General features: G+C 40.4%; 5 protein-coding genes and 1 long non-coding RNA gene across 22 annotated transcripts; 3 read left to right on the forward strand and 3 right to left on the reverse strand.

Moving 5' to 3' along the window:
• Window positions 1-4974: 4974 nt before the first annotated feature.
• AGO3 (argonaute RISC catalytic component 3) lies at window positions 4975-146407 on the forward strand. 2 transcript variants are annotated; one of them, XM_037021309.2, is made up of 20 exons: window positions 4975-5799; window positions 29333-29504; window positions 43250-43370; window positions 46579-46787; window positions 47820-47956; window positions 72925-73059; window positions 77190-77277; window positions 77400-77547; window positions 77962-78081; window positions 80302-80424; window positions 80765-80898; window positions 83192-83376; window positions 100856-101015; window positions 102548-102638; window positions 112693-112887; window positions 113219-113353; window positions 113910-113957; window positions 115844-115945; window positions 133020-133219; window positions 133774-146407. In XM_037021309.2, the coding sequence occupies exons 1-20, from the start codon at window positions 5781-5783 to the stop codon at window positions 133880-133882; spliced, it is 2631 nt and encodes an 876-aa protein (XP_036877204.1). In that variant the 5' UTR covers window positions 4975-5780; the 3' UTR covers window positions 133883-146407. The 2 variants fall into 2 exon arrangements, with proteins under 2 accessions (XP_036877204.1, XP_036877205.1); XM_037021310.2 differs by lacking the exon at window positions 113910-113957 and having other exon boundaries at window positions 4977-5799.
• On the reverse strand, window positions 83248-153270 carry LOC108407153 (uncharacterized). Of its 4 annotated transcripts, none has more exons than XR_012130111.1 (3): window positions 153132-153270; window positions 151057-151260; window positions 83248-83351 (listed from the first exon to the last, which is right to left on the reverse strand). It is a non-coding gene; the product is annotated as an uncharacterized lncRNA (long non-coding RNA). The 4 variants fall into 4 exon arrangements; XR_012130110.1 differs by lacking the exon at window positions 83248-83351 and adding an exon at window positions 144582-144707; XR_012130113.1 differs by lacking the exon at window positions 83248-83351 and adding an exon at window positions 144582-144707 and having other exon boundaries at window positions 153110-153248.
• On the forward strand, window positions 153196-157125 carry TEKT2 (tektin 2). 4 transcript variants are annotated; one of them, XM_037021225.2, is made up of 10 exons: window positions 153196-153295; window positions 154216-154423; window positions 154507-154632; window positions 154828-155033; window positions 155505-155648; window positions 155731-155845; window positions 156023-156130; window positions 156261-156404; window positions 156575-156654; window positions 156801-157125. In XM_037021225.2, exons 2-10 carry the CDS (start codon window positions 154268-154270, stop codon window positions 157012-157014), a joined length of 1293 nt encoding a protein of 430 aa, XP_036877120.2. In that variant the 5' UTR covers window positions 153196-153295; window positions 154216-154267; the 3' UTR covers window positions 157015-157125. The 4 variants fall into 4 exon arrangements, with proteins under 4 accessions (XP_036877120.2, XP_036877119.2, XP_017531790.3 ...); XM_037021224.2 differs by having other exon boundaries at window positions 153255-153343; window positions 154213-154423; XM_017676301.3 differs by lacking the exon at window positions 153196-153295 and adding an exon at window positions 153439-153577 and having other exon boundaries at window positions 154213-154423.
• Window positions 157126-157550: 425 nt separating this feature from the next.
• ADPRS (ADP-ribosylserine hydrolase) lies at window positions 157551-164136 on the forward strand. Of its 2 annotated transcripts, none has more exons than XM_037021257.2 (6): window positions 157551-158020; window positions 160441-160537; window positions 160814-161021; window positions 161124-161308; window positions 161648-161748; window positions 162321-163050. In XM_037021257.2, exons 1-6 carry the CDS (start codon window positions 157801-157803, stop codon window positions 162611-162613), a joined length of 1104 nt encoding a protein of 367 aa, XP_036877152.1. In that variant the 5' UTR covers window positions 157551-157800; the 3' UTR covers window positions 162614-163050. The 2 variants fall into 2 exon arrangements, with proteins under 2 accessions (XP_036877152.1, XP_036877153.1); XM_037021258.2 differs by lacking the exons at window positions 157551-158020; window positions 162321-163050 and adding exons at window positions 158056-159115; window positions 163604-164136.
• A 77-nt stretch (window positions 164137-164213) lies between these two features.
• COL8A2 (collagen type VIII alpha 2 chain) lies at window positions 164214-188885 on the reverse strand. 8 transcript variants are annotated; one of them, XM_073233626.1, is made up of 6 exons: window positions 188777-188885; window positions 181235-181279; window positions 172400-172537; window positions 170244-170337; window positions 168922-169139; window positions 164214-168357 (listed from the first exon to the last, which is right to left on the reverse strand). In XM_073233626.1, the coding sequence occupies exons 5-6, from the start codon at window positions 169121-169123 to the stop codon at window positions 166439-166441; spliced, it is 2121 nt and encodes a 706-aa protein (XP_073089727.1). In that variant the 5' UTR covers window positions 169124-169139; window positions 170244-170337; window positions 172400-172537; window positions 181235-181279; window positions 188777-188885; the 3' UTR covers window positions 164214-166438. The 8 variants fall into 8 exon arrangements, with proteins under 8 accessions (XP_073089727.1, XP_073089728.1, XP_073089729.1 ...); XM_073233627.1 differs by lacking the exon at window positions 188777-188885 and adding an exon at window positions 184193-184282; XM_073233628.1 differs by lacking the exon at window positions 172400-172537.
• A 7948-nt stretch (window positions 188886-196833) lies between these two features.
• On the reverse strand, window positions 196834-206122 carry TRAPPC3 (trafficking protein particle complex subunit 3). 2 transcript variants are annotated; one of them, XM_017676306.3, is made up of 5 exons: window positions 205907-206122; window positions 199561-199658; window positions 199245-199344; window positions 198007-198189; window positions 196834-197583 (listed from the first exon to the last, which is right to left on the reverse strand). In XM_017676306.3, the coding sequence occupies exons 1-5, from the start codon at window positions 205946-205948 to the stop codon at window positions 197464-197466; spliced, it is 543 nt and encodes a 180-aa protein (XP_017531795.1). In that variant the 5' UTR covers window positions 205949-206122; the 3' UTR covers window positions 196834-197463. The 2 variants fall into 2 exon arrangements, with proteins under 2 accessions (XP_017531795.1, XP_017531796.1); XM_017676307.3 differs by having other exon boundaries at window positions 206043-206077.
• Between the last annotated feature and the right edge of the window lie 1433 nt (window positions 206123-207555).

Raw genomic sequence — 207555 nt, forward strand, 5'->3', positions numbered from 1 at the left:
TGGGGGATATGAATAACCAAATGGTTCTGGTATAGGAGTGAGATGGGGGCCTGGATTGAGGCTGTAAAGCTATAGCAATGAGGATAGAGAAGAAAGGCAAATTTGAGACACACTCAGGAAATAGAATTAATAGGACTCAATGGATGATGGAGGAAGAAGAGAGGAGTAGAGGCTAATGCCTGGGTTTCTGCTTAGAAGCAGTGAGTAAATTGGGACTCTGATCAAGATTGGAGGAGAAGGAAGACTCAGAAGGAAGGTGGTGAATTTATTGTAAAGAAAGACAATTAGCCTTTTATAGACTGGGTTTTGAGGTTTCCATGGGGCAACGAGGTTAAGGGTGTCAATAAACACTTATGTTTTGGTGCTCAGGAAAGACTATAAAACTGTAGTTATAGATGTGAGATTCATACTCATAGGTGGTAGTTAAAAGCCACAGGAATGAACAAGATGGCTTAAAGAAAGAGTAAAGCAAGAGAAACATAGCACACAACTCTAGGAAAACACTTAAACTGTGGGATGAGGAGAGGAAGCCTACCTAAGATGACTCAAATCACTAGTAGATACCATATATTTGACTGATTTAATGAGATGGGAGAAAAATCAAGAGAGTGGAATAGGATCCAAGAAGGGCATGATTAACAACATAAGCTGCTGCATTGAGGAGGGGATGTTATTTTCCAGTCACTTTATCATTCTCCATCCCATCTTCTCTGGGATCTTATAATTTTATGGTCATTCTCCAGTATTTCTTGAAAATGAGCACTGGAAAAACCAACTTTAAGTAAGTCTAAGACTAGGACTTTCAAGGTGTTCACCACAACCACCACTGCCATCTCCACCTCCAGCTTCCTGTCCTCAGGAGATACTTGTAAAAGAATAAAATAAACAAACCTAATTTTGTTCCTCACTAGTGTCATAGATGGTGTTCCAGTGTACTCGATAGTACTTAGCAGCTTGCTCTGTTTATTTTCATGACTTGTTTTCCCCAGAGCCTGTGAATTCTTAAGAGCAGAAACTACATCCTATTCATTTTTGTCATCTCAAGGTCATAGCATATACCAAGGGATCAGTATTTGTGAATAGGACTGAAATGAACTAGAGATCAGTGGTTCATGAATACAGAGGGGGTAATCAAGAAGTGATATTAAGTGTACAGGATGGACTCAGCATTCCTGAATCTTCAGGTAAGAGAACCTTAATCAGATTACCATGTTTTTCTCACTCTCACCCTAACTTGGAGGTTCTGTGGTTTTGTACCTTAAGCTGATGTTACAATTGTCAAGCATGTGTAAGTTCTGGCGTACTGCTAGATCATTGTTATTTCTGTGTGCTGGCATAAGTTGGCTCAGAGGAGGATTCTGGCCTAGGGCCCAGTGAGAAATTTTCAGTGGCAGCTAGTGTGTACATAAGTGGGCCTAGCATTCCTCTGGAGGTCAAGTTTTGTGACTTTTCAAATTACAGAGCTAACCTGTGGCTACTATCTGCCAAATTCCCTTGGAAGCAAGCCAGCCAGACCCATGTTCCTTTGCAGCAGCAAAGGTTAGTGAGGTTTGTTGAACTTGGAGAACAAATTGAAACATGGAGACTTTTCCTAGTTGAAATAAGACAAATTTACAGTTCAATGGAGCAGAAATAAAGTATTTAGCAAAGGAATTGGGAGGATAATTATGGGACATTTTTGCCATAAATTGCAGTTTTAGAAATGAGTGATATTTAGCAGGTTTCTGGATGTGGTTGCTCAAGAGAAAAAGAGCCCAAGGCCTGATCTGTCTGGTCCTCAAGATCAAGGTTCTGAGTGAAGGCTAATCCTAATACTCCTGGATATTCCATTTCAGTATTGGTTGAGCAGCCTTCCCTCTGCCCAGTCAATTGGCAGCATATAATGTAGCACATTCTTGTCCAGGAAGTGCTGTGGGGCAGTGAGGGTTGGTGTTTGTTGGGTACCTCTTGGCCTAGCAGACCACAATCTCATGGCAGTTAGGATTTGAAAGCTAAAGGATAGGGTTATAGTACAAAAAGAAGACTTTTCAAGTTCTGAGCCTGGGCCATCCTCAGACCACTCTCTGTAGTACTTGAATAGAAAGTAGCTTTCAATTGTAGCGAACAGCTCTCCCTATTTGTTTCTAGCTTTTAAGACATTTATTCCCTTGGCTATAGGCTGAGGAAACCTATTAAACTTAACAAGGTGCACAGAGCATGACAGAAGCATTCCTTTAAAGTGGTTATGTCAAGGATGAGCTGGAAAAGTGGACTTGCCAAGGATGAGGTGCATTTAGAAGTTCTCCACTGAAGTGCCACAACTCCTTACCAGAATACCATTTTCTGGTTTAGGCCACTGGCTTACCCTGCAGGATCACACTGGCCTCTTGGTCTGGACTGCGAAATCTTCACCACTGTCCGTTGGCAGTGTCTTTTTGGGACAAAGAAATACTGAGGGATGTTTCCCAAGAGCTCTCTGTCCCTCTTCCCCACCTTCAGAAGGCAAAGAAGTCCCTCTTAAGAGGCTGTGGGAGCTTCCAGCCAGTGTTTGGAAAAGGCCTATGGGTTGTTCATAATGGAAGTAAACTGGAAAAGGAGAGGCTTTGGTACTTTGAAGTACTTGGCTAGGTGTTCAGTACAGTCTCTATTTAATCTTAGTTGTATCTTCGCAGCCTTTATGTGAAGTAGTTTACATAATGCATATAACAAAGTCCAATTAAACAGGCTTAAATAAGGAAACTATCACATGACAAGAGGTCCTGATTTAATATGGCTCCAGCGTTGGTTAATTCAGTGGCTCAATGATCACACCAATCAATCAGGTTCTTGCAGTCTTTTTGCTCTGCTATCTTCTGTGTTGGTTTATCCTCATGGTAGTTCACCTCAGGGTCCTAAAATGGCTTATCCCAACCCTAATTGCAGGAAGGAAATGCTGACAACAATATCTAGCAGAAGAGGGACTAATTTTTCCCATGTTTCATTTTAAAGTAAAGAAAGTCCCTGGAAGCCCCAGCAGATCTGGCCTCATGTCTCATCTCATTTGCTAGAAATGGCAAAGCAAATGAGCTCATCCATCCTGAGTGCTTAGCTTATTTAGTAGTTACCTCTAGTCATGTGGATTAGAAAGACAAGTCATGTCTGCTAGGCAAGGGGATAAAGGTTCTTAGGTAGGCATAGGGCAGTGTCTGCACTATGTAGGTACTCTGGTTTTACAGATGAGGAATATGAAGCTTAGAGTTACTTTTCCTAGAATCACAGAGAGCAGAGGGCCTTCAGTCTCAGCTCTGCCTTTCAGGACAGTGTGTTTTACATTGTGTCCCATACAAAGTAGCTTGCTTTCTGTGTAAAAACTACTGGTCTAGAAGAGATTTGAACTCAAGTGTCAAGTAAACTAACTTCAGCCCGTATGAGAGAGGATTCTGTCCAGTTGTGCTCCTCAACCAATGATATTTATCTAGCCTAGGAATGCAACTTTCAGAAGGCACTGATTTCCTTGTTCCTGAGATTTCTGTACTATTTCATAGTTCATCTGAGGGCGACCAGTGCCACATGGAATGAGGAGAGAGTCTTAGCCTGCTTCCTGAGCCCCTTTTTTAAAAGTCCAGTCACTTATTCAACCATCCATCCATCCCACAAATACTTATGGAATGCTGCTGTTTGCCAGACACTCGCACTGTTCTAGGCACTGGGGCTCGACAGTTAACAAGACACACAAAGACCCTGCTCTATGCTTAAGAGCAGCTCATTTGGGTATGAGGTTATCCAAAAAACAGGGTGTGCATGTGGTTAGGGGAGAGCCTCATAGAACTTTGCTTTGGGAAGAATCATTCAGACTTTTGGCTTCCCAGGTCATGAACTTTTCACAGGGGCTCACTCTACCGAGGTGTGGTCCCTGGAGAGCAGAAGTAGTTGGGAAGGAAGGCATCACTGAAGAAGGTCCAAATACTGCTTCATTAATGTCAGCAAAGAAGAAAGTGGCCTATTCCTGGGTTCATCACCATCGCCATGTCTATTCTGGTGCATGCTGAAGAAGCCTGCAATCATTTAGGGCAACAGTTCCAGAACAGGGGGCCAGGTAAATGCTTTACAATGGTAATTATAGTAAATGCTTTTTTCCCCTAATATTTAGGGGGAGTTTTTCTGTGATTTATGTTCATTCCCTAACCTCACAGTAACTGTGTAAAGGTACATGTTACTGTTTTTCCTAGGAAGAAACTGAAGCCCAGAGGCTCAAGTGACTGATTCAAAGACCCACCATTATTGGGGAAACTGAAGATAGGATTTTTTTCTCCTTTTCCTCTTTGTCCCAGGCTTTTTTTTTTTTTTTAATGCATTTGACTTTTGAAAGTCTAAACACTAGTGATGCTTAGGAACATAGGGGAAAATTATGAAATATTCCTCAGCCTAAATAATATCACCTTTCATTTAGCCAACAATTAAGGACCTACTATTTGCCAGTTAATGTGCTGGCCCTGGTAACTTTATAAAGCTTATATTCTAGTTGGGGAGGGAGGCATACAACTAGTAAACAAAACAAATTAGACTGGAAGAATTATTATTAAGGAAATACTGTGCAGAAAAATAGGGGTGACCCACCATTTACGGTGGTGGGGAAAGGCTTCTGAGAGGGTGGGGAGAAAAGAGAGGGTACCTGGACAGGGGAACCAAAAGCTCGGCGAGGTAAACGCTTTGCGCGTTGGGAGATTTAGAAGCAAACTAATAAAGCTTTAGCATAATGATGATGACGAGGTCTGCTAGACGGGCAGGGGCCCTGCTAATCTGGCTCCGAAAGGAGTTGGGGTCTTCTCAGTGTACCAACACGCTATTAAAGAGTTGTAAACATGGACATTATTCTATCCGATGTTTGTGTAATGTGCTGTTTCTTAACCATCTTTTCCCAAACTAAACTGTACATACCCCCCTCACCCCCACCCCCACCAAATGGTCGTCAAAGCAATCCTACCGACTTGGAGAGATCAATTGTAGTGGTCATTTGACCGCCAGCAGAGGAGGCGGGGCGAGGTGCCGCCCAAATTGGGCGTGGCGGGAAGGACTCGGGAAGGAGGGGAGCCCTGCCCCAGACGGGCTCGGCCCGGGGACCTCAGCAGCAGGTCTGGGCGCAGCACCTAAGACCAGCCACGCTAAGACCAGAAGCGTGGCTGGTCTCCCCAGGTAAACTACGCGGCCCTTCACGATGTCGCCTCTGGCACGCTCCGCCCAAGACTGGGGTGGTGCGACGAGTTCAGCCCCTCCCGGGTGTCTCCGGCCAGCAGTGCCCCGCGGAGGACCGCAGGAGAGGCCCCGGTGATCCGCTCTCCGGCCGCAGTCGCGCGTGCCTCAGGCTCCGCCCAGGCGCGGCGCCCGCTCCCCGTCCACTCCCTCCGCATGCTTGCCGACCGCGCGCGTAACGACGTCGCGCCCGCACCGCTTTGGGCGGAGAGGCAAGGCTCGGACGCCGGGCAGCGGAACTGACGCCAGCGGGCTTCCGGGGGCGGCCCCCGGGGAGGTCGGCGGCTGCGCCGCAGTCGTGGAGGAGCAGTGGGAGCGTAAGCGGCCGCGGGCGACGCAAGTTCCGTACGGGGCTGCCTTCTCCTCGCTTCACGCTTCCTCCTCTCGCCTAGTCGCGTGCTGCTTCCAGACGGCGGCTCTTCTTGACGAGAGCTGTCAGAGCCCAGTTGCTGAGGAGAAGCGGTCGCCATCCCGCCTCGCGGCCGAGTGAGGGTGCCTGTCGCGCTGCGCCTTCTCCGTGCCCCCAGTGGTGGGCGCCCTTCTCACTCGAAGCACTCTCCCCAGCTCCATGAATGGAAATCGGCTCCGCAGGTGAGTGAGTCAGAGCTGCTGGCCGGGTGGGTGGGGGCGTCCCCAGGGAATCGTCGCTCCCTCCGCCCCCGCCCAGGTGCGCGAGTTGAGGGCTGGGCGGGCGGCTCCCCTTCTCCGCCCTCCGCCGGCGCCTCCTCCGCCTCCCGCCGCACTTCCCCGGGGATACCGAGGAGGCGAAACTCTGGGGAGGGGGCACTGGGCGATACTACTCTCTTTTCTGGAGTCTAGTAGGGTTTGCCGTATCTTTTGTTATTTCGATTGAAGATGTGACGGTGTGCGTGTCCTTTAACCGGGTTGTGTGTCCCGTAGAGGCACAGGGCTGCCAGCCCCTCTCTCACGTACCTCTTAAGGTAGTTGTGAAGAGACAGTGAGATAACGGATGGGAATTAAGTTTGAAATAGGCAGCACCGTCAAATGCAAGATGGCATTTCTTCCACCCCTGAGTTCTCATCGGATGTTTGTGGCAGCATGCTATATAGTTCCTGAGGATATTGGAAATGTCATTATCAGCCTGGATCACTGCTTGTGTGAGGAGCTGGATCTTAAAATTGCTGACAATGTATATATTTTTTTCATTCTCTGTTCCCTAGAGAAGCGGTTGTTGTATTTCTGGAAATTTGGAATTTAAGAAAACTGCTTTCTTTCCCTGGGAAAACTGACAGTGTTGAGAAAAATTGCAATATAGGCAGTACCTATCTTTAAAAAACAAAACAAAACACTCCTTATGGTTTTAAGGTATATTAATTGAGAGACATAAAGTAGGTGTTACATAACGGTTTGCTTTCCAGATGATCATGCTTGGTATGTTAAATTTGAAAGCATGTTTCATCCAGACAGTCACAAATTTATAATTAACTTTAAAATATTTGGGGAGGGGCAGGGGAGCGTCTTGTTAGTGATAGTATCACAAATCCCTGAATCTCACATTTCATTTTGCCAGTTTGGGAGGTACTTGAATATGACATAAGAAAAACTTACATGAAAGAAATCAGGGACAAAGTAATAATAATTTATTGATTGAGTTGAGTATAATTGTCAGGCAGATGCAAAAAGCAGTAAAAAATTGTAGAAGTTAGATGATGAGAAGGGTTTTTTTTTTACCAGTTTTATTATATGGACTTCAGTCAATTTCTACCATTTCTCTTTTGCATGCTCCATTTTTTTGTCTTCATATCTTGCAAAGGGAAGTTTGACTAGACTGTGAAGAGCTTTAGACTTTAATTTGTTTGTCATTGATTTGTGTACTTCTGAATCCATGTCCTGCCTTTGCTTTTTAATTTCCTATGCTATTTAGGGAATGTGATGATTTGGGGGCTATAAGTGAATTTTACCTAACTGTCCTGCTCTCAAGCCTGGAAAACAAAACATGAAAGTTAAACACTTTATTAGTCTCCTGAAACTTTTTAAAATATTTCAAAAAGTTTTTGAAACTTTTGTTTTTCTCCTTTGGGTTTTTCATATGAAATTATGTCCAGATATATGTACACCTTAGAAAATATTTCTGAAGTCCAGCCACCTAGCCAGGTGGTCCAGCTGGCCATGATTCAGAAGATGCTCCTGTGAATTCTTGAGCTATGGATAAGTTGTATATTTGTATATGTTTTTGCATGTGCCATTGCTGAAATTCATACTCATTTAACAGCTGAGCAGGTAAGTTAGATATATCAGCCATATGCTTAGATATCTTGAAGTGGAAAGTATTTTTCAGTGCAGTTCATATGATTGACTGTAATCTAATAATGAAGATAAGGTATAGTTTGACCCAAGATTGTTATCATCAAAAACAAAATTTTCAGTTTTTCTGAGACTTAATGTAATCGTTAAGCTTCATGTGGAATTAAAAGCATAATTGGGGAAAATGTACAACTAAGTTTTAAATCAAGAATTTGACATGTGTATTTTTTTATTTAAAAAATTTTGGATGTAAATATTCTCTAATAGTTTCCTGGGTGAGTGTTGGGTCTTGGCTCTCCAATTCTGTTCTAAGTTTTTCTTTAGTGTGGAGATTATCAGGAATCCTCTTGTGAAAGGGTATTTTAAATTCTAGTTGTTAGGTGGATACATAGAAAGCTTAAATTTAGTTACATTAGAGGACTTTGAACACAATACTGTATGATTATTTGTTGTGAATTATTCCTCACTAAAGTTAATGTTTGTCTGTGCTTTCTTTTCCCATGAAACATTTTAAGTGATTTTTTAAGGGTGTCCTGTACAATGTACTAATTTAATACTGTATGAACTTTCATTCACCCAAAAAGCTGGCACAATGGGTTTTTAAATAATAATAAATAGTTTAGCATTTGTGCCTGTGACTTTTTAGTTAGGGGAACTTCTGATGAAGCTACTTTGGCTGGACTGAAAGTGTGTGTTATGTTTTACTTCCAAATAAAGTGGGAATAGAAGCAGCAGAAATGTTCATTGAGATATCATTTCTCCTGAATAGCTACTTGTTAGGAGTATTCTAGGCTGTATTTTTAGGTAATCAGATACTTTTTAGAGCAAAAGGAATTGTACTTACCTACCATTGAAAGAAACACATTTACTATTACTTTAATGGTATGCAAAGTGATTTGACATGTTTGTTAGTTGTCTAATACAGTCTTGCAAAGTGAATGGACCATGCTTCTCAATTATACTCTTAAATTCATCTTTGAATCTATGTAGTTATTTTATGGCTCTGCTTGTCCTTAATGATATAAATCCAGAAAAGTAATTCGAGCACAAGTTCCAAAAGGAACAGAAGTTGCATATATAGAAGCTGGATTTAAATGAAATGAATTTAAAGTGATTTTTGGATGCAGAATACTAAAATATATAATGCCATTAGATTCTCAGTTTAGTATTTAAAATAATCTTTAATCACTTTGGGAAATGTTTTATTGTTATATAAGTTTTATTTATTTATATATATATATAAGATATATAACTTGTAAATTTTGTCTTGAAGAAAAAAATGTAAAAATGTGTTCTGTTTGGAGGGCATGAATTTTGAATGTAGAAAAGATTTTTCTACTTGGTTATCACTTAAATTTTAGCTTTTGCTGCTCTCGAGTGGCCATTACAACTTTTTTCCTAATATTTCTGCTCGTGACTGGCAGTGGGGACTTAAACAAATGTGCAAAATTATTTTGATTTTTGTGTTAGAATTTAATTTCTCTGACAGTGATGGAATGCCCTGAGACATACTGAAAAGGATGCAAGAGACAACTTTTTTCTTCTAAACAAAGACTTGAAAGTAAAGGGAAAAAAGAATACATATGCAGCCCTCAAACATAATTTGAGACTTTAAAAAATTATCTATGATTCCATCACCCTGATATAACCATTCTTTCAATTTTTAAACCAAATTTCAAATTAGTAAATCTATTCATTTAAAAAATTCTAAAGAATTAAGTAATTTAGGGAAGCAGAGTGAATGAAATGATTTCTAGATGCTACTTTTGCTTTTTTGGAGAGTTTTATGTAATAAGTTCATCATTAGAATTAATTTATGTTTTCCAGTGGGCCCATTTGTATTTGTTTGGTTCTATAAGCCTGGCCTGATAGTGTGCAGAGAGGCCTGAGGCTGTAAAAGGGAACATTTCCTGGGAGAGTTCTCTGTTGTATATGGGAAAACCCTAGTTCAGAGTAGAATTCTTGCCTGATTGTTACAAAGTTAGATTCTAGTTGAATACTATGTTGCCTTATATCATAACTTTTTTTTTCCACATTGGTTTCTATAGTCTTAAAATACTTGAGATCTGCCTGAAAGGTGAATTACATAAGTATTTTGTTAATCTAACAAAACATTTTATCTCAGTACTTAAAACTAAAATCCTAAGTAATTTATGTTTTTGTTTTTAATAGATAAGGAGGGGGGAGGCAAGTGACAATTCTGTTTTCAGGAAAGTAAAACAAAAAAGGTAAGAATAGTATCCTTTCCAAATCTCTTTAGTCTCAGTTTGTTGGGATGAACAACAGCATTCATCAGACATTCCTACTTCTAATTCGGTTGTCTAGGATACCCACAGGACCCTCATTCTTGGCTCCTCAACAAAACAGATGTGAGAAAGAATATTGTGTGGTTTTCAACCATAGTGGTTATGCTGTTAGGATACATGAACAGCCTTTCTGTATTTGGAGTTTCTGTAGTTTTCTGCCATTATCTGTGTTTATATTAATGACTTTCTTTTGGTACCCTTTGCTTAAAAAAAAGGCTATTGAGATTTAGCAAAACTCTGTCACACAACTGATGCTTTCTCTTCTATCTTAAATGTGGGCTTTTTGTGGTTTGGTTACAATAAAAAATTATGTGCATTAGTCTGGAATGTCAGTTTAATGAGATAATTTGGAAGAAGTGTTTTACATCAGCCATTTTCTTCTACAGTGTTTCTAAATTGTCAAGTTCCTGAGAAATCAGAAGTTATCTGTAGAATATAAACATGGGATTTGTTTTTTCTTAAAAAATGTCATTTGTAGGCCTTACATAATGCTATTTTTGAATCATTACTTGATATTTTAACTGATTTCTAAATCTTCTAACAAGTTCATTAGTGTATCTCTGAATTTTAAAAAAGGTTAAAGAATAATTTGCAAAATGGGTTTATACTTAGCAATGAAACATGCCCTTCTCCCCTTTTTAAAGAAACTTCTGGCTTCTAAATTAGGACTTGAGCTCTATCTATATATTTAACACAAAAGTGGCATTATTCTAAAACTACTAAAAATTTTTCTAAAATTTTTACTTGGGTGTTCAGTTTTTTAAAAGCTCCCCAACCTTTACAAAATACCAATGACTCTCAGAAAATTGTTCCCCAAGTTGTCAGCTGAGAAATTTAACACTCAACAGGCTGAATGTTTTTAACTATAGTAAATATAGTAAATGTAATATGGTAAATAAATGTAGTGTTTTTGTAGAGATTCACTGACTGATAGGTAGTTAGTAGGCAGTCACTAAAATCTCATGCTAATGTTTTGCTAGTTTGCTTTGTGGGTTTAATTAGTAAACAGAAATTTTATTGTGTCACATTTTGAGGTCAACACAATATATTTATATTACCAAAGCAAAAATAGAATTTTTTGTGATTATAAAAATGCATGTTTATTATTTTTAAAACTCAAACAATGTAGGAAAGTCTAAAATAGGAAGTGAAAATGATTCCATCCTCCAGATAAAACCGCTGTTAGTTTTTTCATGTATTTTCAAAGACATCCATCTATTTGTCTGTTTATTCATCTATCATATTACTTGTTTTTAACCTGCTTTTTCTACTCAGTAATGTATTATGGACATTTTTTTCCATTAATACTTAACATCTATATAGCAATATAATAAATTTTACTGACTAAAAAGCATTTAAATTATATTATTTAGTCACCCTCATTGACGATGGTTTAGATTTTTTCCAGTTTTATTTTTCATTATGAATAAAACTTTGGTTAAGTATCCTAGTTTATATGTCTTTGTATAGTGGTCCAGTGATTACTTTAGAAAAAATTCCTAGGTAGAATTCTTGAAACAATATTCTATGAATATTGAAGCAGAAGTTCCCAGTGAAAAATCCATAATTTAGTAATAGACTGTAGTATATGCTATAGTTGATTTTGACTTACTCACTGCTTATTATTCATCAGTTGCATTTGCTGTAGGCTGTTATTTAGCTTTGGACTCATAACTAGATAGGTTGTCAGGTCAGTAAATAACATACACACACATATGCTTTGAAAATATGTGATTTTGTGTTTGAAGTTTAATTTAATTAGTTGATATTAACTAGTACTTAACTAGCTACTCAATGAAGTTTGAGGTGGAGAAAAACTTCAGATTGTGTTCTGTATTTCTATGGGATTTTATTCTCAAGTCTAGTGGGCAATATATTTTTTTTTAAATAAAATATTCACTGGAAGTATACTTTGTTGGATTGATAGAGTTGTTACTTCCATTAATTTACATTAAAATATTTTTTGGGTGCTTAAACTTGATAATGATTTTATAGTTAGTAATAGTAGACTTCTGTTACATTGTTGATGAAACAGACTTGGGTTTTGTCAGTTTATATCAAAAGCACAGGGCAAAATAAAGATAATAAAAGAAAAAACTTAGCAGTGCAAGATAATGTAAAAAGCATGGGATTTGGAAACAAATTTTGGCTTTCAAATTAACTGCGACTTGATAATGATGTGTCATTGTAAGTTCAACAATTGTAACAAATGTACCATTCTGGCCTGTGGATGTTGATAGTTGGGAGGCTGTGCATAAGTGGGAGCAAGAGGCATATGGTCAATCTTTATCTTCTGCTTAATTTTGCTCTGAACTTAAAACTGCTCTAAAAAATAAAGTATTAAAAATTTTCTGTGCATTTAATCTTCCTCAACCTTTAATTTCCTCTTCTGTACAATGAGATGGTAAAAAGAGATTAAGTATGCAAAGGAAATGGCACATCCCCTCTATTTTTTAAGACATTTTATTATAGAGATTTGAGGATGTGTAGAAATAAATAGAATTATGTAATAAACTCCCATGCACTCATCACCCAAACCCAACAATCAACCCATGTCCAATCATGTACTTTTACTTTCTGTTCCCCTGTACTTTTTGGAGGCATATTCTATACATAATACTATTTCATTCATAAATATCTACTAAGTACCTATAAAAGATATGGACTCTTTAAACCATTATCACAGCAAAATTATAATAATAATAACCCTTTATATCATATATTTAGTCAGTGTTCAAATTTCTACTTGTCTCATATTATACTTTTTTTTTTTTAACAGTTTCTCTTTATTTTCATTTTTGAGTCAGGATCCATAAAAGTTCCACACATTGTGATTGATTGATATGTCTTTTAACTACATATTAATCTGCAAGTTTTCTATCCTTCCCCCCACCTCACCCAAGCAATTTATGGATCGTTTGTCTTTGTACAGTTTCCTCATAGTCTGGATTTTGTTAGTTCCATCTTCATGGTGTAATTTAACATGTTCCTCTGAATTTACTGTAAACTGTTAGAACTAAAGACTTGATCAGATTCAGGGCATTCTTTTTAAATTTATTCCAGTCAGGTTTTTGTCCCCACCACTTCACTGAAATTGCTCTCATCAAGGTCAACAGAGTTTGCTAAACCCAACACTCAATTCCCAAATCTTCATTTTATTTGACTTTTCAGCTGCATTTGATTAAGTTGCTTCCTTCTTGAAACACTTTTTTTTTTCCAGTTGTCTTCCTAGGTACCACTTTATCAAGATCCTCCTCCAACTTTATTGGCTATTACTTTTCCATTTCCTTTTCTGTTTCCTCTTAATTCCTACAATTTCTAAATATTGGGAGTGTCCCAGGGCTTAGTGTTCTTCTGTATTCTACCACAATCTGAATGATCTCTTCTAGTCCACTGGTTTCAAATACCACTAATATGCTGAGGATACTCAAGTTTTACATGTCTAGCCTAGACCTCTCCTTGAACTCCACACCCATCTACCCGCCTACTAGACACCTACTTATATAGATACCTCAAATTTAACATGTCCTAAAATCACCTTGCTTTCCTCTCTAAACTTGCTCATTTTACTGAGTCTATATCAGTAATGACACTTTCATTCTTTCAGTTGCTTAGACCAAATAAACCTTGACAGTTCTTGTATTTCGTACTCCACACCTAATCCATTAGCAATTCCCATCACATCTACCTTCTAAATAATTTCCACGTCAACATAATTTCCTCAGCAGTTGCTACCCCAACCCCAGCCAACTTATCCTTTGCTTGGACAGTCAGTTAGCTGACCTACTGGTTTCCCTGTTTGTACCCTTAACATAATTTTTCATACAGCAGTGATAGTTTTTTTTTTGTTTTTTTTTTTTGAGAGGGCATCTCTCATTACCCACAAGTTTTTTTAAATTATGTCAGATCATAATGCTTCTTAACTTAGAACCCTTTGGTTGCTCATGTCTCAGTAAAATCAGGGGACCTCATCATGTCCTGCAAATCCTGTATGATCTGATCTCTCATCTCTCTGATCTCATCTCCTCTGATTTTTTCTTCTTGCTCACTCTGCTCCATGCATAGTGGTCTCTTTGCTGTTCATCAAACACCAGTCAAGCTTCTGCTTTTTCCTTCATACTTGATATTTCCTCTGCTTGGGCTCTTCCTGATAGCTACATGGTTTGTTCTCTCACTTCCTTCTGTTTTCTGTATGCTTGCTGCCCTTTCAAAGAGTTCTTCTTTGACAAACCTGCGTAAAACAGCTAACTACCTATTCTGTTCCTCTCCCTCAATCTCCACCCCCCCCCCCATAAACTTTCTATACCTTTAACCTATTTTGTTTTTCATTATAGAACTTACTACTGCCTCATTCGCAGAAAAGAAATGCAGTATAATCTGTACCCCACCCTATCCCCTATAAAAGCTTCATGAGGACCACTTCTTAATTACTGTTATTAGAATTGTTTACCTAAGCCTGAACAATGCTTGGCACTTAGAGGCGGTCAGTAAATATTTGTTGAACAAATAAATGAATGACTTAATGAATGATAGACTTCCAGCAGATGTTAGTTTGCAGTACAGTGTACTGGTTAAAAAGGGTTGGTTTTACTTGGTTTTTGTCAGGGCATCCAAAACTGATCATCATCATGATGGAATGATTGATACTAATCAAATTCACAAGAAACTAATATATAAATTATACCACCAGCTTAATAATTTACAAAGAGCAGTATTATTTCCAGGACATCTACAAGATTCATTTTGCCTTGTTAGCAACTTACCTCTTTAGGTGGCTTATATGGGTATCCAGACAGTAATCAGAAAGTTGCTCTGTAGTCATGGAAATAGACAAGAGAATTTATGGGGGTGCACTCTCAAGCATCAGGAATAGAAATATGACTTAAAATCTGTTCTCTAATCACTCATAGTTTATTTGAAAATACAGGTAGTTAAACAACTATAGAATTTTCTCTGTGTACAGCAGGCAGATTATTTTGTTAGGCTCAGAACTCCCACTGAAGAAAATTAAAAAATCTGGATAAAATAGGACAAAGTGCCTTTTTAAAATATAGAAGAATTTATTAAGAACAGAGAGTAATCTGTTCCTGAAAATCAAACATTCTACATCACAACTGCTAACTAGGAGACCATTTCCTCTTATTTTAAATGGAAAAAAATTATGTGTTAGATATCAACCTAACCTCAACTAATCCCCAAAATACAACTAAAACACATTAAAATATCTGTATATCAATCACAAAGTATTTGTTGGATGTAAAATGCTTAAGAACATCCTTCCTGATCACCAAATAGTTAATAAGGGTTAGTTATAAGCAGTTGTCTTGTCGAAACGGAAGGAACAAGAAAAGCAGTAGACTCATAGACACCAAGAAAGGACTAGTGGTTACCAAAGGGGAAGGGTTGGGGAGGGTGGGGAGGGAAAAGGGGATTAAGGGGCACTATAATTTGCAATCACAATATAGGTAGGTCACAGGGACAGTAGGGTAGCATGGAGAATACAATTAATGACTCTAACATCTTACTATGTTGGTAGCGCAATGAAGGGGGTGAGGTCTTTATAATATGGGTGAATGTTGAACCACTGTTTTGTGTATGTGAAACCATCATAAGATTGTATACTAATGATATTTTTAAATAAATAATAGAAAAACAAAAACTAAACAATTGCTTTGTGAGCAATACATGACTAGTAGTTCATGACCTTTTCTTCCTTATTTTGTTTTATTACATTCATTTTAAAATTGCAGTGTAATTGACATAGAGCATTATATTAGTTTCAGATGTATGACATAGTGATTCAATATTTGTAAATATTGTGTAATGATTGCAATAAGTATAGTTAACATTTGTCACCATACATACTTTTTTTTTTCTTGTGATGAGAACTTTTAAGATTTACTCTCAGCAACTTTGAAATATGCCATTCAGTATTAACTATAGTCACCATGCTGTACATTACATCCCCATGACTTATTTTTATAACTGGAAATACGTACATTTTGACCCCCTTCACCCATTTCACTCACTCTGATACCTCCACTTCTGGCAACCACCAATCTATTCTATGTATCTGTGAGCTTGAGTTTTTTGTTATTACTGTTCCACAAATAGGTGAGGTCATATGGTATTTGTCTTTTTCTATCTGACTTCTTTCACTTAGCATAATGCCCTTAAGGTCCATCCATGTTGTTGCAAATTACAAGAATTCCTTCTTTTTTATGGTTGAATAATATTTCATTGGATGTATATGGCATATATTCTTTATCCATTCATCCACAATGAATACTTAGGTAGTTTCCATATCTTGGGTGTTATAAATAATACTGCACTGAAATAAGAGTGCATATGTATTTTCAAGTTAGTGTTTTCATTTTCTTCAGATAAATACCCAGAAGTAGCATTGCTGGATTATACAGTAGTTCTGTTTTTAAATTTTTGAGGGATTTCCATACTGTTTTCCATAGTGGTTGTAGCAATTTACATTCCAACTAACAGTGCACAAGGATTTCCTTTTCCACATATTCCACAGAAATAGCCAACACTTGCTATTCCTTATTTTTTATATGATAGCCATTCTAACAGATAAGTGATATCTCATTGTGGTTTTAATTTGTATTTATCTGGTGATTAGTGATGTTGAGCACCTTTTCATGTGCCTGTTGGCCAGCTGCATTTCTTCTTTGGAAAAATGTCTGTTCAGCTCCTCTGCCCATTTTTTTATTGGATTTTTTTTCTGTTGAATTGTATGAGTTCTTTATATTGTTATAGACATTTACCCTTTATCAGATATATGATTTGCACATATTCTCCCATTCAGGAAGTTGTTTTTTCCATTTTGTTAATGGTGTCCTTTGCTCTACAGAAGCTTTTTAGTTTGACATAGCTTCACTTGTTTATTTTTTGCTTATGTTGCTTTTCCGTTTGGTGTCAGAGCTAAAAAATTGCCAAGATCAGTGCGAAAGAGCTTACCCTGTATGTTTTCTTCTAGGATTTTTATGGTTTCAGGTCTTATATTCAAGTCCTTAATTCATTTTGAGTTAATTTTTGTATATGATGTAAGATAGGGGTCCAGTTTCATTCTTTCGCATGTGGCTGTCCAGTTTCCCAGCATCATTTATTGACAAGACTGCCCTTTTCCCATTACATATTCTTGGCCCTTTTGTTGAAAATTAATTGACTATATATGCATGGATTTATTTCTGGGTTCTCTGTTCTGTTTCATTAATCTGTATCTCTTTTTATGCCAATACCATACTGTTTTGATTACTATAGTTTTATAATACAGTTTCAAACCAGGGAGCATAATGTCTCCAGCTTTGCTCTTCTTTCTCAAGATTGCTTTGGCTGTTCTCAGTGTTTTGTGGTTCCATACCAATTTTAGGATTGTTCCATTTCTCAGGAAAATGCCATTGGAATTTTGATAGGGATTGCATTGAATCTGTAAAACACTATGGTATTAACAATATCAATTCTTCCATTCCATGAGCACAGAATATATTCCCTTTATTTGTGTCTTCTTCAGTTTCTTTCATCAATATCTTACAGTTTTTGGTGTACAGGTCCTTCACCTCTTTGGTAAAATTCATTCCTAGGAATTTTGTTCTTTTGATTCAATTGTAATTGGAATTGTTTTCTTAATTTCTCTTTCTGATAGTCCACTATGAATGCATAGAAATGCAATATATTTTTGTGTATTGATTTTCTATCTTGCAACTTTACTGAATTCATATATTTTTACAGTTTTTTGGTGGTGTCTTTAGGGTTTCTGTATATAATGTCATGTCAGCTGCAAAGAGTGACAGTTTTACTTCTTCCTCTCCAGTTGGGGTACTTTCTATTTCTTCTTCTTGCCTAATTATTCCAGTACTATGTCAAATTTTAGTGGCAAGAGTGGGCATCTTGTCTTGTTCCTGGTTTTAGAGGAAAAGGTTTCCACTTTTCACTGTTAGTATATTAGCTGTGGGCTTATCATATACAGCCTTTATTATAGTTAGGTATGTTCCCTCTGTACATACTTTGTTGAATTTTTTATTATAAATGGATGTTGAATTTTGTCAAATGCATTTTCTACATCTATTGAAATGATCATATGATTTTTATCCTTTTGGTTAATGTGGTGTGTCACATTGATTGATTTGTGAATATTGAACCATCTTTGCATCCCTGGAATGAATTCCACTTGATCATGGTGTGTGGTCTTCCCTTTACTGTGCTTTCGAATTTGGTTTGCTAATATTTTTTTGAGGATATATCCATCTGTGTTTATCACAGATATTGGCCTATAATTTTTTGTGGCATCCTTATCTGGTTTTGGTATCAGTGTAATACTGGCCTTGTAATATGAGTTTGGAAGTGTTTCCTCGTCTTCTGTTTTTTGGAAAAGTCTGAGGACTGGTATCACTTCTTTAAATGTTTGGTAGACCTCACCAGTGATGTCATCTTTTATTTGTTTGGAGATTTTTGGTTACTGAATCAATCTCCTTACTAGTAATCAGTCTGTTCACATTTTCTATTTCTTTATGATTGAGTCTTGGTAGGTTGTATGTTTTTAGGAATTTACCCATTCTAGATTGTTCAATTTGTTGGCATATAATTATTCAAGTAGTCTTTTAGGACCCTCTGTATTTCTGTGGTATCAATTGTAACATCTCTTTCATTTATGATTTTGAGTCCTCTCTTTTTTCTTGGAGAGTCTAGCTAAAGGTTTGTTGGTTTTGTTTTTCTTTTCAGAGAAACAGCTCTTTGTTCCATTGACCTCTTCCATTGTCTTTTCAGTCTGTTTCATTTATTTCTGCTCTGATTTTTGTTGTTGCCTTCCTTTTATTAACCTTGGGCTTCATTTGTTCTTTTTCTAGGTTCTAGGTGTAAAGTTGTTTGAGATAGTTCCTGTTTCTTGATGAAGACATTTATTGCTATGGAACCTATCCTTAGAACTGCTTTTTCTGCATCCTATAACTTTTTGTGTGTTGTATTTCCATTTTCATTTGTCTCAGGATATATTTTGTCTTTTGGTTTCTTTTTTGACCCATTGGTTTGTTTTTTGTTTTTAATATCAAGCAGTACAGAAAAGTTGAAAGAATGGTACAGTGAATACCTGTATCCTTCATCTGGACTCAACAATTAACACTTTGGTATGTTTGCCTTCTCTTTCTATATATACTGAAAAGCCATTTTTTGAAAGTTGTATACATCAAAACACTCCATTCCAAATACTTCTATATGCATCCTTTAATAAGAATATTCTCCAAACTAACATCATCATTACAGGTAAGAAAATCAACAATTTTCTAATATCATATAACATGCAGCATTATTCAAATATAAAATGTATATTTCATGATTTTATTTTTCCAAATAACACTGCCTTTGGTTATGACCCGTTGGTTATTGGTTAGCAAATTGTTTAATATGCATGTTTGTGAATTTTCCAATTTTCCTCTAATTATTTCTAGTTTTGTGCCATTGCATTCGGAAAAGATGCTTGATATGATTTTAGTGTCTTTAAATTTACCAAGACTTGTGTTGTGGCCTAACATATGATCTATCCTGGAAAATGTTCTTATGGAATTGATAAACATGTATATTCTGTTGCTTTTGAATGGAATATTCTGTTTTACTGTGTGTGAGTCTATTAAGTCTATCTGGTCTAATATGTCATTTAAGACTAATATTTCCTCATTGATTTTCTGTCTGGATGATCTATTCACTGATGAAAATCAGGTATTAAAGTCCCCCACTGTTATTGTATGGCTGTCTCTTTCTCCATTTAGTTCTGTTAATATTTGCTTTATATTGTGTGCTCCTCTGTTGAGTGCATAAACAAATATTATATCTTCTTGTTGGTTTGACCCCTTTATCATTATGCAGTGCCCTTCTCTGTCTCTTATCACACCCTTTGTTTTAAAGTCTCTTTTTCTGATGTAACTACCCCTGCATTGATTTTCGTTTGCATAGACTGTCTTCTCCAACTCTTCATTTTAGTCTGTGTGTGTCCTTACATCTGAAGTCAGTCTCTTGTGGGCAGTCTATAGGTGGATATTCACTTTTTTATCCATTCAACCTCTCCAAGTCTTTTGATTGGATAATTTAGTCCATTTACATTTAAAGTAATTATTGACAGGTATGTACTTATTGACAGTTTGTTCACTGTTTTCAGGCTACTTGTAGTTACTCTGTTCTTTTTCTCTTGCTTTCTTCCTTTGTGATTTGATTATTTTCTTCAGTGGGTGCTTCAATTATTTTTCCTTTTGTATGTCTATTATAGGTTTTTGCTTTGTCATGAGACTTCATGACTTTTTTTACCACCAGCAGCACATGCCCTTTGTTGACATTCAGCAGGCTTTAAAAAACTTATGTATGTGAAAAGATGCTCCACATTGCTGATCAGCAGGGAAACGTAAATTAAAACCACAATGAGATATCACCTCACACCAGTTACGATGGCCAGCATCCAAAAGACAAGCAACAACTGCTGGTGAGGATGCTGAGAAAGGTGAACCCTCCTCCTACACTGTTGGTGGGAAATTAAATTAATTCCACCATTGTGAAAAGCAATATGGAGGTTCCTCAAAAAACTAAATAAAGAAATGCCATTTGCCACAGGAATTCCACTCCTAGGAATTTACCCAAAGAAAACAAGATCTCAGATTCAAAAAGACATACGCATCCCTTTGTTTATTGCAGCACTATTTACAATAGCCAAGACATGGAAGCAACCTAGGTGTCCATCAGTAAATGAATGGATAAAAAAGATGTGGTACATATACACAATGGAATATTATTCAGCCATAGGAAGAAAACAAATCCTACCATTTGCAGCAACATAGATGGAGCTAGAAGGTATTATGTTCAGTGGAATAAGCCAGGTGGAGAAAGACAAGTACCAAATGATTTCACTCATCTGAGGAGTATAACAACAAAACAAAAACTGAAGGAACGAAACAGGAGCAACTCACAGAACCCAAGAATGAACTAGCGGTTGCCAAAGGGAAAGGGGTTGGGGAGGGTGGGTGGGAAAAGAGGGATAAGGGGATTAATGGGTATTATGATTAGCACAAATAGTGTGGGGGTCACGGGGAAGGAAGGATAGCACAGAGAAGACAAGTAGTGACTCTATAGCATCTTACTATGCTGATGGAAAATGACTGTAATGGGGTATGTGGTGGGGACTTGATAATAGGGGGAATGTAGTAACCACAATGTTGCTCATGTGAAATCTGAACATAAGATTGTATATCAATGATACCTTAATTAGAAAAAAAAAGAAGAAAAAAAGGCTTCTGTATGTGATTTCTTATATTCTGCCTCTTGCACTGGAGCATAGCTTGTGTTGCTTTAAAAAAAAAGTTGTGTTGAGTTTTGGTGATATAGTGTAAATGTTTGCTATGTAATATATTTGAAAAACGTTATATTGAAAGATATAAGTTTAGTATATTCTAAGAAGTTTAGATCTTAAAAATCAAGAGGTATTTTACATGGAAAAATTAGGTTGTGTGGTATATGACCATAATTACCAGGCCAAAATGGCAGGGAAATAGAAACCCAGAGAAGCAATGACTGTAATAGCCACTTTTTCCCTGAGGGCATTTGCTGATCCTGAAAACTTAAAATTTTGATGCCTGAAGGCGTGAGGTTAACAGAAATCAAAGCCTAGGGTCTGCATATGATGCAAAGTGTACAGGAGACCTTCTGTACCATATAGGAGGACCCTGAAATGCTATTTTCAGCATGAGAGTTATCTTGAAGTGGATGACCCTCACAGGGAACCTATGATCTTAAATTTGTTTTTAAGTTCCATGGGAATGGTAGTACTCCCAGGTACCTCAAGGAAACAAATGCAGATCTTAAGGAAAATATCTTTATCCTACATCTCAAATTGCTTCTACAAAGAATTTTTTAAGCACAGTGACCATATAATCCCATAACCAGATGTACATTCTAACAAGATACCACAAGCAGTAAAGACAACAGATAATAAAAACAAAATCACAGACTTCACATTTTAAAGCTATCAGATGCAAATTATAAAGCAAACGTGTGTGGAAGTGTGTTTAAAAGGCTCTAGTAGCACCTGGGCTGGGTATCCATGTATATACAGCCTTCTGAGGGCAAATTTTAGAGGTCTTTGAAAAAGAAAAGTTGAAAATTAATAAAGAAATAACAGAAGAAATACCCTTGAAATACTGATCTCATCTGAAAATGAGTCAGTGTCTGTTCCAAGCAAACCTAACAAAAAGAGAACCACACAGGACATATTTATAGATTTTCAAGTCTCAAATATAAGGAATGCATATGGAAAAAGTAATCTACAATACCAAATGTTAGAAGACAACATCTATGAAAATTTGAATATAAAACTGTTGAATGCATGGGTTCAATGTCAAGCCAGGTTGTTTGTGTAAGAAGGTAATGAACATTCTTAAATGTACATAAGGATTTGGAAAATTATCCCTCCTCCCCACAGCCAGGTGCCTATTTGTATAACACTGTTTAAAGGCATGCCTTAGAATAATGAAAGATTAATTTGAAACCTCAAGAAGTGAGACTCAGAGTTGGGAAGGATGAGTGGTGAGCAAAGAAACCATATAAACTTAAATACATTAATTTATTATGCCATTGTTTTTTTTTATAAAGAGATGATAAAATGTCCAGATTTTTCTAAAATAAATGTTTTGGCAATCTGTTACTGCATTAGTGAATTAAAATAACAGTGACATCAGTTTATCATTTCTCAATATTTGCTGGCTGGAAACTAAGCTATTACTATCAGCTGGAAGTGGGAGGGAGGTGGGAAGAGAATTTAGGATCACCACTTGGGCCTTTCCTTGAGGCAGGTTGGGTTTCCTCACAGCATGAAGGCTGGGTTCCAAGAAGTAGCATTCTAAACGGCAAAGGCAAAGCTGCAGATCTCTAAAACCCAGTCTCAGAAGCTACACAGTGTTTAACTACCTCTGCATTCTGTTGAAGTAAGGTCAGCCCAGATTCAGGGATGGAGAAAAGATTCCACCTCTTGATGGAAGGAGTGGTAAAGATATATAGTTGTTTTTCATCACTTCATGAGATACTTAACTACTGATTATGATCTCTTTCCCAGAATATAATTTGGAAAGGGATGGTGAAATGGCTTGAATAAAACTTTCTATGTTTTATTAAATGGATACGTTGTTCCATTAACAAGGGAAAGTTTATCTTGATTATTTTTAATATTTAAGTTTTATCTTGATAAGCCTTAATTTGGGGTGGGGAGAATAAACTTGAAGCTGATCAATCAAAACAGGCAACTTTTTAACAGGAGTATAATTAAAACAACAAAAATTCTAATAAGAAACCCAGCACAGTTAAACAGACCTGTTAAATTCATAATGATTGGGAAACAGTGGCAGTTCCACAGAAGGCTAAACATGACGTAGCAGTTCTATTCCTAGGAATCTTCTCAAGTGAAAATTTATGTCTAAACTAGGACATGATATGAGTATTTATAGCAGAATTATCTATCATAATAGCCAAAAAGTGGAAGCAACCTGAATGTTCATCAAATGGTGGATGGATAAGTAAAAAGTGGTATATCCTGTTGGGGTATAAAATGAAATACTGTTGGGGAATAGAAGGAATGAAGTACTAATACATGCTTCAGCATGGATGAACCTTGAAAACTTGCTAAGTGAAAGAAATTAGTTATAAAGGACAACATATGATTTCCTTTATATGAAATGACCAGAATAGGACAAGTCTGTAGAGACAGAAAGTAGATTAATGGTAGGTTTTTGCTGGGGGTGATGGGAACTGGGGAGGTGATGGGTGACGGGTTCAGGATTTCTTTTTAGGATGATGATGTTCTAACATTTATTGTGATGGTGGTTGAAAAATTCTGTGAATATTCTAAAAGCCATTAAATTGGTGAATTGTATGATGTGAAAAATATCTCAATAAAGCTGTTAAAGAAGACTGACTGCTAAGGAAAAAAAAAAGGCCTAATGAATGAGTACTACTGTAAGCATAGGACTTTATATTAAGGTGTTTTAAAAAGATGATGGTAGCTTGGTGAAATAGGATTTGAGGAAGATTTGAGACTGCCAAATTACTGAGATAAAGGCAAATAGCACAAAATTTAGAGGAAATCACACAAGTTATTCCAAGTCAAAGCATTCAGCCAAACTGAGACAAAGGGAAGACCTTAGGGGTGAGTGGGTATTATGGAATTCCTCAGCAGTTTGTTGCATTCAGTTGTGTTACTGTGCTTTGTAGCCAGCTGCTGTTACTTGGTGATGCAAAGCATTAATAGGCTGAAGAAAATAACATGTGAACCAACCAAAGTATCAACTGTGTTAAACTGACATAATTTCCCTATTTACTATTGCATATGAGCTGATCTGTGTTACAGAAAGATGTGTTGTATCAGAATAGATTGTATGGGGAGACAAATGAATCTTTTTTCTTAGGCCCCCCAGCCATCTAGTTCGCTCTCTGAAGGCAGTCTTTGCTCCTGTATTGGTGTCCTACCAGTCTAATAATGTTTGTGTGTATAATATGAATGTATATTTTCTTTATTCATACAAATGGACACATTATATACCCTATCCTGTAGTATTTTTTTATATAAGCCATCTTTAGTGAATCTAAGGAGTTTCCCTGTTCTTTTTAATTTAAATAGTTATATATTATTCCATTGTGTGGTTGTATTAATTTCCTATTGAGTTTTGATTTATTCATTTCATTCATTTAGCATATATTTATTGTTTACTTTATACCTTTATGCCAGGAACAGTTCTGGACAGTATAGATCGAAAAAAGCAGACAAAACCCCCAACCTTCATTGAGCTTACATTCCATTGTCTTTTGTTACTCCATACAATGCTGCATACAAGAATATCCTGTACAAATAGCATTTTATGCATATGGAAGTATATGTGTAGATAAATACCTAGAAATTGGGATTGCTAGGTCAAAGCATGTACATTATATTAATAATTCTAATTGGTTTTGAATTTATAGAAAAATAGAATGGAAAGTACAGAGTTCCCATATACCCCCTGATTCCCCTGCTCACGGCCAGTTTCCCCTGTTTTTACATTAGTGTGGTACATTTGTTACAATTAATGACCCAATATTGATACAGTATTATTAACTAAAGTCCATAGTTTAAATTAGAATTCACTCTTTGTGTTGTACATTCTGTGGGTTTTGATCATTGTACATTCTATGGGTTTTGACAAATGTTAGTGACATATATCCAACATTACAATATCATACAAAATAGAATTAAAATTCCCTGTGCTCCGCCTATTCATCTCTCCCTCCTGGAAACCACTGATCTTTTTGCTGTCTCCATAATTTTGCCTTTTCCAAAATATCATGCAGTTGAAATTACATGTTATGTAGCCTTTTTAGTTGGCTTCTTCTACTTAGAAGTGTGCATTTAAGGTTCCTCCAAGTTTTTTCATGCTTGATAACTCATTTCTTTTAGAGATGAATAATATTCTGTTGTCTGGAGGTACTTCAGTTTTTTTTTTATTCATTCACCTACTGAAGAACATCTTGGTTGCTTACAGGTTTTAGCATTTATAGATAAAGCTACTATAAACATTCTTCTGCAGGTTTTTGTGTATAAACATTCTTCTGCAGGTTTTTGTCTAGATGTAAGTTTTAGGTCATACCAAGGAGCATGTTTTCTGGATAATATGGTTAAGAGTATGTTTAATTTTGTAAGAAACTGCTAAACTGTCTTCCTAAGTGGCTGTACCACTTTGCAGTTCACCAGCAATGAATGAGAGTGCCTTGCTTCATATCCTTGTCAGCATTTGATGTTGTTAGTGTTTTTTTGTATTTTCTCATTCTGATAGGTGTGTAGTGGTATCCCATTGTTATAATTTGCAATTCCTTAATGACATATAATGTTAAGCATCTTTTCATATGCTTATTTTCCATCTGCATATCTTCTTTGGTGAGGTATCTGTTCAGATCTTTTGTCCATTTTCTTAAGAGTTTTTTTGTTGAGTTTTAAGAGATCTTTATATATTTTGGATACTAGCCCTTTATCTGATAGGTGTTTTGTAAATATTTTCTCTCAGTCTGTGGCTTGTGTTTTATTCTCTTCTGCAGAACAGATCTTTTTAATTTTAATGAAAACATCAATGTTTTTATCTCATGGATTGTGCTTTTGGTATCCTAAGAAGTCACCATCACATGTTTTCACCTGTGTTTTCTTCTAGGAGTTTTGTACTTTTTACATTTTACATTTAAGTCTGTAAGCCATTTTGAGTTAATTTTTGGAAAAAGTGTAAGTTCTGTGTCTAGATGTGGTTTGTTTTTTTTTTGCATATGAATATCCACTTGTTTAGCACCATTATTGAAAAAAGACTATCCTTTTTCCATTGAGTTGCCTTTGCTCCTTTGTCAAAAATCAGTTGACTATATTTAGTGGGACAATTTTGGGGCTTCCTTTTCTGTTCTACTGATTTTTTTGTCTATTCTTTAACCAATACTGTCTTGATTATTGTAGACTAATAGTGAGTCTGAAATTGGAGGCCAGCAGTGAACAATAAGAATTTGAAATTAGAAGCAAGTACCATTTACATTAGCACTCAAAAAAAAGCCAATACTTATAAGATCTAACAAAACTTACAAACCTAACAAAATGTATACAAGATACAAGGAAAATAAAATTCTGAAGAAAACAATAAAAGAAAAGTATAAATAGAGACACTCCATGTACATGTATAGGAAGACTCAATATGCTGAAGATGTCAGTTCTTCTCAACTTGATTCATCGAGTCATAGAGTTAGCACAATCCCAAACCCAAACAAAATCCTGGCCAGTTATTTTGTGGATATAGACAAAATGATTCTAAAGTTTATATGGGAAGGCACAATACCCAGAATAGTTACACAATATTGAAGGAGAATAACATTGGAAGACTTGACACTACTTGACTTCAAGACTTACTACAAAGCTGTAGTTATCAGGACAGTGTATTATACTGGTGAAAAGATGGACGAATATATCAATAGAGTAAAGAGCCCAGGAGGGCTGTTCCAGTCCTGGTTTTACTACTTAACTAGCTGTGAAATTTTAGGCAAGTCACTTCAGTTTTCCACATCTATAAAATCATTATAAAATTTGTATGAAGATTAAATGAGATAATGCATGTAAAGCATTTATCACAAGTAAGAACTTGGTAAGTTTAGCTTACTTTAGAAAATTGTACATTTTCCAATTTGATCCTAACAAGATTCATAAGAAAGATACAGATCAAGTTTTATTCCCATCTTTTAGATCAGGAAATAGAGTTTCAGGGCCATTAATATTTGACAGAGTTCAAGGGGTTAGATACATGGCAGAGCCAGAACTATAACCTAGTCCAGATTTACTCAGTATTACCTGTCTCAGTCTAGGATGGCAGGAAAGATTATGCCTTTTGAAGAATTTACAAATACATGAAAGAGATTAGAAATATCTGAAAACAAAATTTAAGAATAAATGATGTAGACAGCACTTTAATCTACTTTCATTCACAGTGAAAAAAAAAAGTTGTTGTGAACTTACCTTTTAATTCCTGATAAAAACTCATATTGGTCATGATACATTATCCTTCTGATACATTGCTTGGTTTAACTTAACATTTTATTTAGGATTATTGCATCTATGTTCATGAATGAGATTGCCCTAGGATTTTCCCTTTTCATAATGTTCTGGTTAGATTTTAGCATCAAGATTTTTCTGTCATTATAAATTGAATTGGGGTATTTTCACTTTTTTCTCTTTTCTGGAAGAGTTTGTATAAGATTGATATTATTTTTTTCCTTAAATGTTTCGTATAATTCTGTAGTGGAGCAATCTGGATCTGGAATCTTTTAGTGTGCATGTAGAAATATTTTTAATTGTGGATTTCATTTTTTCACATAGTTACAGGACTTTTCAAGTGTTTTAAATGAAGTTAATTGAGATAGTTATTTATTAACTGAATTCATTATTTGAGATTTGTTTAACAAAGCTACAACATTTTGGGCTTTAAAATCTTAATGCTGGATATCACTTAGAGTTCTTTTTTAGCTGTGATAAAACACATGTAACATTAAGTTTACCATCTTAGCAATTTTTTTTTGGTATCATTTATCTACAATTACATGAGGAACATTATGTTTACTAGACTTCCCCCATCACCAAGTTCCCCCAACAAACCCATTATAGTCACTGTCCATCAGTGTAGTACGATGCCGTAGAATCACTACCTGTCTTCTCTGTGTTGCACAGCCCTCCCCCATCTTAGCAATTTTTTAGTGTAGAGATTAGTAGTATTAAAGTACATTCACACTTGAATACATGTAACATTACATTTATCATCTTAGTAATTTTTTAGTATACACATCAGTAGTACTTAAGTACATTCAATTAGTGTGTGGATATTGTATAACCAATCTCCAGAACTCTTTTTCTTGTAAAACTGAAACTACACCCATTAAGCAGCAATTCCCCATTCTCCCTTTCTCCCAGCCCCTGGCAGCTACGCTTCTACTTCATCTCTATGAATTTGACCACTCTTGGTATTAATAAGTGGAATCAGTGTCTTTTTGTGACTGGCTTATTTCATTTAGCATAACATCCATAAATTTTGTACATGTTGTACCATGTGTCAGAATTTCCTTCCTTTTTAAGGCTGATTAATATTCCATTGTATGTATATACCACATTTTGCTTATCCAGTCATCCATCAGTAGGCACTCAGGTTGCTTCTACCTTTTGGCTATTTTGAATAATGCTGCTATGAGCATAGGTGTACAGTTCTCTTCAGTGTCCTTCTTTTTAGTTCTTTTGGATGTAAATACAGAAGTAGAATTGCTGGATCATATAGTAATTCCATTTTTAATGTTTTGAAGACCCACCATACTGTTTTCCAAAGTGACTGCACCATTTTACATCTCTACCAACAGAGGACTTTTCAGATTGTGTATTCTTGTATGTGTCAGTAAGCTATATTTCTCTAGGAATTTGTTTTATCAAACTTTCAAATTTATTGACACAATGTAATGTCTTCAGTATCTGTAGTGATAATCATTTTTTCCATATTTTGGTTACTTAAAGCCTTTTTTCTCCTGAACAGTGTTGCCTGGAGTTTTATGATTTTCTTTCTTTTCAAACAATTGATTTTGTGCTTTGTTGATCCTTTTGATTGTATATAGTTTTTCATTTTGCTGATTTATTCTTATCCTTATTATCACCTTCTGCTTTCTTTATTTTACTTTGCTGTTGGTCTCACACTCTTGGGGTCTGATTTGGGCTTGCTAATGCTCACCTAGGTTTTATGATTGTTCTCTCTTCTTTCTACTCTTCCAATAAAGTTTTCCAGAGATGCTCAGTGTTTTGTTTATATATTTGTTTTAATGAGGAGAGTAAGTTAGGAGGAAGGAAGTTGAAGTCTTAGAAATGATGTCATCTTTCAGCACTAGTCTTAATCACTGTCAGCTGTACTTTAAAATTCTAACATAACCTGATTGACAAGATTATCAAATGCAGCTTGTAACAGTGTTACTCTATTTTTCCCCCTCTCTGGCAGGACCTGTTGGGGCCCAGCCCCTACTCATGGTGCCCAGAAGACCTGGCTATGGCACCATGGGCAAACCCATTAAATTGCTGGCTAACTGTTTTCAAGTTGAAATCCCAAAGATTGATGTCTACCTCTATGAGGTGGATATTAAACCAGACAAGTGTCCTAGGAGAGTGAACAGGTAAGAATCATAAAGTTATGGAGATATTTTGCTGTTGATATTTGTCTTTGCTTTAGTAATTACATTTATCTTGTATATCTAAATAACAATGATAATGTGTAATAGTTTGACCAAGAATATATGGTAATTGTTTTGAAATTGTGCTTCAGAGGTGTAATGGTGAGAAAAGTCTTATATAAACAGACTTAAAAATTTTCTATTATAACAAAACTCACATGTCTTCTTTGTGTTAATAGAAAAGATCCAAGTTATTTTTTATGCTCTTGAAATCAGACTGAGGTCTTTTTCCTTGCTGGTAGATAATTTATCTGTGCTCTTTTTTTTCCTCCACCATACCCCTACCTTGCTTACACCTTTGGTAATAATCCCTTTAAGATGATGGAGATTATAGCAGTGGTAGTAGAAATGGTGGTTGTCAATGGTTTTGTGCTTTTTGTTCTGATCAACTCCTAACTTTCTTTACTCTTACGCAGGAAGAGAAGCTTCTTTTCTTACTACCCCCCCCAAATACTATATAAATGTACATATGTATGTGGCTGTGGTTTAGGTAATAAGAGGAAAAGAAAAGCAATTTATGACATAGTGTTCAACACCGTGAAGGAGGTTTAAAAAAAAAAGACTTAGGAACAAAATACTTAGAAAACAATGATATTCAACTTAGCATTTTGGTTTGTATTATCAAATACTCCAGCCATTTCTTACTCAGTAAGTATTATTAAGGACCTTCATTTAAGACAAAGATGGTTCTTGCTGTCAAGCAATGTGTAATTTAGTAGAGGAGATAAGATACATAGAAATATGAAATGAATGAACACTAAGAGACTTTGTGATAACATGAGAAAACCACCTGTCATATGAGTATTACAATTAATGTGTAATGCAGAGATCTTTCTGAGGTCAGAGAGGGACTTGTGGAGTATTACAAGTGGAAGAAATCTAAGAGGTTAGTTAATCTGATACTCTTTTTCATATCTGAAATCCAGAAAGGTTAAGAGGCTTATTCAAGAACATGCATTTCTAGTAGCAAAGGTGAGATAAGAACTCCAGAATCCTAACTTGATAGATTTCCTATATTAGGAAATAGATGTAAAAGAAGAAAAGGAATGGAATAAATCTAAAACCATTGGTAGAATTGTGGATAGCGGTAATAAAGAGACACTGTGTTTAAAGATGAGGCAGCATTAACAAAGGTACAGCAATTGAGAAGAATCAGGATAGTGAGCTTTAGCCATGCTGAAGGGCGGCGGTTCTGGTCAGGTACTGCTTTAAGCTACCATCTATGAGTAAGTGACCTCTAGTCTTGATGTGGCCTCCACTTCTTTCCTGAGTTTTAAACTGACACCTGAATATTACTAAAGTGCTTTATACACAAGTTAAAAAAACCTCGTTCTCTCAATCCCCATCCCTATACTCCGTTGATATTACTGTATTCTTTTTCTCCACCTAAACTCTGAAATTAGACCTTACATTTCCTTTTCTTCCTATTGATTATCAAGCCCTATTCAGTTATCAGAACAACTTACTGCTATTTCAGAAGTTGATCCCTAATCTGCCCCTCTCTATTCATACAACTACCACCTTGGTTTCAGATCCCTGTTATCTAGACTCTTAAAATAACCTTTTAATTGGTTTTCCCTAACATCTCTCCCTCTGCATTCTAGTTAATTATGCACATTTCTGGCATAGTTATCCTTTTAAATAAGAAACCTGATTATGTCACTCCCTTACTTTAAAATATTTTCAGCTCCCTATTGCCTACAGAAGAACATCCCAAATTTAGTATAGCATACCCTTCTTGGTTTGTCTAACCTATACCCTTTTCCATATTCTACAGCTCTTACCTGGAATGGCCTCTCTGCCCTTCTCTATCTGGCAGACCTCTGTTATTTTTTAAGGCACATCTTTTAAACTCCAGTCAGATGGTAATTCATTTTTTTATGACCCTGTAGTACTTGGTGTACACCTCTGTTATAATATTTTTAGTGCATTGTGGTTACTCTTTGCTCCCTACTTCTCAGAGTATAACCTCTTCATGAAAAGGAATATTCTTTACTGTCATCCTTGTAGTTCTGATCTTAACTTAGTGATTGGCACATAATAAATAGAATGAATGAAATGCTCATAAAAATAAAATGGTATGAGTATGATGGTGAGGGACAGAAAAGAGAACTGGATATTAACAGAGGGCTATGTATGCCTAGATAGGGATTTTCAATGCCCTTCCCTTTTAGGATCTATTGACTGATCTTTGTCTTATACTCCTTCCTCTCTCTTGTCTGTCTCCTAGCTATAATCCACTGCAGAGACTTAACTGTCTCATGCTGTGCTTTCAAATTCCCTCTTTCTTGTTTCTCAGAATTAATGTTAATATGCAAATTTGAATGAAAGATAATCCTGACCCCTTTGGTAGATGTTGACATTTTTTAAAGGCATTTATTAATTTAAGCAAATGTCTAAGGCATTAAATGTAACTGATCAAATGTCTAAGGCAGATATTTCTCAGCTGAATTCCTTACTACTTCCTCTCCACCTTGCCCTGCCTTAAAAGAATCAACCCTAACTTTGGCAGTATATAGTGGAGAATTGTTATAGCTAATTCATTAAGTAGGAGAATATATGATGAAAATGTTAGGAAAACAAAATCATTAGAAGACAATATGGGTTGGCGTTGAGGGAGTATTAAGTAAAAAAAAGAACAAAGTTGCTTATTGGATTTGTTCCTTCTCCTTTTTTTTGGTGGGGGTGAAGGAAGTATTTGTGTATTGTATGAGTGTATGTGAAATTGCATAGCATAGAGTTTCACATGTAGATGCTCAGCATGTTAGTTCAGTTTGGGAGGAAAATACATATAATTAGTGCAGTACATTTTGGTTTTAACCTAGGATCCTATTGACATTCCTAATAATATTTCTTCTGTAGGTTGCTTTGTCTTGTTATGTTGTTTTCAGTACGAGTAAAGTATCTGTAATTTAGATGTTTCCAAATGGAAATTTTTTATCATGTACCTTTTATTTGAGATTTGATAGGAGGCACTATCAAAAAGAGTACTTTTTGTACTCTAAAAATGTCATAAATCAACTTTATTCTTTGTTTATAATATTGACTTGATTTTATATAAATATCTGTTAAACTTATTCCCTTAATTTTCTTCAAAAGACTAGCTTTTGTCTTTAGTTTTTGCAATATTATTACATAACTAGTCATTAAAAATTGTTCGTGGGCTTCTGAAATTGGTTTAATTCCTATACTTTCTCAGCTGGAATTGCAGAAATTAGAAGGACTAGATAAAACTTTACAGTTCCATTTCAATATCAACTAAGCAGTTATGGACTAAAATGCAGCAGTATTTAAATCAGCACATATGAGGTTTCTCTTGTCCATATGCCTCATGCTCAGATATTTGGCACTATAGCATTAATCACAATAGTAGAATGATGTATTGTAGCCAAACAAGTTTCCACTTTAGTCAGAAGAGTTTTCTTAGATAAAATATCCAAGAAATGCTTATGAATAATTTTTTTATTCAGCTTTTCTCCTTTAGACTTTCTGTCTACTGCTTTGTTTTGTCCTTTCCTCACCCCTTTGGGGGAATGTATTTTTCTTTTTTTCATATTTAATGACTGACTGAAAACAATCATTTGGTGAAAGAACATTTGTTAAGCAGATTTTAAATGTTTCTAGTTTTGTTTTTCAGAAGTGAATGCTCTCAATAACTAAAAATCAAATATTTTTAGAAATATTATGACCTAGAGCATAAATGCTAGTTTGTCCAACTACTAAGCATATGTGGGGTCAAATAGATTATTACATACTCAGAACCATTGAGTAGTGAAATAAATACATGGAAAAAATTATATATACAGCATAATTATAACTGCAGTATCTATTGTAAACATGAGTAAAGATATGAAAGAATTGAAGTAGTAGGTTGTGGTTGAATATTTTTTGGTTCAATTTTATAGATTAAATATCATCTTATAATCATTGCACTATTATAATTGCTGTTACTATTCTATAATGATTAATGACATAAGGCCAAATATTTGCATATTGTATATAGATATAATGTAATACTGATTTTTGAATTTTATAAGAAAAAATATAAATCTATATTGTTTCTATTTAGTCTCTGAAATGGAAATCTCATATCAGAATGTTGGAAGCAACGCCCTTTCTGCTGTTATTAGGAATATTATTGGCATAGTGTTACAGTTGGCTAGTATGCCAAGAGAGGGACATACTTTTTAAAAATAACTTTATTGATGTAAAATTCATATTCCATACAATTCACTCATTTAAAGTGTACAATTCAGTGGTTTTTAGTATGTTCACAGAGATAGCATATTGCCATCACCAAAATGCAGCAGTATTTAAATAAGCACATATGAGGTTTCTCTTGTCCATATGCCACATGCTCAAATATTTTAGAACATTTTAGAACATTTAACTTTTTAGATCTAATTTTAGAAAATTTCACCCTCCCAAGAAGAAACCCCATACTCATTAGCAATTGCTCCCCATTGCCTCCTGCCTCACAGCCCCTACCGGTCACTAATCTACTTTCTGTCTCTCTAGATTTGCCTTTTCTGGGCAGTTCATATAAATGGAATTATTCAATATGTGGCCTTCTATGTGACCACTTTCACTTTGCATAATGTTTTCAAGGTTCATTCATGTTGTAGCATGTATCATACTTCATTCCTTTTTATTACTGAATAATATTCCACGGTTTATTTGTCATCGGTCGATGGACACATGAGTTGTTTGCACTTTTTTAGCTCTTATGAATAATGCTGCTGTGAACATTTATGTACAGGATTTTGTATGGACAAATGTTTTATTTCCCTTGGGTGTATACCTAAGAGTGGAATCATGTGATGATGACTTTGTGTTTAACCTTTCAGATTCTTTTCCAAAGTGGCTGTATCGTTTTACATTCTCGCTAACAATGTATGATGATTCCAGTGTTTCCACATCCTCACCAACATTAGTAATCTGTCCTCTATTATAGCCATCCTAATGGGTATTAAGTAGTATCTCATTGTTATTTTGATTTGCATTTCCCTGATGGATAATGATGTTAAGCATCTTTTCATGTACTTACTGCCCATTGTTTATCTTTGGAGAAATACCTGTTCAGGTCTTTGCCTGTTTTTAAATTGGATCATTTGTCTTTTCATCATTGAGTTGTAGGAGTTCTTTATACATACTAGCTAAAAGTCCTGTATCAGGTACAATGATTTGCAAAATTTTCCCCTTTCTTTATGTATTCTTTTCAGTTTCTTGATGGTGTCCTTTGAAGCACATTTTTTATTTTGATGAAGTCCAATTAATTTTTTCCTAATGCCATTTGTTCTTTTGGTGTCGTGTCTACAGAGGGAGATAATTCTGATGAAAATTATTTAGAGGACCTACCTCAGAAAATTGCCAGTGAAGATACAATGGTGTAGTTTTGAATGTTTAGCTCTCTTGGGGAAGGTCAATCAATAAGCAAGTTTGATTTCCCTTATTAATCATTTGAAAGATAGGAAAGCTAACAAATGGTGAATATTTCAAATCTCAAAATTCTCTTAAAGTAGCATCTAAATTACTCAATAGAAAGTAATCTTTTGGCTAATATTTCTATTATATATATATATCTAAAACTCAAAGATGCTTTTATAAGTGAGTATTATCTAATTATCAGGGACTAGTAGGTAGGGTTTATTCTTAAAATCTATCCATTTGTATAAATTGAACTTATAATAGCTGTATAGTATTGCATTGTACAGATGTGTTATGATTTACTTTTAGTCTGCTCCATTTTTTTTTTCTTAGACTGGGTTAAACCAATTTGTACCAATTACCTGAATTTTCCATGTGGTTGTACCAAGGTAGAATGATATTGGTACTATATTTAAAGGACATATGGACTCTCACTGGACTCTCACTGGAATTATAGTTTTTTTCTATATAACTTCTAATAACTTTTAAACTTTTAATAATAACTTTTAAAATTTAACTCAGGGATCATTTTTGGATCTTTCCTATGTTTTCATTAGCTATTTAATTGATTGCACCATGTTTTATGTCAGGCACTTTGCTGGATTTTGGAGATAACAGGATAAATAAGACACGGTTCCTAATAAGGATTTCATAGTCTGTGTGGGGTGACAAGCCCTGTGAGATGTGCATTATGTGCTGTGATGAAAGAATAATGATTCCTGCTTTTGGAAGGAAGTTGGAGTACATGACATGGTGTGTGAACTGGATAGTTGCCCAGTAGACCAGGAGAAAGAATAATCCACATAGGAGAGAGCATGGGCTTTTGAGCAAATGAAGAACATCTATATTTAAAAGCAGAACCAATGGCAGTATGGAGAATAATCAGAGAAGGGAAAGATCAGAGGAGTCCTAGAGAATATTTGGAAGGTTATTACAGTAGTCTAGATCACTGGTCCTCAAATTCATCCCCATTAGTTAAAATATGTTTGACCATGCATTCAACAATAGGTAAGGAAATATATATGAACACATATTTAAAAATTTTTAACTTATATACATATATTACCATTCTAACACATTGTATATAGAAAAATTAAAGGTGGAGAAATAAACTATTTTGGAATTATTAATAACTTGACATTTTAGATTAATGAACCAAAAACCTGATTGAATATGTACCACACACTTAAACTGAAATAAGTTGCAACACACAGAGAAGACAAGTAGTGGTTTTACAGCATCTTACTACGCTGATGGACAGTGACTAATGGGGTATGAGGGGGGGACTTGGTGAAGGGGGGAGTCTAGTAAACATAATGTTCCTCATGTAATTGTAGATTAATAATACCAAAATAAAAAAAAAGAAATAATTTGCAACATGCTGAAAATGAATGAATGAGTGACTTCCACTAATAACTTCTATATCTTGCAGAGTTCCCATTATTCTTTTAGGATTCCTGGGTGCTATATTTACATCTGATAGAGACTTAGTGAAGATAACAGTAGTCAGTCCATTTTCATGAATATTAGAAATCTTAATTTCTGTTGATGAAAATTAAGTATAAATACTAATAACTTTTTCTCATACTCCAGCATACCTCCTACTACCTCTGGTACCTACTTTTCTAGATTAGAAGTAGCGTTTTCTAAGACTTAAATAACAGCAGTGGCAGTGGTGATGAAAGGAGGGCTTAAATGTAAAATTTAGAAGAATGACCAACTTAGGTAAACTTAGGTATGTATGGAAAGGGAAGAAGTAAGAGTGGCTTCATAATTATTAGCTTGTGCAATGGTGATGACTTTAACAGAAATATGGATGGTAAAAGGACCAAGTATTTTTATCATGTGTTTTGGATATTTGTAAGTCAAATTGTGTAAGAAACATCAAAATGGAGAAGTTCAATAGATTATTACAAATAAGTGCCTAAAGCTCAAACTAGGGCTGAGATGGAAATTGAGATTTGCGACACACCAACATATAAGTGATAGTTAAAAGCTAGGGAGAGTGTGTAGAGTCAAGAGAACTGAGACCAGATCTCAGGGGATACTATTATTTCACATTCTTCAGTGAAGACACTTAGAGATTAGAAAGATAGGAGAACCAGGAAGAAACAGAAGCTGTTTCATAGAAGGTAAAACAGGGATCATGATTTTCAAGGACTGAGCACAGTAGCAAATGATAAAAGAGGCCCAGAGTGTAAAGGCTGAAAAGAGACTATGTTTAAGAGGTCAGTGGTGGTCTCAGAGGGAAGTGTTCTAGGGGAGAGTTATTTCTGTAAGCCAGATTGAGTTAAAAATTCATTTTCCAATACGTAATATATAAAGAATAGAGGAGGAAGAAAAAAGAGGGAAAAAAAGGACCTTTACATTGTGTTTGTAATAGCTTACTAAGTGAATTAAATTAGACTCTTAGATAGTAGGGAAGTTAACCTTGAACCTTTGATAACCATGAATCTAAAGCCTGCAATGGCAGTAAGTACATACCTATCGATAATCACCCTAAATGTAAATGGTCTAAATGCACCAATCAAAAGACATAGAGTTACTGAATAGATAAAAAAAAACAAGACCCATCTGTATGCTGCCTACAAGAGACTCACTTCAAACCCAAAGACATACACAGACTAAAAATGAAGGGATGGATATTTCATGCAACTAATAGGGAAAAAAAGCAGGAGTTGCAGACCTTGTATCAGACAAAACAGATTTCAAAACAAAGAAAAGAACAAGAGACAATGAAGCACATTACATTATGATAAAAGGGTCAGTCCAACAAGAGGATATAACCATTATAAATATCTATGCACCCAACACAGGATCACCTACATATATAAAACAAATACTAACAGAATTAAAGAGGGAAATAGAATGCAATGAATTCATTTTAGGAGACTTCAACACACTAGTCACTCCAAAGGACACATCAACCAGACACAAAATAAGGAGACACAGGCACTGAACAACACATTAGAACACCTGGACCTAACAGACATCTACAGAACACTTCACCCAAAAGCAGCAGGAAACACATTCTTCTCAAGTGCACATGGAACATTTTCAAGAATAGATCATGCACTAGGCCACAAAAACAGCCTCAATAAATTTAAAAAGATTGAAATTCCACCAACCAGCTTCTCAAACCACATAGGTATGAAACTAGAAATAAATTACACAAATAAAATGAAAAATCCCACAAACACATGGAGGCTTCACAACATGCTCCTAAATAACCAATGGATCAATGACCAAATAAAAACAGAGATGAAGCAATACATGGAGACAAATGAGAACAATAATTCAACACCACAAAAATCTGTGGGATGCAGTGAAGGCCGTGCTAAGAGGGAAGTATACTGCAATACAGGCCTACCTCAGAAAAGAAGAACAATCCCATATGAACAGTCTAAACTCACAATTGACAAAACTAGAAACAGAAGAACAAATGGCACCCAAAATCAGTAGAAGGTGGGACATAACAAAGACTAGAGCAGAAATAAATAAAATTGAGAATAAAACAGTAAAAACAATCAATGAAAGCAGGAGTTGGTTCTTAGAGAAAATAAACAAAAAGATAAACCCCTAGCCAGACTTACCAAGAAAAAAAGAGAGTCTACACACATAAACAGAATCAGAAATGAGAAAGGAAAAATCACTACAGACACCACAGAAATACAAAGAACTATTAGAGAATACTATGAAAAACTATATGGTAACAAACTGGATAACCTAGAAGAAATGGACAACTTTCTAGAAAAATACAACCTTCCAAGACTGACCCAGAAAGAAACAGAAAATCTGAACAGACCAATTACCAGCAATGAAATTGAAGTGGTAATCAAAACTTACCTAAGAACAAAACCCCTGGACCAGATGGCTTCACCACTGAATTTTATCAAACATTTAGTGAGGACCTACCACTCATCCTCCTAAAAGTTTTCCAAAAAGTAGAAGAGGAGGAAATACTTCCAAACTCATTGTATGAGGCCAGCTTCACCCTAATACCAAAACCAGGCAAAGACACCACAAAAAAAGAAAATTACAGACCAATATCCCTGAAGAACATAGATGCAAAGATACTCAGCAAAATATTAGCAAACTGAATTCAAAAATACATCAAAGAGATCATCCACCATGATCAAGTGGGATTTATTCCAAGGAGGCACGGATGGTACAATATTAGAAAATCCATCAACATCATCCACCACATCAACAGAAAGAAGGACAAAAACCACATCATCATCTCCATAGATGCCGAAAAAGCATTTGACAGAATTCAACATCCATTCATGATAAAAACTCTCAACAAAATGGATATAGAGGGCAAGTACCTCAACATAATAAATACCATATATGACAGACCCACAGCTAACATCATAACTAACAGCAAGAAGCTGAAAGCCTCGCCTTTAAGATTGGGAACTAGACAAGGATGCCCACTCTCTCCATTTTTATTCAGCATAGTTCTGGAGGTCCTTGCCATAGCAATTAGACAACACAAAGAAATAAATGGCATCCAGATTGGTTAAGAAAAAGTTAAACATTTTGTAGATAACATGATATTGTACATTAAAAAAACCCTGAAGAATCCTCTCCAAAACTACTAGATCTTATATCTGAATTCAGCAAAGTTGCAGGATACAAAATTAATACACAGAAATCTGTGGCATTCCTATACACTAACAATGAACTAGCAGAAAGAGAAATCAGGAAAACAATGCCATTCACAATTGCATCAAAAAGAATAAAATACCTAGGAATAAGCCTAACCAAAGAAGTGAAAAACCTGGACTCTGAAAACTGCAAGACACTCATGAGAGAAATTAAAGAAGATACCAATAAATGGAAACACATCCCTTGCTCATGGATAGGAAGAATTAATATTGTTAAAATGGCCATCCTGCCTAAAGCAATCTACAGATTCAGTGCAACTCCTATGAAAATAACAACAGCATTCTTCAATGAACTAGAGCAAATAGTTCTAAGATTCATATGGAACCACAAAAGACCCTGAATAGCCAAAGCAATCCTGAGAAGGAAGAATAAAGCAGGGGAGATTACGCTTCCCAACTTCAAGCTCTACTACAAAGCCACAGTAATCAAAGACAATTTGGTACTGCCACAAGAACAGACCCACAGACCAGTGGAACAGACTAGAGAGCCCAGATATAAAACCCAAGCATATATGGTCAATTAATATATGATAAAGGAACTATGGACATACAATGGGGAAATGACAGCCTCTTCAACAACTGGTGTTGGCAAAACTGGACAGCTACAAGCAAGAGAATGAAACTGGATTATTGTTTAACCCCATACACAAAAGTAATTTCAAAATGGATCAAAGACCTAAATGTAAGTCATGAAACCATAAAACTCTTAGAAGACAACATAGGCAAAAATGTCCTGAATATAAACATGAGCAACTTCTTCCTGAACGCATCTCCTTGAGCAAGGGAAAGAAAAGCAAAAATGAAAACATGGGACTACATCAAACTAAAAAGCATCTGTACGGCAAAGGACACCATCAACAGAACAAAAAGGTATCCTGCAGTATGGGAGGATATATTTGTAAATGACATGTCCAACAAGTGGTTAACATCCAAAATATATAAAGAACTCACACGTCTCAACACCCAAAAAGCAAAGAACCCGATTAAAAAATGGACAGATGATATGAAGAAACAGTTCTTGAAAAAAGAAATTCATATGGCCAACAGACACATGAAAAGATGCTCCACATCACTAATCATCAGGGAAATGCAAATTAAAACCACAATGAGATATCACCTCACACCAGTTAGGATGGCCAGCATTGAAAAGACTAAGAACAACAAATGCTGGCGAGATTGCGGAGAAAGGTGAATCCTCCTACGCTACTGGTGGGAATGTAAGCTAGTTCAACTATTGTGGAAAGCAGTACGGAGATTCCTCAAAAAACGAAAAATAGAAATATCATTTGACCCAGGAATTCCACTCCTAGGAATTTACCCAAAGAAAACAACTTCTCTGATTCAAAAAGACATATGCACCCCTATGTTTATCACAGCATAATTTACAATAGCCAAGATATGGAAGCAACCTAAGTTGTAGATGAATGGTTAAAGAAGTGGTACATATACACAATGGAATACTATTCAGCCATAAGAAAGAAACAAATCCTACCATTTGCAACAACGTGGATGGAGCTGGAGAACATTATGCTCAGTGAAATAAGTCAGGCAGAGAAAGACAAATACCAAATGACTTCCTCATTTGTGGAGTATAACAATGAAACAAAACTGACGGAACAAAATATCAGCAGACTCACAAACTCCAAGAAGGGACTAGTGGCTACTAAAGGAGGGGATTGTGGGAGGGCAGGGAGGGAAGTGAGGGAGAAGGGGATTGTGGGGTATCATGATTGGTGCATGTGGTGTGTGGGATCACAGGGAAGACAGTGTAGTTCGGAGAAGACAAATAGGGATTCTGTGGCATCTTACTACACTGATGGACAGTGACTGTAATGGGGTATTGGAGGGGACTTGATAATAAGAGTGAATGTAATAACCACATTCTTTTTCTTGTGAAACCTTCATTAGAGTGTATATCAATGATACCTTAATAATAATAATAATAATAATAATAATAATAATAACAATAAAAGAAGTACTACAGCTGCAGAGATGAAATCAACAACTGATTGTCTAAAGAGATGAGTCAGATTTTGAATCTGGGTTCATGGGAAGATGTAAGCACCAATAATTAAAGAGTAGTAAACAGGAAGATAACGAGATTTGACTTAGGGAAATATGTTGAACTCAGCTTTAGATATATTCCATTAGAGATTCTTGCAGTTCATTGAGCAATACTATGCACTGTTAGAACACTGACTAAGAATATACTTGAATATTGTGTATTCAAAGCAGAACTTTTTTTTATCTCCATGATGTTTTAGCCCTACTATTTCAATCTCCTCCACTATTTTAATCCTTAGAGTGGTTTGATTTGGTTGCCAGAATTTGGTAAGCTTAAAATTGCACCAGTTTATTGGTGAGTAGAAAAATGACAAAATAGTCAAAACATCATGACAAATTTGATGTGTAAAATTTCACTTAAGAAACTGGAATTGATAATGCTCACAAAAAAATTTTTTTAATGGCAGAAAAATTTCAAATATGCTTTGTATGCAAAAACTCATCTGAGTCAAATTTTTATTGTAAACTTTTCCTCTAAAAAAGCCTTAATCTTTACTTAAGTAGTTTTAGCAAAGTTTGAAAAGGGGGGAAAATAATAACTTCGAGAATGTACAAAATTGCTGGTTATCAAGTCAGCTGAATTATTTTGTTTCAGAAAATACTTTTGTTCTTTCCCTCTTGCCTACCTACTTGCCTGTGCTATAATTAAGTCTTTTCTTTTTTCATCCTTTTAAACGTATTGTAAATATATTACCAGTATTTTGTGGGTATATTCTCATTATAACATATTTAGATTGCTTAAACAAAATAAAAAATCATTCTCTCTACTTGTCTGTCCAGAGGTAACCACTGTATCTATTTGGTACATATCCTTCTATATGTCTTTCCACTGCTTATACAAATAACATGTATAAAAATAAATATTGATTTGTGAATGTTTGGTATTATTCTATATAATTTTTTAAGTGTAAAAGTACTGAATATCTTTCCATGTAAATATATATGTGATAAAAATGTTTGCTGGATAAACACAGAGGTTTCAAAATATCCTTACTGGCTAGATACTACTGCAGGCATGGAGTGGAGAGGTAGGATGGGGGACAGAGGTGCAAAGTACAAGTGTTTTTATTGCTCTCAAGAATCTCACAGTCTGGTAGCAGCAAAGTATATAATAATTATAATACAGTGGAATAAGTGTTCTAATAGATACATGTACTAGGTGCTGTTTGAGCACAGAGAAAAGAGCATGAAACTCTGAAAAAAAGAGGTGAATGTGACAGGTAATGTTTAGAGATGCTGAAAGAGATTAGAGGTCAGTTTCTAAGAATAATATTTTGCAGATCTACTGTAACCCAGAAAGATTAAGTAATTCACTGGATTCATTCTCTGTCTTTTGTGAAATTCATATTGTCTCTTGCCAGAAATCAGTCTTTCTGGTATTCTAAGCTATGGTTCTGGAAGCTGTACCTTTACCGTGTACAGTTATCTTTTAGAATGTGACAGCTTTAAATAATATAAGAAACAAGTTAAAATTCTTGTATTTCATCATGCACAGGATTACATGAATATATTTTCCCCTTTTTTTAGGGAGGTGGTTGACTCTATGGTTCAGCATTTTAAAGTAACTATATTTGGAGACCGTAGACCAGTTTATGATGGAAAAAGAAGCCTTTACACAGCCAATCCACTTCCTGTGGCGACTACTGGAGTAAGATATGCATTCTTTATTGGAAAGCTGTACTTTGGCAATGTCTCCTTTCTAATGCACTCAATACTATTTTATTTTATTAGTCTGTATATGTAAGTGTGTATCATTTGTCTTTTTTAACTTCTTATTTTGAAATAATTTCGGACATAAAAAAGTTATAAGAATTGTGCAGACTTCACATATCCTTTTTACCCAGATTCACCAGTATTCTTCATGTTTGTGACATTTGTTTTATCATTCTAACATACAAGTAAGCATGTATGTGTATCTCTCTCTATAGCGTATCTATAGGCTATAGAGAGAAAACAAAAAAAAGAAAATTTTTTTCCTGAACCACTTAAGAGTAAGCTGCTTACATCATGTCCTTTAATATGTATTTCCTAAGAACAAGGATAAAAACTACACTTAACAACTTCACTAAATTTTACATCAAAATGGTGCTTTTATCTAATCAACAATCCATATTCCAGTTTTGTCATTTGTTCCAATAATGTCCTTTAATCTTTTTTTGCCTTAGTACAGAATCCAGTCCAGATTTGTGATTGTATTTAGATATCATTTCTTTTTAGTCTTCTTTATTCTGGAACAATTTCCCAGCCATTTTTTTTTTCATGACATTAACATGATTGAAGATTACAGGAAAGTTATTTTGTAGCTATCCCTCAGTCCGGGCTTCTCTGATGTTTCCTCTTGATTAAATTCCTATTAAGCATTTTTGGCAAGAATATTAGTGTCTTCTTTCCTTATCAGTGCATCATATCAAGAGGCACATAATATATGCTTGTTCCATTAACAGTGATGCTAATTTTGATCACAGTTTAAATTGGTATCTGCCACATTTCTCCTGTCAAGTCACTCTTTTTTCTTCACTCTTGTGGGGACATATTTTTCTTTAGAATTGTGATAAAATACACATAACATAAAATTTGCCATCTGAGCCATTTTTCAGGTACCGTTCAGTGGCATTAAGTGCATTCACAACCATTACTAACATCCACCTCCATAACTCTTTTTATCTTGTAAAACTGAAACTCGGTACCCATTCTCCCCTTTTCCTTATTCCCTGGCAACCACCATCTACTTTCTCTCTCTGTGAATTGGACTACTTTCAGTACCTCTTGTAAGTGGAATCATACAGTACTTACCTTTTTTGTGACTGGCTTATTTCACTTACCATAATGTCCTTAAGATTCTTCCATGTTGTTGCATGTGTCAGAATATCCTTCCTTTTTAAGGCTGAATAATATTCCATTGTATGGATATACCAAATTTTGTTTATTCATCTGTTGGTGGATACCTTTTGGCTATTGCAAATAATGCTGTTATGAACATGGGTGTACAAATATCTGTTTTAGTTCCTGTTTTCAGTTCTTGTGTATATACTAGAAGTGGAGTTGCTATATCGTATAATTGGTAATTTTATTTTTAATGTTTTGGGAAATCACCATACTGTTTTCCACAGGCGATTTTGCATTCCATCAACAGTGCACAAGGGTTCCAAATTCTCCTCAGCCTCATCAGTACTTGCTGTTTTCTGTTTTTTGATAGTAATCATCCTAATGAGTGTGAGGTGGTAACTCATTGTGATTTTGATTTACATTTTCCTAATGATTAGTGACATTGAACATTTTTCATGTGTTTATGGACCATTTGTCTGTCTTTGGTGAAATGTATTTTTTGAGTCCTTTGCCCACTTTTAAATTGGGTTGTTTCATTTTTGTTGTTGAGTTTTAGGAAATCACTGTACCTATCAGGTACATGATTTGGACATATTTTCTCACATTCCATAGGCTGCCATTTTACTTGAACATGTCCTTTGATGCACAGAAGTTTTTACTTTTGATGTAGAAGATAATTTTAAGAATTTTGTTTCTCATTAGATTTTTTACTAATTGATGACTCTTGCATAGAAAGATTATTACTGTGTACTAATGTTGATTTTTCTAATTCTGTCATTCTTTCTACATTTATTAGTTGGTATTTTATTGTAAGGGAGAGCATTTTCTCTTCCCCTATTTATTTGACTTCCCAGATTGTCCCGGATTTAACCAGTGGGAGCCCTTTTTAGCTGATTCCTGTGTCCTTTGACATTACACACATTTTTTTTCCTTAGTACTTCCTTACTTTCTGGCACAAGATGCACAATAACATTATCACTCATCTTATGTTTTCCCTGCTGTAGCTCTGCAGCTGGCCTTTCTCAAAGGAACAATGGCTTCTTTTAGTGGGGGAATGTAATTTAGAAACCAGAATCCGAGTACTGGATGTGCTCATTGCTACTGGGGTATATGGAGGTAGGAAATATGTATACATAAATTGTAATAATATTACATGTCATATGGTAAACCTGACATGTATTCAAGTGCCACTTGCTGTATACAATATACAGTATGTATATTGGAAATCCTGAGTTCGAACTGATTCTTCTACTTACTTTCTGTCCCTACAGGACTTTTCCTTTAGTCCCCATATTGCATGTTTGTATATTCTTCTTTGAACCCCTGCTCCCCATACATCAACATTTTTATTCATTTGTTCAATCTAACAATACATATAAAATAGTTCCTAAATTACTATGTCATATCAATATAGGAAACAAACCTACTAATAAGAGTTTAAGTTTTTATTTTGTATGCAGTTTTCCTAACTCACCTCTCTTCCCCCCAGTTGAGAATATAAAAGTCATATACTCTGTTCAAGAGTCACTAGTATTAATATTTCCTTTCTTTCAGTGTGGTTATGTAATTCATTTGAAATGTGTTTGGCTTCATTTGATTTTTTTTATACTGAGTTTTAGTTTTTTCCATTCTTGTTGATTTTATTTTTATTTTTAATTTTTTAATATATAGAACTTTATTTAACATGCTTCCAAGAGTCAAAACTACACTGAAAAATATACTCAGAAAGTAACCAATTTCTTTGTTTCTGGTTCATGCTTCCTGTGTTTCTTTTTGTAAAAATAAGCAGATGCATGAATATTTTCCTATTCTTCTTTTTCACACATAAGATGGCATACTATTTGTAATTTTCTGTACTTCACTTTTTTTTTACTTAACAATATTTCTTGGAAATTATCTATTGATTTAATGTTGAGATTGGTTTCTTCTTTTTTTGCTTTATTTTCTCTTAAATATTTTTATAAGTTAAACTTAAAAATAATTATATTTATCTTCCTAAGTTTTTACCAGTTGACTTTTCCCATCAACAGGTAGATTTAGATGTTACTTTACCAGGGGAAGGTGGAAAAGATCGACCTTTCAAGGTATCAATCAAATTTGTCTCTCGGGTGAGTTGGCACCTACTCCATGAAGTACTGACAGGACGGACCTTGCCTGAGCCCCTGGAATTAGACAAGCCAATCAGCACTAATCCTGTCCATGCTGTTGACGTGGTGCTACGACATCTGCCCTCCATGAAGTGGGTGCTTCTGGTTTTTCTTCCCATTTAGATTTTAAATGTGGTGGCTTTCCTCCCAAGAGTGAATTGTACAGTCCACCTTTTGTTAATCTTCAACTGTTGTTTATTTTGATTATTTCAGTTGAGAATAACACACATACAAGTTGACAGAAGTAGGTTAGAGAAAATTCTCTGACTTTTGAAAGTAAATATTCATCGGGTGTGGGAACCTCCCTGACTTGGGAAACAACTGTAAATGACTGCACATGTTTGGTCACACCCTATCGGCTGCAAAACACCCAGGTGCCCCAGGCTGAGACCTTTGTTGCCAGGTGGTTGGCAGGAGGCTCTGCTCTCCTCATCTTTCAATAAAGCTGTTGGTGTAACTCGAAAAAAAAAAGGAAAAGGAAAGAAAGATAGTAAATGCACATTATTAGCTTAGCTATTTTAATGGATACTTTTTCAAAAAAATGTCTAGCCCTTTCTCTTAGGAGCTTCAAATTTATGTAACTGATAAATTTTCAGACATATTCTTATAGTTTAATCGCCTTGTTTTAAAGGTAATGTTGTTTATACAATAGTATCAAATTATGTTGAACCTGATGCTTTTTAAATCACATCAGCACTTCATATATATATATGTGTGTATTTGTGTGTGTATGTTTATTGTCTTTTTAAAGAAAAGTATGTCTTGTAAACACAGAAATGGCTTTTTGATCAATAATTATTTACTCTTTAGCATTTTCTAAGGTTGGAACAGTTAACTTTAAAAAATCTATTTTAAGAAAGTATTTTAAATAAAACGTATTCAGACATTAGTTTTAAGAACCAAAATTTCAGTGAAGGATGCTGATGTTTTTCTTTCTTCTTTTCCCCCTCATTTAGAATGGCTGCTTTTTACTTTCACAGATTTGGAAAATGTTTTTTCATATGTTCCTAATGACAAGCATCATTATGCTGTATTAAGTGTATGTGTTCTAGACTCACCTATTCTGCAGATTTAAATACTTTTATGAGAAGGAGAGAATTGAACATGCCATTTTAATTTTGTAGATATACGCCTGTGGGGCGTTCCTTTTTCTCAGCTCCAGAAGGATATGACCACCCTCTGGGAGGGGGCAGGGAAGTATGGTTTGGATTCCATCAATCTGTTCGACCTGCCATGTGGAAAATGATGCTTAATATTGATGGTAAGAGAACTAAAACCATATTCTATATTGGGTAGTGAATTTCTGTATGGCCTCTGTGTAGGGGATGTATATAAATATATATATACATTTTATACATAATTTATATGTAATGATATGTGCTGGTTGTCTTGAAATAATATTTGGATATGAAGACAATCTATAAAAACCTTTATATTTTTGTTACATTTCATTTAGAAAGCCTTTACACAGTACTTTCGAAAGTACTTAGAAAGTACTTAGAATTTAAAGTTTAGTAGTAGCATGAAGTAAGCATGTTAAAGCAAATATAAAAGCTTTGACATGATCATCTGAGCAGTCTTCTATTATAACTCACTTTTGTCCTTTTAACTCTGTCAGTATTTCATTATAAAATATATGTTTTAAAGGAAAAGAAGTCTGTTAGTCATGGGGACCTCAGGCATTATACCCATTATACCTATTGCTGATGCTTAATGTGGTGCTAATTGTATTCTCATGTTCAGGTATGAATATTTTTAAATAGAAGTAGAGACAAGTATGATAAAGTACCACCTGTGTCCAAATTATCAGGATTTTTCTACCTTTCCTTAAACTATCTCTATTTACTCTTTATTGTAGTATTTTTAAATAAGATCTCAGCATGTTATTTTGTCCCTACTACTTTACTATATGCCTCTAAAAATAAGTTTTCTTACACAGTCATAATACCATTATCATATGTAAGAAATTTTAAATCATTTATTTGTAGCCTCCAATACCCTGTCCATTATCAGATTTTCCTGATTGTCTCAAATGTCTTTTTATAATTAGCTGGTTCTAATCAGGGTCCAGAGAAGATCCACACATCACATTTAGCTATTACTCCTTTTTTAAATGTAGTAATCCTATTTCCTTTCCACTTGTTTTATTTTGTTTTTCCCTTTTGTTCATTCTGTTGACTTGTTGCAGAAACTGTCACTTGTCCTGTGGAATATCCAAAAATTTAGTCTTTTGTCTTCTTGTGGTGTTTCTGACCTTGTACCTCTATCCCTTTTATTTCCCAAAAATGAAAGTTGTACCTAAAAGCTTGATTGAATTCTGGTTCAGAATAGTTCATAAGTGCTTCATACTATATTGTATTAGGAGACACACAGTATCTAGTGGTCCCAACTTTGGTGATAATAAGATTGATCAGTAGGTTCAGAAATCAGTAGGCCTGATCTCTCTATTTGTAAATTTCTCAACCTTTCAATAACTAACAACTCCATTCATTGATTATTATTACCCAAATTATTTTATGAGGGATCACTAATTGGTATGTTTTCTAATTCAGTTATTCCTTTTACATTAGATACAATTCTTATGTGGAATATTACAATGTCTTGTTGATAATTCCTTAGTTCTTTGATGCTTTTTTTGCTTTCTGGCACATCAGGATGTTCCAAGCTCATTGTGTTATTTCCTGCCCTGTATCTGGAATCAGCTATTTCTTCAAGGATCCCTGGATCTTTCCAGATCAGTAGTACATAGTTTCCTCATTATTTTCAGCTGCATCAACCATTGGAGGAATATGTCATTGGGGATATATTTCAGATGTCTCCTTGAGGTGTATACTAGGGCTGTTTTTAATTATTTGCCATTTTAGAACATCATTTCATATGTGTATATATATATATATATATATATATATAGACCTATCCTTAAGATGGATCCCAGGAGGTGAGATTGATGGGTCAAGGACAAATGTATTTGTAATTTTGGTCATTATTGCCACATTACCCTCCCTAGATGTTATAAGTATTGTGCATCAGTTAATGAGGCTGTCTCCTTACACCTTTGCCTCTGTAGGTGTCAAACTCTAGATTTTTGTAAATCAGATTTGCAAGAAATAGTTTCCTTATTTTGCATTTGGCCATCTTTTCATATATGCAAGGGCCACCTTACATCTTTTTTCATTGACTTTCTATCCTGTGCTCTTTTTTTTTTTTTCTGTTGGACTTTTGGTCTTTGCATTTACTGAGAGAACTTTCTAAAGGAGGTTAGCCCTTTGTTATATGAACTGCAGATAATATCCCTAGGTTGTTATATGTCTTCTGACTTTGGTTATGATCTTATTTTTGTTTTGTCTTTTTGCCATGTAGAAATTTATCTCTTTTTTGGTATGTTTGTGTATGTGTGTGTGTGTGTACATATACACACACAAACATTTACATGTATTGGTCAATCATTTATTTCATGACTTTTAATACATTATAATACTGGTCTCATTTTTCTCTTCAGGGTTTTCTAGGCCATTCTTATTTATTTTACCATATAAGCTTTAGAAACACCTTGTCTTGATCCTATGGGTATGGAAGGATGGGCTGTTAGTTTTATTGAGATCTAATTATATTTATAAATGAAGATAAATTGGCATCTTTTAAGATACTAAGTCTTTCTGTCCAAGAAAATACTGTACCTTTCCCCTTGTAAGATTGCTTTTGTTTCTTCAGGAGTATTTTAAAGTTTTCTTCATGTAAAATTTGCACATATGTTATTGTAACTCTTATATATTTTCTTCCCCTTTTTACTATTAAATGGTTTATAGATCCTAACTAGCTATTGTTTGTGTACATGAAGGCTTTTGATTTCTACATACTAACTTTTTTCTCTCTGCCTTTTGAATTCCATTATTATTTATAATAGTTTTATAAGTGATTTTCATGGAATTTCTAGGTTATAATATGTAATCATATATATCACTACAGATAGTGAAAGGTTTATCCCTCCCTTTAAAATTTAATTCTTTCTTATCAGATTATATTGACTAATTAGGACAATGTTAAGCAGTAGTGATTAGGGGGCATCCTCTTTTTAATCCTTATATAAGAAGGACTGCTTCTAATGTCTCTGCATTAAGTATGATGTATACATATATTTATGTATTATGTATAGAAACATCTCTTGATTCCTAGTTTATTAAGTACTTTTAATCAAGAATGGATGTTGAATTTTGTCAGGTTTCTTTTTAGCATCAATAGAGCTTGTGTTAATATGATATTTTTCTTCTTTTTAACAACCTTGAGCCAAACTTGAATTTCTGGGTTCCTTTAATGTTGTTCTGTGTTCTGTTTGCTAATACTTTACCTTTTTAATCAAAATGCAAAAGTAAGATTGATCTGATCTGCAGTCTTCTCTTTTTTTGTGCAGTCTTTTTCAAGGTGTGGCACTAGTGTTAAGTTTTATAAAACATTTGGAAGTTTTCTTTTTCCCAAAATGTACACTAGTTTTTAAATAGTATTAAAATTATCAGCTCTTTTACAATTTAGTAGAATTCCTTTGTAAAATGTTTATGGCCTGATGTGTTTTGATTTGTTTGGTGGATCTTTTAAAACTTCTTCCTTTTTTTTGTGAATATTAGTCTTGTTTAGGCTCTCTGGGTTCAGTTTTGGCAAGCTATAGCTTACTAGAAAATTATTTTATCTATGTTTATTTATATAGACTTTTACAAAGTAGTTTCTTATTTTTTTAAATTTTGTCTTATTTCTGTGGTTCCCCCTCATTTCTTATTTGTGTATTTGTGCTTTGTCCTTTTTTACTCTTGATTAGGAGAGGTGGTAACTTAATCAACTGGTTTATTTTTTTTTTCTCCCCCAGCAAAAGAGCTTTTGAAAGAAAAAAATCTTTTTTAGCTCTCTGGTTTTCTGTTTTCTGACTCCTAATTTTTATTTTTAGCTTTTTAAATTTTTCACTCCACTTTTCTTCAGTTAATTTAGTTGGTTTTCTAAATTTTTGAGCTATATTAGTAGTTCATGTACTTTCATTTTTTTCTTATTGATAAAAATATTTAAAACAATTTTCTCCTGATCAGTTTCAGCTATATTCTAAAGTTTCTAATGTGTGTATAGTACTTTTATTATTTTATTTTCTAGAAACACCAAAAACTTCATTTGTATTTCCCCTCTTAGTTAAATACTGTTTGAAAGACTTTAAATTTTCAAATTAAAGATTTTATTATTTTCTGACTTTGTTATAACTTTCTGTTTCATCTTATTAATTAGAGAATGTGGTTTTGTATTTCTGCTCTTAGAATTTGATGACGTATTTTGTATAGCTTAATACAGTCAATTTTTGTGAAAGTTATTTGAAAATAAGGTATGTTCAATTGAAGAGTAGAGTTAAATGAATATCCATGTGTGCTACCATTTTTATTAGGTTGTTCAGATCATTTCTTTCCTTATTTATTTTTATTTAATTATTCTCTCACACTGAAAGAAATAAATTTACATTTCCTACTATTACTGTATTTCTATTTCTATTCCTCCTTTTATCACCTGTAATTTCTGCTTTTCTAATGTTGCTGCTATATTATTGGGAGCACATATATATTCATTGTTTTCCTTATTGTGAATTGTACTCTTTATCAGTGATAAAGTGACTTTCTTTTTATACTTTGAGCCAAAAATCTACATTGTCTAATAAAAGGATTGTACTCCATGTTTTTGTGAGCCTTATCCTATCTATTAATTTTTCCTTTCCTTAAACTTTTCTATACTTTCTGAATCATAGATACATCTTGGCAATAGCATAGAATGGTTTTGGTTTGTGAGTCAGTCTAAAGCTTTTTTTCTGTTGATGAGTTAAGACAGATAAGGATGTAAATGTTTGGTCTTAATTGTGTCACATTATTTTATGTTGTATTTTCTGATTATACTCGACCCTTGAACAACACGATTTAAGCTATGGGAGTCTGCTTATATTTGAATTTTTTTCAATAAGTAACATTGGAAAATGTTTGGAGATTTATGGCAATTTGAAAAAGCATTTTCTTTTTCCTAACTTAATTTATTATAAGAATACAGTATATGATATATGTACAAAATATATTTTAATTGTCTATTTATGTTATTAGTAAGGCTTCCAGTAAACAATAGGCTATTTGTAGTTAAGTTTTCAGGGAGTTAAAAGTTATATGGAGTTATATGGGATTTTCAACTGCACCAGGAGATCAGAGGCCCTAACCCCTACATTGTGTTAAGGTCAGCTGTATATATGTCTTTGAAACTTTAAGTCGTCTGTTTCTGTGCTTTTTAAATACTGATTCTGATATTAGGAAGTTTTTTTTTTTTGCTACTAGCAGTTACCATCATGCTTAGACTTTTTTATAATCCTTATCTTTCTCTTTTTTTAAAGTGGGTTTTTTTTTCTTAATAGGTAACAGTTATATTAGCTTTATTCTTTTTCTTCCCTTCTTCCCTCTCCTTTATTAGCTAGTTTTAGCCACTACTTTTATAGCATTATTTTAGTGTTCTTTATAATTCTGCTTAAATTTATAGTGCTTGACTTTCAACTTTGACTCCTATCTCTTACTATAGGGTGCAATCAATGAGTTTATTTTACTTTTTATGTTTTCTACTCCTATCATTCATTTATTTGTATATATTACTATTCCTTCATTGTTAGAGTATAACGGTTGCATTCCATTCTTTCACCTAAATGTCCATTGTTTTCATCTTAAATATATAATTAAATGTATTGCTGCCAACTACCAGTTCTTTCACTGAAATTTTTCCTGTTATGTCTTGATTATAGTGTGTACTCAAGTTGTTTCTTCAAGAAGAGTTCATATGAATAAGAGCTAAGTTTTTGCATATCAGAAACCATTTATCTGTAGCCTTATTCCTGAAGGACTATTTGGCTAGACATAAAATTACTGACTCATACTTTCTTATGTATCTTAGAGGTATTTTCTGACATTGAATATTCAATAGAGAAGTATGATGTCAGCTTGATTTTCTTTTTCCTAGAAGAGATTTGCTTTTTTGGTCTGGTTCCCCAAATTTTTTTTTTTATAGTTACTTTACTAGATTTTTTCTCAATGTTGACCATTTGGAGGCAGTTTTATTTAAAACAAGTTTCCTTTGAAAATGTAGGTTCAAGCCCTTTTTTAAAATCCTATCATTTTATTTCCTTTTTAAAAATTTCTATCCTATTTGTTCCTTATTATGCCTTTTATGGTGTAATTTTTACCATTTGGTCATAATTTTTGATTTTTAAACATCTTTTCTTCCATTTCTTTCATGAGTTCTGCAACGCTTATTTTACTTCCTCCTGTTGACTAGCTGTCTTCCCTAAGTTCTTAAATTTTTGATCTGAGGTCTTTCTTGATAGCTGCATTATGAATTTTTGAATTCATGTTAAAAAATAGTGTTATAATTTTCACCTGCTTTGTGATATTTTCTGTTGAGTTTTCTTTGTCAATGGTATTATATTGCTTTTTTCTTTTTTTAAAAATAATATCTTGATATGGATACTTACCACTTTTTTTATTCGTATTTGAATGAGTTGAGTTTTCCCAAACCACCTGTTAGAAGAGAGTGGAGTGGGAAGGGAAGGTGGTACAGGACACTAGAAGCAAAGTAGTTTTCCTGGTTTCTCTCCTCAAGTCATCTGTCCTCTGTTGTCCTGATAGATTCTTTCTTCAAAATATAGCCGCGTCTCTTTTGCCTCCCACTAATTTACATGTTTAAGAGATATGAACTACCAGCCATAAGTTCCACCAAGCCCTTACTAAGTTTCTGCTACCAAGGGATACAGCTCATAAAGATCCCAACTCTAATATTAACAATTGTGAAGGGTATATAAAAGTTCTTTGTGCTATTCTTTTAACTTTTCTGTAAGCTTAAAATTACAGAAGAAAAGTACACACTTTGGTTTTAGAAGAGTAGTCATATCTGAGATCTGTCAATTCTAGATGCCCCCTCCACTCACTCTCATGACACTTTCTACACCTCCTTTCTCTGCTTCTTCTGAGATTCCCTCATTCAAACTCAATTCTTAACATTGTAATTGTCAGTGAGGATGGGACTCTCTCTGGCAGCGAAAATGTGCTATTCCTCTACTTGGCTTCTTTCATACTTCATATCATTCTCCCGTGCAGAGGTTCTACTAGTCCCAAGTACTTTGGGTCATATTTACTTATAATTTCGCATTTTCTGGTTTTTATTGTCTTCTAGGTTCACTGAATATGTAGAGGTTTTATATTTTTAAACATTCTCTTCATTGCTCTGTTTTGAGTTCTAGGAGGAAGTGAGAAAATTTGGGATTAAATTGCTGCTATTTTCCTACTGGAGCTGAAAGTCCAGCTTGGATTTTATTAAAAAATGATTTATAAATAAATTATTGGTCAACAAAATCACAAAGAAAATTTCAGAAATTTTGAACTGAAGGGTAATGAAAATAATACATATCTGAACTGGTATTATTAGTTAAAGCAATGCTTAGGGAGAATACAAGACCTTAAATGTCTATTAGAAAAGGAGAAAAACAGCAGTGACCTAAGCATTCATCTTGACAAGCTGTAAAATAAAAGAAAACCAAATGCAAAGCAAATAGAAGGAAATAAGAGTTAAAAACAAAAATTAATAAAAGAGAAAACAAATTTATCTCAATCCTGTAGGTAGGGAGACTTCAAAAGTTTTTAAGAAGGATAGTGACATGATCATATTTGTTTTCCAGAAAGAGACCCCTGGCAGCAGTGTGGAGAATAGATAGAGGACAAAAAGCTAATCTGAGAAGCCTGTTAGGAGGCTTTTTCAATCACTAGTTCAGGTAAGAGATGGTGATGGTCTAATGTGGGATGGAGAGAAAGGAACATACTATAAGGAATAAGTTTAAAAAATAGGTTTAACAACTATATCCAGGAAAAAACTGGGTATAGTTACTGGCTCATGGAACTGATTATGAAATGAGTAGACCAGGTTTACTAAGTTTTTGAAGTAATTGTTTTTAGAAATAAACTACAAACCTAGTGTATCTGCCAGGTTCCATCAGAGAAGCAGAACCGATAGGAGATAGAGATCTGCCTTCGCAGTTGTAGGGGCTAGATCAGCAAGTCTGAAATTCTTAAGGCAGGCTGTCAGGAAGGGCAGGTTAGAACTCATGGGCAAGGACTAAAGCTGCTGTTCATAGGTGGGATTTATTTTCTCTCTCTCTCTCTCTCTCTCTCTTTCTGTCTTCTGGAGAAGCCTCAGCCCTGCTTTTAAGGCCTTTTAACTGACTGGATGAGGCCTACCCAGGATAATTAAATTATCCAGGATAATGTCCTTTACCTAAAGTCAACTTTAATTACAACTATAAAATACATTCACAGCAACACCTAAATTAGTGTTTGACTAACTGGCAACTAATAGCCTAGCCAAATTGACATGCTAAGAAAAACACACATACACTAAAAAAATCCTCATACCTGGCCTGCAAAATTCTGAGATTTTTCAATCTTTGAAGCAACCTTCATAAGTTTCCAACCCTTCAGGCTCAGCGACTATATTATATTATAAACTAGTTTCCAAGAACAACATACTTGGCAACATACATTCAGAGTAATGATTCATTCATACCAGGTATGAATGGCAGTTCTGTCAGTTGAATATGAAAGGTAGATTTGCTATTGCTGGTTCGTTGACGGTATACACCGTGTGTAAATAGATAAAATGTTAATACGTTCAATTCTTGAGGATTCTCTAGAACATATGGATAGAGATATCTAGTAGGTGGTTGGAAATGCAGATGTGAAAATCTGTAGTGGTGGGAGCCAAAAGTAAAAGTTTTGGGACTCCTCAGTATAAAAGTTTATATTTGAAACTGTAAAAAGGGAAACACTTCTTTAGGAACAGTGTTTAGATTTAAAACAAAAATGAGGAGAATAAAGCCATGGGGAATACTAACATTTAAAGAAGGAAAAAGGACCAGTGAGCAATTGATGATTATCACAGGCAGACAAGAGCCAAAAATGGTATCATAGAAGCCAAGGGAGGAACATTCGGAGAATAGATGGTTTCACAGTTAAGCAGTAGGATCTGTCCCAATAAAATCAAGAGTAAAACAAGGATGTCAGTACTATGATATTTAGTCACTATTGTATTTGCTAACTTCTGTTCTTCTTACAGGTTTCAGTCTACATGTTACTTCCTTGAGAAGCAGTATTTGAAATCCTCTCCCCACCCCCCCACCCCCATCCAGCCATGCCCAAATCTGAGTTAGGTATTTCTCTTATGTATTCCCATAGCACAGTGTACTTCTCCTGTAGTAGCATGTGTCACCCTGAATTAAAAGTATTTATTATTCTGTGACTCCTATGAAAATGAAAGCTCCATGAAGCTAGCGACTATCCATTCTACCATCCTATTCACCAGTGTATATACCCTCCATGCAGAGCACAATTCTTGGTCATATTAAGCAAAAAATGAATAAAAATAAAAGCAGAGGAGGAGCATGGAGCATCCACATGAGCCTGGAAATTTATAAAAATAGTTGTAGAAATAAGTGATGCCTTAGCTGAGCTTTAACAAATAAAATGAGATCAATAATTCAGATTGAAAAGGAGGTACAGAGGAATAAAAGATGTCTGAGAGGTCTCTCAAACATAAAACTTTATTGTGAAAGAAGTAGAGGAAACCTAAATGAAGGAAATATATCAGGCTCATTGAGAAGACTCATCTTGATGTCATTTCTCCCAAAATTAATCTATAAATGCAATTTTAAGTAAAATTCCAATAAGGTATATGATGAAACTTGATAACTCAATATTAAGATTTATGTAGAAAAATAAATGACCAAGAAAAGCCAGTATAATTTTAAAGAATATAGGAAGAATTGCCCTCTTTATTTTAAAACTAGAACAATCTCTATACCACACTGCTTTCAGTGCAGAGACGAGACAGATTAATGAAGCAGAATAGAGAACCTAGAAATAAGCCACATGTGTATATGGAAACTTTGTAAATGTCAAGTTGGTATTTCGAATACTTAATTTATGGTGAGGAAAGAGTAGAATATTTAATAAATGGTATTTATACAGTTAACTATATGAAAAATATAAATTAGACCCATCTCACAGAAATTCCAAAATTTGTTTCTAGGTAGATCACAATCCTAAATGTTAAAAGCAAAAATCTTAAATTCTTTTAGAAAAATATAGAATATCTCTAATATTGAACATAAAATGTATGAATCATAGAATAAAATACTGATAAACTTGGCTACATAAAAATTTGAAACTTGTATATTATGAAAGATACCATAAGCAAAGTTAACATTGCTAAGAAGATATTTGTAGCACATATAACCAAGAACTTTACAAAGTCTTAGGACAGATCAGTAGAAAAGCAGGTAGGTAGTTCACAAAGGAAACCCAAATGGCCGATAAATGAAAATGAGATTCTCAAATTCATGAGTAACCAGGAAAATGCAAATGAATATAATAAGATACTATTTCACTCTCATCAGGTTTATAAAAATTAAGTTTTCAATACCTAGAAGAGATGAAATTGCATATATCTTAAAACCTATAACCCATAGCAATATCTTGCATATGTGTCTAAGGCATTATTTGCAATAGCAGAACATTAGAAACAGCCTAATTGCTATCAAAGGCAGAATGAGTAAACTTTCTGAATGAATTGTTATGTAATGTGTACTGTATAACCTTTAAATGAATGAACCAGATCTACATGTATCAACATGGATTATTATTGAAAACAGTGTTGGCGGGGAGAACAAATACCAAAAGATTATGTTATTTATATAAATTTAAAACAGAACAAAAGTGTATACTGGGTACATACAAATGCAGTAAAATTATCAAAACATAGACAAATACACACCAATTTCAGGATAGTGCTTTTTAGGAAGAAAGAAGGAAGAGGAATGGAATAGGTTGGTTGGGGTAAGGAGAAAACAGACCTAAAAGGCTGCATGTTTTAAGAAAAATGTGAGAGTATGTTTGTGTGAACAAAGTGTTTGGATAACTCATGGTGCTGTTATGAAGTAAAGAAATGAGAAGATAGTATTTTTTAAAGAAAGATTTATGGTATCTTAATGTAATTAAAATAAAGCCTAAAATTCTTTTAATGGGTTATTTTTAAATTGCTAATAAACATAGTACTGCTGTGTAAAAAAAATGAGTAAAAATACTGCACTGACCACCTTACTTGCTTATTTACTTTTTTTGTCTGTGTGATTTTGGTTTTGCAACCCTTGTGCTTGGTATATTGCACCAAACAGAACAGCCCTTGTTGAACTTGAAATCTACTGGAGAAGAGTAGTATTAACTATAAGGAGCACTACAGAGGAGAAGTACTGAGCGCAATGGGAGCATGTAACAAAGGATTCTAGTCTCAGTGTTTGAGGAGCATTTCTCTGAGGAAGTGACAGATTCCCACTAGGTGAAATTGGTGGTGGAGATAAGCATGGAAGAATACTCTGAGGAACAGAGCAATTTAATTCTAATTATGTGACTTAGTCTTTTTGTCAAAATGGTTATTTTCGTGGTATTCAACATCCTAACTCTCAACTATGTAATTTAACTTAACTGTATTTTACCAACCTAAGACTCCAACAAAAATTGTTTTTCACATTTCATCATCTTTGAAATTGGGAGGTGTCTTAGAGCTGATGATCTGTCACAGTTTAATTGTCAAGTTTCTTTTTTAGGATGCATAATATATTATTGATGCACCTCACCACTATTGGCACCTTAGATTTGATGAAATGTGGAGTATTTTAAAAATTTAGCCTGTGTTTAAGCCATATTCATTTGCAACTTATTATTTGCAACATTTTATTATTGTAATTCACACATTTAAGAGCATCACAATGAGTCTGGTGTTTATTAGTTGATCTCCCTTGAGATATTTTTGTTTACCACTCATTGTGCAGGAGATAGAATGCTGTGCGTTTTACGTTATCTCATGTAAATTCTGCCACAGTTGTGTGAGTTAGGTGATACCCTCAAGTGAAGTTTAGAGAGAGAAAATCCCTAACCTTTCTCTCTAAAGTGACTTTGTCTTTCTAAAGGTTACATAGTGTATATTTAATATTTATGTTAAATAGTTGGTATGTTGTCAAAAGTCCAGAAGTAACAGAAGTAAAACCAATGAATCACAAAGTAGTCATTAGTAAAAATTTGTTGTGCACACACCAAAAAGACAGTTCACAAACCAGGAGCTCTCAAACCAAAACAAGGAATGAAGCTCTGGGGTATATTGTTAGAAGGTAGCTTATGTAGTGAAAAAGCAGTGAGTATTTATTCTTCGCAGTGATTAGTTATAATATTAGAATTTCCTTAAATGATATAGTTATCTCACTGAACCTTGGCAAACAGTTCAAGTATTGCCTATGATTTCCAGAGGGATAAGCAAGAAATGACCTGGATCAAGTATGTCTTGCAAAATAAGCTAAAGTAAGCTTTGTTTGTATGACTAACCTGGTTTTGTCTGCTCAGAGAATTTTCAAGGCTGATCTCTGTGTTTGATTTTAACAGTCCCTCCCTTTTTGTCATTCTCTTATCAGGCTAAGAATATTTGCTGTTTTATTAGTTGCGTGGCTAGGCCGGAAGACTGTGCAGTCACTGTCTTCATCATTTATGTGTTTATTATTGAATTCGTCCAGTTGTCTGATCCTGGTGGATACCATTTCGTTTGTGAGTGGCTGCCAACAGGCAGTTAAAACCCTCAAAAGTACACTAGAGAGTGCACTAGAGAGGTTGACATGGTGACTGTAAGAACAATAGCCATGGATTAGTCCCCAGAGCAGAGATCCCCCAGGAGCCAAAATTTAAACCAACTAAATGAATCAAGTGGCTTCCCTTTTTTTAAAAAAAAGCTATTTACATAGGCATATGATGCATTAGCAATCACATATGCTCATGATGACAGTATGAACATGAGGTTTTTCTTCAGGAGGCAGTGTTATAGGTGAGCTGCCACTGTGCAATATGAGTAATCAGGTAATTTAATGAGAGGCATTTTAATGCAAACAAAATAAAAAGGAAGGTTAATAGAGCAGATTACAGTTCAGTTTCTGAGTTTGGAGAGCAGACAATTGAGAAGATACGTGTCAGTTCTAGCATCTTCAGATGAAGTGAAGGCAAGCAGTGGCAATCACAATTTCCTAATTTGTGGTTTGACTATCTCTGGTGATCTTTCTGAGTAGCCACATAGCAACAGGCATGAAGATTATTCACACATGAGCTGTTGTGGTGATTTCTATGAAGTTTATATCAAGTTGTCCAGCTTTAGCTTGCATGGCTTTGGGAAAGGGGCAGTTTTAGTTTTATAGTGATTCCAAGTCAAAAGAATCTGGGGGAAGTTGGAAATGTTATTTGAAGAGGTCTAGCCAACTATTGGAGGAAACTAGAATTCAGGATCCAGTCCAGTTTACAAGGAGAAAACAACATTCAAGATAATTAATAGCAGTAGAACCTGCCATCCACAAAGGTATATTATTGAAACATAATTTTTTTCTATAATCCCCATTTCTATAAAAAAATAACCATATTTAGACTAATTTGCTTGCAAATAAGTCTAATCTCAATAAACTTTGCCTGATTATTTATATTAATAATCAAGAATAGTGGTTAACCATATAGGATCTTCTATATCTGCTTTGCTGGAACTTTTCATAAGGAATTTCAGATTGAACTTTCAAAAACCACTTGAAGCTATGAAGCCAAGCCAAGGATTTATCCAGTTGAATCCTGTTACAAGAACAGACTTATTTGAATACATACATTGTCATGAAAAATAAGAATATTTAATAAGAGTTTCTGAATTCTTGAGGGGTCAGGTAGGGAGAAAAAGTTAGTGTTCCTACCTTTGTTACAAATACACACTTTACCAAATTGCTGTAAGTCAAAGATAACTTAAAAGAGGAGAAAAGGGGGTCTTTTAAATCTGGAAAACAAAATTAAGGAACTATTTTAAATGAAGTCAAAAACTCATGAGTTCATTCACTACTACACAATTTTTGTTCTGTTTCATCATAAGTTAGCAACTTAATGAAACAATCGGTTTTCCATCGATTTTTAGAAATTCTTATCCTCAGTTCAGTGTTAGGATCTTAAAGTTATCAGAAACCTGCATTTTACAGTACTTATCAGGACCTTTTCCATGAATATCTTTGAAGATGAAGCATTTCTGCCGGACACTTTTGCAAAAGCATCAGAGTAAAACAGTATTTCCTTGTGCTTGTCAGTAAAAAGTATCTTTTTATCAAATACTCACTGTTTTGCTCCTAGAAGAAATAGTCAGAATATATAACTAATTGTAGAATTTAATAATTGTAATTTATTCTTCCTGTTGGTCAAAAGTTCACACTGAATTTGCTTCCTTTGCAAGGAAAACATTTCCATTAAGCAATTTATTAATCACATTATTAGTATTGCTTGCTTCATAATTTGTCTTGAGTTCAAATATAAAGTCTCTAAGAGATCATTTGATTTTTATAATATTTAAATTAGTCCTCTGAGAAGTAGATCAAAGCAGAACATTTATTTGGATTAAGAGTCTGATTTGAGGCAACAGGGCAAGAACTTCATCAACATATGGTCAAGCCAGGCCAAATAAATATATATCAGGCTTATCCAGTCTATCCTCACATTAGAAAAGCAGTATAATGGCATCAAGAATCTCAATCATAGTCTTCATCCAATCTGTTTTCCGATTCACACTGTTTTAGACTGGTTCAGTATGCCTTTCATATTTGGTACACAGATGTCCTCTTAAGATCAGCCCTCACCATCTCCCTGGGGAATTTTGCCATTTTTCCTATATTGATCTCCTGTTTACAATATCCCTTCTCTTGCCTCCCCTCTCCTTTTTTTAATGTTCAGAAGTTTCATGAGGAAAGGGTACACAAGGCAAAATTTTTGACACTTTACACGTTGGAAACTGTCAACAAGCTTAAATGATAGTTTAGCAGAATTTCAATATTGAAAATAATTTTCTTTCACAAATTGGAAAGCAGTGCTCCATTTTTTATACCTTTAGTGAGGTTTAATTTATATACCATAAAACTCACTCATTTTAAGCCTATATCCATTGTCTTTTTGTTTCCCTTTCCTTTCTAGGAAATTTCTTCATCGTCTAACCCTCTATTCACTTTTTCTTTTCTGCTATTATGTTAATTTCTAACAGTTCTTTTTTATTTCCTGAATGTTATTCTATTATAGCACACTGTTCTTGTTTCACAGATCCAATGTCCTCTCTTAGCTCACTGAAAATAATTTACTTTGCAGTTTTCTTTTATCCACACATTTATGCTTCCTCCAAATTCCTTTGTGTTTGTTTTGAGCTCTTCCATTTTGGAGGGTTTCCTCAGGTTTTAGTATCCTTGATGATCTACTCATGATTCACTGGGAATTCAACACACTGACTAGAAGCTCCGAATGCATCAGTGGGACCTTTGACTTTGAGCTTCATCATAGGGTGATTTCAGTGGGCTGATGTTGGAGAACCTACAGTGATAGTCTTCTTAGGTCTCTGTGCCTGGCTGGTCAAGTTATCCAAAAATGAGTCTTCCAAACTTGCCTGAAGGGTAATAGTTTGATTGCTTATATTCTGAAAACCAAGTTGGGTGTTCTGACCAAAAGGGAATGTCTGCATTCAGCATATAATTTTTATAGTCATTTAATCCCTTGTTTTTTGTACACTTCTGTGCCCTCAACTGTGCCTAACATCCCTCCAAGGAGTCTTTCTTTTACTTTTTCCAGAGAATAAACGTCCAGATTCATGCAGGGATGATGAAAGTCAGTTGTTTAGCAATGTGAGCTAAACAAGGACCTAGTACTCTACCTGCTTCTCATATAGCTTTCCTCTTTATTTTTCGGCACCACCCCCATCCTTCCATCCTCAGTGTCAGAGGTACCTAGTACTGCTACTTCTCATGCCTTTTGAGGATTTTAGAGTGTAAATGCAGTTGGTTGGTATCTTTCCCAACACAGCAAGCATGGGGTTTCATTTTCCTGGATCTACTAGCTCAGAACTTGTTCACTTGCTCTTCTTCTAAAATGTTGATATTTTCCTGTTTTCTGTTCTCCCCTCCTAGGTTTCTTTCTTTTTTTTTTAAACACCTTACCATACTAACCATATTTTTGGAGTTGGGGGATTGGGGAAGGAGTTAAATGAGCTGCCTGTGGTTTATCTGCCATCTTCACCCAGGATCTGTTCTTAAAAGCCAGAGGCTTTGTCTGGTGCGTATCTAAATCCCATACCATAAAGGAGTCCCTGACATAGCAGGTACTTAATAAATGACTAAATGGGTGATTAAGTCTTGTTTTACATCTGTAAAACACAGTTGGTAACAACTTTGTGATGGAGGCTTAGTTTCTTGCCACATTGACCCCAACAGGCCTGGTTAAATGTCCTCACAACATTGTGGCTTCCTCTGCAGCAAATAATCCATGACAGAGCAAGGCAGAAGCTGTGATGACATTAAGGCCTAGTATTGAAGGTTATATTCTGTCATTTTCATAACATCCTACTAGTTACAGAGTAGTTATATTCAGTGTAGAAGAGAGTAACTTATAAAGGTGTGAATTCCACAAGGCAAGATTTACTAGGGACCATCTTGGAGGTTGGCTACCATACTGTCTTAAGCTAGAAAAAGAACAAATCAAACCCAAAGTAAGTAGAAAGTAAGAAATAATAAAAATCAAATAGAAAACAAGCAGTATGGAAAGTGAATGATGCCAAAAGTTGATTCTTTTAATAAAATTAATAAACTGCTAAAAAGAAAAGTAATCGAGAAAAGTAGAAAAAACACTACCAGTATCAGGAATGAAAGGGGGGTGATCCCTAAAGATCCTTCAGCACTGAAAGATTAATAAGAGAATATTACAACTTTATACCAATTCATTTGGTAACGTAAACATAACTTCATAAAAATTGACCCAGAGAAATGTAAATAGCCATATATTAAAGAAAATTGAACTCAAAATCCCTTGAAAACTCCAGTGATTCCAGTGGTGAATTTTATCTAACATTTAAAGAAAATAAAATACCAATCTTTCAGAAAGTAAAAGGAGGAAAGGCTTTCTGACTCATTTTATGAGGCTGTATCAGTATACCTGACACCTGACAACAATATAATCCTCTCAACACAAAAAGAATTATTTGACACATTTTAACATTTACAGTGAAATAGCAATAGAAGGAAACTTCTTCAACCTGATAGAAGCTTCTAAAAAAAATTACAAGCATCTTCAGACTAAATGGTGAAAAGGTTGAATGTTTTTGCTCTAAGACCAAGAACAGAAGAAAGATACTTGCTCTCACTGCTATCCAACAGTGTGCTGGAGGTCCAAACCAGTACAGTGAGGTAAGAAAAAAAAAGACATAATATTGTAAAGGAAGAAACAAAGCTCTCTTATTACAGAAGACATAATTGTCTGCATTAGAAATTGTGAGACATTACCAAAAATACCCCTACTAGAGTTACTAGATGAATTTAGCAAAGTCAAAGGATACTAGTAGCATATACAAAAAAAATCAATGCTAGCAATATAATAAGAAATAATACCAACATTCAACAATTAGAAAAATCAAAGAAGAAAAAAAAAAGATTACCTTTTGTAGTTATATTTTAGAAAAGTAAATTAAGGAATAGGTTTTGAAATGTACAAGGCCTCCAACTGAAAGCTACAGAACATTCCTGAGAAAAATAGGAAAGATACAGAGATATCATGTTCTTGGACTAGAAGATTCAAATGGATGTCAAAAAGATGTCCATGCCCCCTAAATTGATCTATAGACTCAGTACAATCCCAGTAGAAATCTTACCAGGCTTTTCAAAAAATACAAGTTGACAGACTTTCAAAGACTTGCATGGAATACAAAGAACCTACAATAGCGAAAACCATTTTGAAAAAGAAGAAAATGGGAGTATTTGTACTGATTTTCAAGACATGCTAAAAAGCTGCAGTGATCAAAACAGTATGATAATTGAGATAAAAGTGAACATACAGAATAGTTACAGATACTGCACTTCATCTTAGCCAAAAACTGAGAAGTGATTAGAATAACTACAGAAATAGACCCACTTATATGGTCGGTTGCTCTCTGACAAAGGGATCAACATAATTCATCAGGGAAAGGTTATCTTCTCAATAAATGCTGCTAGAACAACAGGATATTTGTGTGAAAGAAATAAATATTAACTCATACTTCACACCATACTTAAAATTTAGTTCAAAGTGTATCATAGACCAAAACATAAAAGCTAAAACTGGGAAATTCAAATGAAAACAAAAAATACAGTCATGGAATGAAAGATTTTTTAATACACTGAAAATGTCATCTGAACAAAACCTCTTAAAAACACTGTTTATATGAAAAAGCAAGCTACCATTGGGAGTAAACATTTACAAAACAACTCTGAACAAAAGAATTTTGTGCAGAATATATGAAAAACTTGTGCAACTCGAGAATTTTTGGAAAAACGGTCAAAGCAGACACTTCACAAAAGAAGATATAGATGAATGGCAAATAAACATTTGAGAAGATCCTAAACATAATTAGTTATCCAGGAAATGTGAATAACAACCACAATGAGAGCACTTCACACCCATTAGATTAGCTAAATTAAAAAGACTGGCAATACCAAGTGTTGACAAGGATGTGAAACAATTGGAAATGGCAGGTGTGTAAAATTGTACAACCACTTTGAAAAATATTTTATCAGAGTCTTTTAAACATTCTCTTGCCCTATGACCCACCAGTTCTATTGCTAGGTCTTTCCCTAGGAGAAATGAAAAAACAGGTCCATACAGAGATTGATGTGTGTACATTTGCATTTTTTTCCTAATAACTGGAAACTGGAAGCCATCCAAATGTGCAAGGACAGGTGAATGGAGAAACAAATTGGGGTCTTTTTTATTCAGGCAATGAAATACTACACAGCAATTAAGAAAAATACATACTAATTTATAAATCCATATTCATTATATAGATGACTCTTAAGCTAGACACAAAATGGCATATACAGTGTAATTCCATTTTTATGAAATTCTGAAATCATTTGCTATTAAAGGAACCAGATAAGTGACTGGGGCAGACATAGGAGGAACTGATTACATAGTACATAGGGGGAGGAAAGTACTTTTGGGATAATGGAAACATTCTATCTCGATTGGGGTGGTAAGAGCATAGATGTACACTTTTGTCAAAGTCATTGAACTTTATGCTTAAAATCCATTTTATTATATGTAAGTTATACCTCAAAATTGATTTTTTAAAACAATATATCACACACCCAATAGAAGGGCTAAAATTCAACTCTGATGATACTAATGGTGAAAATTTAGCACAATAGTGACTCTTATGCTGCTATTAGGGGGTCAGTTGTTAAAACCACTTTGGAAGAGTTTGGCCCTATTTAGGAAAGCTAGAGATGAAAACTCATGACTCATGACTCAGTAATTCTACTCTTAGATAGAGCCTTTTTACCCAGGAAACATATACGTATGGGGATAAAAAAGACCACCTATAAGAATGTTCTTAACATAGTAACCAAAGGAAAGTACCAACACAACATCCAACATTAGAGTGGATAAATTGTGTATTTCTTCAATAGAAAGTTACAACAATGAAAATGAAACTAGTTAGATTTAATTAATACAAATGAATTGGAAACAATATTTAGCAAAATTCTCTAAAAGATTATATGCTTTTATGTTTCCAGTTACATAAAGTTTAAAAGCTAGGAAACTGAAATGGTATACTGAAATGGTATTTAGATATCTGTACATATGTTGTAAATATGTAAACAAAAGGAAGTGATTGCCATAAAAAGCCAGTATTTTGGTTACCTTTAGAGGAGAGAGAGGCAGTTAGATGTGAGAACGTGCTAGGTAAGAGATTTCTAGGATATTGGCAATATTTAGTACTTTATCTGAATGCTGGTTAAATGGACATTCACTTTGTTAAGTGGAACATTTATGTTTTATACAATTTACCAAATGTGTGTTATTTTACATTAAAAATAGAGAAAACAATCCTTTAGTTTATCAATATGCCCTGAGTACTATGTTAATAACATTTACTAGGTGTTAATAATATTTAATAGGAAACACAAAGATGTTTAACATGGCCTCTAAAGTACTAATTATTACCATATAAATGCATTGTGTAATAAAGTTAATTTCTGTTCTTATACCGTCAGAGCCATGGAAGTAAACCCATAAAATTGAGGCAGATAACAGCCATACCATGTAATCTCTCAGGAGGTAGTGTGTGTACAGCATTAAAGTATAATTGTTATGTTTTTACAAGGATCCAGCATTGTTTACTGCTCTGTTTTATACTCTTCCTTTGAACCTGGGTGCAGTTGGTACATGTAGTCCTAGTTATTTTAAATATGGCAAATATTTTCTTTTTTCATGTCTGTTATTATTTTCTGTTGTGTCCCAACAGAAAAATGTTTTTGTTTTGACACAGTGAAAAGCAAATTTAAGAATCCTAATCTCTTCTTCATGGAACCTTCTTCCATAAACTCCTTCAAGGAGTTAGTCTGCATTAACAAAATGATTTTGCCTAGAATTCAGACTTCAGTAGATCAATAAGCAAATGACATGAGCAGTCAGTTCTTCAAAAATTAGAAAAGAATCCCAGTTGAACTTCCATCATGTTCTGAGCATAAGTAGGTACTTGGCATTTTATTTCCACTCTAATGCTGTGAGTTGTAAGAATTTTTCTAATTGTGCAGATGAACAAATAGAAATTCAGAGAAGTCATTATTAATTGTTGGGGGTAGGATTAAAATTATTTTATGTCCAAGCCTGTCCTTTACACTGTAGTTATGCTGATACCCATGAAAAGAAAATAGACCTAGTTAAAAAAGCAAACGTGCAACAAACAGTGACAAAAAAGTTAAAGGCTACATTTCCAACAGCAACAGAAATTTCAGTTTTATTAATCTATTAAAAGACGTGAGAATTATAGAGTTTATTATAAAACCTTGATTAAATTTAAATGACTTTAATAAATTCAGGATATACTGTACTGTATTCATGAATTGAAAAACTCACACTGAATTCTAGACATCTACTTTGTTTTGATAATTTTTTCCCCCTAGTTGTATATTATACATATCTAGATACTGGTGATCTAAGTAGTTGATAATATCTCATTTCCCACCAAACTCCTCTCAGTAGTATCTCTACTTTATTTCTCAGTATTATTTATCTGAATAATACTTGCCCATTAATTTTAGTTATGTGAATATACTCCAAATTTATCCATTCTATTGCTGGATATTTAAGTTGTTTCCATTCTTTTTTACTATTGAAAACAATGCTACAATAAGCATTCTTACTTATGTCTCCTTTTGCAGATACGAAATTTCTCTAAAGTGTATATTCCAATATAGCAGAATTGTTAGGCTAAAAATTATGCACATCTTCAGAGTTACTATATATTACCATTTGCTCTCCTAATTGATTTGTGTCAGTTTATATTCCTACAATCTGAGAGGTTTCATTCTTCCACTGTTTTTTTACAAGTTTGTGTTATCAGTCTTAAAACTTTTGGCTGTCTTGATTAGTGTAAAATGATAGCTCAATATTCTTTTTATATGTATTTCTTAATTATAAGTAAAATAATTCATGAAAATTTGTTTTTTGTCATTTAGATTTTTTCTTCTATAAAATGCCAGTTCATATCCTTTGACACTTTTGTTTTACCTTGATTTGTAGGAACTCATTATATATTCCAGATACTATTTGTTATATATATTACACATATCTTCTACCAATCTATAGCCTGAGCTTTTGGTTTTGTTTTTAGCTTGTTTATGGTATTTTTTTTCCTTATAAATTTAATGGTATGTAGTTTTTGTGTCTTAAGAAAATCTTCCTTAGCTCCAAGATCATAAAGATATCCTTTATTTTCTTCTAAATGTTTGTTTTTATTTTCATATTTAGTTCTCTGAATAAGAATTTATTTTTGCATATAGTATATAAATTTATTAAATATGCTTTAATAATTGGTAGGCTTTTAGGTCTCCTCTGCTGGTCTATGTGTCCATCCCCACAGTCTCTTGACTTGAACAGAATTTTAACAAATCTTGATGACTGATAGGGTAAACCTTACTCTTAAGAATTGTCTTGGCTATTCTGGTTTCATTGCTCTTTCATGTTAGTTTTACTTTCATCATCTTAAGTCCCAGAGGCGGAGGGAATTATATATCCTGTTGGTATTTTGATTGAAATTGCTTTGAATTTGCAGATTAATTTGGAGATAATTTACATGTATAGAGCATATAACTCCACTTATTTAGATCTTCTGTAATACCTTTCAGTAGTGAAGATAGCTATTACTTCTAAAGGTTTTATACATTTTTCATTTGGATTTCATCTTAAGTGCCTTATATTTTTGTGATTTAAGTGGTATCTTTTTTTTAAGTTACATTTTGAATTGGTTGCTGGTATGTAAGAATGTAGTTTATTTTCATATATTGATTTTAAATCTAGCAACCTTGTTGAACTCTCTTATTAAATCATCTATAGATTTTATTGGGTTTTCTAGGTAGACAGTCATATTGTGAAGAATAATTTTGTTTCTCCCTTTACAATCTTTTTACCTTTTATTTCTCTAACTCGCATTACTGTGCTAACTAGAACTTCCTATTATAGAAAGTTGGATTTATTGTAGATTTTTGGTAGGTAGCTTTTATCAAGTTAAAGAAGTTCCCTTCTAGTCCAGGTACAGTAGGAGTATTAGCTATGGTGCTGAATTTTTGGGGCCATCATCTATGGAAATGACTGTATGCTTATTTCCTTTAATATGTTAATTGGTATGTTTTGTTAAAAAGGTTTTTAAATGTTAAAAATAAACATTACTTTTTCACTTAAAATTAGCTAATTTGTGAAAGAGGAAAAAGGAATAAAATGCATATAGATATATAGGTTTATAAAATGTTAAGGATTCAACCAAGGCGTAGAGAAGCAGATCTTTGCTTATTGAAATTCATTTATTCAACTGTGCTCACTGATTTCAACCCACCTTTTCCTAAGAACCTTTTTTTTTAACTGACTTTTTCACCTCAAATGCCCACATTCCTGTAAAAAGATAGTAAACAGGAAAAAAAATTAGAAGCATCGTGGTATAAATAGTAGGGGAAAATAATGAAACAATGTTAAACAGGATAAGTAATGTTTGTTTAGTAGTTTCAACTGTGATGTAAGGGATTAGTTGAGAATGCTAGTATTATAGTAATCCAGTGAAGAAAATCTACCTGTAGGATTGAAGGAAAGTCAAAATAAACATTTACTTACCATATATTTATTTTCCTTTATTTGCTTTTAAAAAATTAACCCAGAAGCAATAAGTATTTATTTGGTATGTATCTTGCCAGCCTTTTTTAATGCACAACAATATTTTCACATTTTTAATGGAATAATGTAGTATATATAGTTTCTAAAGTACTATAGATTTGAAAAAGATATCCAGAATGCTTATACAATCTTACCAATGTCTCTTTTTTTTAATTTAGTTAGAAGTTGTGGTGGTGTTTCTAAGGCTTATTTGGGTGGAAGTTTAGCAATGAGTATTAATTCCTCTTAAATCTTTCCTACAGAAAACCATGGATGTGTGCCTACACACACACAAATATATAGGTATAAGGATGTTCATTGGAATTCTTTTGTAATAGTGAAAAACAAAACCAATCTAACCGTCATTAGGGACATTAAGTACATCCATGCAGTGAGATATCCTGCAACTGAATGATATAGTTCTGTATTAATACATATAGATCTATATCTTAAGATATATGAGAAAGGAAAAAAAAAAAGCCCAGAATAGTGTTACTGATGTTTTACCATTTGTGTTCTTTTTTATTAAGAGGGGAATGAAGTATATATTCATTTAATTATCATGCACCCATACTGTGGAATAGTATGAAGTCATTAAAAGGAATGTACTGACATAGATCTCTAGGACACATTGTTAAATTAAAAAATAATAATAAAACAACTAGAACATTTATTATCTGATCTCATGTAAAACAGTTTTACATGTACATTTTTATCTCTGTAAGTGCATATTAAAGGAACAAGCTGCATACATACCTAACTAATAATGATGGTTACCTAAGATACTTGAAGAAGGGGGAGGTTGAAACAGGAGGAAGTCTTTACTCTGTATATCTATATTTTTTTAATTTTTTATGATAAGAGTTCATGTTTATATTATTTCTGTAATAAAGGAAAAAGTAGTATGAGCTCACTATTTTAAAAATGAAGACAAAAATAAAATTAAAAAAAATTTTTTTTTAATCCACAGTAGCCTCACCACTCACACATATCCAGAGATAACTATTGTTAAAGCTTTGAAAATATCCTTCCAGAAGTGAGGGACATTGTGTAGAGGACATTTAATCCTAACTCAAGGAGAGGGTAAGAAAGAACAGCACATAAAAAGTTTTGATTTAGCTCAGCAGACAGCAGTCATGTTTTTAAGTAGAAAAAATAACATGAAAGTATGTAACTTATGATCTGTTGTGGTTTTACTTTTCATTCTATCTTTAGTGCCTTTATAGCAGGTAATAGTCATAAGTATAGTGCCTTAAGTATGTGTTTAAGAAATGAGTAATGGTGATCTACTGACTAGCCATTCATGAAGCTCTTCCAGTTCCAAAACCCAAAACTCAGAAATCATGCTGGTTGACTATTAAAAAACTACTAATTGTAGCTAGATAACTTTGGGAAGTTAGCTTTTACTACTACTACCTGTAGTTTGGATTACACCAATAACATCAATGCCACTGTCTTCTCAAATCTGTACAAGACAGGGAAAGCTTTCACTAGAGTAAACAGTCAGATGGCAATGACAGCTCTGTTTAAGAAATAATTCCTAACTTTTTCATCCACTGAGGGGTTCTGGCCTTCTTTGTCGCCTCACAGGCCTTGTCTCATACCCAGAACACTTACCTGTACATGTAGTAGACAATGGAATGATTCAGTTACTCATAATGAAAGAGATTACAAAAACTGTAGTATTTGGCTTTCTGTTCTTGTACATGTCTTCCAGTCAGAGTCCAAGTTGAAATTGCTCAATTTTATAAATATATTTGTATGTACATAAGTTTACAAAGGATAATTTTGACTATAATTTGTTCATTATCAGGGAATCTGAAATCAAGTTTCTGAGTTTTTTTAAGGAAACATTAATTTGCGCTATATGTGTTTTCCTTAGTTTCTGCCACTGCCTTCTACAAAGCACAACCTGTAATTCAGTTCATGTGTGAAGTTCTTGACATTCATAATATTGATGAGCAACCAAGACCTTTGACTGATTCCCATCGAGTAAAATTCACCAAAGAGATAAAAGGTGAGTTAATTAGCATTTGGAACATATTAAGACATGTTATTATAAGTTATAACATTGTTATATAAAGACATATTGTTGATTTAATTTTAACTTAACTGTAAAATGCATGTATGTTATAAACTTTCATTGAATTTTTTTAAATAAAAATCTGTTCATGTAACATCACCAGTAAAAATATAGATCAATTCCAAAATGTTACATTAAATTCATTACCATAACATCTTAGGTTGTATTTGAATGAAAGAAATGCCATGAAATGGAACTGATATCAATATCAGCTAATTTTTTCTTAATACCTTCCCTTACTAGCTGAAGGCATAAGCATGTCTCATGGGAAAAATGCTTCTTTAATACTGTTAAAACTAGGAGGCTTATTCCAAGAACATTAACTTCAGAACTAGAGTCATTCTTAGAACATATTCTAATATAATGCCTTCCTTATTTTCTTGAAATGATTTTATTCCTTTAAAAATTATGGAAGTGGAGCTAGGCTGTTTCACTAGAGTTGAAACAGTATTTTATGTACATTATACAGCTGACCATTGATCTTGCCTGTTTTAGAAGCTAAAATTTTTACAGTGGTATTTCATCATATATGCTTTACTAACAAATTCATCTCTACATGGTCTTCCAAAGAAAAAAATAAAAATTAAAAAAGTAATTTTAATAGTATTCTAAAACATATATTGTTTATATTTACTCTTTATATATACACAAACACATTTCTATATACTTGTATAGTTTTATATGCACTTAACACTGTACTTATGTCAGCAATTTAAGGTGTTTTTTAAGAATAATTTTAATTAAATAAAATTTTTGCTTTGTTCATGACTTAGAGACTAATCCTCATGTAAGATGTGACTCCACTGTATTTGTTCTTTATTATTCAGACATGAAGAGAAATTAGACATTCTTTAATTAGAATGAGTAGTATAAATTCTATTTATATTATGTGTTTGATCATAGTAGCCAAGAAGAGTTAGGTTGTTTTAAGATTTTAACTGTTTGTTGCAAATAATTTTCAGCTTGTAGTTTGAATTAAGCATTGAAATTAATTCACTGAACATCTTTCAGTTCCCCAAATCTATTAGAGTAGCTGAATACATCCTGCTTCCTCCAGTAATCATTCATTCTTTGCCATTCAGTCAGAAGGAGACAGTCGTGATTAAATACTAAAAGGAAAATCTTAACTGCTTTGAAAATGAGCATCCATTTACCTCAAGTTATTTAAGTGCCAAAATAAGAAAGCATTATTATTACTGCATTGCAACCATGCCATTGTCCTTTCATAATCTGTATTAACTTCAGAGTTAGCATTGTTGGGAGGTAGTGCATTACCCACTGTTAATATGCAATCGATCATCTGAATGCCATGGTTTCCAGCGGAGTTGCTGCTTAGTTACCACCTCTGATATCATGAAGTCACTTTCATTATTTTGCGGTAACTATGCAATCAACTCATATCACCACTCTATCACAGAAAATACAAGATGTACAGAACAACGATTCAGCTGCTGCCCGAAGAGCATGGACTCGATCTTAACTTCAACTGCTCAGGGGCCCAAAGAAATGACTGAAAAAATGACTAGAAAGCATTATAAAGTTGATGTTATAGTGAAGGTAAAGCCAAGTTTATAGGTTAAATATTTGATTTATTAAAGCCAAAAAATTTTTTTGGTTGGATGGAGGGCTGGGGAGGGACCTGGGCAGACAATTATCTAGTCCATTTTTTTTCTTAATTCAATTTCTTGCTAACTGCTGGATTTGGGTCTTAGGCACCTATGATCCTAGATTTGGGGTAGAAAAATCTGAGCTAGATTTAATTGGCAAACTGATTTTCTTCCTCTGGTAAAAGTCAGGGTGACTTTTTTTTTTTAGAGGGCCTTTTAAAGTGCATTAAGTATTTCTACCATAGTAACTTAAGAGAATCAAAGTTATGTGTTCTGTGCTATATATTTGGGTTTGATTTTTAGCTGGCATGAGGATTTTGATGTTAACTATTAAATAGTGATACAAAGTATGTTATAATGAATAGATTTCTTTAGTATATTCACTTGGTTCCAGTTGCACTTGTTCCTAAATATTTAATATTAACTTTAAGGTGGTTTCATTGTATAATAATTCGTCAAAATTAAGCAGAAATATTGGAGGAAGTATTTGGTAAAAGTACCATATGTGTATAAAAGTACCAATTTATTTTTGGTAAAAATATGTTTAATATACTTGTAGAAACTTACTAATAATTTTTTTTAGTTCAAGGGGAAAACTTGAAAATAAACTGCTAAGTGGTATAGATAACAGAAATGTTTAAAATTTTTCTATTGTGCTTCCCCCTAAAACATTTTTATATCTTACTTACTTCATATTGTTGGTATTTCCTTCTTATAAGGCCTTCCCTTGATAATATTTTATTTTCTAGTGTCCTTTATAGAGGCATAGTAAATGCCCTAACTGATCTGAAATTTTAGTTTTATAAAGGTAGTTACTAATAAAAACTATTCCTCACTGATTCAATTAGGAATACTTCTCAAGAAAAACTCATATACCAATCTGGTACAGTGATACTAGGTCCATTTCACATCTTAATTTGTGCTGATATACTAGAAAAAAATATTACTATGAATGAACTTTGTGTTTGGTACTGTAATTGATAATTCAGTAGGAAAACAAGTTATACTATGGCAGGGTTTCCCAACTGTTGATATTTTGGACTGGATGATTCCTTGTTGTGGTCTGGAGTGGGAGATAGTGCTTTCCTGTGCATTATAAGATATTGAGCAGCTTCCCTAAATCTAGCATCCACTAGACACCCATAACAACCTCTAGTTGTGACGATTTTAAGTGTCTCCAGACATTACAAAATATTCCCTGGAGGGGAAGATTGCCTCTGGTTGAGAACCACTGCACTATGGAATCACAAGTATAAAAAGGCAATAATACAAAAGTAGTAACCATAAATACTACCAGGAAACTAAAATTGTCCCCATCTATCCCTTTTTAGATTTTCTGCTTTTGGACTCTAGGCCGTGAAAATGGATTATTTATCTGTGACTAGTAGCCGCTGTATGTTTGTTAACTCTTCTCTAGGTAGCTCCAAGACTGCAGGGACCAAATTCAGTAGCACTAGCCACATGTAGCTATTTAAACTTAAATTAATTTAAAATTAAATTAAAATTTCAGTTTCTCAGTCACACTAGCCACATTTTACATGCTCTGTAACAAATATTGCTAGTGATTACCAAATCAGTACAGATGTAGAACATTCCATCATCTCAGAGAGTTCTCTTGGACAGCACTGCTTAAGAAATTGTATCCCAGAGAATTTAAGGCAATGGTTTAACCCATTGCTTCACTTGCTAAAGCAGACCTGGGATTTGCAAACCCCTAGAGTTCACAGGTAGACTGCAACCATCCAGGAACATCTAAAATTATATGCTATGTTGTGTTTATGTGCAATTTTCTGAGAGTTTATTGATTCTCAAAGGGGTCACTGGTTCCATGAGAAGGTAGGGATCACCTGCTCAAGAGTTAGTTGAGTTGCATTTGATACCTAATAGTCAGTAGTAATAGGGCTGTGTTGCTATATTATATATTTCAACAGAACTGCAGTCCACTTTTGTTAATAGGGCCTGGGATTTTTTGCTTTTTAAACATCTTTGAAAGACTTCCTTCTGGAGCTTTATGAAATTGTGATCTGCATTCGTTATATGAAGACTGGACTTCATTCAGATATCACATACTTTGAAAGTTATAGTATATCTTGAGAATTATTCTAAGTCTTCTTTTATCCCTCTTTCCCTGTCCCAGCATAATAACTGGATTTATCATAAATAGGGTTTTTATTAATAGAGAACTTTGTCCCTTGATCTATGGGGTTCGCAAATTTTATGATTCTATTTTTTAATGTGTAGAGTTTGATAAGATAGGGGATAGGTTTGGAGCTTGGTCTACCATGATTATAACCATTAGTAGCAATGTTATATATAAAATCGTTTATATCATATAGCCTGTATCACAGATTTTGCCTGTTTAGAATTTTTTTTAGTTTTATAGTAGTGAACAGGTTTTATAACTATAAATATTTTATGTGACAGTTCTATAACCTCAGTTTTTCTTGTTGGGAACAGGTCTGAAGGTTGAAGTGACTCACTGTGGAACAATGAGACGGAAATATCGTGTTTGTAACGTAACAAGAAGGCCTGCCAGCCATCAAACGTAAGAAAAACTGATACTTGTCAGAACAGAGATGATAAGAGGCAGCTTGCTCTAGTTAGCAGATAGGGAGTTTTGCTGACTCATATGAGATGAGAGTTGTTAATGTGTACTTTTTTTTCCAGCTTTCCTTTACAGCTAGAAAATGGCCAGACTGTGGAGAGAACAGTAGCACAGTATTTCAGAGAAAAGTATACTCTTCAGCTGAAGTACCCGCACCTTCCCTGTCTGCAAGTGGGGCAGGAGCAGAAACATACCTACCTGCCACTAGAAGTAATGTGTTTAGGCTGCTTACTAATATCCTCTTACTCATCATTCTGTTGGAGTGTTTTATGGCCTATACCTTACTTCATACTCTCACATTTATTTTGTACATTGAACTGTTTTTAAATTTTATTCTATATTTTTGATAATGAAATAATATGGAAAAAAAATCCACAATGCTACCACTTTAATGCAACCACCGTTAACAGTTTTTTGGAACACTTCTTTTCAGCCCTTTTCTCCAGTGTACATTTTACCTAATTAAAATCCTATCATAAAGCAGTATTATCTAATACTTTTTTATTTAATATGATATTAAAAAGAAGCAATTTAACAAAGGAGATTTTAAATTTTAATTTCACATGTAATTGACACTGAGAGTTAAAAAGATACATCTAGTATAAAACGTTTTTCCGTTTGTAGGTGTGTAATATTGTGGCAGGGCAACGATGTATCAAGAAACTAACAGACAATCAGACTTCCACCATGATCAAAGCAACAGCAAGATCTGCGCCAGACAGACAAGAGGAAATTAGCAGATTGGTTAGTACTTACCTTAGAAATAGTAATTAAAAATGTATTAGGGTGAGCTATGAAAGAACTATGTCTTACCAGCTTGCACTTTATTACCATTTCATGGACTCTCAGAATTAAAAGGGATCATGGAAGTAACCCAGTGATGTTCTGGGGGTAAACCTTAGTGGGTTTTATGAGAAGGGTTAGATTCTTCTAATTTAACCCCAGCTCTAAGTAGATCCAGAGCAGAATCTCTCAGAAATAGTGTTTCAGTTTAGTAAACTGGAAATTTATTACCTCCCCACTAAATGAGAAAGAGAAAAGGAGAAGTCAAGATATTATGACTATCAATAGTGAGAGGCTTAACAATCAGAAAAGGATTGCTTAGCCCCCAGGATCAGACTGGCAATGTACAGGATGAATAAAGAAATATAAGATAGTTCCTACTATGTAAAGTCTCTGAGCTGTCTGACCGTTCTAAATGGGGAGGAAGAGTTATCGATACCACTTTATAAGATGAAATAAGGCAAAATGAAAAATAAAAGGCACCTGGATCTCATCTTACTCTCTTCTTGAATGCCACTTAAATTGCCAAAGTGAAGAGAAAAAGGCCTGGAAATATGAATATCACCCAAACAACTTAGTAACACTTTCAAAAGCAATTTTAAAGATTAACTTATAAGAGGGTAACAGAACTGGCTCTTTGATTGTATAAGCCAATAATAGAAAAAAAGACCTTTTTTTTCCTTATAGTTTTATAAAGAGTGAGTAAAAGTTATTACATGATATTCAAGGAAAATACAGGCTGGTTCTCATCATGGATTTTTCTCTGATATATGAAAAGATTTGAAAAGATTTAAAAACCTTTAAGAGACTAGAACCTCACTATCTGTAAAATCTCAATAACTTGTTCCAACTCATTTATTATAGCCTTTCCCTTCAGAGAAACAATGTTATACAGGTTAAAAGCATGGGCCTTGGACTCTAACAGCTCTGAGTCTGAAGTCCAGTTTTTCCACTTACTTACTATTACTATTATTGTATTATTATAATTTAACATCTGGAAGTCGAGTGCAGTGATTGGGAGTAGGAGCTCTAGAATCAGCACACACATGGTTTCAGATTCTATGTCACTTGCTTAGCTATATGGTTTTAGGCCAGTCATTTATTTAATTTTATTAAGCTTCAGTTTTATTCTTTGAGAAAAGATTATAAAAGACCTACTTTTATAGTTATAAGGTTATTGTGAAAATTAATTATACAACGTTTAACACCAAACACATAAGCAGCAAGTCTTAGCAAATAATAGTTGTTATTCTTTGTAACCTTACTGTGGAAGTACACTAAAACATACCAGAAATGAATGGCATTTAAGCTTAAAGAAGAAATGCTTTAGTGCCTAGTTGAGAAAACAACTTATCCTGCTTATTGCAGGAAGATTCTTTTTCCATATTTGGATTTTATAGTTTTTTAAATAGATGTTACTCAGACACCTGAATACTGCCTTCTTTTTGTAACCTTGTTTGACCTTTACTCTGAGAATAAGTAAATATGTTTTTGAAGAAAACAGTTACTATAGCGTATTATAAGCATGAATTATACCTCTGATGTCAGGTTTACGCTGAATTACATTAAATTATTTATCTTTGTATGTATGACTATATTATGTAAAAATTATAATCTATATGACACTGGCTTCCTTATCTGTCTTAGGTGTATCCCATTAAGTAAATTTTATAATATGGTACTCTTTATCTGAGAATATTCAAATCAATTTTATGTAAATTACAAAGCAAATAATTGGGGGGAATCCTTAGAATTACCAGTATTTCCTGTTACACTCTACTTAAAATAAATTTTAATAGTCTATGTCTGGATCCTCTAATTAGAAATTCTTAACCTTTTTTTAGGTCATGTATTTCTTTTGCAATCTCTAGATCACTCTCTCTAAAATACATTAGGTGTAATATAAAATTACCATTTTGATGGATCATCAGTAGTTGAAATTTCTTATTATTCAACCTGATACATAAAATGTTCTGTAAATTATCAGGAAGCTCACAGACTTTCTGCAGTCTGTTCATGATCTGTGGTCTCCAGGTTAAGTCCTCTGCTCTTTAGTTAGGACACCATTTACTAGACATACTACAAAATGTTGCAGACACACGGAAAAAAAGAGGGTTCTAATGAGTAAAGCAGGAGTTGGGGGAAGTTTTGAAAGTAACTACAAATATTTTCTGTTGTTAGGTAAGAAGTGCAAATTATGAAACAGATCCATTTGTTCAGGAATTTCAATTTAAAGTTCGGGATGAAATGGCCCATGTAACCGGACGTGTACTTCCAGCACCTATGCTCCAGTATGGAGGACGGGTAAAATTTCTCTTGATAGTTTTTAAGTATAAGTATACAGTTTCTATGTATGGAGAGAGGGCATCCTAGCTAAGTCTGGAATTTAGATAAAGTGTTCTATTGCACCAACAATATTTTTTTGTTTCAAGGTGAGTGTTTTTGCTTGAATTCAGTAGAACTTGTGCTTTCCTGTGATAAAAATGTAAATAATATCAATTTAGAACAGCATATTCCATGTCAAATATCAGATATATATCAGTTCAGCAATATGAAATGCTTATTTTCAGTTTGTTGAAATAAACTATAGTTTAAATGTTTCTTCTTTTTTTTCTTATTACTCCTTTTTCTCCCTTTTCTGTAGAATCGGACAGTAGCAACACCAAGCCATGGAGTATGGGACATGCGAGGGAAACAATTCCACACGGGAGTTGAAATCAAAATGTGGGCGATAGCTTGTTTTGCCACACAGAGGCAGTGCAGAGAAGAAATACTGAAGTGAGTCTTGTCATTAGTTTGGCAGTGGGACCTTTCTGTGTTTACATTTTGTATTTCAATTTTATATTACCCAGCTAAAATTCTAACCAATGTGGCCTCAACCTGGAGTATATTTAATCTCTGAAGCTTTAAAAATGTTTCTCCTCAGTAGTTTGATGAAGATTCTTGTGATTCGTTCTTCTTCTAGGCATCCTAATAGATTGTGTTTTAGGTGGAGAATTATTGGCTTTTAATGGGAAATAGGTTTAATTCCCAGCTTTGTCACTTCCTAGCTTTATTATCATGAATAATTTATTTAAGTTCATCTGCTTCAGTTTTCACCTTTTGAAAGTAGAGATAACAGGAGCTATCTACTGAGTGAGGATTAAATAAAGTCCTTAATTCTCAACTGAGTTCCTTAAAAGAATATTTAACTCCTCATCCCAGTTTTTTGTTGTCCAAAATTTGACCTCCTTCTACACCACTTTTCCTCTTCCCCAGATTCTTTTCCTTAACATCTAAAGGCTCACCAATCTTCTGGATAAGCTAAAAAAAAAAAAGAAGTTCAGTTTTCAATTTACCTAACTTATTTTATTCTCTCAGACTTCCAGGCTTCTGTTCTTTCTCCTTCCTTGAAATTTGGGCTCTACTGAAACTAATTCCTAGATGACCTCCAGTATCTTTGTGCTTATCAGTTCCAATGGTCTCTTCTCAGCCATTATTTTTCTGAAAATTTGTGCAACATTAGATACAATTGACTACCTTCTTAACATTCTCTCCATTCTTGCCTTATCAGTTCCTTCTTATCACTTTGACTGCTTTTCTATCTCCTCCCCTTTGGGACTCTTAAGTCTTTGGGACTTTGACAGTCTCAAGGGCTTCTGCTGTCACTCTTGCTGGAAAAGGGTGCTGTTCGGAAAGAAGCTCCACTTGTGACTTACTAGCCCCACTCCAAACCTTTTAGGCTTCTCTTTAACAAAGAGTAACATTAAAAGTCAGTATGACATTTAGAAGCTTTCACCCACTGTTTAAGTCCTTTTTCCATTTTCACCTATTCTGACAGAGAAACTGAAGCAGTGTATTCCCTCTGTCTCCCTGGCATTTTTTTCCATGTCCACTCATGGCTCCTCTTTCCTGAAAATGCCTCCTTCCTATCTCTGCTTATCTAAATAATACCCAATTTTCTGTGATTAGATGCTGGATATAAACATACTAATTTATCAAGTCACTTTTTGTGTAAAATAGAATTGTAATTATTTGTGTGAATTTATCTCCCCTCTAGAATATAATTTTCTTAAGAAAATGATTCTTATCTAATTTAAATCTCCACTAACAGATCCTATAACATATACCCATAATGAGTAGTTCTTGAGTGATATAGAGACCAGTTTATTTGAGGTCAGTTCAGAATTTGCCATGACTCCTTCATGTGAATTTAAAAAATTTTCTATTTAATTCTGTCCACTCCTTTCTATTAGCTCCAAACCTCTAAATGTATTTCTTAAGGTTCACCTAATAAATTTTTTTCTCCAAAGTTTTTATCTTCCTGCTTTCAACTAAAATGTCGTAAGAACAATTTACTATAATGCTGTGATAATCTTAACTTGACCTCCAGGGGCTAAGGAAAACATATCCAGTTGTTTTTCAAGCCTAGACCTATTCTTTTCATTTTATATTATTCATGACTTAATAGAAGTCTCATAACCATTAGGCTTATGGCTCTTGTTCAGGCTAACTGAAAATACTCAACTTTGGACTTCTTTAATTAAACACTTTAAAGGAAAAGAAGGAATTCCTCCAAACTTCATCTCTGTCCTGAGGAATCAGTGTTTTTGACCAAGGATAATGCATATCCTTAAAAATGTACAGTAACTAAAATTTATCTCTTAGCATGTCTTGAGCAGCATGCTAAGTGCTTTACATGTACTATCTCATTTAATCAGCACACCAACCCTGAAGTACTCATTTTACAGATGAGAGATACTGGAGAAATTTGCCATAATTTTCATACCTAGTAACAGTACTAGGATTCAAACCTGTCATGCTAATTCTAGAACTGAGTTTTTACCAGAATGTTCTATTATCACTGCCTTTTGTAAGCTACAAAATGCCACGCAACTGTAAAGTAGGGTTCGTAGTTTGCAAAGTAGATTACTGACCCACTATTGCCTTTAACATCAGTAGTCTGGTGACCTCTTGTATGTGGAACACACAAATCTTTGCTTCACTCTCCATTCACTTCCCACACTTTCCATTACTATTTTGTAGGTGTTGATGAATAGACAGGGTTTTTATTTGTGATTTCTCCACCTAGGGGTTTCACAGACCAGCTGCGGAAGATTTCCAAGGATGCAGGGATGCCCATCCAAGGCCAGCCTTGCTTCTGCAAATATGCACAGGGGGCAGACAGTGTGGAGCCCATGTTCCGGCATCTCAAGAACACCTACTCAGGGCTACAGCTGATAATCGTCATCCTGCCAGGGAAGACACCAGTGTATGGTAAGGATATCTTAAGATTCATATTCCTTTTAAAATTATGCTAAAGCATATCCTAAAACTTTTAAACATTAAGACATAATTTATAGCTACAGTATTTTAAACCATGTATCATTACTTTAAAGACATAAATCAGTGAGGAAACTAAATAGTCCAAGAAGAGACACTGTGGAAAGAATTTCAGTAGTTAAAAGAGGCATTACAAAACAGTGGTTAAGGAAAGAATTATTTCTTAAAAATGGCATTGAGGAAATCGATTCAAAATGGTGGAATGAGAGATGAGACAGAGAACTCCTCCCAAAATCACATATAATATGAAAATATACTTAATACAATTAATCCTAAAAGAACAATAGGAAAGAAGACTGTACCAGACTGCATACACCTGGAAAACAGAGCAGACCTCACGAAACATAGTAACATACCAAAGCCATGCTTGCTGGTTGCCTTGCCCTTCTTCACTGCCTGTATCAGCTACCCACACACAGGAAGCAGTCTCTGGGACACTCTCCCGAGCTGCTGTGGGCGGGGCTGTTCTCTGGCAGCTTCGCACCTGTGGCGGGTCAGCCGGTTTGCTTGCAGAGCTGGCAGGGTGGAATGAATGGCAGGCTGCTTATTGCTGTGAGGGGCTTTGGGTCTGGGTTATCCGTGAGTGGGTTGGGGCACCTGAAGTTCCTTAGGATTCCCATCCTGCTGGGCTGAGTGTGCCAGAACCATTCCATCCAGCTGTAAAGCCCCTGTCCCTTTAAGACTTTCAAAAAACACCCACTTTTCTTTTGTCCCAGGGGAGCCAGCTGTGGGAACCCGCTCACAGTCTCCATCTTGGATTTTACTTTTCCATTTGTCTAATATCCAGGACACCATGCAATATGTGTCTGTGCTCCCAGGGCAGATTATTAGGGCTGGTTATTTAGCAGCCCTGTGCTTCCACTCCCTCCCCACTCTGATTCTTTTCCTCCCCACAGTGAGCTGGGATGGGCGGAGTGCTCGGGTCCTGCTGGCTCGCAGTTTTGTATCTTACCCTTTTCGTGAGATGCTGAGTTCTCACAGATGTAGGTGTAGCCTGGCTGTTGTACTGTACCTTCTGGTTTCCCTTTTAGGCGTAGTTGTATTTGTTATATTTTCAAATATATATATATATGGTTTTTGGAGGAGATTTATGCCACCCTACTTATGCTGCTATCTTGAGCCTCTCCCCATTTAAATTTGAAGGAGAGATTAAACAATTTTCAGATAAGCAAGAGCTGAGAGAACTTCCCTCCCACAAACCACTTCTACAGTGTATTTTGGAGGGACAGCTTTAGATGGAAGTATTCCTAAGGCTAAATAGCTGTCACCAGGGGAAATAAAAGCACAGCAAAGTAGAACAATTAAATACTAAGCAGATACAAAATCAAATCAACTAACCCGAAAGTCAATCAAGGGACAGACAAAGAGTACACAATGTGATACCTAATATATAAAGAATGGAGGAGGGAGAGAGAGGATTAAAGATGGCAGCGTGAGAGGTGAGACAGAAACCTCCTCCTAAAACCACATATAATACGAAAATATAATTAATACAACTAATCCTGAAAAAGCAACAGGAAAGAAGGCTGCACCAGACTGCATACACCTAGAGAAAAGAGCAGACCTCAGGGAACAGGGTAAGGTACCAAAGCCTTGATCCAGTGAGACCCAAGCCCTTCCCCCACCCAGCTCACCCGTGGGAGGAAGAGAAACAGAGTGGGGAGGGAGTGGAGGCCTGGGACTGCTGAACACCTAGCTCTGGAGATCTGCTCTGGGAGCACAGATGTACACTGCATGGTGCTCTGGTGATTAGTGGGGTTGTAAAGCTAAGACAGGCAGACTATCTGGAGTTTCCAGCTGCTTCTGGAAAACAAGGATTCATATACAGCTGATTGGGGCAGGCAGTCTAAGAGACTTCCTAAAAGCGAGAGAGCTGCTAAAGGGGAAAGGATTGCATAGAGCTTACTGCTCAGGAGAAAGGACAGGTACACATGGGAACTTAAATGATCTTCAGGTGCTCCATCCCCCTGGCTGGCTACATAGCTCTAAGACCCCGCACCATGATACACACCCTGCTATGCCTTCTTCCCAGCTGCCCAGCACCTGACATGCAAACTGGCAGCTCCTGCCCTGGGGTCAGTCCAGTCAGAGGGAAGCCCCACCAATGGCAGCTACAAACACAAAACATAAAGGCTTACACCCGCATATTCGGCCCAGTGGTTCTAGCAGTGGAGACAGGCATAGCAGCTGGGAAGCACAAAACAGCTCTTTCCTTTCCCCAGACACCAGCACCACTCCCCAGAAACCCCCAACATCGCTCCAGCTGCTGAGCAGCTCCAGAGAGTAGAGCTTCTGGGCACTAGAAGGCACCACAGACAAATATGAAACTTCAAAGGAACCTGGTTCAAAGCAAAATCTCAACACAAGAAAAAGGATCGAGTGAGACTGAATTAATAAATCTCCCTGAAAGAGATTTCAAAATAAAAACCATAAACATGCTCCTGGAGGTACAGAAAAATATTCAAGAACTCAGGAACGAATTTAGGATGGAGATCCAGTCATTGAGGAACACAATGGAGGGTATAAAAAGCACATTAGATATGCTGGAGGAGATGATAAATGAAATAGAAATTAGGGAAGAGGAATACAAAGAAGCTGAGGCACAGAGAGAAAAAGGATCTCTAAGAATGAAAGAATATTGAGAGAACTGTGTGACCAATCGAAGCAGAACAATATTCTCATTATAGGGGTACCAGAAGAAGAAGAGAGAGAAAAAAGGATAGAAAGTGTCTTTGAAGAAGTAATTGCTGTAAACTTCCCCAGTCTGGGGAAGGAGATACTCTCTCAGGCCATGGAGATCCACAGATCTCCCAACACAAGGGACCCAATGAGGACAACATCAAGACATATAGTAATTAAAATGGCAAAGACCAAGAATAAGGACAGACTATTAAAAGCAGCCAGAGAGAGAAATAAGATGACATACAAAGGAAAGCCCATCAGGCTATCATCAAGAAATCTTATAGGCCAGAATGGAGTGGCATGATATATTTAATGCAATAGAAGATAAGGGCCTTGAACCAAGAATACTTTATCCAGCAAGATTATCATTTAAATTGGAGAAAGGGTTAAACAATTTTCAGATAAGCAAAAGCTGAGAGATTTTACCTCCCACAAACCATCTCTACAGTGTATTTTGGAGAGACTGCTGTAGATGAAAGTGTTCCTAAGGTTAAACAGCTGTCACCAGAGGTAATAAAAAGGGATAGACAAAGAGTACAGAATATAACACCTAATATATAAAGAATGGATGAGGAAGAAAAGAAGGGGGGGAAAAAGAACCTTTAGATTGTGTTTATAACAGCATACTAAGTGAGTTAAGTTAGACTTTAGATAGTAAAGAACTTACCCTTTGGAAATCACGAATCTAAAGCCTACAATGGCAATAAGCACATACATATCGATTATCACCCTAAAGGTAAATGATCTGAATACACCAATCAAAAGACATACAGTCACTGAATGGATAAAAAAACAAGACCCAACTATACGCTGCCTACAAGAGACTCTTCAAACACAAAGACATACACAGACTGAAAGTGAAGGGATGGAAAAATATATTTCATGCAATTAATAGGGAGAAAAAAAGCAGGTGTTGCAGTACTTGTATCAGACAAAATACACTTTAAAACAAAGAAATTCAGAAGAGACAGAGAAGAACATTATGTAATGATAAATGGGTCAATCCAACAAGAGGATATAACCATATAAATATCTATACACCCACCACAGGATCACCTACATGTGTGAAACAAATACTAACAGAATTAAAAGGGGAAATAGAATGCAATGCATTCATTCTAGGAGACTTCAATACTCCACTCACCCCAAAAGACAGATCAACCAGAAAGAAAATAAGTAAGGACACAGGCATTGAACAACACATCAGAACCGATGGACCAAACAGACATCTACAGAACTCTACTCCAAAAAGCAGCAGGATACACATTCTTCTCAAGTGCACATGGAACATTTTCAAGAATAGATCACATACTAGGCCACAAAAGGAGCCTCAGTAAATTCAAAGAGATTGAAATTGTACCAACCAGCTTCTCAGACCACAAAGGTATGAAACTAGAAATAAATTATGCAAAGAAAATGTAAAAATCCCACAAGGAGGCTTCACAACATGCTCCTAAATAACTAGTGGATCAATGACCAAATTAAAACAGAGATCAAGCAATATATGGAGACAAATAACAACAATAACTCAACACTGCAAAATCTGTGGGCCGCAGCAAAGGCCGTGCTAAAAGGGAAGTATATTGCAATACAGGCCTACCTCAGGAAAGAAGAACAATCCCATATGAACACTCTAAACTCACAATTAATGAAACTAGAAAAAGAAGAACAAATGAGGCCCAAAGTCAGTAGAAGTAGGGATGTAATAAAGATTAGAACAGAAATAAATAAAATTGTGAAGAATAAAACAATAGAATCAATGAAAGCAGGAGCTGGTTCTTTGAGAAATTAAACAAAATAGATAAACCCCTAGTCATATTTATCAAGAATAAAAGAGAATCATAAATGAGAAAGGAAAAATCACTATAGATAACACATAAATACAAATAACTATTAGATAAAACTATGAAAAATTATATGCTAACAAACTGGATCACCTAGAAGAAATGGACAACTTTCAAGAAAAATACAACCTTCCAAGGATGACCAAGGAAGAAACAGAAAATCTGAACAGACCAATTCCTAGAAATGAAATTGAATTGTTAATCAAAAAACTACCTAAGAAAAACACCCGGACCAGATGGCTTCACCGCTGAATTTTATCAAACATTTTGGGAAGACCTAATGCCCATTCTCCTTAAAGTTTTCCAAAAATTAGAAAAGGAGGGAATACTTCCAAACTCATTCTAAAAGGCCAGCATCACTCTAATACCAAAACAAGGCAAGACACCACAAAAAAGAAAATTGCAGACCAATATCCCTGATGAACATAGATGGAAAAATATTCAACAAAATATTAGCAAACCGAATTCAAAAACACATCAAGAAGATCATCCATCATAATCAAGTAGGATTCATTCCAGGGTTACAAGGATGCTACAATATTAGAAAATCCATCAGTATCATCCACCACATCAACATAATCAAGGACAAAAATGACATTATCAGCTCCATAGATGCTGTAAATGCATTAGACAAAAATCTAACACACAACTCTCTCAACAAAATGGGTATAGGGGGCAAGTACCTCAACATAATAAAGGCCATATATGACAGACTCACAGCCAACATTATACTTAACAGCAAGAAGCTAAAAGCTTTTCCTTTAAGATTGGCAACAAGACAAGAATGCCCACTCTCCCCACTTTTATTCAACATAGTTCTAGAGGTCCTAGCCACAGCAATCACACAACACAAAGAAACAAAAGGCACAGGGCGGAGCCAAGATGGCAGTGTGAGTAGAGCAGTGGAATTCTCCTCCCAAAACTATATGTATTTTTGAAAATACAACAAATACAACTATTTCTAAAAGAGAGACAGAAGACACAAGACAACAGCCAGACTACATCTACACCTGCAAGAACCCAGCGCCTCGCAAAGGGGGTAAGATACAAGCCACGGCCCGGAGGGACCTGAGCGCCCCTCACCCCAGCTCCCTGGTGGGAGGAGAGGATTCAGAGGGGGGAGGGAGAGGGAGCCCAGGACTGCAAAATACCCAGCCTTAGCCATCCGCACTGGAGCGCAGACACACACTGCATGGAGTGCTGGATACTAGGGAAACAGGGCAGTAAGACCTGTGAGTGGGTCCCTGCAGCCGGTGCCCTGGGATAAAAGAAAAGCGAGTGCCCTTTGAAAATCTTAAAGGGATGAGGGCCTCACAGCTAGATGGAAGCACCCCAGCATAATCAGCCCAGTAACTGGGAATCCCGGGGAACCCTGGGTGCCCCAAACCCCTGGGCAGCAGCGCAGCTCGGAAGCCCCTTATGGTGATAAACAGCCTCCCACCTGTTCCCCTCTGGCATGACTCTGCCATAGTGGCAGAGGCCATGCCCACAGCAACCGGGCAGAGCTTCTTCCACAGCAGCTGGGCAAGAATCAGACACCCCATCTGTGCACAGCTGCCCAGCACAAGCCGCTAGGGGGTCGCTGTTCTCCCAGGGGAGGAAGACCACAACTAGCAAGAAGAGACGTTCTTCCAGCCAACATATGCACCAGCTCCCCGCAACTACCTCTATCGCCATGAAAAGGCAGAAGAATTTGATCCAGACCAGACTAACAGAGACAACCCCTGAAAAGGAGATAGACCTAACCAATCTCCCTGAAAAAGAATTCAAAATAAAGGTCATAACCATACTGATGGATCTTCAGAGAAATATGCAAGAACTAAGGGATGAAGTCCGGAGGGAGATTACAGAAATGAAACTATCTCTGGAAGGACTTAAGAGCAGACTGGATGAGGTGCAAGAGGCCATTAATGGAATAGAAATCAGAGAACAGGAACACAGAGAAGCTGACACAGAGAGAGATAAAAGGATCTCCAGGAATGAAACAATATTAAGAGAACTGTGTGACCAATCCAAAAGGAACAACATTTGCATTATAGGGGTACCAGAAGAAGAGAGAGAAAAAGGGATAGAAAGTGTCTTTGAAGAAATAATTCCTGAAAACTTCCCCAAACTGGGGGAGGAAATAATCGCTCAGACCACAGTAGTACACAAAACTCCCAACAGAAGGGACCCAAGGAGGACAACACCAAGACACATAAAAATTTAAATGGAAAATATCAAGGACAAGGACAGAGTTTTAAAGGCAGCTAGAGAGAGGAAAAAGGTCAACTACAAAGGAAAACCCATCAGGCTATTATCAGACTTCTCAACAGAAACCTTACAGGCCAGAAGAGAATGGCATGATATATTTAATGCAATGAAACAGAAGGGCCTTGAACCAAGAATACTGTATCCACCATGATTATCCTTTAAATATGAAGGAGAGATTAAACAATTCCCAGACAAGCAAAAGTTGAGGGAATTTGCCTCCTACAAACCACCTTTACAGGGTATTTTAGAGGGACTGCTCTAGATGGGAGCACTTGTAAGGCTAAACAGAGGTCACCAGAGAAAATAAAAACACAGCAAAGAAAGCAGACCAACCAAATACTAACTAAAGGCAAAAAATAAAATCAACTACCCACAAAAGCAGTTAAAGGAAACACAAAAGAGCACAGAATAAAACAACTAACATGTAAAGAATGGAGGAGGAGGAATAAGAAGGGAGAGAAATAAAGACTCACTAGACAGTGTTTGTAATAGCTCCATAAGTGAGTTAAGTTAGACAGTAAGATACTAAAGAAGCTAACCTTGAACCTTTGATACCCATGAATCTAAAGCCTGCAATGGCAATAAGTACATATCTTTCAATAATCACCCTAAATGTAAATGGACTGAATGCACCAATCAAAAGATACAGAGTAATAAAATGGATAAAAAAGCAAGACCCATCTATATGCTGCTTACAAGAGACTCACCTCAAACCCAAAGACATGCACAGACTAAAAGTCAAGGGGTGGGAAAAGATATTCCATGCAAACAACAGGGAGAAAAAAGCAGGTGTTGCAGAACTAGTATCAGACAAAATAAACTTCAAAACAAAGAAATTAACAAGAGATAAAGAAGGACATTACATAATGATAAAGGGCTCAGTCCAACAAGAGGATATAACCATTATAAATAAAAATATATAACCCAACACAGGAGCACCAGCATATGTGAAACAAATACTAACAGAACTAAAGGAGGAAATAGAATGCAATGCATTCACTTTAGGAGACTTCACCATACCACTCACTACAAAGGATAGATCCACTGGCCAGAAAATAACTAAGGACACAGAGGCACTGAACAACACCCTAGAACAGATGGACCTAATAGACATCTATAGAACTCTACACCCAAAAGCAACAGGATACACATTCTTCTCAAGTGACATACTAGGTCACAAAAAAAGCCTCACTAAATTCAAAAAGATTGAAATCTTACCAACCAACTTTTCAGACCACAAAGGTATAAAACTAGAAATAAATTGTACAAAGAAAGCAAAAAGGCTCACAAACACATGGAGGCTTAACAACATGCTCCTAAATAATCAATGGATTAACAACCAAGTTAAAATAGAGATCAAGCAATATATGGAAACAAATGACAACAACAACACAAAGCCCCAACTTCTGTGGGACGTAGCAAAAGCAGTCTTAAGAGGAAAGTATATAGCAATCCAGGCATACTTAAAGAAGGAAGAACAATCCCAAATGAACAGTCTAACATCACAATTATCGAAATTGGAAAAAGAAGAACAAATGAGGCCTAAGGTCAGCAGACGGAGGGACATAATAAAGATCAGAGAAGAAATAAATAAAATTGAGAAGAATAAAACAACAGAAAAAATCATTGAAACCAAGAGCTGGTTCTTTGAGAAAACAAAACAAAACACATAAGCCTCTAGCCAGACTTATTAAGAGAAAAAGAGAATCAACACACATCAACAGAATCAGAAAAGAGAAAGGAAAAATGACGACAGACCCCACAGAAATACAAAGAATTATTAGAGACTACTATGAAAACCTATATGCTAACAAGCTGGAAACCTAGAAGAAATGGACAACTTCCTAGAAAAATACAACCTTCCAAGACTGACCAAGGAAGAAACACAAAAATGAAAGAAAGCAATTATGAGCAAAGAAATTGAAGTGGTAATCAAAAAACTACCCAAGAACCAAACCCCCGGGCCAGATGGATTTACCTCGGAATTTTATCAGACATACAGAGAAGACATAGTACCCATTCTCCTTAAAATTTTCCAAAAAATAGAAGAGGAGGGAATACTGCCAAACTCATTCTATGAAGCCAACATCACCCTAATACCAAAACCTAGCAAAGACCCCACCAAAAAAGAGAATTACAGACCAATATCCCTGATGAATGTAGATGCAAAAATACTCAAAATATTAGCAAGCCGAATTCAAAAATATATCAAAAGGATCATACACCATGACCAAGTGGGATTTATCCCAGGGATGCAAGGATGGTACAACATTCGAAAATCCATCAACGTCATCCACTACGTCAACCAAAAGAAAGACAAAAACCACATGATCATCTCCATAGATGCTGAAAAAGCATTTGACAAAACTCAACGTCCATTCATGATAAAAACTCTCAACAAAATGGGTATAGAGGTCAAGTACCTCAACATAATAAAGGCCATATATGATAAACCCACAGCCAACATCATACTGAACAGCGAGAGGCTGAAAGCTTTTCCTCTGAGATTGGGAACAAGACAGGGATGCCCACTCTCCCCACTGTTATTTAACATAGTACTGGAGGTCCTGGCCATGGCAATTAGACAAAACAAAGAAATACAAGGAATCCAGATTGGTAAAGAAGTTAAAGTGTCACTATTTGCAGATGACATGATATTGTACATAAAAGAACCATAAAGACTCCACTCCAAAACTACTAGAACTGATATCGGAATACAGCAAAGTTGCAGGATACAAAATTAACACACAGAAATCTATGGCTTTCCTATACACTAACAATGAACTAATAGAAAGAAAAATCAGGAAAGCAATTCCATTCACAATAGCATCAAAAAGAATAAAATACCTAGGAATAAACCTAACCAAGGAAGTGAAAGACTTACACCCTGAAACTATAAGACACTCTTAAGAGAAATTAAAGAGGACACTAACAAATGGAAACTCATCCCATGCTCTTGGCTAGGAAGAGTTAATATCCTCAAAATGGCCATCCTGCCCAAAGCAATCCCTATCAAATTACCAACAGCATTCTTCAACAAACTGGAACAAATAGTTCAAAAATTCATATAGAAACACCAAAGACCCCAAATAGCCAAAGTAATCCTGAGAAGGAAGAATAAAGTGGGGGGGTTCTCGCTCCCCAGCTTCAAGCTCTACTACAAAGCCACAGTAAATCAAGACAGTTTGGTACTCTTACAAGAACAGAACCACAGACCAGTGTAACAGAATAGAGACCCCAGACATTAACCCAAACATATATGACCAATTAATATATGATTAACAAGCCATGGACATACAATGGGGAAATGAGAGTCTCTTCAACAGATGGTGGTGGCAAAACTGAACAGCTACATGTAAGAGAATGAAACTGGATTGTTGTCTAACCCCATATACAAAAGTAAACTCGAAATGGATCAAAGACCTGAATGTTAGTCATGAAACCATAAAACTCTTAGAAAAAAACTTAGGCAAAAATCTCTTGGACGTAAACATGAGCGAATTCTTCATAAACATATCTCCCTAGGCAAGGGAAACAAAAGCAAAAATGAAAAGTGGGACTGCATCAAGCTGAAAAGCTTCTGTACAGCAAAGGACATCATCAATAAAACAAAAAGGTACCCTACAGTATGGAAGAATATATTCATAAATGACAGATCTGATAAAGGCTTGACATCCCAAATATATAAAGAGCTCACACACCTCAACAAACAAAAAGCAAATAATCCAAGTAAAAAATAGGCAGAGGAACTGAACAGACATTTCTCCAAGGAAGAAATTAAGATGGCCAACAGACACATGAAAAGATGCTCCACATCGCTAGTTATCAGAGAAATGCAAATTAAAACCACAATGAAATATCACCTCACACCAGTAGGGATGGCAACCATCCGAACGACAAACAAAAACAAATGTTGGCGAGGTTGTGGAGAAAGGGGAACCCTCCTACACTGCTGGTGGGAATGTAAACTAGTTCAACGACTATGTAAAGCAGTATGGAGGTTCCTCAAAAAGCTCAAAATAGAAATACCATTTGACCCAGGAATTCCACTTTTAAGAATTTATCCTAAGTATGTAGCAGCCCAGTTTGAAAAAGACAGATGCACCCCTATGTTTATTGCAGCACTATTTACAATAGCCAAGAAATGGAAGCAACCTAAGTGCCCATCAGTAGATGAATGGATAAAGAAGATGTGGTACATATACACAATGGAATATTATTCAGCCATAAGAAGAAAATAAATCCTACCATTTGCAACAACATGGATGGAGCTAGAGGGTATTATGCTCAGTGAAATAAGCCAGGCAGAGAAAGACAAATACCAAATAATTTCACTCATATGTGGAGTATAAGAACAAAGAAAAACTGAAGGAACAAAATGGCAGCAGACTCACAGAACCCAAGAATGGACTAACAGTAGCCAAAGGGGAGGGACTGGGGAGAATGGGGGGGAAGGGAAGGATAAGGGTGGGGGAAAATAAAAGTGGTATTGCTATTAGCATGTATAATGTTGGGGGGAGGCATGGTGAGGTCTGTGCAACACAGAAAAGACAAGTAGTGATTCTACAATGTCTTACTATGCTGATGGACAGTGACTGATGGGGTTTGTGTGGGGGACTTGGTGGAGGGAGGACCCTAGTAAACATAATGTTCTTCATGTAATTGTAGATTAATGATAAGAAAATAATTTTTTTTAATTAAAAAAAAAAACAAAGAAATAAAAGGCATCCAGATTGGCAACAAAGAAGTTAAACTTTCACTGTTTGCAGATTACATGGTATTGTATATAAAAATCCCCAAAGAATCCACTCCAAAACTATTACACCTAATATCTGAATTCAGCAAAGTTGCAGGATACAAAATTAATACACAGAAATCTGTGGCATTCCTATACACTAACCATGAACTAGCAGAAAGATAAATCAGGAAAACAATTCCATTCACAATTGCATCAAAAAGTATAAAATACCTAGGAATAAACCTAACCAAAGAAGTGAAACACCTATACTAACAAAACTACAAGACACTCATGAGAGAAATTAAAGAAGATACCAATAAATGGAAACACATCCCATGCTTATGGATAGGAAGAATTAATATTTTCAAAATGGCCATCCTGCCTAAAGCAATCTACAGATTTAGTGCAATTCCTATCAAAATACCGACAGCATTCTTCAGTGAACTAGAGAAAATCATTCTAAAGTTCATATGGAACCACAAAAGACCTCAAATAGCCAAGGCAATTCTGAGAAGGAAGAATAAAGCTGGGAGAATTATGCCTCCCAACTTCAAGCTCTACTACAAAGCCACAGTAATCAAGACAATTTGGTACTGGCACAACAACAGACCCATAGACCAATGGAACAGACTAGAGAGCCCTGATATAAACCCAACCATATATGGTCAATTAATGTATGATAAAGGAGCCATGGACATACAATGGGGAAAATAACAGCCTCTTCAATAGCTGGTGTTGGCAAAAATGGACAGCTACATGCAAGAGAATGAAACTGGATTATTGGTTAACCCCATGCACAAAAGTAAACTGGAAATGAATTAAAGACTTGAATGTAAGTCATGAAACCATAAAACTCTTAGAAGACAACATAGGCAAACATTTCCTGAATATAAGCATGAGCAACTTCTTCCTGAACACATCTCCTTGAGAAAGGGAAACAAAAGCAAAAATGAACTCATGGGACTACATCAAGCTAAAAAATTTCTGTACCACAAAGGACACCATTAACAGAACTAAAAGGCATCCTACAGTATGGGAGAATATATTTGTAAATGACATATCTGATATGCAGTTAACATCCAAAATATATAAAGAATTTACATGCCTCAACACCCAAAAATCAAATAATCCAATTAACAAATGGGCAGAGGATATGAAGAGACAGTTCTTGAAAGAAATTCAGATGGCCAACAGACATGTGAAAAGATGCTCCACATCACTAATCATCAGGGAAATGCAAATTAAAACCACAATAAGATATCACCTCGCACCAGTAAGAATGGCCACCATCAAAAATACTAAGAACAAATGCTAGCGAGGATGCGGAGAAAGGGGAATACTTCTACTCTGCTGGTGGGAATGTAAACTAGTTCAACCATTGTGGAAAGCAGTATGGAGGTTCTTCAAAAAACTAAAAATAGGAATACCATTTGACCCAGGAATCCCACTCCTTGGAATTTACCCAAAGAATACAACTTCTCAGATTCAAAAAGACATATGCACCCCTATGTTTATTGCAGCACTTTTTACAATAGCCAAGATATGGAAGCAACCTAAGTGTCCATCGGTAGATGAATGGATAAAGATTATGTGGTACATATACACAATGGAATTCTATTCATCCGTAAGAAAGAAACAAATCCTACTATTTGCAACAACATGGATGGAGCTGGAAGACATTATGCTCAGTGAAATAACCCAGGCGGAGAAAGACAAGTGCCAAATGATTTCCCTCATTTGTGGAGTATAACAATGAAGCAAAACCGAAGGAACAAAATAGCAGCGGACTCAGAGACTCCAAGAATGAACTAGTGGTTACCAAAGGGGAGAGGTGTGAGAAGGCAGGTGGGGAGGGAGGGAGAAGGATATTGAGGGATATTATGTTTACTATATATGGTGTGGGGGATCACGGGGAAAACAGTGTAGCACAGAGAAGGCACATAGTGGATCTGTGGCATCTTGCTGCACTGATGGACAGTAACTGCATTGGGGTATAGGTGGAGACTTCTTAATATGGGTACATGTAATAACCACATTGTTTTTTCATGTGAAACCTTCATAGGAGTGTATATCAATAGTACCTTAATGAAAAACTTAAAGAAAAATTAATACACAGTAATCTGTTCCATTCCTATACACTAACCATGAACTAGCAGAAGGAGAAATCAGGAAAACAATTCCATTTACAATTACATCAAAAAGTATAAAATATCTGGGAATAAACCTAACCAAGGAAGTGGAAGACCTATACTCTCAAAACTACAAGGCACTCTTGAGAGAAATTGAAGAAGATACCCATGAATGGAAACACATCCCATGCTTATGGATAGGAAGACTTAATATTGTTAAAATGGCCATCCTGCCTAAAGCAATCTACAGATTCAATGCAATTCCTGTCAAAATACCAACAGCATTTTTCAATGAACTAGAGAAAATACTTCTGAAATTCATATGGAACCACAAAAGACCCTGAATAGTCAAAGCAATTCTGAGAAGGAAGAATAAAGCAGGGGGATTATGCTCCCCGACTTCAAGCTCTCCTACAAAGCCCCAGTAATCAAGACAATTTGGTACTGCCACAAGAACACCCATAGAACAATGGAAAAGACTAGAGAGTCCAAATATAAACCCAACCATATATGGTCAATTAATACACAATAAAGGAGCCATGGACATACAATGAGGAAATGATGGCCTCTTCAACAACTGGTGTTGGCAAAACTGGACAGCTACATGCAAGAGAATGAAACTGGATTATTGTCTAAACCAAACACCAAAGTAAACTTGAAATGGATCAAAGACCTGAATGTAAGTCATGAAACCGTAAAACTCTTGGAAGACAACATAGGCAAAAATTTCCTGAATATAAACATAAGCAACTTTTTTCTGAATGCATCCCTTGAGAAAGGGAAACAAAAGCAAAAATGAACACATGGGACTACATGAAACTAAAAAGCTCTGTACCGCAAAGGACACCATCAACAGAACAAAAAGACATCCTACAGTATGGGAGAGTATATTTGTAAACGACATATCTGACAAGCGGTTAACATTCAAAATATGTGAGGAACTCACATGCCTTAATACCCAAAAAGCAAATAACCCAATTAAAAAATGAGCAGCGGATATGAAGAGACACTTCTCCAATGAAGAAATTCAGATGGTCAACAGGCACATGAAAAGATGCTCCACATCACTAATTATCAGAGAAATGCAAATAAAAACCACAATGAGATATCACCTCACACCAGTTAGGATGCTCAATATCGAAAAGACTAAGAACAACAAATGCTGGTGAGGATGCGGAGAAAGGGGAACCCTCCTACACTGCTGGTGGAAATGTAAGCTAGTTCAACCATTGTGGAAAGCAGTATGGAGGTTCCTCAAAAAACTAAAAATCGAAGTACCATTTGACCCAGGAATTCAACTCCTAGGAATTTACCCAAAGAAAACAAGATCTCAGATTCAAAAAGACATATGCACCCCTGTTTATCCTGCTGCTGCAGTATTTACAATCACCAAGATATGGAAGCAACCGAAGTGTCCATCAGTAGATGAATGGATAAAGAAGATGTGGTACATATACACAATGGAATACTATACAGCCATAAGAAAGAAACAAATCCTACCATTTGCAACAACATGGATGGAGCTGGAGGATATTATGCTTAGTGAAATAAGCCAGGTAGAGAAGGACAAGTGCCAAATGATTTCCCTCATTTGTGGAGTATTAATAACGAAGCAAAACTGAAGGAACAAAACAGCAGCAGACTCCCAGACTGCATGAAGGAACTAGTGGTTACCAAAGGAAAAGGGTGTGGGAGTGTGGGTGGGGAGGGAGAAGGGATTTGAGGCATATTATGATTGGCACACGGGGTGTGGGGGATCATGGAGAAGACAGTGTAGCACAGAGGAGCAAATAGTGACTCTGTGGCATCTTACTACACTGATGGGCAGTGAGTGCAATGGGATATTGGGGGGACTCGATAATATGGGTGAATGTAGTAAGCACAGTGTTTTTCATGTAAAACCTTCATCAGAGTGTATATCAATAATACCTTAATAAAAAAAAGAAATAATAATAATAAGGGCAATCTATATTTTAAGATTCAGAACATACTATATTATTAAGTGAAAGTGACAATTTGCAAAACAGAATGTGGAGAGTGTTCTCAATTTTTATTTTAAAATGTTTTCCATGTGTTTTATATAGGAAGTTGTATGCATTGATAGTTATAATGGCAGAGGAGGAAAGTTACAAGGTCCTTTATTCCTTTTTGTTATCATTCATATAAAATCACATGAGCAACATTGTAGTTACTAGATTCCCCCCATTATCAAGACCCTACCACGTACCCCATTACAGTCACTGTCCATCAGTGTAGTAAGATGCTGTAGAATCACTACTTGTCTTCTCTGTGCTATACTGCTTTCCCCGTGCCTCCCCCCTATATTATGTGTGCTAATCATAATGCTCCTTATTCCCCTTATCCCTTCCTTCCCACCAACCCTCCCCAGTCCCTTTCCCTTTGGTAACTGTTAGTCCATTCTTGGGTTCTGTGAGTCTGCTGCTGTTTTGTTCCTTCAGTTTTTGCTTTGTTCTTATGCTGCACAGATGAGTGAAATCATTTGGCACACCAGGACCTTTTATTAATACTGCAATACCTCTGTAGTTTTAAATTAGCAGTTACAGAATAGAAATGAAAATAAGTATTCTGTGACTATAACTACATTTAAATAATATAAATGAGAAAATTACTGGGGAAAAGTACAGTAAAATGCAAACAAGGGGTTATGATAGCTTTCTCTTTATGATTTTTTAGTTATTGTAGTTGTACTATTTTTATAATAAAAATATACTTTCTTCAAGACAAATGCTGGGCATAGAAGCCACAGGGCATAAATCTGCAAAGAAGTAAAAAGCTAACCTTTTCAAACAATATGGCTTCTCTCTCACTTACCAACTTTACATTTCCCTGTATGGCCCCGGAAGATGACTGGTTAGCCAGAGACGGGTAAGATTCCTCAAGGGAGGAACAACCTAAGACAGGCATAGTCGCAGTGGGGCCATCAGGTGAGAAATTGAGGATCAACAGAGGTGAGGCTTAGAGCCTCACCCCCCCTGTTTTGAGAGAAATCTTCTGCATCCGTGGATGTATTATTGCCCTTGCCTAGCTTGGATTAACACATAGTCTACAGGCACACACCTGATCATCTACATTTGCTCTCTTACAACACTAAACTATGTTTTCTACCTTTATCTTGCATCTACCTACCACTTCAGCATTTTATTTAAAATAATAATAATAATATTAATAAAGGGAGAAATGTGGGATTCACATATAAATCAAGTATAAAAATCAAACGAATATTCATATTTGACCTGATTGATTATAGTTCATAATGAGTGATCAAAACCGAAAGTTTTTGTGATGACTGCCTTTGTACTGTTCACCATATAAGAACTTATTCACTATGCAAGAATTTGGTCACCATGTAAGAACTTGTTCGTTATGCTTCAGAAGATTGGAGACTGACAAGAATTAGGCTGGGGGTGGATTAATGATTGTGCATTGAGCATTGACTCCCCTATACAGAATTTTATTGTTGTTAACAACCATTTGATCAATAAATATGAGAGATGCCCTCTCAATATATATATATATATATATATACTTTCTTATGAAAGAAGAAAGAAACTTGAAAAATTATCACTAAATACGTAAGCTAGTCTTCAAGGCAGTATGCTTTACATTTTAAAAGTATTGTTTTAGTGTGGTGTAAGTTTTGGTATCCTTACATATGTGATACATTTCAGGGGAGGAAACATAGTAGCTTAATTTTCTATGACGTTTGACCTTTTTTCTAACTAGAGGTATTTGTATTTGCTCCATAGCGGAGGTGAAACGTGTAGGAGATACACTTTTGGGTATGGCTACACAGTGTGTTCAAGTCAAGAATGTAATAAAAACATCCCCTCAAACTCTCTCAAACCTGTGCCTAAAGATAAATGTTAAACTCGGAGGGATCAATAATATTCTTGTACCTCATCAAAGGTAAGATAAGCTAATCACTTAAGAAAATGTCCATTATTTTTTCATATCTTAATTTTTCTGTATACTGCCATACTTGAGATCTGTATAAGAGATAGCTTTGGTGATTCATGCCATAGATGTTTTGGCAAAAAATTAAGAGTTTGGATTGTCTAGATTAAGAGATTCCCTTAGCCATTAAGGCCATGTTAGGAAATATAGGTCTTATTTTATGCAAAAAGGAAAGTCTGTGAAGGAAAGAGGAATGATCTGATTTGCATTTTTAAAAGACAGTGATACTGAAGGTCCATCACTGGGAAAGTTATGAATTTAATTTTTTTACTTCCAGTCTCTGGAATATTTCATGGCTGTACAAAAAAGAGAAAGAACTATATTTTAACCTGAAAGATTGTCCGTGATATATTACTAGGTAAAATATAAGTAGATTATATGATATATGGTATATAATATAATCCATTTCTTAGAAATGAAAAAGAATCAATCAAAAAAAAGAGATTCCCTTATAAAATCCTCTTGCTTAGCTGAAAAGTATCAAAAACTTTATTTCTCACTGGAGAACCCATCATGAGGCTACACACTCACCTGGAAAGTGAGGGAAGAAAGGAGGGTCTTGGGGCATTTGTCAGTTAAGTACATTAGTTAAGTAAGCCACATCAGCCCCTGCTACAGTCACAGGGACAACAGATGTTACTGTTAGAATGCCATCATTTCTATGAGATCTTAGGAAGTATGAGAATGGTAACCTACAAACAGGTGCTAGGCAAGAGCCATTACTTGGATAATGGAACAAGTTTCCTTTTAATAGGTGAAGCAGCTAAAGCTTTTAAAAATTCATCATCTTGACCAGTATGCACCACAAATCATATGTGTTTCATAAAAAAGCTCTTTTTTTCCCTGTTTTTCCATGCTGCCTCTACTCCCTGTTCCTATTAAATATGAGATGAAATTCATAAATGAAATGAATATAGAATTTTATCAAGTCCAAGAACTAAGAAATAACCATTTGAATCTTAAAGGATATAGTTTTAAAAATAAAGTGAACTAGTAGCTACTTTAAGACTGTTAAATATATGTTACTCAAATTTATACTTTTGATCAGGAGAAGGGGAATAGTAGACTCCCATAATTCCTTCTACTGTTAAGTTTAGTGACTCTTTTTCTCTTTAAGAGATTACATAAACTTAAAATGTAAGTAGATCAAAGAAAGATTGATACAGATTGGTGGATTAATATGAGGAAGTTTACCATTTTATGCCTATTAGAAAAACATTAACAGCAGTTGCCTTTTGCAACCAACAGCACCACTGCTTAGGGCAGAAAACTGCTCTGAATAAGACATTGGATAGACCCATTGTGACAACTTTTCATTCATGAATTAAGAGAATAAAGCTGTCAGTAGTTCAGGCCTATGCTGCTGTCATATAGGACCTCCCCTGTGCTGTGTCTACAGCTTGCAGTTGTGTTGCAGTAGTATGAAACAGATAAATGGCTAATGAAAAAAATGAATTATCTAACTCTTAAAAAATGTGTTTAAGACCTTCTGTGTTCCAGCAACCAGTGATCTTTTTGGGAGCAGATGTGACTCACCCACCAGCTGGTGATGGGAAGAAACCTTCTATTGCTGCTGTAAGTGTTACTAATCAGGTTTATGTAAAAATTAGATGAAGATCAACATTTTGGCTCAGCATTAAAATTTTAACACTAAATTAATTTTAACATTAAAATTCAACTTCTTAACTTTCTTTGAAATCTCACTCTATAGCCAACTGAAATGTTCTTTGGAATTTTGAAAGGAATGCTCATTCTCTGGTTTGGGGCTTCAAGTTCCATATATACATATTAAATCAAGTTTCTTAATTATATTACTCATATCTTCTGTTTCCCACTTTAATTTGCCTTTTGATTTCTCCATGATGGTGTATTTTCAGTTACTTCTTGTAATTCAATATTCAGTTACTTTTATTATAATTCAGTAAAAATAGTTTATATATTTTGGTTGTGTCTTTATTACTAAAAGATGCATTATATATAAGCTTGGTGGGTTGCATTTTTTTCAATATAAAATAATTTTTGTTTTTATCCAATTTAATACTTTGCACCTCGATTCTTTATTTTGATATTGCCATTCCTACTTTTAATATCTGCCTATTTTATTTGTAACCTTTTGGTGCCAGTTCCTTTAAATGTATTTCTCATAGACTTCAGAAAACCAGATAATGTTTACCTAACTTGATAACTGCTTGATTTTAACAAGTGCCAACGTTTTTAAAATGTCAACATATTAGGCATATTTGATAAATTTCAGAAATTAAACTGTAGGACATTTTTGTATCTTTTCTATCATCCATTAAAATAACCTGAAGTCTTAACAATCTAATAAATCTTATTTATCTTTGAAAATGATAGTAATATTAAATTTTTCACTTGTGATTCCAAAATTGATTTCACTAGTGAAGAAAACTGAACTTTATCTGTTAATAATGTTAATTACATTGCTTTGTAGTCTTATAATTACACATGAATTGTGTCCTAGAGGTAATACTGAGCCATCTCTGACATTCATAAAAATGTTCTTATAGAAAATAAAATGATTTAAAACAAATTCAAAAGACTTATTTTGGATTTGCTATTTGAGGGTCATTTTTCCAAGAAAGTTTAAGCATATTTATTTCTTTTAAACTTCTGGGTAGTCATATCCTTTTCTACTAAATCCATTTCTACCAAATATTTACTCTCTTTTATGATCATCAGAGGTCTTATAAATAGAATTTATTGATTCTTTTTGCTATATGGCTCTATTCCTAAGAATTTAAAAGACCAGTATGAGAAACAAATGTAGTAATAAATGACACATAGTATAATAGACATTGCCTTGCTGGAAATGTAAATTAAATTTTATACTGCAAAGACCTGGTATGTTTGGACAATATTGAGAAATGCAGGGAATTGGAATGTAGGATAGCAGGTTGTGAGGCTCATAAGCTCTGGTGAGGCCTTTTTGTGCCATCATGTGAGGTGTGAATTTATCTTTTAGTAGAGAGATAACATTCAGGGAGAGAAATGGTTAGAGTTTTTTTATTTGTATTTGTATGTTTGTTAGTTTTTTTATATATAGAAGATAAAGAAAAAGCAGATACAACCCTGTGTACATAATAAGTAGACAATTTCTAGCTCATTTTTTTAGAACACTCTTCATTATTTCCAACTCTGACCTAAGACAAAAGAGAAATGTAAGAATTTTCCATATTTTAGTTTCAAGTAAGGCATTTAAATTACTGGCAGGAAGTTAGATACCCTTTTGAAGTACTGTTTTTATTTATTTTTAAACTGAGGTATAATTGACATATTTATTTCAAGTATACCACAAAATGACTCAATATTTGTATATATTGTAAAATAATCGCCATAATAAGTCTGGTTAACATCTGCCACCACAATAGTTATAAATTTTTTTTCTTGTAATAGGAACTTGTAAGATTTATTCTCTTAGCAAACTTGCAACTATGCAATATGGTATTATCGTCTGTAGTCACCATGTTGTACATTACATCTTCATGACTTATTTATTTTACAACTGAAAGGTTGTACATTTTTACCCCTTTCACTTACACCCACCTCCTGCCTCTGGCAACCACAAATCTGTTCGCTATACCTATGAGCTCAGTTGTTTTTGTGTGTTTTGTTTTGTTTTGTATTTAGATTCCACACATAAGTGAGATGGAACAGTATTTGTCTTTCTGTATCTGACTTATTTCACTTAGCATAATGCCTCACTGTCCATCCATGTTGTCACAAATGGCAAGATTTCATTCATTTTTATGGCTGAATAGTATTCCATTGTGTATGTATGCCACATTTTCTTTATCCATTCATCCACTGATAGACATTTAGGTTGTTTCCGTGTCTTGTCTTCTGTAAATAATGCTGCAGTGAGCATGCAGAGTTCCATTTTTGAAACATGACTTTGGTGTAAATACCCTGGAAAAAAGAGAAGCTGGAGGCAGAGTGATCAGCTGGTTCTCAGCCTAGGCTCCGGTAACAATGATGTGTAGACTTTTTTTTAAGTTCAGGTTTCAGGGATCATGCTTCAGTAGGTCTGTGACTGACTATAGTCAAGGTGAGTTTGTAAGTCCATGCTTGAAGGTTCCCTCTGCTCCAAACACAACAATATTAAACCAGTTACAGAAAGACAAAATTAAGATAGCTATGACTGTCAAAACCAAGATTAACTTCTCTAAGCAAATGACAAGATACAAAACTCAAATAAAATGCAGTAAGATTGACTATGGTTTGAAGCCTTCCAGTCTAGGACATTTGCAGTAAGAGAGAAGTTCTTTTAAAATTTGAAATGAAACAATTCTAAGATGATGCCAAAGTCAAATATGGATTCTGGGGTGGTTAAAGTATTAAAAGGTATAAAGAGAAATTAAAGGGTTTAAATGGGCCCTCTTTTTTTACTTATCTCCTTTCTCTTACTTTTTTTTTGAAACCTTTTTTTATTAAAGTATACTTGATAGACAATATTATATAGTTTTCAACTATACAAGACAGTGAGTCAACAGGTACACACATTATTAAATTCTTACCCCCAAATAGTGCAGTTACTATCTGCCAACATAGAAAAACGTTACAGAACCATTGACTGTATTTTCTGTGGAGCACTTCATCCCCTTGACCAACTTGTATTATGATTAAGATTTTGTGCCTCTTTTTATCCGCCTCACCCATCTCACCCATCCCAAACCCTCCACCATGGTTACCTCTAGTCACCTCTCAGTATCTATGAGTCTACTACTATTTTATTCATTTTGTTTTGCTTTGTTTGTAGATTCCATATATAAGTGAAATCCTCTGGCATTGGCCTTTCTCAGCCTGGCTTATTTCACTTAGCATTAAAACCCTCTAGATCCATCCATATTGTCACAAATGGCAGGATTTCTTTCTTTTTATGGCTGAATAATATTCCGTTGTGTATATGTACCACATCTTCTTTATCCATTCATCTACAGATGGGCACTTAGGTTGCTTCCATATCTTGGCTATTGTAAAAAGCACTGCAATAAACATAAGGATGCATATGTCTTTTTGAATCTGAGAAGTTGTATTCTTTGGGTAAATTCCAAGGAGTGGGATTCCCGGGTCAAATGGTATTTCTATTTTGAGTTTTCTGAGGAACCTCAATATTGCTTTCCACAATGGTTGAACTAGCTTACATTCCCACCAGCAGTGTAGAAGGGTTCCACTTTCTCCGCATCCTCACGAGCATTTGTTGTTCTTAGTCTTTTCGATGCTGGCCATCCTTACTGGTGTGAGGTGATATCTTATTGTGGCTTTAATTTGCATTTCCTGATGATTAATGATGTGGAGTATCTTTTCATGTGTCTGTTGGCCATCTGAATTTCTCTTTCGAGAACTGTCTTTTCATATCCTCTGCCCATTTGTTAATCGGATTATTTGCTGTTTGGATATTGAGGCATGTAAGTTCTTTATATATTTTGGATGTTAACTGCTTCTCGGATATGTCATTTACAAATATATTCTCCCATACTGTAGGATGCCTTTTTGTTCTCTTGATGGTGTGCTTTGCCGTACAGATGCTTGTTAGTTTGATGTAGTCCCATGTGTTCATTTTTGCTTTTCTTTCCCTCGCTCAAGGAGATGCGTTCAGGAAGAAGTTGCTCATGTTTATATTCAGGACATTTTTGCCTATGTTGTCTTCTAAGAGTTTTATGGTTTCATGACTTACATTTAGGTCTTTGATCCATTTTGAAATTACTTTTGTGTGTGGGGTTAAACAATAATCCAGTTTCATTCTCTTGCATGTAGCTGTCCAGTTTTGCCAACACCAGCTATTGAAGAGGCTGTTATTTTCCCATTGTATGTCCATGGCTCCTTTATCATATATTAATTGACCATATATGGTTGGGTTTATATCAGGGCTCTCTAGTCTGTTCCATTGGGTCAGTTCTAATGCCAGTACCAAATTGTCTTGATTACTGTGGCTTTGTAGTAGAGCTTGAAGTTGGGGAGCATAATTCTCCCAGCTTTATTCTTCCTTCTCAGAATTGCCTTGGCTATTCAAGGTCTTTTGTGGTTCCATATGAATTTTAGAATGATTTTCTCTAGTTCATTGAAGAATGCTGTTGGTATTTTGATAGGAATTGCATTAATCTGTAGTTTGCTTTAGGCAGGATATCCATTTTGACAATATTAATTCTTCCTATCCATGAGCATGGAATGTGTTTCCATTTATTGGTATCTTCTTTAATTTTTCTCTCATGAGTGTCTTGTAGTTTTGTGAGTATAGGTCTTTCACTTCCTTGGTTAGGTTTATTCCTAGGTATTTTATTCTTTTTGATGCAATTATGAATTTTCCTGATTTCTCTTCTGCTAGTTCATGGTTAGTGTATAGGAATGCCACAGATTTCTGTGTATTAATTTTGTATCCTGCAACTTTGCTGAATTCAGATATTAGAGATAATAGTTTTGGAGAGGATTCTTTAGGGTTTTTTATGTACAATATCATGTCATCTGCAAACAGAGACAGTTTAACTTCTTCTTTGCCAATCTGGATGCCTTTTATTTCTTCATGTTGTCTGATTGCTCTGGGTAGGACCTCCAGTACTACGTTGAATAGAAGTGGGGAAAGTGGGCATCCTTGTCTTGTTCTTGATCTTAAAGGAAAAGCTTTCAGCTTCTCGCTGTTAATTATGATGTTGGCTGTTTGTTTGTCATATATGGCCTTTATTATGTTGAGGTACTTGCCCTCTATACCCATTTTGTTGAGAATTTTTATCATGAATGGATGTTGAATTTTGTCAAATGCTTTTTCAGCATCTATGGAGATGATCATGTGGTATTTGTCCTTCTTTTTGGTTGATATAGTGGATGATGATGATGAATTTTTGAATGTTGTACCATCCTTGCATCCCTGGGATGAATCCCACTTGATCATGATGGATGATCTTTTTGATGTATTTTTTAATTCAGTTTGCTAATATTTTGTTGAGTATTTTTGCATCTATGTTCATCAAGGATATTGGTCTGTAATTATCTTTTTTTGTGGTGTCTTTGCCTGGTTTTGGTATTAGAGTGATGCTGGCCTCATAGAATGAGTTTGGAAGTATTCCCTCTTCTACTCATTGGAAAACTTTAATGAGGATGAGTATTAGGTCTTCACTAAATGTTTGATAAAATTCAGCGGTGAAGCCATCTGTTCCAGGTGTTTTGTTCTTAGGTAGTTTTTTGATTACCAGTTCGATTTTGTTGCTGGTAATTGGTCCGTTCAGATTTTCTGTTTCTTCCTTGGTCAGCCTTGGAAGGTTGTATTTTTCTAGAAAGTTGTCCATTTCTTCTAGGTTATCTAGTTTGTTAGCATATAATTTTTCATAGTATTCTCTCATAATTCTTTGTATTTCTGTAGTGTCATCTTGATTTTTCCTTTCTCATTTCTGATTCTGTTTATGTCTGTAGACTCTCTTTTTTTCTTGATAAGTCTGGCTAGGGGTTTATCTATTTTGTTTAATTTCTTGAAGAGCCATCTCTTGCTTTCATTGATTCTTTCTATTGTTTTATTCTTCTTGATTTTATTTATTTCTGCTCTAATCTTTATTATGTCCCTCCTTCTCCTGACTTTGGGCCTCATTTGTTCTTCTTTAATTAGTTTCATTATTGTGAGTTTGGACTGCTTATATGGGATTGTTTTTCTTTACTGAGGTAGGCCTGTATTACAATATACTTCCCTCTTAGCATGGCTTTGGCTGCGTCCCACAGATTTTGTGGTGTTGAATTATTGTTGTCATTTGTCTCCATATATTGCTTGGTCTCTCTTTTTATGTGGTCATTGATTCATTAGTTATTTAGGTGCATGTTGTGATGCCTCCATGTGTTTGTGGGATTTTTTGTTTTCTTTGCATAATTTATTTCTAGTTTCATACCTTCGTGGTCTGTGAAACTGGATGGTACAATTTCAGTCTTTTTTTAATTTACTGAGGCTCCTTTTGTGGCCTTGTATATAATCTGTTCTTGAAAATGTCCCATGTGCACTTGAGAAGAATGTATATTCTGCTGCTTTTGGGTATAGAGTTCTGTAGATGTCTGTTAGGTCCATCTGTTCTAATGTGTTGTTCAGTGCCTCTGTGTCCTTACTTATTTTCTGTGTGGTTGATCTGTCCTTCAGAGTGAGTGAAGTGTTGAGTCTCCTATAATGAATGCATTGCATTCTGTTACCCCTTTTAATTCAGTTAGTATTTGTTTCACATATGTAGGTGCTCCTGTGTTGGGAGCATAGATATTTATAATGGTTATATCTTCTTGTTGGATTAACCCCTTTATCATTATGTAATGTCCTTCTTTGTCTTTTGTGACTTTGTTTTGAAATCTATTTTTTCTGATAGAAGTACTGCAACTCCTGCTTTTTTCTCCTTATTAGTTGCATTAAATATTTTTTTCCATTCTTTCACTTTTAGTCTGTGTATGTCTTTGGTTTAAAGTGAGTCTCTTGTAGACAGCATATAGAAAGGTCTTGTTTTTTTATGCATTTAGTGACTCTATGTCTTTTGATTGGTGCATTCAGTCGATTTTCATTTAGGGTGATTATTGATAGGTATGTACTTTTTGCCATTGCAGACTTTAGATTCGTTCTACCAAAGGTTCAGGGTTAAGTACCTTACTATCTAAGAGTCTAACTTTACTCACTTAATATGCTATTACAAACACAATCTAAAGGTTCTTTTCTTTTTCTCCTCCTTTTTCTTCCTCCTCCATTCTTTATATATTAGGTATCATATTCTGTACTCTTTGTCTATCCCTTGATTGACTTTGGGGATAGTTAATTTAATTTTGCTATTGCTTTGTAACTAGCTGTTCTCCTTTCTTTACTGTAGTTTTATTACCTCTGTTGACAGCCATTAAACCTTAGGAACACTTCCATCAATAGCAGTCCCTCCAAAATAGACTGTAGAGATGATTTGTGGAAGGTAAATTCTTTCAGCTTTTGCTTATGTAGAAATTGTTTAATCCCTCCTTCAAATTTAAATGATTATCTTGCCAGAAAATGTACTCTTGGTTCCAGGCCCTTCTGCTTCATTGCATTAAATGTAGCATGCCACTTCCTTCTGACTTGTAAGGTTTCTGCTGAGAAGTCTAATGTTAGCCTGATGGGCTTTCCTTTGTATGTCATCTTACTTCTCTCTCTGGCTGTTTTTAATAGTCTGTCCTTATCCTTGATCTTTGCCATTTTAATTACTATATGTCTTGGTGTTATCTTCCTTGGGTCCCTTGTGTTGGGAGATCTGTGGATCTCCATGGCCTGAGAGGGTATCTCCTTCCCTAGATTGGGGAAATTTTCAGCAATTACCCCCTCAAAGACATTTTCTATCCCTTTCTCTCTTCTTCTTCTGGTACCCATATAATGCGAATATTGTTCCATTTGGATTGGTCACACAGTTCTCTCAATATTCTTTCATTTCTAGAGATCCTTTTTTTTCTCTGTGCCTCAGCTTCCTTGTATTCCTCTTCTCTGGTTTCTATTTCATTTATCCTCACCTCCACCATATCTAATCTGCTTTTAATACCCTCTACTGTGCTCTTCAACAATTGGATCTCCAACCGGAATTCATTCCTGAGTTCTTGAATATCTTTCCGTACCTCCATTAGCATGTTAATGATTTTCATTTTGAACTCCCTTTCAGGAAGAGTCGTGAGGCCCATGTCATCTTTTTCGGGGATTATATTAATTTTACTCTGAGCCAGGTTCCTTTGGCATTTCATATTTGTATATGGCGCCCTCTAGTGTCCGAAAGCTCTACTCTCTGGAGCTGCTCAGCCCCTGAAGCAATGTCAGGGGTCGCAGTTGAGTGGGATTGGTTCCTGGGTGGAGGAAAGAGCTGTTTTCTGCTTCCCGGCCGCTATGCCTGTCTCCACTGCCTGAACCAGCGGGCTGAGCACACAGGTATAAGCCTCTATGCTTTGTGTTTGTAGTTGCTGTAGACAGATCTTCCCTCTGGCTTGCCTAACGCCAGGGTAGGGTTTCCCGGTTTGCGAGCCAGGTGGAGCTGGCCCGGAAAAAGGCACAGTAGGCTGCCTATTACGGAGGGGGTCCTTGGAGCTGTATAGCCAGCCATGGAGCGGGAGCACCTGGAAATCGTGAAAGCTCCCAACCTGTTGGGCAAAGTGCACCCAGACAGTTTTTTCTACCGGTCCTTTCTCCTGAGCAGTAAGCTCAATCCTTGCCCCTTTAGCAGCCCTCTTACTTAGGGCTTCCTTGTTAGGAAGTCTCTCAGACCACCTGCCTTTTTTTCGTTCCAGAACATCCGGATATGGATCCCTGCTTTCCACAGTGACTGGAATCTCAGTCTCTCCAGGAATTCTGCCTGTCTTAGCTTTCCAATCCCCTAATCACGAGAGTATCATGAAAACACCATGAAATGTAGGTTTATGCTCCCAGAGCAGATCTCCAGAGCTAGGTATTCAGCAGTCCCAGGCCTCCACTCCCTCCCCGCTCTGTTTCTCTTCCTCCAGCCCATGAGCTGGGGTGGGGGAATGGTTTGGGTCCCACCGGGCCACAGCTTTTGTACGTTACCTTGTTCCATGAGGTCTGCTGTTTTCTCCAGGTGTATGCAGTCTGGCGCAGTCCTCTTTCCTGTTTCTCTTTCAGGATTAGTTGTATTAATTATATTTTCATATTATATGTGGTTTTAAAAGGAAGCCTCTGTCTCACCTCTCACACCGCCATCTTTAATCCTCTCCCTGCCATATGAGTTCTTTGTATATTTTGGATGTATATAATTGGATAAATCATTTATAAATATATTCTCCCATACTGTAGGTTGTCTTTTTGTTTGGTTGATGGTATCCTTTGCTGTACAGAAGATTTTTAGATTGATGTAGTCCCACTTGTTCATTTTTGCTTTTTTCCCCTTGCCTGGGGAGATGTGTCCAGAAAAAATTGCTCATACTTAAGTTCAAGAGATTTTTACCTATGTTTTCTTCTGAGAGTTTTATGGTTTCATCTCTTATATTGAGGTCTTTAATCCATTCCAAGTTTACTTTTGTATATGGAGTTAGACAAGAATCCAGTTTCATTCTCTTGCATGTAGCTTTCTGTGTATCCCAACACCATTTATTGAAGAGACTATCTTTTCCTCATTGTATATTCATGGCTCCTTTATCATATATTAATTGACTATATTTGTGTGGGTTTATTTCTGGGCTTTATTCTATTCCATTGATCTATGTGTCTGTTCTTATACCATTACCATATTGTTTTGGTTATTGTAGCTTTATAGTGTAGCTTGAAGTCAGGGAGCTATGTTCTTCTTTGTCAAGATTGCTTTGACTCTTACTGTCTTTATGTATATCTGTCTTTCTTTTCTTACTCATCTTTAGGTATACCAGCAACATCTATAAATTACAATCTAGTTGTCAAATTTAAAGGGCTCCATACTTATAGGAAAACAGTTTTTTACCCTGTACTGGGTCTTTTATTCCTCTCTTCACTAGGAATTATCTATTTTTGATTACTCTCAAAGTGAACAGTGATAATAGTGAGGTTATAGTAAAATACAAATTTAAGTGAAATCTAGATACGTTTTTTTCCATTCTTTTTTATTGTGGTAAAATTCAGATTCATGTAATTTTGATTATCTTAATATCTATCTTTCTTTACTTTTTCTACTAGGTTGTGGGTAGTATGGATGCCCACCCAAGCAGATACTGTGCCACAGTAAGAGTTCAGAGACCCCGACAGGAAATCATCCAGGATTTAGCCTCCATGGTCCGAGAACTTCTCATTCAGTTTTATAAGTCAACTCGGTTCAAACCTACTCGTATCATCTTTTATCGGGATGGTGTTTCAGAGGGACAGTTTAGGCAGGTTGGTTGTTTGTTATCTCATCGTACTATGACTAAAGAAGATACTGTGTTTATAATATGGTGTCTAGTTCTGAAGTTAGAAGTCCTCAATTAAGTCAAGAGTCCCTAAAGTCAAAAGTTGATGGTTCCTTAGATTTTCCCTTTTAAAACATTTTCTATGGATATGTAGGCTTGCTTGCTAAATGATGCTCTGATAATAGTTAAGATGGAATAGAGTACATTCAGCTATTGAGTGATAAGATTAAGAAATTCTGAGACTAAATTATCTTACTTTGAAGTATGTATACGAGAACAGCTGACTATATCAGATCTTTCCATTTCATCTTATCTAGGTATTATATTATGAACTACTAGCAATTCGAGAAGCCTGCATCAGTTTGGAGAAAGACTATCAACCTGGAATAACCTACATTGTAGTTCAGAAGAGACATCACACTCGATTATTTTGTGCTGATAGGACAGAAAGGGTAATCTGCCATCTGTTGTAGTATTATAAACCAAGCTTATCTAAATAGTTCATAGAGCACTTAACAAAGGCTCTCTGCCAACAGCAGAGTTTCTAATATAGAATAGAAAATTTCAACAAAGCAGATTATGAGTTACAGAAGCATGAAAGTAGGTTGTTACTTTTTAACTTTCTAGAATTTCTAGTAACATTCCAAATGTTCAAAATCCCTTTAATGCTTTTTTTGTTCTTGTGGAGAAACTTATAGGTTTAAAATGATTCTTTTGTTAATATTTTCCTTATAGTTCAGAAAAAAAATTATATATTGTCTTTTTAAATATATTGTAAAAATTTTTTTTAAAAGCTAGGGACTTTCTAGAATGATTAGTGGAAATTCATATGAACTAACTTTTAAAATACTTCCTTTAAAATTCACAAAATTATTTTCTAGGTATTTTATAATGTGAATGTATATTTTTATAATTAAGAGGGGAAAAAGGTATAATATCTAGGGAAATATGTCTTCTTGTCTGTGTGCAACATGGGCAAATAGCAAGCAGTCTTGTTATCATTTCCAGTGCTCTGCCCCCATCCTGAAAACCTTGGAGCAGAGAAATCTGAAGATTGTAAGTGTCAATATCCCCTTGGGAAAGGGGTTCAATAGAAAAGACTAAGAGAGGAGTGTGTCTTGTCTTTGGTATATATATATATTTGGTCGTTGTTATAATTACTGCATAACTTTGGGCAAGTAACTTAACATCTCTACCAGTTTCTTTCTCTGCAAGGTTTCGATAATACTTTATGTGGGTTGTTAAGAAGACTAAATAAATTAAAATATGTAATGCTCTTAGAGTGGTGCTTGGCACATACTAAAAACACTCAATAAAGGATAGCTAGGAGTATAGTGGTAGTGATAATGCTAATAATGAATGAAAAAGAAAGAATAGCAGACATTGTTCTAGGTATTTTTTATAAGTTTAACTCATTTAATCTTCACAAACATGCAATAAGTTACTTACTGTTATGATCCCCACTTTCCACAGGAGGAAACTGTGACACAGGGAGGTTAAATAACCTCCCAAGGTTACAAAGCTAGTAGTTGGTAGAACCCAGGACTCAAACTAGGCAACCTGGCTCCAGAGTGCTCTTAACCACTGTCCTACCACCTCTCTGATAGCAGTAGTGATAGTTTTTGTTATGGCCTCCAGGCTGTTACAGGCCTTTGACCCCAGATTACCAGGTATATATCGGTCCCTAGAAAACCAAAGGTTTCTTCAAAAGTAGTACTAGGAAAGCCAAAGTTAGGTTTATAATTACTAGCATCTGATGTTTACCCATGCCAATCCTTCATTTCTTTACTTCTTTTTCACCTTTGCTCTAAATACTACTATAAAAATAGATGAGAGATAATTATAAGTGAGGAAACAGAGGCAGAGAGGTAAATACCATGCCTAAAACCTGGTGGATCTGTGATATTGAACCCAGCATTCTGTTGCCTCTCTAAATACAGTGCAATTTTGTATATATATTAATTAGAATAGGCATAATTTAGTAGATTATGAACTGTTTTCTTTGTTTTGTGCTTAGCAAACTGTAGCTGCTTAGTTAGTCCACATAGCTGTAACTCAAGCCACTTCCTGACAGCAGTCCCTCACATGGCGGAAATAATGTCTGTGAGTCAGTAAACTAATTTCTGATTTGCTAGCCCAATAAACCTAGACTTACAGTTAATGATTTTAAATGTGTTAGGAATAAGGAGATGGAGGTGAGTAGAAATATGCATTTTAAAGTATCATATTAGGAGCCTTTGATTATCAGGAATTTTGAACCATTTCATTCATATCATATCTACTCAGAGAAAATTATGGTGTCTGTTCCCTCACATGATGTTGAAACTGCTAGTATGAAATAAAAGGAATAGGGCCTTTGCAGTCATTTCCGTGTTTGACTTCCAGTTCTGCCCTTTACTGTATGCTATTGAGCTAATTATTTTATATGCCTGAGCCCTAGTTTCCCCTAAACAAATGGGAATAATACCTAACTTGCAGGATTACTAGGATTAGAATAATGTATGTAAAGTATCTGATGTATAAATGGTTAACAAATGGTGGCTATGGTTGATGTAGTTGACAGCGTCCTCTATCTCTAAAAATATCATGTTCTCCATGGAAAATGCCAATTTTCATAGATGACAAAGTTAAGAGTACCTGCTGTGCACAGGTACCATAAATTTAGAGCACTTAAAGTAATTTAAAATTTATTTTAATTCTTCCCTCCATATTGTGATCAACTACCAGCTAAGCATCAGTAAAGACTAATCAGCTCTCACTTTCAGCAACATTTAAGAATAGGAACCAGGTCTAGAATAAGGTCCACTCATCATGCTTCCTTAAGCAGTATTTGAAACTGAAAGCAATGAAACATGGAGTCAACTTATATATTTATACATTTTAAAAAGTGCTTTCAGATACCTGCTTTATCTTTATCTTGTTTAAACTTTGACCAAACCTAGGTTGGAAGAAGTGGCAATATCCCAGCTGGAACCACAGTCGACACAGACATCACACACCCATACGAATTTGATTTTTACCTCTGTAGCCACGCTGGAATACAGGTGAGCCTATACTTTGGATAAAATGTTTTGATTCTGGAACTTCTGTTATGTATATTTTTTTAAATCTCAGAAAAAGGAGACAAAAATACGCTGCACTCCAAATTGTTTCCACATGAAATTAGATGAAACTTCCAGGAAATAAACTTCTTCCCCTTTCTTACCTTAAGAGGGGCTTATTTCCATGAGAATACCAGAATATTAATAGTTTAATAGATTGAATCTCCCTCAGCTGAGTCCTTAATTTAACCTGAAACCTCAAAAAATGTTTAAAATATCTGATTGCTCCTTTGACATGTTCCTTTATAAAAAAGGAAAAAAGTACTATAAAAGTACTTCATAGAAAACTTTGACATTTACTGCAGACATTGAGCATGTGAGTTTCATTATAGAATTACACCTTCGAATTTCAGTTAAACAACTTGAAGAGTGTTTTCATATTCCTTTAAGAAACTCTTTCTGTTGATTTGTTAGCTACACTTAGTAGACTATAAGTTTTAAATTAATTGCTTTTCAAACTTTGCAGCAGCAGAGACTGAGTCCACATTCCCAGAATGTCTGAAAGAAAGTAGCCCTGAACTATTTTAGATTATTTGTCATTGATTAAAATAGAAATTTCACATGTACCTTACTATACAGTGTATTTTAAAGTTTTATATCTACCACATAGACTAACCCAGTTTTATTCTTACAACTTTAGAATTATTGTCTTTGTTTAGAATTATTTATCTTCGTTCTTATTTCTTCTCCTCTTTGTAATCAATGCTATACATTTTCCTGGTAGATGGTAACAGTTAACAAAACAGAGTTAAAAGTGTAGAGAATAAAATCTGTGTCACTAGGTTACATATTTTAACCTAGCATTTCCCTCCATGTATGCCAAAGAATGCTATTGCTGTGACTTTTAAATAACTATCACAGAGGAGAAAAAAAGATCCTCTGTTCAAATAAATCTTGGAAATGCTGGTTAAACAGATTTTTTAACTCTAGAATTTATGGATACCACTGATATGCACATGGTCATTATGAATTTTCAAGGTAGGAATATTTCCCCAGTGTATTTAACCAGAAACTTTAAGAACCAATTTTCCTTTGGAACATGAAGTTGAACCTTTGATCTAGTCAGCAAATGACCAGGAATATTTCACAATAGGATAAAACATGGTTTTTTACACATCTTGCCAGCTTTGGTAGAATTTTCAAACTTCTCTGAGATCAAAAAAAGGTCATATTTGTTACCAGCTAAAACATTTTAAAAACCAGTCATTTCTAAGCACTGTAAGAGATCTTTTTTTATATCATTAATGTACAATTACTTGAACAACATTATGGTTACTGGACTCCCCCCCTATTATCAAGTCCCTCCCACATACCGCATTACAGTCACTGTCCATCAGCATAGTAAGATGCTATACAATCATTACTTGTCTTCTCTGTATATACTGCCTTCCCCATGTCCCCACCCCCCTACATTATGGGTACTAATTGTAATGCCCTGTTTTCCCCCTTATCCCTCCCTTCCCACCCATCCTCCTCAGTCCCTTTCCCTTTGGTAACTGTGAGTGCATTCTTGGGTTCTGTGAGTCTGCTGCTGTTTTGTTCCTTCAGTTTTTCTTTGTTCTTATACTCCACATATGAGTGAAGTCATTTGGTACTTGTCTTTCTCCACCTGGCTTATTTCACTGAGCATAATACCCTCTAGCTCCATCCATGTTGTTGCAAATGGTAGGATTTGTTTTCTTCTTATGGCTGAATAATATTGCATTGTGTATATGTACCACATCTCTTTTATCCATTCATCTACTGATGGACACTTAGGTTGCTTCCATTTCTTGGCTATTTTAAATACTGCTGTGATAAACATAGGAGTGCATATGTCTTTTTCACACTGGGATGCTGCATTCTTAGGGTAGGTTCCTAAGAGTGGAATTCCTGGGTCAAATGGTATTTCTATTATTAGTTTTTTGAGGACCCTTCATACTGCTTTCCACAATGGTTGAACTAGTTTACATTCCCACCAGCAGTGTAGAAGGATTCTCCTTTCTCCACATCCTTGCCAACATTTGTTGTTTGTCTTTGGATGTCGGCGATCCTAACTGGTGTGAGGTGATATCTCATTGTGGTTTTAATTTGCATTTCCCTGATGATTAGTGATGTGAGCATCTTCCCATGTGTCTGTTGGCCATCTGAATTTCTTCTTTGGAGAAGTGTCTGTTCAATTCCTCTGCCCATTTTTTTTTTTTTTGAGCAACAAGAAGTCTTTATTTAAGGCAAACTCCATACTCAAAGATGGGGGGTGGTGTGGGCAACCTCAGAGAAGGTTAAAGGCTTAGGATTCATGGTTTTTAAAGATTCCAAGAATGAGACCAAGAGCCAAGGGTGCGTAGGCTCGCCGTGCAGCCTCAGGGCCTCTGCGGGGAGAGACTTCGTGTCACCTGCTCAGTCAGCCCTCCACATAGTCTGTAAGGTGAGCTTAACACAAGGAATTTTTTGATCCTGTTCTTCTCCAAGGCAATAGTTCCCCTCAAGCAGTGGAAACATGGTGTTTAGAACTGCTTGCCCTGCCTTAAAACAAAGTCAGTTGTTGGCTAATTACCATAAAGTATGTTTGAAATATTACCTCCTAACTCCCTGGTTGTTTTTTTTTTTTTTTTGAGAGGGCATCTCTCATATTTACTGATCAAATGGTTGTTAACAACAATAAAACTCTGTATAGGGCACTCAATGCACAATCATTAATCAACCCCAAGCCTAATTCTCAACAGTCTCCAATCTTCTGAAGCATAACGAACAAGTTCTTACATGGTGAACAAGTTCTCACATAGTGAATAAGTTCTTACATGGTGAACAGTGCAAGGGCAGTCATATCACAGAAACTTTCAGTTCTGATCACGTATCATGAAATATAAACAATCAAGTCAGATATGATTATTCATTTTATTTTTATACTTAATTTATATGTGAATCCCACATTTCTCCCTTATTTTTTTTTTGAATAAGATGCTGAAGTGGTAGGTAGATGCAAGATAAAGGTAGAAAACATAATTTAGTGCTGTAAGAGGGCAAATGTAGATGATCAGGTCTGTGCCTATAGACTAAGTATTAATCCAAGCTAGACAAGGGCAACAAAACATCCACAGATGCAGAAGATTACTCTCAAAACAGGGGGGGTGAGGTTCTAAGCCTCACCTCTGTTGATCCCCAATTTCTCACCTGATGGCCCCCCTGCGACTGTGCCTGTCTTAGGTTGTTCCTCCCTTGAGGAATCTTACCCGTCTCTGGCTAACCAGCCGTCTTCCAGGGCCATACAGGGAAATGTAAAGTTGGTAAGTGAGAGAGAAGCAATATTCTCTGAAAAGGTTAGCTTTTTACTTCTTTGCAGATTTATGTCCTGTGACTTCTATGCCCAGCATTTGTCTTGAGGTATCTTTACCACTTGGAAGAATTATGATACTCGGTAATTTTCGATATGAGGCATGAATTCTACTAAAGGGCTGTAGTTAGGAAGGAAGAAAAAAAGCTATAGAGGTAGCAGATGGAAGAAAACATGGGAAGATTGATTATTTCTTTGACATAACTTCTTGTAGAGTAACATAAGCATGTATAGGTTTTAACAAACTACTAATTAAGTTGCATACACACATTAACAGAATAGGAATACAGATACATAACTAAAGCAGACCTACAATTATCAGCCATATCCAGTGAAACCAAGAAAACCAGTTAGGTACCCTAGGCATTTGTGAAAATTTATCAATAATATGATGGATATTGTCTAACTGCATTTGAATAGTTTGAGAAAAATCAGACAAATTAAAACAACACATTCCTGGGAACTGTTCACATCCATGTTCTTTTAACAGTAAATAGTCTATAGTCAGTCGATTTTGGAGCACTACAACTTGCACTTCTCCTAATTCTTGGTTGAGTTCTGACAATATAGATCCAGTCAAATTTGTTGTTTTACTGTATGCACACACCAGCTTAGATATCTCCTTCTGCATTCCAATGGCAAGTCCATGAGTGGGATGAATGCAGCTACAACTGCAACAGCACCAGGATCTTTATTGAAGTTTTTTGATGATCATCTTCTGGAATGACTCTTCCAGAGGATGTTGATGTTGGAAGTTCTTCTTCATATTGTATCTTAATTCATTTTCTGGGTAGCCAAATTAGGCTTTGATCCTCTGTATAAACACAAACAAACCCTTTGCCCACACTTTGATATGACCTTTATACCATTGTGAAGAACCTATTGGAGACCACCACACAGGAACTGCTTTTGTTTTTTAAGAGAAAGAAATATTATCAGAAAAATGTACTTCCATAGCTGATCATCTGACACCCTTTAAAAGATCAAAATTAAGGATAAGTAAAGCATGCATTAATCTTTGATTTGCAATCAATTTTAACCTATCAGGGGGTAATCCCCTCCTTTTTTGTTATCATTAATCTACAATTACATGAAGAATATTATGTTTACTAGGCTCTCCCCTATACCAGGTCCCCCCCACAAACCCCATTACAGTCACTGTCCATCAGCATAGCAAAATGTTGTAGAATCATTACTTGCCTTCGCTGTGTTGCACAGCCCTCCCCTTTCCCCCATGCCCCACATTATACATGCTAATCATAATACCCCCTTTCTTCTTCCCCACCCTTACCCTTCCCTACCCTCCCATTCTCCCCAGTCTCTTTCCCTTTGGTAACTGTAAGTCCATTCTTGGGTTCTGTGATTCTGCTGCTATTTTGTTCCTTCAGTTTTTCCTTTGTTCTTATACTCCACAGATGAGTGAAATCATTTGGTATTTGTTTTTCTCCACTTGGCTTATTTCACTGAGCATAATACCCTCTAGCTCCATCCATGTTGTTGCAAATGGTAGGATTTGTGTTCTTCTTATGGCTGAATAATATTCCATTGTGTATATGTACCACATCTCCTTTATCCATTCATCTACTGATGGACACTTAGGTTGCTTCCATTTCTTGGCTATTTTAAATACTGCTGTGATAAACATAGGAGTGCATATGTCCTTTTCACACTGGGATGCTGCATTCTTAGGGTACGTTCCTAAGAGTGGAATTCCTGGGTCAAATGGTATTTCTATTATTAGTTTTTTGAGGAACCTCCATACTGCTTTTCACAATGGTTGAACTAGTTTACATTCTCACCAGCAGTGTAGAAGGATTCCCCTTTCTCCACATCCTTGCCAACATTTGTTGTTGTTTGTCTTTGGATGTTGGCCATCCTAACTGGTGTGAGGTGATATCTCATTGTGATTTTAATTTGCATTTCCCTGATAATTAGTGATGTGGAGCATCTTCTCATATGTCTGTTGGCCATCTGAATTTCTTCTCTGGAGAACTGCCTGTTCAGCTCCTCTGCCCATTTTTTAATTGGTTTATTTGCTTTTTGTTTGTTGAGGTGTGTGAGCTCTTTATATAATTTGGATGTCTACTCCTTATCAGATATGTCATTTATGAATATATTCTCCCATACTGTAGGATGTCTTTTTGTTCTACTGATGGTATCCTTTGCTGTACAGAAGCTTTTTAGTTTGATATAGTCCCACTTGTTCATTTTTGCTTTTGTTTCCCTTGCCTGGGGAGATATGTTCATAAAGAAGTTGCTCATGTTTAAGTCCAAGAGATTTTTGCCTATATTTTTTTCGAAGAGTTCTGCGGTTTCACTACTGACATTCAGGTCTTTGATCCATTTTGAATTTACTTTTGTGTACAGGGTTAGACAATAATCCAGTTTCATTCTCTTACATGTAGCTGTCCAGTTTTGCCAACACCAGCTATTGAAGAGGCTGTCATTTCCACACTGTATATCCATGGCTCCTTTATCATATATTAATTGACCATATGTGCTTGGGTTTATATCTGGACTCTCTAGTCTGTACCACTGGTCTATAGGTCTGTTCTTGTGCCAGTACCAAATTATCTTGATTACTGGGCCATTGTAGTAGAGCTTGAAGTCAGGGAGTGTAATTCCCCCTGCTTTATTCTTCCTTCTCAGGATTGCTTTGGCTATTTGGAATCTTTTGTGGTTCCATATGAATTTGTTCCAGTTTGTTGAAGAATGCTGTTGGTATTTTGATAGGCATTGCATTGAATCTGTAGATTGCTTTAGCAGGATGGCAATTTTGACAATATTAATTCTTCCTAGCCAAGAGCATGGGATGAGTTTCCACTTATTAGTGTCCTCTTTAATTTCTCTTAAGAGTGTCTTATAGTTTTCAGGGTATAGGTCTTTCACTTCCTTGGTTAGGTTTATTCCTATGTATTTTATTCTTTTTTATGCAATTGTGAATGGAATTGTTTTCCTGATTTCTCTTTCTTTTAGTTCATCGATAGTGTATAGGAATGCAACAGATTTCTGTGTATTAATTTTGTATCCTGCAACTTTGCTGAATACAGACATTAGATCTAGTAGTTTTGGAGTGAATTCTTTAGGGTTTTTTATGTAAAATATCATGTCATCTGCAAACAGGGACAGTTTGACTTCTTCCTTGCCAATCTAGATGCCTTTTATTTCTTTGTGTTGTCTGATTGCTGTGGCCAGGACCTCCAAAACTATGTTGAATAGAAGTGGGGAAAGTGGGCATCCTTGTCTTGTTCCCGATCTTAAAGGAAAAGCTTTCAGCTTCTCGCTGTTAAGTATGATGTTGGCTGTTTGTTTGTCATATATGGCCTTTATTATGTTGAGGTACTTGCCCTCTATACCCATTTTGTTGAGAGTTTTTGTCGTGAATGGATGTTGAATTTTGTCAAATGCTTTTTCAGCATCTATGGAGATGATCATGTGGTTTTTGTCCTTTTTAGTTGATGTAGTGGATGATGATGATGAATTTTTGAATGTTGTACCATCCTTGCATCTCTGGGATGAATCCCACTTGATCATGATGGATGATCTTTTTGATATATTTTTGAATTCGGTTTGCTAATATTTTGTTGAGTATTTTTGCATCTATGTTCATCAGGGATATTGGTCTGTAATCATCTTTATTTGTGGTGTCTTTGCCTGGTTTTGGTATTAGAGTGATGCTGGCCTCATAGAATGAGTTTGGAAGTATTCCCTCTTCTTCTACTCATTGGAAAACTTTAATGAGGATGGGTATTAGGTCTTCACTAAATGTTTGATAAAATTCAGCGGTGAAGCCATTCTGTTCCAGGTGTTTTGTTCTTAGGTAGCTTTTTGATTATCAGTTCGATTTTGTTGCTGGTAATTGGTCCGTTCAGATTTTCTGTTTCTTCCTTGGTCACCCTTGGAATGTTGTATTTTTCTAGAAAGTTGTCCATTTCTTCTAGGTTATCTAGTTTGTTAGCATATAATTTTTCATAGTATTCTCTCATAATTCTTTGTATTTCTGTAGTGTCATCTTGATTTTTCCTTTCTCATTTCTGATTCTGTTTATGTCTGTAGACTCTTTTTTTCTTGATAAGTCTGGCTAGGGGTTTATCTATTTTGTTTAATTTCTTGAAGAGCCATCTCTTGCTGTCATTGATTCTTTCTATTGTTTTATTCTTCTTGATTTTATTTATTTCTGTTCTAATCTTTATTATGTCCCTCCTTCTCCTGACTTTGGGCCTCATTTGTTCTTCTTTTTTTAGTTTCATTATTGTGAGTTTGGACTGCTCCAACTCACAACATGGGGATTGTTTTTCTTTACTGAGGTAGGCCTGTATTGCAATATACTTTCTTCTGAGCATGGCCTTGGCTGCATCCCACAGATTTTGCGGTGTTGAATTATTGTTGTCATTTGTCTCCGTATATTGCTTGATCTCTGTTTTTATTTGGTCATTGATTCATTCGTTATTTAGGTGCATGTTGTGATGCCTCCATGTGTTTGTGGGATTTTTTGTTTTCTTTGCATAATTTATTTCTAGTTTCATACCTTCGTGGTCTGTGAAACTGGATGGTACAATTTCAGTCTTTTTTAATTTACTGAGTCTCCTTTTGTGGCCTTGTATATAATCTGTTCTTGAAAATGTCCCATGTGCACTTGAGAAGAATGTATATTCTGCTGCTTTTGGGTATAGAGTTCTGTAGATGTCTGTTAGGTCCATCTGTTCTAATGTGTTGTTCAGTGCCTCTGTGTCCTTACTTATTTTCTGTGTGGTTGATCTGTCCTTCAGAGTGAGTGGAGTGTTGAAGTCTCCTATAATGAATGCATTGCATTCTGTTACCCCTTTTAATTCAGTTAGTATTTGTTTCACATATGTAGGTGCTCCTGTGTTGGGAGCATAGATATTTATAATGGTTATATCTTCTTGTTGGATTAACCCCTTTATCATTATGTAATGTCCTTCTTTGTCTTTTGTGACTTTCTTTGTTTCGAAGTCTATTTTTTCTGATAGAAGTACTGCAACTCCTGCTTTTTTCTCCTTATTAGTTGCATGAAATATTTTTTTCCAGTCCTTCACTCTGTCTGTGTATGTCTTTGAGTTTAAAGTGAGTCTCTTGTAGACAGCATATATACGGGTCTTATTTTTTAGTCCATTCAGTGACTTTATGTCTTTTGATTGGTGCACTCAGACCATTTACATTTAGGGTGGTTATCAACATATGTACTTATTGCCATTGCAGGCTTTAGATTTGTGGTTACCAAAGGTTCAAGGGTAATTCCCTTACTATCCAACAGTCTAATTTAACTCACTTCATGTGCTATTAAAAACACAACCTAAGGGTTCTTGGTTTTTTTTTTCCTCTTTTTTCTTCTTCCTCCATTCTTTATATGTTATGAATCATATTCTGTGCTCTGTGTCTATCCCTTGCGTGACATCTATTTAGCCTTAGGAATACTTCCAACTATAGGAGTCTTTCCAAAATGCACTGTAGAGGTGGTTTGTTGGATGTAAATTCTCTCAACTTTTTCTTATCTGAAAAATTTTTAATCCCTCCTTCAAATTTAAATGATAACCTTGCCAGGTATAGTATTCTTGGTTCAAGGCCCTTCTGCTTCATTGCATTAAATACATCATGTCACTCCCTTCTGGCCTGTAAGGTTTCTGTTGAGAAGTCTGATGATAGCCTGATGGGTTTTCCTTTGTATGTGATCTTTTTTCTCTCTCTAGCTGCTTTTAAAAGTCTGTCTTTATTCTTGATCTTTGCCATTTTAATTATTACATGTCTTGATGTTGTCTTCCTTGGGTTCCTTGTGTTGGGAGATCTGTGCACCTCCATGGCCTGAGAGACTATCTCCTTCCCCAGATTGGGAATGTTTTCCGTAATTGCCTTCTCAATGACACTTTCTATCCCTTTTTCTCTCTCTTCTTCTTCTGGTACCCCTATAATATGAATATTGTTACATTTGGATTGGTCACACAGTTCTCTCAATATTCTTTCATTCTTAGAGATTATTTTTTCTCTTTGTGCCTCAGCTTCTTTGTATTCCTCTTCTCTAATTTCTATTCCATTTACCTTCTCTTCTATTACATCTAATCTGCTTTTAAATCCCTCCATTGTATGTTTCATTTCAGATATGGAATTTCTTAACGATTGAATCTCCAACTTAAATTCGTTCCTGAGTTCTTGAATATTTTTCTATACCTCTGTAAGCATGTTTATGATTTTTATTTTGTACTCTCTTTCACGCAGAATGATGAGCTCAGTTTAATTAGGCCCTTTTTCTGGGGTTTGTGAGATTTTGGTCTGAACCATTTTCTTTTGACATTTCATATTTCTGTGTGGTGCCCGCTAGTGCCCAGAAGCTCCAGTCTCTGGAGCTGCTCAGCCCCTAGAGTGAGGCTGGGGATCATAGAGGAGTGGAGCTGGTGCCTGTGGGGAGGAAAGATCTGTTTCCTGATTCCCTTCTGCAGTGCCTGTCTCAAGTGTCAGAGCCAGTGGGCCAAGCACACAGGTGTAAGCCTCTGTGCTTTGCGTCTATAGTTGCTGTAGGTGGGGCCTCCCTCTGGCTGGCCTTACACCAGTGCAGTGATTGTTGGTTTGCAAACCCGTGCCCGCAGGCCAGGAGGGAGGCACAGCAGGCTGCATGTCAGTGGGGGGTCTCGGAGCTGAGTAGGCAGCCAGGAGGATGGAGCGCCTGAAGCTCCTCAAAGTTCCCAACCAACTGGGCAGAGCATGCCCAGACAACCTTTCCAGCTCTCCCCTCCCCTGCGCAGCAAGCTCTGTGCAAACCCCGCCCCTTCAGCTGCCCTCTCTCTGCTAGGAAGCCTCTCAAACCACCTGCCTTTCCTTTGTCCCAGAGTGGCCGGGTGTGGATCCCTCCTCCACAAATGGCCACAATCTGTCTCTCAAGCACTCTACCTGTCTGAGCTCCCCAACATCCAGAGCACCACACAGTGTAGGTTTCTGCTCGAAAAGCAGATCTCCAGGGCTCGGTGTTCAGCAGTCCCAGGCTTCCACCCCCTCCCTTGCTCTGTTTCTCTTCCTCCGGCAGGTGAGCTGGGGTGGGGGAAGGGCTTGGGTCCCGCCGGATAAAGGCTTTTGTACATTACCCTGTGTCTGTGAGGTCTGCTCTGTTCGTGAGGTCTGCATGCAGTCTGGTTCAGCCTTCTTTCTTGTTGCTGTTTTAGGGCTAGTTGTAGCAATTAACTATATTTTCATACTATTTGTGGTTTGGGGAGGAATTCTCCGTCTCATCTCTCGTGCCGCCATCTTGAATCCCCCAAGAGATTATTTTTCATATCACTTTTAATTTACCAGTGAATAACAGATCCTTTAAAATTTTGGCCAAATCCCCTATTTTTGATACTTTTATTGGTTCTTAATTGGTGTTTACAGCTTATTCCCTTTTCTCCCCTCCCATTTTATTTTGAGTTAAAATTCTTATTCATTTTTAAAGCTTAAATTTACAAATCAGATCAAAGTTGGCCTTCCTTTCCACCCTTCACCTGCCCAGGACTGGCTAGAGCTTTGGTCCTGGTAGCTTTGAGTAGAGAAGGAGTCCATGGCCTGACTGAGAAACCATCCCTCGCCTCTCCTTCTAGGACTGTAGCTCATATGGTGTCACCGACTGCCAGCATGTTAGAAGTGGGGAGGTGACATGAACCTTTCTGGAGCCCACTCTGGCTCTTCCCAATGCTGCAGCCACTGTGGAGCTGAGGACCCTCAAAAGGCAGCATTGTCTTTTCTTCAGCCCCATCAGTGGTGTAAACACCAACCTCTTTAGATTAGATATCCTTGCATGGCTCCATGACTCCTGGTCCTCTGCTGACTTTCATTCTTTGAGGCTCCCAAAACTTCCAAGGACCCTCACCACTCTGACCCCAGGGAGTTGGCAGCTGGGCCTGTGAACTCTGAGCTCAGGAAATATCCAGCTGGGGAACAAGGTGATGGTCACCGTGTCTAGCAGGCTCTCATCTTTATACCTGATTCTCTGGAGTCCCCTTTACTTATCTTCAGGGAAGAGAGTTTGCCTTTCTTCACATCTAAAATTCCATATTTTTACAAAACTCATGATCACTCCCTTCTTATATTGATAGGAGTAAGAGGAGAAGAGGCCAGAGCCAGGGACCTGATGATGAGACTGCCCTGAACTGGCTCCTCTCAGGGAGCCCTTGAGGGATGGCTGACTCCAAAGGTTGATAGCTCAACATATTAACTGGATGGAGTATGTGACCCCTTTGAGCCCGCAAAGGGAGTTCTCTTAAAGAGATAAATGCTCCCTGTTTAGGGATCAGAGCAGGCACTGCCCTAAACTGTAACTTCCTAATATCAGTCACAAAAACTCAAAGATATCCTTCACTGTTGTTTAACAATGCTTTGACTCCTCTTTGGTTAGCTCTCTTTACCATTTTCCATAGGCCCCTAACATTGGCCTATTGCCCCCAAACTCAGTACATGGCCCCTTCCTTTTATCTCACAACAAAATATATTATCAGTCATGCCTACATTCTTCTCTCCCTTCTCAGAGGAAGGCAAGTTCAGCCTATAGTATTGTTCTCCTTCGCTCTTGCATGCCCTAAGCTGGACTCAGCCTCTTCTTATATCTTCAGTCTCTTCTAAACTTGTGATTCCATTCCCTTAGTTTGTAGCTCCCCATCCTAAAATACAATTCTTTAATGCTGCTGTTCTCCTTTAAGTTATGGCCCCATATCTTTCTGCCATTTATAACTAAGCTATTCTTAAAAGAATAGCCTAAACAAACCCACCTGAAATTTTAAAAGACAATATTAAGGATACAGAGCAACTGAAACTCTCATACTCTGCTGATGGGAGTATAAATTAATGTGAACATTTTTGAAAATACTGTCATTATCTACTAAATTTAAATATATGTATACTCTCTGCCCCAGGATCTCCATTACAAGATAGACATCTACTACAAGATAGACATCTACTACAAGATAGACTCCAAGATAGAACATAGAAATGCATATCTATGTTCACCAAAAGACAGTATGTAATGTTCATTGTAGTACTGGTCATAATAGTCAAAAAGTACAAGCAACTCAAACACCCACAGTCAGTAGGTTGGATAAGTAAGTAGTGTATATTTAGACAAGAATATATGACAATAAGAATGATGCAACAGTATGGATGAATTTCACAAACAAAATGTTAAACCAAAGAAGTCAGACCCAAAGGGTACATGCCTATGATACCATTTATTTATTATAGAGTTCAAAAACAGACAAAACTAATCTTTGATATTAAAAGCTGCATTACCAGGAGCAAGGTAGATAGGGTAAAGACAGGAGAGGGCACAAAGGGGCTTTGTGTTTGCAATTAATGTTTAATTTCTTAACTTGGGGGCTAGTTTCATGGGTGTGTCAACTTTGTGAAAATTCAAATCAATCTATACACAGCGGTCCATGTATTTTTCTCTATATATTTATTCTTCTATGAAATTCTTATATTGAGACCAAAAAAGCTACACTTACCATTTCCTCTTCACCTTGTAACAGCCTGCCCTCTACCCCATCACTGTTGCTCCTTGATGTCTCCTACATCTGATGCTGTTTGGCTATTATCACTCATTCACCGAAACCATCCACCATTTGGCTCCCACCCACATTTTCTTCCTTTCATCTTGCCCCTCTGTTTTTCTTGCTTTGCTTCTTCTTCTCCCATCTGCCCTTTAAATTTTTAAGTTTAAATACTGTATGACTTTGAAATCTCTTGGAGTTGTTTTACCTATGCCTTCTGATCTACCACCCTTATCTAATCAGTCCCTCAACCCTATAGGATTTACCTCCTCCTTCTTGGACTTATCCCTTTTTCTTATCCTCACCTTCCCTGCCTAGTTCCAGCTCTCATTATTACTTTCCTATATAACTGTGAAGTGCTTTTAAGGGTCCCTGATTTAGTATAGTCATCATCAGATTAATTAAAACATATAAGACCCTATCACTCATCTATTTAGTGCTCCATATCCAACAAGGTGAGGTCTCCCTCCCTCGGGCACATATAGACTAAATTCCTGATATCCCCTACCCCAGTCCCTTCAATTCTGCTACTCTCAGACTCCCTATCTTACTCTTTTCTCCCACTCTTCCTCCTCCTCCTTTCCTCACTTTTTCTCCTCTGTGTGTCTCCCCTCTTTCAGATACACAGACATACATATATACACACCACCACTACAGCCATTCTAAACTATCTTCAGGTGGTCTCACTGCTCTGTCCTGCCCGTGATGCCCTCACCTTAAGTATTTATTCCTAACCTAACTTATTCCTGTTCATTCTTTTTTTTTAATTGAAGAATCATTGATATCCAATCTTATTGGTTTCAGGTATACACCACAGTGGTTCAACAGTTACCCATATTATTAAACCCTTACCCACACTAGTGCAGTTCCTATCTGACAACATAGGAAGATGTTACAGAGTCATAGGCTATAGTCTCCATACTGTACCACCACCCCTGTGACCAACTCATATTATGATTGAGAATTTTTGTGCCCTTTTATCCCCCTTACCCTCCCCACCAACCCACCGCAAACCCTCCCCATTGGTTATCACCAGTCACTTCTCACTGTCTATGAGTCTACTGCTATCTTGTTCATTTTGTTTTGTTTTGTTTGTAGATTCCACAAATAAGTGAAATCATATGGGATTTGTCTTTCTCCACCTGGCTTATTTCACTGAGCATAACACCCTCTAGGTCCATCCATGTTGTCCCAAATGGCAGGATATTTTTTATGGCTGAATAATATTCCATTGTGTGCATGTACCACATCTACTTTATCTGTCCATCTTTTGATGAACACTTAGGTTGCTTCCATAACTTGTCTATTGTAAATAATGTGGCAATAAACATAGGGGGGCATACATCTTTTTGAATCAGGGATTTCATTTTCTTCAGGTAAATTCCTAGAAGTGGGATTACTAGTTCATAGAGTATTTCTGTTTTTAGTTTCTTGAGGAACCTTCATACTGCTTTCCACAGTGGCTACACCAGTTTACATTCCCACCAACAGTGTGGGAGGGTTCCCTCCCCTGTTCATTCTTTAAGATTCATCTCAGACATTAGTTCCTCCCAGAAGCCTTTCTTGTATCCTTCCCTAAGGAAAACTCCCCTCCACTCTGCTGAGCACCCCGTGCCTACCTCTTTGTCACACTTCTGAGACAGCATTATAACCATGCTTTTGTTTCTCTCCCCCTTCCATTAATCTATAAGGTCCCAAAAGGCAGAGGCTACTCATTCATTCAATAAACCGATGTTTATTGTGTACCTCTTAGGAGGAGGTAGATGTTGATACTAGGTATACAGAACAAACAAACAAACTCAATCCCTTCCTCTTTTAATTTATTGGGGGAGACATATTAAGTAAGTAATCTCACAAATGTATAAGTTGGGATAAATGCAATATAAGAAAGGTAACAATAGAGGTTTTAATGGGGTCCTGATTTAGATTGGGACGTCACAAAACGCTTCCCTGAGAAATGACATTTAAGGTAAGATCCTGAGGAATGAGTAGGAGTTAACCAAGCCAAGAATGGGGAAGAGAATTCCTGCCAAAGGCATGTGCAGGCCCTTTTGGTGGAAAAATGTTAGCCGTTTAAGGAATCACATGGAGACTGCTACTGCACTGCAAGACCACGCTGGAGGGGTAGCCTGGGCTGGATCATGTAGGCTTTGTTAGGGGAAGATGAGGTCTTAGATTTTAGCCTAAGTGCATTGGGAAGCTGATAAAAGGCTTTAAGCTGGGCACTAACATAGTTAGACGTGTGTTGTGTTTTTGTTTTTAATTCACTCTTACTGAGCACATACTGTGCTGGGGAGTAAGAGTGGTATTGGAGGCATCAGGAGTCTGTTAATACATTCCAGGCAAAAGATGATGGTGCTTGGGACTAGAACAGTGACAGGAGAGAACTGAATGAATTGTTTATAATTAGCACTTTTGCCCTATCCCTTCCCTGTGCCTGAAATGCTCTTCCCCCTGATCTCACAAGCCTTCATCATCATTCAGAGCTCACTTCCATGACTTCTCCTCAGAGAGACAGGCCTTCCCAGACCACTCAATCTAAAATAGCTACAGACATAGTCAGTCTTCCATGCTATCCTACATTTTAACTCTCTTTATAGCCCAATTTCTGATGGTTTTATTTATGTATTATCTGTCTCATCTCTGGAATGTGTGTCTTACTCATGTTTGTGTACCTGGCACCTGTTACAAGATAAGGTGCAGTAAATATTGAATGTGTGAATATACAATATTTTTGAATATACATATATTTACATCATATATGCATTATAAACAGATAATTTGAGGGAGGTAGGATTTAGTAATAATTTGAATTTTATCTCCATAGTCTTGCACAGTGTCTGCAAATGATACTCAAATATTTGTCAAAGTATGAGCTAATCTTTACCCTCTTCTCCTCTGCCACTGCCATTTCCTTAGTTCATACCTTCATCTTCTATACCAGAACTAACTCAGAAGTAACTGCTCTTCTTGCTGTCAGTATTTCCCTTTTTCTCTTCCATCCTCACAATTGCTGTTGTTACTTTTATAAAACCCCAATCTCATCACACCTGAAAATTCTCCTGTTAAAAAAACTGGGCAGTGCCACGGATAGCTGAAAGCCCAAATTCCTGAGCACATTGCTCAGTTTGATTCCGAACTTTCTTTTCAACCTCATCTTTTTCCCCTCATGGACAATACTCTATTCATACTAGCCTATTAATTAGTCCCCAAGTATGCCATGAAATGTTATGCCCCCTTGTGCTTTTTTAAGGCTGTTCCTTCTCACTCTCACCACCCAAAAAAGTCCAAATCTCATTCCCCTCTTGGTGAAGAACCAAGGCTTACCCTGCAATCACTTCCTTTGGCATTGTCAGCTAGGACTGACTTTCACTAGTACTAAACCATTTATTCCTTGTTTTGCACTGTAGGTGCTCCATCTCCTCTACTCCTCTAGTAAATTGTGTTTTCCAAAACACAGGAAAACTTTGACTTTGTTTTTCTTTGAATCCGTAAGACCTAACATAGTACATAGGAGCTCAACTAAATGTTTTGGCTTTTTTTATTGTAAAATATACATAACATGCAGTTTAGCATCTTAATGATTTTTAAATATACAGTCCTATCACCTTAATAAGTACATTCATATTGTATAGAACTTTTTCATCTTGCCTGGCACTCTGTACCCATTAAACACTACCCTTTGCCCCTCCCCCTGGGCCTGGGCAGCCACCGCTCTACTTTCTGTCTCTCTGAATTTGACTACTCCAGGTACCTCAAATAAGTGAATCATAAAATGTTTGTCCTTTTTTGACTGGTTTACTTCATTGTGCATAATGTCCTCAAGGTTCATCCATGTTATAACAGGTGTCAAAATGTCCTTTCTTTTAAAGACTGAATAATATTCCATTGGATGTATCTATCACATTTTGTTTATTATTCATCCATCATAGATGATTGTATTGCTTTCATCTTTTGGCTCTTGGGAATAAAGCTGCTTTGAACATGGGAGTGCAAATATCTGTCCATGCCCTTGCTTTTGGATAAATACCAAGAGTCAACTAAATGTTTTTTTATTGATTATTAAATTAGAGTATGTTTTACTAATGTACAAAGCTGGTTTTTTATATAAATTAGTCTGTGCAGAACATTTATTTACAAGTTTAAAAAACAACAGAATATGTCACTGCCTTCTCTGTAGGGTACCAGCCGTCCTTCACATTATCATGTTTTATGGGATGATAACTGCTTTACTGCAGATGAACTTCAGCTGCTAACTTACCAGCTCTGCCACACATATGTGCGCTGTACACGATCTGTTTCTATACCTGCACCAGCGTATTATGCTCACCTGGTGGCCTTCAGAGCCAGATATCATCTCGTGGACAAAGAACATGACAGGTAATCTAAAAACATAACAAATACAGATCCTCATCCAAATCTAAGTGTGGTGGTCTGCGTTTTAGGATTTTCTTGGGAAATTTCTTTAAGTGCTCTTTGTAAATATGTGTCTGTTTACCATAAAGTCCTGCCTTTAGAATTAAGCTCTACATGCTCTTAGAGAGTCAGTGATCCATATGAAAAGCAATGATAGGACTACCCAAGGTAAGGGTTCCCATTAAAATGTGCAGATTATTAGTAATAGAATGATACAGTGATTTAGTTGCTTTACCAAATTAACTCAAGGGAGAGATTATTGGTAATTAAAGTGATATGCAGACAAAATAATAGGATGTCCGGTATTTGCTTCTAAATAATCCTTGGGAAGGTAAGAGAAGTACAGCAAAATTGGCCTTGAGTTAATAATTATTGAAGCTGGGTGATAGACAGTAGGAGTTCAGTTTGCCATCCTCTATTTTAATATTTTGTAAGGTTTCTACAGCAAATAATATTTTTCAGAATTATTGCATCATAAATAGGCTTTGTATTTGTGTTCATTGCTACTTCTCTCATAGTGCTGAAGGAAGTCACGTTTCAGGACAGAGCAATGGGCGCGATCCACAAGCTCTTGCCAAGGCTGTACAGATTCACCAAGATACCTTACGCACAATGTACTTTGCTTAAAAAGTCCAAGAATATTCTCTGAGAGGAAGAACTGAAAGACGAATCAACATACAACGTATGTTTCCAGTGGAGTCAGTTGAGTGGGGATGCCTCCAGCCATACAGACACCAACACTGTGTGGGGACCAGGGTCTGATTTTTATGTTGATACGAGGAAGATTGTTTACTTCATCAAGAAACACAGCACCATTATGCAATATGAAACCAGCCAACTGCTTTTTTGTGCGGTCTTCTGTAGGAAGTACCGCCATTATTTTAGTTTTTACTTTCTTGTAGTCTAACCCTTTTAATGCCTTTACCTCAAGTTGCTTGGCAGCACAACTATCTTTGCAAAAAAAAAGTGAAGAAAAGTCAATGATGGTTTAAAGAATACACCTACATGAATAATCAAAGTGATTGTTCAAATTATGTGTGCAAAAAAATTAATGTGCGTTTGTGTATTCTTGTAAAAGGTATCTGTGTATATTTTAAATATACACATGTATATTTCATATGCATATATATCTGTATATAATAGATATATATGTGCCTGTGTATATATTTTATTGTTCATTCCATGGGGGAACTTTCTTTACCTTTTATTATCATCCTATCACCACTTTTATTTCTCTACCTCCCTCGCCTTCATAACCTACATTATTTTTCCCTAATGCTACCCAGAGACATTCAGGTGTTCATGTATCTGGTCCATTTGAATATGAAGCATAGCAAACTAAATTTTCATTTTTATTTTGCACACGCTACTCCTGTCTCATCTCATATACAATTTTGAGTCCTCAACTCTTGATACTGCTTTCTTAAGAAACAAAATTATTTTATATATATATATATATATATATAAATGTTTTGTGAGAGTGTGTGTCTGCCCCCTCCTGCTCTGAACTTAATTTGCTATTTGTGCAATGTGTACATAAGCAGTAGCGACCTAAACCCATCTTTTCCTTTGGTGAGTTTGTTAAAGCTGCTATAAATTTAAAACCTTGTCGGAAGTTATAACTCTTTCTATAAGTGATAAGTATTCTAAAGCCTCTGTTTCTGTGGGTTATACATGAAAACCCCTTAAAGCTTTCATAAAAACTAAATATTTTAAATGATTGGACCTCTGTAGGGTTGAGGCCTCTGAAATTGGGTAGAGCAAGAGAAGGGGTTGTTGAGGATTTAAAAAAATTTTTTTCTTTTTGGCTAGTTTACTTGCTGCCTTTCACACCTTAATGTGATTTCCATATATATATATTTTTATATATATGTGTGTGTATATATAAACATATATGTATGTGTTTTGAAGTATAGTTTCCTTTCCTTTTATATTTATTAGATTAGTGCTTTAATAATTAGAGAACTGTATTGGCAACATCTTTTATAGAAATATAATCATGTTTATTTTAGGGACTGACAACTTGTTTTTGCTTTTAGTGCAATAAGCAGTTTTAAAGGAAAGCTGTGTCTGTTTGACATCTTTACCACGGGCAGTGGCAGAAACAGGCACCTCCATAATTTTAAAAGGGCAAAGTAATACAGCCTTAATTTCAGAAGGAAAGTTTTGTAATTTTCAACTTTAAAGCAAGCCTTTTAAAAATCATGATGATAATGAAGTTAAATTTCCTAAATGAGTGACTTTGAATATTAGTTATAAAGTTCAACTTTGATTTAAGAAAGACGGTAAATAGCTTAAGATATAGAAGATATTCAAATTCTTTGGAAATCATGTTTACTGAAGAATCAAACTGGTTAGATGCCCATTTTCATTTATTGAAATGAATCAGGAAAATATGAAATAATATTTTTAAAACATTTTTTGCTAACTTATCTCCAGTGTAACTTTCCTTTTAAAATTAGGGTTATGGGGACAAAGAAAGTTAGGACGTTCATCATTTTAAATGAGTTAAATCACTGAAATGTGGAAAAAAGTTTTACAAAACTTTTGTTTTATGATTTCACTTTAAGGTATTAAAAAGTATGATAAAGCTGTCAGAACCAAGTTCATCAGTAACATTGGATTCAGGAGAGCTTTGCACTTTGTAACTCATGAAAATTGCATCTTAAATTTTTTTTCTTTGCACTGGTTCAGAGTATAGGTATTACAGATTGTTTCCAGTGGGCATTGTTAACCTTTCAGAATTGCATCTGCACAGGAAAACAGATGGACTAACTCTTTAGTTTCTCTCTGACCTGTAATCTACTCTTACTGCCAATTCACTGTATTTTGAGCCTAAAACTGAGCCCATGTCCTCCAACAGGTATGAAATCTTTTGTCCCTCTGCCAGAAAACTAAGAAAGTACTGTATTTTGTATGTTCATTATATTGAAGTGTCTGAAATGCAATTTACAACACTGTTTCAAAAGTCTTTACATGAGGTGATGTTTGTATAGTATATACATATTTTCTCCCAACCCTCCCCTCTCTTCCAAAAAATTCCTGTAAAGCATGTTTTGTTTTGTTTTGTTTTTGTTTCACATTGAAATTTTCACTGAATATAGTCAGGAATATAGGCAAAAGAAGGAAATAGTATAGCCTGGATGGAAAAACTTGCTTACTCAGTATGAATGAGTAAAGCATCTTCAACGTAAGTTGCACAAATTCATATGAGAAGTTTTAGGAACCAGGGAAGAACTGTAGATCCCCTTTCCCTATTCACTGCTTTATCTGATTTTCAGTTACTTAGTTTCACATGCACTAGAGCAAAACCCATAATTTAAGTCTATTTGGAAGGACTTTTACAGAGGGAAAAAACATTTTTTTTTAATATAAAGCTTTACCTTTGAAGTGAGTGCTTTTTTAGCATTTCTTCTTACAGTTTCAACATAGCTAGTTTATGATTGGTTAACCTGAAAGGATATGTATAGTATATTTCTATTTTCTTTACTAAGAAATTGGCATATCAAACCTAATTACAAGAAACCTTGTGCTTAGAATTTTAAGATAAAAAGCAAAATGACAAATACTTTTTGAAATTTGTTATTATTATGATTACACTTCTGGTATAGAATTCCTGATCTTTTTTATTTAAAAGAAGAGGAGGTTGTTTTGTTTTGAATTTAATGGTAATGAAACTCAGCAGTGACTTTTCTGTTCCTGTCCTTACTCACTAAATTATACAGTGAATGCTAAATTTTGCTCTGCTATTTTCTATGATGTGTAATAGTGACTTTAAAATATCAGTTCCCAGCAACTGGTATAATTGTTTTTCATGTGAAGAAGAGTTGGGAGTTTAATGTATATTCTGGATGGCAAATGTGTCTGGGTAAAGTGCTGATACGTGTTATTACAGTATCAAGTTACTGGCATTGAGGACATTACATTTGTAATAGTGTAGCTGCTATATTTATTTAATTAAGTAGAGTCTGACAGTTACTGCACTAAATAATAAGGAGATGAGCAGGATTCAAGGCTAGTGTTAGACTCCCCCCCCATATTTTTTTTCCTAAATGAGGTTAAGAACGTGAAATTTCAAGGTAACAAAGGGTGCTGCCATTTTAGTTTCAATTTAATATCAAGATACTCTCTCTCTGTTTTAGAAATGTGGATTTTGACTTTCCCAGTTTTGTAAAAGGGTACCTCAGCCTCCTCAGTACTGGTATTCAGCATATTTTCACAGAAGTACAGATGCCCTTTATTCTTTATTAATATTTTATCTTTAAGAAATTTCTCAGAAAACAATATTCTTCTATGAAATTTTTCCCATTTGTAACCTATTAATTATTTTCCTTCCTAGAAGAGAATCTAGAAGGGATTCTGGTAGGAATGTACTGGGTGTTTTGGAAGGCACTTGATAAAAATTCTTCTCTACCTTCTAGCATAGGGACTCCTAGCCTTCTAAAGACCTATACTAGTTTTCCAAACTAGGTTCTCCAATGACCCAGCACTGCCTGTTGTTTACTTGTATACTCTCTAATGGATTTTAGTATGACACACCTCATGACAGACTCAAGGGAAATAAAGTCCAAGTCGCCATTCAGTAGAATAGGCTGGCGGAGGATCTTAGTGTTTAAGGAAAATGTGAACGCTCAGAATGCCAGTCCTAGATCTGAAGTAATTAGAGGAATTATAGGTCAGGAATTAGACAACTTTATTCCAGGAATTTGGTGGTGGTTTTCAGAGGCTTAACATGAATTTGCCAAGGGTGATGATTTTTGAGAAATCCATGAAGCTAGCCACTTGGATTCAGCTAGAATATTTTGTAGTCTTGCCATTTCAAACTTGATAGAAATGTTTTGCCAAGAAGCTTAACTGACAACTCTGCATAATTTTTATTCAGTATAATTAAACCCGAGTTAAATATTTAACTCATCCTCTTGGATGTTCTCCTGTTGAATACTCTTAAAGATGGTTTGACCCCAGTAGTAATTTGCTGTTTAAACTACCTTTTATGAGTTATCAGTCAAGCTGCAAAAAGATGTCATTAACCCGGCATTGGCATCTTTATTTTGGCTTTTTTATCATATGAAGTTTTAATCCTTTTCATTCTTTCTGAGAATCATGGATGTTTTAAACCTTCAACAACAACAATAATAATTATAAGTTTATATCAAGTGAGGCCTTCTAAGTGGTGGTATAACCCTGACTCTGGAGTCTGTCTTTATTTTCCTGTTTTGTCCTGTTTGATCATATAAAGCACTTTTGTGATTCTATAGGAGTCAAAAAATAAGCCAAAAATAGATGTATAAAATCAGTACAGAAATGTGAAAGTAAGAATTTTCTCCAAAAAAAAATCATTTTAGAAAAAAATTCCTGCTTATTATACTAAGAACATTCTTGATCACTGGCAATGTTAGAAATGACAATGTGATTAGTGAAAGCTAAGCTGACTCCAAGGGAAAAAAATCTATTTTCTCCACATACACCCTGCCAATACATATATCTCACAAAAGGAAAAAATGTTTTTTACTTTTTCTTCCTTTTAAAAACGGTACATTTCAGTTTATAATATTCCATGTTGGTCAAATAATTTGTTTTAAGATATAATGGTCAAGGCTTGTGCTACTATTATCTACTGCTAGTTAAATTTTATTTTTCTTGACTCATCAAAGATAATGTACTATAGATTTTTATGCTGTTAATTAAACCTTAGGAATCTGGCTCTTAAAATATTGAAGTTAAAATATTTTAATTTGAATTAAAGCTAGATGGTAAATTTAATATGGAGTGTTGAGATTTACCAATGAGAAACCCTGTTGAAGTATCAGGTAACAAACAGTGTAACAAAACTAAGATCCTGTCTAAATCTATCCAGTCATTGATCTCCCTTTCTTTTTGAAATCAAAGTCTGAGGTAACCAAAATCTAATGCTGTACTTCTGTTAGGGTCTCAATAAAGCAAAGATGTTCTTCAGGGTAGATGCTGAATCAAATTTTTTAATCATTTTTTTTAAAGCAAGGCGGTTCTTAGAAAGTGCCTTTTCAGAAGATGGTGCTGTAGATTTTTATTTTTCAAGTATCACAAGGCTAAAAATTTTAAAGATAAATTATTTTAGAACTCCAAGAATATGACAGTTTCATATAAATAATGTTATTCATTGTCCTGAATCCAGTCCAAGGGAATCAAGTAAAGCTTTTATTCAGTAAAGTATCTAGTAAATGCCCACCAAATGTATTTTGTAAGTTTGAAAACAAAATTTTTTAACAATTAGCTCTTTTGGTTCTCAGCTGTGTTGAGGTAATCTATAAGGCACATAAAACAACAAATCTGCTTAACTTTTTAGCAAGAACATAGGTATCGTAGCAAATGCCCAACGGGAAGGGTAACTTGCCAAGAATTGTATGTCATAGGCTACCTTTCCTTTTTTTTATTTAATTTCCAGCATAGATTGTCCCTTCTGTAAATATCTATTGGCAACCTTTTCTAGTTAATCTTTATTAAAGAAGACTGCTTATAAAGGAAAGCCTAGTCATCATGGAAATCAGTTTAAGAGAAAAATTGAATTATTATGTCTCTATCTTTAGGGAGACTGTCTTTTTTAGGCAATAAATATTTTAAGTGATTCCCTCTTTTTTCTAGCATGGGGGAGCAACAAAAAATGATGACAGTGCATCTAAAAGGGTATGATCAGTTAATTAGAAACAGAACTTGCAAAACTGGGCTTTGGAGGAAACAAAAGGAAGGATAATAGCAGGACCATTCTTACTTACTAGGAATTTATTAATCTACCATAAAGCAAGTTTCCCCTGGACTAGAAGGAGTAAACAGCAGTAAGTGATCACCTAGCCAGTTCTTGCTTGTGAATTTAGTGAGCATTCCTCCAGAAAAGAACAGACTAAAAACAAATAAAAACATCACACCTCAGTAACCTTGTATGCTGCATTATGTATTAATGATAGTAAAATTATATCAATTGTTTGGAGTATACTGTGTCTATTTGCAAATATTCGTGCACATTAAACTTTTTCATTTTTTTATAATGTCAATAGCAATTATGAGTTTATTTTTTTAATATTAATTTTTCTACTGTGATGTTTGTATTTATTGGCTATTTGTGTGCAACTTTTATATTTTGCGTAGATGTTGGTTTTAAGGTATTTTATTTTTATAGATATTTCAAGCTTTTCTTCTTTCTTTATAATATTAGCAAAGATTACAATGGAATGTTAATATACCAACCAAACTACTAACTCCAGTAAGTCTAGAGTTTGGATTTTTACCAATAAACCATTAACACTATTTTCTAACTTAGAATATTTAATGTTGTTTATATAGTGGACATTAAAGACAGTCTTTAGACAGATTTCTAAATTTGGAGGGTAGGCAGGGCTTTTCTGTAAGTTAGATTTCTTTCCCTTAAGTAGCAAACTAACAGATTGGATTTATTTTACCTGATCCACAGTTTGGAGGCAACTTGTCAAATAAATGATTGTTACGTTTCTTTTTTTTAACTTAAGCTACATTGAAACTACTTATATGATCATAGCATCCAGCATTAGGATTATGACACCATTTTTATAGGCCTGGAAAACAAATAGCAAATGATACAGAAGTCACCGATAATTGACTTTTAAATGGGATTTCCCACCCTCCAATAATATATGGAAGATTTGCTATCCTGATCTTTTTTCCCTAGCATACTTTTAAAGTTTATTCAATCCTGATCATCGGTGAGGAAACAGAGTTTAAGTGGCTAGATAGAGCCAGGGATAAAGACTGATTAATATAATACCTGAGTTAATTAAAACTTTAAGTAATAATAATTTATGAATATGAATTAATTGGAAGGCAGTGAAAAATATGATTGTAGAATATTAATTTCAAGCATATGTGGTCACTCCAGTTCCCTAGTGAATCAAGGCTGTTTGTATTGGCACAGTTTATAAAAGTAGGTAAGAAGAGTGAATTCTATTTAAGTAGGTAATATGTTTGCATTGTATTTTTATACTGTGAATTTGCTTAGTAAGCCATTTTTTTTCTGTAAGAGATTGAAAGATAAACTTATCCATATCTGAGTTTTAAATTCTAAATTATGGGGGCCCAATATTTGACATTTTACTGTGCTATTCTTCCACTGAGAGGAGTAAATGAGAAAGTTTCAAGTAGTTATAGTTGGGAAAATGTTATTTTTATGTTATATAAAATAGTACAATTTAAAGTGAGTCTGCATGTGGTTTCATGTAGACATTAGCCATATCATCTCTTTCTGCATTACAGCAATTTTTTCTATAATACACTATTCTGAACTACTTCCTTCACCCCCACATAAAGTATTAATTAAAGATTGGTACTCTGATTATAGGATTTGTTGCTACCAAACATGTTTCAGACAGACAGATATATTTTTGTTGAACGTATATGCCCCCCTCTTAAGGATATTTATTGTGCTTACAACTTTAGTAATTGTATTCATTATGTTTCAACATTGTCCTAGGTTGACAGGCATATAATTCTTGTAGACCAACGTGTACAGGGAAGCCTGAAGGAGAAATAGTCCCTTATTTTCTTTTTTTCCTTCTAAAAACTCATAGGAACCTGACACAGAGCTTACTTTGCTCTTTTAACTGGTTGGCTCCATAAATCAAGGTACCTGACATCAGTACTGAATTACCAGAGTGAAGTACTTGGTGACCTGTTCGTGTTTGTAATGCACCTCTTAAGAAAAAGATGTTTGTGCAGTAAGTAATAGCCATCCCAAAGAAAGAACTGTCACGAACAGTCTTACATGAATAGAAACAAATGGGAGCACTGGTCATTAAAACTTTTCTCTTTTTTTTTGGCAGGGTGGAGGGAGTATTATTATTTCCAAAGACTCTGCACACCTGTAATTTTATGATTGAAGTTAAAGAGGCAGTGCTAGAAACCAGAGAAAGGGAGGTTGCGCGGGCCTTTCACGCCTAAAATTTTCCATCGTTATCGATTCATAGTTTTAGTTGTAAGAACAAACAAAAATCCCTTAATTTGGCCCTTCAATACGATTTTAGAACCAAAACAGGGAAGGACTCTTCTGCAAAAATGCTGTAGATGTGACTGTATTATAAGAACCCATGGAAACATGAAGTCTTTGTAACGCAATGGACGAGTGGGTCTGTGAAAGCATGTGGCAAGGGGGGAAATGAGGAAATGTTTCTTTGCTGGACTCCTTGGACAGAAACCTCACAGTTGTTTAGTATTTGTCTAGTTCTCATACCCACATTGTAAAAAAAAGACTGTTGTTCTTTGAACCTACAGAAGAGACCTAAGAGTACCTCTGTAACCTATGTTGTCTCAGACCTTGTAGCTGCATCTGTTCTTGTTAGAGAAAGTCCTTGAAGTTGCTTCTGAATGATAATAAAGAAATTAAATGAAGGATTTATCTTTAAATAGAGCCATGGCATTGCTATCAGTATGGCTTCTTCCTTTTCATAGAAAACACCAAGCAGGGTATTTCCAGACAAAGTGGCAAAGAAACTGCTTTTGGTGAAGGAGTTGTAATGCAGGGGGGATTTCACCTAACAGATAGTTCAACCAAGATAATAGATGCAATTTGGCCCCAAGGAGTTTAACGAGAGGCAGCTTAGGTTTTGGTAGCGACAGACTTGGCCCCGCACTGGTCATGAAGTGCAGATATCCCCGTGCCACTCAAAGGGAATGCTCTCACGGTGCTGGTGACGCCCCTGCAAAAGCTAACTGACACCTTCTAATAGTTTGCCCATCCAAGATTCTTCAGAGTTTTCCAGGAGCTTTCTCATTTCCTAGCCCAGGGTACAAACCCTTTCTCTTTAGAAAAAGGATTTAGAGGCAGTTTCAATAGAATTTTACTCTGAGTAAATAATAGTCTTTAAAGTACTTGGGGCAGGAGATTCAAATGCCACAAGTTGTAGCTCAATTGAGAGACTATTTGAGCACCCTGTTTGGGTTCTAAAGTGTTTCCTTTGACATACTATCCTTTGGTTTACTGGAGTGTCATCATTTTGTTTTGTTATACAATCAGTGTTTTATGCCATTTAGGAATGGTGCAGTTCTCTCCCCACCCCACCCCACCCCACCCCACACACACATGTGCTGTTAGAAATAAGAGGCGGAGGGATAAATGAGCTACAATGAGAATCATTAGAATGTAATTTCAGTTACTCTAGATGGAAAGAAATCCTAACTCAGCTGAGTGCGAATTAAGATTGAAGTGTTCGTGTCTCAGGTATTATCTCCAGGCAGAGAACGTTTGGCTCACTGTATAGTGATAATAAGAACAGAATATATATCTGAAGTATTATGTTATAGCAAAGTGATAAAGGAAAACTATTCTTAAAAGTAATGTTTCAACCTTCTGCAACAGAGATCCCCATATTCTTAAGGAAAATCAATGTTTCTGATTTTAATGAGTCAGAGTCTGATTTAAATTTTTTAAAGTTTGTGACTTTTATTCTGACATGTCTTCTTAAATATATAAAAATTAAATCAAATGAATTCTTTCCTCTTCCTTTACATACTGATATATTCAGACTTCAGTTATATAGATATATCAGTCACATATGCCTCTTAGTGTGTGCAGAATTCTATAGTAAAAATTTTTTTATTCAATCCATTTATTGGTCAAGTCTGAGCTGTAAAGGAGAAAGCATAAGGTGTTTTCAAATGCAGGAACTTTTAGAAGATCACAGCTGGAAAAAGACCATTGAGAACATGTTGTCTTTTAGAGTAGAAAGAGCTCTAAAATGTGAGCCAGGGACTTGGGATTTAGGCAGAGCTCTACCACTAATTTGCTCTGTGCCCTTGGGCAATCACCTTACTCTTTCTGTGCCTGCTTTCTCCTCATGAAATGGTAGTGATAATATACTGCCCTCACCTACCTCACAAAACTGTTGCAAGAATAGGAAGGATGATGTTTGTGACAGTGCTCAAGTTCTCCAAAAGAAAAGCTACTCAGAACTACAAGATAATAGAATCTTGTTGTAAGAAGAGTTTATTTCCAGTTTGCCTCTGTTCTTCAGTTATCATAGATCATTTTATCAAACAAGGATAAGAGAACCTTAGCCCTTATCCCAGTATGGTGTTGGACTTAGAAAGGTACCCTGTTCTGCTTTTCCCCTGCCAGATATCCAACACATGCGCTGAATGTTTCTTTATGATAATCCTTGGCAAGAGAATAACTTCAGTAGCCAAACTCCCTTTAGTGGTGCTATGGCAGCTGCCATTGTATTTTGAGTTAATGTGGCAAAAACATCAGATTAATCAGAAATTAATTCTGCCCTTTGCCTTCAGGCATTTTTGCTACATGTTGGCATCCCAGGTTGTTGTAAGGCCAGTTATCCCTTTGTTTCTTGGCAGATCTTTGGTACCTCTGTTGGCATAAGGATTTGGTTTTAAGAAAGATAGTATGCCTATTTCATAATTTTGAAGAGCTCAGCCTTGCTTTCCAAACACCATATACCTGTAAAAGTTAAAATATAGTAAATGTTTTTTTTTCCTTCATTTTGATTCAATTCTGAGTATTTGCAGGTGATACCAGACAGCCTGTGGTTAGTGTCTGACCCAGTTATCTTTATGGATCTTGGACAGAACCTTACATTTCAACAGGCCTACCCATTTCCCTGGGGAAGGGGCTCCTGTTTCTAGGAAATAACTAAGGGCACATCGCCACGGAATGTAAGCAATTCCGTGTAGCAACAGACAAGTTTTTTATTGATGTTGTTTTACAAAGAAAGGATGCATTTTAGATACACAGGGTATGGCTACATTCAACACTTATTTTTCATCTCTATAGCTGCTGACCTCCCCTTGTTGCAGGCAGTTGGGGCTTTTTCCAGCTCATCACTAACATAGGTGGTATCTGTCTTAGTTTTATAGGATAATAAGAATCGCAAGTACTGAAAATGAAAAATTGGGGAGATTCATGCTTGGAAAATGAACAAAAAAATCCACCTTGCTAAGTGAGGTAGCTAAGACCATTGATATGTCAGGAATACTTTTAAACAATTTTTGCTGTAATATGTAGCTTTAAGGTTTCTCTTAATTTATGGACCCATAAAAGTATTACTATATCTTGTGAATAAAGACCTTTCTTGTGGACTAGTATCTGAATGCATTTATAGGCAGTGGGAAGAGGTGTGTGTGTGCGTGTATGTATAAATATTCCATGTTTAGAACACTATTACATAAGCTTGTATAGAAAAAATCATGTGTCTCTTTAGTGTTTGGGGGACTGAAATTGTAATATAACCATTCTAGTGTAATCTGACCACTCACCCAAGAGAACATTTATATTACACACAAATGCACACCCCTAAAGCATTGCTAACCACTCCCACTCTAGATAATTGCTGCTTTTTCTAAAACCCTAAGTAATGGAGGAGGAAATAGTACTCTTTTTAAAGAGGCTTTTCCAAAAAGTAAAATGTAAATATAGGACATGTGGGGAGGGTGGGACCACCTGCTAATGTCCTACAGATGGGCAAATAGCCTTTTAAATTTTACTTTTTAACCATCTCAACCGTGCGTGCCTATTTGTATTGCAGATGTGAACTATTTTTGGGGGTTGATATCAGTATGTTTTGAAACTGAATTATTACATAAAATCAGAGTAACCTCTTTCTCCATCCTCCTTTTCCACACTAACTACTCTTGCCAAATATTTTTACTGATACCCAGTGTCAGCATAATAAAATGATGAAACCTCCTTCCTCATCTTCCCTGCCCTGTCTTATACATGGCCTACCCTTATATTTTTTTGTTGGCTTTTCATTAGTAAGAACAATTTACTGTAGTAATTTAAAGACTGCATAATTTCAAAATATTTATCTGTAAGCCTTCCTTTGTTAATTTTGGTTACACAGCAACATCAGGTGAAACAGTGGATATGAGTTTGTAACACGCTATATAGGTTTCTCTTCATAAGATCCTGAGTGATACTGTTAGATTGCCACATTTTATTAAGAAGAAATTGGAACTTTATATGGTGGGGACGGGAGCAAGTCTGTGATACACAAGTAATCATTGTATAATTAGAAACACCAAATGCTGAATCCTATCACTGCGTACTTGGGGGCCAGGCTTTGGATTTGGTTATTTTAATTCCTTGAAGATTATGTGTAATTATGATGAGCAGAAGGCAAATAAAGATTTTGAACAAAAGTTCTTTTTCTTGGTATTTAAAGTTTGGTAGTAAATTTTCTACTTTCCATTAAATTATCTCCCCCCAAAAAATCACTACAAAAAATTTAGGATTGAGATTGAGAACCTTGAAGAATTGTCATACTCCTTTCTGAGCCAAACTGTCCCTGCAATGTCCTGCGACAGAACCACGCCTCTTTTTTCTGCCATTCTACATGTTGGAAGGGTACTGTGTTGTGTTTGTTTTCAATCCTTGGGTTAAAAAAAAAGAAGTAATGGTTTTCGTGTTGCTTAGCTTCAGTTTGAAGTGTAATTTTCACTAATAAACTGCAATAAAAAGAAAAGCTTTGCTCAAATCTTCTGTTGTGTGCTCATCACTACAGCTCTTCAGGCTTGGGTAAAGGGAGCCAATGGGATACAATGAAAAGAATTAGACTTTAAGAGTTATAGGTCCTGGGTTCAAACCTTGGACAAGTTTCTTGATGCATCTAAATCTGTTTCCCCTCCTGTAAGAAGATAGTAGGGCTTTGGGGACTTTAAATGACATAATCTTTGGAAAGCACCTAATAGTGCTGAGCATGTGAATGGAGCGCAGGTTTTCAAAGGGTTCTCCCCACTCCATTTCTCCTTAAATAAAAGTCACTGAGTAGAGTGAAAAGAGGGAGAGGCAAGAAGCCAGGCTTACTGACTCTGCCAAGCAGTGAACAAATTTAAGAGCATATAGGAAAAACAGAAACTGAAATGAACTGGGCAAATCCTCATGGGCCCAGACGCAGGTACACAGCCCAGGTACGATATGCAAAAAAAAACACAAGAGTCAAATTTTGGAAACCAGTTCCTAACTGTTTGAACTTCAGATATATCACTTATTTTCCTTTTTTTTTTAGCAAAGAGCGATTATTTGAATACACTCCAACGGAGGAGTGGGCCAGAGTCAAGGTAAGCAAAGGCCTCCTTTCACTTCCTTTTATAATTGAAGTTACTATTCTCAAACCAAAGGTCTTGAATTGGCAGGTCAGTTTTGGCCTGCGATTAACTTTTGCTTGGTATTTAAAATATTTTTATTAATTGCTAACATTTAAAAAATCAGAAGATCTCACATGAAAATCCAGATTTTGTCTTCCCCTGAAACATGAGGAGATTGAGCCCCTTCACAGTACTCCTTCAGTATTTCTTCCCAGCCTACCCTTGGGGAAGCTCAGCAGGTGTTGCCCCCTTTGGATGGGCAGCCTCTCTCCAGGCCCCACCTCTTTGCCCAGACTGCACAGGCATTTTTAATTTGTAATTGCAGAACTCAAAGGAACCCTAGCAGGAGGGGAGACTTCCACCCAATGCATGAATCTCCTTGAGGACATGCTTCTTACCTGGGGGTAACTCACTGTTGAAGCAGTCCAGCCCCAACATTAGAAACTTGTCCCTTTGAAATTTACATTCTCCAGGACATCAAGAGAGTTAAGTCTAAGCCCTTCTTGCTATGATGTTTTCCCCAGTCCTCTCCCTGCTACAAGTCCCCAGATAGTGTACCCACAAACAGTAGTTTATTTTCTCTAAGGATCTTGTTATTGATACTAGAGAAGCACTAGCTAGCTTACTAACAAACACTGATGGGTAGGTTTTTTTTTAACTATGTGTCTGCTGATAAATTTGACAAATTGAAGAGAATCACTTGTAATGTTAGTCTTTGCCTATTAACTACACTGGTATAGAAAAAGACAAAAAAATCAATAATTATACCCAAATTCATACAGTTAAATGGAGGAAATATATGTAACAGTGATACTAAGGTCATATGCTGAAAAATCACAGAGCCTGTAATGTAGATAAGTGTAGTGCCACAAAAATATCACACTCATCTAGGCAGACCATAATCAGCCTATTGCTCTGAATGATTTATAAGACATGCTAGACTGGACAGAACAAATTGCCAATTTAATATATTAGACTCAACTGCTTGAAACTTTTCTTCATAGAAAAGGGTTTTCAGAGCACTACTCTATATTTAAGTAGAGCAAATAAGGTAAAGTTCCAAAGTGGGTTTTTTTCTTTGGAGGGAGCCATACATTTTGAACTATATGTTCTCATGTTTCAGTTGTCTGGTCATTGGATAAATTCCTCTTGGCTGCTGAGACTTGCATACTTTGCAGATGCTTTTAGGAAATTAATTAAGGTAATCTGTCAACACCAGGAAAGGATGTGATCAGTTTTACAATGTTTGATAAAATGTTTATGTCTTAAAGGAGACTGAAATCTTTAATTTTATCTGTAGAAGAAAGATGGTTGTTTTCCTATCTTTTGTCACTTGTTACTTCTAAAATTTCTGCAGTCCGTAGAGCTTTGCAATGCCTTTATTAAGTGGCATTTTTCTCTACTGAAACATTTTCCTTTAAGAATAATGCTTGGGCTGAAATTTTATTTACAAACAAAACATGTATTAGTGGGTTGGAATTATGAAGCCTAATATGCTGTCTGACTCTCAGCTGAAACAAATCATTCTTAGAATTTTTGCTTATAGCCCAACTCAAAGAACTTGAAACTGCTAAAGTACAGTATTATTCTTTTTTTACTGTAATGTATTTTGCTACATGAAATTTGAACATTATGTTGCAAAAACCAGAACCAAAAAAAGAGCATAAGGATATTTTGATGCTGCATGAGACAGGATTTCAATCACCACCATCATTCAGATGGTTTTCACTTGTATTTTACACAACTATGAAATTAAGTTTGTTTAACCATCTTTATATATTTTTTTGTGAGTTTCATGTTTCTAATTTATTTTTGTACTTTAATTGTTACAGATTTTAGATTATACAAGTTTGTCATCTGTGGTATCCTCTTGAATACTATTTTTTAAAATACATTAAGAGGCCCTATGTGAGGAAAATGGAAATTCCTATGGCCAGGATCCTCACCTGACCCTAAACTGCTTGATGTAATTGGCCTACTGCAGGCTAATGCTTCCACACCTGTAGGTTATGAGGTATTATTGACTGAGTCACAATATAAAGAGTTCTGCCCAGTGCTCTGGGTAGAGGCAGAGACAGAGGTGGATTATGGACCTGAGGACTGCTGGATGCAGACATGGTTCTAGTGTTCAACGTCCTGCCACAGAGTAAAGCCAGGTGTAACCCCTTTTACCCCAAGAATATTCTGTTGTCTTTTCTCAGTCTCGCTGAATCCATAGTGAACTTGCCAGGGCTGAAACCTTTAATAAAGTATTACTACTGTCTACATTAGGAGGCCCTTTAGATATGCTAGTTTGAGTATCTGCACAAACGTATAACACTTCACTTTGAATGGAGTGAAACTACTCTCCTTTTTAACTGAGCAACTTCTTTCTTTTCCAAGAAGAGTGGGCTTTGAAGACATGAAGGGGGAATCAAGTGGGGGAATAATATCATTCCTACCTCCAGGGCAAATCATCTGCAGCTCTGTACGTGAAACAGCAGTTACTTCTCTCTAAGGTGTGATGCGAAACTATGTATGTAGCCTTGCCTGAGTCTCAACCTTGAGGATCTCTATATGAATTTATCTGTCCTGTGACAAGTGCAAGACCAGCAGAAAAGAAAGCTGGAAAAAAAGGACAGAGTCAAGCACTTTCCTCTGGAATAATGTACAAACAAACAGAAAATGTCTAAAGTGAGAGAGGCCGAGCCCAAGCAAGTCCCAAGTTAAAGCAAAAAACCTTCTAATGTGATCTTAAATTGGTATTGCTTGAAAAACATTTCTCACAATCACAGTTCTCACATTTCCAAAATAGCAATTTCTGGAGGGAAGGCCAGAATTTGATTTAATAGTTAAACTGCAACTTAAATCTTTACTGTCATTGCCAAGCACACTAGTAAGCTGTTGGGGATTTAACTTTATGGCAGAAAGACAAAGGGAAAAAAATGTCAAAAGTCTTCTTCAAATGTGTACTTTGTGTTTCCACTTAAGAGGGAAGAAAGGCTGAAATGGAATAGCTATTAGGATGTTCAATTTTGCATTTCTGCATACTGGAGATAACTTGATATTTTAGCATGCTCCTAAACAGAATAGGGTGAATGAAATTCTTATCCATCCTATCAGTTGTCTTTATATCTATTTTTCTGTTAGATTTAAATTAGATAGAAAACAGCCTCTAGTCAACACCAAAATAGGAGCTACTATTTTGCTAGAGATTGGCCACTTGAAAGAAAAATTAGAAAAATTTTATGTGAAATATTCCAGATATAAGGTAGTTAATAATCATGGAGAAATTATAATCTAGTATTCAATTCTTTTGTAATAGCTAAAACGATCAATAAGCATAGTAAGGTATTTCAGTAGGAAAACCTCGGGGATGGAGGACTAAATAGTATTTTTGCCTCGAGGCATTGGAAGTGCCCTCTAAAGAAAGATACTTAGGCTTCAGAGGACAACACACTAAGTAGGCTGGGCAAATATGCACCTCCAGGAAAGGCAATACAATTACCTTCAGTAGCTATATGTGGGGATACCTTATCAAGATATTATTTTGCATATTAGAGTAAGATCAGCTGACTCAGTATTAAGTAAAGTACTTCTAAAGATTGTTCTAACTCAATAAAGGTTGCACTCTCTGAGGATTGTAATCATTGGCATTCATTAAGGCAGCTACTCATTATGACATTTACTGGGAGGAGAAAATGGAGAACAGAGATGATACATACCACCATTGTTCACAGATTTTGAGAGAAAATGGCTTGTTATTGCTAAGGCGTTTCGTGTTTCCTTTGGCTAAATCTCAATCACTTTAAAAAGTTCTTCTGGTTCACTTTTTTTTCACATTTTAAAAACTTCTCACTTCATCGTCGGTATCTCTAGGATCCTTCTTAATCCATGATAAATTGAGTGGATACTTGTGTTCTTTAACTCTGAAGGGGGAGAACAGCCAGGTGAAGATTATTACAACCAGATACATGCCAGCCATGCCAGTATCTCCCTCTTGATAATGTTCATTCAAGATGTGGCAGCTTTAACTAAGAGCACCAGTGCCTGAGTAGTGCACGTATTAAACAGAGTAATGATGTATACATCTGTTACAAACTGAGAGTAACTCTATCCATGAATATAACGTATATGTCTTGTGTTGGGACCCCTTTGAGCATATCCAGCTCTTTTTATATGCATCCACATTTGACCAGATGACCACAAAGCACAGAAGTAAAACTGCCCACAGACTTGTGTTAAAGATCCATTTTTCTATTCCATTTCAATAAAAACGCAAGCTCACCAATGAGAGCCAGCTTGAAGGGACAGTGATACTTTACAGGCTGATTGTGATGTTGACCTTCCCTCAGTTCCCTTGGCTACCAACTTGCCTATCTGCTCAGCTATGACACCCCTTTCTTCCAAATGATGAGCGTCATCTGATGTAAATTTCCTTTCAGCAGAAAAGTGGAGGAAACTTGGACACCAATTGGAGCATTTGAAAGACACAAGGCTTTCACCATAATTCACTATAGCAAAAAATACCTCGTTGGTGAACGCAATGGAGCATTGCCAGGAATTTGCCAAGATCTGAAATTCTCAGCAGTATGTTTGCTTATTACACATGATCTCAGCTTCTGGAGAGTAGTAAATATCACAATTATGTAGTTTCTTGGTGTTTCCAGTACAAAATGATAGAACATGGACAGCATCACTCATCTTATCACTGTTTTCTTGGTCCACTCCATTAGCTGTCTAACCTTTTCTGCTGACATCTTCCTCCTTTGGACAGGACATGCAGAAACCTCATGAGCCACGAACACCACAGCCACCACCACAGGGATATATGCCAAAGCCATTACCATTCTGCCTTATTTGTTTATTTCTTTGTGTTATAAAATGTTGCAGAACATATAGGTCAAAATTTGATTTCTTCCAATAATTAATTTGTCCAAGACCTTTTTGTCCTGTCTTCTTTAATCCCAGCAAGAGAGCTATGTCACAAATTACCATGCACATCTGATTGATAAGCCATACATTAGAGTTCAGAAAATGTTCCATTAGGAAAAAACAGATTCTGTGGTCAGGGAAGTTTGGGAAATGCTCTAGCCTCAGGCTGTCTTCAGGACTCCAGGCTCTAACTGCCTGCTGGACAGCAAGATCTACCACAGGCACCTCAAATCTCTCAAAAGCCAACTCCTCCTTCTGCCTAACAAGCCCTTGTTCTCTGCCTCTCCTCCCTTTGTGAAGAATAACTGTCCCCCCATCACTGAGATTTCAAAGCTGAGGACTCTCCTTGGACTCCTCCAGACCTAATGTGGCCTCTGGGCCAGACTGCTTGAGTTTGGATCCAGGCTCTACCCACAGCTGTGTGACCCTGGGCACGTCCCTCACTTTATGCCTCAGTTTCCTCGCCTGTAAGAGCAGCACGGTAATGGCACCCACCTCCTAGGACCACTCGGCATAGCCTTCAGGGAGGAGCCCAGGACAGCGTCCCTGCTTTCCTGTCCATTTCCAGCCCCACCACCAGCGACAATAGGGAGCTGTAACGGAAAACGTGGACCCGGGAAATACACACACACGTGCGTTTTCCGCCCCTGCCTTCGAGCCAATGCCCGTCTCCTTAGTTACTTGCGAAAATGGGGGGATGATGCCCATCTCACCTGTTAGTTATGAACATTAAATCCTAACATTGCCCAAGGCCGAGAACAAAACTGGCACGGTTGGTTTCCCCCCTCTCTTTTTAAAAGAAATGGTTGGATTTTGAGTATCGCTTCTAATACCCCCAGTTACCTCTCCCAGCGATTATGCGCACCCTGCAAATGCGATCGTCATTCCTTCAAGGCGGTCAGGCAGATGGATGAGTTGTTGGGCAAGACAGGATCCAAGAAATGTGTGTAAATAATGGCCTGTACACATATGGTTCCTGGAAGGACACCTGCCAGGAAGTGGGCCTGAGCGGGACATTACTTTTTCTAGGTACGGTGCGTAGTTTTTACCACGTCGATGCACAACTTTTACCAACATGTAAGTGTTTAACTCGTAAACCGAGCGAGCGCGGTTCCGGCTGCCCACCTCCGCCGCCCCTCCCGCCGCCGCGGCTCGGCAGCAGCCTCCCCCTGCGAAGGCCTCCGGGCCTCGGGCGCCGGTTGCCAAGCCAAACAGAAGCGCGGCGGCCGCGCGCCGGGCGGGTGCCTAGCAACCGGGGCGCTGGAACCGAGCAGCAGGCGGCGGGAGGCGCGAGTGCGCGCCCAGGCCGAGGTGAGGGGGCGCGGCGCCGGGCGGTGGGGGCTCACAGCCCGGGCCGAGCTCCCTCCCTGTCTCCGTGCCAGCGCCCGGGGACTAATTTAAACAAAGATGGTTATCCTGGGATCGGAGGCTGGCCCGCGACAGCCCTGGGCCCCCGCACTCACCCCTCTTCGCACGGAGGGCGCAGGGAGCCCGCTCCAGCCCCTCGCCCGCAGCTCCCTACAGCCAGCCCGGTGCCCGCTCGGCGGACGAGGGCTCCTACGGGCAAATCCCCGACCTGGCCCAAAACAGGGCGGAGAAAGAAAAGAAAGTTCCACAAGATTTGGTTGCTGGAAGTAGGGGTGGGAACAGGACTAAGGGGTATTCTCCCTGCCCCCCAACCCCGCCCTCCCCCCCACACACCCCGAGGGACTCCATTATCCCCCTTCACTGCCTGCAGGGTCCAGGAGTTTGAGTCTGTGGACGGAGGGGTGGGAGGAAACTTAGTTAATGATCTTACAAGTTAAGCCAGGCAGGGCTGTTTACAAGCAGGCGTCCTGCCCGAAGGAGCTTGGAGCACAATGGGCAAGAACACATCCCCAGGAGGGGCTTTTGATCCAGGAGAGGATCTCCCAAGTGGTCTCCTGCAGCCTCTTTTCCCCCTCCAGCAGAGGTGGGTGACTTGGAACAGGGCTTGGGTTTCTGACCCTTCGCCCCTGCGCCATGGCCACGCTGAACGCCAAACCCAGTCAACGCTTCCGGTTGCCGGACTGGCACACCAACAGCTATCTGTTGTCAACCAACGCAGAGCGGCAGCGGGATGCTTCACACCAGATCCGCCAGGAGGCCCGGGTCCTCCGCAACGAGACCACCAACCAGGTTCTGCGCGGGAGCCCACTTGGGTGGACAAAGGCAAAGCCCACAGTCCCAACACCCTCTTTATCAGGCTGTGTCTCTTCCAGACCATTTGGGATGAGCACGACAATAGGACTCGACTGGCAGAGAGGATTGACATTGTGAACCGATGGAAAGAGATGCTGGACAAGTGTCTAACAGATTTAGATGCTGAGATCGACGCGCTGACACAGGCAGGCAGCAAAACAGGGGACCTGGAGACCTCTGCAAGGACCTACCGTCCCTCCCCACTTCTGGGACGGGAGCACTTGATGGGGGTATTTGGTGGCAGGTCCATCTGAGTCACTTCCCAGCTCCTCTGCTAAAGTGGGGATGAGATCTGCTTCCCAGTGGATGCCACCCCATCTCCTGTGCTCCCTCTTTTCTAGATGAAAGAATCTGCAGAGCAAAACCTGCAGGCCAAGAACCTGCCTCTGGATGTGGCAGTTGAGTGCCTGACCCTGCGGGACAGTCGGCGGGACATTGATGTGGTGAAGGATCCTGTGGAGGAAGAGCTGCACAAAGAGGTGCAGATCATTGATGCCACCAAGAAGGCCTTGCAGCAGAAGATTAGCCAAGCCTTTGAGAAGCTCTGGTACGGGAGACAGGACTTCCCCTGCACTCAAGGCTGTGTCTTAAAGGTGGAGCATATGTATTGTGGACAGCAAGCAACTTGCTCTCAGGCTGCCTTCTGCCCCTGTCCAGTCAGTGACAGTCCCACTGCCTGGACATGGTCTGAGAATACTTCTCCCAACCCTGCTCTAGGCAGCCATTATCAGTTGATTGGAAGCAGGAGAGATGGAGCCCATTTGCCACCACCCCTTACCACTTGTGTGTGTGCGAAACTTTGTGAGTGGGGCTATGCACATGTGCCCCGTGGGTGTGTGCTAGCATGTGGGGGTTGTAAGTGTACCTCAGGGAGCTCATCCAGCTGTGCTGGTCTTTGTCTCAGCTGCAGTAGCTCCACTGACGCCCAACCTCCCCATCTCAGTGCCCCCTCCGTACCATGGGGCTGCATTCTGGGGCCTTGGAAGGATGGTTCCTGATCGAGTCTGTTCCCTCCCAGCCTCCTGCAGGAAGTCCGACAGCAGCTCAGTTCTGACCATCGGGGCAAAATGGAGACATTGGACATCGACAGAGGCTGCCTCTCTCTCAACCTTAAGTCCCCAAACATCTCTCTGAAGGTTAATCCCACACGTGTCCCCAATGGGTAAGAAGTGTTTCACTCAGTCTTTCCTGCTCCCCTTGGAGGCCTGCCTGCCCTCCTGACCGCAGCTTCCCTGCCCCTGCAGCTCCTCCACACTCCCGCAGTGGGATGACTTCAGTCAGTTCAACAAGAACCGTGCGGAGGCTGAAATGAAAGGAGCCACAGAACTGAGGGAGGCCATTGCCCTAACTATTGCCCAGGTGACTGACCACTCCCGCACTCTGCTCCACAGCTAATGGGTGGCCCAAGTGTGCACTCCAGCCCTTATCTTTGATTCCCTGGTGGCTTGTGCCATCCCATCCCCTCACTTGAGTGATATCCTCCAAGGGCCATGAGCTTATACCTTCCTGTTGCCCTGCCTGCTTCCTGTCCTCCAGACCAACAATGAACTGGAAGCCCAGAGGGTTGCCACAGAATTTGCCTTCAGAAAGCGGCTGTGGGATATGGAGAAAGTGTACAGTGAGCTCAAGTGGCAAGAGAAGAATGTGAGTTTAGGCCCCTGGGGTTTGGGCTTCCTGTTGTGGGATGGGGAGCCCAATGCCCTGCCAGGAAGCCCTGGACCAGGGGCACCATGATGGTTTCAGCTGGTGGAGATCAGCCACTTTGTCTCCACAGACCTTGGAGGAGATCTCGGAGCTGCACGAGGACCTCCGGCACCTGGAGGAGGATCTGCGCAGAAAGTTACAGAATCTGAAGCTGTGCCATACCCGGCTGGAGTCCAGAACCTACCGACCCAATGTGGAACTCTGCCGGGACCAGGTGCGAGGGCACCCCACTAGGCCCCTTGACCCTGATAAAGTCTCCTGGGGATCACTGCCCAGCACATACTCCTGGCAGAGCAAGGGTGCTGCTGGTGGGCAGAACCCAGACTCCTGAGCCAAAGGATAGTATGCTGACCTGGGGCTCCCAACCCACCCCTCTGCCTCCAGGCACAGTATGGCCTCACTGACGAAGTTCACCAGTTAGAGACAACCATTGCTGCCCTGAAGCAGAAGCTGGCACAGGCACAGTAGGTTGGGGGAGTGGGCAGGAGGGGCAGGGAGATGCCTCCCACCCATGGGGCCTCTTGCTGCGTGCTGGCTCCCCAGCTGTCTTCCTGACTTAGAGCTGGAGAGTTCAGCCCTGACTGAGTTGGTAATGATGCCTCCTACCCAGGGACGCTCTGGACGCCCTGTACAAGCACCTGGCCCGGCTGCAGGCTGACATTGCCTGCAAGGCCAACTCCATGCTGCTGGACACCAAGTGCATGGACACCCGTCAGAAGCTGACTGTGCCTGCTGAGAAGTTTGTGCCTGAGGTGGACACCTTCTCCCGGACCACAAACCGCACTCTGAGCCCACTCAAAACCTGCCAACTGGAGCTGGCCTAGCCTTTGGGGGGCTGAGGGAGGAGGAGGAAGGTCAGTAGGAAATGGAAAAGGGCGGGGTTGCTGAGGGAATCAATCTAATAAATGTCAGAATTCGCAGTTCCGATGGTTACCAGTTGTCCTGCGCGCAGCCAGCAGGGAGTGAGAGGACTCAGCCCTCCTGTGTACAGAAAAGCGGAGATAGGGAACATTATCTCCCAAGCTCCATCCAAATCCAATTCCTTCCCTTCTCCCTCCTCAGGAAACCCCTCTCTGGGCAAGGCCAGCACCCCTTGGGCTCTAGTGGCGTGACCTCTGACCAGCTCTGTCCCAGCTACAACCTTGCCTGCCTTCTTGATGCCTAGGCGAGGCCCAGAGGGAGTAGGATCACGATGGGAGTGCTCGGGGATGGGGCCCCAGGCCTGAGTGGGGACCAAGAGCCGGGGCTGCCGTGGGAGGGCCAGGGGTGCAGGGGTACAGAGGCCTGAAGAGCAGCTGCCGGGGTCCGGAGGTCTGGCTCAGTGCCCACTCCTCGGAGACCCTTTAATGGCCGTCTCGCCCAGTTGTGACGCTGTTTACCGGTGTGGAGAATGCAAGCTAAAGGAAGAGACAGGACCCAACAGAACCAGCGCTGCGGGACAGACGCGGATCCCACGCATTCGTGAGCTGCGGCTCCTAGCCACTGAGCGGCGCTGTGGCCGGGGAGCGGCGCGGGGGCTCCAGGCCACCGAGAGGCGCTGTGGGGCTGGAGGGAAGCGGCGCCGTGGGGAGCGCGCCGGCCGCACCGGAAGTGGCGACTGGCCCGCGCGAATGGCGGCGGCGGCGGCGGCGGCAATGACAGCGACGGCCTGCGGAGGGGCTGGGGCGGCCCGCTCCCTCTCCCGCTTCCGAGGCTGCCTGGCTGGCGCGCTGCTCGGGGACTGCGTGGGCGCCATCTACGAGGCGCACGACACCGTCAGCCTGACGTCAGTTCTGCGTCACGTCCAGAGCCTGGAGCCCGACCTCGGCTCGCCGGGCAGCGCGCGGACAGGTGGGCGGGATCGGGTGCACGTGGGGACTAGGGAAGGGAGGGCGCCGCGGCGGTAGAGGCGTGGGCTCCATCCAGGTGAGGCTGCCCGGGGCAGCAGGGGCCAGATGTGGATAACCCGCGGGCACCGGAACTGGACTCAGCTCCCTCGTCACACCGTCTCGCCCTCAACACTCCCCAGCCAGGGGCATGGCAGCACCGTCCTTAACGTGCCAAGCTAGGAACCTAGGAGTCATTCCCCCAAATGGTGCCTAGCCCTGTATATACACCCCTGTTGATTTTATGTGTTGTACCCATGTCTCGAGTCAGCACCATGGTCCAGTCTCCACGCAGCAGGGAGTAAGCAGTCTGCTCAAAACGGATCTGATCGCGGCCTTCCTGGTATGAGACTGTGCAGTGATTTCCGTTACCCTCAGGATAGAGCCAAATTCCTGAGCGTGTCCCGCCCGGCCGTCAGTGGCCCGCATCCCCAGTGTTATCTTATACCACCCTTGGCCTTGCGCTTCAGTTCCTCTCACATCCTGCTTCCTCAAGCCCAACCCGTGGCAGGTACCATCCCCTGCTTATAAAGCTGTCTGCCTCTCCATGCAGTCAACTCCTCACCCAGATCTCTGCTCGGTATTATATCTGAAGTCAAGCAGAGGATGATTCTTCTTGGAGAACATGGAGAATAGCAAGAAAAAGGACCATACTCAGAAACCCAGGAAGAGGAAAAGGAGCCAGAGAAAGAAAGGATTTCATAGGAGCAGGGGGCATGGGTATCAACAAAATCCGAGGAAATTTCATGATGGAAGACATTGATGTCATGCTGGAGAGGTTAAGCAGAAGGTAGTCTTTTCACCACAGAAAAGCATTTTCAGTAGAAGGTTGAAAGTTGAAACTTGAAAGTTAGATTTCAGTGGAGTAGGAAGTGAAAGGTTTCCTATGAAGAGGAGAGATGATCTGTCACAAGTGAAGACAAGATGGACATTGTTTTTTAATTGTATTTTTGCTTGGACATTAAGATGGGAAAACATTTTAGGTTAAGAGTTTAAAACCCACTGGGTGCAAGTGGCAGAAAACCCAACTCACGATGGCCTATAACTGGAAAGTCCAGAGGTAGGTCTGGCTTCAAGTGGAGCTGAATCCAGGGACCGAAACCATCTCCCCCAAACCCCGTTCATCTCCTTGTTCATATCTGCATTGGTGGCATTCACCCTGGCTGACCCTTCCCATGGCTGGCCCCCAGCAGCTCCCAGCTCAGCAACTCCAGCAGAGGTGTCCCTCTTTGCAGTGGTCCCATCGAAAGTTCCAGATTGAGTCTCCTTGGCTTTGCTCAGGTCATCCGTCCACCCCTGAACAAGGGAGTGGAGTGTGCTGTTTGGTTGGACAAGGTGATGTGAGCACCATGCCCTCATCACCTGAGTGGGACAGAGGGTGCAGGGTGCAAAGGAAGGGACAATAGGTGCTGCTCCACCATATAGGGAGAAGTTGAGGGGACGGGAGAGAAGATAAAGGAAGATCAGATTCCCCAGGAAACAGGGCTAGGGTGGACTGGAAGAGGGACACACTCCATCAAGGGAAGATGGGAGAGCATGGCTGCAGAAAAGGGAACTGACAGCCTCTCTTCCTAGTGAAGTAGGAATGGGGCCTCCTAAGAGTGAAAGGGGAGGGGAAAGGGTTTCGGGGCTGTGGTGCACCGGCTAGGATGGGATCGGAGGCATGAGGAGCACGAAGAGGGGCTCACTAGGGCGTGTGCTCTTCCCTCAGATAAAACCAAGTCCCTATCCCAGCTGGCCTGTAGCCTATTCAGGAAGTCGCCATATAACCAGTGTCTCCTCTGTGTTAGAAGTCCTGTGCCCCCAGAGGAAGGGAACAGGGCGGGTGGAGCTGGGGAGCAGCCCCCGCTGGGAAGGACGAAACCCAGCCTCTGAGATTGGTTCCGGGGCTGTGTGTAGAGGAGCAGTGGGTATAAGATGGGTGAGGACGGAGGGGCCTGGCTGGGAAGGGCTTCAAGGCTAAGGCAGTGAATTTGGACCTCTCCCTGAGGGCAGCAGACAGCCATTTTGAGCAGGAGAGTGAGATGAGGAAAGCGATTTTCTACTGTGAGGAAGGATTTTCTGGCTGCACTTACACTTTGGGCTAGAGGTGGGGATTGTGCAGCTTTGAGGGGCCCGCAGCAGGTGGTATTAAGACTAGAAATACAGTGATGGCAGTCAGAAGGGGGTGGAAGGTTCTCCTTCAGATACCAGCAGGACGTGGTAACTGACCTGAAATAAAGAATGCTGAAAATCCCAAGGTCTTGTGCCCAGGAAACGGGATGGGAGCTCAAGGCTGACTTCAGGTGTGGTGGAAATGGTGAATAAAAGGAACAAGTGGGAAGCCAAAGCTGCCACCCAAAGCCCTGCAGCTGGATCTCCCCCTTCCCCCATCTGTCCCTGCAGAAGCACTGTACTACACAGACGACACAGCCATGGCCAGGGCCCTGGTGCAGTCCCTGCTGGCCAAGGAAGCCTTCGACGAGGTGGACATGGCTCACAGGTGAGGGGGGATGGTCCTGGGGTGAGGCGCACCAGGGGGGCAGAGTTCTTGCACCACATGACCAGAGCAGTGTGGCCCATGCATGCCAGGCCCCCAGCCTCTGCCGGACACTGTCTCTAGGGCTGCTGCAGCTTCCCAGGCTAGAGATGACAGTGCGGCTGGTGCAGGCCCCTCAGATCCCCGAAGCTTCCTCTTACCAAGCCAACCAGATTTCTTCTCTCCCAACCCTGACAGGCATCTTTCAAACCTTAATTCCACCTCCCTTCTCTTGCCTAGATTTGCTCAGGAGTACAAGAAAGACCCTGACCGGGGTTACGGTGCAGGAGTCATCACCGTCTTCCGGAAGCTCCTCAGCCCCAAGTGCCGTGATGTCTATGAGCCTGCCCAGGCCCAGTTTAATGGGAAGGGCTCCTACGGCAATGGCGGTGCCATGCGGGTGGCTGGCATCTCCCTGGCCTACAGCAGCGTCCAGGACGTGCAGAAGGTAGTCTAGGCAGGCTGGCTTCGGGGCTTACCCCCCTCGCCCCCTCGCTGTGCGGCTCGGGTTCTGTGACAGCAGGACCTGCCTCCACTGCCTTTGCCCTAGTTCGCCCGGCTCTCGGCCCAGCTGACTCACGCCTCCTCCCTGGGCTACAACGGTGCCATCCTGCAGGCCCTGGCTGTGCACCTGGCTTTGCAGGGTGAGTCGTCTAGTGAGCATTTCCTCGAGCAACTTCTGGGCCACATGGAAGAGCTGGAGAGTGATGCCCAGTCCATCTCGGATGCCAGGGAGTAAGTATCGGGCTGAGGCAGGCTGGAAGTGTGTGTGTGAGCATGCATGCGCGGTGGTTGGGGGGGGCTTGCATTGCAACAAGCTGAAACCTTCCTTCAATCACAGACCCAAGGGAGGGGTGGGAAGAGCCCCTTTGCCTTGGCTGTGCCTCAGGGCTCTCAGGACCCCAGACAGCAGACAACTGGCTCACACCTAGCCTTCTCCCCCTTGTCAAGACACCTGTGCTAGGTGTCACCCTGACCACATCCCTGCCTTGCCCTTCCACACGGCCCTTCCCCCTGCCCTCCGTCTTCACCCTGCTGGCTCCAACCTCCCTGAAATCCTGCCTCAACCCACAGGCTGGGCATGGAGGAGCGTCCGTACTCCAGCCGGCTAAAGAAGATTGGAGCGCTTCTGGGGCAGAACTCAGTGACCAGAGAGGAGGTGGTATGTGAGCTCGGTGGGTACACCCCAACACCCGTCATCTTTCAGGGTCCTGGCCTCCGAGGGGAGCTCGGAGTCGTGTCTACTCTCCCTCTTTTGCCTGAGGCTGCTGTGACAGTGAGCCAGCCCTGTGGGGTTCTCGGCCCCGTAGGGTTCTTGGCGGGGTTGAGCACAGTGCCTTCTTGCTCTAGGGCTACCCATCTTCAGCCTTACAGATAAACGTCCCCAGAAATGGCAGCAGGCTGCCTGTTCTGACAGCTGATGTCATTTATATGGCACTTTTACTGTGCCCTGTGCACTCTGCAGAAGGCTGCACCTTGGGTGGCCTCATGCCAGCCTCATGCCAGCCCTGTGAGAGTCACTGACTTGTTCACTCTCTACCAGAGGAGTGGGCTCTTCTCAGAGAACTTTCCCAGTCTCACAGCCAGTAGGTGGAAGAGCCAGGATTTGAACCCAAATAGTCTAACTCCAGAGCCTGTGATCTTAATCACAGTCCAGTTGAAGCTGAGAGTGTTGATATGTGGTGGAAGAAGCTTGGGGACATGGAGCAGGAGAGGGTCAAGTTCCTGTAATCTGGCTTCCCCATAGGGAACGGCATTGCTGCCTTTGAATCTGTGCCCACTGCTATCTACTGCTTCCTACGCTGCATGGAGCCTGACCCTGAGATCCCCTCTGCCTTCAATAGCCTCCAGAGAACTCTTGTCTATTCCATCTCACTTGGCGGGGACACAGACACCATTGCCACTATGGCTGGGGCCATTGCTGGTGCCTATTATGGCATGGAACAGGTGCCAGAGAGCTGGCAGCAAAGCTGTGAGGGCTACGAGGAGACAGATATCCTTGCCCAGAGCCTGCACCGAGTCTTCCAGAAGAGTCTGTGAGGGCCACAGCTGCTGGGGCTCTGCCCTGTCCAGCAGGACCAGCTAGAGCTCAGATACGGAGCCCTGAGGATCCCTAGACTTGGTGCCCTGCCTCCGTCCCCACGTTGTGGGTGGAGCACACTCGGGGCAGGGCCTCTGGGATTGGGCGACTGGCTTCCTGCAGAGCCTAGGGTACTCGTGGCGTTTCATTTTATTATCTAGGACATGGAATCAGGGAGGTGGAAATGATTGATCTGCAGTAGCATCATTTCTCCTTGTTGCAATTCAGCCAGTTTGCCGAAAAGCCTGCCTGTGACTGGCAGGGCCCCTGGGCAGCAAGTTTATATGAATCAAGGAGACAGGCACTTGACTCCAGGTACATTCCTGGCCCTTGGCTCTCATGGGCTCACTAACAGCTTCCAGTGGAAGTCACAGAGCAATAAACAGTTTTCAGTAAATCCCTCACTGTTTCTTATGTTTCTCCTCTGCCTGAATGGGTTCTTCTCTGCCTTGACCTTCTCAAGCCTGGTGCCTTTTTATCTGGCTTGCACTCTGCTAGGACTGAGGGACACAAGACTGCAAGCTGCTGTGTTTTGAGGCCGATTCCTCCAGTTCTTCCTGCCAGCCACATTGTTCAGCCAGGAAGGGGAGAACAGGCCTGGTTTGGTGAGTTTTCCTGTTAGATCCCTCAGAGTGGCCCAGGCAGTGGATAGGAACCAGCCAGATTTCGCTGCTCTCAGAGCCTGATTTCTTCATAGGTTGCTGCACAAATAGGACCCAGGCCCAGCTGGGCCAGGAACAGGAACCCTGTGGGAGGATGCCACTGGGCTGTCAACCTTTGGGGTGGGGTTGGGGAGGGCACACCTGTGTGCACTGAAGTCTGTGTGCCTTGTTCTTTATCTTGGGCCCTGCTCAAAGGCTTTGGCCCACATTTCGAAGAAAGGAAAATTGAAAGGAAGAAGACACCTCCCCTAAGCATATCATCTAAGCATCCTTTCACTGTCAGTACAGGGAGAAGCATGCCCAGCTGTGCAGCCAGCCTGAGGTTTCGGGACTGTCGGGATTCTACCAGGCTGCATTGGTCCAGGTCTGCTGTCCCCGTCCCCAGAGCCAGGGACAGATCCCTAGCTGCTGAGCATGGCAGGCTCTGGGGCACGTGTTTTTTGCCCAGGACAGCTCCCTCCCTTCCTTCAGCGTTGGGCCTGGCACTAGCCCTGCCCTCAGGAACAAAAGGCCTGGCACTAGCCCTGCCCTCAGGAACAAAGATTCATGATTTCATTCATAATTTGTATCAGATGTTGAAACTTGGCCCTTGGGATCCTGAGCCAGCTGTCATGCTCCACTACCCCTGAGAGCTTGCAGGAATGTTTCAGGGAAGCTTAATTGTCTCCCCCAGCTCCAGCCACTGCCTCACTTTGGTTTCTTAAAATGCTTCTTGGCATTTACTTGGTGCAAAGCCTCAGCATCTTTGGTGCATCAGGCTTTTCTGATGTAGTGGTGACAGAACCTGTGGCTGGGGAACTGGAGAGGAATGTATACTCCCAAAGAGAGAGCTCCCAGGACATTTAGGACATCCAGGGGCTGGGGACACTTTGACGTCAATGCCAAATTCAGCACATGGTAGTTTTATACAACAGGTTTTATTGAGGTTGTGTCAACATAATCAATACCATTGTTTTTCTTTTCAAACATAAGTCCCATTTTCTTTGATTCCCAAGTGCATTTTTCCCAGATCTGTGACACAGTAGAGAACTAAGCTTCCTATGCCAAGTTAGAGAAATGACTAATGGAGAACATTAAACCTTGATCGTAAAAAACCAGGAATCAGAATATAAAAATGCACAAGGTTCTGTAGTTTTCATAGTTAAAATCTGACATTTATGAAAGCTAGTCAGTTAAGTGGACACCTGGAACTAAGGTCCCATAAACATTTCAGAAACATCAACCACCCTTACCCAAAGACTTCAGGAATGACAATTAGCAGAAGCTCAGTTCTGGAAAACAGCTTTTTTTTTTTTGCACACTGGTGTCCTCTGTAGGCCCATTGGGAGCTGATGCATTTCCACGCATCAGAGCCCCTCCCTGATAGGTCAGACAGTGGCTTTGACCCAGGAAGGAGGCTGAGCAAAGGACTCCCCACCACACGTGGTTTGAGACTCTAGTTCTCTTGGGTGTTGGAGAATAAGAAATCCACCAGGAACCCCAACCAAAACCTGTTGTTAAAGTGTCACTTAGGCAGACTGTGGGTTTTCATTTCTCCTTTCGAAAGTTAAAGGGAGCGGTCAAATGGCCTGCTTTGTTGAGAGAAGTGGTGAATAGGGAAGGAGGGCTGGTGGGAGAGCTGGAGTCAGAAGTCAGCAGTCGCCCTCCATTTCCCAACATGGACAGTCACGTTGGCCGGGATTGGAGCGATACAGTGAGATCATGTTGACCCAGGTCTGCATTTGGACAGGGAAGTGGGCTGGCTTGGGGAGGGCCAGCCAAGAGGTCTTGAGCCACTGGGCAAGTGGCCATCCTTGCCCCCAGCACTAATCTCAGCTTTACCCACTCTGCCTGAACGCAGGGCTATGGGGATGGGAGGGGGATCCCTCAGGGGAGCTCTGACTGGGGAGAATGGCAGAAATGTCCATGCCCACTCTTTCCAAAGGGGCCTGTTGGCACCCTTTCTCAGAGCCTCAGCCTCCTGAGCCCTAATCCTGCTCAGAACAGGAAATTGGAAGCAGAGTGGAAGGCGAGGAAGCCCCCACAGACTGACCCCTCTAGTAGACACATATCCACCAGCTGGTTCTTGCTAAGGAAAGCAGGCGGGAGCCTTCATCCCAAGCTTGTGTGCACCTTGTTCTGAGGGCCATATGAGAGGCTCTTTACTTGCGGACAGTTGGGCTGAGAGTGGCAAGGATCCCTTAATTAGGTATGAGAGAGTCAGCCCTCCCCCGTCCGGGTGAAAGGAGAAAGGCTGACTGGTGATGCTGCTTCCTGCTGGCCTGTGGCGGTTCTAGGGGCCTGTGCCGCCCCCTGAAGCCAAACAGAACCAGAGCTGGTGGGTGCAGTCTGGGAGGTGGAGGTGAGTGTGCAGAGTTGCCATCCTGCCCTTGATCCATGCCCCGACACCTCAGGAGCCGCTGTTCCCCCTGGCTGCAGCTAGAGCAGTGAAGGAGGGTGGGCCCCTCCCAGGAGCTCACAGAGGGGCCGCACACCTGCTCCCACCACAGGCAGGCCTGACGCCACAGCCCCACTCCTAGGACTGCCATCCTGGCAAGGTGTCCATACTGGCCACTGCAATGGCCACCTCCTAGCCCCTTCCCTCGGAGGGAAACAAAACTCTTCAGGGGACCCACCTTCATAGGTTGGAGGTCCCAGGGTAACTGAAGAGCTCCAGTCAAGAACTGAGGGAGGCCATGCCCCATTCCTTGAGGTGCCATCTGGGGGGCAGCAGGAAGGGCAGGACTTGGGAACATGTCCCTGGGGGGATGGATGGGGCGCTCAGTCCCCTCTCAGTTCTGCCTCACGAGAAGCCACGTTCTTCACCACCCTTGAGGGCCCCAGACACAGGGGCAGGGGTCTCCGACAGCTGGGCCAGGTGTCCTGGAGCCCTGCCTGCAATGGGGGCACAACCCCAACACTGCACAGACACTGGGGAGAGGAACTCGGGCCTGCCTCTTCCAGAAACAACCTCAGCCGGCATGGCTAGAGAAACCAAGTCAGTCTGTTCAGGCCAAGGCCACGGCCGCCTCTGTTCCCACCTCTGTTCAGACTGGTTTTTTTCTTTAAATGGAGGTTCTTTGTAACAGAAGGTCTCTCTACCACTAAAAAGGAGGAGGCCAGGGCGGCAGGGCCCCCCGCGGGTTATGTGGGGCAGAGCAAGAACCCTGAAAAGGAGGAGTGGATGTACTCAGTGGAGTAGAGGCCGTTGGCCTGGTCCGAGGGCATCTGCACCCAGACCTGGTCGTTAGGCCGCAGCTGGAGCACGGCACCTCCAGACGCCTGGTCCAGGTAGCCCTTCCTGTACTCATCGTAGGTGTAGGTGGCTGGCACGTTGTTCTTGTACAGGGCCACCCACACATTGGTGCCCTTGATGTGCACGTGGTAAGCAAAGTAGTAGACCCCACCCACAGGGCAGGTGAAGATGCCAGTGGCAGGGTTGTAGCCACTGTGGCCATTATAAAGAGTCCGGTCAAACCTAACAGGCATGCCCGAGGCGGGGAAGGGGGAGGTGAGCACCGCTGTGAAGGCCGGCGTGGCAGGGGCGGACAGCTCGCCCAGCCCAAACTGTGGCCTGCCCCCCTTGCCCAGCACAGCCCCCTCCACGCCACCGTTGGGCAGGTGCAAGCCAGCGATACCAGTCTCATCAAACACCCCAGGGGCGCCAGGGGGACCTGGAGGCCCAGGAGGCCCAGGAGGTCCTGTGAGTCCTGGGGAACCAGGGACTCCAGGTGGCCCCAAAGGCCCAGCTATGCCAGGTTCCCCAACTTTCCCCTCTCCAGGAGCCCCTGGCAGGCCTGGTTCACCCTTCAGGCCTGGCAAACCCTGAGGCCCAATGGGGCCAGCTGGGCCTTGGAGTCCTGGGATTCCTGAGGGGCCCCTCAGGCCTGGCTGTCCAGGGAGCCCCAAGTCACCCTTCTGCCCCAGGGCTCCTGCCACACCTGGGCCCCCAGGACGGCCCATGAAACCCGGCTCACCTTTGGGCCCAGTTGGTCCTGGGGGTCCATGGGCCCCAGGAAGTCCCCTCTCTCCTGGGAGCCCAGGTTTCCCAGCCAGGCCACTAGGCCCCTGGTCACCCCGAATACCAGGAACTCCTGGGGGTCCTCCAGGCCCTGCTTCTCCCTTAAGCCCAGGGGGCCCACGTCTGCCAGGGAGCCCTGCAGACCCTGGAAGTCCAGGGGGACCCCCCAGGCCCTGTGGGCCCTGCTCCCCTGGCTCCCCATCCTCACCTGGCTCACCCCTGTCCCCCAAGAGCCCTGGAACCCCAGCTGGGCCCTTGTCTCCCTTGGGGCCCGGCAGTCCTGGCATCCCATAGCCAGTGGGGCCTATCAGGCCAGGGAGGCCCCGGGGCCCTGGCTCCCCTTTGGTCCCTGCTGGGCCCTGTGGCCCTGGAACCCCTGCTACCCCTGGTACCCCCATACCATCTACCCCGGGGGGCCCTTTGGGGCCCAAATCCCCAGGCTCCCCCCTAGGTCCTGGCACCCCAGGGAGCCCAGATTCACCCTTATCTCCAGGGGCCCCAGGAAGCCCATCCAAACCTGGTTTGCCCAAGCCAGCTGGACCAGGGAGGCCAGGGGGTCCGGGAGCACCGCCCTGCCCTGGTGCTCCAGGCAGCCCTGGCTGGCCCACTCCGTTATCCCCCTTGAGGCCTCGATCACCTGGGGGCCCAGGTTCCCCCTGGGGCCCTGGCTCACCCCCAAATCCTGGGGGCCCTGGAATCCCCTGAGGGCCTGGTTTTCCAGGGACAGCAATGCCTGAGGGGCCAGGGAGGCCAGGAGGTCCTGGGGGCCCCCGGAGACCCTGGTCCCCTTGTATCCCTGGCTCCCCCCGAAGCCCTGGCTGTCCTGGTGATCCAACCTTGCCTGGGAGGCCTGGGGGACCAGCCTTGCCCATCCGGGAGAAGCCAGGGGGGCCAGCGGGGCCAGGCTGCCCATGTAGGCCTGGCTTCCCCATGCCTGGTTTTCCTGGGAAGCCAGGAGGACCAGGGGGCCCCCGAGGCCCGGGCTTCCCAGGGGGGCCGGGTTCTCCTTTCAGGTCCATTGGCAGTAGTGGTAGAGGCATTTCTGAGAGAGAGAAAGAAGGGGCAGTCAGAGGCCTGGACAATGGGGAACAGGGACCCATATGCCCACTCCGGGACATTAGCATGGCATACACCAGTGAGAACACCACGCCCTGGCTCCCCTCCCTGCTTCCATGCAAGATGGAGCTGATAGGCATCCAGTGGCCACCTGGGGGGGTTCCTAGCACCCAACCTACCCAGGCCGGGCCTTCCCCAAAAACTTGGGGTGACATCCCTACCTGACCTGGGGATGGAGTGGCTGCCAGGTGGCACCAGTGGCCCTCCTTAGAGCCCATCAGGGCAGACCCCTGCCCCTGCAACTTCCCCACACATCTACCCGCCCTTCCCCACCCCGCCTGGAGACCGCCTCTGCTTGCCAGCTAGCCGCACACTGCTTCTGGGCCCTCCAGGGGTGGGAGGCCCTGGACCAGCATCCGGAAGAGAAGTGGAGATGGGAAGATATTTGGTGGGGGTGGACAGGCTGTGGCTGAGGGCCTGGGAGAGCTGGTGGTGGTCGGGCGGCAGGGAGTTGCAGGTCACGAGCACTGTGGGGCGGGGACAGGCTCACCCAAGTACTGGCCCTTGCCCTCACGGAAGGGCGGCCCCACCGGTCCTTTTTGCATGGGTTGCACGTACTTCACCGGTGCGTAGCCGGCTGCTGCACTGGCCCCGCCACTGGTGGCCGCCCTCAGACCGAAGCCCAGCACCAGCAGCACGGGCAGCAGAGACGGCGGAGGCAGCAAAGACGAGAGCGCCAGAGCCCCCCGCATGGCGTCCTCAGGCGTGCTGCAGGGAGGAACCGAGAGGGGCCATCAACCCCACCTCTGGGTGGTTTGGCACCAGGCCCAGGGGCTCACAAAAAGATCAGGAATTAGATCTTATTCACAAGCAATTCCCAAAGTCTGTGGGTCTGCAGAAGCTCCCTCCTAAACCTCTGGCAGCCCTGCCCATGACTCTCCATCACCACGGCACTTTCCCTGGGGCCCTTCCCTGGACAACAGCTTCCCCAAGACCTGTCACCTTGCAGCCAGGCGCCCTTCCAGAGCACCAGTCTGACCTTAGCACACCCCTGCTAAAAACCCTTCGATGATGACACCCACTACCGTTTGCTGGGCTGGCTCTCTGGAGATAGCAACTCAATCCTTCTACATACTTTAATGAGCTATTATTATTGTCACTCCCATTTTCCATATGATAAAACTAAAGCAAAGGTCTCTAGGAGAGTGGCACTGAGATTTGATTAAGGTCTGTCTGACTTCACGTTATAGTGATTCCCTTCTGGGGCTCCCCACTGCCTTCAGGATCAAGTCCATGGTGCCTAGAATGGCATTCAAGGCATTTTAAATCTATTCTATGCCCCCAACTCTATCACCTGCCACCCCTTTCTCTGCTTTTCATCTGCCCTGTACTTGGCCCTATACATCAAGCAGCCTCACACCTGGGCCTTTGCACCTCCTATTTCTCTGCCTGCAATACTTTTCCCCTCTTCCACTCATCCTTCAAGGCCCAGGGAAGCTTCCACCCTTTCTCTATAAAATTAACTTCTCACTCCCTTCTGTCCTGACCAAGCCCTATCACAGCATTTAGCTTAGCTCTGAAAACAAGGCCTGGGCGGGAAAGGTGCACAGACTCTAAATGCAGACAGACAGCCTGAGTCCTCCACTCACCAGCTTGGGCAAGAGGTTTCCACTCTGTGAACCTCAGTTTCCTCATCCGTAAATGGGATAACAAGTCCACACAAGAACATGTACACAACCATTCCTAGCAGCACTATTCATAACAGTCATAAAGTAGAAACAACATAGATATGCATCAACTGATAAATGGATAAAGTGTGGTCTATCCACACAGTGAATATTATTTGCAGTTTAAAAAATGAAGTACTGATACCTGTTACAATGCAGGTGAATCTTGAAAACATTAGGCTCAGTGAAGAAGCCAGTCACAAAATCATACTATATGATTCCATCCAGAATGGGTAAATCTACAGAAACAGAAAGATCAGGGCTGCCTAGGGCCGGAAGGAGGGGACATGGGGAGTCACTGCTAATGGGCACAGGGTTTCTGCATCCTCTAGGGATAATAAAAAAGTTCTGAGATTGACTGTGGTGATGGCTGCCCCAATCTGCAAATACATTTAAGTCATTGCATCACACACTTTAAATGGGCCAATTGTATGATATGCAAATTATATCTCAATAAAAATGTTATTTTTTAGAAGTTGGGCTAACAACCTGCTTCTTGGGGCTGCAATGATTAGGGAGGCAGGGTCTGCCCACAGCGAGCACAGGTCAGTATTTGAATGAGGGACTGTCTGGTATTTGGTGCACCCACGGGAAGTCCCACTCCCCTAGGCATTCCTGCTCTGGACTCCCCTCACCCCACCCCTTAGGGGCCTGGCCGCAAGAGGGGTTTGCATTTGGGATACGTGTGGGGAGCAAAGTTGGACCGAGTCTGGAGCTGCAGCTCAATGTTCCTCCAAACTCGGTATCACACAGGGCTTTACAGGAATGGATGCAGGACTCTGGAGAAGGCTGGTGAGGCTGCCAACGCAGCTCTGCCATCAGTCTGCTTTGTGACCTTGGACAGGTCGCTCAACCTCCCTGAGCCCCAGCCTAATAGTAATAAACCTACCACTTACGGGGCTTCCCACAGGCCGGGCCCAAGCTCAGGGCTTCACAGCCTCATCTCACATAATCCTCTCCATGACCCGTGGATGCTCATACACTTATTATTCCCATTTTATAGGCATAGAAATGGAAGACTGTCGCCCAAGACTCCTGCCCTCAGCACAGGCCACCTGCTCTTTCCTTATGCCAGGACTCAAGAGGTCATACCACCACAGGCCTGGCCCTCAGATCCTGCTGATGGAGGCTCAGGCCAGGAACTGCCCTAATATTTTACACCGGCCTGAATTCAGTCCAGTGAGGCTTGTTAGCCCTATTTAGAAATGAGGAGATCAGGGTGTGGTCAGAACCTAAACCTGGGCACCCTCCCCAGGTGAGCCTCGGCTCCCCCCCACCACACCTTCCCAACTCTCCAGAGCTCCTCTCAGGTGCACTGGACACCTGAGCTGGGGGGTGCCAGGGAAGAGTGCTCACAAAGGCACAGAGCCAGAATGTTCCTCCTGGAGGGTGGGCACAGGGCTGGGGAGCAGGTGAAGAGGGCAGAGGTTGCAGCAGGAAGCAAGGGGAAGGGAGTGAGCAGTTCTGGCCACAGGAGGACTTAGGGCTGCCCTGGCTCTGGGGAGCCTGACCCCTACCCAGGCTGAGCCGAAGCCTTACCAGGGGTGGGAGTAATGGAGGGTGCAGGCAGCCTCAGGCTCAGCTGGGAGGTTGCTAAGGGCCAGGAATGTGGAGGAGGTAGGCAGGCAGGGCCAAGCACAAGGCACTGAGTCCAGTCAGGGACCCCAGCAGCAGCAGCCGGCACTCCTCCTTTGCAGGGCAGGGCTCCAGGAGGCATCAGTACCACACCCTGGGGCTCCTGGAACCTGCCCCACCCCAGCATCTCCTGCACTGTGTTCATCCACGGAGGCGGGACGGGTCTGGGGCAGAACCCAGACCAGGCATTTCCTCTGGCACAAGGAGTGTCTGAGTGACTGGGACAGTCACACTCACTGGGTGCAGGGACCTGTCGTCTGGCACCTGCCTAGGGGCTTTACACTCAGTGAGTGATTTGATTCTGCATAAGGAGGAACTACCGAGATTCCTCTTTCTCTAAGTTAAGGAGCCTGAGGCTCCAGGACGCAGTGGAGCCAGGATTGGAGCAGGGATCTGCTAAGGACCTAAGCTCTCCCTGCTGTGATGCAGTGCCCTGCAGGACGGGGGAGGGCCAGACAGTGAGAGGGAAGAGGACAGGGGGGCGGAGGGAGGAGGGGGACAGGGAGGGATGGGGCCAGGAAAGGGAGAGAGGAGGAGGTGAGGGGGGGAGAAAAGGGGAGAGAAAGGGAGACTGGGAGAGAGGGAGAAAGGCCGGGAGGTGGGGAGAGGGGAGGAAGAGGGAGGAGAGGGAGAGAGGAGAGGAGAGTTGGGGAGACGCAAACTGACCTGAGGACAGTCTTCTGGCTCTACGTGGCCTGTGGGTAGGAGGAGGCAAAGCTTGCTCCCTCTCTTCAAGGGGAGGCTGGCATGTGCCAGTCCGGGCAAGCAGCCGAAGGAAGGGCTGTGCTGATCCACTCAGAGGGGCTGCGAGGAGGAACAATGCCTCTGGAGTGGGACAGTGTGGCAGTGCAGTGGCACAGACTGCCCCCAGTCCCAGCCACTATCAGAGCCCCCCTGAGCCCCCCACCCCCTTTCACTGCCACCCCTTTCCCACCCTGCCCCCCAGGCTGCCTGAGGCTCTCTGGTCTCTGCACTTTCATTCTGTCCTCTGCTTCTCCACCTCCTGATGCCTGCTTATTCCTGGGCACCCTTAACACCTACTAGATGCCGCTGCTGAGCTCTGCTGATGCCTATGGGACCCCGCCACGGTTGTTAGTTCTCTTTGGCTCTTCTACTCCCTCCACCTACCACATTACCCCCACTCCGTGCCCAGCACAGGGCTCGGCTGACACACCAGGATGCCCAATAAATGTCTGAACTCAATTCACCATAGAATTTAAAGGCCACACCAATAACTCATTTAGTCCATTCCTCGGACATTGCACACATATGCATCACTTTGCCCTGGGAGCTCCCTCCCCAGGCCACAGAGTTCATGTGAGCTAGAATGGGAAGAGGTGGGGACACCCATGAGGCCTTGAAGAACATCAGCTAAGAACAGCTGGACGTATCAGACATTTAGAGAAGACATAATACCCATTCTCCTTTAAGTTTTCCAAAAAATAGAAGAGGAGGGAATACTCCCAAGCTCATTCTATGAGGCCAGCATCACTCTAGTACCAAAACCAGGCAAAGACATCACAAGAAAAGAAAACTATAGACCAATATCGCTGATGAACATAGATGCAAAAATACTCAACAAAATATTAGCAAACCGAATTCAAAAATACATCAAGAGGATCATACACCATGATCAAGTGGGATTCATCCCAGGGATGCAAGGATGGTACAACATTCAAAAATCCATCAACATCATCCACCACATAAACAAAAAGAAGGACAAAAACCATACAGTCATCTCCACAGATGCTGAAAAAGCACTTGACAAAATTCAACATCCATTCATGATAAAAACTCTCAACAAAATGGGTATAGAGGGCAAGTACCTCAACATAATAAAGGCCATATATGGCAAACCCACAACCAACATTATACTTAACAGTGAGAAGCTGAAAGCTTTTCCCCTAAGATTGGGAACAAGACAAGGATATCCACTCTCTCCACTTTTATTCAACATAGTTCTGGAGGTCCTAGCCATCGCAATCAGACAACACAAAGAAATAAAAGGCATACAGATTGGCAAGGAACAAGTCAAACTGCCCCTGTTTGCAGATGACATGATATTGTACATAAAAAACCCTAAAGAATCCACTCCAAAACTACTAGAATATCGGAATTCAGCAAAGTTGCAAGATACAAAATTAATACACAGAAATCGTGGCATTCCTATACACTAACAATGAACTAGTAGAAAGAGAAATCAGGAAAACGATTCCATTCACAATTGCATCAGAAAGAATAAGATACCTAGGAATAAACCTAACCAAGGAAGTGAAAGACCTATACCCTGAAAACTACAAGGCACTCTTAAGAGAAATTAAACTGGACACTAATAAATGGAAATTCATCCCGTGCTCTTGGCTAGGGAGAATTAATATTGTCAAAATGGCCATCCTGCTTAAAGCAATCTACAGATTCAATGCAATCCCTATCAAAATACGAACAGCATTCTTCAACGAACTGGAACAAATAGTTCTAAGATTCATATGGAACCACAAAAGACCCAGAATAGCCAAAGCAATCCTGAAAAGGAAGAATAAAGCAGGGGGGATCTCACTTCCCAACTTTAAGCTCTACTACAAAGCCACAGTTATCAAGACTATTTGGTACTGTCGCAAGAACAGACCCATAGACCAGTGGAACAGAATAGACAGTCCAGATACTAACCCAACCATATATGGCCAATTAATATATGATAAAGGAGCCATGAATATACTATGGGGAAATGACAGCCTCTTCAACAGCTGGTTTTGACAAAACTGGACAGCTACATGTAAGAGAATGAAACTGGATTATTGTCTAACCCCATACACAAAAGTAAATTCGAAATGGATCAAAAACCTGAATGTAAGTCATGAAATCATAAAACTCTTAGAAAAAAACATAGGCAAAAATCTCTTGGACATAAACATGAGCAACTTCTTCATGAATATACCTCCCTGGGCAGGGGAAACAAAAGCAAAAATGAACAAGTGGGACTACATCAAACTAAAAAGCTTCTGTACAGCAAAGGACACCATCAGTAGAACAAAAAGACATCCTACAGTATGGGAGAATATATTCATAAATGACATATCCGATAAGCGGTTGACATCCAAAATATATAAAGAGCTCACGCACCTCAACAAACAAAAAGCAAATAATCCAATTAAAAAATGAACTGAAGAGCTGAACAAACAATTTTCTAAAGAAGAAATTCAGATGGCCAACAAGCACATGAAAAGATGTTCCACATCACTAGTCATCAGAGAAATGCAAATTAAAACCACAATGAGATATCACCTCACACCAGTTAGGATGGCCACCATCCAAAAGACAAACAACAAATGCTGGCAAGGATGTGGAGAAAGGGGAACCCTCCTACCCTGCTGTTGGGAATGTAATTTAGTTCAACCATTGTGGAAAGCAGCATGGAGGTTCCTCAAAAAACTCAAAATAGGAATACCATTTGACCCAGGAATTCCACTCCTAGGAATTTACCCTAAGAATGCAGGGAAAAAAAAAAGAATGCAGGAACCCAGTTTGAAAAAGACATATGCACCCCTATTGTTATCACAGTACTATTTACAAAGCTAAGAATTGGAAGCAACCTAAGTGTCCATCAGTAGAAGAATGGATAAAGAAGATGTAGTACATATACACAATGGAATATTACTCAGCCATAAGAAGAAAACAAATCCTACCTTTTGCAACAACATGGATGGAGCTAGAGGGTATTATGCTCACTGAAATAAGCCAGGCAGAGAGAGACAAGTATCAAATGATTTCACTCATCTGTGGAGCATAAGAACAAAGCAAAAACTGAAGGAACAAAACAGCAGCAGACTCACAGAACCCAAGAATGGACTAACAGTTACCAAAGGGAAAGGGACTGGGGAGGATGGGTGGGAAGGAAAGGATAAGGGAGAAGAAGGGGCATTACGATTAGCACCCATAATGTAGCAAGGGGGACATGGGAAAGGCAGTATAATAGAGAAGACAAGTAGTGATTCTATAGCATCTTCCTACACTGATGGACAGTAACTGTAATGGGGTATGTGGTGGTGACTTGATAATGGGGGGAATCTAGTAACCATAATGTTGCTCATGTAATTGCACATTAATGATAACAACAAAAAGAACACTGCTGCACAGGAGTGGAGGTGCAAAGGGAAGGATTCATTCACTTGTTCCTCGTTCTACCGAAGAGGAATGGTGGCCAAGCTGGGATGTCAGAGGTCAGGGGAGGATCCCAGGGCTCAAGCCCGGCTCAGCTGTGTGACCTTGGGCAAGCCATCACCCTCCCTGGTGACCTCTTAGGAAGGACAAGAACCAGAAGATCTGGGAAGGGGCTGGGCTGGCAGGGGCACGAGGTGGGATGCACTAGGAGACGCTGACTCAGGGGATTGAGCGATGGCGGCAGCAGGGTGGACGTGTGTTTGGACAGCTGCAAGTCCTTAACGGGGATTTCCCCCCTTTTCAACAAATCCCCGTAAAACGGCGTTTTGTCCAAGTCAGCGTTTTGTGGCAGCCTGGGCCTCCTCCGAGGCGGCCAGCGAACTGGCTGGGAGCGGGTAGCACTCCAGGATCTTTCAGACCACTGTGGGGAGGAGGTGGGGGGCGGGGGTCTGGGCCTTGCAGTTAGAGGAAGTGGTGATAATACAGACCCCTCCTCGCTGGACAGGGCTGAGGTAGCTAACAGCGACTCCTCCTCCCAGTTCCCTCTCTCAGAGGGTCCTGTCCCGGGGCGGCCAGCAGAGGGCCCAGGTGAGCCTGGGGAGTTCAAAGGCCTGCCCAACTCCGCAGCCCACGTCACCGATGAGCTGTCAGGTCCAGACCGGAAGGGGGGTCTGATGCAGGGGCTCCCAGTGGACCATGCAGGGGTGTGGCTGGCCTGGCCTGACAGCCCCCCTCCCAGTGGGGGTGGATGGAACTCGGCCCTGGGCAGGCTCCTGTCGCTCCAAGCCCCCAACCCCAGGCAGGCAGCGGCAGCTGAGGGAGCCGTGGGGAGGGCTCAGGCAGCCCCAGGGCCTGGCCAAACCACAGGTATGTTATGAGACGCTTCCTGTTGTGGAGACATTTCTGTGGATCGGCTGCCCCACATCTTCCCCCAACCCATGCCTCCTGCCTCTCCACTCAACCAGTCGCACTCTCTGTGCTCTCCTGGGTCTTTGGCCCTGACTTATTTCTCTCTCACTCCAGCCCTGTCTCTGCCACTTCAGGTGATCAGCGTTTCTCATCAGGCTTCCCCTACCAGGAGTCAAGTCCTGGGGACCCCTAAGGCCCTCCCAGGTCCCAGCAGCAGCTGGACTCCCATTCCAGCACAGCTGCTCACCAGTTGGGTGACCTCAGGCATGTGCCTTAACCTCTCTGAACCTCAAGTGTCCTCATCTGTGAGAGGATTAACTGAGCTCATCTGAGCCATCAGCCCCTCTAGGTGTGCTGCCTTGTCCTGCTACCCTGATGGCGAGAAAGTCCCCCTTGGGCCTAACCTGAGTTCCAAGTGCTGCAAAGCAACATTTCCTCCAACCCTTAAAAAACTCAGGTGACTTGCTGCCAAAGGCCAGGACCTTGTGAAAGTTCCCTCAAGTCAATTTCCTGGCCTTCTTGGCCTTTTCCCTGACAGCTCTGAGATGGAACTGACCAGGGGAGGGATCCTGCAGCCTGTCAGGACTGGAGTGGAGTGACGGGTCTTGGAGAGGAGCAGAGGAGCTGCCCTCCTCACCTACTGGACATGAAGCCCACCCCCAACTGCCCGGGCAGCTCCAGACTTCTCCAGGGCACCTGGGGCCGCACACCCCCACCTCTCTCCCAGCTTGCAGACATGGGGAAGCCCTTTCCTGTCTCCTCTCCTGAGTGTCAGAGGAACAGGATCCGACTCAAGGCCCAGGCCCCTTCACAACTCTTCCTCAGGGCCTTTCACTGTGGATGCCTCCCCACAACCCCATCTCCAGCCTCTCCATCCCATGTCCACACAGGCCTAATGATCCACCCCCAGCCACTCTCCTCTCTCTCCAGCCTTCTCAAGGAGCTCCTTCAAAGATGGTTCTCTACCTTCACCCACTGGCTGCTCACTCCCACCTCTCACCTGAGTGTCTCCTTCTCCCAGTACCAGGTCCCGCCTTGGAACCCTGCTCTCCTCCTTCCTAGAAAGGCTCCTCCTCAGAGTCTCCCCTGCCCCCTTCCTCTGTCCACTCTGCAGACCCAGGCTTGCCCCCAGAGCTGACTCAGGCCTCATCTCTCCTCTCTGGATGTTTCACTTGCAGCTTTCTACTATCAGCAGCTCCCACCGTTTAAATCCCATCACCAAAGGCTCCCATACCTGTCTCCAGCCACAACCTCTCCCCTGAGCCCCAGACTCTTGTGTTCAACTATGAACTGAGCATTTTCGCCTGGCTGTCCCTCAGATACATCCATGCAAACTGCTGTCATTACCTTCTCCTCCATTCTCAGGTGCCCAGCAAGAAAGCTGCACATCACTTCTGATCCTCCCTTACAAGGCAGTAAGGAATCTCTCTAGCCTATCCAATGCCTTAGCACAATTAAAAAAGGCTATACCCCTCCTTCCTGCTGACCCAGGCCCTACTCACTGACTTGCCTGAGTGCCCCTGTTCAGTAACCAACCTGCACAACTGTACGTAACAGCCCTGTTCCTTTACCTTTACACCCGCAACTCAATCTTGTGGACTCCATCTCCTCTACTTCTCTCACTTCTGTTCCTTCCCCATAGTCTCTGCCCTAATACAGATCTTGTACTCTCCCAACATGCAGTCCAGGCCTGGCACATCTCAGCCACTTGGTAAAGGTTTGCTAAATTAAATTGCCAAATCCTCAGCTGGGTTATCATAACAACTTCTCTCCTACCCCTCACCCTTAGTTTTTCTGGGTTCCTCAATATATCCTGGAGAACTCCAAGAGAGCTTCTCAAACTTGAGCATGCATCAGATGGTTTGCTAACACATGGGTTCCTGAGCCCACCCCCAGGGACCCTGATTCAGTAGATGTGGGATAGGCCCAACATCTGCATCTCTAACAAGTTCCCAGGTAAGGCTGATGCTGCCTGTGTATGGACCACACTTTGGCACAGCTCTGCCCACAGCCCTCCCCTGCTCTGGATTTGCCAGTGGCTCCCTAGTACAGACAGGATAAATCCCATGTTACTCTGCAAGGCACACAGCTCGGTAGGGTGTGGACCAGTTAGCGTGGAGGAGGCAAGGAAGGTGGAGAGACTGATGGTGAGCCCACCAAAACCCTGAAATGGTGACACATTCTAGGTCTAAGAGTCAAGTATGTCAGGAGGAGACCAGGGAGCAGCTCACTTCAGGAGCCACGTGGGCATCTGCCATGCCCATCCCCTCCTCCATGTCTCTGGGCTGAATCCAGACCTGCATCTGCCTGCATATCTCAGGCATCTCCTGGGTGTGTCTCTCCTCCTATCTGTGTCACCATCCCATTTGTCTGCCTCTCTCTGGCACCCTGTTTGTCTTTCTCTGCCTTCTCCTATGTCCTTTTACCTAGAACCCTGTCTGAGTTCCAGCCTTTGTAAATCTTTAGCTATTGGTCACATCATGGAATCCTCCAGAAGGCCAGCATTTATGGCCTTAATGCTCCTGCTAACATCAGGTCTGCGTCTGATGTCCCTGGGTAATCCCTGAGCAGCCCCACAGGTCTGGGTGGACCCTTGAGGGGGGCAGTGCCCATGAGCTGAGCTCTCTGTCCTGCAGGGTCGCTGTAGATCTGAACCCCTCAAACTTAAATGTACAGGTGTGAAGATTGCTCCAAGCCAAAGAGCTGCTTGGAATCTGGAAGTTGTGGGGTGGAGGGAGGTGGCCAGGCTGGGGCAGGGCTGCCTAGGGACCACCTAATCATCCAGGTTGATGGCAGGACAGGATTGCTGTTCCCTGCCCACCTTGTCTCCCCTACCAGGCTTCTGTTCCACCAAGAATCTCAACATCCCTCACCCCTTCAGGCAAGGCTCCTAGCTCACAAGGGAGCTCAATTTGGGAAGCAGCATTGTAAGGAGGTCAGAGTTCAACAGGTCCATAAGGGCAGGTGATGGTGGAACATTCCAAAGTTAGAGCAGAACAAACATCTGGGCATGGAAGACTAGGGGGCTTATGGGGTGGGGTAGGGGTGTCCAAGAAGGAGAGAACATGTGTGTCTGGAAGTCAAGAGAGAAAGACATAGACTGAAGATGAAAAACATAGGGTTTCATTGGCCAGTTTGCTACAGCCTGGACAAGGGCCATGGACTCACCCTTGGGGAAAACACCCATATCTAGGGGATAAGAGAAGTCCATGGCACCTCTGAGCCCCAGCATCCTAATATCCACACTCCTCAAACTTCCGTGTTTCCCTGCACCCACCTGCCTGCATGATCTGCTCTGCCTGGATTGCTCTATCTTTCTCCTCCAGGCAAACATGCTATTCCTCATTTAAGACCCAGTTCAAATGCCTCCTCCTCCAAGTAGTCTTCCCTAACTCCCTCAGGCAGAACATCTCCTCATTCTGGGCCCCTCTTCCCCACCCCCACCACATCCCTGACTGGCACACTATAAGTGCTTAATACAGTTTTTAGCCCAGGCATTCCAGCTCCAGGCCTCTGACAGCCACACCTCCCACCCAGCCAAGCCCTTGGGATGGCTGCTCATGGAGCCCCTTTCCCTTTGTGGTGCTTCTGGAGTCCTTCTCAGGCCTGACTGCAGGGGCACTGGGGCAAAATGCCCTCCCTGCAGGTGACTAGGTCCACCCCCCTGGCTTCTGGCCTCTGCCCGTCTCTGGGCAGACTAAACACCCCACTACTCCCCTGGGGAGGAGCCCTCTGGGGCAACAGAGTGCCCAGGGAGGTAGGAACAGCCTGGTGGGGGCAGATGAACCAGAGGAGACCCAGCAGTGGGCAGGACCCAGGGCAACATGTGTCCACAGGCAGGTGGCCAGGGGACTGGCCCTTCCCTGCCAAGAGAGTCAGGCCTCAGATGGTGCCATTACTCACTTCCCAGCAGAGGCCCTGAGCTTCTGACCCTGACTGGATATTGGAGGGTCGCCCCAGGCTTAGGGGCCAGGCCAGGCAGCCCTTCTCAGTGGCCAATCCCTCGCCTTCTGGTTTGCATTTGCAGCCTTTTCCGGAGCGCCACCCACCGCCCGCAGCCTTCCCATGCCTGCCAAGATTCCTGGGCCTTCGCAGCTTCCCCACACGGTGGCGGCAGCTGCCGCTGGGCTGGGCTGGGCAGGGAGAGGGCCTGGCGGGAGCGTGGCCAGGCCACTGCACCCGGGCACGCAAAGCAAACATGGGCTGCGCCAAGGAGCCGGGGCGAAATAGTTCAAAAATGAGAAAAAGCTGCTTCCGAGTTGGGCGGGGGCTTTAAAGCCCAGGCCGCAAGGAGCTGAGGTCACCTGCAAGAGGGGCTGCCTGCTAGGACACCCTGAGCCTGGGAGGGGCTTCCACTGCAGCAGGAGGGAGCAGCCAGCACAGGCCTCATCCAGCTGGGAATATCAGAGAGCCCCACCACCAAATCCAGCTTACCTGTCAGGTCAGGGGGGCCCTGTTAGATCCCAGCAGAGGCAAGGCCTGAGGATCAAAGACAGAAACAGTGAGGAAAATGCCAGTATCTGGAAAGCTCCTGTCCTAACCCCCAGCCACCCTGTGCCGGCCATGGGCTTCTTACGAGGAGCATCTGCTGGACATTGTCCCCAACCTGTCTCCCTCACAGGGAGCCAGGATGTATGCCCCATAGTTGCCAACGCCCTTCATTTATTCCATACACACTTAGTAATGCACATGGCGTACCTGGCCCTGGGTTGATGGAGTTCCTCCTGTCCCAGGGCCCAGGCTGAAGATTTCTGTGTGCCAGAGTCCATACTGTATGTCAGGCCCTGCGCTGGGTTCCTGCCTGTGGAAGTTCCTGTGTGGGGGACCCTAGGCTGGGCTTTGAGACACAGAAATGGCTCAGCCCCATGTCTTGAATTAGCTGGAGGTATCAGAAAAGTGGCCATCACAGAATTGACCAAGATCTCTGGGCTGTGGGAGCACAGAGCAGGAAGCATTGCCTTCCCCTGAGTTTCCCAGGAGGTTTCATGTAGGAAGAGATATGACAGCTGAATCCTGAAGGGTGAATAGGAGTCTGAAAGGCAGACAAATAAGAAAAGGAAGTTCAGGCAATAGGAAGCTGCTTGGCAGATACAGGGAAGGTTCCAGAAGTGCCATAAGGTTGAGACAGGCAGGAGCTGACAGGCTGGGGCAACATAGTAAGAAGCCTTGAATGTCATGATTACATTTCTCTGGAAGGCAATGGGGAGCCATGGAAGGTTGTTGAGTGGGAAGGTGATGTGTTCAGAGCCCTGGATGGCCAGTTCCCCATTTCTGCCTCAATCAACCATGATGCCAGGCTGTCTCAAGCCCTAGTCCAGGTCATACAGCTGTCCACAGGGGAGCTTCAGGGGCTGTAGTTCAGGCACAGATATGATTCCTTGGTAAATGGGAAGGAGACGCCTAGTCAGCCTACCTGGCAGGGAGGCCTGCCGACTACATCACTCTCTCCCCCAGCTGCTTGCTTGCCTCTGCCCACTCCCATGGAAACTCTGACATCCCAGCCCCGTCTCTCACTGCACAAGCAGCCAGATGCTGAAGTCAGCGGCTGCTAGGCCTTCTTTCCAGCTCAGCTGAGCCCTGCCTCCATCCCCACCACTAACACCATGACCCCAGACGTGGGTCTTAAAGCTACTCTCTGAGGGCCCAGCCAGGCTGACACAGCCCAGATGGGAGGTCCTTACTACCTAACTCAACCCCAGCTTCTCCAGCCCCAGCCACTCACCCACCATAAGGTTCAAGGAGGGGACATGACTTACACTGGATCTGGGTTTCATGAATGAACAGGGATTTAACTGGATGGTGGCAGGGAAAGCAATCAGTCAGGTCAAGTGAACCACATGTGTGAGGGTGTGGAGGTGTGAAAGCCCTGAACGTATTCAGGGGATGGAAATAATTAGATGAAAATAAACAAAAGAACTAATCATAACTAATGTTTATCAGTAACTATGTGGCAGGCACTGTTCTGGGCTCTTCTCATGGCTTATCTCATTTAATACTAACAACAAACCAGTGAAATAGGTGCTTCATCTTTCCTTCTTACAGATGGGAAACCAGGGCACAGAGAGGTTAAGTAACTAGCTCAAGGTTACACAGCTCATGACAGGTAGAGTTTGAACTTGAGTCTAAGCTGTTGTCTCTAAAGCTGGGGCTCTTAACCTCTCCACTACACAGATGATTTGAGATGAGAAGGGCTAGCTGGGGCCAGCCTGAGAAATGTCTTGAATATCAGGATCAGAGAGCCTGGGCCCAGCCCAAAGATGACTCCACAGCCCTTCCACCCATGTTAGCCCTTAATAATAATGGTCTCTAAATCCCAAGTACATTTTATGTACCAGATACCACTAGACATGCTCCAGGCATTATTTTATCAAACTCTCCTATAACCCTGTAAACTGGGGATTGCTGTCCCATTTTTCTGAAGAGGAGCATTGAGGTCCAGAGAGGTGATATCCATTCTCCAAGGTTACGGGGCTAGGAAGCACCTAGGGGTGAGATCTGAACCTTGGGGCTTGCCCAGCCCCCAAACAGCCAGATGGTGCTCTTGGGCTTCGTGGAGACCTCAGCCTTCTCCTCACTTCTCTTCTCCCACCTGTGCTGCTCAACCCAGATGGCAACAGGGACAGCAAAGTGAAACAGAATGAGCAGCCTCAGGAGCCCCCTCCAGTTGACCAAGAGTCCCTCACTCCTGCAGAAGAGGAAACTGGAGTAGGTGGGTGCACCAGGGCAGTGTGTGAGCCAGCTTCAACGGGACTTTGCTCTTAACCTCCACCCCCAGCTGCCTTCCTAATCTCTTTGAGCCCCTTCCCTAGCGACATCTCCTCCTTGCACAGAGCCTTCCACCAGCTGAATCCCAAGCCAGATATGGGTGTGACAGTCTGCACCCCTCCACCCAACAAACCAGCCTCTAAGGGCTGCAAGGCTCCCAAAGAGGTTGACCAGGGTCCCAGGCCCACTTCCCCACCCCACCTTTCCAGACTGAGGTGCTGATGGTCATGAAACGAACAATCAGCCTCTCCCAACACGGGTTTATGGGAGAGGTCCCCATTTTCCAAACCCTTATCACGGCAGGCCCTGGGCTGAGTCTCGCTTTAAAAATCATTACAGCCTAAGAGCTTAGCACCTCCTACCAGCACTCGACCTCCCTTGTGTACCTCAGCTGCCTCATCAATAAAATGGAACAACTCCTACTTCTAGAGCATTCATAAGGGTTACAAGTTAACAAGTTAATCTCAGTGGGCTTCAAGCAGTGCTTGGCATATAGGAACATTCAACAAATGTTCACTACTATTATAATTATCATAACTGTGACATCTCCCTAAAGCCTTGTGAGGTTAGTATTATAAACCCTAGCTTATAGGAGAAGAAACTGAGGCTCAGGGAGACGTCACTCACCCATGTTCACCCAGCTAGCCAGTGGTGGGACATCCCCAAGCTTGGACCCCAGCTGAGTGAGTCCACAGATGATGAGGACAGCCTCACAGCTCCCTGGAGCAGAGACACAGTCGGGGGAGGGGGGCTCCACACCCCTCAGCCCCTCCTGCCTGACCCCCAGGAGTTCCTCTGCCCAAGCCCCCTGCTGCTGCCGCAGGAGGGGCTCTGCATTCCTGGCTAAGCAGCAGGATTTGCTGTGCTCCGAGAACTATGAGAAGAATGTTTGCCACAAGCGGGGCCGTGGTCACCTGTCAGAGGGAGCATGCCTGGAAGGCCCATGCAGAGCTGCACAGCGGCCAGTAGCTGCCACAGTGGGAGGGTAAAAGGCTGGACAGAGGAGAAAACTTCTGGGTAGTAAGGGCTGTGAACCCTGGATGGGGTGGACACCAAAGAGTCAGCCTCCTGAGCTCTTTCAGGAGAGGAGAAATGTCCCCTCCACCCCATAATCAGCACAGGCTGTAGGGAGAGTGAGTGTGGACTTACTGGCCCATGTCATGGGTGGGATAATGGACACCCAGAGAATTCACCTGAGGTTACCCAGGAGCCAGTGGCAGAATTGAGACCTGAGACCAGGGCCCCTTCCTCCTAGAGGCTGCCCTCCCTCACAGGGCCCATCAGAACCACAGTTGGTTCTCAGATACCAGAAAACACCATCCCAGCCCTCACTGTTCTGGGCTCTCTCTGGGCCTGATCTTCTAGTGCTTGCTACCCGCCGTGTTTCCCACTGCCAAAAAAGCACCTTGTGCTGTGAACATGCCGGCACAGTGTGGATGCTCAACAATTAAGTTTCCATTCCTTCCCCCACTGGACCAAGCCCTAGAGAAGGCAGTGACAGGAAGGTCATGGGGAGAACATGAGCTGTGCATCATCACAGACCAGGGAGTGAATCCTGGCTCAGGGGTCAGCAAGGGGACACTTGGCCAGATTACAGACCTCTCTGAGCCTCTACTCCCCCACTATTAAATGGGCTAGTGAACCTTGCCCAAAGCATTGTTAAAAGGACTAAATGACACACACAAACATAGGACCTGGCACACAGTATGTACCCGGTGAACTCTTATTGCTACCTTCCCCCAAGGGGATAGAAAGAAGAATTGAAATTAGAGAACCTCTGGTGACAAGTTCCCTCCCATCCCTGGTCCCTGATGGGCCCTGCTAGCAGAGCAGCCTCTAGGAGGAAGGGAGGCCTGAGCCCAGGTTCTGGTCTCTGGCCTTATTTCTGCCACTGGCTGTTGTGTGACCTCAGGCAAGCTCCTCTCTGAGTCTCCATAAGCCCACCCATGAGAGGAGCTGAGAGCGCCACTGGGCTCTCCCCATGAGGCTCTAACCCCCGGCCTCCCTCTCCTTCTCCCCTCCAGGAGCCAGGAATCTCAGCCCATCCAGGTTGCATGGGGACAGATACCTCCCAATTCAAAACTTCCCAAGAATCTGAATGGAAGCAGGGCCAGGTCCTCACCAGAATCCAACCAGATTGGTATAACGTCAAACAGAAGTCTGGACAAAAGCCCCAGGTGCTGCACCCTGACGATGCATGTGACCAGGGACCACTCCTCACCTCTCTGCAGGTAATATGACCCTGTATTACTCACTAAAATGACAAGTATTACCATCTTCATTTTGTAGATGGAGAAACTGAGGCACAGAAGTAGGAAGTCCCTTACCTAAAGTCACATAGACAATGCAGGTCTGTCTGACTCCCAAGGCCGGCCCTTCCCCTCACTGTGTGTGCTGCCTTCACTCAAGATCCGCTATCCACACCCAGCACCCTGGAAATGCCCACCAAACAGAGCTGGTCTGGGACTCCCTTTCTGGGAATGTGACTTCCCTGGCTGATGTATGGCACACATATGGCCTTACACATCCACTTGGGCTTCTGTATACACCCCAGACCTCCCAGATGCTACCCCAACTCATGGCCACCAAGCTGCTCAACACCAAGCTGCTCTCCATCTCAGCAAACCACACCCTGGGGTCCAAACCCACATTTCTCCTTCACCTGCCTCCCCTGACCCCTGGCCTGCCCTCCCCTCACCCCCACAGCCAATCTGTCACCGAGGCCTGACCAGTCTGCCAGTCTGTCCCCTTACACCTTTCCATCTATTTCCTCCTCTCATCCCCATGGCAAGCACCTGCATCAGCCCCATCACCTTCCGCTTCAAACTGCCCAGCCTTCTCAGTGGTCTCCTTGCTTATAAGATCCCCAGAGCAACCACAGTGATTCCCAGATTGCCGCACTCTGCAGCTCACACCCTTTCTCTGGACAAGGCCCTTGGAAACCGGACCTCAAAGTAGTTGTCAGTCCCTCCCACCCACTTCCCCACTGTGCAAGCCAACAGCTACTCCCTGTCCCCTGAGGGAACGCTGCAGCTTCCCACCTCCACACCTTTGCACGTGCTGTTCCCTCTGACTAGAAAGCCCTCCCCCATTCACCCCTTCCACCTCCTGCACCTGTCAAGGTTCTCATGCTCCCTGAAAGCCCCAGCCAGAGCTCCTCTTTGGTGCTACCTCCCTGATCCCCTTCCCCTGCACTTCTGGCTTGCGTGGCACCTCCCCTTTGTGCACACCGGTGGCCACCCTGAGACACAGCAGCTCACCATATGAGAGGCCCCTGTGCCTCTCTAGTTCTTCCTTCCCAACTCTGTAAGTGCCTTGGGGCCACTGATGGGGCCAGCCCATCTGAGGCCCCACTTTTCTACAAGGAATGCCTGCCACTGGGGGACTCTGTAGTGGGCTGGGGCCAGCAGGCAAGGAAACTGGGGCTCTGCCAACCTCAGGCCCAGAGCAGGGGAGGTGGTGACGGGTGCTCAGGCTAGGAGACCTGTTAGATATCTTCCCCTGCTACCACTCTAGCAGACACATGCACTTCCATTTTTTGTTTCCTCTTCCTCTGAGCCAAAGAACAGAAACACTCATTTTCACTGTGGTGGATACAGTGAAACCAGAGAGCCCCTGGTGAGTGTGTCTGAGTGTGAGTGTGAGGGTGTGTGTGTGCTGTCCAGAGTATGTCTGGCTGGGCCACATGGGGCCTGCCATGCATCTGTAGGAGAGTCTAGATCTGTGTGTGCCCTGTCATACGTGCCACACGTATGCCCTGTCATGTCAGTATCTGCAGTGGCATGTGTTTCAGTAGAGCACATTTGTGTGTGTGATTGCGTGTGCCTGTCCGTGGGGGGGGGGCTGCATCTGTGAGCAACTGTGCATGTCTGTGGAGTGTCCTCAGTGGGGGTGACTGTGTGTCCAGGGTCTGTCGGTATTCACCAGCCCAGCAGGAGGCTGGTGGGGATACCCATGCTCTGTCTGAGACTGCCGACTTCTCAGCAGAGTTCGTGCCCCCCAGACCTTCACCTCATCCCCTGGGCTCTAGAATGGGCTCCCTGAGGGCCACCCATCTGCTCAGGTCCAGAGAGAGACCCTGACACTCCAGCCATCCCAGCCCCTCAGCCCCCAGACTTCCAAAGGCCCACGGCAGCTCCCAGGCGGTGACCTTTGCTTAGGGCACTCAAGGAGGGGCTGGACCCCTGGCACCAGACCAGGGCACAGGTCTTGGCAAGAGGCACTGAAGGCAGACAGGAGGAAGCACTTCTGGGTTGCCAGAGTCCCCTGAAGAAGGAGTCTTCACACACACTGAGGGTCTCACACAAGCACATACTGACACACACCCTACTAACACACTGGCAGGTACTGCTGTCCCCACCACACCCCACAAATGCACACACTGACAGGCTTGCACACAGGCAGACACACACAGCAAGCTGACTCGGGGTTTGCCCTCCCAGCTCACAATCCCTGGGCTCCTCTAGCTGAACAGCTTTTCTCCACCCAGGGACTCCCAGGGCCACTGTGTCTCCAGACCAGACACTGTGGGGAAGCTGTTCTGGGGCCCTCAGAACCCCCCTAGTCCCTCTGAACCAGGCAACAGCCCCCTCACCCCACAAGTCTCAGTCCCAGGTCGGGGAGGCTGAGTCCAGGGCAGGGACATTCCACAGAACCTCAGTCTCCAGTCTGTGGGGGCTGCCAGGACACCTAGAAAAGGAGGGACTTGGGGCAGAAGTAGGAAAAGGGAGAAACTGGAAGGTGGCCAGCACACCAGGGAAGGCAGCGAGACGGGGAGGAGAGCGGACAGCTGAGGGGCTTCCCTGTCCCGGGCTGGCGGGGACTCCGAGGGCCCTCAGCCTCCGCTCTCCGCCCCGACCGTGAGAAGGCTCTGTCGCTCCCGTTTTGCGGGTGGAAAGGGAGACTCCCGGAGGGGAGGTGACATGCTGTCACAGCACCTGGGATCCCACCTGGGACTGGGGCTGGTAGCGCCGCCTCTGGGAGAGGACGGGAGGAGGGGGCTCGGTCTGGGACTGCCTGGGCAACTCCGGCCGGCACGTCGGGAGCAAGGAACCTGATGAGCGCCGACCCCGGGCCCGAGGCCCCCTCCCGCCCCGCCCCGAGTCCGAGGCGCCGGCCCAGCTGCCGAGGGCAGTCTGGGGGGAAGCGTGGGCTGGGTGCTGCCCCCGGAGCCCTCCAGGCCGGGCAGCCGTGCCAGCCTCCCGCCTTTACCTGCAGGGGCCGCCCGGGCGCGCGGGCTCCGGGCAGGGGGCGCCGAGGGGTCCGCGCCAGCGGGGCTCCGCGTCGCTCTGCCGGCCGCCGCTCGCGGCTGCGGGAGTGGGCGGGGGGCGGGGGCGCGGGCGGGGCCGGAGGGGCGGGGCCTCCACCATCCTCTTTCCACAGCCCCGGCCAAGGCGCGCGCCCTCCCGGCCTGCGCCTCCCATCCGCTTCCCTCCCTAGGACCCACGCAGGGACCCTCAGGCCCACGCGCATCCCTGTGCCTGCCCCCGGGAACCCCTGCCCTCGAGGGCTACCGTCTCGGGGACACAGACCCAGCAGCTTGGGGGAGGGCAGGGGTGGTCGGTGTGAGGAAGGGGTAGCACAAGGGCTGTGGCCCATAAATGATCAGTCCTCACAGGCGTCCTGCAAGTGGTGACCCAAGCTGAGGGATGAGGACTTGGGGACAAGGGGTGGCTGGACAGTCATGATTGACACATTAGGGCTTAGGGAGGTGAGCCTGTGTGCTGAGAGGATGGCAGGGCCCTGATACTGCAGGATTCTGTCGGCCATGCTGAAACTGGTTAGACTCCACCTTAGGGGAAATGGGGAGCCACAGAAGAGCCTGGAGGAGTGCAGTGACCTGGTCTGAGACGTGCTTTGGCAAGAGCTCCCTGACTTCTGTGAGGAAGAAGTAGCACAGAGGCTCAGCTGAGAAACCTGCTGGAAAATCCTGGCTGGTCCACAAGGTGGACAGTGGGGGTTGAAGGGAAGGGCCACGTGTGAGAGGAGTTAAGGAGGTGGAATAGGCAGGACTTGGAGGAGGGGGTGAGGGGCCTCGAAAGAGCGAGGTATCAAGGACAGCACCCAGGTTTCTGGGTAGACAATGGGGAAGTGGTGGACCAAGAGAAGGAGGGTTGTCAGATGCATTGAGTTGGACATGCCTGTGGGATTTCTGTGTATCCAGAAGGGAAGTGAGAGTTCTGGGCTAGCAATCAGGAATACATGGTGTATGGATGGTGACTTACGCCACCCGGATAAGGCCCAGAGAAGGAGCACAGGGAGCCAGCACCAGAACGTGGGGAATGCCAACAGTCAAAGGGGGCAGAGAGGAAGAGGTAAGAAAGGAGACCCAAAAGGTGGGGCTGGGGAGGCAGGCGGGAAACCAGGAGAGTAGTAACTCAGAAGGCAAAGATAGAGTGTTAGCAGAAAGCCAGGGAGGCCCAGGGTCAGGTATCACAGAAGAACATCATGTGGGACCAGTAATTAGGGGTGGCTGGGGTGGGCAGCAGGGGCAGGAGCCAGCCTGCAGAGGCTAAAGGAGCAGCCACAGGGGAAGAGGTGGAGGCAGTGGTGCATTTAAATGAACTGAGGCCAGGAAAAGGGAAGCTGGGGTAAGTGTGTGTGTGTGTGTGTGTGTGTGTGTCTGTGTGTGTGTGTGTCTGTGTTTCTAAGTGGGAAAGAGCTGAGCCCTCAACAGGTCCAGAAAAGGAGCTGGGAGAGCCCAAAGCTGCCTGTCTCTGGGTCTGGGCCCACCTCCATCACCCCTTCCCCCTCCTACCACCTGCCCTCCGAGGGCCTCCCACTTTGCTGTCCCCCTGCCAAGGTACACACCAGTCCCGCCACTCCTCAGTGGGGCCTCTCACCCTCACCCACCTCCAGATCCTGGACCCACTCCACTCAGACTGGGAGGATTGTACGGGTCTTCGGGTCTGGCCTCCTGTCTAGAGCCAGCAGGAGGACTAAGGGGAGCCAGGCTGGGGCACTGACCGAGGAAGGCGCAGGGGCCCAGCTGGCAGTATACCTGGGGACTAGCTGGGCTGCAGAGCTGGAGCCTTCCCCAAGAGCTGGTGCAAAAAGCAGCTTGATTGGGATCAGGGCGGCCAAGTGTTCAGGGAGCGGGGGAAGCTCAGCAGTAGGGTTGAAGTTGACAGTGAAGATTGACAGCATAGACTCTGGAGTCAGACCGCCTGAGCGCCAACTGCATGCCCTTGAGCAAATTGCCTAACTTCTGGCACCTCCGTTTCTCCATGTGAAAAGCTCTCATAGGCTAGTTGTGATGATTAAATCCGGGAGCCCAGAGAGAGGGCTTAGCTCTAAGTGTGAACTGCTCTTGGGGGGGCGGGTGAGAGCTCAGTGAAGGGGGCACTGTTGGAACAAGTAGGCAAGTGAGGGGTGTACTGTGCTAGGGAAGGGGCCCCCATGGACTCCACACAAACAGACACCGAAACACACACTCAGCCAGTGCCGCACACGATCGTACTCCTGATGCTCCTGACTCATTCCTTAAACCGGTCTGAGGCCCTCTGGCCTGGTTCTGTGGGGCTATACACTGTCCGCTGCCCCCTCCCTTCTTCCCCTGCTTTGTAGGGAGGGAGAGCTTCAACTCCTTCTTTCAACCTGCCCTGGAAGGCCAAGTCTGGGCCCTGTCCTGTTCACTGGGCCCCAGTGTTTACTGGACCCCCCCAAGGTGGGCCTCAGCTGCCCAGCCCCCAAAAGAAGCTGAGAGAGTCTCGCCATGACCCTGCCCCAGCTGCCTCCTTGTCGGCTGGCTTTTTGTGTAGCAAACTTCAAGGCAAAAAATGAGTATCCGGGATCCAGAAATCTATAGACTCTCCCACCAAGGCTCACTCTGGCCTAAGCCAGTTCAGGCTCCTCATCCCACCTGCCAGGACATTCCACCTTGGTCTGCCTCTGGTGGTATCTGGATATTAGTGGGTCAGCTCTGCCTGTAGTCACCTGCTGTGTGGCCTTGGACAAGTTGCCTCCCCTCCCTGGGCTTCAATTCCCTCAGCCACAAAAATCAGAGGCTGGCCAGAAAGGATTCAAGGACTGTCATGTGCATGAGCAGGGGTATCAAATGGGGTGAATGGTTAAGATGAGCCAGAGGAGGCCTGGAACGTGCTGAGCACAGCCCGTGGCAGAGCCAATGCTGGCACCCGGATGGTGGCTCAGAGCACAGGCTGAGGAGTCAAGCAGACCTGGGTTTGGATCCCAGTTCTGCCTCTCTGACTGTGGGCAAGTGACCTCATTTCTCCAAACCTCAAATTCCTCCTCTTTAAAAGGGGGATAATGATAGTGCCTAATAACAACAACTAACCCTTGCAGGGCTCCCACTCTGCCAGGCACTCTTCTAAGTACTTTATGTGGGTTAACTCATTTAATCCTCACAACAACGCTCTGAGGTTGGCATTATTATTGTGTCCACTTTGCAGATGGGAGAACAGATGCACAGATGAGTTAACTGACTGCCCCCACATGGTGAGATGGGAATTGGCTCCCGGCAGACTGGCATCCGGGTCTTCCCCTTTCCCACTGTGCTATCTGGCCTCTTAGAAGAGAGAGTAAATATCAAGGCTAAACACAAGCCGACACATAGTAATGGCTCAGTAAATATCAGTAATCATATTACTGTTACCATGACGCTCCCATTCCTTCTAGATTTCTATCTTTATCTGCCAAAAAGAAAACTCTCTGGGTTCCAGCCACCCGACGTTGGAGCCTAGGGAGGCCTGGATGGAACCCTCCTCTTGCCACCACTTCCCTCTGTCTGGCAAGCTGAGGGGAGGCAGGTATGTTTGCACAGATGTGTGGCCGGGGTGTGCAAATCGTCTGAGGAGAGGGCGTGGTGCTGGTACATTCCTGCTCCACCAGGTCCTTGGCGATTCTGTAGACCCCTCCCCACCCTGACTTCCCCCATCAGCTACAGGACAGGACTCTTGCTTCTATAATTCCTGGGAAGTCCTTCCGTCTGTCTAGCCCTCCTTCCTTCTTTTCAGTTGCCAGCAGCCTCTCCTGGGCACCAGGGAAATTAAGTGGCCTCCCTCCTGCAGCCCCGACTATTCTCCTCACTTGCATCACAGGGAATCTCTCAGCCCCATCCTCAGAACTCCTAGTAATACTGTGAAAATTAAGGCTACCTTAAATATTCTAATCTTATAACAATTTTGCTCCAATCAACATCTAAACATGCCCCAGACCACCCAGCAGCCTGGTTGGTGGTTTTGGGTCGGGGGCGAGCTCCTGAAGGGATGGAGGGCAGAGGGCTGCTCTCGGGCTTGGGCCTGGCTCTGGAGAGGCTCCCTGGGAGGAGGTCTGTAGGTCACTGGGTCCCTCCCGTGCTCTCTCCTCGCCTGCCCACGCTGAGTCCCTTCCCCTTCCTCCCCTCCCCTCAGGCAGCCTGGGAAGCATGGCAGGCCATGGTTGGAGTCTCCTTATACTCTCTCCTGAACTGCTGGGCTCAGGGGCTGAGGACTGGTGATGCTCCACAGGCAAGTGCAGTCAGGGCGGGCTTCACGGGTGGGTGTGCAGCCTATGTAATTGCACAGAGCTCTCTATTCAGAAGGGCTTGATTTAATGTTTTAATGATTTAGTGCTGGGTCATTTTGAAATTCATCATAACTTTTTAAAAAGTGACTCTGCATTTTCATTTTGCACTAAGCCCCATAAATTAAGTACTGCTCCTGGTGGAGGCCCACACACCCCTCCCTCTATAGGCCTTCTTCACTCCATGTTCAGTCAACACCCAGTCAATAAACATACACTGAGCACCTACTCTGTGCTGAAATGTAGTTCTAGAAGCTTGGGGATACAACAATGAACAACATAGACGTGGCCCTGATTTTACAAAATTACTCTCTGAGTACACTCAGACATTCACATAACAACATAGTAGTTTTGCAAGACGGTTTTCCTAATAACAACCATGTTAACCATAACTGCCGATTAGGGAACACTCAGCATATGCCAGGAAATTTACATACTTCATCTTGTTTCATCCTCAAAACAGTCAGCAAGGTAGACATTATTATCCCCATTTCCCAGATAAAACCTGACAGTTTTTCACAGTTCAAATATTTTGTTCTATGTCACATAACTAATAAGTAGCAGAGTCAGGGCTTGCCCTTGTCTCTCATTTTCAACCTCTCCTCTCCTCCCACCGCCACACGCACATTGCATTCGGCTGCTTCAGCATGGACAGAAGCTCCTAGCATCTCCATGTCCCCAGCCCCCAGGTCAGGGCTACATTTTTGTTAAAGGAAAGGATTCCCATATAGACACACTCCCCAAAGAACACAAGGAAACAGATACACGCTGGAACACAAGAACATACACATGACACATACTGTACTAGATAAAGAGTGTGGTGCCTAATACCAGACTATTTGGGTACAAGTCTTGAATCTACTAGGTACTAGCTGTGTCAGTTTTCTCATTGTCAAAATGGAAATAGTGATAGGGTTGTTGTGAATGCTAAATGAGAAATAACACACGCAGGCCTTAGACCAGCACCAGCAGGTAGCAGCCTTCAGCGAACATGAGCTGTTGCCAGGCATTAGCACTTCTGCACATGCACTCACACATCCTCCCAGCTCTCCTCTGGCCCAGCTCAGTCCTAGGTGTCCCTTGGTGGACAATCCAGGCCCCCAGAGCCAGGAGGGAAGAGCAGCTGCTTCTCTCTGCATCCTCTGGAGCTATACCTGGACTGGCCCAGGTGAAGGTGTGGGCTTAGGGTGCTGCTCCACACCAGTGCTGTCTGGGTCCATCAGGGAAGGCTTCCTGGATGAGGCCACAGCCCCAGCCAGCTTAGCTAAGTGAGCCAGGCTGAAGCAGGAGGGCGCTGCCCTGAGCCTTGGCTCCCTCCTCTGTTCCTCACAACCCTCCCTCCCACCTCTGTTGCAGCGCCCTCTCCACCCCTTTCCCCACAGTAGAAACTTTCCTCTCCTCCTGCCAGAAGGGTAAATTGCCCCCAGAAATGTGCTGCTAACCCACAGCTCCCCAAATGTGCTGTGTTCCACAGGTCCCCTGGCAGTGGCCAATGGCCATCCTGAGGTCAGGCCTGGCCCTACATCAAAGGCTGGGGATGCGTAAGAGTGAGGCTCCTCGCCTGCCACCACCCTCTCTTCTCCTTCCCACCAGCCCTTTGGCTTCCAGGGAGCAGCACATGGTAGCACTTAAGCTCTAGGACTCTGGAGGATGCTTTTCCGACACCACCACCCCAGCCATCCACAATGAACTACTTGTTAGGAGACTTAATTTTATGTGATGTAATTTCTGCTCTGGCCTCTGTTGCCACCTCCTTCTCAAACCTGAATGCCCAGTACAGATGTAGGGGTGGCCAATCCACTAGGGGAAAGTGTAACCTGAATGTGGAAGTGTCACTGGTGGGGGTCTGGGACAGGAACAGGACTTACATTAAGAGAACAGGGCTGTGCTCCATTCAGGAAGTAGAGATTGATTAGGGGAGGGCTCAGAGCTAGCCAATGTGTTTTTTGCAGTGCCCTGGGTTCAGTAGGTAGACCCCCAGCCTGAGAGCCCTGTGAGCTCTGCTTTCAAGTCCCATGGGAGTGACTGGAGGAAGGGGCCACTTCCAGGTTCTGACCACCCTGAGATTTGCTCCATCAGGTGCATCTTCTAGCAAATTATGAAAACCAGGGGGTCCAATGATTACTCAATGGGATGACAGTACAGTGGTGATTTGGAGACCCCTGGTGGCCAAAAGCTGCAGAACGAGGCCTTTCCTTTGAGCCGCAGGCAAAGCCATGTCCAAAGGTCAGCAGCAAGGGCCTTCTGCAGCCCCAGACCTCTTCTAGAACCCAAACTTCTGACCTCATTAGTCAGCCACTCCCATACAGGCCAGGCAAAACTGCCCCATCTTGCTGGGAGGGCGTGCCAGCACATGAAGGAGAATGGGGGTTATGTTGCTGGGACTTGCATATTTGGCTCGTTTGGGAGAGATGAACAGGTGACATTCCAAACAGCTCTGCAGTCCTCAGCCCTTTCCCTTCCCTCAGCCCTCAGGTGCACATCACACAATTGTGAAGTTGTCACTGGAGATGTTCCCGAGGGGACTGTTTCCACATCTCACCAACCCTGTAATGTTGCCCAAGTTTAATGCTGGGAAAGGAAATATCCAAAACCTCACACCATACAGACGACTGCTGGGAGGAGAGGAAGGGCAAGAGCCCCCCAGAGAAGGACAATGTGGAGCAGATCACTTTTCTTGGCAGGTCACCACCACAGTACTTTCAAACCTGGCCCCCGCACTCATTCCCCTAGGTCGCCTTCATCCACTCAGCATCTGGTGTGACTGCACTCAGCCCTGTCCTGGACGCTAAGGAGACAGTAGTCCAAAATGGGGTGCCTCTCCTGGGGCACCAAACTGTACTTGAAGGGAACGATAAAGAGGCTCAGAGAAAGATTCAGAGGTAGCATGAGCCTTCCTATACGCGGGGACACAAAAATGACTTCCTTCCCCTTGGTGGCCTACCTAGCTGGAGGAGGTAGGTTGTGTGCAAACTGCCTCTCTTACTGGTAGCCCAGGACCCTGGTCCTAACCTATATAGCCAGGACACACTGCAAGCACAGTGTCTCTATAGCCACTCCCCATATCTCAGGCCTGTCCACTAACCTTGGGAGAGGCCAGCAGGTCCCACTTTGCCCCAACACCCTGAGTATCTGGACCTCAAGGCCCTAGGCTGTCCCTAAGAACAATGCTACTACATATGGCCCAACAACATCTGATTCTTCCAAAAACTACCCTAAGCTCTAGAAGACTGGCAGAGGGAGCCGCAGGCCTGTCCTCCCCCCAACCAACAATGCTAACCAGGCATCAGAATGAAACCATGGGCTTTGCAGTGGTGGGGGCTTTGAACCCTTACCCTCTCCTCCACTCACTAGCTGTCTCATCTCGGACAACTTGTGGCCTTCCCTCTAAAAGTGGAATTACTATATATTCAGTAAAATGTCTGACACGTGGTAAGCACTCAAATGGCACCTCAACACCAGGCCTTAATTAAAATGGTCTTTCTAGCCAAACTTTCCAATTCAGTAGCCAAGAGACCAAAGGAGTCCATTTCCAGTGCCTCTGGGATAATGGTCTACTTCTAGATTTTGCTATAGACAGAAAACCCAAAAATGACCCTGAAGGAGCTTCATTTGCTCCCAGGTTTCCCAGACTCTCTCACCTATGGGCAGAAGCCAATCCTAGAGCAGGGCCAGGAACTTAGCTGGTCTCCTCACCCCACTGTCATAAAATTCCCAGGGCTGAGCAGAAAGAAAACAGGACATGATTGAGATTTTACTCAAGAATGTGTCTTTATTGAAGAATTTTTAAGAAAAAAGGATGGACCCTCTGTAAAAAGAGGAGATGTTGCCTCCAAACAGCTGGGAGGAATGAGAGATCTGGGTGGCTTCCCAGAAGTGTTTCCCAGCACGACTGGCTCCTTTCCTGGCAAGCATTAGAGTGTGTCACACTACAGCTAGCAGGTCCCTCCTCCAGCCTCTCCTCCCACGTCCCACAACCCTGGATTCCCTGTTGCCATTTACCAATGGCTTCTTGAAGGTCCAGGAATAGTTGGGCTAGGCTTGCTTCTTAATGGGGTCAAAGTGAGTTTTGCTTTGGAAAATTCAAACAGGAATGTAAAATGGTTAAACTCTTTCGAGTCCAGCCAAGGAGGACTACATCCAGCCCCTTTGAAGGGAAAGGGAGCGAAGAATTTCCCTCCTGAATGTGCACACTTATGGGGTGAATGGACTGTATCACAGTCTGCTCTTTATTAGCATGGAAAATGGAAACAAGGCTAGAAGAATAGATAACATCCATGTTAAAGAGTCACTGAGTTCTAGAGGGCAGAGGGAACACTGGGGCTTTCTGATGCCACCAAGTGCTCCTGATGGCTACCCTCAAGTCCCGGAGACGGTCACTCCTCTCCAGCTGGGAGATTGTCCTCAATTCGCCTGATGAACCTCATCCGGATTTCTGTCACACCATCTCCTTTCAGGGTGTCCTGGACAAACTTGGCCTCCACAGCCATCTGAACCTGGGGGACAGTGGGTAAATGAAGGGGCAGCTACCTACCCACAGCATCTGGGGAACCACTGAGGATAGAGCTGTAATGACTCATCTGAGAAGCCAAAACAAGGGAACTGGTTTCCCACAAGCACAAGATTGCCAGTTTCAATGCCCCCTTGTAGAAGACTTAGCAAAGAACATCCACAAATGAGACTGTCATCAAATAAGTCAATCCGGAATGGATGCTCCTGAGTTTTGGGGCTGACAGCACCACCTCCCAGCCCAGTAGGAAGAATCAAACCAGGCAGCGATGCCCAGCTTGGATCCCAGCTCAGCAGAAAAGTGCTGGGCTGAGCCAAAGGCCTTTCTTTTCTCTCACTCATTCATTCAAACATTTATCAAGCCCCTACTCCCATTTCAGGTATCCCAGAAGGTAAAGAGCTGCACTCACCATCTCCAAGGCTCCTCGCAACACCCCACACAAGAGATTGGAATAAATAAGAGATGAGTGGTTATCAGGAAGCTCCACAAAGTCCACCAAAGGGTTATTTTCCAAAATGAGGGAGAACTCGTCACCAGCGGGGCTCCAATTGGTGATACTTGGCGTGATGCCCAAGTACATCTTGAATGCCACCTGTGAGAAGACACATACCAGCACTGTGGGGACGTGTGGCAGAGAAGGCACAACTGGGAAGGAGACAGGACCAGCAAAGGACTTTAGGGGCTCCAGAACAGAACTGTGGCCTCTGCGAGACACTGAAGCTTTATGTGTTCAGGGCAAAAAAGGAAAAGCATCTGCGCACAGTTCCACACCCCCCTCCCTCAAGCCATCACACCATCAGGCAACAACTTGCTGTCCACCTCCACTCCGTAATGGAAGGAAACACTGATCTTCTGACAAGCATGGCTGCCCTGAGCCAACATCTGAGCACAGACGGGCCACAACCCACTTCCCTGTCCTCTGTGCTATCTGGGCTCTTCTTCCCGAAAGCCAATACAATACAGGTCTGAAGACATCCATCTATCCACCCTCCTAATTCCAAACCTTCACAAAGCACACTCTCCACTGCTCTAGGGTTTGGGCATGGCCAACATGTTCTACAACAGAAAGAATCAACCTTTAGGTAAGAGGCACCACAAAGTTATAGGTGTCTTCATTTATTATTAACCCTGTAACACATAACACTAATATCACTAACAGCAAACATTTACTATGTGTACACTACGTTAAGTGCATTAATCTTCCCCGAATATTCAGGTTATTTCGTTTATTCCTCACAACAAACCTGTGAAGTAGCTCTTACTTTCTTCATTTAAAATATGAGGTAACTGGTAATTAAAGAGGTTAAGAGTAACTTACCTAAGAACTATCTATTAGAGCCAGTTTGGAAGCCAGGTTTGTGGCAGTCCAAACCCTGTATCCTTAACCCCCATGCTCCTCTGCTACTCTTCACAGTCAAGATTTGGCTTTGATTTTGGTGGGCTTTCATCCACAGGATGACCCTAACCATCCTTCCCTTTCCATCATCTGTGCTAGTACTAAACCACCAGGAAGGCTTCTTTGGCCCAAAGGATGCCTAACTAGGCTTTTGGAATACTAAGGGCCTCTCTAAGGGAGATGGAGTGAGTGGTCAGCAGTGCCTCCCAATGACAGTCCTTCAGGATGACCAGGTGGCCTACGATAATGACCTTGGCAATGACATCTGCAGTTTCCCGAAAGTCATGGCACCTCCCGACATTTGACCTTGCCAAGAAATCTTCAATCAGTCGGACTCCAATGTTATAGCCCCTGGAAAAGAAATGAAAGAACAACCAGCATTATGGGGTCTGAACACAAGTATGTTGGTGGTAAAGGGAAATGGGCATGATCCCAAATCCCTCCAATAAATGAGCTCAGTGGCAAACTGTACCCAAAATATTGGTTATGTTCTGGGCTCTAAGGGACCACGTAGAATCACAGTGCCAGAGAGCCCCCTTCTTGTCTCTCCCATAGGAGTTTACTCACATTTTGTCCAGCTGTTTATTCACATCTTCATCATTTTCATAGTCCTTGCACAGCTGGGTGACCAGAGCCCCATAGGTCAGGGTGAAGAGCTCAGAGCTCTAAAAGAGATTCAAAAGGCAATCAGGACCAAGCCATCCAGAGAAAGTTTGGTGAGAGTGTGGAGTGGCCTCGAGGCAACTGTCAGGATTCAAAAGAAGGTCACCTGTGCCTGGTGGAAAGAACATCACCCCTCACCTCTGTGGAGGAGCCAAGTAATTTGGCTCCCCAGGATCAACATGGCAGGGCCACAGCCAGCTACTATAAAGTGGGCTGTAAAAGGCACCTCATACACGGAGCAGTCACTCTTCCAACATGCCAAGGTGGGCTTCTGCCAATCCAGGACCCACCACAGCTGCCAAGCCCAAGCCTGGGTCACCAGCATTTGGTGTGGCAGCAGCAGTCATTCACTGGATACTGTGAAAGACCCAAGTCAGACACTTACAAATTAGCCTGTGTATGACCAGCAAGGGTGAGCAATGGCTTCCCCATGCCTTAGAATGTCCGGACTGTCCTGGCCTACAGATTAACTTGCACTTCCAGGACCCCACCCAGGAGCAACAGACAACCCAGGGGTCTGGTCCACAGGGAAGGAAGAAAGTCCTAGGCAAAGTCCATTACATTGATAACCCCTCTCCTAAGTCACCAGCATGGGAAAAAATAATGTTTCTCTTGACACATAACTAAAATGTTTCCGAAAGGCAGTAACTCTGAAAGGAAGACACTGCTTCATTTACCTGGAACATAATACTGACCTGGAGTGGTATCTATACAACCACAGTTCAAATCACACACAGTCTTTCTTAGATAAAGAATCCTGTCACCTACCTATTAAGAAACAAAGAGACATAAAAGATAAAAGGAATGGCAAATATCAAGACTACAGAATGAAAGCAGCGGGGGTATGGGAAGTATTATCAGAGTTAAACAAACTGAGAAATATTAATGGTACATTTGGGCCAAAGCATTCCCACAGAAATAAGGCTGACCCCACCCTTCTGAATGAAGCCTTGTCAAACTTGGAGCGGAGCACCTTTCTGTCTTTAAGTCTTCTGGGGAACAAAGTCCAAGTAATGCTAAGGCCCAGGCGCTCAGGACCCATGGCCTGGTGATGAGGTCACTTCAAGAGTAATTTTGTGAGTGCCTTTTGCTTACATACTGCATTTTATTTTTCATCATCTCATTTTACACCTCCCAATAACTCTGTAAAGAAGAAAAGGCAGGAATTTATCTTATTTTAGCAATGAGGAAACTAAGACTCAGAACAGTTACATAATTTGTCCTTGGGCAGCTAATTATTGAAAAAAGTAATTTTCGGGGAAAAAAACAAGAGTTTCCAAGCCAATGTTCATTCTGTCCACTATTTCCCACAACAGCAGTATCAATACCTCCCCTAAAAAAACAAACTTAGTGGCACTAGGAAGTCAAAGAGAATCAGTTTTAGAATCAGAATGCTCTTTGAACTAAACTAAACCAGTCAGCAAGGTGTCTCCCAGAGACCATTTATCAAATACAGCAACTAAGGGGAAGCTATTAAGGCGGACAATTATTTTTTAGTAAAGTTAAGGGTTTGGCACTAGAATGGCTGGGCCATGAATGGATGGAGACAATCCAGCAGTTACCAGTCCATAGAGTTGGCACTACTGCATTAAATCAGGAGAGCTTTCCTTCCATTATTAATGAGCCCTTGGATGGAAACTCCAAAAGCCTCAGCCCACCATGATGCCAAGTTAACATGAATATCATGATATCACTAAGCACCTTATACATGCAACAGCCTCCAGTTTACCAATAAAAAAAAACCAAAAACTCGTCACAGAATCAGTATGCCTGGAATCTGGCAATGGGATCCTTGAGGCCAGCTCTCCAGGCCCTCTCTTAATCTACAAGTCTGTCTACATCTTCAATTATGAAATAAGCCTATCTGGAACAGTGTCTGACATATATACACAACTCAAAGATCTTCATACTTTAAAAATAGGAGTAGGGTTGTGGTATAGAAAAAAAATCATTCATTCAATGTTTACCACATACCTGGGACTATCTAATAGGAGGGAGACAGAAAATAAACTGAATAAATAAAATGTATGGTTTGCCAGATGATAGGAAGTGTTAAGGAGAAAAATAAGCATACAAGGAAATTAGAGGGTATTTATATTCACGTACATGTGGGAGGAGGGGGTGTCAGTTTTGAATATGGTAGTTAGACAAGGCCTGTTATGGTGGTATTTGTGCAAACACCTGAAGGAAGCAAGGGTAAGCCATGAAAATACCAGGGTGAAAAAATTCTAGGCAACAAATGCAAAGGTCCCAAGGTAGGAGCCATATTTGAGAAATGTCGCCACATGTGAGAAAAAGCTAGACCAGTGTGAAGAGAGAGGAGGAAACAAAAGAGGGAACAGAAGAAGTCACAGGGTGACAGAAGGTTGTAGAGTCTGAAGACCCAGGTGTTCAGGTGTTGTGACCCTCATGACAAGAGGGTCCATGGAATCTTTAAGGTCAGCTAATTCAGCTGATCCGATTTCTTCACTGAACATACGCACCACATTCTCCCAATGCTTCTACTTTCAAATTACTTTATGCTTAATAATAATGTCATGAACATTTGTAAAACTTTCAGAATATCTTCACAGTCCCTCATCGATCCTCATAACAACCCTGAGAGGTTAGCAGAACAAACATTTCATTCCCACTTACAGGCACCAGGTTAAGTAACTGAGACTCAGTCTTAAAGTTGAGCACTGTCCTATAAAAAGCTGTGTGATCCTAAGCCATTGCTTAATCTCCCTGAACATCAGTTTTTCCCATCTGCACAGAGATGACAATATTCTCTACCCTTCAGGGTTACTGTGGGATTCCAAGGAGATATCATTTGTGCCGTACATGCTGCACAGTACCTACTCAAGAAGTAGGTTTTATTTTTATTCTTAGACTGGTCTTCTATAGTGTGGTGCCAAAGAGCACATGGAACTAGGCTCACAGAAGGAGATTTTAAATCAACAGAAAGAATTTTGTAACAGTCAGTCATACAGAAATAATACTGGGTTTGTAGCTGGAAGACCTGATCCTGAGTCTGGACTTGCCATCACTAGCTCTGAGACTTCAGGTAAGCCACTTCACTTTGCTGAATCCCAATCTCCTCACACAAAAATGGTAACAGTAAAATCTGTCATGCCAATCACAGGGTTGTTGGGAGGATCTAATGAGATAATGGACTTAAACGACACCATGCAAACCAAGAAACCACAGGAATGGCTTAATATTGGGATAACCAATATGATCTCCAAGTACAGCAGGCACAACCTGAGCAGAGGAAGTTAAGCCAAGCCCTACACTCAGGTGAGCTACTGCAGTTGATGGTTTTCAGAAAAGAAAACTTTTCAGTTAGTGCCCCCAAACAAAATAACACATCTCCTTAAGGGGGCTGATCTTTACAGCTAGTGCTCCGAGAGTCACCTTTATTATTTTTGTCAATGAAAGTAATCCAGTGTGACTGCCCCTTCCCTGCCCCTAGCAGCTGGGGAAGGAAGGTCAGTAACAGGACTGAGTTCATCCCTCTCTCTTACCCTCTAGCCTCCTTTCGTGGAGACTGAGTGCTGCTACTTAGGAAGAAACTCACCTGAGCTCTGCAGAACAGAGCTACTGGGGTTGGGTTACTAGTAACACAACACAAAAGAAGGGCAGGCCTGACTGTCCACAGGATTCAAGAACCAAACACTATACAGACACACAAAGGCTAACAGCTTTACTAATAAAGGAGCTTGCAACATTTACTGAGTGTCAACTGTGTTTGTAGGTGCCCCATCACATTGCTAGTTTTACCTGCAATACCTCAACCAATCCTCAGAACAACCCTATGATATAGATACTATTATTACCTTTCTTAAATTATGTTTTAAAGATGCTGAAAATGATGCTTAGAATGATGAAGTAACTTGCCCAAGGACACACAGCAAGAAGCAGTGAAGCCAGGACTCATTCTCAGACAAATTTGTATCCTGTATTGCATACTTTTCTGCCCTTTTCACAGCATATGTGTTTCTCAAGGTCAGGGACTAGGACTTTATTTCTACATTTCCCACACCACCTAGAACAGAACTTTGCATACAGCTGGGGCTCAGGAAAAGTCTGCTAGACAAATGGTCTGTTTCTGTTTGCAGAGACTAAAAGCAGAGATCTAATTACCTGGGCATATAACGATTTACATGTTAGGAGGCTTAAATGGGAACACAGCGATCAGCTGAAGGTTGGGCTGATTAAATGGGAACACAGCAATCAGCTGAAGGAACAGGGCTCCTATAGGTGGGAACTCCCCAAACAGAGAGAAGAGCATGAAAAAGCCAGGTAGCCAGAGAGGATCACGTGATAGGCCCCAAGTAGGCACCGGTAGGGACTGAATAAAGGATGAACCAAACCTTCATGTCATTCATTCAAAATAGATTCCCTAGTGCCAAGCATCATTCTAGATGCTGGGAATGAAGCAGGGAACAAAACAAATCCCTACTCCCGTTCAGTTTACCTTCTCATGGGGGATTCTGGAAATAAACAAGTAAATATGGCATTTACAATGAAATATTTAAGATGAAATAGTGCTATGAAGAAAAACAGAGTGAGAGGATAGAGAACGAATCAGATGGTCAGGAAAGGCCTCTCGGAGGGTGAGATGTTTGAGTAACTGTGAATGAATAGCTGGGTTAGGGTTAGGGTTACTCTCTGGGGAAGGAAGTTCCAAGCAGAAACACCAGCAGTTGCCAAAGCCTTGAGGCAGGCTGCTGTTGTGCCTCCCTAATTCCCTCACTTCACCAGAGCTGAACGAATATTGGGGGTTCAGAGTGAAGCCTGCAGATTCCTGTTAAAAAGTGGTATTACAGATTTCAATATTGATTTAGAGTAAAAATGTATAAAGAGCAAACAACATAGTAAAACTAAGCAGGAAGACATATCTGCTCATCTCTTGGTAAAAGAAGAAGGAAACAAACATTTACCATGCCTGTACATTTCAGTTACCTCATTTAATTTTAGGTAGGCATTACTGCCGCATTTTATAATCAAGGAAACTGAAGATCAATGGAGTAAGACAGATTTCCAACAACTCCCATACCTTTCTCCTTACATGACATTGTTTCCTAACAAAACACTTTTTTTTTTCTTCTTTTAAACTTTGGTTTTTTTCTCGAAAAATAGGAATTCTTCATCTGTCTTAATCTGTGATGCATGCAGTATCTTCAGGGAGTCCACAAACCCTTCCAAAACATAAGTAAATGTCTGTATATGTTTGTCTATTTAAAATTCTGGGAAGAAGATCCATAGCTCTCATCAGCAAAAGAGAATAAAAGTTAAGTACTGCTCTAGAGTAATGGGGCCTTCTACAGCCCATTTTCGGTGGTGGTTCCAGGTGTGTGATGCCCCTCTAGAACTGAATGCCAACAAAGGGCCCCTGATCTGCACAGCATGCAACCCAACCTTGGATACTGAAGGTTTTAAATGGGAAAACAAAGACTGTGTGTGGACAATTCTGGAGGAGGTAAGAATATGCCAGAGAAAAGGAATAAATGCCAAGAAGTCCCCTTAGTTTGGAGAAAAATGTTATCTACCTTACTTTCCAGCCGCAGCCGCCATCTGCAGCCAAACTTTATGGATCATATGGTGTCCACTATTTCCAGGACAAGAAGGGACACCCCCCTCACTCACTAGAGGGGCACCACTTACTACCTACTCTGGCCTACCTCTTACTCCACCGAATAGAAAGTTCCTTTCTAGCAAGACCAGTATCTGAGTATCTCTTACAATGCCCATGTCAAAGTGTGAGGCAGTATCGCCTAGTAATCTGAAACATTAACTTTGTAGTTAGATTTTTTCAAATCTTCACTCTCCCTAACTATACATTTGGCCAAATCGATGTAACCTCTCTGAGATGTAAAATGGCGATAACATCCACCTGAGAGAGTTACTTTACGAATTAAATGAGATAACGTATGTAAAGTTCATGGCCCAGTGCCTAACACACAAGAACATGGTAGTCACTGCTCTTTCCGCCGTCGTTGGTCTAGCACACAGCTGCACTGAGGCCTCGGAGGAGAGGGTCTCCGAGTTACTCCAGGGGCCCTCCAACCTGCTTCACGCCCCGGAGTGACTTGCCCCTCTTGACCCGCCAAGTAGGCACCCCCTTCTTTCCTGCAGAACCCCCCAACAATTGCTCACAGGAGGGCCCTTTCCCAATTGCGCCTCCCGCCTCCCGCCCCGCACCGGGCCCCTTCCCCAGAACGCCTCCATCCCGCCCCGCCTGCCGAGGTCACATGCTCCGAGTTACCATTTTCTTGCTCTCTGTGCCACGGTTCGCCTGTCTCGACATGGTGCCGGACACCTCGTAACAGGGACACTCGGCGACCCCGTGTTCGACCGAGTCCCAGCCCCTCAGCCTCGGAGACCGACCGGCCCCAACTCACCGCGCCTGCGCGGCCTGTCGCGGGGCACCATGGGACTCGTGGTCCAGCCGAAGAGGGTAATTACCACCCAGTAAACGTCGGACTACAACATCCAACAGCCCCGTTGGCAGAATCTTCCATTAGTGCATCCAGACTACAAATCCCAGAGTGCTCCGCGGCGCCTGACTCGTAGAGCCGGTTTTTCCGTGGGCTGCCTTCTGGCCGCTGGGTGGCGTCCGCAGCTTGCGCTAATCATGTATCAGCCACACTCGCCCACCACCTTCAGCCCGCTCCTGCACCCCGACTCAAAGATGCTGTGCAAATTCCTCCCTTGGGATTAGCCTTGGAAAGTCCCTCTTTCTAACTAGCTCCTTCTGCTGTTGCTGCACTTCAGAGCCAGAAACTAGCAGGAGGTCCCAGAAAACTAGCCATGGTTCATAGATCTGGCTTCTTCATTACAGAAATATTTAATGACCACCTACTATGTGCCAAGCATTTCACTCTCTCTCTCCCAACTGCCATCCCCAAACACCAAATGCAGCCAGCACATGCATCCTACCACTGTGACCTCGTGATGGACTATTCAGTCTGTAGAGAAAGTTCAGGTCACTTTCTCTTGCTCCCATCCCTTGAATAACTATAGTGCCTGGCTCCCAGAAAGCAAAGATCAACAGGCGTTGGTTGTAGCCAGTCCTGGGTTTTAATCCTAGCTTTACCATTTTTAGACAAGTTGCGGGATCTCCTCATTATGTAGAGCACTTGGACACAAAGTAAATGTGTACTCCCTTCCAGCCACTCTCTAAAAACACAGCCCAACAAACACCAAGGAAATATGCTGGCAACACCCTCACCCATCACCAAGGGGAAGTCCTGCAGTCCCTGATCATAGCTCTTTGGTTTCAGCTCCAGCCATCCTTCCGTAGCTGACCAATTTTGAGAGGGCTGGGCTGGAAGTCCCTTAGCACCCTCTCCTCACTTAGGCCTGGTAGCCTGACTCTGCAGCAGCTGCATTCTCGTCCCTATCCTTCACCATGACAACCAGCCTGCCCAGACATGAGCCAGCCAGGCTAGGGAAGGCTGGGGGGCCCAGGCTGCTCAGGCTGAAAGCCAGTACCCAGGATTCCCCTAGTCTTGCCTCCAAGAGGCAGGGCCAGTCGTTATTATACCCTTCTCTCTGTGGCACAGACATTCTGGGGCTTCCCTAGAGGCGGTGACCTGTCAGTGCTGTGGCTGAGGGTTCTGGGAAGGAACATGAGAGTCCATTGAGGGGGTATGAGCAGGGGTCTGCTAGCTCCTAGAAGCCAGCACAGAGAAGAACCTACTGCATTCCCAGGAGAGAGGACAGCTGAGGTGAAAGCTGCAGCTGGCTGGCCTGTCGGTCCGGGCTCCTCCCTGCTGGCTGCCCTTGGCTGCCCACAGAAACCTGAGTCACAGTCACAGCCAGCCACCCGACCCCACCCAGCCTGCTGTCAGGCAGGGTGGTTCTGGAGAGACTGGAGGCGGAGCCTCTCCCTGCCTGCCTCAGAAACTCTGA

Source organism: Manis javanica, chromosome 4, assembly GCF_040802235.1.
Source record: "Manis javanica isolate MJ-LG chromosome 4, MJ_LKY, whole genome shotgun sequence".
In the NCBI taxonomy this organism is placed as follows: Eukaryota; Metazoa; Chordata; class Mammalia; order Pholidota; family Manidae; genus Manis; species Manis javanica.

Excerpts from the sequence above, each read along its gene's own strand:
- TEKT2 (XM_037021225.2), top strand. The coding sequence starts at position 154,268 with ATGGCCACGCTGAACGCCAAACCCAGTCAACGCTTCCGGTTGCCGGAC. Across the intron at positions 156,405-156,574 it reads TGGAACTCTGCCGGGACCAG|GCACAGTATGGCCTCACTGA; the intron begins GTGCGAGGGCAC and ends CTCTGCCTCCAG. Across the intron at positions 156,655-156,800 it reads CAGAAGCTGGCACAGGCACA|GGACGCTCTGGACGCCCTGT; the intron begins GTAGGTTGGGGG and ends CCTCCTACCCAG.
- ADPRS (XM_037021257.2), top strand. The coding sequence starts at position 157,801 with ATGGCGGCGGCGGCGGCGGCGGCAATGACAGCGACGGCCTGCGGAGGG. Across the intron at positions 160,538-160,813 it reads GAGGTGGACATGGCTCACAG|ATTTGCTCAGGAGTACAAGA; the intron begins GTGAGGGGGGAT and ends TCTCTTGCCTAG. Across the intron at positions 161,309-161,647 it reads TCCATCTCGGATGCCAGGGA|GCTGGGCATGGAGGAGCGTC; the intron begins GTAAGTATCGGG and ends CTCAACCCACAG.
- TRAPPC3 (XM_017676306.3), bottom strand. The coding sequence starts at position 205,948 with ATGTCGAGACAGGCGAACCGTGGCACAGAGAGCAAGAAAATG. Across the intron at positions 199,345-199,560 it reads AATAAACAGCTGGACAAAAT|GGGCTATAACATTGGAGTCC; the intron begins GTGAGTAAACTC and ends TTTCTTTTCCAG. Across the intron at positions 197,584-198,006 it reads TGCGAGGAGCCTTGGAGATG|GTTCAGATGGCTGTGGAGGC; the intron begins GTGAGTGCAGCT and ends ACTGTCCCCCAG.
- AGO3 (XM_037021309.2), top strand. Across the intron at positions 47,957-72,924 it reads AATGATGCTTAATATTGATG|TTTCTGCCACTGCCTTCTAC; the intron begins GTAAGAGAACTA and ends TGTTTTCCTTAG. Across the intron at positions 78,082-80,301 it reads AAGAGGAAATTAGCAGATTG|GTAAGAAGTGCAAATTATGA; the intron begins GTTAGTACTTAC and ends TTCTGTTGTTAG.
- COL8A2 (XM_037021253.2), bottom strand. The coding sequence starts at position 169,123 with ATGCGGGGGGCTCTGGCGCTCTCGTCTTTGCTGCCTCCGCCGTCTCTG. Across the intron at positions 168,358-168,921 it reads GGGCAAGGGCCAGTACTTGG|AAATGCCTCTACCACTACTG; the intron begins GTGAGCCTGTCC and ends TCTCTCTCTCAG.